Below are 258,486 nucleotides of genomic sequence, written 5' to 3'. Positions count from 1 at the left end.
TTTAAATAATTTTTAAATTTAATTTTAAATATAAGGATCTTTCATCGTCGACTGTCTATAGTTGACATTCAATAAATAAATAAATAAATGAATACATATCAATTTAGATAACAATATTTATTTTATTTGTATTTGATTTTGTTAAAACCCCTGCTAAACTAAATAAATATGGCTCTGAAATTCTTAATTTTGCTGCTGAAGTAAAATTTTATTATTTTCGTTTTATTCATTTCAACGGCATTGTAAACGCAAGCGATGCAACTTCTTGGGCGGAACTCCGAATCAAACAAGCTAGACAAAAAAACAATTAAAAAATTAATAATAAAAAAATGCTGCCCACACTTACGTTCAATTAAATCAATCAATAATTAATGGCTATATAACACAAGTGCGAACTGCAACCAAACTGAGAATTGGTACCACCTGCGTAACTGGAATATATACTAGGCATAATATATATACAGTTATGTGTTAACTGTGTTTTGGTATTGTTATTGTAGAAATTGTAGAACAAACAAAAATGAAATTGTCGATATTCTTGCGCCAAATTGAAAAGAAAAAAAAAAAACGACTAGAAATTTTTGAGACTGAATAAATTGTGTTGTTATTCCGACTAAAACTTGAAGCGGACTGAATATTTCTAGGGAGCTAGAGCATAATGTGCAAATGTGAGACTAACTAGACAGTCTAGGCTAACTAGATGCCGAGATTTTAGAAACAATTAAATCAGTTTGATTTAGAGAAAATAATTTATTAATATAGCTTGCATAAAATAATGCCATCAACTTGCCTATATTTTGTTCCAGCTGGCAAATATACTTAGTTTTATATACATTTTTTTAATTAGACATTTAATATGCTATAAAAATTGTTATTAATGTTTAAAAATAGTTTAATATGAGCTCAAAGCAAGGTTAAGGGCTTCAGTCTTACTTTAAGCTCATATGAAACTAGTTGGATTAATAAATGTAATAAACTTTTATGGATTAATTGAGGTTGCCGCATTTTCAAGACTTTTATTTGCTATATTTTAAATTGAGCGCTACTACTTAATTGAAAAATGAGCCTCCAAATTCTGCGCTTTTGACAATGGCACTATTTTTCTCTCTGTGTACTATTTTTACTACTACTACTACTACTTATTGCGCTTGTCGTTCTCATTGCTGTTGTTGTTGTTGTTGTTAGTTAGTTGTCGTTTTCATGCTGTCATTAAAAACCCTTGTCAACTGCTAGCCACAAAGCATCACAGCCTCTGGACTACTGGACGCAAGGACTTCAGGACTCTCCACATACACCTGCATAATGAATTTTCATGCGCCTCGTAAGAGGGTTTTTGGTTCAGGCATTTAAATTAGCTTGCCACAGCAGCAGCAGCAGCAGAGGCAGTGGCAACCAACATGTAAATTTGCATTTTCGCTTTTAAGTGGCAAATCTCAAAAGATAAGAAAGTAAAGCTCCCAACCCCCATAAGCCCATATGCCCATATATACATATATATAAATATATATCTAGAGTGTACGCAACCCTTAGCACTCGTCCAGTTGCTGGCAGCCTTTTGGTTAATTGAATTGATGGATTTGCAGCTTGAGGAGCTAGGCACTTGCTTTATTATAGGACTTAACAGTGTGGGAGTTTAAAGGGGTAACGCATTTTACAAGAAGTAAACGCAACGCCATTTAAATTATGAAAAGTAAGCCATAAAATCTTATTTTTACTTCCGACTAAGTCCCCACCCACGTTTTCTCGACGAACGCCCGTGGGGTGTGCTCGCTGATAGCAAACCCCACACCCCACACCCCAACCCATTCGCTTTATGGGGTGCTGCGTTTAGTCAAAGGGTTGGGTGTCCTTGTGCCTGAATTGCGGCACATTTCGGATACAATTTTAATTATGGCAACCGTAAGCTTTTGGTTGTAAATATTTGAGAGTGCCCGATAACGTCGACGATTTTCATAAATAATATACACACAGCTCTTTAACAAAAAACCCCCAACCCTCAACCCCCACCCCAGTTGGTGCTACCAGCACGCTTGGCAGCTTGGCAGCTTGTGATTGCTCCATCAACAGTCCAAAAGCGAAGAGCGACGAGCTACGAAGCTTGAGCGGCTGAGTGCCAAGGCGGGCTTTGATAACGGCGCAGCGCGTAGGCGAATGTGTGTCTGTCTACACTGAGAGAATATCAATAAATTTTTGAAGACAATTTACAAAGCGCTTGCTGCATAAATCTAAAATTTCAACTAGAGTTCCAATATAGTTTGAAAAAAATAGCAATTAGCCTGTAAATTCATATAAATTTAGAAATGATTAAAAAATATTCAACAATTTTTCAACAATCCTATTCTATTGATCAAATATTATATTGGAAAATAAAATTTGGTGAAAGATTGTTTAAGAAATTGTAAGTTAAATAAATATATATTTAAGCAAATTCTTAGTAATTAGTAATAGTAAAATTTCTATAAATTTATTGCGCATTGGATGAAAGATTGTTGAAGAAATTTTTAGTTAAATATATATCTTTTAAGCAAATTCTTACTAATTAGTAACTACTAATATATATAAATATATTTAACTAAAATTGCTTCAACAATGTTTCAACAATCTTTTCACCAATGCGCACTAAATTTATAGAAATTATTTTCAAATAATATATTGCGTAACAATTAATGCCCTTAAAGTTAAAACTTAGTTTGCATTTTCATGTGTAGTCCCTAACCCCTTACTGCCGTTTTTGAGTGTGCCTATGGTTGGGGGGGTTCACCAACGCTTCAGGACACTCGCTTACGCACATTGCCTGTTATATTCTAAAGACAAAAGGATTTTGCTTGGTCTGTCATTGCGTGTGTTGCTTTATCAGGCGGCGGCTGTTTGCCTTGCCTGCTGATTAGACCGCACGCTCGCCTCCGCCTCCTGCTCCTGCTGCTTGCTTTGGAACAAGGCGCTACCCGCAGCAACATTAGCGCTACTCGTGACTCCTTTTTTGTATTGCTGATAAGCAACAAGGACAAGCAGCATAAGGCATATTAGCTTAACCCCTTCACACCAGCAGCAGCGCTTAACCCACTGAGGCCGCCGCCTTGCAAGTCTTTTATCTTAGCTCGTCTTGATTTTTGATTTTTGTATATATTACAACTGCTGCTGCTGCTGCTTCTTCTTATAGCTTGATGTATGAGCGCTTGCTCAAATGTTTTTTTTTTTTGTTTCAAGCCCGCATTTTCCAATGTAAACACCCACCCCCAGCCTCCCACCACGCTAACAAATGCCAGTTACCTCTTTCACATTTGGTTTGGGGTAGACAGTTTTTGACGAGGCACTTCTTAATTTATGATAAGGGTTTTTCCCAAAAATACCAAAAAATATTCCAAATGCGAAATACATTGCACACACGCCCACACGCCCTTTTTAGTGGGCGTTGACTGTTTGCTTAAACGAACCTACGGGCTGCGTGCTTAACCCATTTTTGGCTGGCAAGCGAGAGAGAGAGAGAACGTCCCGTTTTCACTTAATGAGCTGCAAAAGCATTTGAATTATTTTTTAACCCCGACGACATTGTGCCCTTGAGAACACACACACACACACACACATATACACGCATATGCTCATATGTCATTCCATCTACAGTGGAGCAAAGTTAGGCTGGGGGGACGACTGTTTGGACTTAAAGCGCGTAGCGAAAATTTGATTTAGGATTTTTAATTTTGTGCTACTCATATATTTTAATTATGCTGAGTAAAAAAGGATTTACAACACACACATACGTGCATGTGTGTATGTGTGTGTGTGCATGTTTGAGCTTGTCGTTTATCTTGCTTTTTTCGAAAATTAATTAAATTTGCACACATTTGCAGCTTGGCCTTTTTTTATGTATGTACATATATAATTTTTTTTTTAATATTATTATTGTTTTTGTTGCCCCGTCGCTCAGCAATTAAAAAGCTTTTACAGCAATCAAAGTTTTTGAAATGTGTGAACAGTTCTTGTATGCTAAGCCCCCCCCCGCCCCGCCAGCCAGCCCCCAAAGCTGAGCTAAAAAATAGCTAAAAATAAATTGAAATATAGCTAGTTGAATAACAATTGCTTTTGTAGCTAAAAGTTTGTACATTAAACTTTAGCTTACGATTAAATTTTTATAAATTTTATATTGGGAATGCAAACATATGAATTTGCTTTATCTTTAGCGTTTAGTACGCGCTTTGGGGCAACAATTTTTGTGGGCAGATTAGCAGCGCACCAAGTTGTTTATAGTTTGCCTGCATTTGCATACAACTCTGCCACGCCCCCGCCTCCCGCTTGGGCAGCCGTCAAGCTAATGGGCTGGCCACTCGAACCGGCGTATTCCCATGATAAAGTGTCCCAATGTTAAAGCGCCTGGGCCTGTCATTTCCATTGCCTTTGGCGCAAGCTGCGCAGGGGGGTGGGGGGGCATAACTTCTCCACGGTGGTTGGTCATGTCTTACGCTTAAGCGAATTATGAAGTGGCTGGCGCATAAAAATTTATTGCTACGAAATAAAAATCAGCGTAAAAGTCTGTCCAAAAAAAATATATATATATATGGCTAAGATGAAATCAGCATGTGAACAAAACAAAAATAAGAATTGTGGTTGAGTTGGAGTGACCTGCTACCCTTGCTGTGGCAGGGGCTGAGACTGCGGGTGCGGGGGGGCTAAACTGTCAGTACAGCCTTGGGATTTTTTTTGCTTCTCTGCCGCGGCCCCTTCAGCGCGACAAGAAATCCTTTAATCTTAACACACTATCATCATGATAACAATTGCTCACTTTAATAGGCAAATTTACTTTACCAAAGCCGTTTTTTTTTTTTTGTTGCTTTCCCTCTTTTTGTATGCACTCCACTCACTCACTCTTTTGTCCCCCCTCACTGTTGTGTTTAGGCAGAAGCAAGTCTTGATATACTCACTCTATTAGTGTTATCCTGAATCACTGTCCTGGCAGCTGGACACAAAGCAAAGAGAGTTTAGCTGCATACCCTGCAAGTGAAAAGCAAATCGAATTTGATATATTTATGCTATCGATATTATCGATATATTTATAATTGTAATAACATTTCAAATAGAGCGGCGCCAGTGCTAAGAAGTGCTTTGAAACATTGTTTTTAAATATATAAATTGCTTTGGATAAGTTTAAGCAGCAATTTGTTTAGATTTATCTAAATTCTAGTATAATAAATATCATTTAAATATTATATTAAACAAAAATTGTTTCAAAATCATTTACACAAAGTCAGCAAGCTTTACGTTTCCTATTTAGTTCTTAATTTTGATCAATAAAATTTCAAGTGAGACAGACAGATATATAGTTATAGATGCTATCGATAGTATCGATATTTATATTCATCATTGTAATAACATTTCAACTGGACAGGCGCCAATTTCGCTATTTAAAATAAAAACGTGCTTTGAAACATTTTTTTTTAAATATATAAAAATGCTTTGGCTACGTTTAAGCAGCAAAAAATATTGTTTTGCAAATATATAAAAAAATGAAAGCAGCTTTATGTATTATGTATTATTTATAAAAAGCCAGCAAGCTTTAGTTTCATATTTAGTGCTTAATTTTGAGTACTTTAATTATTATGAGAGACAGACAGAGTAAAAAGTATAAATTTGTATAAAGATTTTATGTAAATTGCTATACATGTATTTATTAAATAGTAAATTTATAACTTATGCTATAAATTCATCAAATTTTGCATTCGGCCATGGCTGTCTGCTCTTTAATATTATTTTACAGGTAATTTTGTAGTCGCGTTCAATGCTTTGCTGTAACTTTTTTAGTGCCTGTATGCTGCTGTTTTCTTATTTTTTTATTTATTTATTTATCTGTTGTTTGTTTGGTGTTTTAGTAAATTGAAGCAAATGCGCTTTGATGTGCCTTTTGTTACATGGCCCAACTCTAATCGTGCTTTATGTACCGTTACGCACTCAAAATACTTATTGTTGTTGTTGTTGCTCGTTGTTTGGCCCAATGGCATCAATTTCGGCCTGGTGCGGAAACCAAATCATGTCCAGTGATTTTTTTTATTAGTGCTCAAAGCGTCCCCTTGACGCTGACTCCCTGGTTATCAGACTTATATGTATGTATGGTCGGTTTACTTTGCGTGCACAAATATTTGTAATTTTATTACGCACTCAAGCACTCATAAATAAACAATTAGACGACAACAACAACAACAACAAGAGCAGCACAAGGATGTGCTTAAGGATAACAACCAAAGCCATAGCGCCTTTCTTATTGTTACGTGTGTGCAAAAAGTAATATTAGCTAGTTAACCACCCCACACCCCACACCCAACCCCACGCCACAATCTGCGCCCTTCGACTGCAGTTTGCTCCACTTTCACCTACGCTGAACTCCATCGAACTCGAACGCTCTCTCTCTCTCTCTCTCTATGCTGCTATCTGCTCTAATCTCTTTCAACACTTTTTTGCGACTGCTTACCATGTAACTAGTGCGTTGGGGTAGCTACCTTAGCTTAGGCTTTGCATGTCTGGGGGTTTTTAACATGTCTGAGCACGCAACGTAATTTTAGTTTAATTGGGTAATTATGCGCATATACACCCACCCACCCCCACCCCCGTCCACATACACACATACTACGCCACTGACTGGCTGCTTCACCGTTACCGTTAGTTTAGCAATTGCCTTGGCGCACAATTTTCTTGTGCTCACTTTTGTTTGTTTGCTTTTTCTACTTTTGCCTGCACATGCAAATCTTTAACTGTCTCTCTCCCTCTCTCTCTCTCTCTCTCAATCTCTTTCTTGTTGTTTCTTTGTATGTCATTGCGTGTGTGTAAGATCGTAACTAACTGCAAGATGTATCCGTTGAGCCAGCATTGTCACAAAGCCATTCATAAGTCTGGCAAGTCAACAACACTGCGAGAAACGCAAAATGTTTGGCATACAAAATTTTAATAGTCAAGTTTAAGATTTTACAATTACCACAAGCTTTGCTAATATTTACAATATTACTAATAAATGTGGAAGCTAAAAAAAAACATTAAACATGTTTAACAAAAAAATAAAATAAGTTTTCAACATATAAAAAAAAGCAACTAAAGTATGTTAAAGTTAAAAAAAAATGTGCAAGCTGAAAAAAAAATTATATTTTAAATTAGTGTAAGAAAATGTTGTATAAAATGTAAAACAAGGTAAATGTTTAACATTAAAAAATATTTAAACATAAAAAATACTATAAAAATTATAATAAAATCTTTTAAATCAAAATTGTGTTTAAATATCTTTTCGAAAATCAATTAAAAATCAACTTGAACTCAAATTTTGTAATTAAATTAAACTTATGTTTAAATAATTTGTTATGCTGCTTTTTGAAATTGAAGCAAAAATGAACTTGAAGTCAAATTTTTTAATTAAAATAAATAAAAAAAAAAAACTATGAGACAAGAGTAATTGAATTTATAGAAAGCAAGAATTAAAATAAAAAAGAGAAATAACTAAATTAATTGCATTACATAAAAAGCAGATTTTTTGGCGCAGTGCATAAGTGCATGCGGCTAAAGTAGCTGGGGGGGGGTTGGGGGTGAACTAAAGCAATAGCAACTAGCAATTGAGCAAGCTGGTGAGTGGGTGGGTGAGTGGGTTGTACTGCAGCGGAAGTTGTCGTTTTGGTGCAGGAAGCGCGCGCGTTTTGAGCGCATTTTCATGTTATTAAAAGAGTTGTGGGTGGGCGGGTGTTTGGGTGGTGGTGTAGTTAAGGGGTTAAGACGGCACCTCTCATAGAGCGCCAAGCGTTTATGCTTGGCTGAGCTTCGCATTTTGGCTTTGCCAGTTAATTTATGTGCACAAGCATGCGAGACATTTAACTAACTAAAGCAGCTGCTCAAAGGCGTTTGGGCTAGGGGGCGGGGGGTGGTGCTGTGTGGGTGGCAAGTACATTGCACTCTACACTGTCGACGCCTAATTATTAAAAATTGTTGCAGCCGCACTCAGCTTGACTTTAAGAAAAGCAAAAAAGCAACAAAATAAACTTGAAACAAACTTGAAACTGAAATTGGGACAATAGCAAAACATAAAAAAGTTACACATAAGAGCGAGCGAGAAAGAGAGAGAGAGAGAGAGAGAGAGAGCAATCATATTTGCTTGCTCTTTCCATTGTTATTATTTGCCGGCGCGAAAGTTTTAATTTTTATTATTAACTACGGAAACTTTTGGTAAAAGGCAAAAACTTAAAAAGCCGCACAGACAAGAGAGAGAGCGAGCGGAGAGAGTGAAGAGAGTGCAAGAGAGCAGACAGCGCATAGACGTATTTTGCTTAACGGAGATCTACTTTTAAAGGCAGGCGGCGACGGCGGCTGTTGAAAGGGGTGCGGCAACGGCAACGGCGACGTCAACGGCGGCTGGCGAAAGTTTTAAAGTAAAGTTTTTAGGCATTGCCTAGTGCTATCTCTTTCGCTCTCGCACTCGCATGCGCTGCGGCCGTGTTAAACGTCTGTAAAGTATAACTTTGTTTTAGGTTTTTGGGGTTTTCCAAACCCGCTAAGTCCGCTCCCACTGCCGCTCCCTCACTCCATCCCCGCCTACTCTCCATATGATTTCTTTGGCGTTCTTGTTTTTATTTTCTTTTGCCACAGTTGCCAAAATCGGGCAAGGTCAGGCACAAGGCTAATGCGCTATCTCTGTCGCTCTCTCTCTCTCTCTGTCTCCCTCTCTCTTTTTCGCTCTCACGCATTCAAAACAAAAACTCGCTCAAAGTGTAATTTGCATGAAACTTTCTTAAAGCAGCGCCAGCGACTTTGAAAAGCGTTTCGAAGTTAATCATTTCACTAAGAGCTCAATGCATTTATAGCTATTGAATTCAATAATTACAAATGTAAGTTATTCAAAATTGTAAGCGCAGCAATTAAAACAACAGTTATTGTTACATAATTGCTTTGCATTGCATTTTCTATAGCATACTTTTTTGCTGAATAATTGAATTCAATTTGATTTGTCGGAAATAATATTTTAAAGTTATATTATTTAGTTATTTATTTAAAACTTTCTTGTTGCTACATATTACAAGTAAATTACATTACATTGCATTTTCTATAGCATACTTTTTTGCTGAATAATTCAATTCAATTTACAGTTATTTATATTATTTTAAATTTATTTTAGTTAAATGTAATTTATAAATTAATTATTTATCGCAGTTTTTGTTAAGCCGAATAATAAAATTTTATTTTGAGTAATAACGAGTTCATATAATTTCTTCCACTTGATTCAATAGAAAAATAACTTAATCTACTATTTGTAGTATTCAAAATTCAGTATTGAAGCGAATCAATTATTTTAGCAGCTGTACAATTGATAAATGTTAAGCAATATTATATTAATTAAATGCTGTATTGCATGCTTAAGTGTTAACTCTATCTATGATTAATTCAAAAAATATTTATTCAATTAAATGCTTCATTTATTTAACGACTCTTTGAATGTTCAAAGCTGTTGGAAAATAAGCTTAAACTCAATGTGAGTTGAATTATTTTTGGGGTTTTCTATGACTTTAATTGTGCAGTTGAGCATCTTGAATATTTTTGCCTTTAAGCACCCAAATTCGCAAATGGAACCCACGCACATTATTTATGCTGCATTTAACTTTGGTTTTGGTGACTCACACCCACAGTCAATGTCATTGTGGAAACTCCAAGCCGGAGCCCAGCCCCCCAACCCCCACCCCTTACGCCCTTTTGCTAGTCAAACGCTGGCTGCGGTTGAGGCGCATGTTGTGGGGTGCTGCAGTGTGGGCGTGGCAAAGTGCGCACATACACAAATTAAGTAACACTTACAATGGGGCCAAATGGACACTGGACGGTGGGCAAAGTGTTGAACAGTGTGGGGTTTTTATTCCTGATGAAAATTAAGCATTTGAATTCCATTTTGGGCCGCACACACACACACAGCATGTGGTCTCTTTCTCTCACTCTCTCTCTCTCGCCTTATTTGCTGAGCAGCCTTTTTTGCTGTAGTTGACCAAAAATTGAAAAACCGCCTGCAGTTGTAAAATGTTCAGGCGTGAAAACCTCGTTTGAGGTTTAGTTCTCATTCTCTCCCAAACTCGCTAACGCTCTCTCTCTCTCTCTCTGTCTCTCCCTCTCTCTCCCTGTTGCTGCAAATGTGTGTCTGCTTTTTAATGCGCCTTCAAAAGCCAAACTGAAAATCCGCCTCATGAGGAATTACGCTTCCTTTTTTTCGAATTTCTTTTTTATATTATTTTAATTTGGTGCTTTTCTTTTTTTTTTGGCAAATCTAAAATCCACTTCAATGTTTCGCATTCATTAACATTTTGCCTCTCTCTCTCTCTTTCTCTTATGCAAACATCCGCTCTTGATGTTTTTTCTAAGTCAGTCAAAACAAAACAATTTCACGCGTTTTTAATGCGCTGCCATTTTAAATAGCATAAATCTCATACATATGCAATTTATGCACACAAACACACACACACACACACACACACATACAGTTAGTTGCCAATTTGAAATTATTGCGTGGGGCAGGTGCTGCCTGCTCCGAACTCACACGACTAAAAAAAACTTCACATATTCTTAAGCGCGAAGTAAAACGAAATTACCACATTTAAAAAAATATTACGCACAGTGGCACAAAAACATGCGCACAACATATGCATTTATTCAACATATTTTTATTTATATTAAATATTTTTATTTGAATTTTATTTTAGTTTCAATTTGATGAAATAATTTTTATTTATTGTTTGTTTTATGCTGTGCCAAATTCACTTTAAATATTAATTTGCTTTTTGAATTAAATTAAACTTAATCATTTTTATTTAATTATATAATATTATATTTTAAAACACTTTTATTTAAAAGTAAAATAAATAATACTTTCAATTTCAGTATCTTCTACACTTTGTGTTGTTTGCTGCTGACTTAGCTCGTGTTGTTTTGTAAATCTTCATTAATGTTTCTATTTCATTTACATATTTTTAATAATTATTACATTATTTATATAGATAGACTTATAACTTTTTTGTAATGCTTACTTTTACACATTTTTAATTATTATTATATTACTTGTCTTAATTTTTATTTTATATTATTTATATGCATGTGTGTATGTTTTTCTTTAATGTGTCTCACATTATATATTATTAATTAATTTCGCTGCTCGACTGTAGCAAGAAAATAAAAATCCATACAAAAAACTCACTCAGCAGCTATGGACTCAACGCGCGTTTTTTGCCCACTGTGCGTTGACAGCTGCAATGTAAATAAAAATAAAAAATACATTTTTAAATTCGACTTTTCAGAATGTGCTGTAATGTCTGAATCTCAGTATTATATTTGTTTGTGTGTGCGTGTGTTTTGGCACAAGTGTTGGCGCAGTTACTTAAGCACCCACACCACACCACCCCCACCCAACCCCACAAACAATTTTTGTGGCAGCGCGCATTTTGGACCACTCGCTGTTTTAAATTAATTCAAATTAATTCACTTGCGTCGCAGCTGCTTCAGCTCAAATTTTATGCGAGATTTTCATTTTACAACAAAAACGATTTCAGCTTTTGCGATTTTCACATTTACTGCCAAGCAGTTGAGAGAGCGAGAGAGAGGGGGTGAGGAGCAAGAGAGGTCTAACTAAGATCAGCTGCAAGTCTATATAGTATTTAAAATTAATTCATATTTTAATGCAGTTACAGCAATTGAGCAAAGCCTCAACAACTTTTTTATATCAATAATTATTCAGTCTTAAATCAGATAATACAAACTATAATTTATGTTATTTATTCATGAATTCTGTGCTAGGCTCTTTGTTTTTTAACTTTATATAATAATATTTTTTTGAATTTTGCGCATTTTTTAATTTGAATTTAATCATAGGACACTCAAAGCTTTAATAGTTTATTTTTTAATATTTAATATACTTCTTCAGAGCTTTATATCTACAGCTATTTAACAAAGCGACACTCTAAGCATATTATTTGTATTTAAGCGTATTTAGCTAGTCGAGTTGGCCTAAGTCTTTTGACTTGTTTACTTACTGTTGCCATTTTCTTATCGTTAGCTGCGCATTCTATTTGATTTTATTTTGTATTTTTTTTTGTGCGTTTTTTTATTTGATAAAATATCAATAGCATAAGCTACTTAAATGGCAAATGTTTTGGGCCGCAAACTAAAAGCAACACCCCCCGCCCACTGCCCCAACGCGCTTGCCACACTTAAGCCGCGACAAAGGCCGCGCAGCAGTTGGGACGAGTGGGGCGTGGGGTGGGCGTGTTCAGCCAAGAGTTCATTGTTAAAGCAATTGTTGTTATTGTTGTTGTTGTATTCAATGTCACACGCCCCAAAAACAAAAACGCGCAAAAATACAAAGGCCACAACAACGAAGAAAAAAAAACTTAAAGCGAAAAATACAAGAAAATGCTGCGAACTGAATTTTCAGGCGTCTGCGCTAGAGCAAAGTTGGGCGTAGGGGTGGGCTGAAGTGCGGTGGCAAATGCGTTAATTCCATTTTCTTAATTAAATGCACAAACAAAATCACGGAAATGAAAAATAAAATCCAAGTCTTTTACACTCAATGATTTGTTTTCATTAAAACAAGAAATTCTCATTAACAATGGCAATGACAGCCAACAGCAGCAGCAGCAGCAGCAGCAGCAGCACCAAGAGGGGTGACTGAGGGGGGCGAGTGCTGAGGAGACAGTGGGCAGCAGGCGTGGCTAAGAAATGCGTTAGCAGAGAGTGAGTGAGTGAGTGAGAGAGAGAGAGAGAGCGAGCTGGACAACAAACAGGCGACACTCTTATCGTAACAATTGTTGTTGCTGCTATTACTGCGCTTATTGTTGTTGTTGCTGTTGTTGTTAGCTGGCAGTCTTAACGTTATTGTTGTACCGTCAATGGACGCAGCATTCCCAAATGCGCCACATTTTAATTGCCAACAATTGTCGTCGCTGTCGTCTCAGCTGCCTCTCGCCTTGCTTATTATCCTTATTGTTGTTCTTGTTGTTGTGATTCTCTCTTTCCCCTTGGCGCTCAAATTTATGACATACTTCTTAGCGCAATTGTTGGCGCGATTTACGCGCCTCTGTGTTTCCCCAAATTCATTCTCAGCCTCAATTCTCTAGCAGTCGCAGTCGCAGTCACAATCACAGCATTTGCTCTCAAGGGAGACGCAAGGACTTTTCGCTTTGCTTGGCGCGCACAGACTGTTGCCACTAGCAATTAGCCTAAATCAATCGATAGCTTTGCCCAAAAAAAATATAAAAAAAAAACAAACTTTGTTGTTAAGCGCTTTAATATTTTAAGCGCTTAAATGAGTTTCAATGCAGCAAAATTATTTTTCAAAATATTTTATAACAATTTGTTATATTTTTATATTTTTTACAATCTATATATTTTTAGTGAATTGCTAGAAAAATCTTAAATTTCAATTAGTTCGCCTATATTTTTTTTTTTTTTTTTTACTCTTAACAATTTTTGGCGCATGCAGCACTTTTTTAATTCAAGAGCCACCTTATATATTTCTCATATTTTTTGCAAATAATTATTACAATTGTTTTAGTAAATATAAATAAAAATATTTTAGGCATATATAATAATTGCTTCAAATTAATTTACAACACTTTGCATTGCAATTAATTTGTAAATATTTACTTATTTTTTGTTTGATTGAAAATTTGCAAAACCAAAATTATTTGCTTGGCATGTTGTTAAGCCAACATTAAAGTAGTTCAAAATAATTTAATAAACTGCAGGCACAACAAACTTTTGCGGCTCATTGATTTTCATGAAATTATAATAATTGAATTGTGTGCTTACATGCTTTGCACATTAACTTTAAATGTTAATCCCCATTAGCATTATCAATTGTCCACTTAAATATGAAAGACGACACACACACACACACACATATGTACATAGGTATATATGTATGGTATGCATGCATATAACGGTATGCATGAGTAACGGTACTCGTGTCTGCTTGTCTGCGCCAAATGCAGGCAGCGCCAGGCCTCTGTGTCCCAATGGAGAATTGGAGAGCACAGCGGAGACTGCAGCAGCAGCAGCAGCAGCAGCCAACAAATTGAAAAAAGCAGCAAACACACAAAAAAAAAACGCGACGCTGCTAATCGCACAAAATGGCGGCAAACGCAAAAGAAAAAAACAAACGCACACATACAATTCTCCAATTGCTCTGCAGCAGCATAAAAAAGAAAAAAGTGCAAAAGCAACGTAAATTTGCTGCTGACTGCGCTGCGCTGTGCTGCTGTTGACTGCGACTGCTGCTTGCGTTTTTTATTTGTAGTCTCCACTTTTGCACTACTTCTTTTTTTTCTCTTGCACTTTATGGCTGTCATGGCAATGGACCCGCCTTCTTTTGCTGGCTACACCTATCAGAGAGAGCAGCAGCACAAACTGCAGCAGCGACGTCAACGAGGGTCCAAGGCTCTGGGCTTTGGCCAGCAGCAGCCGCAGCAGCTGCAGTCAGAGCGAGAAAGCGAGAGCGAGAGCGCGCGCAAGCCAAAGAGAGCTTTGTGCATCTGACGTGCACTCACTCTCTCAGCAATGCAGAAACTACAACTACGCGCTCTATTGTGCTCTCACTCCCACACTGCACATTACACTCTCTTCGCTATGCGGCGCGCGCTCGCTCTCGCTCTGCCGACGCCTGCAGCTTCAGCTGCCGACTCTGCTGCGCTGCGATGCGCATTTTTTTCTCGTTTTTTTCGTACACATGCATTTTTTTTGCTTTTGCTGTGCTTTTGCGTTTATTTATTGCTCGCCTGGCACTTTAAAAATTGATTTCACACACTAAGCAAATGCTATAACGGTTATTTTGTTTTGCTAAGCACAAAGCAAACACACTTTAATTCTTTTTCTTTTCTTCTCTCTCGCTCGCTGTGTTAGGCCTAAAGCCCAAAGCATTTGGCATCGAAGTAACTTTAAATTAAAATACTTAAGGCAAATAGAATAACTCAGGTTCTGATTAGTAACAATTTTATTGAAGCTTAACCTTTTAGCTTTATCAGTATTTAGAGTTTTAATTGGAGCTTTAACGAATCAAACAAATTTTAAATTCTGTATCACCTCCATTTGTATTTACTATAATTTTAGCAATTTATAAAGTTTTCAGAAATATTGTTAACTATTATGGCATTCAGCATATGCATATTAAAAAATATATTTATATATATATATACATATATATAGCTCTCTAACTTCGTCGCTTATTGTTTGCAGTTTGCTTCAATTAATAAATTGTTGAATTCAAATTGTTAAAATTTAATTAGCACCTTAGCTTAAACTTGGCCTAAACCAGTTTGTATATTGATTGGTTCAGAAGTTTTTACCTACAAATTAGTGTTTAAGATAATTGATTTTCAAAATGTTATTTTTTTATATTTTTTATTTTCATAAATATATTTTATCATATTTAATGCAATTAATTGTATTTGCTTGCTAAATAAAAATAACTTTGCTTAATTTTGCACGAACTTAATTTTCTCTAATATTAATGTATTATTTAATACATTGTTTTGCCTCAAAGCTCACAAATCACAAAATGTGCAACTCAAGCTTAGACTTAAAATCTGCTGCAATTAGCCTTTTGTCAGGACCCCAGGGACCTCAGAACAGACTCCAATCTCCGTTCATACAAAATGGCATTAGCAAGTCGACTTTGTTTTTTTTTTTTTGGCAAGCATAAATAATTTGCAACTCATTTTGCAGATGGTTTTTATGAATTGCCGTGCAATTTTTAATGAAATTTATCGCGCTTATCTGCGCGCATTAATCAAACTCCAAAGAATTCGCACAGTTATCAGGGCACACCCCAACCAACCCCACACCCCCTTGTTGGTGGTGCTGCTGCTGCTGTTGCTTTGGCAACAATAATAAATAAGGCTAGGCCAGGCGCAACGGAAACTGAAACTGTTGCGCTCTCTGAAGCAAGCGGAGGTCGCTAATTTAAACCAAATGAATTGGCACATTTTTCACTTTTTTCTTGAATGAGTGGGGAGGGGGAAGGGGGGCTGCGCGAGAGTGGTTGCAGGCCAAAAGCCACAAAAAGGGGAGCGGAGTGTGAGAGAGACCCGAGCGTAGTCACTTAATCCGAAATGCGCGTGATAAAAATCTTTGAAAATCCAACTTAAGTGTTTGGTAATTTATAACGGCAAAAAGCTTACGCAAAGCAACCTGCCCGCTCACCTCCCAGCCCACTTGGCAAGCGCGACAATTTTATATTTATATATATATATTTTTTTTTAACGTTGTCTGTCAGCTGTCTGTCTCGTCAGTCATTCCACCACGCCCCCGCCCACTTTACGCTAAACCACAAATTGGCACAGCGCACCAGCCGCTCATTGTCAGTCACTCCTCACTCTCTCGCTCTCTCTCTCTCTCTTTCTTGCTCTCCGTTCTAGTGTATTTCGATGAAATGATAAATGATGAAAAATGTTGCAAAAGATTTAAAATGATCCAAGTGCAAAGTCAACACCCCCTGCTCAGCTCATTTGCAGCACTTGCTCCTTCCCCTGCCCCTGCTGCTGCCTCTCTCAACTGTCAGCACAGCTGAGACACATTTCAAATTGAAACTAAAAAAAAAAAAAAACAACTCAAACTAAATGCCATTCACACAACATTTTCCGGCAACTCATTGCCAGAGAGACAGTTGTCAACACTTTGTGCATAAAATTAATTAAGCTCTGGAGCTGTAGCAAAATCAGTCGCAGTCTCCAAATGATGTTATAAATGATTTTGCAGTTAACTGTTTTCATTTAGTTGTTGGCCATAAATTATGCTGTTTTTATATAATATTTAAATAGTTTTTATTAGATTAAAACTTACTTAAGACAAGTGCTAAAAATAATAAGAGTCTTTAAATAAACATACTTAGAATCTGAAGCCTTTAGACTCGAATTTTTTGCATTTTTCTTAGTAAAATTCCTAAATTTAGTTAAGAGAAAAATGTAACTAATTCTTATATTATTTTAATTGTATTTTGATAACATTTGTATTTATTCATAAATAGCCAAGCATTGTTTTTGCTATTACTAAGCTGAGTACTGTAATTACATAGTAATTACTCTGCTTGAGTGCAATTATTGCATAAATATTAAGTATTTTATGCTATTTTAAGAATATTTAAAAATAAATAAGATAACTCATCGAGTAACTACATATATATATAATATTTTAATGCACTTATTGTCAAATATTTAAAATGCTAATTGAGTTTTTCTTATATAATTAATTGAGTAATTAAAGCCATATATAAAGCAATATAAAAATAAATTGTTTATGTTGCAAATATTTTCACAATGCTTTTGTTAAAATTTATCAATAATTGTTTTGCTAGAGCAACTTGCAGCGCCAACTCTAATTAAAGGTTTTCCCAGAATTTTGGGTTTTTGCTGCGATTGCCGCGGGGCAAGTTGGTGTTGTGCTTTGGTTGCTGCTGCTGCTGCTGCTGCTGTGAGAAGAAAAAGGTCAGATAACTGGAAAATATTATTAAAAACGAGCCAAAAGACGGAGTTGACGGCGCCAATTTTGAGTGAGGTGGGGGATGGGGGCAAGGGCTTATCCCTGAGGAGTTTTGTGCTCGTTCGGACACACACACACAGTTGCAAGAGTGGGCGTGGCTAAGGCACTCGAGGCTGGGCACTGGGCTTTGGCCTATCCGCAAATGAATTAAATTTCAATTTTATTATTAAATTAACTTGGCATGAACACCTAAAGACACAACAACAGAGGCAGCCAACAAAAATGTTTAACCCCATCAGAGCAACGAGTGGTGGGTGGGGGGTGGGGTGGGAGTTGCAGAACAGGAAGCTACAGACCGCTTGGGCCCAAAATGAATTTTACAGTTCGAGCCCAGCAGCAATGTTATTTTCTTATGCCTGCCTCAAACAATTTGCACTCGCTCGCTCGCTCTCGCTCACTCACTGTCTCTATCTCTCTCGCTTGCGCTGCTGTCATGCTGGTTTAGCTTGAGAGCTTCGCTCAGCTGTAAAGTGGAATGAAATGTAAATTTTTAATAAGCGTTTTCGCTAATGGCTATTTAAAACTCCAAAACCTGCAAAGCTCTCCAACCCCCCCAACCAGCGCCCACTCCGCACACTGTCACATGCTTATACTTGGCTACATCGCTTGGCTTTAGCTTTTACATAAAAGCATATATATATATATATATATATGTACATAAGTGTACATTGAGTGATTCGACAGTTGAGACCAAGTGGCAGAGTCTTCTTACACTTGCAACCCTTTGGCCAAACTATAAGAAAGCAATTTTCACAATTTTCACGCTGGCAGCACTTGGACAAATCTCTGCCAAACATTAAATTGCCTTGAATCAGCTAAAAACGCTTTGTTTATAGACAAATTCAAGATTTAACATAAAGCGGCAAAGAACAAAGAGTTGGCAGTGAAGCTATAAACATTAATAAATTATATAAAAATTGAAATTTAATGCAATTTAATGTTGCCAGATTTTTATTTTAGAAGCGCTGCAAACTTTCGTAACAACTTAGTCGAGTTGTAAAGTTTTAATACTATAACAATTAGACTCTATTAAATACGTTCTAACTTTAAACATTTTTTTTATTAGTTTAGCGCAATTTGTGTGTAATTAAATATATAGCTAAGAAATAGTATTTATCAATGATTTAGCTGCACTACTAATTAAGTTAAGTAAATAATTTATAATACGATTTTTCACCTATTTAATATTCAAAATTCTGCTCATCAGCTACTTTATATGTTTATTTTACTATTCCGAATTCTATAAAATCTAATGTGACAACTTGTGTATTTAATTAAAGACTTAAAGTTTCACTGTTCACTTTTGACATTAACTGTCGTTTTGCATAATATTTTGCCCGCTCTCTTGGCTGTGCACTGTATGAAAAATTGAATTGCGTAGCGCTAACCGCCGAATGCGCGCCGCACAATTAAGGTTGAGGTTAGTCAAGTCCCAGCAAAGGCAAAACGCATTGAATGCTGGCGTTATGCCCCCCACCCACCCAACCAGCAAAAAAGCAGCAGCTTGACATGTGAACACAGCGCTGAGCTGCGCTGCACTGAGTGGGGAGCGTGGGGGTTAGTGCGGTGGGTGCTGGGTGGGGTAACTGCGGGTGGCAGCTGTCAGTGCGTTAGTCAGTTACTGTCAGTTTGCTGCTGCCGCTCGCTGCTGCAAGGCGCACGCTAACTGTGGGGACATGTCTCTACCTGAGCCTGGGCGATGAGCTGACGCGTCCTCGCCCAATGCTCAAAGCTTCCGTGTCCTTGTTGTTGCCTAACACATTTACCTTTGCCCAAAATGTTGCTGGCGGGGTGGCGAAGCGTAGCTGTGACAACAACAACAACAGTTGCTAACAAATTGCAGCAACAGATTCGTATATGGATTCGAAATGTGTGCGCATAAAACATATTTTGGTAAAATATTACCAGCAGCACTGCATAGTTAGTTAGCTGCATAAGCAAAACTAAATACTAGCTGCTAGTCGCAGCTAAAATGCGCTTACTAAACTACACTAAAAGCATTGCTTCTACTCTTTTTGCACGCGCTGCGCTTCAATTACTTGTTTAACGCGCTCTGCTTGATTTAATTACTCAAGTAATTGCATTAAATATGTTACAAAGTTGACTTTTTTAGCTTTTCCTGCAACAAATCGCCTACATATGCGTCTAGTGCGCATAATTACGTAAGTAATTACTTAATTACTTGACAGTAATTATGCATGAAAAACGCTTAAAATTAACTGGCACGTATTTTTGGGTTTTAAAAGCGCTAATAATTAGCATGCACATAATTAACCAAGTAATTAAATGGTAATTACACTATATTCTACATGTAATTGTGCTACGAAGCAAATGTATTAATTAATAATTTAATGCATTGCGTATTTAACTCTTTTGGACAAAAACTCAGCCTCATAGCTAATATAGTCTCATAGCTGAGCAGCGCCAAGCCACAGAAACTACTGCAGGCCCCAGCACGTAGCAGCTAAACAAGGACTATGTACAACGACTATTACAATATGAGGGCCCAACTTGAGTAAAAGTGGGCTGGGGTAGTGAAAGGGGGGCTGGGGGTAGAGCAAGTGCGAGACGCCGCAACGCTTTTTAGCCGCACAACAAAATTTGATTTGTATTTCTGTGGTTTACCTTTGGCCCGGGCCAAACGGTACCCCTAACTGCTCCTCACACTCGCACTCACTCCTGCTCCTCCTGGAACGCCAATGCCAGTTGTGTTGGGTTGTCAGCAGTGTCAGTGGCACCTGGACTTGGTTTTGCCTGTCGTAGATTCTGAGGTTAAAATGTAAAATGCAGAGAATGGATTGTGCGGGTAACCGGAACAATTAAGGAATTTACGCTAGGATGTGGATGTGGCCAAAAGCAAGCAGCTTGGCTCCGGCTCCAACTCTGGGTCCAACTACCAATTACAAATGGCATACACAATGCCACGCCCCTCAAACTCCCCTCGAGCACGGGCACTATGTCTGACCAAAATGATTAAGTAGATTGCAATGACTAAATTTTGCGCAAGACGACAAGACGATGACGACCTGACTTTAGTCCGTAGTAGTGGCAAACAGGGAGCTCCTTGGCTTGGCTTTTTGTTTCTTATGCCTTATGCATACGAAATTTGCGACTCAACTTTAATTTGCAGCTGTGCTTGGTGCTACAATATTTCATCGATATCCAAGTCCAAAAGGACTTTACCTCAAAACGACAACAACAACAACATTATCAAGAAGAAGCAGCAGCAGTGAAACGACCACGGAAATAATTGAAAATACGTGTTTGGGTTTTTGCACTGCGTGTGGACTATGGACAAACTTCCACTCCCTCCCTTCCTTCCTGCCCATCATCTCATCGCGCTACTTGACAAATTTCGTTGGCTTTTGGGAAGCTTGGAGCATAATAAATTTTGCAATTTCTTCAAATCAATTTTGTTAAACCAACAAAATAAAAGCCAATTGAAATCGTTTTGACCGCTCAACAAACAGTTAATCATATAGAAATTGAGCTAGGCTAGTCTTTTCCGGAACCAGATCTAATCATTGTAATTAAGTAGTTCGATTTGTTTTAATTTTGTTATAATTGTAATATTAATTTGTAATAAATTGAATTATTTAGTATCTGACCTTTTTTAATTTAATATGTTGTTTATAAAACATTTCTTAAAACATATGTAAAATATCGTATCGTATTTTATAATTTATTGCCAATATCGTAAGTTCCTTTATAGAAAATGCTATAAATTTAAATGAAATTCAATGCGGAATCAAATTTAAGTTTACTTCGCCTTACTAACGAGCACTTTTTTTAATTACCGCAAAAAGCAGGCGCAGAACTCTTTTTGCCCACTGCAAAAAAAAAATTAATTAGCCTAACCAATATAAAAAAAATAAGCAAGGACTAAAAGTATGAGGAAAGCTGCGCTTTAAATCAATAAATCATCTGCAAGCAAATTAGTCGCACTCAAGGAGAGACCGAATGGGTGAGAGAATGGGTGAGAGAATGAGAGAGAGAGAGAGAGGGAAAAAGAGAGGTAGAGTAGTGTAGTATGAAGTGGACAAACCATTAGTCTTGGCCAGGAGTTTGCTGAGCCATTTGGGCTGAACCACGTGATTGGCTTTTACTTTATTTTTTTTTACTTTTATTTTTATATTCTTGTCAAGGCAAATCCATTATATTCATGCACAACAATGGTTGAACGTTGCTTTTGCTTTTGGCTGTGGAGAACACAACATAAAAAATTCATTAAAAGTAATAAACTAATTCCATTCGATCCTATTAAAAATCATTTTCGAATTAAGCATATTTGCATATCCTTAATAAAGTTTACCGGCCCGTAATGCGGCTGGACAGAAGCTGGGCTGCCTTTTGTGACAAAAACCCGAGACCGAGACCCGGAGCCACAGCCGGACCCGGTGCCGTAGCCGGAGCCACCCCAACCAGTCATCCAAAACCAGCTTTGGGTGGTAGCTTGATGAGCTTGCCTTGCATAATTTAAAATCTAGCGCCGCGTAGAGAGCGGGTGGGGGACTAAAAATCTTGTTTTTATTTGTTTGTTTACCGTCCGCAAAATGAACGCAGAGGCTTTTGTTGAGATAGCTAAAGCGAAAGAAAGAGAGAGAGAGAGAGAGCGAGAGAGTGCATAGGGAGTGGGAGAGCAGCTGCCAGGGCTCATCAATCAGCTGCAGACTAATTACATAATCTCTACTCTTGATTATGTTGAGAGCTACTCCAAAAACCAAAAAGGGGGTAAACTAACGAGCCCCTGTAACCTCTGCCCAAGCCGCACTCATCGCCTTTAGCTTTGTGTTTGAGCAACTTTAAAAACATGTTTCCGCACTTTGATAAGCTTTTGACTCGCTTGCTTCGACTTCTGCTTTTGCCCATTAAACAAAGTTCTAGCCAAAGTATAATAATAAGCAGAGAACTTAAGCGAAAGAACAAGAAGAAGCAGAAGCGGCAGCGGCAGCGGCAACTTTCCCGCCGACCTTGACACTGAAAGCGGCGAAAAACAACTGAGAAAGTAGCAAAATAACTTTGCGTACTGAGCCAAAGCGGCCACTAAACTTTAAAAGGCGTGCCAAAAACCCTATGAAACACATAAAAAACCCCCCAACACCCTCTCACCCACATAAGCATAAGTGTGAGCGTGAGCGTAAGCGAGAGCGAGAGCGAGCGCGTCTGCCAAGCGCGTTTGTTTTTAGAAGAAGACAGCGAAAAGTTTGCCGCAAAAGTTGTTAGAGCAACAACAAGAACAACAACAACAAAAAAAAAAGACAAGAAAATTAAACTTATGCCCAGTTTTAAGCAACAAATTTATAACTGTATAAACTCTTTGTGTGTGTGTGTGTGTGTGTGTGTCTGAGCCTACGTCGTACTCTGAACTTTGACCCTCAACGCGCTGCATAAATGTAAACAAAGTTTACATTTAATTCTTAACGTTCTGCTGTTTAATAAATTTAGCCATAAATTATGCCAAACTCCAAGTCAATAAAATTAAATTTTTAATTCGAGGAGTCTTCTTTGCTTAAAAATAAATTTAACAGATTTACATTCTTAAAGTTCAGTTTAAATTAATTAATTTGTTATGTTTTGCTTAAAAGAAAGTTCAAGTTCATTAAAATTGAATTTACAATTTACAAAAATACATTGCAATAAGAACTTGATTTAGATGTTTCTTCTTTTATTATTTTATTATTTATTTGTGATTTATTTAAAAAAAAAAAACTATGATTAATAATTATTTTAGTATTACAAAAATTATTTTGAATTCAAGTTCAATTAAAATTTATTTTTTATTTTTTATTTTCTTTATTTAGTATTTATTTTATTTTTTTATTTTATTTCTTTTTTTTTTGCAACTAATTTGCATTTTTATTACTTAAATGCTAAAAGTTTCAATTTAAATCTGCTGTTTAATTTTAAATTTCCAGCTAAAAATATATTACCTAAAATGTATTAAATATTGTTCAATTCAAATGTATGGAAAACGACTTTCTAGCTTTCATTAACAACAAACAAAAGCGTGGCAGAAAATATTTAAAAAAAAAAGCGAATAAAACGCAGCAAATTTGCAAAAACAAAAAAGGGTTAATGTGCTTTTTGTTGTTTTCGTTGTTGTGGTTATTGTTGTTGTTGCTGTAACACTTTGGGGGCACGGCTGCAAAGTTTGTTTGAGAGACAAAGTTTCGTCTCGCCCAGAGTTTTCGAAATGCGCTCCCCTTGCCTTTCGCTCAAGCAGCAGCAGCCGCCGCAGTCGCCGTCGCAGCAGCAGCAGCAAACAGCTGTTCTGTAGTCGCCCGATCAGCTGATACGGTTCGCTCTCTCGCTCTCGCTCATGCTCTCAGAGTTGTTGAAAAAGTTTAGGCCCTGCAGTCTGTTATATATTATTTTATAGGCCGTAGCGTCGCCAAAGTTCCAAACAACAAGAACAACAACAACAAAAACAAAAACTTTCGACAATACCTAATTGCAAACTTTTTGATATTGCGTGGTGGGCGTGGCACTGCCGCCGTCGAGCTTTAAACAGTTGTGCGTGCCGCTGCTTTTGGCCTAATTTTTGCCACAACAGCAGCCTCTTCTTCTTCTTCTTTTTCTTGCAAGCTTAGACAGCAGCAGAAGATTCAGCAAAGGCAAAAGTGATAACATTTAGTGCGTCGCAAAAGTTTTGCTACACTTTTTCTTCCTCTTCATGTTATTGTTGTTGATGTTTTTTTTTTCGAAACTTTAGCTTTTATAGACTTTCAAAAGTTTTTTGTTTTTTTTTTTTTTGTCATGCTTGTGTTTTTTGAAAAGTTGCATATTAACCCTGCCACCAGCCACTAGTAGCTTGCGTCGACTGCATGACAGAGCTTTTAACCTCAACGGCAAAATCAATACAAAGAGTAATCAACATTTTTAGAGAATTAAAGTGCAACCTGGAACTTTTATCCTCTTGTTCTTGTTGCTTGTATAGCCATAAGTGATGGGTTCGGTAATGAGTAGTTATATCAGCTGTAAACATCAAATAATTAGTTAACATTTAAATTTAATTTCAAGCTTACAAAAAAATGTTAGTCAACAGCAAATAATAAATAAGACTCATATAAGACTCTAAAAGTTCATTTTTGCTGGAACTAGTTGATTGAGTAAATAAACTAAAATGATTTATTAATATTACTCTGGCTAATTGCACACTTAATGTTTAATTATTAATACTTTACACACTTTGATCGCATTGTAAGATCACAAATTAAAGTTAAATATTTTAGCAAAATTATATTTTGTTATACTGAAAATGTTTCCTTTTATTAAATGTTGTTGTTGAGAGCTGTAACTTTTAGGACGATGTAATTCTTTTAATTATAAAACGCTTGTCTACATCAAAAAGTTTTAGTATATGCTTTTAAATTAATGATATTTAGCCTAAGATCCTTCTTATACAAGCCGCTGCTTGGTTTCACCACAGATGTTAAAACCCAACTGACCTACGTCTCTGGCCCCGCTTGCTTCTTATAACTGCCAGCCCCATGCAATTTGATCAGAGTGCAAGAACAGAAGCTAAGAGCGCAAGCTGCTCAGCAAGTGTAAACGACAGTCTTATACCAAAGACTTATACTTATACACAACTGACCAATGTCTGGCTAATCTCTTGTTTGTGTACCTCCCGCCCATACACACCCACACACACACTGATTTCAGTGCAAGCAGCTCAGAGAGCGCCTACGTGCTAGCGCGAGCGCACTGCGCTGCTTTCGTTCGTCTGCGCTCGATCGCTCCTCGCTCTTCGCTGCTGCTGCGACTGAACGCGAGCGTCGCTGCATCGTACGGTGCTTTGCTTATTTGCTTTGACTGCAGGCAGACAGACACTGAGCATGGAAACTAAACTGCCGTTAGACTTGGCAAAATTGTTTTCGAAGCATTGGACAACTTGCATTTGCTTATTTCAAACACTTAATTAAATGTTTTTAGTTGCAGCATAGCGCTTAATTGTAGCAGCTAGTTTTCAAAAAAATACTCCTTATATTTAATTTTTCATTTATGCAGCTTTCTCTTATGCTATAAATAATTTAAGTACACATCGCTTAAGCACAACAGCTTATAATAAAAGCAGCAAATGCATAACTTTTATATAATAATAATAATATAATAATACTTATTGCCAGCTTGATCAATTATTGCACTTTATAGTTTAAATTGTTTTATGCTAGGCCTTGTTAATAAAAGTTGAAATAATTTTTCCTCTAACCCCCACCACGCCCATGCACAAGTTATAACTACGTCACTGTTGCTGGCATTGTCATTAGTGGGGCAATCGAACTTTGTTAAATTGCGTTGTGAATGCAATTTAGGCAAATTTTGATGATGTCTAAAAGACACACACGCACACACACACAGCAAACCACACAACAGTTTAACAGCGCGCGTGTGTGTGTGTGTGTGTGTGTGTGTGTGAGTTGCATGCGGCATGTGGCATATATGACATGTGGCTTTCGTTGTCGCTTAGTCAACTGCTGAGCGTGTCTTGAGCTGTTCCGGGGCCAACCAAATGACATGCCATTTAATGTTAAACTTTAATGTTTTCTTGTAAGTGAAGTCATAATTTTGTCAGAGCCCCACCACCCAACCACCCACCCACCTACTCAGCTCGTCACTAAGCAAAGTGAATCCCCGCAGCTCAAAAGCCAAAAACGTCGCTTCAAGCACAGGTGGCATTATTTACGCAGTTTTCCCTTAACCCACCCACTCCCCACTCACGCTCAGTTCTTGCATTGTTGTTGTTATTTATACGGCGGAGTTAGTACGCCGTACGCCGTAACGACCGCATGAAATAATGCGCCAAGTGTCGCTTTTGCTTTTGCCTTTTTGCCAAAGTGTTTTATGCCATAATATTTATCTACACACCAAACACACCTCGCCCCTCAACTGACTACTTGTCGCCACTTGGGTGTGTATGTGTGTGTGTGGCAGCCTCATTATGGAAATCGTGGATTTGCCAAATGTTTGCACGATCATTTGTCATACGCGCCTCTCTCCCTGTCTCTTTCTCTTTACTTGTCACTCACATGGGCTGCACAGCAAAGAAAAAAATGAAATATGCATAAGCTTCAATGTTGTGGCAAGCCACAAGCCACACACACACACACACACACACATTAAAGTATCTTTAGCTTAACATTTGATTTTACTTCCTGCGGCACTTGACAGGCTTAGACTGCATCGATTGATTGATCGCTTGCTGAGCCTCTTGGGGGTTCGCCAGACTAACCCTCTTTACTTTTAGTTGTGTAGTTTAAGGTTTAGCGCAGCTTGAAATGCATTTAGCTTGCTACTATATTTAAGCTTAAGCTAGTTATTTATACTAAATTCTTTTAAAGCACTAAATTTACTCTTGAACTATTTGAATGTCTACGATTTTACGATTTCCGAAGCATTTTTACGATATACATATGTCATAGGCTTCTTGTTTACTTTTGCTCTTAGTTAGGATATTGAGATTAACGATATTCAGCTTTACGATATATGCTTGCCGCTTTCTTTGGTAATCTACAATATTATGATATACGATATTCGGCTTTACGATATTCAGTTTTATAATATGCACTTTCTACTTACATTTACTCTTAATGCTATTTGCACTTCTACGATATTCAGTTCTTTGATTTACGATATTCAGTTTTATAATATGCACTTTCTACTTTATTTTACTCTTTCTACTATTTGCACTTCTACGATATTCAGTTTTACGATATACCTAACGCTGCCCTCTTAGCTCCCATACATTTAGCTCTTTCTATTTATACACTTGCTAACTATAAATCAAATTAAAGCATTCATTATAATTGTTATAATAAATAGTAATATTTATATGCGCTAAATATTTATGCTCGATAGAACAGTTTACAGTTAGAAGGCATGCCCCTAATGCTTAATGGTTAACGGTTAATTGTTTTGCGCATGAAGCTGAGCCCCATAAGGTCATAAATATAATAATTCAGCGAGAGCAACAACAACGACGACGACGACGACGACGACAAGTTGGCGAAGAAATATTTATAATGCGCGTATGTCTTGCGACAGTGGCAACAATAACAACAACAACAACAACAAATGTTTGTTGCAAGGGGTTTTGGGAGCAGAACACAAGGGGGGAGGCGTGAATGAAATAAAGGGGGAGGCAAGGCGCTCATTAGGATAATTGCAGGCAATTAACTAAATTGCCGCCGCATTTGTCGCTTATCGCAAGGCTATAGCAAGAAAGAGAAAGAGAGAGAGAGAGAGTTAGAGACAGAGACAGAGACAGAGCTGAGAGCGCGCGACATTTTAGTTATGAACAAAGGCGTGAGCTGCAGGATTAGGCAACATAAATTTATATATTTGTTATTTTTTTTTTGACTGACACACACACACGCACATACATAGTGCTGTTATTTTAGCGCATTTTAATTAGCCAAGACTTAAGCACGTTCTCGCTAGCAGCAGCAGCAAAAGAAGAAGCAGCAGTCGTGATTAGATGACCACTGAATTGCTAATCAATGCGCGCGCTCTCTTGCTCTTGCTCTCTCCCTCTCTCGCTCGCACACTTCATAAAAATCCCCAACGCAAGGTGTTCTCCTATGTACGTGACGCTGCCGCTTAAGACTTTTCGCACACACTTTACAGCTATCAAAGTACTGCTTCTTCTTCTGCCTCTACCCTCCGCTCTCTCTCTCTCTCTCTCTCTCTACAAAATGTTAGCCCATCTGTTGTTGCCCACGTGATGCATTGAACGTGTCTGGTAATGAAATCATTTTCGTGCTGCTTTCATGTTTCGCTGGTCTTATAGCCTGAGAACTTCGCCTTTACCTCCTCCCCAACGGTCGAAAAAAAAGAATAAGATTTGCTATGCACTGCTCAAAAAATAAGTAAGATTTCTATATAAAACATATACTCGGCTATTAAAATTAAGCCAAACCTCCTTTTCTATATTCTACATTAAAAACTGAAACCAATTCTGATTCAGCTTCAGCAAAATCAAAAGTAATGCGTTTAGTTTCAGCCAAAGAAATAATTAAACTAAATAGAAAATATTGCAATTTTCAAATGATATAAGAATAAATTGGAATTATATAAAAAATGTATAAAAAATAAAACTGGACAATTAATTTTATAATAAGCTTAGTAATACTAATAAATTATAACAGCAAATGCTGAGCTATGAAAAGAAAGTCATACGAAATAAAATAAAATAATTGAGTAACAAATTTATAATTTTAATTTACATTTCTCTTAGAGCAACTGCTAGCAAATTTCGCGCAGTGTATATTTTGGCAAAGCATTAGCAGGCAGTTGGAGTTGGGATTGGGTTTTGCTGCTGATCGCATTAAGCTTTAGCTTTCAGCCATGGCTCATGTTTGTGCTTCACTTGACTCTGGCTATGGAATGCGAAATTAGTGCTATAGTTTTAGTGAAGAATGAGAGAGGAGCAGAGCAGTGGAGAGCGGCAACAGCAGAGGTAAGCAATGGCCAAAAGCATGTGCTTGTGTGTGTGTGTGTGAGCGAGATAGCAGCAGCAGCAGCGCCCAAAGTTATGCAATGCAAAAATTGTGTGCAGCTTAAACTGCAACAACAACAGCAACAAGAAGAAGAAGAAGAAGCAGCAGCAGCAGATGAAGAAGAAGAGAAAGCAGCAGCAGCATGTGGAGAGCTAAACTGTAAAGCCAAAATGAAATCGATTTATCTGTTCTATTGGTGCGACTCATGCCACAAAAATGCTTGCCCCACATGGGTTCTATGTGTAGCCAACACACACACACACACACATGCAATTTGTCTCTGCTTGTATGTGTTTGGTTTTTATATATAGAGTAGCATGTGTTGTATATAAGCCAACGCGTTGGGTGGAGCCTACGCTTCCAATGTTCATATGTGTGTGTGTGTGATGTGTCCAATCAGAATCGCGTCGCACACACATATGTATTTGTCTGTGTGTGTGTGTGTGTGTTGGTTGTCGTCGCAGCTTTGCTCGCCATGACAATGCCAAAAACTACGAAAAATGAGAGAAATAAAAGCAAGCGCTGAAAAAAGCATTTGCAGAATTATTTTTGCTGTAACAACAAAAGCAGCAAGTGACAAATAAAATACAAAAAGCACATTTTTTGTTAAAAAAAAAAAATATACGTCCAAATAAAACACAAAAGCAAATCAAAATGCAGCGCAATTTGTTAAGCCAAGCGGCAATATAACAACTGCCGGCACTTGTAACTTTTATATTTTGCTCTTTTTCACTTTAATTAGTGTTAAAGTTGAAATAGTACAAACTAAAATAAATGCAGTTTACTTTACTGCGAAATGTTACTTAATAAAATCAAGAAATATCAATAATAAACATAATAATTTCGCATTTGATTACTAATTGCTTAAAGTATATTTTATTATATATTTATATTATATATTTATGCAAAATTAGTTGTAATAATTGTATTATTTGCTGGTAAATAATTTTTAAATTTTAATAAATTAGAATCTAAACATAATGTTTTGAATTAGACAAATTTTTTTTTAATTATTTTTTTTAAATTTTTAAATAATAATTATTGTTTATTTTTAATACTGGTTAAATAAAAAGCATCTAATAAGCAATGACTATGATTTGTAAATTATTTTAATCATAAAAAATGAGTAATTTAATTTTTGCTCAAAGCTTTACCTCTAACTTTTAAGCACAATAAACACATTTCTTGTAGCTAAAATATTCATAAAGTTAATAAACTGAAATATGTTGTTCAATTTATTTGAACGCATAAATAACACTCAATAATGAAACAATAGATTTGTAAGCAAAATCTAAGCAGTCAACTACTTAAGACTAAACAATAGAGCAGCGACTGCTGCTGTGGTGAAATTTGTGTGTGTGTGTGGGTATGAGGTGGGGTGGGATGTGGTGAACATTAAGTGACAGAGAGAGGAAATGAATTGCAACTGGCGCGGAAGCTGCAGCAACTAACAAAGTGAATGAATGAACAAAACTTGCTGAATGTCTGACTGACTGACTGACTGAATGACTGACTAGTGCACTAAATTCCCCCCCCTACACTTATTGTTGCCATCCCCTCCCCCCACCCAACACAGCAAATGTCCTTACGCTTCAGTACCAGCCGTTTAACACTAACTAAGCTGCTTAGACAACATTATAATACAAAAAGATACACAGCGTAAGGTAAATGGGAAAAAAAAAATAAATATATATACATACATTGCGCTCCGGGCAGTAGCGAGGGCTGGGGTTGGGGTAGGGGGTGGTTGGTTGGGTGGGTGGTCTAAGTTAAGAAATCAAACAGCTGACATAAATAACATTTTAATTTAAATACGACAGGACAACTACAATAACAGCAATAATAATAACAAAAGCACATTTTTTTTCGCTCTCTCTCTCACACTTCTTTTTACCGTTAAGGTGAGCAGAAGGCATAATAACAGTAACAACAAGAAATACATATTTAAAGAGCAGCCAAGACCACGCAAAGCAGCAAACAAAATTAAACAGCAACAATAATAGAGAGTGAGAGAGTTGGGTGGGGGGGTGGCATTAAGAGAAGGACAGCGAGAAAATAAATAGCAAGCAAGATACTCTACAAAATCTTTAAAGAAAAATCTTTAAGTGCATACAAATAACTAAATAAAATTTAAATCTAATAAAATTAATTTTATAATATTAAAATAAATAATAATAATAATAAGAATAAATTTTATAATATAAAAATAAATAATAAAATAAAGTTTAAGTAATTAAAATAGTTTTTATGAAAATAATTGTATATTACTTGAATAATTAAAGTTTTAAAAGTTTACAATGAATAATAAAAATTTTAAAAATTATGCAAAATTCTCTAATTTTCTGTACAATTTATTTTACAGTTCGATAAGTTTTTCTTTCATTTATTATTAAACGCAACAATTAAACGATTTTAATAAAGAATTTATTATTATTTGGAAATTATTATATATTATTATTTGGAAATAATCAACATTTTTTAAATTGTAAAATTTAGAATATTTTTTATTTCAAAGCTTTTAAGCAACTTTGACTTACAGCATGCATTGTTATGATAAAAACTCATGACTGTTGTGCCATTTGTTATATAGAAATCGAAGTATAATTATATTTTAGCAGCGCATATACCCGAAATACTTAAAATTCAGTGAAATTTTGTGTGTGTGTGTAGAAACAGCGAGCGCCAGAGCAGTGGGAAAGTAAATTTTATTTTAAAATAAATTTATCGCCTTATCCGTTGTCCACGGCAGCAGCCAGCGGGACAGCAAAGCGACCAGTGGCTGTGTGGGTGGTTGGGTGCTATGTAGCTGGGGGTTGTCCAAGACAAGCTTGGCAAAGTCAACGTATATATGTTTATGTATGTGTGTGTGTGTGTATATATTTTTTATTTTCTTCTTGGTTTTGTTGCAATGACTGCGCCGCCCCATAGCGCCAATTGCTAAAGCTGGCAACACATGCGAGGCGAGAGCCAACAACGTTACCAACCAGGGCCCATACCTTGCCATACCCTCCCCATCCCCATCCCCCTTGCCAGCGACGCCACTGTGCTTAGCATAGCGTTAGGCCAGTGTCCCAGCACGAGCGCTTCATTTGAACGAAATGAAATCATAATGAGATTTTTGCGTTCACTTTTTTTTTTGTCACAGAAGCTGGACGCAGGACACAGCAGCTCAGGACAGCAGGTCGCTCTCTCTTTCGCTGTGTGTGTGTGTGTGTGTGGATTGCCATTGCCATGGCCTCGTCAGTAATGACAAAAATTCATAATTGGATAAAGATGCGAACGTGTGCTATGCTGCTCTTCTCTCTCACTCTCTCCCACTCTCTCTCTCTCTCTCTCTCTCTCTCTCTTGTTGCTGTTTGTGTTTGGCATTAAAATTAAGCATAAAGCAAACTGAGATTTAAAACGCATTTTAAAGCAGTAAATATTTGGCATTCGTTTAATTACGCTTATTTATTTTTATATTAACATATGTTTTTTTGAAAAAAATAGCGTTTTTTATTGATCAGTTAATTTAATTTTGCATAATAATAAATAATATAAAATAAGCACATTTTAGCTAATGTTTCAAATAGAATATTCAATGTTGATTTATAGCAAAAATATTAAAAATTAATCAAAATGCCTATTTAATTTTTATAATCAGTATAAACAACTGGCATGAACTTATAAATAATAAAAATAAATGCAGCGCATTTCAAAACTTGCGTCATATTAGCCAAGTTATTAAACAGCAGCTAACAAAGGACACACACACACATACATTCTAATCAAGCATGTCTATATGTGTGTGTGTGCGCTTACATATGTGAGCAACTGTGCGGCTCATTTGTCAGTTCGTTCGTTTGGATAATTGTCCTGCGATAAACAAAATTAGCAGCAATTTACGCGCAAAATAGCTAAAATGCCTACTAAAAGACAGAGGGGGGTAGAGCAGGGGGTGTGTGAGTGGGGGTGGGGTAGAGAAATGAGCGCATCGACAGGACGACAAAAGGCGTCACAGTCTGGACTGACGATGGGCGACAAATGCCATCAGCGTCACAGCCCAAACACCCAACCACCCACCCACCCACAGCACAAACACCTATTAAGCATAAGCGACACACACACACATACTTTTTGTATGTGTGTGTATGTGTGCGGGTTAAGGCAATAGCGAATTTATAGTGTCGAGCATATTCATGCGTCTCGTCAGCTCACCACCCACTGCCCTCCCCGCCCCCTTTGTGCTTTCAACATTAGTTATAGTTTTGATGAGTGGCATTAATGAGTCGTCTCTGTATCTCTGTGACTGTCTTTTCCTGTCGCCTTTTGTCTTCTTGCCTTTTGTTAATGTCTGTGTGTGCATGTGTGTGTGTGTGAGGGTTGCTTGGGATTTTGACATTAATGGCACTCACACATGGCAAGCAATTTGACAGCCAACATGGCCAAATTAGTGAAAATCACAACGCTCTGCAATTTGGCTCTGACTCGCTCTAGCTTTCTTAAAGCATTTGCTCGCTATATATATATATATATATATATTGGTGCTGCTTATTTTTTTTAACTTTCTGTGAGTTTTAACAGCTGCTGACCAAGCAGGCCGATAACTATCGACAGCAGCCGAAATAAGGCAACAAGGACATGAGTTATTTATGGCTTTTAAGCGACAGCTAAAATCTTACTCTTGTTCAAAAGTAAAGCACAAAAAAAAAATAGCAGCGTTGGTAGCTTAGCCTTGATCTTACAGGCTATATGGGATATAGCTCTTTTCGAGCTGCAGAGTGGGTGGGTGGCTGGGTGGGTGCTGTCAATTCGCATATGGAGATTTACGAGCACTTTTTGCTCACAGCTCACTACGTTACGTTTGTGTTAAGCGCATTTGTAAGCATTTTTAATAGAGTCCATGGGCTGCGGGCCACTGTGGGTTAAGTGCTGGGAACCCAACTCACACTCTTAAGCAGCACACACACAGTTTGGCTTTGACCTCTGCTCACAAATTTGACTTTGCTAGTTAGTAGCTCAATAGACTAGCAGATAAAAGCTAAAGTAGCTTAGCTTAGCTTTCATTGTAATATAATCAAAATGATAATCAATATTGAGCTAAATTTGCTTCAATAATAATAATAAAATAGTTGAAAATGTTCATCAAAACCAAAAATGCTGCAACTTAAAATTTTTTTTTTTTTTTGTTTATATTTAATTATTTGTAGTTTATTGAACTATTTCCTGACTATTTCAAATTTTAAACAGCGGTTTATGATTTAATTGATTTGTAATGCGAATCACAATTTAGTAGCTGCGCCTTAGCAAGTTTGGGCTTTAACAAAACTACATGCGTGCAAATAAAAGCAAAAAAAATAAACAAATATATGTATATAGTATAGCATATAAAAAAAACAAGCACACGTTGTGCTGTGTTGTCTGCGCTGCTTAATTTTATTATAAAACTGTTGTGGGGGCGAAGCAGGCCAAGCTGATAAGCTGGCAACGTCTTGTGACTTTGACTTTAATGACTGGATTTATAGGTCCTTGGAGATAATCGCGACCAGGCAAAGCGACACACACACACACACACAGAGAAAAATACACATACATAGCTGGCGGCGTAGCTGCTGCTGCTGCTTTGCTTAGCAAGGACTGCAGCAAGCAGAGGCAACGTGGTTGTTACAGGGTAATTAACATCAAAGCCCCGAGACCAAAGCTCATAAAAAAGCAGCAGCGACAAGATAAACACATACATATGCATACACACACACACACAAACAGACACACATGGGAAATGATAAAATGCAACAGCGCTAGTCGACACAGCATTCAAAAGCTAGAGCGCTGTTGTTTAAGAGAGCGAGCGAAAGAAAGAGCGAGAGTTAGCTAAAAACGCGCGCTTAGCTTAAAAACTCACACACACATAGAAAAGCAGCAATTAAAATCAGATAAGTTATAGTAAAATAGCCTGTCGTCGACATTTAGACATGCTCTCCCACACATTCTACATCGCTTCGCTCATTCTCTCACTCTCACTCACTTTTACACACACACACGTCATGCTGTCTGCTTGGGTTCCGCTATCATTTGCCGTTACGTTTACGTTTGTCATCAGCTCAGCGCACAGTGGGCATGTTGACAAGTTTTCTTGCAATTATAAAAAAGTTTTTAAAGACATATGGAGAAAATTATAAATAATTCCAAGCTCATCTCATGTAAGCTTCCAAAATTAAGTTTTAAGTATTTTGCATTAAGTGTGCGCATTTTAAATAGCAAACTGTTGCATATCTTAAATATCAGCTGAAGCATATTTAATTGATAGCTTTAGGTAAACAAAACACCCATAGTACAAACTGCTGCTGTTTTTGCTGTCTCCTGCCATCATCCATCTCTACTGCTGCTGCTGCTGCTGCTACTTCTGCCAACTGTCAAGCTGCGCTCGCACTCATGCTATCTCGCTTTAACATGCAGCTTTTGTCTTTTTGTTTCCTGCCCAGCAGCCAGCCGCTTGGCGTAATGAATTTCAACGAGCCAAAGTGACAGTCAAACGAGCAGCAACTACACACAAACAAACAAAACAAACCAAACAAACAAAGAAACATTCATGCAATTCATAGGTGTGAAATATTTTTGGGTGGAAGCAACAACAACAACGCGCATTCAACTGTACAACTCCCACACGTTTAGCCACACCCCCTTCATACTCACATACTTTTGCCTTTCGCGGCATCTTTAGCTGATGTTATTCATGGCCTTGACGTTAACGGAGTGACAAAATTCGCACCCTTCGCGTTAGAGTGCAAAAAAAAAGAAACACACACACACACACAGCTACGTTGAAAATTATTCGCACGCCTCGTCCAACAACACATTTGCGCTTTTGTGTGTGTGTGTGTGTGTGTGTGTGTGTGTGTGTGTAAAGGGAGCAACGCGTTAGCACTTAAGACATTTGACGTGCTTAGAGCCGCGTCATTTGGACAAGCTTCAGATAGAGCAATATGCATTTGTATGTGTGTGTATTGCTCACCAAGCAACAACAACAACAGCTTTATGTATTTGTTTATTTAATGTCAATAATTTTGTATTTTTAATATTATTGTAAAGCAAACTTGTTTCGAATAATAAGTATTTAAAATTTTTAGTAGCTCAAATTACTCAAAACCTTAAATATAATGCTGTTATTTCAAATCAAACATTGTTATAAAAGTCATAAATATCGCTTCATACTTTTATGATATTCCGTACATTTCTATCAAATGCTATGTTTCAATATCGCCCTGTTTTCAATAAATTTAACCAACTTAATTAATTGAATGCAATAAATTTAAATATATTTGACTTAAAGTGCCATCATACACATATGCCATATATTTATGAGAAGTTGTTCCATTCTTTTTTTTTCTTGCACAAACAATGGGCGTAATTCAAAATATGTATTTTCCCTTCAAATTTTGTTGTATTTGGGCTTATTTGCGCTTTTGCTTATATTTCCCCCAGTTTTTGTTATTTTTTTCGAGTTGGGGAGTCAAGTGCATTGCGCTGGGCTTGGCGGGCTTACGCGCCAGTGCATCCAAATGCCAGGCAAATACCGCAACAACAACAACAATAACAATAAATATAAGAAGCAGACAGAAAGGGAACAGAGCGCCGCAGCAGCAACAGGAGCAGGAGCAGAAGCGATTGCTACTCGCAATGTTGACTGCCCAACAAGCCGCTAACAATCAAGTGCACAATTGCCAGAAGGCACTGCGCCGCCTGCCACGCCCCCTCCTTAAAAAGTAGCTGTGCTTGCGCTGCCACAATAAATGTGGCTTGATTACCAAGCAAGCTTGTGGCATGCCACCAAAAGCCAACTCCAAGTGTCAGTCGGCAAACAAGAAATGTTCCTCTTTACTTTTTTTCATTCATACGCATACAATTTGGCTGTAAGTAAAGCAACTTTAATACTAGTTGCAGTAGCAAGAGCTTTGGCTTTTGCATTAAAATATAAAAATGCATTTGCAGAATCTCGAAACATTTCAAGCACATACAAACATAGAAAATGCTCAAAAATGATAACTGTATTAACGAAAAGAGTAAGTTATAAGCATGAATTGACTTACCATGTGTAAGTGAGACAAAAGTTCTGAGAGCGACAGATCGAAGAACATAAGGAGAGCGCACGCAGACTTATTAACACACACAAATTAATTCACTGCACTTGAATAAGACACACACACTAGAACAAATTTGATTTACTTCTATGAGAGTGGGAGAGACCGCCGAGCGCGAGACAAAAGATCTAAGAGCGACAGATCGAGCGCACGCACACTTAAAAATTATTATTCCGTTGCAGTGTGTGTACACACACACTAAAAAAGAACCTATGAGAGTGAGAGAAACCGCGCTCAATTTACCGGTACGACGAACTTGACCTCAGGCAACAGGCGCAAAGTGTCTCAACACAAACAACGTAAATATCAATTTAATTGATAATATTTATGCAATAACCAATAACAGATATAAATTAACACTTTTGAAATATACACTGCACTTGCACAAGCAAAAAAACAATAATAATACACAGAGCAAACACCGACACCTGTTTGCGCAGGAAAACAAACATGGCGAGGATCAAAGCTATCGATACCACATTTGGTATTTAATTATTCAATGCGAACTACTAGATTCACTTAGCGATAAGTTGCGAGCTTTGAGTTTAGCGATATTGCTATCTCACTCTAAATTTAAATTCAAATAGCAAGTCCCAGCTAGAGTTTGTTTAATGATGTTTTTTATAAATATTTTGAGTTTATATATAGCTGTATACATGTCTGCTAATACAGATTAATTAGCGTTTAATTTACGACATGTCATAAATATATAAACTATAAAAACGTATTTCAAAAGACGCTGAACTTATATTTAAATAAATAAAGTAAAGCCCTAACCAACCGAAAAAAAAATCACAATTGTTACTGTTTAATGGAACAGTCTAATTGTATTAACTGCGTATTTGCTGCTTCTCTCGCTTTAGGTTAAGTTGACGGATCTAATTAAAACTGCGTGCATTTTGTCGTCAGGCTGTTTAAGTGGTAAGCGTAATGGGTTAATTTTAGTCACAGCTTTTTGCACTCACCCTCGCACCCTCGCCCTCACCCTCTCCCTCTCTAATTCTTAGTTGGTGAACGTGCCCGCATCAGTTTTTGCAATCATCGAAAGTCGCGTCACTGACGACAAGTTAATCACATCGTGTCCAATCAAGCGAGCTAATCCGTCGCCAGTGCGCTTGCATATATATGTATGTAGGTTTGTATATATATAAATACGTATATTTTTATTATTATTACTATTATGAAGCAATGCCAACCCCGGCTCTGGCTCCGGCTACAGCAAAACACGCAACAGCTGCTGCATATCAATTTGCGGCCTAGAAGCGTTTCCGACTCGCTTATCTTTCATGTCAACCCCTCCTTAAGATTGTACCAAACCTCTTAGCTTAGGCTCTGTAAGCCATCTCCGGACATTGGCAATTTACATGCGGAATTTTGTCGTATTGAGATTTTTGTTATGCTGTAGAGACATCATCAGCGCCCATCGACAGCGACATTTCCTAGTGGCCAATTATCGCTTAAGCGGCAGAGTTGCTTTCGTTTTTTTTTTTTTTGTTGGGCATTTAAAGTTTGCATTTGCTTTCAAATAAAAATATTTCGTTTAAATTCCATTGCTGCAGTCCAACCCCTGCTACCAAGCTGAAATCCAACCCAACCCCTCTGCCCACGACTAAATGTTAAAGCCAAGCAAGTCAAGTTATAAGTTTATGCTTCTTTTTTTTTTGAACAAGCAGTAGATACTCTGTAAATAAAAAGTAAAGACCGCAGAGCAGCAACAGTTAGTAGTAAAAATATTAATTGCCATAGAAGTAGTAGTAAAAGCAAAGAAAGGTAGTAGCAAGAGCAGTAGTATTAGCAAAAAAGGTAGTAAAAACTATTAAGCAAAATCCAGAGCCTAAAGCTAAGCAAAACTTTAGTCTAGCAATTAGCAAGCTAACCTAACCAATATCAGCTAATTTACAGGGTATTCGCATATGTTTAAAAATCGAGGCGGGGGCAAAATATGCAGTAACCGCGAAATTGAAATTTGGCTTCGGCTGCGGCTGTGTTGGCGGCTTCTTTTGGCATTGTTTACCGTTGGCTTGCCTTGGGTTCTCCTTTCCCAAAAAGTGGGTGAGTGAGTTTGAATTTGGCGTTTTGTAAGCGCTATGCTCATCCACCTGATCCTAAGTAAATACAACGAACAAACCCACTGAGGCAGTGGTCGCTCTCGCTCTCTCACTCGCTCCCTCTCTGAAAAGGGCGCAGACATGCATGTGAATATATATATATATATATATTTTTTTTTTATTATGCGTCGCGCTTTTCCTTTTAATTAAATGAAACCAGAGGAATTGACCCAAAACGCAGCATAAATAAATACTTTGACAAGAACAGCGGGGTAGGGGGTGGTAACCTTCAAAGCTTTAGCTTGAGCATTTTTTTTACCAGGGAGGAGGACGCATATTTCTAAGCAGCTGCGCTTCCTTGTTTTTGTTAATAATTATTTTGCTTTTTTTTTTCGGCTGCAAAGAGTAACAACAAGAATTCAAAAGATGCCTTTTGTTTATACAAAAAGCGGGAATTTATGTAAAAAACAATAAATATTTTCACCTTCAATAAATCATTTTCATTTTTCATTTACATTTGGCTGAGGCTTAAGTTTGGGCTAAGGGTTTCTCAATTTTTCATGGGCTCAGACGGCGGCGAGGCGGTGCTAAGGTCAGTTTTGCGTGCATGGGGCACTAAGGGGTTAAGTTGTTAGCCTAAAGACTTTACTCTTAAAGCTTAGCTGAAGTTTTTATGTAAACATATTTTTATTTTGTGAATTCTTTTAGGCCCTTTTAAGAATGTTAAGCGCTATTTAAATACGATTTAGACATTGAGATAAAACATTATGACATTGGCTTATGCATATTTCTTGAATTATTTAATTATATTGTATGTTATTTGTCATACTACCAAGTCAGCTAATTTTATTTTGTTTTGATTGCTTAATAAATATCACATTCTGTTCCCTCTTTGTTCTTTCGCTGACCAATGCTGTTGCCTTTTGACAAATGGGCACTCAAGTGGATTAAAAATGATTGCAACTAAATAAATCTGCGGCCTAGACATGACGCATTTGTCAGCAAAAGTTGTGACTAACATAAAAAAAAATTAGTAAAAAGAATAAACATACATACTTACTACATACAAAAAATATTCAGTCACATATTTGGGCAACTTTGATATAGAAAAAAATGCAGGTAAAAAAAAACAATTTACGAGCATTGCTTACCACTTTTCTCTCTTTCCTCTCTTTTGCTCAGACAGCGTAAGTTAACTTCAAAGGCCTCAAATATTTATTTTGATTTGAAAATTAAAATGGGTAAGCTAATGAAATTATAAAATTTAAAGCTATGAATACAGCTTTGATACAATAATTAAAAGAAATTCAGTATATATAAAAAGTCTGGACAGTCACAATAAAAAAATTATCATAGCCACTCATATTTATATTTATAATTTCAATTAAAATGGTAGCCAAGCGCATAATTTATTCATTTATGCTTTAAGCTATCTATTAAGTTTCAAATTTTAGTGAGTTTAACATATTGCTCTCAATTTACACACAAATTGCATGTAAATGCCAAACTACACAATTTACAAGTAAATGTCATTAACTGTAATTGTTCCCCCTTAAGGCTTCAAGGCCGACTTGGTTATATTTCTCATACATATATTGGCACTTGTCAATATTAAGCTGACAAACAGTTTTTGGGTTTGTAGCTTTGCTCATTATCTTAAGCTTAAAAGTCTTAAAGTTTTTCGATAGGAGATTGTTTTTGTCAATCACTGGTCAGCAAATTGCCAGCGCACAGTGGTTTCTATCTTTAAACAAAGAAATATGGATTAGTTTACCAGCATTTCATCAGATGGAATTGCAATTTTCGTAACACACACATTTTTTTTTTTTTTATAAAACTCCAATTTATTCAGATGTGTATTCAGCTGTTATATTTTACAAAATTATACAATAATAATATAATAATACTAAAAATAAAATAATACTATAATAGGATATGAGAATAACTAGGTTATAAACCTAGCTGACAAGTCTTGGGGGGTGTTGCCTCTTAAGTTTTCTTCGAGCCACATACACACATATGCATAAAATATAAAACTTGCATTTTGAAATTTAAAATGCTTAGCCGCCAATAGACAATCAGAGCGCTGCCAACTGCTACAAAATAACTAAGTAATGCTGCCAAGCTGCTTGAAAATACTAGCACAACAACATAAAATAAATACCATATTGTGGCAAAATAAATACCATCATAAACATTATTAACGCTGCCAGACTAATTAATAATAGCAACAGTGTCATAAACATGTTTATTGTACACTTATTTAAAGCAAATACCCACAATTTTATTCATATGCATAATGTATAATTAGCATAGTTATATATTATAGAAGGTCGCATGACCACCGTCCCCATCCCTAATATGCATATCGCTTGCTAATTTGTGAACGGCATCAGCTGTCTGGCAACTCTAGAGATAAACGTAGTTTCATTTTTTTTTTCCAAACTGTCCGACATTGACATACGGTTGAAATAAACACATACATAGTACATACATATACACTCCACAAATCTGTTTTTTTAAGCATATTTCCTTTAGAACTACATCGCATATAAATATAATTTCATATATTTTTATACATACATATATGCGTGTATACGAAAGACAACCAGCGAGAGAGAACGATAGCTGCATAAATAAAAATAAACTTTAACTTGACCTCGAGGCTGCAATTGTGCGCGTCACCTAAAGAAAACGGAAAAACAGAAAGTGGACAACAATGGCTGGCTCGGCGCTGCGACGCCTGATGGCAGAGTACAAACGTAAGTAAAGGAAATTTCACAAGATTACGACTAAATTGCAATTGATCTCTTCATTTTGCAGAGTTAACAATGGATCCTCCAGAGGGCATTGCAGCGGGACCCATTAGTGAGGATAACTTTTTTGAGTGGGAAGCACTTATAGCGTATGTTGTTTTTGAAGTGCGCTGACCATCATTATAAAACCAAATATTGTATTTTCACAGCGGACCTGAAGGTACCTGCTTTGAAGGCGGAGTATTTCCAGCGCGCCTTATCTTTCCACCGGACTATCCGCTGAGTCCACCAAAAATGAAATTCACTTGTGATATGTTTCATCCAAACATTTTTGCCGATGGACGCGTTTGCATATCAATATTACATGCACCTGGTGATGATCCCATGGGCTATGAACTCTCTGCGGAACGTTGGAGTCCAGTGCAAAGTGTGGAGAAAATATTGCTAAGCGTGGTGAGCATGCTAGCGGGTGAGTACAAATGATATATACACCACACCACTCACAGGTGAAATGATTCAAGGAAAATTGAGGAATTTCTTAGCAATACCATCAACTAGTTATTCATTTATGTACATATAGTGATTAAATGCAGCATAACATAGCTCAAGGTCTAACCATGTACTCTGTTGCTTTTAGAACCAAATGACGAGAGTGGTGCTAATGTGGATGCGGCAATCATGTGGCGAGAGCGGAGAGAAGAGTTTAATAGCATTGCACAGCGTTTGGTGCGCAAAACGCTTGGTTTGACCACATAAAGTTGACTGACACGTACGCTCTCTCCCAACCCCACCCCCACCATACACTCGCCTACAAAAACAGCTAGAACAGGAGCTACAGCAACGAGAACTCAAATTTGGTGTCTGTGTGTGTGTGTGTGTGTGTATTCAAAATTTTAGTTTAATGCAAATGCAAAACTGCAATTGTTATTGGCAACCCATCTTTTCGGCATCCTTTAAACCAATATAACTGTTATTTATGTGTTTTTTGATTTCAGTAAGTTTGATTAATATTTCAAGTTTTTGTCAAGTCTGTCAAACAGCCGCCTAATAGTTTTAATTTTATGTGCAATACGTAAAGTTCTAACTTTCGTCAAATGCACAAAAAGAGAATCAAGAAATAATGTACTGCATAGTGGTTAAGAATACATACAAAACAGTAGTTAAAATTGTTGTAAAAGGTATGTGGGTCGTGTTGCTGCAAAATGAAAAGACAAATGTTCTAACTAAAAGATATATTTATTTTAAGTTGAAAATAATTGCGTTTTAATAAATTTGAAATGTGGCGCGGTAAAAAGTATGGGTCAAACATTTAACGAGCGGGCACCACAGCTGCAAATATGAAAACATAATTTGTATGCAGCATTGTAATATAAAGTTTCATGTAAGTTTATGAGTTATAAATAAATTAATACAAAAATTGTTATTTTGTGAGAGTAGCAGCATTTGCACGGACAAACGGCCGTACTAAAGCTCCAAAAGCATCGATAGCTTACAAATATCGATAGTGGTGCGATAATTCTGCTGTCAGGGTCACACTGTGTGCGTAAAAGGTGTGCAGTAATTGTTTTTGCTTTGCTTTTAACACGCAGCGTGCTGCGTGTAAAGAAACTCATTTAAACAAATTGTTTTCTTTTTGTTGTTGTCGCCGGAAAACAAATACTTAAAGGTATGTTGTTAATTATGCAAACGCACTGTTAACCTGTAAAAATGTTTTTGTGCGTTTGCAAAAGAAAGAGATAGTGAGAGTGAGAGTGCACAATAGTATGGGCTGATAAAAATAAGCGCAAAGTGTAAAGTGGGTACTAAATAAATAGCAAACAGACATTTAATGAGAAAAAAAACATGACGCATGTTCAGCCTGCCGACTGCTAGGTGCATGTATGTGCGTGTGTGTGTGTGTGTGAAAGAGAGAGCGCGACATGGCATACGTGTGTGCGTTGGTTAGAATATGCCGTTATGTGAGTTGGTGGACTTGAAGTGCAGCGACTGCGCTGCTTACTTAGACAGCAGATGTTTAAATAAACAACAACAGAAACAGATGAAAGCTTAAGAATGAGAGTTGCACACACACAAACTGCTGGCATGTTTTGTTTGTGTGTATGTGTGCAAGTGTGTGTGGAACTGCCAACGCAGTTCAATGTCCAAGCTTGCAGCGTTGCCAACTTGCCAATGCACTTGCCAAGCCCCCCAATATTCCCCTTCATATTGTAGCTGAAATACATTGTGTAATATTTGTTTTGTTTTTTTTTTTTTTTTTATTAATTGTGTAAATAATTGTTGTATATACATGTGTAGCCTAACTACACAAGTCGCATGTCTAAGGCAGCTGACTTGTATATACACACGCACGCACACATACAAACACACATACGTATACATTTAAAATTAAAGCTGTGCCTGCATAAAATTTCATAAATAAAACAAAAACAAATTAGCATACAGCGCCTACATACAATTTATGTAAATAAATTTCAGTTTATTTTTGCACAACTGTCGCAATTTCCTGTGGTACTCCAACTGAACCACATGAACTCAGTGGAGTAATTTTTTGTTGTTCTGCTTTAATTTGTTTACGTGCTGCGTGCTGCTGCTGTGACGTCATTGTATAAATAATAAACTAATAATTAGACTTGAGAATTTAAGTTCAATTTGAGCAGTCTTTAGAACATTCATTAATTTTACAGGTTATTAAATTCAGTAGTTCATAATTTGCTTTGGGTATAACTGCAACGTTAATTGATTATAACTAATGAATAACCAATTAATGACTCGTTAAATAATAAAATTGAAAATGCATTTAACTTTTAGCTAAACACTCCGGCAAACATGCTCTCGCTACAAAATCAACGACAACCCAAGACAACACCTTTGGTCGATGACTATGAAATATCGGACACAGTCTTGGGTCTCGGCATCAATGGCAAAGTGGTGCAGTGCACCCATAGACGCAGCAAACAGAATTACGCACTCAAGGTGCTGCTGGATAATGAGAAGGCGCGACGTGAAGTCGATTTGCATTGGCGTGTCAGCGGCTGCAAACATATTGTAAACATCATAGATGTCTATGAGAATACCTATAGTGGACGCAAGTGTCTGCTGGTTGTAATGGAGTGGTGTGTATAGATAGGCTATAGCCAGAGCCGTCAGCAGCAAGGACTGCCTTACTAATGTTTCTACATTTCGCTTGCAGCATGGAGGGCGGTGAATTATTCCAACGCATACAGGACAAAGCGGATACGGCATTCACGGAACGCGAGGCAGCACAGATAATGCATGAGATATGCGTTGCCATACACTATCTGCACAGTCGGGATATAGCGCATCGTGATCTTAAGCCAGAGAATTTGCTATATACATCGAAGGAGCCCAATGCAATACTGAAGCTAACGGATTTTGGTTTTGCCAAGGAGACATTTACCAATGATACGCTACAAACGCCCTGCTATACGCCCTACTATGTTGGTTAGTGTAACTAATTTCATTGTATATAATTATTTGCTTACACAAATCTCTTGATTTGCAGCTCCCGAAGTGCTTGGACCACAGAAATATGACAAAAGCTGTGACATTTGGTCACTCGGCGTGGTCATGTACATCATTATGTGTGGCTTTCCGCCTTTTTATAGCAACAATGGTCTGGCCATATCGCCGGGCATGAAGAAGCGCATACGCACGGGTCAATATGATTTTCCGGATCCCGAATGGACGCATGTCAGTCAAGCGGCGAAGGATCTAATCAAGGGCATGCTTAATGTTGATCCCAGCAAGCGTTTGCGCATAGAGGAAGTGATGCGTAATAAATGGATAGCGCAGTTTAGTGCAGTGCCACAGACGCCGCTCTGTACGGGACGCATGCTCAAGGAGGGCGAGGAGACCTGGCCAGAGGTGCAGGAGGAAATGACACGCTCATTGGCCACCATGCGCGTGGACTATGATCAGGTGAGTGGCACAAAGGGAGTGTGAAAGAAAAAGTAAAACTAAAACTCCTTTTTTAGATGCAAATCAAAGCGCTGGATAAATCCAATAATCCACTGCTGACCAAGCGCAGGAAAAAGATTGAGGAAATCTATGGGGTGCAGAAATGAGGGCAAAGTTATGTTGATCCTCCCACCCCCCCTCTATAAGCTATATCGTTGACTACCGCAAAGACAGACGTTTGGGTCTTTTAACACTTAAGAGTTGTATAATGCCAGAGAGCACCGACACCAACTTATACTATACACATATATATATATATACTATATATAGTATATATGCTAGAAGGTAACAATTATCAGCCTTTTGACCTTTTGTTAAACATTTTATTTAAATTGTTTTGCTCGTCCTTTGTTCTAGTTTATATGTATATGTGTGTGAATATGTATTACAATTTTCCAGTAAATCAGGTTTTAGGGTTTGTGCTCTTATCTTATTTGTCATAAATTTTAAAAAACAATTGTTTAAAGCCAAGACAATGATTCTAGCCAGAATAATATTTTTTTTTTTTGTGTAATTTCCATGTATTTGGTAATTTTAATTTTGTTGTGTCTTTACGATCTAATGTGAATTTTGACTATACTACTTACTACTACTACTACTATAATATATGGTATATATACAATTATTGAACTATTTGAACTATGTGTATGAATAAAACAAAGCTAATAATTGTATAACAAGCTATACAAAAAAAAGTTAAGTGCTAACGCTTGGCATTGTTTTTGTTTGCCAAAACTCTATATAATATATAACTACATATAGTAGTATATATCGTATATATACAGTACAAGCTCAATAGCTCTTAGCAACCAAGTTGCAAGCCTAAAAATCCGAAAGCTATACTATACTTGCTTGCAAATGAAATAATAATCAATAAATAATTCTAAAGAGTTTCAAATTTTCCGATTTAACGAGATTGTACTGCATATAAAGCATAATGATAATAATAATAATATGTATGGAATAAAGTATTTGCATGTATGTGCAATACAAAATATAAAAATGATTTTTTTAATTGCTGAGCACGTTGCCGTCTGTTAGATAAAACACACATTAGAAAAGGACAGAGCTATATGTGTAGAAAGTGCTAGTTGCTGAATAAAAAGAAAACTACAAGTGTTTTTTTTTAGATATATATGCAAATTTGATCTTCATTTATTGGCATTGTATGTATGTATACATAATATATAACAGTGCTTAATATATTCTCTTTGGAGACTTGCGGAAGTTGGAACAGGAGCGGATTAGGTAGGGGGGGGGGGTTTGATTGAGTGTTTTGGTGCATAAAATATGTGCATTTAGTATTGCAAATAACAGTTTGCTTAATGGTGAGTCAGTTCTTCTGCATCTTAACCCATTGTTGACACCTCTTGCACGCACGCACACACGCATACACAGTCATGCACACAGCTATACACATACATACATACATACACTAGGTACAAGCGATTTGTTTAACAAAACAAGCTTCTAACAATTACAACAATGTTCCTACCATAATAGTTAACAATTTCTTTTTTGTGTGTGTTTTAGTTTTGTTTCTGTTGCTGTTTTGTGTTTTTGTTTTTGCAGTTGCTTACTAGATTTAAATATATATAAAATATATATATATTTAGCACATATAATCACACACACAGCTGCATGCTGCATTCGGTTTTAGCTTGAAATGAATGCCATTCACTTTAGGTTCGTTTTACAAAAAGTTCATTGTCCGTTATTTGAGGGTTTCTTTGGATACACTTTAAAATATGAATTCATTCATTTCAGTAACGACTCGGCTGCTTCATCTTACATAACATTACATTTTTGTTTTTGTTTGTTTCTCTTTTTACAAAAATATGTCAGTATAGTGCGCTTAGAAAAATACTTGAACTGTTTAGTTTCTTTTGTATATATCGTGTATACATACAGTAATTTATCAGTTATATAGCTCTTTGATTGATTAACTTTTGTGTGTGTGTGTGTGTGTGTGTGTGTGTTTAAGCTTAAGAACTATATATTACTTTTATTCGATAATTTAATGGCAGATCTTGAGATTCACCAAGGCTAACATCTGCTGGTAGTTGAACTTTAAATTCCTGCATACGTTTAATTGACGTAAAAAGCTTTTTTTGTGTGTGTGTGTTTGTTTGTTGCTTGTGTGTGTGTGTGTGTGTGTGTGTGTGAGTGTGTGTGGTTGGGTGGGTGGGTATTGTGTGTGTGGTTTTGTAAACTGAAGGTACATTTTACATTTGTGGCTTATAGAAAGCTATCGCAACTGTTTTCTGTTTCGCTATTGGAACAATCCATGGCAGGCAATGAGCCGCCACGTCTATATTGCCATTGATGGCGCTGCTCACTGTTGCTGCCACTGCCACTGTTGGCATTAATCTGACTGCAACGACGTTGACTGCTTGTCACTGCTGCCGCTGCGTTTGCAGTTGCCGATGTTGCAGCCACCGCTTGGAGTCTGGGAAAGTATTTGTAGAGCTCAAGTAGATTGCCCAGCTTCACATGCGGCTTGTACTCCACATCGTCCAGACTCTGTGCTGCGCTGCTGCTGCTGCTTAGCGGCGTCCAAAAGGTCAGACCCAGCTGTGCCAAATGACCACCCTGGAAAACAGATATGCAAATCAGCTGAGTTAACTTGCATATTGTGGAAAGCCTTGAGCGCTTACCTTGATATCCGTTTCGAGTTTATCGCCTATCATGACGCACTCTTGCGGTTTCACGTGCAGTATATTGCAGGCGGCATAGAATATCTGCGGATGCGGCTTCTCCCAGGGCAAATCGGATGAGACCAGCACGCAGTCAAAGTAATCGCGCACATGCAGCTTCTCCACCTTCTCCCACTGCGCATTCGAGGGACCATTGGTGATGAGCGCCAGCGCATAGCCGGCGCGTCGCATGCGTTGCAACAGCTGCACATAGTCCGGTGGCACGGCCAGGTAGCGATAGCGCAGCTTTAGCCACTGCGGATAGATGTGCTCGGCCAGATGCTTGTGCCTCTGCTGCAACGATTCGCGCCACAGATGCGTGCGCCACGAGTCCAGCGATGTTTGCGAGTTGTCCGGACAGCGCCGAAACGATTTTAAAAAGTTCTGTGTGGCCAAATTGGCGTCATCTTTGGTAAAGTTGTACTGCGTTTCCAACACGTCGGCGAGCTGCAGGCGGCAAATCAAAATTATGTAAGTGAAAAGAATTTCAAATATTTTACATCACTTAATTTAAACATTTTTTAACTCATGCATATTTACATAATTAGCTGCCAATTATTGTAGCATGCAGCTTTACTTTATTATTAAATTTAATTTTAAACTATACAGTTCACTTATTGTGGTTTTTCACAGTAATTAGCAGAATTCCCACAATAATCTACAGCTGAAAATCGTTGAATCACGAATATTTTGAAATTGAAAAAAACGCCATTTCCTTATCAGTAGATTGCAATATTTCGTTATGCGCATTCGATTTAATGTCATGATATTTTTACGTTGCTATTTGTAGATAAAATGCAAAAGTTGCTTGCCAAATTGTTTTTAGAGCAGACAAGAGCGGTAATTGCTTTGATGACTTTGACCTTTAGGCCTAAGTATAAGTAATATATGAATTGATCAAACTAGCATCAAATTCACACACACACACGTAGAGACAAAGATACGGAAGCGCGCGCGTGCCATGCACTAACACTTAAACATGCATGCACACACACACTTACACACAGTGAGCACGTAAGAGCACGCTTGCAGTGGAAAATTTTTAAAAATATGCGCATGCATGTGTGTGTGTGTGTGTGTGCGTGTTTGAGTATGACACAGCGCGCGCACTTTCACCTGCGGAGTTGTCCGTTAAATTCACTTGTGTTTTATTTATAAATCAGCATTTATATTAGTAATTACCTTGCGAATTGCTTTAGAGTCACCGGTACGCGTTGGTATTAGCGTATTATCCAAGTCAAAGTATAACGCAGAGATTTTAGCACAAATTCCATCGAAGGGGTTTGTTCTCGTTACAGTTACACTTGCTGTTGAAAGTTTGCTAGCGGCCATGAGTTATTGCCACGCGCCTTATGATCTATCTCTCTCAAGGGGGGTCGACGGGGAGCAGAAGTGTTGGCGCAAATATCATAAGAGCGTGTTTTGATTTGTTTTTATTTTCTTTTTTTTTTTTTTGGTGTTTGTGTTTGCGTTATTAGTTGCACGCGTACCGTTAGTTCGACAGCAACTAAATGTTAATAACAAAATTTGCTAAAGTTAAATAAGGGAACAGGTAAGTGTAACCAAAGTAAGAGCGTAGCAATGACTAAAAGAAAGTGCACGCACGCATGGCTTTTACGGTACGGCGCGCAAGTATACGGTCAGTTCAAAATTGTGGAAGTTATTACAGCAGCTATTTCTTCAAATGTATACTATAATATGGGTCCATCTTAGTTTGGCAATAAGTATTTAGCTTCAAAATTAGCTTCCAATACATAAACTTATTAAATTTATTATATAAAATTAAAGATTTTGTTGTACATTGCTTAAACAGCAGCACTGTTAATTGCTCTCTGAGAGCGCACACATGGCTTATGCTCTTTGGCTCTCTTTTTGGTGTGCGCGCAGCCAAAGTTTGCGTAATATTCAACATAATTTATTGCCTGTCTAGGCTATTTTAAATAAACAAAATTGTTCTATAAACATAATATGCAATATGTGTGAAGCATGTAAGTTTCAATAACGTTTAAATTAAAAAACAAGTGCAATTACGTATTTGGCAGCACTTGGAGTGGCCATAAACACACTGTCATCCAGCAAAAGTAGCTATATTCTTAAGATAAAATATGAAGAAATATATATATTAATTACATATTATTGAAAGAAAATTGTTATTATGAAAATATACAGTATGTCTATCTAAGATATCAGCTACCAGCTAATGCATTTTTCGAAACTGTCATCTCAAATGTGAAAAATGCTAAAAATAGCGTAAAAGCAGCCAAAACTTCAGCACAGTTTGCGCATTCAGCAAATCTTTTCTAGCCGGTTGCAAACAAAACAAATCTTCGTTTATAAAAGGGCACAGGATGTCCGTAGTAGTGCTTGATAATGGTGCCTACACCGCCAAGGTGGGTCTGGCCACACATGATGAGCCTCAGGTGGTGCCCAACTGCATAATGAAGGCAAAAAGCGAGCGACGGCGTGCTTTTGTGGGTAATCAAATCAAAGAATGCCGCGACACCTCCGCGCTCTTCTATATTCTGGCATTCCAGCGTGGCTACCTTCTCAACTGGGACACCCAAAAGACCGTATGGGATTATATATTCAGCAAGGAAGGCATAGGCTGCTCGCTGGAAGGACGCACAATTCTCATCACGGAGCCACAAATGAACTTTCAGAGCGTTCAGGAAGCCATGCTAGAGATGCTCTTCGAGGAGTATCGCGTGGCGGGCATGTACAAGACAACTGCGGCTGATCTGGCGGCTTTTAATTATGTGACAGACAGCGAAGGATGCCCCTCTGTGGAAGCTCTGAACTGCATTGTAGTTGATGTGGGCTATAGCTTTACCCATGTAGTACCCTTTGTCCTAGGCAGACGCATCCAAGAGGGCGTTCGTCGCATCGATGTGGGCGGCAAGGCGTTGACCAATCAGCTGAAGGAACTCATATCCTATCGACACTTAAACGTCATGGATGAGAGTCATGTGGTTAACCAGATCAAAGAGGATGTTTGCTTTGTTGCCGAGGATTTTAAGGATGCAATGCGTGTGCATCAGAGCGAGGAGCGTCGCAAACAGGTCGCCATTGAGTATGTTCTGCCGGACTTTACTACAGTAAAACGCGGCTATATACGCGTCCCGGGCAAACCACGTGAGGATGAGGATCAACAGCAATTGGTGCCGTTGTGCAATGAGCGATTCACTGTGCCCGAACTGCTCTTCAATCCCTCCGACATTGGCATCAAGCAAGTGGGCATACCAGAGGCCATTGCGGATTCCCTAAAGGCATGCCCCTGGCAGGCCCATCGTGATCTTTTACTCAACATTCTGATTGTGGGCGGCAGCTCGCAGTTTAAAGGTTTCTTACCCAGACTCAAACGAGATCTGCGTGCTCTAGTGCCACATGATCTAGAGGTGGCACTCATTTGTCCCGAGGATCCTGTGCGCTATGCCTGGTTTGGTGGACGTGAGCTGGCCACCAGTGCCAACTTTGATGATCTCGTTTATACGCGTGATGATTATGAGGAGTTTGGTCTACAAGGACTACTACAGCAGCAGCAGCAAATGCGTTGATGTTAAGAACTCCTGGATGGACTGATGGTCCAGGAGTGCAAGAACGTATGTTCAACGAATAAATCAGCATTAGGAATGTCCTACTGAGACAAAATAGTCAAATTGTGCATTTTTATGCCCTTTGACTAATTGATAGTCCTTACTAAAAGGATCCTTATCTGAATAGATACCCTTATATCGTAAAATAAGTCTGTCTGCAAAATTTACATTAAAAAATAGCAGAAACATTCAAAGATTTTAAGTATTCAGAAAAAAAATATATTTTAAATTTTATTTTGTTCAACAAGTGAAAAGTAAAGCTTATAAAATAAGTACGCATTTATATTAATTATTTAAACATAGAAATTAAAGCAAAAATCACTTAGTTATTTTATCTAAACGGTCAAAAGAGTTGATTATAGTGGTTTCTCACTTTAGTTATATTTATTTTGCTCAAAGCGCCTCGCATTCCATATTTAAAAATTAAATGGATTAATTTATAAACAATCTTTGGGGAGGCTTTATTAAAACCAAAAAGTACATGCAAACATGTATGTTTTATGCATAAATTGTAATTTAACTAAACTAACTAAAATGTAACTAAAGAACAGAAACTTAATTAAACTAGTATTGGTTTTTTTTTTAGTACATAGCACCTTAGAACGCATAATTTGAATGTTTTTATAGATTAACAACAAATTAATCTCTACATAAACTTGGATAATTTAGTATTTATTTCATTCTTGCGAGGCGGGTGCGTTTGATTTATGTATAAGAGTAAGTGAGAGGTCCTGCTCTACATGCTAAAGGATTCGCCACACCCACAAGTACCCTTGATGTTGGGATTGTTAAAGACAAACTCTGCGGAGAGCTTTGATTCAACAAAATCCATTTCGGTGCCTGCCAAAAAATTATGTAAATTAGTATCTATAGTTATATAATATTTGTTTAAGATTTTACCCAGCAATGAGAGCTGCGCCTTTTTGTCTATAAACACCTTGACGCCATCCTGCAGCACCTCCTCATCCAGTTTATCTATAAGTTAACGAATGTATTAAAAACTGATTATTATTAATTATGAAATATTAGTTACCTTTTTGGTTAGCATAGTCCAGCGTATAAGAGAGTCCATTGCAGCCACGCTGACGAACTCCTACTTTGAGTCCAATCTTTAGAAGGAAGAGTTTGCTTACTAAACCATACCTAATATTATTTGTTTAAGCTCTCACCACTTCTGGCTTATCCTGCAGCAGCGTCTTAATCCTATGCACTGCAGCGGGCGTCTGTAAAAATGTAAACAACTCTTACTTGCTGTTACTTCATCACCTGCCCCGCTCTCTATCTCTGCGATAATCTTAAGAGCACGAGCTGATTTCATCACTTACCAGCGTTAACGCCGCACGTGTTGGTATTAGTTTACGTCCCTTTACCGCACGCACCGTTGCCGTTGCCACCACACGTGTTGCCATTTCTTTGCTGATGTTTTGCTTTAATCAGTGTTTTATATAATTTGTTTTTGCTAACAATTTCAACAATATCGGTGTTTTTCGAAAAGTGTTGTGAAACAAACGAAAACTCAGAAACAAGTGCTGACAAATAAATCGAACAATAGTGCGTTTTATTAATCGAGCGAACAATCGAGCAGTAGTGTTGTTTAGTAATCGAGCATGTTATTAGCCGATTGCATTGAACATTTTCATACAAAATGTTAGGGTCTGGTTGTTGTCTCCGCTAATATTTCATCTTGAAAGTATGCAAGCATTTTTGTATTGCAAGAGTTTTGCAAAAAAATGTTGCATATGACAAAGGGCGGCCAGGCACTCGCAATCCTCTAGAGAAAATGGCCTATATCTCGGCAGGATTAGGTCGCATTTCCAAAACTGTTAGCTTGCGACTCTCACAGGACGAGACTCTATCGATTGGCATTAAAAAAATATGTGGTCATCATAATATCCATCAACTTAGAAAATTTTTGCCTCAAGGCGCGAGGGAAGTTTCCAAAAACACAAAATCCGTATTTTCTCCGGAACTACAAGGACAATCCGGATGTCCTTCACCCAGCTAATAGTCCTTTTGAAAAGGAATTGTTTGGCACTAATTTCGTCCTGATCCTTGCAAGGATTCGGGAGATATGGCGAATTTTCTGTATACGGAAAAAGCTGTTTTACTCTGCTCCTGTAAGGACTTTCGTCCTTTGGTTGGTATATTCTGAAAGCTTACAAGGAGCACTACTTGGACACCAAAGGACATCCTCGAGGGAGCAGGAGCTTAAAAACGACCGATTTGCATGGACATTTTCCATACAAAATGTAAACAAAAAAGACTTAAGCCTAAAAAATTTGTTGTGCAATCCTGGATATCCTGGTATGCAGTTCGATAGATTCGATGCCCAGGATCACGAAAATGCAAGTCCTTTTTGGATTCGAAGGATAACGAAGTAGCAAGAGCTAAAAAACGACAATTTTGCATAGACATTTTCCATACAAATTGTAAACAAAAAAGACTTAAGCAACGAACTTGCTCTAAATTTTTTGTGCAATCCTGGATATCCTGGTAAGCAGTTCGATAGATTCGATGCCCAGAAGCTTGAAAATGCATGTCCTGTTGGGAATGAAAGAATAACGAATGAAGTCACGCAGTTAAATATATTAATAATTTTATTTTTGCCAGTCGGTTGAAGGAGCTTAAATGTAAAATTAAAACTAACTTAAACAAATTGATGCGTGCTACGACATGTTCTGTGCATGTTACAGGCAATAATTACAGTTAATAGTTAAAACTTACAACTTAAAAGGATATAATGTAAGTAAGGAAGTGCGGCTTAAGCTTAAATTTAATAAATAAGGCTAAATACAAATATAAATAAATTAGAAAAAAAAAGGATTAAATTAATAGAGTTGTTGCTGTGTTTACACCTCAATACTGTTGAGACTGCCGGAGGATATGTTGTCCGTGTGACTGCCGAGGCGTGTCCTTTTGATCAAAGCACGAGCCGGCATGGGCGAGCGTTGCACGCGCGGACTTCCTGGCACAATGGGTATGCCAACACCACTGGAGGACAGCAGATGATGTGGGTGATGATGCGGATGTGGATGTTGTGCATGCTGCAATTGCTGCACATGTTGCAGCAGCAGTTGTTGCGATAAATTATTATTGCTGCTGCTGTGGTTGTTGTTGTTGTTATGATTGTTATTATTATTATTGTTGTTGTTGTTGTTATGCTGGCTGCTGGAGGCGCGTCGTTGACGTCGCAGCGACGGCAGTGCATCCTCCAAGGCAAAGCCCAACGGCTGCTGTTGTTGCTGCTGCTGTTGCAGGCTGCGCACACTGCGCTCCAAGGTGCGGCGCTGTTGCTCCAGCAGCGGCGACGGCTGCTGATAGTAGGCGGCATGCGGTGGCACGGGCGGTGGCGGTGGTGTTGCATTGGGGTGTCGCTTGGGCAGCATCGTCGGCGTCGCTGGCGCATGATAGGGTTGAGCATGATGCAGTCCTGGCTGATGCAACGCCGCGGCAGCAGCAGCTACCACATTGTGCTGCAAAATAAACAAAAATTATTCACAAACATTATAATAAACGTAAAGTAAATTGAAATTTTTGTTTTGGCTTTGACTTTAATTCGCTTTCAGTTGGTTTTGGTTTGCTTTTGTTATTTACGTTCGTTGGCTGCTGCTGCTCACAGGCCTCCAAGGTCTCACAGGAAGATGACGCCTTGTTGGCTGCATTCTCATCTGCCTCGTTCTCGGTTTCCGTTTCAGCTGCTCTCTCTACAGCTGCATCCTCAGCGGCTCTTAGTGATTCCAGTGGTTCGCCATTGGGCGGCAGAAAGCGCAGCTCCATGACATTGCGATTCTGCAACAGTTTGAGGTTTGGGCTCAACTAGAGACATACACACGGGGAGTGGACTAGAAGCAAGGAGTTGCAAGCGTGCGTCCAAAACAGAGGCAAGTATAACATACAGAACAAATGCCCATCAGAATAGCAGCATAGACAAGAAAGAGACAGTGGGTGAGAGACAGAGACAGACACAGAGACAAGGGAAAAGTAAAATTGACAGCAACACCAACAGCTAAAGTTCGACGTTTTTTTTAAATTTCTTGCTTAGCCCTTGGGGGTTTTGCTTTGGAGCTGTTGCTAAAACGAGCTAGATAATAGTTAAGCAACTGAAACTTTGTACAAATAGAACTAGCTTACAATAAATATATAAAAGTACCGTATTAAAACATAAACTATTTACAATATACAGTTTTGTAGTTTAAAATTGAATTTTGTTTTTAATTTACAATGTTGCTCTATATAAAACTTTTGAAGAGCATACAAATTCTATATAAAGCACAAAATATAAGAGAGAAAGCAAAAGTTTAGAGCCAACAGGCGCAGGAGCAACAGGAGCAGCAGTGGAGACCAGGAGTAGGCCCAGAAACGTATTTTCATTTTTTAAATTTTGACCAACCAACCAGCGAAAAGTTTTCAGTTTTTTTTGTCATTTGTTTTTGTTGTGGAAAAGCCTTTTGGAAATTTTATAATGTAAAGTAAACTTACCTTATCAGCGCTAGAGTCTTGTGCCAAAGGATTTGGTGTTATGTTCATGCGTGGAATAACACCATTTAATCTACGAACATCGCCGGATTTGTGATTATGATGCGTTGTTCCCACGCCCAAGACGGCAGAGGTAACAAAGTCCGCTTGTATATGATCCAATTGCGGTTTGTTTTCAGCTGTGGCAGAGTTCAAATAAAACGATAAGATTAGAAATAAAGCAAAGTAATTGAGAGTACTTACTGTCAGGTTGTGCGCTGCTGCGTCGACGCAAACAAAGGCAGGCAACCACGGTGGCAATGAGTAGCAAAATGCCGCCACCAGCAGCTCCAGCTATAACGGGATATATAGAATTCTCTTGAGGATTGAGCGCATCCTTTGATACAGTTGTTGTGGTGGGCGCGCTAGACGCAGAGCCATGACTGTTGAACTCTGTAAACAAATGACAAACGTTATTAACTGCTATTCGTTTGATTGCCCAGGTAACACTCTTACTCTTGGTATGGCCCTGTTTTATCTCGCTAAAATCGGAAGCGGCATGCGCATTGAAGCTCTGCAGCTTGAATTCGTACGCTGTGCCCGGTTCCAGCAAATCAATTTTAAATCTACGCGCCTGTGCACCATCTACCGTCGCCTTAAGATATTCTGCTGCTGTTGCCGCAGGCCGATAGTAGGCATAGTAACCATCTATGTTATGGCTGGATTCGGGCAGCAGCGTCCAATGCAGCAGCACCGCTGACTCCGAGTAGGTTTCCACTTCTAGCAGCTTGGGCACAGGTAGATTTGACTTGCCACCACTGCGTTGCAAAAAGAACTTGGTTGAGGTATTGCCCTCCTTGTTATCGTTGTTGGAATACACTGCGATTATGCGAAATCTATAATTTCTATCCGGTCGCAGTCCTGTTACGGAGGATGTGAAATTCTTGACGCTTGGCTCATGATGATGCTCGCGTTGCCGGCCATAAGGTATATTTTCATTTGTCGTTTGCCAATTTTCACGGGGTATTTTTCGATAGCTGTCGCCCAGCATGCGGTACTGCACTTTAAAGAATTGTATGGCCAAGCCATCATTCTTAGGCACATTCCAGCGCAGCATGACAGCATCATCGGCAAGACGCGTAACATTGGGCCTCGAAGGCGGCACCATTTGCGCTGAAAACACAAAACATTCATTGTTTTAAATTAAATAAAGTCCAATTTGATATAAACACAAGAACGCTGCTGTTTATCGATAGCACAAATGAACATAGGTGCGCAAATTGCGTTAACAGCAAGTGTTGGCAATTCTAAAGGTGTGCTGTTAGCTGCTAGTGTTGGAAACATGGGCAAATTGCATTAACAGCTAGTGTTGGCAATTCTAGCTATTTAACGCGATTCTCGACTCTAGCTATTTTGAGAATGTAGCTAAGATACAAAACTCGCTTGTTTTCTTCATACAGTCGAGTGCATTTAGCTACTGCTTGCTAGCGATAAATAGGAACACTGTTGCGCTGTTAACGCAACGAGTAGTATCGGTAAATAGGTATCGTCAGAACTATATACGCGTTTTGAGCGAAAAGAAAAAAAACTTGGCTGCTGCCGCGGCTTGTGTTATGAAAAATAAAAATAAAGCTAACGAAACGCGCCTAATTGCAAATAAATAGAATTTATAGCTGTTTGTAAATAATTTCATACAAGCGGGAAATAAAATAAATCTGGCGGTGCAACGAAGAAGACGACGACGACGACAGCGACAACAGAATAAAAAGACTCATGCACACACACATACACTCAGGCACACAACTGTAGAAGGAGCGTGCATGTGTGTGCGTGTGTGTGTGTATATACATACATATATGTGAATCGAGTGAAAATCAATTTTCGTTAGTTAATTTTGTACTCGTTGCATTGCACTCAAGAGTCTATTTGAGCTATAAACAAAAATACAAAACCACACAAACCAAAAGTGCAATAAAATATAAATATATAGAAATTATAAATAATGTCGTCGGCTGGCGATGCAGGCGCTGGCGCAACCAACGCCAGCAATGTTGCCGTTGTACAGGCAACAGTTGCTGACAATAACAGCAGCATTGTTTCCGCCGCCGCCAACAACAACAACAGCAACAGCAGCAACAACAATAGCAGTGGTGGCGGCGTTGTTGTTACAACAGCAGGTGGCTCTAAGGCGCAGCTGCCGCTAACGCCGCGTTTTACCGCCGAGGAGAAGGACGTGCTTTACACATTATTCCATCGGCACGAGGATGTTATTGACATCAAGCATCGCAAGAAGCAACGCAACAAGTATTCGGTGCGTGAGACTTGGGATAAAATTGTGCGTGACTTTAACTCGCATCCGCATGTGAGCGCCATGCGAAATATAAAACAAATACAAAAGTTCTGGCTTAACTCAAGGTAACGTTGCATGCTATGTAAAAGCGATAATAATAATTGGTTTAAACAAATGCGTGTGTTTTTTTTTTATGCTATTAGGCTGCGCAAGCAATATCCTTATCGTGACGGCAGCAGCGCGAATGCTGGTAAAGTGAGCGTGGTTGCTGGCAACGCACAGCATCAACAGCAGCAGCAATCACAACATCACGAGGGCGTTAAAGTGGAGCCAGAATATCAAATAAGTCCTGATGCCTCGGAGCATAATCAACAGGGTGACACCTTTGATGATATTGAAATGGATGCGAATGATGTTAGCGAAATGGAGGATGATCCACTCGAAAGCCAACAACAACAGCAGCAGCAGCAGCAGCAGCAACAGCAACAACAGCAGCAGCAGCAACAGGCTCAAGTGGAAGTGCAGCAACAATCGGTTGCTGTGGCAGAGATGCAAAAGTTGCAAGTAAATGCGGCTGCTGCTGTGGCAGCTGCAAATGCCAGCATGTTGAATACACATCAGATAAACGTGGATCAAATAAGCGCCGATAAGTTAACACTTAACGATTTATTACATTTCAAGCCGGCGCGTCCAAGAGAGGAGATCATATTGCAGATAAAACATCCATCGGATGCAACAAGTAAAATCAGAGAGACAAATGACAATGGAAGTTGTTTTAACGTTTGTTTGTTTTTTTGGTTTTTCAGCCACCCAGATACACACGATACCAGCGCAACAGCAGCAGCATACAATGGCCACCATTACCGCTGGCGGTTACAATCAGCAAATCATAAGCGAAATCAAGCCACAGCAGATAACACTGGCCCAATACCAGGCGCAGCAGCAGCAGCAGGCGCAAGCGCAGGCACAGGCTCAAGCGCAGGCGCAGCAATTGGCGCAACAGCAGCTGGCAGCGCAGCAGCAATTGGCAGCAGCAGCAGCGGCGGCAGCGCATCACCAGCAGCAGCAACAACAGCAGCAGCAGCAAGCAGCCGCGGCGGCAGTTGTAGTGCAGCAGCAGCAACAGCAGCAACAACAACAACAACAGCAGCAACAGCAACAACAGCAGCAGCAGCAACAACAACAAGCAGCGGCAGCTGCAGCAGCAGCAGCTGTTAAAATGCAGCTGGCTGGCGGCACGCCCACATTCACATTTAGCGCATTGCCCACAGTAACAACAGCAACACCTGTCTCCGCCGTAACAGCAGCAGCAGCGCCCGCAACAGCAGCAGTGAATGTCAGCGGCAGCAGCAACAGCGGCGTTATTGCTGTCAGCGGCGGCAGCAATGCCGAGAGCTATGAGGAGCGCATCAACTTCTTCAAAGTGAAGGAAGCGGAGCTGCGCTGCAGGGAGCAACAACTGGCCACCGAGGCTAAGAAGATTGAGGTGAACAAGGCGCAGGATGAGCTCAAATATATGCGCGAGGTGCATCGCTTGCGTGTCGAGGAATTGAGAATGAAAATACGCATATTGCAAAAGGAGGAGGAACAGCTGCGTAAATGCTCAAGCACATGAGATCTGGAGGACATAAGCGATGCCGAGTTGGAGCACGAACTGCTGTTGCAACACCACCACCACCACCAGCAGCAGCAGCAGCAGCAACAACAGCAGCAACAGCAATCGTATGCCGAAGTCGATATGGACATGGATATGGAATTGCTGCTCTAACAAACGCGCAGCGCTTAGTCGAATTATTTTACACATAATTATTATTATTTTTTACAATTAAATGCATTTTTTTTCTGTGGGGGGACGGGGCGGGATTCTCTAGCTCTTAAGATAATTTTTATCCAAAAATTGTATTTGTAAACAAATTTTAAAATACAATAACAACACAAATGAATAAGAAATGAACTTACCAACTCTCATGAATTTACGTTTGCCTTTGCCGCGTCCATAGCTTGAGCCACCACCCGACGAAGCGGAGGACGAGGCCAAGCCATTGGAGTCATAGCTCTGTTCATGTGCGGATCGCATGGGCACATTGCCCAACGTTTGGTAATTATCGCCGTCAACCTCCAACGGATTTACGCGCAGCATGTTGCCCTCGCTGGTCTGCAAGTGGCAAAGAGCGGGAAAGAGAGTGTGGGGGGAAGCATTAAATATAATTCGAAAAATTCAGTAAATATTTTTAAAATAAACTATAAGGTATGCAATTATTACAAAAATTCGACAATAATGTTAAAATAATTAAACTAATTTAATTCTACAAATTTTGAATGTAGTTTTCTTGGAAATCATATCGAGCTAAAGAAGTTTCTCGCAATATTGTTTATCTATAATTTGAATTTTATAATTCTCATTAAATATATTTTAAGAATTGTTATACAAATTGTGAAGTGTTTAAATTTGATTTGCTGATATTTGATTTGACCTAAAATATGTTAACAGTGCACTGTTATGCTATTAACAGTGCGACTGTTGGGAAACTGTTAGGAACTTACCTCGCCCAGTTGGTTTTTGGCGAAGCATTGAACGACGCCCGCATGTCTCTTCTGGACATGTTGAATGACCAAACGTCCCGGTTCGACAAGCGTCTCATTATCCACACTGGCATCCATGCCATTCAGGAGCCAATAGATCTCCGGCTGGGGATGTCCTTGAGCCGAGCAGTTCAGGGTTAAGGATTCACCCTCATTGGTTAGCGTGGGTGCCGGACCAAGCGAAATGCGTGGACGCTCCAAGACGCTCAGCTTGATGACCAGCACCAGGACAGGCTTGATGCCGTTGTCCAGGCGACAGACATAGGAGCCCTGATCCTCGGGACGCACATCGCTGAGCTGCAGGCCATAGGCGAGCACACGACTGCGATTGTGATAGATGTTGGGCACATTGGGACTGCTCCAGACAGCGCTGGGCGGCGGCGAGCCAACGCCAGGACACTCCAGCACGACAGTGTCGCCAGGACGTGCCGAGACCTGCGTGGCCGGCTGCTTGAGTAGAAACGCAGGCGGCCTGCGATCCGTATACTCCACACGCAGATCTATGGACTGTGGCAAGTGCAACTCAACGCCTGTGATGGCATTGGTGGCGGCACAACTATAATTGCCCGCATCCTTGCCGCTCACCGAGCTGAGAACCAATGCACCTGCTGCCGCTGGCAGCAGCTCCGTCTGCGGCAGCTTCTCGCCGTTGCGATAGAAACTCCAAATGGCAGGCGGATTCGAGATGACGGCGCCGCAACGCAACAGGACACAGTTCTTGGGCGCCACGCTCCAGCTTATGGCATTGCGCCCATAGCCTGGATTGGCATTGCTCTTGTCCAGCGATATGCTGACGAGCTGCAGTTTGCCTGGCGTCGAGGCCAGCGCACCAGGTCCATACCAGGCCACACATTGATAGTCACCCAAGGTCTGGGCGCTGACGAATACCTTCAGCTTCCAGCTGCGCTCATCCATGCTATTGGTCACATTGTATCCTGCCCCAGCAGGCAGCTGCTGATACGCTGCCGTGCTGCTCTGCCGGAAGCGCCACTCCAAGCGATCTGGCTTCAGATTCAATTCGCATTCAAAGACCACCTCATCGCCCTTGGGCGCCACCGCCGACTCCGGAGCGCGCTCAAAGTAAATGCCCAGCAGCTTGTCGTTGCTCGAACTGGAACTGGAGCTGACCATGCAGATGGAACTGGCGCTTAGCAATATTGCCAGCAGCAGCTGTTGCCGCATAGTTAAGCTATAAATAAATAAAAACAAAATGTTATTAAACATTAAAATCTTATAGCAGTAGTGTAACATTTTTTTAAATTAATTTAATTTTAAATATAGTTAAGCTATTGTTATGTTTGATCAATAATAAAAATTGACTTGAAACAAAAACTTTATTTTGATTTTATTTCCAAGTTGCTTGCAACTTAATTTGCAACAAGAATTCAGCTTAATATTCTTGCTTAAAAATGAAATGGGCGTGAATTTTCTTTTTTTTTTTTGACACATATGAGGAATGGGGCGCGACTGTACCAATACATATAGCCACTATATAAAGCTGGGCAAGCAGCAGCTCATCAGAGAGGGGCGTGGAGAACGGAAGCAGTCACAGCAATGTGCCATTTAAACTGGAGCTGAAGCTGGAGCGCCAAAGAGTGCAAGAGATGCTTAATGGCGTGTCATTATTATGAGCCTGCCCCAGCTGCTGCAAGCTCAAGGTGCTGAGCTGCTGTGGGGCAGGGCGGGAGGGGGGGTGCTCACTTTGCCACAGGCAGGTGCGCGCAGGTATAAAAGCCAAAGGAACGAGTGGAACGAGTTCGGCAAGCGTCTGCCCTGCGACAGTTTCTCGATTTGAAATTTAAACGATGGCGAAACAGACAGACAAAAGCACGCATGGAATTCCAAGAAATAACCAGGCTCAGCTCCCCCTGCCCCTGCACTGTCTCCACGCTCTGGCACTCTTTCGACGCTGTGCAGCAGCTCACATAAATCGCAAAGCGGCTCCCATTTGAAACTCATTATTGGGGCTGTCTGCCTGCCTGAGCTGGACTGGCTGGCTGGCAGGCAGGCAGGCGCGTGCAGCTGCCGCCAGCAGGACGACAACGAAGATATCTGCCTGGTGGCCACTTGTTAACGCAAGGAGTCTTAAACCGGACTGACTACAAGCTACACGAAGCGAAAAGAAATGCATACAAATATTTATAAATTGTATAACAAATACGCATAAATAAATACGCTTTTAACAATAATGATTATTAATAGTAGTTATTAGTAATTAGATTATTTTTGTTTAAAAGCTAAACTAATGTTTAAACTACAATTATTTTATATTTAACAGCATTTTTTAATGATTAAAATTACCACAAATTTTTAAAAAATAATCTTTTTTTAGCAGTTAGATTGTTTTAGATTTTTTTTTTTTAGATTATTTTAGATTATTTCTGACTATTTTTATATATATTTTTTTGTTTTGTTTATATAAAAAAGTATGTTCCAGTTTTGTTACTCTTTTAATTTATGAAATTTTAGTTTGCATGATTTAAAAAGAAACGAATAAACTGGTCTTAAAAATTAAAAAAATATGTTCCAGTTGCTCTGACCCTCAAATATTTGCAGCTTAGTGAATTTATGAAATTTTAACTTGCATGATTTTAAAAAAAATTAGTTAACTATATTTAAAAATTAAGGAATCTTATGTATGTTTTTTTTTATATATATAAAAAATATGTTGTAGTTTCTCTATTTGAAGCTTTAACTCTTATGAAAAATATAATTTTGCATTCTTTATTATCAGTTTCTTTTTTTTCTGAGTGTAGACACTGGACGACAACAACATTGACGCTCGGCTCGTCGCTTGTGCAACTTGTGCAACGTTGCAGCGAGTCTGGGACTGAGACACGCTGATTTAAAACCATCTGACAACAAAAGTAAAGCGCGAAATTGACGCAGGTTTTTGAGCCACGACGACGACGACGACGACGACTCCAAAAGGCACTGGAGACTGCTTCTCAAGTTGTTGTTGTTGTTGTTGCGTGTGTTGAAAATTAATGCGCATTCCACTGCGACTGCCCCGGCCAAGAGCAAAAACAAAAAGAAGAGCGTAAAAAAAGAAGCACACAGAGCGAAATGAATGGCGTTGCAAGAATGTGTTGCAGACAGAGCCGTAAATGGAGTTGAGAGGCTCTACCTCTACCACGACAAAGGGAATCTTTGGAGCTGACAAAAAGGGTACTGGGCTTCCAGCAGTTCCACCTTATTCTGCTGCCCCCCCTACTTTATGGGCAATCAAAATCCGTCGAAGCTGCACTTACTTTTGATCTGCTCTGATGCATAAATAAATACTGCTCCACAATTGTTCCAATAAGTCTTTCATCACCTGTTGCGCCCAACAAAAGTTCTTTAAAGCAATTGCAAAAATCAAAATAATAGCTTAAGAGACGCAACCGACTTGATATACACTTTGCCTAACATTTCGGGGCTGAATTTGATTATTTATAATTAGAGCAAATTATTTTTAGCAAACTACAATTAAATATTGTGTGATATTTATTCATTATTTTTATTTGTTTATGATGTACTCATTATTGCTGATTTTTTTATTTGTACATATATTTATATTTAACAATAGCTACTCCAACAGTTTGTTTTTGAAATCATTTCTATAGAGTATATTACAAGTCGATCATTGAGAACGCTCGCTAATTAATTTTTCGTTAGCTAGTCACGATTTAATTTGATTAGTCACACTTCTATTGGAATCACACAACAATAGTAAGTAGAAGAGCCAAAAAAACAAAAACAAAAACAAACATATAATAAATAAACATGGCTATTTTTAATAACAATGCAGGTGCTGAAGATGACAACATTTTAATATGAGAGACAATGGTGAAGAGAAACAAACACGCATTAATAAGCATAGAATAAATGTTATTAATCAAATGAAATGCCAAATTAAAAGGCATAAATTAAAAACAAAGGGCAGCAGCAACAAGCCAGAGCGAGAGCGAGAGAGTGAATGGCAAACGTTTGAGCTAAAAAGCGGCTACTTCAAATGATTATAAGACAACGCACAAAAATTAGCATAAAACTGTTAGAAATTAGTAGAGGCGTTTTGCATGGCAGTAGAAGAGTGCGAGAGAGGGCAACAATGAAAACAAACGGTTGTTTGCCCAAGCAAGCGCTAACTGCAAGCTGCGCTTAAGCAGCGACAGCGACAGCGACAGCGAAGAGAGCGCGTGCGTGCGCACCCGCATTACATTTGACTTTGACATGACAATGAGCGCTGAAAACAAAAACAAGAAGAACAACAGCAAAACGACTTAGCCGCTCTGCCGAAGCTTTGCATTGAGGCTACGCTACAGCGCTGCTTTAGCTCATTAAGCAGCGGCAGTTAACAGCTTGTAAAACACTAACACCTGCTACAAAAATAAAACAAAAATAAAACAGCTATAGCTTGTTCTTGTTGCTGTTGTTGTTGGCGAGAGTTCAATAAAACTTAAGCAGCAGCAACAACAACAAGTGCTGCGCAAAAATAAAGGAAGCGCAATAGAACAAAATCATGAAAAGGCTTTACACAAATATAAATAAAGCAAAGCAAATACAGACACACACACACACACACAAGCGTGCATGTGTGTGCCTGTGTGTGTGTGTTTTTTGCTTTCTTGTAAGCAGCTATGGCAAAAATTCTTAAGCAATGAAACCTGTTCCAGCAGTTGTTGCCACTGAAGACGACCGGAACCAGCAGCAGCAGCAGCAGCAGCAGCAGCAGCAGCTGAGGAAGAAGCAGCAACTTAAGATGCTGCGCTTAATGCAGGAGCGCACAGCTGAAAGGGGTGGCTGCTGGTATTGAATGGTGCTTAATATAGAAAAAGAAATAATAACAATTCAAGAATCTATTGCTCGCATTAATTAATTACAAAATATACTCAAAATATTAGTATTATTGTTATCGAGTTTTAGATGCTTTTTGTAAGATTTGATTTTTAAATTTGAATTCTTGAAATTGTTTTCTTATTTAATATCAAACTTAAAGACAAAATTTGGAACTGCAATATGATTAAATATTAATATAAACTAACGTAGCTAAGCTCAGACTTGAGTTGAAGTGGGAGCTTGGGGGGCGGGGGGGTTAGAAATGCAAATGGAAATGGGGAATGGAAAACGATTGGATTTGGGGAATGCGGACCAGAAAACGAGAAAAACAGTCAAAGCGCCACAAAATGCAATTCAATGCAACAAACGGGCAACAAGAGCAGCAAACAGCATGCAACAAACATTTGTGGCAACTTGGCTCTGTCTGTGTGTGTGTGTGGAAAGGGCGTTCAACGGGCGCTGGCTGGCAACTTATACTTATTTTTTTTTTTAGTTTTGCATGTAAACGAGTTCGCAATCTGCATTCCACTCGATGTTGAACAGGATTTTTGGATTTGGCCAGAACTGGAGCTGACTGTGTGGGCTATAAGCTCACTCTCTCTACCCAACTCTCTCTCTCTCTCGCTCTCTCTCTGTCTCGCTTACACTTTGAGCGCCCCACCTGTTGAATGCAGCATGAAATTGTTGCTTTGGCTTTGGCTGCTTGCTGCATTTTGTGGCGTCTTCAGCTGTTTTGCGTGGGCAACGTGCCCCAGCGATTTGTCCATTGTTGTTGCTATAGTCTGCCTTGGTTTAGGGTCGCTCGCCTGGCTCAAAGTTATAGTAAGACTTATATACATATATATATATATATCTATATGGGCGCGTAGCCAATTCACGCCCACGCAATCTCAGTTTGCTGCAACGCGTGGGCGCCACCATGCCACAAGCAGCTTGCAACTTATATATATGTTTTTGTTGTTATTAAATTGTGGCAGCAATTTTTACCTTTTCTGTATTTTTTTTATCGTTGTCATTCAGCTTAATGCTTATAATCGCTTTTCTGTCGCTCTCTTTCTCTTTTGTCTGCTTCTCTCTCTATCGCATTTTCATCAACTGCAATGATAAAGAAAACAAATATAATAAATATTTACTTTGATGGCATAACTTAGCTTTAAATGCAGCATGCTGCATGCCACACGTAGCACGTTGCTCATAAATAGTGAAAATAGATGGCACTCTTAATGAATTTCAAAATAATTGAGGCCTACAGTGAAAACAAGAAAAAAAAAGCCAAAAATTCCTTTGGCTAAAAATAAACTTGTCGCTTGCGCAGCATTAGGGGTACTCACTAGCTGAAAAGCACATTCGTTAAAAGAATTTTATATGCTTAAAGTATGAAAAGTGTGCAAGCTTTACACATTAAATTAAATTTTGTTCAATATTTTTATATCAAAATAACAAAGCTGCTATTAAAATTTTTTTGTTTTTAAATTTTAGCACTATTTATTTATTTTTTATTACTAACTATTTTTTTTTTGAACTCTTGACTACCCCTAATTATTTATTCTCTAATTTAGAGCTTAATTTTAAGTCGCTTTTACTGTTTGCTTGTCCATTTAAAAACGCATAAAATGTAAGCAACAACACGTGGCTAAACTTTGAACGCCCTTGCCGCCCCCTTTAGAAGTCTCCCAGGCCCAAGTCGCCCCCCTTAGACATTTTCTTTGGAACATGTCATAAATATTTGAAATAAAATAAATGTGCCAAAAAAATACGTAAATAATAATCAGCCCAAAGCGAGTCAATCACCAAGCGAGCGAGAGAGCGAGAGCGAGCGAGTGAGACGGGAGGAGGAAAATACCCTCAGAAACTGCTTTAATTAATTTATGCGTGTGAGTTTTTGTTTTTCGCCTTTTTTTTCACACAACACTTACTGCCACGCCCCATAACACACCGCTGTACGCCCACCAAGTGGCGAGCGGCACAGTTGTTGGGCCATAATTTTAGAATTTTTCGAAATGTCGCCAAGTCGCGCACACAAAAACAACAACAAGAAACTAAAAAGAACAACAACAACAGCAACAATTTTTGTTTAAATAGCTAAAAAGTACTAAAAGAAAATATTAAAAAAGAAAACACAACGAGCGCCACCCACCAAAACTAAAATAAATGTGTGTCAAGCGTCTCTCTCTCTCTCACTCTCACTCTCTCGCTCTTTCTGTGAGTGAAAAGACAGTTGTCATTTTTCATAAATACATGGGCATTTAACAAAATATTTGATCAAATTGGTGAACATTAAAAGAATGTATAAATATATAAAAATAAAGCAAATATGAAACAGGCATTAAAAAAATCGAAGAAATTTGTGCACATTAATCATTAAAAAATTTATAAATATGTAGGAAATTAAATATAAAGAAAATGATAATATTATTTTTATTATATTTATGACAAGCAATGTAATTAACAATTTTATTCGACTGCTTAATTTAAAAAGTATAAGATTTGCACAACTCCAAATAAAAAATACAAATATACAGTTATGTTTAAAATAATATATAAAAAGAAAACTTGAATTTTGGTTAAACAAAATAATGAGAAATGAGCATTGATTATTGTTTTTTTTTTTTAAACTCAATATAAGCTATAAAAAAAATAGCAAAATATAAATATTGAATAAATAATATAAGCCTAAATGCATATTTTTAAATAAATTATTATTATTATTTTGAATATAGTGCAACAAAATTCATTTGAAGTAGAAACAAAAAACGAACTACAAAATTGCAGACAAAGCTAGAGTTGCTGCTGTCGCTGCTGCTGCTGTAACAACAGCTGTTGTTGCTATTGCAGTTGCTGCTGCTGCTGCTGTTGTTGCTTGTCAATTGCAGTTAGCTGACCAAATATGATGATGACGACGACGACGACAAATGTGCGCCAAAGCGATGACGCCAAGCGATGACTCAACGCTAACAACAGCAATAGTTGCTGTTGCAGCAGCAGCAGCAGCAACAACAATTAGCGGCAGCTGTTGCTTCTGCTACTTTTAACTAGCTTATTGGGTGGGCGTGAGAAGCAGCAGCTTTTCTAGCTTAAGCTATGAGAACAACAACAGCAGCAGCAGCAACAACAACAACAACAGCAGCAGCAGCAGCAACCATTGCTGTTGCCTTTTACTTTTTTTTGCGCTGTTTGTCATAATTAATGCGCTTGGCATGCAATTTCTTGAGCTGCTTCAAGTTGCAGGGCACAGCTGCAACAGCAACCGCAGCAACAGCAGAAACATTTGCGCTAATTTACTGTTGTTGTTGTTGTTGTTGTTGTTGCTGCTGCTGCTGCTGCCGCTCGCATTCTTTGGGTGAAAGCCTTGCTGCTTGCCTGCCACGCGCTTAGCGTCGCATTCGCTACTTGCCACGCCAATTGCAGCAGCCTGCAGGCCTCGACAACGACTCTGTGTGGCAAGAGCATGCAAAAAGTTCGACTTGCAACAGTAGAAATTTATGCGTTCGCTCACTCGCTCATACGCTCTCTCTCTCTCTTTCGCTCTTCGTTTGCATTTTTGAAATGCTTCATTTGGCTTTGTGGCATGTTGCGCCCACCAGCGATTCAACGATTGCTATCGTTGACATTGTTGCTGTTGCTGCTTGCAATTTATTTGATTTTCATTGCATTAAATTTAACTGGCGGCTTTTGTTTTTAGCATTTGCCACACATCTTTGTTTTCAGATCTGTCGGAATTTCAATTCGCGCACTAATTTATCATTTATCTTAGCTTGCTACACCTGCATTTAGTATTTTTTTGAGTTGGTATTTTGAGTTGTTGCCGCTGGCTGCTGTTGCATGTGGGCGCCCTAATGTGTGTTGCATGCAACACACACACACAAAAAATAAAAAACAATTTATATTTAGTATGCAGCTCAAAACAGGAAATGAAATTGCCACACTTAACTTTCAAGTCGGATGTGGGCCAAAAGCAAATAAAAATATACTATATATATATATAAAAAACACAAACTTTTTGTTTTTTGCCGCACACCTTGCCAACAACAAAAAAAAAAATACGCAACGCCTACTTGTCTTCCTCTCTCCCAACCTCATTTTATTTTCATATTTTCCGCCACCGACGCCGCCGTCGCTGCTGCTGCTGCTGCTGCTGCCAGTTGGCAAGCGGCCACCAGACGCGGCAACAACAACATTGAGCCAAAGTGACAGCAATGCTGGCGATGACTGCCACAACGTGTGGCAGCAAATTGGCCCACATTTGTTTGTTTTATTTTTTTTTCTACTATTTAGTTTCTTTTAATTATGCACTGACACTTGAAGCAATCGCGTTGCAACATTAGCCTAAGCCGTTATAGCCAGTTTAGAAAATTATAGTGACATGTGAAAATGTCAAAGTTGAAGCATAAACTGTTTAGAAATATGCGACACTAAATTAGAAATATCAATAAATGTTCTGCGTTAGACATAAAACTCTAAAAAAAAATATATATATATATATATATATTGAAAATATTATTTTTGTAAAAAATTTGCTGTTAATAATTTTAATATTAGCTCTAAAATATATATATTGTATGTTATATTTATGCACAGCTTAATAAATTTGCAGATTGTTTATAATTTAATTTATTAATTATTTGTAGCTAGCACTCAGCATATTTAGTAATTTTTATTAATTTTTATAATAAATAAATAAATTAATACTTTTTGCTTAACACTTATTTAGCCATTGAACTTTTGTATTATTTGTTAATTTTTTAATTGCCTAAGTTTTTTATTTTTACATTTATTTGCTTAGCAGCTAGTTTTGTCAATTATTTATTTCTATGCTTTTTGCTTCATTTAATTGTCAAACGTTTGGCTTAAATTGCAATTTAATTAGTTTCATTTAAAAGCGAAACAGCGAAATTCTAAAAAAAAACTGTTAGCTCTTGAAAATAAATGATGAGAGAGATGATTTGAAGGGCATTAAGTAGATAATGAGTGTCTACATATATGTATATTATAATAAATTATATAGTGTTTTAGTTGTAAGTTATATATTTCGTATGCAGACTGCAAAAAAAGAAAATAATAGGATTGTGCCAAAAAAAATAAAAGGGGGCAACTGTCTGCGTCAGAGACAAGAATTAACGTTCATTCATTGCTTGTTCCGCTTAGCTATATATATATATACATATATGTATATAAAGTTTGTGTAATTTAAAACGCGCGCCAAGTTCTTGAGTTACCTGCGGGTTAAAGCAACAACAACAAGGGTTAAGAACTGTGGCCCAGGCATTGTCATTTGTCGTCTCTTCCTGTTTGGGCAAAAGAACAAGCCAACCCCACTGCCAAAACCATAATATGTTCATTAATTTTAATTATGCATAAATGGTCAAGAAAGCAGCGAAACAAGCGGCAAGTTAATGAAAAGCAAAAAAGGCAAACAAAACATGCATAAATAACATAAAATATGTTAGACTCTGAATTTGATACCAATGCATAACCTTTAACCCCTCACCACCACCCTCTAAGCCCCTCGCCAGCTCAGCTTAGACTATTTGCCTCAAGCCAAGAACGTGCTCGGCTATCAATTTACACTTTTGTAATCGAAGGCAGCAGCAACTCAACTCAACTCGAAATTTAAATTTATTTTATTTATTTCTTTGCGTTGATTTTTTCTTTTTTTTTTTGGCAATTTCTTTGTGTTTTGGCAAGCGGCCAGAACGTGACAGTGGAAAAATCACAGCAACAATAATAACAAATAATAAAACTCAAATTAATTATGCAATTAAGCACGCGCCAGTGTGTGTGTGTGTGTGTGTGTCTGTCTCTGTGTGTGTGTGTAGCTAAAATAAACATAAACAATTACACGCTGCAACTGCAAGCAGAGCAATTTGATTGCACTTGTGGCTTGCAACTTGTGGCATGAAATTCGTTGTAACTCTTCAGCTCACTACACTTCACTTGACTTGCCCCGCTTTTGGTGCATAGGGTCCAATTCAAGATTTCCTTGCATCGCCTCAAAATTCGCTTGAAAAATGCAATTGATGCTTACACGTGTGTGTGTGTGGGCGCAAAAGGGGCGTGGCACACGGCTTTAGTTCAGCATAATATTCTCTTACTTCAAATTTCTAAGAAATCGCATTCGTCATAATAAATTAATTTTAAATATTTTGAAATAATATTATATTAATATTAAAAAATTTTAACTAAAGAAAACATGTTTTATAAATTATATTTAAGCGATAATATAATTGCGCATTAGTAATTGAAATGAAATCAAGTCAAACAACATTTAAAAATTTTAACTAAAGAAAAAATTGTTAATTAAATTATATTTAAACGATAATATAATTTTGCATTAGTAATTTCAAATAAAACAACATTTAAAAACGTTTATATTTAATTTAATTATTCAAATGTATTTCAAATTTTATTTAAACGATAATATGACTAATATTAGTAATATAAATTGAATCGAATCAAATTACTTTTAAAAATGTTTCTTTTACGAATATTTTTTTAACAATCATTGCATAGTTTTTGATTGCAACTAACAGTGAAAATTGAATAATATTTTATTTATTTTTATTTGATATTTAATTGAGATTTTCGTAGCGCTTGCTATAGAGCAGATCACGTATATCACGTTCTTAGGCCAGTTTTGGTTTCCTCAACTATTATTATTATTATTATGTCTTTTGTTGTATTTGCCGTATTGTTGTTGTTGTGATTTTTATTGTCTCGCGGCTGCTCTTTCAATTTTATTAGATCATATTATCTATTTTGGGGTACGACGACAAATTTGTAATTTAGATTTTGTAGCTTTTTTCTTTTGTGCGTTGGGAACAACGCTGGCGGCACCTAACTAACCTATGGGCAAAGCAGGGGTAGGGTGGGGAAGGGTGGGGGGGGGGCTTAAACCGTTATGGACTTTTAATTAATTGGCATTCTGGTATTTTAATTGAAATCAAACGAGCAAAGCGCAGAAGCTCCCACAGTTAGTGAAGCGTTAAGTTTCCTGCCTTAGCAAAGTCTCTCTACCCCCCGCACCCTCAGCTCACTTCACATGTGGCGCTCCAGTGCTTGGGATATAACGCCCCAGCAAAATAGTAATAGCAATAGTTTCAATTGAAAGTTGATTGATAGTGAGTTTCGAGTTGAATTCTCCTCAGGCATTTGATTTGAGCTACGATATGCGATCACCGATTTGAACATATGGGCAGCTTTTTCTTGTATTCGATTACAACATTTTGTGGCATGCTACAGTCGCCACAACACACCAACACACCAACACACACACACACACACGCTATGTTTGCTTTTCACATGAAATGCAATAAACCCAATTTAATTTTTGTTTTTATTTGTTTCAATTATTTACTCGAGACGAACGTGCGGCGTAAATGTTTCCGCTCTCCCTCTCCCTTCCTCCCACTCTTTCTCTAAGTCTTTTTCCCCAAGAGGGGCTGCTCGACTTATCAGCAAATTGAATCAACAGCAAAACAAGGTTTTTATCACGTCTAAAAACCCAAATTCAAAACTTATTGCTGCTGCTGCTGCGTCGTTTGCAAGCCTCAAAAACGCGCGTAATCTACAGTAAACACTGCCTAAGCTGCAACAAAATAAATACGCAAAATAGCAAATATAATTGCTGCACAAATAAATGCGCTCAGCTATTAGATACACTTTGCAGCAAAAGGCAGAGCAATGCGAATTTGCAGGCATATTTCAAAATAAATTTAAATATTAACAATTTATTTTAAATATTTTTTAATGAGCAGTATATATTAGAATAAATATTAAGCATTTATTTAAATATTTTTAAACGAACTGTTAGCAAAAATCTTTTATTTATTTGCATTAGTTTGTTAGCAAAGAACTTTAATAAATGACAAGCTGATTGTCCTTGGAAAAAGTCGCAGATCGGAAACAATTAGCAGTGAGCAAGAAGACGATGAAGAAGAAGCAGCACCGAAACTGGAGACAAAGGCAGCAGCTAGTCAAGAAGGGTTAACACACACACACACACACACAGACAGACGCAGGCTGTTGCTCAATGATCGCAATAAGCGACGCCTTGGAATGCAGTCCAAGCTATTGTTGCTGTTGTTGTCGATTTCCAGTGAAATGAAACGGGCTATGTGCTAAGAGCAGCAGCAGCAGCAGCAGCAGCAAAAAGGTAAAAGAAAAACAATCAATGAAAAGGTTGCCATGCTCCTCTCCATGCTGCTGCCCCCCCTCACCGCTCTGCGTAGTGTCTGCAGCTTTTGGTATGCGCGCCAAGGTGAAACAACAACAAATAAAACGCAAGAATTGTTGCAGCAGCAGCAGCAGCAGCAGCAACCGCAGCAGCGACAAAACGTGACTTTGACTCTTGTGGCGCGTTGGCAATGCAAATGCGGATGCGGATGCAACACAGCAGCTCGCTCGCTCTCTCTCTGTCTCTCTCTGACTTTGTCTACTACATTTCATTGTTATAATAAAGCAGTTAAAATGTAAGCGCTGTCGACATCGTTAACCTTCAACATGTAACACAGTTGCTCTAATCTATATCGCTCTCTCGCTCTCGCACTCGCTCTCTCTCTCTTTTCTTGCCGCTGTGTGGCAGGTAGCAAATAGTTGCGGCTGCGTCTGCGGCTGCATTTTAAAGTTTCAGTTTCCATTTCGATTCTATGCATCTTCTATCTCTTTCTCGCATTTATCTAGTCTGTGGGCGTTTTGCGTCTCCACCTGCGACTGTTGAACTCTTGGAATTTTATGAATGAATTGCGTTTGTCTCTATTTCTATTTGTCTATGTGTGTGTGTGTCTGTGTGTGTTTGTCTTTGTACCGTTTAAGCCAAAGGTTGAAACTCAACAGTTTTAGCGGTTTTACAGCTAAGCAACAATTATTTTAGCTATTTAGTGCAGGCAACCGTTTAAAGTTTGCTTTTAACTAATTTACTAATTTATAATTTAATGGCAAATTATTTACTCAAGCATTTTGACATTCAATTTGAAGCAAAACTATTCTAATTTAACTTTTTGAGTCCAAGCAAAATTCAAGTTTGAAATAAGAAATTTAAATATTTGAAGCAATGTTATAATTTAACAAGCAAATTTAAATTTTATTTTTCAAGCTGAAATATTTCAAGCAAAACTGTTCTTTTAACTTTTTAAGTCCAAGCTAATTCAAATATTTATAATTTTATTTTATTATTTAGTTTTTTTTTTTACTGAAGAAGCAGCACAGTTTTAATTTTTAAATTTGAAATGCTTTATAACTATTCTAACTTCAGCTTGAGCAATTCAAATTTAATTTTTTAGCTTTAAATATTTCAAGCAGCATTACTCTATTTATTGCAAACGCTTCATTAGACACATTTTATTCGCTCTCTCTCTCGCTCTCTCTCTTTCAATCTTTGGCTTTTTAAGTACGCACAACCCTAGCCACAACCCTAGGCAATTTAGCAACTTATCACATGCTTCAATGCATTTCAAATTCTCTCGGCTCTGCAAGCCCGTAAATGGCGTATAACAAATTAACAATAAATGGGCAACAAATTTACAAGATCTAGCCACACCCCACCCACCACCCCCCTGCCATGCAACTCGCTACTCTATCAGCGAGAACAATTTGTTGTTAGTTTTGCGTTCGTTTCGCTTGAGTTGCGTCAACAAATTGACAAAAGCGTTGGAAATTTCAAATCGATAAATGTGTTTAAGCCGCTTACGCTTAGTGTAAGCCCGAATGTAAACTGCCGTTAATACCTTTAGCAATTGCAGTTTATCCTGCTTAGGATTTCAACAAAAAAGCAAAAAATAACAAAAATTTATATTTGCAGTGGCGCAAACTTTCAAAAGCTCAAGTGTGTAGGCATTACTTTCATTGTGAAGAAGTGAGCGAGAGAGAGAGAGAGAGAGAGAGAAGTTGAGGGGAGCGCAGACTGTGAGTTGATCACGCAGCTTGGCCTGGTCAATGGCTGGGATTGAAGTCTAGACTCAGGCAAAACAGCATTTGGGGGGGCTTTAAGATCAACATCATCATCATCAACATTATTATGGTCTCTGACTTCTGTTTCTTCTCTTCTCTATCTCTATTTGCCATTTTCGCTACGTTGTTATCATGAACATTGATCTATGACTTGGCGCAAAACTTGGTGCGACTTGAACTCATTTTCTAATTGCCAACGGTAAGGAATTTCCATGTCTATGTCTATGTCTATTCATTGTGTGTGCCTCTCACCAAAGCAACACACAAAGCGGAATTCAGTTCAGTTCAGAGACTTGCATGCCTTTTTGCTCTGGTATGTGCTTTGATACACTTTGCTAAAAGCAATCGAGAGCGGGTATATTAATGTTAAAGCCAAAGTATGTAGCTAGCAGCTAATTTAGCTAAAGTATATTACATTATTAGCTTGAATTTCATTGTATTTAAATTTAAAATAATATAAATATTTTCCCTGCAGGCCACAGTTGAGCTATTGTATTATAGCATTAATGCTAAATAAATAAATTTATCTTTTTCAATTTCAATTAATTTATTTGGCGCACCAAGTGCTTTTCATAGTCGGCTGCGGCCACTTACTTTTGCCTTAGCTCAGGTTTAATTACCAATGCGCAAAGTTTGAAACTTAATCGGTTAAGAGATTTGCATGCCCCACACAGTTTGTTGGTAACGTCTGCTATTTTAATTGAGTTCACAAATGTGATATCACCCCCTCTACCCCTCTTCACCCTTTCGAGTAGTTTACTTGCGCTCTTTTGGCGGCGGCACAGCTGGCAGCCTCTGTGCTGCTGACAACCTCATGCTGTGTGCCTGTCCAGCTTATGGCATTATAACCGACCAGAGCAGAGCAGAGAGAGGTCTCTATATAGCCTCAATGGCTAGTTAAACAGTTAGTTCGTTTAGTTTAGTTTGTTGCGCTGCTTTTGCTTATGCTTTTTATTCAATTTGTTATATTTTTCGTTCTCACATTGTGAGAAATTAATACATCATCATCATCATCAGACAAATCAACTGTGTGTGTGTGTGTGCCTTTCACATTGCTGCGAGCTCTCGAGAAACAAAAAAAAAAACACCTAACTCTTCTACATAACTGTGGGAAGGTTTTCACATTGACTCTAATTAAAAACGTAACCAAGTTAGTGCCTACAGAAAATAAAAAGGCAAAGATCGCTTAACTGTTAATGAAACGCACTGTAAACTTTTTTTTCTTCTGTAGATTAAATATTTCAAAATTACAATTGTACTAAAATCGAAGCATCAAATTCGAGAGTATAACATTAAAAGAAAAATTACTTACTATGACTAAAAAGAGGGCATTTCAAATATACTTATAAAATTATTTGTAGCTCAAACAATTCTATTTGTTATAATCCCTTCAAATCGTATTAAGAACGGAAGTAAACAGCAGCAGAATTATTGAAGTAGCAAAATATCAATCTATATGTTTATTTATTTCTAGCTCAAATGTCGTAAATCCAAAAGCAATACCTTTGAACATATGTCTTTGATCCTGAGACTACCTAAGTAGATTATACAGTGTCTCTGTCTGTCCGTCCATTTGTCTGTACGCTTCTGCTTCTGTCTGTCTGGGTCTGGAGCTCAGTACCTGTGTCAATGTCAACTTTAGCGCTAAATTGTCGCTTATTAAATGTGTGTGTTGTTGTCTCTTTCTCGCCTTGTTTTGGGTTCTCTTGTCTGACAGCTTGAATGGGACGCGCTTGAGCTACTTTATCAGTCTCAAAAAAATTCCACGTAACTGTCTTTCGTCTTCTCTTTCTCTCTCTCTCGAACAAAATTATGACTTGTTTGGAAGTGCAAATAGCCAACTTCCTGTCTGCGCTGCGTTCCATAGAGAGCTCTATCCCTCTACCCTAAATTGTCTAAATCGTTTGTCGTCGTCGTCGCGCAGCCGCAGAATGCTCTGATTGCTGTTGTCGCCGTCACGGCCCGACGATGCTCGCCGCCTGATAAGAGACGGCTCAAGAGCAAGCAGACTGTGTGTCCAATCCCAATCTCGCTCTGCTCGTTTCTCATTCCAAATTTATTCTTTTTGAATTCCCCTGCTCATTTAACGATGATATCCTCGCGCTTTGCGATAACGTTCCGTACGCTACGTGCTACTGTCTTTGCTTTTTTACCTTTACTTTTTCCTTTACCTTTGCCTTTGCTTTTGTTTGCACTACAGTCTCGTCTATTATTTACACACTTTGTTTCGTTGTCAAAATAACTTGAAAGGTCGTGCAGAGTTTTGCAACATTCATTCAGAGGAGTTTCGTTCATTTCGAGTATTGCATACACTTTACACTTTTTTATACAAGAAGAAATAGGGTATGTTGGAGTTGTAGAGCAGAAGCTTGATGAGAAAGGTGCGCTGAGTTCAGCTTTGTCCGTCCGTCGGTATAAACAACATGAACTCGTAGACTAGAAAAGCTAAAGACTACATGAGTAATAGGGTACTAGGGTACAGGGGAATTATTCGAAGTAGAAAGGCCACAATATTTAACGCAACTTTATGTCAATAATTCATTGATTTATATTTCTGAAATTCTGATATCCTATCATGCACTTTCAATATACACAACAATATTTATTTGATTTCGTTTGTTTTCAAGGTTAGCGGCGTTTGAAATTTCTTGGGGTTTAGACCCTTAGGGGTACGTGGGGCGGCTACGCGTGGGCGTGTTCACATTTGTTGTATAACATATGCTATCAGATTACGTTTTTTTGTTTTTTTTTGAAAGGCGGTCTGTAATGCGCTTCCGTTTCTCTTTCGCTCTCTCGGCTAATTGGAGGCTGCGGCAAAAGGCGCCGCCAAATAGTTTTCTCGCTACTTAAGGTCGGACTTTGGTTTAAGTTTTTGTTGTTTTTGTTGGGTCCGCTGCTGGCTTAGTGTACCCTAAGCAATTACACTTCCGCCAAAGCAACCCAAAAAAAAAAAAAAAAACCAACAACAACAACAAAAAACGTTTTTATTCAAGTCCAACTTGAGACTTAGTCTGAGCTCATTCAGTAAACGCTTGATTCATTCATTCATTCGCTCATTTCTACGCTTGATTAACAGCTCTGAGCGCTGAGCTTCGACCTAATGAAGGCTAGTGCAAAAAAAGGCTTAGAAGAAGCAGAAAAACGCCAAGAGCTTCACGCAAAAGCGGCAAGCAAACAAAAATCAAAACCAATTTATATACGCACATATATATAAATATATATGTATACAAGAAGAACGCACAACATTAATCATAATTTTCTTGTATGCTTTTTTTTTCAAGTTTTGTTTCTTTGCTTTGGCGAGCGTGAAATAATATTTATGCGGCTTTTTTACGGCACGTAACGCTTAAAGAGCAAAAGCACCAAATGCTCGAAAGATACAAATAATAATATATCAAGGTGTCATGCGTTAATTTGACGGCGTTGATAAGCAATGAGAAAAGCAGAACAAACAATCTTAGCAATGCGCCAAAATGCATTGGATACAAAAAAAAATATTAAATAAAAAATGTACAAAATTAAATTGCCGGCACATCTCTTTGGATTGCTGCTAGCTGTTGATATATTTATGCAATTTTACTTTCAGTACTTGCATATTTTTTATTCAACAAATGCAAGCGCTGTTTAAAAATAAAATCACTTTAGCTATAGATTGACATATTTTATATATATATAATGTACATGTTGCTCATAAAAACTCAAATGCATTTTTTATATATAACTCTTACTCTTTGTTGTAAATTGATTTATTTATATTTAGTTTATTCGATGCAAAATTATTGCTACATACATAAATTTCTATTATATTTATATTTGTTTTTATGCATGAGCATGCAATATTGAAATCTTTAATACAATGTTTCAAACATTTGAATGTCTCTTGCTCTTTCTATTCAAATTAAATGATGCATCATACGCAAGTCAAAATTTTTAGGAAATTCCCATGAATAGCGCGATATTCAAAGTACTTATATAAACAGGTATGCAGCCCACATGGGGCATACCTCAGGTTCTATGTATATCAGTTCAGTAGCAGCAAACCAAATAGCATGACATACAAAAAACAAGTAAACGCATTAAAGTTGGGCACTACCAACTTTTATATACACTTTGACTAGAGCATCGCAGCAAGCATACACAGCTCGTTTGTATGCGCAGCCCGCTGTCTGTATTAAAAATTATTAAATTGAAATGTAAATAATTCCTAAGATATTTATACGATCGTTCTGAAATTTGCGATATGACAAAGCCTTTTTGTGTATTACAGTACAAAGTATTTTTTAACAGCTCAATATTGAGTGTGTAATCTTTTTTTGATTTGCAGGAAAGGGCTAAGGAAATAAAACAAAATAAAATAAAAGCGTTATGTGCTGAGTATAGAAGCAGCTACAAACCAAGTTTGGTTGCTCTAGCTCGTATAGTTGCTGAGAAACGCGCGCTCATACAGACGGACATGGCTATATCGACTCAGTGGGGTCTGCCTGCTACATAAATTTTCACATTTTTTACAAAAATGTCAAAGTGTATAAAGAACGAAGAGAGAAACAGTGGAACAATTGGTTAGATAAACGAAGTCAGTAGATGACGTTGCAAGTGGCATAAGGACAAGGGTTACGTGTGGCAGCAACAAAAGGCAATGCTGCAGATAGAAGAGAGTTGGAGAGTTGGAATCGAAACCTGTTGCATTTATGTCGCTTGCCACTTGAAAAGCAATTTCAATTTATTTTTTTGTATTTTAGAAATTTATTTAGCATTTATTGCTTTATTTATTTATACCAACTTTGCTGCACTGTGTGGTCCATTTGCTCTGCAAGTGAGAGCAGCTTATGCGATTAGTGTGGAGCGCATAGAGAGCAAAAGGAGCTGTGAATGATGCAGCAGAGCATAATAATGTTGTTGTTGTTGTGTTTGTTTGTATTGAGTGTCAGGGTAGGGGAGAGGGGAGCGCAGAGACGACAGAACTTGATGCAAAGGCTCTCAATGAACAACAATCGAAAGTAATAATGAAATATCATAAACAACAATGCAGCAGCGCAGCCTCAATGAGACTGAGGGTGAGGGTGAGAGGAGGCTGAGCTGCAGCTGCAGGCAGAGGAAGCAATATAGACTAGCCTGTTAGCTTCTTGGCTAGTCGACGACACTTGCCTTGATTTTTATTATTATGTTGGGCTTTTCCCTTCGACAGCCATTGGCATGTGCATGTGTGTGTTTCTGTGTGTGTGTGTGTGTGTGTATTGTGCATTGTTGTTGGCATTGCCTTTTGATTTATTGTTAGCCGGAATGAGCAGCATAACACAGCATGGGCTACATAGTTGCCGTCGCTGCTCTCTCTCTCTCCGCGCTTTAGCTGCATTCTTACCTTTTGACCATACCTATGTGTGTGTCTGTATGTGTGTTGGGTTTCTATTCTTGTGCGGGCAGCAACAACAACAACAACAACAACAACAACGACAAAGTCATCGTCGTTGCAGTTGTAGACAGTTCATTAATGTTATCAACAGCATGGGGGCCTTAACAACAACAACAAACAGAAGAGCAGCGCAATAGCTAGAGAAAGAGAGAGAGCGAGTATTTGTAAAGAACGAAGGTTGTTGTTACATTTTGATTGCTTCTTCCTTACAAGCATATGTAGGTAAGAAAAAATGCAGGCAACAATAGTCAGTCTGGACTCTCAATATAATAAAGTTATTTTTTAATTAATTTTTAAATAGAGTACAGTTTAAGCATTGAAGTTTGATTTTTCATTTTATATATTAACTAAATATAGCGAGTGCTAGCTATCGACTTGACAGTTAACTACTATATATTATTTATTATATTTAACGCTTTGCTATATCAACTTGTTGCATTGGTTTGTGTCTTATCTAAACAGCAGCTATTTGACGAGCACGCACTTGTTGTTTTTGTTGTTGTTGCTGTCACACTTGTTGTTCTTGTTTGCTGACAATTGCAGAAATAGGCCACTAAAGCAGAAACAAACTATGCATGCAAGAAAGAGATAGCCATAGCGAATGATCAGCACTCGCTGCCAAAAAAGGACATGTCAAGATGCGTGAACAAGTTGAAGAGAAGCACACACAACAAATTGCAAGATTTGCTGTTGTTGCTGCTGTTGTTGTTGTTATTGTTTTTGGAGTGCGGCAAGCTGCAATTTATGGACAGCTTGTTGACCAAATGAACTACTTTCAAGCCAACAACACACAATTTGCCGTTAACTCGACATTTTTTCTATTAAAACTGTGACTCTGATAAATTGCTTACTACTAGTTGAACTCACCTGCAGACGAAAAGGATTTGCAGCAGCTTTTCTCTGTACGTCTGTCAAATAGTAAAATATTTTGGTATTATTATTAGACACAACACACACGTAAAAAAAAAGTCAGACGAACTCCTTTTCAAAGCAAACAGGCAACAGCTAAGAGCAGCGAATTAGCAGAAAGCGCAAACAACAAAAATCATTTGCATGTTATTATAATTACGCTTTGATTCCTTGGGGAGCGCCGTTTGGGCATGAATGAAATGTGAATGAAACTCAAAACAAGACATAATTGATTGCTGATTAAACCGTAAATGTGCACATGCATATGTATGTGCTACTAATACATTTGCATATATTGTACATATATTTGCTTGTATTGTCGCGTTGCCTTTTTGTAGCTGTTTGCCGGCTTGCTATGATTTTAAAAATAAAAACAACATTGTATAAAAATATAAACACTAACAATGCCGTATAAATTTGCTCTCTTTCGCACGCGCTCTACTCTCTCACGTTGTCGCGCGCTCTCTTGCTGTGTAGCTTAAAATGCACGCACTGCCTTAATTCGTTTCTCCCCGTTAGATTTTGGCAAACTGCATTTGCTGTAAATTACACCACACAGACACACATACTAGCACATAGCTTAAGTCACGAGAAAAAAATATATGTATGTATATGTATATATTTGTTTTTATGTATGTATGTCTCTCACTTGCACTAAACAAAATAATATAACAAACGGCAAATATTAAAACCGTAAACTGCTGTTCCTTGTACGAAAATATCAAAAAGAGCGCATTACGTTTATGCGCAGCGCGCTGCGTTGTTGCGTCGAGGTGCGCGTTTGAATTGTTATTGTTTTTAGAATATTTCGATATTCGTTGGTTTCAAAAATTCAGCTCGTTTGCGTGAGCGAGCAAAGGCGAAGTTCGAACACAGTTAGAGCGAGAGATCCGTGTTCGAGTTCACATCAACGCTGTATGAGTTGTAACGCCGACGTCGACCTGCCAGCGACGCGTACAAAAAGCAACTAAAACTGGCGCAGCATCGTCAACGACGTCGACGTTGTTGTCTGATCGACTGCAGCTTTCCTTAGGCTGCGCTCGCTCTCCCTCTCTCTCTCCCTCTCGCTGCTTAGAACACGTGCCAAAAAATGTTTTTTTTTGTATGTTTTTGTTTTTTTTTATTGGTTTCTTTTAGTTGTATCCACTTAACAATTGGGTTTTTATGTATTGTACATTTACATATGCTGCTGCTGTTTATTTATTTACGCAAAATGAAAATATTGAAAAGTCAAGCTTACACTGGGCTCTCAGAAAAAAAAAGAATAGTAATTTCTTAAAATGTTTAGCGTTATTAATTTATTATTTTAAATATATTTATATATGCATATGTGTATTTAGTGTTGTTGTTGGCTAGTATGCGTTGTTTGTTTTTGTTGTTGGCTGAGTTAGTTGGGCCTTTAAGTATGTACTGTGATTCTTATGGCCGTTTTACATTTACATTCAAATTTTAAAAGTTAGATTGGCTTTCTTTTCTGTTTTTGTAGTTGCTTTTGTTCTTATTAGGCAAGTACTATATGTATGTAGGAAATAAAAAAATTGAAGAAGCAGCAATATTTGCAATTCTTTCGTTCGAGTTATTGTGTTTTGATCGTTGGTTTCTTTTCACATTGCTCTCTTTCTCTCTCGCTTGATCAGATTCGTTACATTATATATTATAGTAATGTGTATGTATGTTATTTATATTTATATAGTATAGTTAAAAAAAAAGTTGTTTGGTTTATTTTTTAATTTAATAAAGAAGGCTAACTGTTGTTATTCTTTTTTCTTCTTCTTCTCTTTTTGGGGGTTGGTGGTGTTGTGTAGTGCCTTAAACCACTGGGGGTTCGGTGCCACCCTGGGCCTCATCGTTACTAAAACAAAAAGAAAAAATAATAAAAACACAAAATTAATAAAAAAAAATCAAAAAAGAAAATAAAAACATCTAAAACATAAGAATTTTGAAAAACAAGATATATGCATTAAAAAGTTAAAAATATATATATTACAAAACTTTTACGTTTAAATATTCGATTAGATAACACTATTAACAAATCTAAAGCGCTAAATCAGAGCTCAACTCTTAAACAGCTTTATTAAAAATTTTCTTTCTTCTCTTTCTTTTTTCCTTTCTTAATTAAAAGTGCATTTTAGTTCAGACTTTTTCTCAACGAGAAGAGCTTTGGCGTTTGCCTCAATACATTTCATAAGTAATAAATATTTTTAAATGTTTATATATAGTATATATTCTTTTATATAGTTGCTATGTTTATATATATATTGGTATAGTCAGGATTAAGCTTAAACCATATAAACACGCTTTTCATAACTTGCCATATTAGCTAACTTAATTATTATTTTCATTATCTTATTTCAACAAAAAGTTGTGGCTAGCTATATCAACTATAAAAAAAAAAAAATAATGATGGTGTCTCCTTTGGAACTTAAATGCTACGCTTTAACTAGTATAATTTCATCTAGTTGTATATTTTTAAATGTATATACTTTGTATATAGTATAATTTTTTTTTAGCATGATATTCTGCAATGATATGGCACGATAAATATTACAACTCTCAATTCGGTATGTATGTATGTAATTTATGTATTTTATTTTAAAATTTATGCATTTAGCTGGGCGCTGGCAGCAACCAAAATAAGCTGCTTGCTATAAGTGTTAATGTAGGCGCTGCCACGCCCATTTTTATAACACTGCCACTAACGCTGCCATATGCATTATGCTTTAAATTGGGTCGCGGATATATAATATGTACTGGCGGCGGCTCATCGAGTTCATCGAAGAAATTTGGATCGTATCTAACATCATCGGCATCGATTTTTGTATAGATGAGCATCGATTGTTGCCAGTGCATGCTAAACTCCATAAAAAGCGGCATAAAAAATAGCGCACAGAATTATGAGTATGTATACAATATATACAATATATATGCTAATAAGAATATTGAAGTTGCAAAATAAAATGTGAATATTAAATGAAAACGAAAACGAACATACGAGACTTCTTGCTAGAAATTTATTACAAGAATTAAATAAAAAATACAGCATATATCGATCTGAATAAAGCCTCGGATTAGCGGTAGCCTTTTAATCCTAAGGACCCTCTGGCATTTTAATTTCATTATGCTATAGATCAAGCTGCTGCTGGTTTAGCACATTAAAAGATATATACTGAGTCCAATATACTGATTGTTCAAAGGTTAGTATTAACATTTTAATTGAGGAATAGAAGCTCGAATCATAGCCGAAGTAGCTGTAATCTTTATTTGAAACAAGAGCTACCGCCTGATCCCGAAGGCGTCAGCAAAATTTTTTTTTTTTGCAATTTTGTTTGATCTTACAATCTTGATATTTGGCATATAGTTAGTTAGTAAAAAGAGCAAACGAATGACTTTTTATACATATGCACAAATTATATAATTTACTTACACTGGACAGGTATCGACATTGACACCCTTGACGGCAGCATTGCCCAGATTCATTTGGCCAGCAGCATCGCCCTCAACAAAGACAATGCAGCCGTTGAAATTTTGCGTATAACGTTTGCCCGTAAACGCTTCAATGTTGGGAGTGCCGCCTAAAAAAAAAAACAAGTAAGAGTTTCAGAATATGTGGGTGTGTCAAATGGGTGGTTGGGGGGTGGTTGGTATACGCACCTATATAGACATTGCCAGGCAAATGCATTTCCTTGCGTTTGGTGGGTCGCGTCTCATCAAAGTCTGAAATGCGATCGACTTCGAGTATGGCCGTATTCTCCGTACGCTTCAGTATGACGATATGACGTTGACCATCGTCCACTGGTGTATCCGAATGGCGTATAAGAGTTTCCTCTCCATTAAGACGCAAAGCAAACTCGACCATGCCATCGGCAACAGCCAAGGCAATAAAATCTTGGCCATCGAAATTTTCACCAGCCTTTTGTCCCCACCAGAGCAGCAGGCCATTGGGCTTGGTGGTGCTGAATACAACCACCACTGTGGTATATTTCTGATCCACTTCGGTGCTGAATTGATTGCGATCCAATTCCATGTAGCCAGAGCCGCGGAACGAGGCATTGAAACCAATTTGTATATCTGTAAGCAACAAAATGTTGTAATCGATGCTATTGATTTAATTTGATTTCAATAACTTACGCTCCTCGCAACGTTTGCCACTAAAGCCCAGCTGGCAATCACAGATTGGCTGATTGTCAACTTCGTTGCAGATGCCGCCATTCTCGCAAGGATCGCTGGCACAGGGCGTCTGTGGCATTTGCTCATCCTCAGCGGAGTTGGTGTTGTCGTTAGAGGTGGCACCACCACCAGCAGCACCACCAGCTGTAGCCGCTGGCATGGATGGCAGCTCACTATCCGCATCATGATCGCCACTAATCTCATTGAGTTCACCGCAGTTTTGCACATTGGCTGCATCCACAATATCCGAAATCAGCTGCACGGCACGATTGGAATCGTAAAGTCTCGAGACGCAGCCATCGAAGCCGTCGGTTATGTTTATATCGCGATTGATCTTGACGCTGGCACGATCATAGCCGCCCACATAGAGCGGCGTCTTAAGCGATAAAATGCGTGGTGCGCCCGCTGCCTTGGCACGCTGCTCGGGCTCATCGCCCACGCGCAAAATGCTGCCACCTTGGCGACGCAGCAGCTCGACACGTGTCCATCTATGCAGCGCCAGTGGCTGCTGGGAGCGCACAATAACGGGCTTCAAACGTGCAGCTGTATTAATGATCAACTCCACATGTCCATCGCGCAATACCAAAGCGACGTAATCGCCGCTGGGCAGCTTCGATTCGGCGGTGTAGAGCAGCAGAGCATCGCGCAGGCTCGAAGGACGCACCGACATGGTTATGTTCAGGTGGGCAACGCGGGGTGTACTAAGATAAAGAGAGAGAGAAAGAGTGAGAGAGTTAGAAATTATTGCAGAGCTATAAAAGATTCAAATCATTTTGGTTTATAGTTCATATTTGAATTTAGAAATTTATTAATCTCCAATCTGTATTTCTATTACGTTCAGCTGCATTCCTAATTAGCTTAATGTTGAGTTAATTCTTTTTCTTACATTCAATTTGAGTTAATTAAAACTGAATTAATTCTTTGAGCTCTAATGCAAATTGCATGTTGTTTATTAGCTTTAGTTAAATGAAATGCATTCTCACATCTCTAAATTCAAAGTTCAAAGTCATTGAGCAAACAAATGTGATTAGTTTTGAATAGAGCGTCGACTCTTACGATTAGCGAGGGTAAAACGTAATTCTTTCGTCAGATTGCTCAATATACATTTGTATATGATTTGATTTTGGATTGTTGAAGAGTCGTTAAACCAAAGATTAAAAATATTAAATGGCATTTTAGCCGAAGTCAAAATCGTCGTTTCCGAGCTATGAAGCACTCGTTTTTGTTTCGTTTCGTTTGTGTCGAAATTGTCGATTGGGAATTATAAAATGTATATTTGCATTCATTGTACTATTTCTAAGAGGTTCAGCTTCAATTTCAGATCTCCACTCACCCATAGGCCGCATAGCTGTTGCGCTTAAAGTTCAGACTGTGCGAACTCAGATGCTCGATGTACTGACAACGATCGCCGGTGCGGTTCAGCGGGCAAAGACACTCCATGTCCAGTTCAGTGTTCTCACAGCGTCCAGCGCCGCAGATGCCGGGGGTGCATTGGGTGCCCTCGACGGCGCAATTGCGTCCGGTCCAGCCCTTTTGGCAGACACAAGTGTAGGCAAGTTCCGTTTGGCTTTCGAGGCAAATGCCGCCATTGGCGCAGGGCGACTGGGCGCAGGGTTTGCAGCTGGTAATGCCCTCCTTTAATTTGGCGTCCTTCATCAGCTCATGGGTGCGTCCCTGGAGCGTGAGGCGACTAATGCAGCCAACAAAGCCGCTGTGCTGACCATTGGCCATTGCCTCCGCCGGCAGCATATCCCAATTGGGCACGCCACCGATATACAGATCCTCGGTGAGCTCCATCTGTGGTGTCTGCGTCAGCGTTGGGAATGCCACCGGATGCTGTTCATCCAGCTGCATGTAACCATCGCGACGTGAGCGATGCACACGCACCGTATGCCACTCGTTCAGCTGCAGCGGCTGCTCGGCACGCACCAGCATTGGCTTGCCGGCAAAGTCGAAACGGAACTCGGCATAGCGATCCTTGAGTGACAGAGCTATATAGTCGCCCATGCCGCGTGTCTGTCCATTGAACAACAGCAGTCCGTTGGCCGACTCTGGCCGGAAGGTAATCTCAAAGTTAAACATAAATGCCGAGTTTGGCAATGTGGGGAAACTCATGTAGCTCAGTGGCTGTTGCTGGAATTGTGGTATCGCTCCAGAGACGACCAATATGCTCGGATAATCGATAGATTCACCATCGGGATAGATGCCAGTGCAGATGTAACTGCCTGCATCATTCGCCTGCACATTCACCAGTATTAGTTCGTCCTGCAAGCACAAAGCACACCCAATAAATGTTTATTCAAGATTTTTACTATACTACTAATTAAATTAAAATGTGAATAATTCCTTAGTTATATTTTCGTTTGTTCTGAAATGTTTGATATCGGTCGAGAATATGATAAATTGTGTGATTTATTGCAGATTTTTCCGTTTCTGGGCGTAAATCGTTTTCCTCGGGGATAGAAGAGCTTATATTTCGAATTTAGTTGCTCTAGCTCTTATAGTCTGAGTTCTTGTTGCTCATTCAGTCGGACGAACGTACGGACAGACGGATATTGCTACTTCGACTCAGTTTGCCTTGTTAATCAAGAATATAGTTTATGGACTATGCCACGCCTTCTTCTGTATGTTTCGCACAAATCTCCACTGACTAACTTCTAAGAGCCTTTGGACATTTGTCTATGTACCGAGTCCAAAAGGAACCACTTGGGCGACAATGTTAACTTGCAGATATTGAATATTTGGCGATTGGCGATTGATGGATATGTAGAATTTCCCATTCAACTTACTTCGTTTATATCACGTCCGGCTTGGAGCTGTCCATATTGACGGGACCAGCGATAATTGGGGCGACGTTGCTCATCGGCACCGCAATCAAGTGTCGCCCTATCGCCGACCTGGGCATAAACAATCTTGGGACGCTTGAGTTCATGTGGCTGCGCTTCAATGGTGAGCACATAGCTGGTGGTATAAAGATCTCCAGCATCGGTGCGACACTTGCAGATATAATTACCCTCATCGGCTGCGGTAACCTCATTCAACATCAGGCGATTGCCCACTTGCTGCATATAAATAATGTAAACGGAAATTGGTTAAGTACCAATTGGAGAACTGTTTGGAGCTGAACTAACCTGAACATTGGCATTGAGTGGTGCACCATCGACACGCTCCCAAATGACATCCGTATAGCTTTTGTCCGAGGCATAGCATTCGACTTCAGTGGATTCACCAATGCGCAGACTGCTGGATTGAGTATCCAACTTCAGGCTGTAGTCACGATGGGGCACAATGGGCTCTGGTCTGCTGACTGCTGGTGGCAAATAGCTGCCGGGCTCAGGCCCAGCGCCTTCTGCACGGCCAGGACGAGAGCAAAGCACCAGGACGAACAACAAGAAGGACGACGACAATGACGAGGACGAAGACGATGATGATAATGATGCCGACGACGACGACGATTCACAATTGGGTTATGGTGTTGGACAGGTGCAAACGATGCAAGTGTATACGTGTGTGTGTGTACGTGTGTATGTGTATGTGTGTGTGTTTATCATGTAACATTGATATGCGTAGAATAGTAAAAAATACACAGAGAGAAAAAAGCAGTTAGCAAAATACATGTAAAAAATGGAATATTTTAATACAGTTAAATTTTGTCTTTTCGTAATGTGTTGTCTATCGAATGCACTAGTGTAACTGTTATCGATAACAAGCTTTAACTGCATTGCATTAGATAAACATCACAATTAATATTATTCTTTTTTTTTTGCTCTTCAATTGAGTTAATAATGCATATGTTTTTTTTAGACTCTCCTAGTTAGACAAATAAATACATAAATGTGAGATTGGGTGGGCATAGTTTCTGCTTGGTGTATATATATATTTTTATAGAAAGAGAGAGAGAGAGACAGAGCAAGAGACAAAGAGCGGTGATACTAAGATATTACAGCTACACATACTAAAAGATATAAATAGCTACTTGTATCGAATCACACAGAATACAAAATACACATATATATGTAATATTTGGTACATATAGTTACATAGGATGAAAAATGAGAGCTAAACATAACTAACATGGCGTATTGGTTTCTTTTTGGGGGTTTTAGAGTTACAAATGGTACAGATATATTCCAGACTACATACAAATACTAACAATTTAAGCTTTTATAGCTTTCAAGTTTAATGAATTTTGTGTTGCGTCACTAGTGTGTATGCATGTGTGTGTTTGTTTGTTTGTGTGTAATGCAGATTATTTACAAAATTTTGGTTTTATCTTTTCTAGCGGTTAGTACAATTTATCACATGCCTTTTGTTTATTAATATTATTTAACAAAACACCGTACATATATTTATTTAAGATACCATTACCACGAGCCAGCTGTAAATTACAATAATCGGCAGTTATTTATTTATTTTTATTTAGTTATCGATAACAATTTTTAACGTTTGCAACTTACAAACTAAAGCGCAAAAACCCCCAACAAAAAAGAAATTAATTTTTCTTTTTATAACAAACAGTAGCAAAGCGTTGTGAATGTTATTTTTTTTCTTTTGTAGTTATAGTAGTTGTTATATTTGTTGCTGCTGCTGCTTCATATATATATTTGTTTATAACGGTGCTTTGTGTGCAAGTTGACGTTTAGCAGCTAAAACGTTGGTGCCTAAAAACGTAGATAAACTAAGAGACAGAGAGAGAGAGCAAGAGCAGCCCCAATCAGATAGAAAAAGAGATAGAGTTAGAGAGCGAGATAGAGAGAGAGAGAGAGAGAGAGAGATAGTCAAAAGCCAGCAAGTAGAGCATAGCATAGTTATAGTTAAGTAAATGTAAAGCATAAAATGTTAAACAAAATAAAATTAAAAGTTGAAGAGAGAGAGAGATAGAGAGAGAGAGCGAGAGACAGTGAGAGAGAGAAAGAAAATAATAAGCTTAAGACCAACCAAAATGCTGCGCTAATTGCACGATTCGCTGCTTTGTGTTGTGCCAATTCCGTTGTTCCGCTGTCTGTCGTTTCTGATGCTTCTTCCAACGCTTAAAGCTGCTGCTTGGTTTATTGAGATAATCACGCGTACAGTTAAATTCATCCGAATGATCCGTACAATCGTAGATTCCATCGCATACCATCGTCGCTTTGATGCAAGTGTGAGGATGTGAAACGCACTTGAAGTCGTTGGGCTGACAATTGTAGCTGCTGCTGGCTGCATGTGGACGTGTGGGCGTTTTTAGAGGCGTGGCTTTGCTGCCTTGAAAGTCTATGGCAGCGCATTTTAAAATAGTAGACAAATTAGCAAAAAGTTTCAAACCACTGTGCGGCGGCTTTGAGCACTTTTTAGTAGTTTCATTCCAATTTCGTTTCATTCCACATGCCGCTGATACACACCGAAGTCCTTTTAATCAACTACTACACACTTAAGCTAACTAGCTGTACATGCTCCTATTATAACCCAGCACAACTTAATTATTTAGTATTTTGTTTTGGTATATATTTTTGTTTTAATTAAACAATTGCAGTTTGGGTGCAGTTTGTTCAAAGCTAAGGTGCTTTAGGTGTTTGCAGTTTAAGGTTTTAGTATTCGGGGTGGCAAATAGGTATTTCTTTAGGTCTCATTTATGTACAAGTTAACATTATAGGCAATGCTAAAGGTTAAGTCAAAGATTAATGAAAAAAATAATAATAAAAAAAAATAAAGCATAAACATAATACATAGATAACATAATAACATGTATGAAAAAATATATGTAGTATATAATAATAATAAAAATAGAATTTTATGCCATAAACAGAGTTAGCTAATTTTTTTTTTTGTTTCTTTTTTTTGTTTTGTGTATATGTATAGCTTGTCTGAAAATTAAATATCAAATTAAATAATTACGTGGTAGCTGAAACACACCTCGACAGTATACAAAGAACATGCAGGGTATGGTTGTATATGCTAAAAAATATTTAAGAAATTAAGTATACGTAGTAGTTGTTTGTTGTAGTTGTGGCAGCGTTGTTGTTGTTGTTGTTGTTGTTGTAGTTGCAGCAATTTGTGGCAGTTGCAGTTGCAGGCAGTTTTGTTGGTAACGCGCAGCATAACATATATATATATATAGATATTTTTATGCATATGAGTTTTGTGTGAGGCAAGTATGTAATGTTTGTTTTTTTTTTTTTTTAAGTCAATTATATTTTTACATATGTTTCGCATTTAGCATTTAGCACAAGCGCACATGTAAGAGAGAGATAGAAAGAGAGAGAAAGAAATATTTGGGAGAGAGTAGAGAACAAAGCAATAAAGTATTGTTTCAATAAGAGACCTACAAAAAAATATATAAAATACTAAAAACATTGGCAGAGCAGAGCTAAAATAATTCGAATTTTCAAAAATTACTTGCGCCAATTAAAAAGAAATTATTTTGTATTGAAATTTAATGCTTTTAAAGCTTTTTTTTAACTGATTTTATCTTATTCAAGTTCAAAGATTACAACAGAAATAAAACTTTTAACTAAACAATTAACAGCAAGTTTACTTTTTATGGGATATATAATTAAATACTGTGTATTATTTACAGTTTTTTTTATCAGGTGCTCAAGAAATTCAAGACCTAATACACTTGCAATGCAATGAAAAAGTGTTTTCCAAATAAATTTAAAATCTATTTTCAATTGGTCATATACCTTTATATTTGAATTAAAATTTGCAAGTGCATTTAAACTTCGGTTCACCGAAGTGCGCGGTCCACTTTTTGATTCAGTTTTGTATTTGAAGTGCTGGTGCTGCTTTTGTGCTGATTTAGGATAAAGGAGTAGAGTAGGAGCTGAGGTAAGATCGGGAATGATTTTATATAAGGGAAAATAGGTATGTGTGCAGTGCTCATGAATTTGACTATTTTCTTTATACATTTATATATTGATATATTTGTTTATTGTTATTAAAATACAAACAAAACACTGCATTAAAACATGAAGCAATCACCGTTGCCAATTAAGACATGGAAACCCAAAAAAGGAAAGACAAAGATATAGAACACCAGGGACAAAACCCAACACCGTTGGTTAACAAAAACACCAAATTAATATTAATAGTAAGTGATGAAAGAAAAATTATAATATTAATAATAACGAAATAAAAAGAATATGTTACAGTTTTGTTTTTTGTTTTTTGCTTTGCACATTTTCTTGTGAAAAATGTTTGTTAATAAATTGTTTTTTATTTGGTCACTTTGTGTAGGCACTTAAAAGTTATTGTATTAGATATGGCAGCCATTTTGTAAGCTTAAAATTATTAAAAATATATAATTTTTAAATTTCTATTATACAGCAAGATATAGAAAAAAGTATGAAAACTTTTTCATTGTGTTTTAAAAATTGAAATTGTTGTCGAATTTGTTTTTGTTGCGTAGAAACTTAAGATTAAAAAGAAACTTTACAAGAAAAATATAAAAAAAAAACACAAATAAACGGAAGGAGAAAGGCTGAGTGGCTTTGTATGTGGTTTAACGGTAGTTAGGATAATAAATTTTGCATGCAATAACTGTACAATTGTTTTGGGGGCTTGTTAGAGTTGTCACCGTCACCATATCTTGCGCTTATCGATATATTTATCGGTATATAAAAGTGTGTGCATGTATTGTAAAATGTAACTGCTTAAATTTTAAAAAATATTTTCATTACAATTGTTAGTTTTGGCTTATTGTCATATATAAAGTAGTATATATATATATATACAGCGCGTATGTATGTATGTGTCTGTGTGTGTGTGTGGGTGGCAACCCTAAAACCGTTTTACATTCTTTCTTTTATGTGTGTGTGTGTGTGTGTGTGTGGCTGTGTGTCGGCTCGCATATTTACAGGGCATCTATATATGGTACATATATTTTGGTTTGGTTCAGTTTACAGGGTGTTTCATTTACAATTATTATTTTCAAATTTTTGTATGTATGTCTGTGTGCTTTGTTAAGTTAATTATACAATGAATATATACATACATATAGTATAAACTATATATATAGCTTTTTTCATACGAACAAAGTAAAATCAGCGAGTCGAGCAACTGCTCTATATAATCATTATTATTATTGTATTTATGGTATTTGCCAACAAAGTCTAATTCTTTTGCTTCTTCTTCTTCCATTGCTAATCTCTGCTAAGGTTTTTCGACAAAGAAATTATGATTTGCTCTTTATTCAAATTAGTATTAGGTGTATATGTATATAGATAGATTTTTTTTTGGTTTTTTGGTTTTTGATTTTTTTTTTTGGTTTTGTTTTGCATTTTGAAATTCTCTGCATTGAGGGCGTACCTAACACTGCATTTCTTTTCTTTTATATAGTTAAAATATATTCTGAGTGTGTGTGTATGTGTGTAAATGTGTGTGTGTGTCAGTTTATTTGTGTGTGTGTGTGTGTGAGATACTATTTTTATAAGTTTTACTGCAGTTTCGCATTGTCGCACCTCACATTTTGACATAACCAAAAGGGATGGGGGATGGGGGAAGTGGGGGCTTTGTTTGTTTTGTTGTTTTGTTACTCACGCTGTACACGCAAATCGACGGAGGTTTCGGGCAAATGACGACCCGAATTGATATCATACGAATCGCATATATAGCGACCAGCATCCTCCATACGCAACGATGTCAATGTGAGCACCGCAGTATCGGGACGTGCATTATGTGGCAGTGGTTGGCCATCCTCACGATACCAATTGAACTATAAAAGTGTGAGAAATATGAAATATATGAGAGCTAAAAATCAAGTCTGTTGCTAGCTAACCTGAACATTATCGCGACGAACGCCAGTGTTATGCTCGACCACGCAGCTCAACTGGAAGCTGTCACCCTCGCGAGCGATTTGCGTTTTGGCATATGGCACAGTCTCATAACGATTCGGTGGACGCACCACCACTTGGGCAGTGGATGTGGTATTGCCATATTGATTGCTGGCAGTGCAGATATAGCCACCAGCATCAGCTGGACGAATGGCAATGAAGCGCAGCACAGGACCGTCGGTTATAACAGAGCTGCAAAACAAATATACAAAAAGTCAGTTCGAATTCGAAATCAAACTAAAAGACCACTGTGCAGTAGTGATTACAGGGTCGTATTAGCTAATAGCTTAATTTAGCTTAACAACTGCTTAATATTGTTTGGTAAATCGATTAATTTTGTTTTACAATTACAATTAAGCGAATTATTTGTAATTTCGACAATAACTTAATGTTTATGATTGAGATAATTACAAAATATTTTATATAATTGAAACTTTGCAAAGTAATTGAACAAAAATTCGCATAATTTTCAAGCTCAAATAATCGCGCAATCGTTTGATAAATATTTTGTAGTTGAAATTATTTCAACTGTACAAAAAGTAATTAAATTGTCTAGTAATGCTTATTTAGTCTACTACTAAAGTGTAGACTACACTTGGGTCTGGGTCTCGGTTTGGGTCTGAAGTTTGACAGTTACCTGGACAGTGGACGATTATTATCGGTGGCCCAGTGCACATCTTCGCGACGTGCGTTTGTGGCCTGGCAGTAGATTTCAACATTTCGATCGGTCTCCACCTCAAGCGGCATGCCCGGACGGAAGGTGATCTGGGGCAATGGCAGCAGAACCAATTCACGCACCACATAGGTAACCACAGAGTTGCGCGAATCCAGCGCATTGCAACGATATTGTCCCAAATTGCGTTCCTCAACAAATAGGATTATCAACTTATTCTGTACCGAGTGCGCATTATGTAGCAGAGGCTGACCATCGACACGCTCCCAACGTGCTGTTAGATATGGTCCCAATTCGCAGGTGAGCGTTACATTATCGCCCAGATTGGTGGTAAAACGCTGATTTTCGCCATAGTTGTTGGGTCGCTGTGGCTGGTAAGGTGGACGATATGGATCAGGTTGATGCGGATTACTGTCGACATCGCCATCAGCTAAAAATATAAGTTCAAATAAGTTGCATATAAACAATTAATATATAAAAGCATTATTAGGGTGGGTCGATTTGATAGTTGACAAAGCGCAAAGTTTAATTTTTTTATGGCAACAATGTGTATACAAATGACTTTTTCTTATATATTAATTAATATATTTCATTTACTGAGCAAATAAATCGAATCTAGCGTTTTGAACAAAAAAGTCTTAAGAGATGATTAGGTAGTAGTTTAGTTATGAGTAAATCGAAACGTCTCTAATAGAGGCCTATAACTTCTCACCGATTTCCATTAAATTGCTCTTAAAAGACGCGAAAGCCTTTTATTGAGGAACAGAATCTCGGTCATGGAAACCTTTTCTTTTCGTCCGATTCGAATTCGAATTTACTCACAAAAAAACCGCAGAAATAAATTTGGATTGGAATTAAATTGGGTCAAATCTTTTTTTGAACTATCCAAATCGACCAAGCTAAGATTACACAAAAATTGGGCACTCACCGTCACCCACATCGCCGCGCTTGGCTTTGACCTCAATGCGTATGGTGCGCTCATCGGTGCCCGCTTCATTTGTTGCCGTACAGGTATAGACTCTAGCATCGGCTTGGGTAACACGATAGATATTCAAATGGGCGATATTTCCCATTGGTTGACCTGCGGGCATGAACTCCCTCGCTGGGGCACCGCCATCCCAGCTAACTGAGGGGTTGGGATAGCCGCTGGCAATGCAACTAATGCGCACCTCATCGCCTTCGGTGTAGCTTATGAGCGATTGGTCAGGATCCAATTGTATCAAAGGTTGCTCAGTTATGCGCAAGGTGGCAACGCCGGTAACGCGTCCAACGGCATTCTCAGCAACGCACTCGTAATCGCCGGCATCAGCAACTTGGATGTCATCAATGCTGTGTGGAGTGAATTGGACGATTTTAAGTGTAATCTTAATTGGAATTGTGTGGAGAACTCACAGTATATAGCCAGGTGATTGCTCCTTGTGTCGGGGAGTTAGCGGGGAACCATCGATGCGTCGCCATTGCACCGTTGGCGTTGGAATGCCATTGGCGGCACAATATAACAATCCTTGGGCCCCAACTTGATACGTTTGGGGCGCCGATGGTGTTATCTCAATGCTCGGTCGTTCCCGAGCTGCAAGCAAGTAAATTATGGTGGTTGTACAAATTAGTATCAAGATCAGACTGTGTGGACCTGTCTTATTACCGACTCCATTTTTGCGCACTTGCGTTCATTAGTTAATAATTAAATTAATAATATAATGTAATATTAAAGAAAGTGTGTGTGTTTTTTGAATTGCATTACCAAACATTTTAAATTGATGCGATGGGCAAGCAATGGGAAGAAATAGATTAAAGAGTAATGTTAGATGTGAACTCATGTACTAGTTTCTTTTTTCTCTATAAATATTAATAAGCAATATTCATTTACTCCCTAGTATAATATAATTTGTATGAAAGTTTTACGCCTGATCTTTCAAGCTCTCTCTTACTGATAGAAAGAGCTTAAGCAAAGCTTCTCTACATATTAGAAGTAAAGCTAGTTGAGCTTAGATCCTAAACAACTTACGTTCAACATCAATAGTCGTGCTGGCTTGATCGGAACCATTTGGATTCTCGGCGAGGCAAAGATAGATGCCGCGATTATCGGGCATTGCATTAATAATGCGCAATACATTGCCAGTTATCTGTACATTGGATGCCAAGGAGTCGCTAACCTTCATCCACTTGATGCTGGGATAAGGAGAGCCGCTTGCCTCACAAGTAATGCTCAAATCGGCGCCTTGAACAATCGAATGCTGATCTGTCATGACCGCAATGCGTGGCTTAATGCTGAAGAGAAGATAAACAAAAGTAAATTAGAGCTGTTTACTATAAAAATTCTGTAGCTCAGCAACTTACCCATCGTCCGGCTGTTGCTGATGACGATCCTCAATATAGACGCGTGCATTTTCAGTATAATTGCGACGTGAGCGCAGATCCGTGCCCACACAGGTGTAGATGCCCGAATCTCTGGGGGTAGCATCACGAATCTCTAGCGTATCACCGCTTATGTAAATGTTGCGCTGTTGCTGCGAGCTCAGTGGACGACCATCGTGCAGCCACTGATAGTGCAGACTGGCACCGCTGGTCGATTGGCAGGTGAAGCGCACAGTGTCGCTGGCATAGCCATTGTAGTCCTGGGGCTGTATGTAGACGCGTTCACGCATTGGCGGCGGCTGTGGTCCACTGACACGCACATGCAACTCCACATAGCGTTCATCCACTTGGCCCTCATTGTTGTTTGCCTGGCAGCGATAGCGACCCTCGTCGGAGCGGCGTGGCGAGTCAAAGATCAGGCGGCCATTGTCGGTGCGTGTATGGCCATCAACTTGACCATCGACGCGTGTCCAGGTAATAACTGGCATGGGATTACCCTCGGCCTCGCAGTTAATCTCATTGGGTTGATATTCCTCAAAGGTGACACTATTCTGCCAGTTGACGATCCTGGCGGGCGAGCGTTGTGATTCATCTAGAGTTGAATTGCACAATTATTTAAATGCCAAAATATAACATTTTATAAGTTTATATTTAAGTAATGCTAAATTGTTTACCATAGCGTGCCCACATTTCTTCGGCGTATCCTTAATAGCCGCATTTAAATATTATATATATATATAGTTCAATATTATATGTTAGCTATAAAAAATGCTGCCACTTACGTGTAACGGTAATGGACACCTTATCTGTATATGGACGCTGAGTTTGTTGATTGATTGCCTGGCAAATATAAACGCCAGAATCGGTGATCTGTAGATTATAAATATGCAACATGCCACCATCGACTTCAGCTGTGCTGGGCAGGCGACTATTCTCCTTATACCAGCTAACTACGACAGGATCCTAATAATCAAATAAATATAAATATAAAAGTTTTCAATAAGTAACTACTGACTACTTACATTATTCCATTTCATGTGTCCCGAGCAGGAGAGTGACATGGAGCCACCCACTGGCATGATCGTAATCTGTGGCTTGGCTATCGATACCACAATCTGGGTGCGAATATTGTTGTCGGCATCCTCGTTATTGTCCGTATCCTCGTTATTGTTCTCATTGTTGTTATAGTCTAATATACAAAAATTATACAATTTTATTTTAGTAGCTGACAATATCGTTTGCTTAACTGGGGTTAGCATAAATATATTTCAACTCTATGGGATTAGTGACACAGGGTTGCAATTTTATTAACGTTCAGAGTTGAGACCACAAATAAACTTTTGTTGGGTTTTTATTGCAAGCTAATACCATGTCTAGCTCAGTTGAGTTGTAAAACATTTGGAGAACTACATTGAGCTAACTACCAACTAAATTGCAATTGCGTTTGAGTTTGGTGTTGGGGGTTAGTAGTTAGGTTCTAAGAGGAATCACATAGTAGTGCTATTAACAAATTTTTGGCTCTAAAATACAACGCGCAGCAATTTGGAGACACATAGTTGAACTAAATATATAAAATTAACAATTAACAAGAACAACAACAATTTTAATCGAGAGCACCGAAATATCGCTTAGCGACAGAAGTCTATACAAAAAACACGAAAGGTATTTAGGGAAGTTGGGGAAAAGGATGGAGGTACTACAAGTACAGAGAGTGAGAAATATCTCTGCCGTTTGGTTTTGGTTTTTGTTAAGCAACAATAGAGACTTGTGTTTGTATCTAACAGATACAGCTCTACGTCAATAGTTTAAACATAAAGTACATATGTACATAAAGTATATGTATATATTACAAGTGAATTTACAAATACACTCAAAAAAGAATTTTAAAATATAAGCTACAAAATTAAATCGATTATCAATTGTTTTGAAACATTTAAATTTTATGAAAATTATGTAAAAAATTTTGATTTCTGTTTTTTTTTTGAGCGTACTTGTGTGCTAACTAATTGTTGTTTACTTTAACTTTTATTTTGTAGAAGAGTTAACAACAGAGACGCAGCTAGTGAGAGTGAGAAACAAATAGGGAGTAAAGTCAAAGACATAGGAATTGGGAGAGAGTTTGAGAGAGTGAGAGAAAGTTCTTGTTGCTGTGGTAGATTCTAAAAATTGGTGTTGATTGCTTTGGTTTGTGGTTGATGATAACGCGAACCTCGCAGATGGCAGCCATAACGCAGTTTGGTTATATTTCCTATGATACGATTGTTCTTAGAAACCGTCAGGGTGTCATTGTATGAAATGGTCTCGTTGGGCGCAATATCAAAATGAAAGCCGCTGCAACAGAATCCTCTGCTATTATCGCAGAACTTGGGCGTGGCTTCGATAATGGGAGATGTGTCTAGAATGTGGGATGTATAGTATACGATGTACATTTGTATGTATTTTTGTTTTAGATAGATGGGCCGACAAATCAATAAAAAATAATAGACGCAGATATAACGATTATACCAAGATGTAAAAAAAAAATGCTTTTGTCAATAAAAAAAAAAATTTCATATTATAGAAATGAGCGTAGCTTAGACTAAGAGTGGGAAGGATATGATTGGGGCGAAGAAAGTTCGTAAGCTAGAGAGAAGGCAAGAGAGATAGATAGAGAGAGAGAGAGAGAGCGAGAGGCGGGGGGAAAAGCCATTGCTTCGAGCTTGCGCTCTCTCGGCTAGGAATTCACTTACCAATATCCTGGCAACGATCGCCAGTGTAGCGACTCTTGCATTGGCACTCCACATAGCCATTGCTACCCAAGAAGCAGCGGTGGCTATTCTCCTCCACGCATGGGCAGCTGCGGCAATGTCCGTTCTCATCACGATAGTGCATGGGAGCGCAAGTCTCACAGCTGTTGCCCGTGTAGCCGGCGGGGCATTTGCAGACCTCAATGTCGACGGCATGACGTGAGCCTGGGGCTTGCACATCAATGGATGACTCGAGTATGACATTGGCAATCGAGCTGCGTTCAGTGGGTATCTTGGGATTGGCGCGTATCAGTATATGCTCGAGATTGGCTAGCACGGTCATAAAGTCGTTACGTGTGGCCATCTCAATGCTGCCGCGATCCTTGCGTCGCCATTGATCGGTCTCATGCAGGCGGACGCGGTAATCGTTCAGATGCGAGTCCTGTGGAATGTGATTGATAATTATTTGTATCGCATTTAAATTGTGTATCGTTATTATAAATAATAAATGAAATGTACAGCGTTTCACACAATATATCGATAGCTACACATAGATAAATAGTTGAATTGAACAATCTACTGTATGGCAATTAAATGTGAGAAACAAATGCTTCGATTCATCGATACATTTATCGACATGCGATAATAATCGCAATCACTAATGACAAGCTGTGATACCTTATAAAATGGTTTGTAAAATCGATAAGCTTTATAAGTGACTACTTACCTCAGACGGACGCGACCAAATCAGGCGTATGCCATTGCCAATAAGTATGACATCACTGCCAGGCTGGAATTGACCATTGGATTCCACGAGCAGCGTGTACTGCAGCTCACCGCCATACGAGTTGAGCTTATTGCCCAACACCTTGCCGCGCAGACTCCAGTATTTAATCGAGTACGAGGGATAAGCATAAATGTACATATTGTTAATAATATCAAATTCGGTTGACTTGTCCATCTCGACACCATCCTCATCCGTTATCAGTGGCTTGCTATCGATAAAGTCGACGGGTATGAGCTGACGATACAACGATGCCGAACTGCATTGGTTCGACACGCCGGAGCAGTAACAGTCCTTGCAGCCATTGGCATTATCATGCGACATTCCAAAGGTACCGGCACGACATTTGTCACAAAGATCGCCCACAACATTCGGTTTGCAATGGCAGACATTATTCGAGCAGGTTTGAGTGCCATCCTGGTTACACCAGCTGCAGCTCAACTGATTATCCGGATCTGGTTGTGGTTGCGGCTCTGGCCGGTCATCGTCATTCCTCGGCTGGCAGCCGTTGCTGCCACGTGTAGCATCTCCAGTATAGCCGTCGGCGCAACGATCACAGAAATCGCCATCGGTATTGTCGGCGCAATTCTGCAAGGGCACAGAATAAATAAACATTGAAATATAACAAAAACATATTCAATTGCCAACTTTTTGATACACTTTCACTTTGACTATATGTATAAAAGTAAAGATCGGGCTCAAATCTTTGGAAACGTTCAATAAGTTTGTTCGTCCGTTCAGTCGCATTTGTTCAACGTTGCGAACAAAAACGAACGATAATGGATGAACGATTGAATTCGATTCGAATAAAACCGATCTGCTTTCGAAATAGAATCTAATTTGTCATCTCTACCCTTTCTACAATTTTCAAAGTGTATAATTACCATGCACACGCCGGATTCAGCATCGCATTCGGTCGAATGTCCATTGCACTCGCAGGCATCGCAGAGTCCCAAATAGAGACCATCCTCGTTGTGACGTTTGAAGCCAGGGGCGCAGCGTTCACAAGAGAGTCCCTGATAGCCCGTGGGGCAGCGGCATTCCTCCACCTCATAAGCGCGCATTGCATTGCCAGATTGATCCATCTTGGCGGTATCCAGGGTAACATGCTGCAAGGCACCCTCCCTGGTGCTGGTCGTATATGTGGCCTTAATATAAATAGCACTGACCTTGCTGAGTGCCATGAGTAGCAGCTCACGATTGGCCACCTGACCATCGGGGCGCTGCCAATTAGACTCAATAATGGGCACTGCATAGGAGCTCGAAACGCTGGGACTAACGGCAGATTTGCGTGTGTGGACAAAGAGCATATCCTCGCCGCTGATGACAACATCGGGGGCATTGTTGCGCGACATTTGACCGCCCGGCTGTGGACTGTAGCTCAGTGTGTAGTTCAACTTGCCACCATAGGCGGTCAGCTTGTTGCCCAAGAACTCGGCTGGCAGACTCCAGTAGAGCACATCGGCGCTATTCTCCTGTTCCATGTTAAAGTTGAGTGTGAGGCCGCGGTTGCTCGGTTGGACTACCGCTGGCTCCGGCTGTGGATAGTTGCGTATCAAATTGAAGCCATGGGAGGAGCGTGAGTGTCCAAAGCTGGTGCTGACTTGATCGCGATACCAGCTGCTGCTGGTGCATGTAGCGGAGTCCAAGCCGCTGCAGAAGCATTCAATGCAACCCGTATAGGTGAATGAGTTCAAATGGAAGCTACGTGGCGCGCAAGTATCGCAACGGTCGCCTTGCACAAGCTGCTTGCAATGACAGCTGCCATCTTCGCGAACTTGCAGCGTGCCCTCGGCATCACAGCTGCTATCGGGCTCGAGTTGACAACTGCCACCAGGTGCCAGCGGATTGCCCTGATAGCCATCGGCGCAGGTTTCGCAGCGACGTCCAATATAACCAGTGCGACAATTGCAGATGACATCGCCATCGGGACTAAGTTGACAGCCGGTGGCAAAGTTATTGCTGCCACTCTGTGGGCAGGGGCAATCGCGGCAGGGTATGCCACGACGTGGATCACCGTAGGTGCCGCTGGGGCAGGGCTCGGGCACGAAGGGCACACAGTGGCCCAGCCAAGCGCCGCCAGGCTGACGCACAAAGCCAGGTGCACAGCTCTCACAGGAGTCGCCGACGTAGCCAGGTGGGCAGTTGCATTTCTCGACTAGCGATGCGCTGCCCAGACCCTGATCTGAGGTGCCTGCTGAGTCCATAGCAATGTTAACCAGTTCCACCTCACGCTCAGTGGCTTCAATGTAAGACAAGCGTATGAGTATGTTATCCACATTGGCCAAGATCATCATAATCTCTTCGCGTGTTGCACGACGACCGTCGGGTTTCAGCCAGCTGCCTGGCAGGAAGGATACTGCCACCTTGTTCACCTGATTGGGCATAATGCGCACACGATTCGTTAGTGTAAAACCATTGCCTGCAATTGAAGAAGCAGAAATTAATATCGCACGGCTATTGATTAACTTGCAAGCTCTGTTTACCTGTCATGATTACATCGGGTCCGCTTGAGGGACGTCCCGTGCCTGTGTAGCTCATCTCGTACTTGAGCTGTCCACCATATGATTTGAGCTGATTGCCCATATACTCGCTGGGCAGCGCCAGATAGGGCGACTCACGGCTATTGTATTGGACATCAGAGGCACGGAAGCGAACACCATGATGCAGTGTTACCAGATTATGTCCGGTAGCATCGTTGATAACCAGCTGCTGATAGGGACTCAGTTCGACGGTTACGACGCGATGCGAGAGTATGGGCGGCTGTATGGCATAGCTAAAGAGATTGGCGCTATCACAAGAGCTGGCAACGCCAAAGCAGAAGCATTTAATGCAATCCTCACGACTGCGTGCCAACATATTGAAGAATCCAGCCTCGCAGTACTGATTGCGATGGGGGGTAACTTTAACAATCGAATCGGGGGTAACAAAGTGTGTGCCGCGTGTATTGATGATTTCACAGGAATAGGCACCGCTATCCTGATATTGCATATCGGGACAATGAAGATCACCACGTACGGTGGTGCCGACGGCGGTGCTCTTCGACACACACTTGTCGGGCACATGACCCCAGTTGAGGCGCCAGACAATTGTGGGCATGGGCTTGCCGGTTGCAGTGCAGGTTAGATCCAATGCTTGTCCCTCATCCAGTTGTACCATCGGTGGTGGCGGGCGTATGGGCACAGGTTCAACTATTGGCCAATTTGAAAAAATTAATATTAGCATTGTTTCAAAATATATTGATAGACTAATACTCACTGCAGCCAATCTCATCGCTGCCATCGCGACAATCGTTCACATCATCGCAGAGGAAACTCTTTGGTATACAATGGCCGCTGCTGCATTGGAATTCATTGTAGCGACAAGGTGCACCACTTGGCTCTGGATCGCAGGACTCTTCATCGGAATTATCACCGCAATCGTTTTCACCATCACAACGCCAAGTGCGTTCCACGCACTTTTGATTATTGCAGAGGAATTGATTTGGCTGACAACGACGTCCATGGCTGCAACTATGCTCATCCGATTGATCCGAGCAGTGTGGTGTGCCGTCACAGATTTGCGATTTATCGATACACTCGCCATTCATACAGGTGGCCTGGTACTCAGTGCAGGCTGTGGGCGGACGTTCGTGATCGATGGCATTGACTGAAGAAAACGACAAAGAATTATTAGACAATGTTCACTTTCTATATGTATTTATATTTGTAGGCTAGGTTTTTGTGCTAGACGGTTGCTTACCAGCATTTAAGGTCAAGCAGCATTTTCAAAATGGAATAGATAATAGAATTTGAATTGAAATTGAAATAGAATACAACAAATTGAGCTCTGGTCCTACCTAAGCCAAAAAAATCAAGACCAAAATGCGGCACAGTGCCGTATCGAATACGAGTCGATTTGGGCTCTATATACTTATGTACACGTCGAGCTGCAGCCATTGTTAGTAAGGAATACAAACCGGGTGTTAAAGCTAAATACTGAAATGTTGAAGGGTACAACTTACAGCGTTCAACAGTCAAATGCACGGTAACATGCTGTCCGGGTTCATAGTTGGGATAGCCGACCGCTTCACACAAATAAGTGCCAGAGTCTTCGACCTGCAAAGAGAATTACAAAAACATAAGTATGAAAAAATCTATTTAGAGTTTGTTTAACATACGCGTATGTTGGGAATTTCCAAACGTCCATTCTTATCGCTAAAGCCCACAGGCAAGGCCAAACCGCCGGGACGTGTCCACCTGACCTTGGCACGGGCTGGACCCTCGTCACGACAACGGAAGACAACTTCACGACCTGTGCATAATAAATAGTGTTATTAGTTTTATCTTACGCAATATTTGGTTACAAAAACATTTTAAGCAGGCAATTTACTAGAACTAGTTGCGGGTTCTCGAATAGGTTCCATACATATATAATATACATAGATATTTCCATATTGGTGTACTGTGTGTGTGTTCTTTTTTTTGTTTTAAGGTTGGGGTAAACTTGCAATTGTGTGCAGACGAGTTGAAAATTTTGATAGGCTTTTTAGAGCCTACAAGCCAATTGGCAAAACTGTGTGCATATTTATGGTCTAAAACTAAGACTCGTGTGTAGTTAGGCCAACTTACCCTCCCTAATATATCCTGCACGCATTTTTATTTTATAGATTATGTTTCATTTGTTTTTTGGGGTTAAGCATTAAAAGTAGTAATAGAATACAGTTTGAAATAGAGCGTTAACATAAAAGGCAATAACAATAAAAAAGTTTCGTGGAGCCATCACCATTAGCTATATACCTAATCATACTTACTTTCTTTAATGATCTGGCTATCGGGATAGGTCTTCAGCTTCAACTGATTGCGGTTTGGTGGGTGTTGTTCTTGTGCTGTAGAAAATTGTAATCGATAATTAGCCATCGGTTTGTATGAAAAGCTTTTACCATATTAGTTTGTGTTAGATGTAATGATGGCAGTTTTAGTTTTAATATTAATTTTAGTGCTACGAGGGTGGCCGAAAAACAGAGCATATACTTATCGACACTTGTCAATCGATAAATCATAAGAGGTTAGCTGTATGTAAGGGGTAAGAAATCAGCCACAGACCGATTACGTATATATCGAATCATCGGCATTTCATATTATTATCGATATATAATCGATAATCAGATTACAGTTAGTGGGATATTGTAGATTGTAGTGGTGGGGAGCAACTCTAATAGATTTAAGAAATTTACGATAAATCGATAACGATTTGTACGTTTAGTAGGCTTTTGTTTTGCTGGATTGGATTCAATTTACTTGTGCAGGGAGTTCAAATTTTACTTGTACCGATACACCACTTCAAATTGATTGTGCGCACAAACGCAGCAATCTTTTTAATCGACTTACTATCGATTTCATTCGTTATGGGACCGCAGTCCAGCTCATCGCTGTTGTCATACGGACAATCGATCACGCCATTGCAGCGTAAGTTTAAACTTAAGCATGGACCATTCTCACAACGGAATGAGGTGGCAGGACAAATAATACGCAAAGGTCCCAACGTAGTTGTTGTTGTTGCTGTAGTAGTCGAGGGCGTTGTAGCTGTTGTTGTCGAAGCTGATGGGATGGCTCTGCCGCCAGCAGTATATGGATGGCCTTATGATGATTGTTATCGATGAACGATAAGCGATGAATATTGTTTTTTATGTATGCGTATGTGAGTGTCAAGAGTTGTATGCTGATTGTATTTTATATAAATATCGATAACATGACCGAGTTTTCTTCGATACTATCGATATAAATATGCATTTATCAACAAATCGATGAATAGTAAACTTACCGCAATTCATCTCGTCAGAGCTATCTTGGCAATCGGTCTGTCCATTGCAACGCAACGTGGCGCTAACACACTGGCCATTACGGCAACGGAACTGATGTGCCTGGCAAGTCATGAGATCACAATCGGCCTCATCGGAAGCATCCTGGCACTCGGCATAGCCATTGCAGACAGCATCCTGAGAGACGCAATCACCGTTGCGGCAGCGGAACTGATCCTCGGCACAGCCTAAGGGGGAGGGGAGGAAAAGGTTAAGCGAATATTAATAAAGGCCTGGCTAAAAATGAATGAGCTAAAAGGGTTGGAATAATCAAAAAAGTGTTTAAAAATGTATATATATCTATATATAATAGGTAGGTATATATATATATATCAACAGTGCATACACATGTGTAACTGAAAAAGTTGTATGTATAAACGTAATTCATGCAACTGTCTTAAGTACAAACTTAAAATGGTTTCAACTAACACTACTTAAGCCAAATTATTCAAAACATAATATTAGATTTCATAAAATTCTTTAACAATAAAGTAGAAATTTGTTTGTTCTTATTAACCAATACAGTTCTGTTCATCAGAAAAGTCTTTGCAGTCGTAGAAGCCATCGCACTGTTGAGTTGCATTTATGCAAAATTGTCGATCATAACAGAAAAACTCGTTATCCTTGCATTGAGTACCTGTTGTTGTGATTAAAGTTGTTGTGGTTGTTGTTGTTGTTGTTGTCGATAGTGCAAAGAAATTTTTGTTCGTTCTCAAATATAGATTTGCACAAGATAAAAGCATAAAAGAATAGAAATTGCGTGAGAGACAGACATCGAGTTACATAAACAGATTGCAGTTGGATATATAGTGAAAGTGAATTGAGCGATATAAGCAACTGAAAGTCAAACGAAACAAAAAGATGCAAGGTGCCTGTGCTGTAGAATAAAAGAGCAGTGTTCTTCAAAATGTACATTCAAAGTTGTTCGTTAAATAATGAACTCAATGCATTTCAAGAAGTTCTGTTCTTTGTATGGCGATGAGGTATAAGAAGAAATAAAGTTTAAATAAATTATAGTTTGGAATAGATGAAAGTGCTCAACGAGTATTTCCTGCTTCATTTGATATAAAAAGTTTCTAAACGTTTGTCAGCGCTAATGAGATGAGCTTTTGATTTCGATAACTTTTGATGTCGATAAGTAGTTAACTTAGCTGTATTGTTATTTGCAAACACTGTTTGTTTATGAACATGGCGACGACACAGCTGTTTATGTGATATGCATACAAATTAGATAGAAGTTAGAGTTAATTAACTTACAATTGGCCTCATCGGAGTTATCTTCACAATGGCGCTGACCATCGCAGCGCTCAGATTCCGTATAGCATCTGCCACTGCTGTGGCATTTGTGCTGTGGGCAAGGCAATGCGTTCGGATAGAATTGACGCGTTGGTGGCCAATCGCAATGACTCTCATCGCTACGATCTGTGCAATCGACATGGCCATTGCAACGTATCGATTTATCGAAGCACAACTCATCGCAGAAAAACTGATCCGGATGGCAATCTTTGGCGGTGCGGCGTGTGGTGACTATGAACATCGAAAGGCATGCGATGTGTGGTGTTTTTGGGATGCAAGATATTTGTTTTATGTGTGTGATTGAGATTTTTTGGTTTTTTTTTTTTAGGCATAACAAGAAAAAGAGACAAGAAAGCGCAATAAGCAAACATGTTTAACATCAAGTGCAATATCGGTGAGGCGGCTGTTAAGCATTTTATGTGACTTAAATTTAGTTGCACAAACCTGTTTTGTCCTTTACTCGGATACTTAAACTAAAATCTAAGTTAAAGCTACTTAAGCCTAAGGGAATTTGGGACATGTGTGTTTCGGGATTGTTGTCTGGGAAATATATTGTATAAAGTCTTATTCGGCAAGCGTTTACCGTTTCCCCTGCAGCTGCTTTCAAATTCATCAGATGCGTCCTTGCAATGAATGAGATCGTCGCAAACAAATTGAAAATCAATACATTGAAGATTATGGCATTGCCACTGATGCGATTCACAGCTACTATTTGATTTATTTCTATGTTGTTCGTTTTGTTGATGATTGTAGCTTGTGTGTGTGTTTGTGTATGTGTGGGTGTGTGTTTGACCTTTTGTGGTGGTGGTGTTCGTGTTGGTGTTGGTGGATTAATAGGCCAATGCAGAATATTCAAAACGATAAAAATAATAAATAAAATATGTATAAGCATTATATAATGTTTGTGTTGTAAGTGTGCAGTGTTGAGAAACTAAAGAGTACGCAGCAAATAACGAGTGAATAGTAGCGTGTAGAAAATAAATAAAAACGGAGAATAGCAAGTAACGAGTGAAAGGTAGTGCAAAGAGTACGCAGAAAATAGCTGCGAGTAAAAAGTAGAGTATAGAAAAAAAATAAATAGAGACTAGCAATTAACGAGTAACGTGTAGTGAAAAGTCAATGAAAAAACGTAAGTTACATACGGTTTGGCGAGCAAAAAGTAAAGAGTATAAAATTTTAATGAAAGGACTAGGAGCTAAAAGCGAAAATAACAGATCGATAAATTTCTGTATATTGTAAAATAGTATAGCGAGTAACGTTTTTTTGAAATCTCAAAAAGAACAAAGCTACTGGAAATACTAGAATGTGCAAAGAAATAAACAAATGTTGTTATCATGTGTTACCCTGACAATTGCGCTCGTCGATGTCATCATAGCAATCGCTTTTGCCATCACAATAAAACGCTCTAGAGATGCAAGTACCGTTGCAGGGCATGTAATATGGCGGACAATCGTTAGCTTGATAATCTAACATATCAAAATGAAAGAACGTAAACGTAAAATCAAGCACTTGAACATAAAAAATCAAAAATACCAAAATAAAATAGAAGCTAAATACTACAAAATAATGCAAGGCCAACAAAAAGGTGCCTACGAACTACAATAAAGCAATAGGAACTGCTGGTTGTGAGGATTAGTTGGCGAGAGTGAGAGTGAAAGTCTCTGGAAGAAGTGTGGCTTACCACAGTTGAGCTCATCGCTGGCATCGGAGCAGTCGGCGTAGCCATTGCAGCGCAATTTAAATGCAATACAATCGCCAGTATGGCAGCTACACCGATTATCGATAACATTTAAATGATGAAATGATGAAAAAAATATAGAGTTCAGAAAGAGAAAGATAGTATTGATGTGTTGTGTTGATGTTTGGGTAACTTGTCTTACAGATAGGCGCCCTCTTGACAAAAAGTACAGTTACGCTCATCGTTGCCATCATTGCAGTTGACAATACCGTTACAAAGCTGATCACGCGGTATGCAATAATCGTCGCACTCAAACTCTTGCTCTAGGCAATGCTCTGTGAATGTGAATGAAGTTTAAATGTTTGAATGTGTGTGTGTATGTGTGTGTAATGTATGTAAGTAGTATTTGAGGTAAGGTTAGCACTTATAAGCAAAATATGTAACGCGTACGCTAGAAATTTGTTTGTGTTTTCTGTACCTGTAAATGCCGGACAGTCGAGCTCATCGGTCTCGTCCAAACAATCACGATAGCCATCGCATTTCTTCTCTAACGGTATACACTGACCAAAATCACACTCAAAATAATACAGATCGCATTCATTCAATGGATCATTGCTGGGATCTGAGTCAGTGTCTATATAAGACAGTGGTGTGTTGTTTGTTTTTATGAGTTGTGTTTGTTATGTGATATGCAAAAGATGAAAAAGATAAAAGAGAGAGAGAGAGCGTAAAGTAAAGTAAAGAAAGGCAAAACTGGAACTCGATATATGTGATTGGAAAAATATTGCTGTCTACCATAATTGGCATCATCATAATTGATTAGACAATTGTACTCGTCGGCGCCATCGGCACAGTCGGTAATGCCGTTGCAACGTTTGTAGCCCGAAATGCAACTTCCGTCGCCGCATTGATATTGATATTGAAAGCATTCAACGATAGGACGGCTCTTGTTAAATTTTGCATGAAAATCTGTTCGTTGTTGTTGTTGTTTATCGATATATGTATATACATGATGATTTGGTTTGATTTGATTTGTAGTTTTTAATATGGCAGGCATAGTTCACAGAGTATGAAGACAGAGCGCGCAAGAGTGTGTATGTGTGTGTGTGTGTGTGTGTTGGAGAGAAGAGAGAGATAAAGTTTGAGGCAAAAAATTAAAGAGTAATTGAGTTGCATGAAGCGTTTTAATGCATGCAGTGAGATCGTTAGATTTGCTTTTAAGTCTTAATGATAAACGTAATGCTAGAGTTTTGCCAATATGAAAATAAATAAATTAGTTAATGCTACCATTCAATTGGAATAGTTGTTAAGTCTTGTAGAATTTCTCTCTTTGGTGCAAACTTCAGTAAAAATAATTTGAAAAGAAATAATTGAGCGAGTGAGCATGTAATACATGTGAGAGAGTTTTGATATGAAATGAGAGAGTAAGTGAGCGCAAGAGCGAGCGAATTGTAGTGTGGTAATGCATGTGAGAGAGAGAGAGAGGATTGAGTGTACTTACGGCATGCGCTCTCATCGCTGCCATCGCGGCACTGTGACTTGCCATCGCAGACTTGAGTTTTGGGTATGCAGCCGCCGCCGCGCACACATTTATACTGCGTATATATGTATATGTAAAAATGAATGTATGGTATGCATGTTGTATGTGTCTATGTCTGTGTGTGTGTGTGTGTGTTTGTGATGTAGGCGCACTCACCTTATCGCTGCTGCAATCGCATAACATATAATCCTCATCCTCGTGCTGAGCACAGTCCGGCGTGCCATCGCAGACGCTCTCAAATGGAATGCAATCACGATTGTGGCACGCAAATTCAATGTTTTCAAGGCAATTGCTTGGCAGTGATGATGACGATGACGATGACGATGACGATGATGATGGCGATAATATTGATGATAATGTTGTTGATGAGTTGGCTATTTAGTTTGTTTGTTTGTTTGGTATGTTTGGATGGTGATCAAACAACAAAGGCAGAGAGAGAAGTTTAGCAAAAGGCGTTATATAAACAAAAATGTGTGTATAAACATAAAAAGAGAGAGAGAGAGAGAGAAGAGAGACAGCAGCATTTAAATGTTTGTGTATGTTTATGTATATGTAGCTACAGTAGATATTAGCTTAATGGTATAAAGCAAAAGTTGTGCTAATCAATAACTTATCGAGCGTTTAAATGAGCAGTTAATGGCTAAATGGTATATTTGTGCTAATCGATAAGTTATCGATACACTTTTGCTTGCAGCACACTAGTTATATCTACTGCATGTGTGTGTGTGTGTGTATTTAAAAGCGGCAATCATAATAACGTAATATTAAATGCTAAAATTAAACTATAATTGTTGTATGTATGTGTGTGTAAACTTAGCCTAAGTAAATTTCTATGTTCAGCAACATGGCATGCACTTTTGTTGTTGTAAATAAAAACCAAAATAATACTACTACTACTACTACTACTACTACTACTACTAGTAGCGCTCGTAGCTCGTAATAAACCAACTGTGGATGATACGCGACACCAAAAATATATAACAAATAAAAAATACTAGTTTGTGTTAGAGCAAACAAAAAAAAACCTACGCGCTGTTCCTGTTGTGGTTATGGTATAGGGGTTAGTGGTGGTGGATGTTTTGCGTTCCAGCGCATCGGGCCCGAACGTTGCCCATGGATAAACATTTGGACGAGTTGTTGTCCGTGTTGTTCTTGTTGTTGCTCGTGGTGTTGGTGTCGTGCGTATTGGCGTGGGTCCGCGTGTTGTTGGCTGGCGCCTATATTGGTCGCAGTTATCCTCATCGCTCATATCGTTGCAGTGTCGATAACCATCGCAGCGTAGATGCAATGGTATGCAAATATTATTACGGCATTTGAATTGATTTGGGGCGCAAGTGTTTTGTGCATTTGGATTTTCGTATATATCGTGCGGATGATACATTTCGTATTCGTTAACATCCAGCTCGTGCAGGCCATTGTTATCGATATTGTTATTGTTATCGTTGTGTTCGTTTCGATTATGATTATGATTGCCATAGTCTTTGCTGGTTTGCGTTCTTCGATTATGATCGCCATAGTTGCGTATAATGCCATCTTCATCCACCGTATCGAAGTTATCTTTGATATCGTTGGGATCTTTTGTTGTTGTTGTTGTTGTTGTTGCATGCATTCATTAGTTTAGGCGTGTATACAAAATAGGGTAGTGGGGGGGCGGGGCGGGGCAAGTTAAGGTAAGGTAAAGTTTTTGGGTAGACCACATGCAATACCGTTAGGTGTTTTTTGTTGTTGTTTATTTTTAATTATTTTTCATGCCAATTGTTTTGTTTTGTTGTCGTTTTTCCAGTTTTGCCGTGCAGTTAATCGTTTAATAAATCGATAACCACAACCCGTTATCAGTTTTTTTGAAATCAATAACCAATTGTATTTTTGTTTGTTGTGGGGAGAAGAGAAAAACAAAATTTTGTTGAGTTTCAAATAAAATAATATGTTGAACTAACGTTAAACAAAAAAAGCCAACACAGAGTAAAAGTAGCAACATTGTTTGCTAGGCCAGCAAAGTAGCGAGTAAAAATAACGAGTAACAAGAGAGAGAGAGAGAGAGAGAGAGAAAGAGCGAGAGCTAAAAAAGAGAACAGTAAGCACAAACACCGTTCTAGTTCGAGTTACCAACAACCATATAAAGAAAGGTTATCGTTAACTATCGATAACAGCGACACAAAAAACACACAGAGAGACAAAGCAAAAGTATATGAAAGAGAGTGAGAGTTAGGCACAGCGCACTTACCGCAGCTTTGCTCATCTGTATAATCGGTACAATCGTAGATATTATCACAGACCTGACGTATCGGAATGCATTCACCGTTGCCGCAACGAAACTCATTAAATTGACACGAATCGGCATCGAAGCCACCTTTGAGTTATCGATAAGTTGTAGTGTAGGATTGTGTGGGTGTTAAGAGTAATGAGCTTAATGTAATGAGTGTGTAAGGTAAAAAGTGGGTGGCAAGTGTGTGTGTGTGTAAGAGAGAGGGGGAGAGCAACTACAACTTACCTTTTGGCTGCAGCTGAGAGCTAAACACACACACACACACACACACACTCACCACCAACACAATAACGTTCATCGGATATATCCTCAGGGCAATCGATGTTGCCATTACAAAGCAGCTCCTTGGCAATGCAAGTGCCATCATCGCATTGCCATTTATTATACAAACAGGCTGCATGTTCAAAGTTAAAGAGAGAGAAGAGAGAGTGAAGAGAGAGAGAGCAAATTTATTTGCTAGACTGTGATTGAGAGTGAGCGGCACATACGACAGCCTTCCTCATCGGAACGATCGGCTGGACAATCGGCGCGTCCATCGCAGCGATGCACAATCGAAATGCAGCTGTAATCTTTGCAAGTGAATTTGCCCTTGGGGCACTTGTAGCGCAGCTTGGGCACAACTTTATGCATTGAAGTAATGGCAGCATTTAACGAAATAGTGTAGAATTCAAAATGAGCATGATCGATTTGTTTTTGGGTCGATTGATATGATTGATTGATTGATTCGTTTGATTGGCTGACTTACTTCCATCGCAGTGCTCCTCATCGTCGCCATCGTTGCAATCGTTACGACCATCGCACTGAAGGCTCAGGCTAATGCAACGAGTATCGCGACATTGATATTCCTGATCGCTGCAGGCGGCAGCTGTGATTTGGTTTTGGGTTTGTTTGTTAGTGTTAGTAAACGGTTTCGAATATGTGTGTTGGTCAGTGTGTTAGGGAGAGAGAGAGAGAACGGTTAGTTAGTTAGTGGTTAGCGGTTAATAACTTACTAAAAAATACAACTATACAACTACAAATAAATTAATAATACTTTGCTATTTACCGTAAGCAGACTTAGTTAAAGTATATAGATATGCCATATATAGTGCATATATATGTTTGTGTCTAGCAGCTGGGCCGTGTTATTAGCGGCTATTGTTTATCGTCTATCGATATATGTAGCTTACAACTAGCAATGGCACTTAGTTCAACTTAGTTTAACAATTACTACAAGCTACTAAGGTATACATGTGTCTTTGTGTATATGTGTGTGTGTGTGTGTGTGTGTGTGTGTGTATTAAGTATTAAGTACTTACGACAATCATCGCCTTCATCCTCGCCCTCTGAACAATCGGGTTCATTGTTGCAACGCTTGCTAGCATCAATGCATTGACCATTGTGGCATCTAAACTCGTTTGCATGGCATTCTGCAAAAAAAAAAAAGAAACATGCAATAGTCTTAGCTAATTTAACTCACAAGAATAATATATCAATAGCAATTTATTATCACAATTCTATGCATCATAATAAACTAATGCGAGAGCCGCAGCGTCAACTTCATCACTAGTGCTGAACTTCAAATATCGAAAAGTAAGTTTAAGTTCACTTGGCAATTCAATTCAAAATAGTTCAGCATAGTAAATAGTTATATAACTTAGTCTCAGCAGACATTATCAATGTACAATTTTATTAATTTTAGACTAACTGTAATTTGCAAAATATAAATCAATTGATTAGTAATTTAAAACGACATTATTAATAGCTATTTTTTTTTGCCAACTAAATTGTAAAAGAAATCAGCTCTAAGAGCTAAATATTGCAGCTTGACACGTAATTGAAATCAATTAATTAAATCGTTTTCTCGTCAGCTCACTTTATTTTAGTTTTCAAATGAAATTAATACACTGTCCGTTTTGTCAATTATAACGCGAGACTCGAAATTAAAGTGAGGAAGGGTAAAGACTAAATATATAATTGATATACGTATTTGTTTCGTACACAAAAATGCTTTATATAGATTTATATTTCATGCATTACATATGAATGGATTTTTTGCTGTGGCATTTTTCCGTCAGTTGGCGCAATTAGCTTCGAACACCGGATGCAGTTTAACAAGCTCTTCCCACTTGCCACAATTGCCGCAGTTGTCAATTTCCAACTTGAAAGCAAAAGTTTGTTAGGTGTCCAAAAGTCTATACATGTTTGTTTGCCTACAAATATATATGTATTTATATATATATATGCATGTTAAGTTGATAAGCCTGACAAGGCGAGAATGTTTGCTCTCGCCTTTAGCATCGTTAGCCACAGTTTCCTGTGCATGTATTTGCCTTTTTGAACCTTTTTTATTATTTATTTATTCTCAACGCTGCTGCTGCTGCTGTTGATGTTGCTGTTGCTGCTGTCTCTGTTGTTCTGTTGGACACGTTGTCTACAATTTCATGCAGTTGGCAAACAACAGCAAAGTCAACTTTAAGCAATTTTACAAATATTTTTGAGTTTTCGCCCCTTTGGCTTAGCTTAGCGCTGCGCTCAAAAGTATGCAACAAACAAAGTGACAAACAACGCGGATTTGATTACAAGCAGCATTTCTTTCAACTGACACAAAGTGCAAAAGAGTGTGAGATACAAGCCGCCACGTTAAGGCTAATTAAAAGCAAAGACAAAGCTGTAGCTAAAGCAAAGTGTGTGCGTGGGCGTGGCTAGAATGGGTGGGTGGCTATCACTTAGCTTCAGTGTAATCAGATCGGCTTTAAGTTTGCACTACGCTCTTCGCTGCTGCTCCAACACAAACAATTAGCAACCATTTAATCAACATAAAAATCCATGCCAAGACTAAGACTAGCAACAATCTTTGGTCTCTAACACTTTTGTTAGAGTAAAATAATTTATTATTTGTCTTTGGATTTATTTTTATGCGCAAGCGAAAAGTAATTAATTATATAACTTGCAATTATTTTTATAATTGAGCCAATCAATCGGCTAGTGGCATAACTTAAATAAACAGCTGAGTCAGCTGCTAGTTAAAACAATTTCTATATAATTTTTCACATGTTGCTACAGCATTTAGCCCACTAATTTTATTTATAGTTGCGCGTATTTTAATTATAATTCTATGGCCTAGCCTGGAGTTTCTTAAGCTTATGCTGTGGTGCATATTGTCATATTATTTTTTCTTTGTCGCTTGCTTGCATTTCAATTAAGCCAGCTTTGTGACTTGACGTTGTCTTAACTTTTACCGCAGCTCAAAGCTCAAACGTAGGCCATTGGCCGACATAAATCAACAATTGTTGATTGTCGTTTTTCGACGTTGTCAACGGTTTGGCATTATATATATATATACACATATATATAGCCGGCAACTTTAACTACTTTTTGGGCGCTCACAAATCGCCGAAAAAGTTTCTTACGCTATTTTGCTGTAGCGGAAGGGGAGCTGCATGCAATTTGCAACACGAACGACTTGTCAGCGGCAAGGCAAGCGGCGCTCTATATGCATTCGTATGATTATTTTACTTGCCTTAAAAACAAGAAATTGTAAGTTTGTCTGTTGTGCAATTGGCACGCCCACCTGCCCCCAACACACACACACACACACACAGTTTGACAATTTATTTTGATTTCTTTTGTGGCGCGATTAAGCGCGCAATGCGGCGCCTCAAAGTATGCAGCAAACTAAAGCAAAAGAAGAAGCAGCAGCAGCAGCAGCAGACATTGGTAATAGCTAGTGTTAGCTTTTGACATTAAAGATTCAATAATGGCCAAACATATGGCAGCTGCTATGGCTTTAGCTGCCAATCTCGTCATCAGACAGAGCAGCAACAACAACAGCCAAAGATTATTGTTGCCAGCTTAGTGCACCTTTTTGCGCAAGGTAAACAAATTACGTGCAGCATTTATAATCCGTAGCTCAAAAAAAAAATATAACAAAAACACAAAAAAAAGAAAGTCAAACAAACAAATCTGTTCGTTTTTTTTTCATTCTATTTGCTTTTTGATCAAGGTAAAGGCGCAGGCAAAGCAACAGGCACAGACAAAACTGCCACACCCCCCACAACGAGAAAAAAAATGCCCGCAAATTGTTTTGCTTGGGCATCTTCGAGTGTCAAATGGTCGCTTGGTCGGCGCTCATATGAAATTTTGCTCTCTCTCTCTCTCTCTCTTTTTCTAGCTAGCACGCATTGTTTGTCTCTCTTGCTTGCTCTTTGCTGGTAATGCGAGTCGTGCCAAGCAGGCGCTCAGCATGGCGCACAGGTGTAAATACACACACACACACACAAACACACATATGTGAATTTTTTCACAACATTTGCACTTAAACTTAAAGCGCAGCGCCTGCAAGTATGCAACAGAATCCAAGTAAAAGAGACAGACACATACGTGTGTGCGTGTGTGTGTGTGTGTGTTCTCTCTCAATTTTACAAGGAGACAATTTGCTGCCCGCTGCTGTGCACTAAATTTGAGACGATAATTGATACGCGAAAGCGCAAAAGCGCACAAGCCAAAACCGCAAACAAACAAAGTTAAGTTGACTTGTGTGTGCTGCCTCAGTTGCCTGCATCGCATCGTTGTGCTGAGTGCCCACCACCCCCCCCAAGAGGGTGTAGCAGGGTGAGCTCACAACTGCCAACAACTCACACAAGGGTTGCTGGGTTAAGCTCATGCGGCAAAGTTCAATAGCTGACAAGCATTTGCACTTCACAAATTTTTGTCAAGAGCTCAGGCAGCAAAATTAATATTTGAATGATATCAAAATAAAATATAATATATAAATATTATATTCTATATTGTATATCCAATTCAAATTTGTAAGCTGCACATTTATATACAAATTTTTAAAACAAATATATACTAATATTTCGATGAATACAAATTTTCTACTAATTTATTTATATTACTCACTTTTATTTATATTTATATTATGAAAATAAATTAATATTTTTTTAGTTGTCTGACTTTGCTATATATATTTATATATCCAATTCAAATTTGTAAGCTGCACATTTATATACAAATTTTAAAAACAAATATATACTAATATTTCGACGAATAAAAATTTTCTTTTAATTATTTCTATTATTATTAATATGAAAATAAATTAATATATTTTTTTAGTTGCCCGACTTTGCTTTAAATAATATACTAAACAAATTTGTTATAATTTTAAATTCAGTTATTTATTTATTGAATTCAATTTGTTGTGCGCTTGTTGCTCAAAAGCAAAATTTATTTAAAATATGCAAAATAAATATTTTTATATAACAAATAATTATTAGAATTTTTTCATTTATGCAACTAAATTATTATAGAGCATATACCCCAAGCTATTTGCAGCTTCTTGCGTGGTATGTGTGTGTGTGTAGCTGTGTGCGTGTAAGCGCCTTTTAGCAACACATTTAGGCAAAAGATGTTTTGCGCGTTTTAAAAAATTCTTGTTGCTATTATTGTTGTTGTTGTTGTTGCTGTTGAGCTTTTTGCCGCTTTACGCTGATAATAAACACAAAATTTGATTTGATTATTGCTCGTTAGCGGGTGGCGCGCACTCACAAAGTCAGACGCTGATCGACTCATTAACTCGCTTATTCGTCGCAAAGTGCACAATACACACACACAGACAGACACAGACACAGAGACAACTTGAGTATATATAAAGCAGCGAGAAATGCTTGAAAATAAACTTTAACGCTTTAAGCAGTAGACACACAAGTTAAGCGGCTGCCATGCAAAAGAGTTATTAGTCTATAGCTTGCGCCCCTCTTGCGCACCCGCTTGCTTTAATTAAGCACCACACACACACACACAGCAAACTAAACATAAACGCTTAAGCATTTGGCGCCCATCGTCTAATCGATTTCCGTGCGTATACGCAACAATATTTTTCGTTTGACAAATTAGAGGTAAGCGCACTTTGCCAAGCCGATCTTGATGTCATTTGAATCATGTGTAATTATAATAGTTGCAGGAAATTAGACAGACAGCTAATAATAGTGGCGTACGGCTAATCACAAATAAATTTCGAATCGCATATGCCTTAAAGTAGGCTATACTAAATTTAAATTGCAATTGCAAAATTGCGATTTAAGGCTCTGCATTAAAAATAACAAACTATAACAGTATTTAAAAATCAGTTACCAAAAATATATATCGATAAAATAAATACTTTTATATTTTAGTTAGTGAAGTATTCACAAAAAAACAAAATGTGCTGCTCATGCAATTAACCCAATACTTTTTACTTTAAGTCAATAAAAGATTAGAACACAAAAAGAAGAATATAGTAATATAGAGGAATTATAGTAATAAGATGTAAGAGTGAAATATTTATGTTAAAGCTTACTACAGACAAATTTAATATAATCCGTTTCATTTTTCATAAATCAACAAATAGTTGGCCACATTTGACAAAGAGGAGTTATTTTTATTTTGTTTTAATTTCAAATTTATTCAGATAGCGATGTGGCAACTTAGGGAATTTTATACTATAATATAATACTATAGTGGGCAACGCTAAGAGACTTGGATATATAACTAGACGACAGCTACTGGGGCTGGTGTCTTTTAAGTCTTTTAAGAAGATTGGTGTGTAGTTTTTGGCTTGCAGCTGGATCGTATCAACAATTTTGGGCAGCTCTAGGTCTTTCCCTGCTCCTCATATAGCACAAGGATCATTTTGCTTTTGCGACAGGAGCAGGAGCAGTGCAAGCATTTTATCGAGTACTTGTGTCAAAATTAAAGAGATGCTAACTGGCGCTTACTTTAGGACTGCTGCATTCATAGCTTGAGGACAGACAGTTTGGTAGACAAATATGAAGTGAAAGCTTCGAAAGCTCAAGCTGCGAGCGGATTGGGCAAAGCGATGAAGCATTGAAACTCCGCTCGAGGCCGCCAACAAGGACACGAGCTGCAGTGTCCAAGCAGAAAACTGAGAGTTGCAAGTGGTGCAGCCACTCAAAGAGCTAAACTGCTGCGGCATCGAAACAGATTAACGAGTTGAAATCACTGCTAAAAAATGGAAACCTATTTAAAACTGATTAAACTTGCATTAGCTAAAGCGGCATCAGATGCATGTCAAGTGTCTGTGTGTCAGCGTCTTCATCATCATAATAATTTCGTCTTGTGCCTTGCGCATCGCTTGATTGATTGTCATATTCATAATCATAATCGCCGTCATATGCACTCATTGTCATTCAAGTATAGAAACGACTGTGTAAACACAATTGCAGCAGTGTGTGTGTGGGGGGTTGGGGTTGGGGCTGTGTGGGTGGCAGCAACATCAAAATGGCAGCTTAACACGAATCAAGCTACTCACAATTGCAGGCAGGCGAGCTCATGAATATGCACGCGCCGCTAAGCGCAGCGCAGCGCAGCGCAGCTTTTGACTTGCCTAGAAGGTTAGACGCTGCCACACGAGCAGTGGCAAGCTGCAGCGCAAATGTTGCAAGTTTGCCGCGTTATTTAATGAGTCATTAGCTGGCCAAAAAAAAACAGTATCAACGAACTAACCGCGCTGGCCTCGTTGCAACTTGGATGCGCTCAACTGTATAGAAAATCGTGTCAAAAACTTGCGACAGTTGTCAGTTGTTGCAGCAGCAGCGGGGCAAGGTAAGCTATCCACAATTATGTGGCGTCTGCAGTTTTAAGTGCGCCTTTGCATGTGGCGCTGTTTGCTTAACAGCTCGGCTAACCCAAAGGCTCACATTGGGCTGGGGCTGTGCCTGGAGCTTGGGAACAGGACATGAGCTTGCAATGTGTGTGTGCAACGCATAAATACTTGCATAGGCTGCACTCACTTGCAACATATCTCTAGCAACTTGTTGGCAAAAAAACAAAAAAAAAAGATATATACATGCGACTCAACTCTCAACTTTTGTTAGGAAACAAAATCGATGAAATTGTTTGACTAAAGTTTTTCGTGTGTGTCTTGCACTTGGAAAAATAAGCAGCGACTGCTGTTTACATAAAAATAAAAAATGCTTATTAAAAGAAATAAAAAAAATACATAGAAATTAAATAAGTGCATTTTAAATTTTTATAAATATTTTGAATATGTTATTTAATTATTATAAATTCTTAACAAATATAAAATTTTAAACAAAACAAAATAAAACTCTGCCTAAGTACAAAAAAAAATGCATAAAAACTAAGTGCATTTTAAAATGTTTAAAAAAATGTAGAATATATTATTTAAGTATTTAAATTATGATATTTTTATGGAAGTGTTTGCTAAGTATTTTTTTTATACAAAAAAAACAAAATAAAACTCTGCCTAAGCATTAAAAAAATGCATAAAAATTAAATTAGTGCATTTTAAAATGTAGCAAAAATTATTTAATTATTTTTAAGGTTTGTTTTTTATATAAAATTCAGCAAAATATTAAAAACTAACGCCAGACAAATTTGATATACATACTAAAAAAATGTAATATAAGCGTTTAAATATTGCTATGTAAATTTAATAATTATTATTTTGCTTGTTTATAAAATGTAAGCAAATATTAAAGTTAATAAACAATTGGCATAAATTGCAAGTTGTGCAAATATTTTTTCCCAAGTGCAGCTTAGCACGCTGACTAACTGTCTATTGTTTCCCCACACCCCCTCAGCCGAGTCAAAGCCAAAGCAATGCGCTTCAAGTTGAGCCAAGTTGCCGTCGCTGATTTGTCGCATTCCCTGCGCCATGTGACAAACGTTAATTTTTGTGCCTTGTTTTGCATACAACAAAAACAGCAACAACAACAATGAATAAAACAACTCAACTTTTGCTGGAATCGTAGGGGGGGACAGTTGCCACATTGCGTGCGTCGTCTTAGTTACTTGAGCAATTTATGGCAAATTAAATAAATTTATCATTGCGGTTTGTTGTTGTTGTTGTTATCCTTTTGGCTATAGGCGTAGTGTAGCGGTCGCGTCCAGCGCTTGGCCAAAAACGCGCTTATGCAGTTTAAACAAAAACAAATGTCATTTGCTGCTTTGGGCCAGCAACAGCAAAACAAACAAAAAGCAGCAGTCGAAACTGCTGTCGGCAACTATTGCTGCTGTTGCTGTTGCTGCTGCTGCCCTTTGACAAAGTAAAAGTGTCAGCGTGTGCCTGGCACCAAAAAGAAAAAAAAAAGAAACTCAGTCAAGCAAAGTTTTTTTTTCTGACTTAAATAGTTTTGCGGTTGCCAATAGAGCAACAGCTCAAACCACAAAACAGCGGCAACAACAACAACAACAACAACAATTAATGCCGCGTGCTTGCAAATTGGCTAAATATAAGTTTTGACGGGGCGTATGCGTGATATTTTGTCTCTCGTCTCGCTGCCGACTGCAAATTTAATGCAAATTTATGTCTGCATGTGTTTCACTTTTTTTTTTGTTATGCGCAGCACACAATTTATTTATTTAATTTACAGTTAAGCCTCGCGCTCTCTTTCTTATGCTGCCGTCACGCTCACTCACTCACTCACTCACTCACTCATTTATATATTTACGCTATCTACGGCTATATCGCAGAGCAATTAAATATTATCGTCCAGCTGCGAGACATCAAAATGTCTGCTAGAGTGAGAGAGTTCGACACGGACTCGTCCGTAAAATTGTCATTAATCATTGCATATGAAGCGTCATTGCACGCAATGTCACCAATAACAACAACAATTATGTCCTACGACCAACAACAACAGCAGCAACAACAAGCAGTACAGCAACAACAATTGCCTTTAACTACATTTTGTATAAAATTTCTAAACGCTGACCAATTGTCTCGCATATGCATAACATTTAAGTTCTATTTGCCCCAACCTCTAGTTATGGCTATAGCTTGTCTGATTCATTCCTTCTATATGCATATGATGTAATTGCCTGCAGCAGGCAATGCAAATTGTTGTTCTTGTCGTGATCTGCACTCAAATGTCGTCATGGCAATGTCTTTAATATTTATACGATTTGTCATACTATATAGAAAACCTATTTGCATTGCTTGTTACAAACTAATTGAGATCGCAGCACATTTATTAATATTAATTGCAATTCGCAATTTCAAATTCTATTTTAATCTTAAGCAATTTAAATAAACATATTTTACATTTTAAGTAGAGTTGTTTATAATAAAAAATTCAGCTAAAATATGTTGAATTCAAAATATGAGACATTTCTTAAATTTTTGCTTACTTTATTTAATTTAATTTTTAAATTCCGCATTGCAGCTAAAAAGTACATATTTAAAATATAACAAAATATTTTAAGTTTATTTTGCAGCTAAAAATTATTTTATATAAAAAATAAATATCAAATATATTCAAAATAGCTTACATTTCTTAAATTTTTGCTTACTTTATTTAATTGCTGCATTTTATTTTATTTTATGTTGTGCTGCAAAAAAAACCCCATATTTTACTTTAAAAAACCCTATATTTTGGCTACACATTGTTGTTTTGTTTTATGCATTTCTTCGTAACAGTAATCATTTTCTTTCTTATCTTTATAATAACGGGAATTATTTGGCATTTCCCATTATTTTCAAAAGCTTGCAATTTTGTAAAATGCATACATAATTGAATTTGAATTTCCTGCATTTTATTTTATTTTATTTAATAATATATTTTGCATTTAATTTTTAAATTACGCATTGCAGTTAAAAATAACAAAATATATGAAAACATTTTAAATTTATATTGCAGCTTAAAACTATTTCAGTTACAAAATAAATATTAAATATACAGCTAAGAATTAGTTTAAATACAAAATAAATATCAAATATTTTGTATCTAAAATAATTTTTATCAATAAATAAATCTCAAATATTTAGTATCTAAAATAATAATTTTTAGCTGCAATAAATATTTTGTACATATTTTTCAGCATTTTTTGCTATAGATTTATAAATGCTAAATGCAATTTTTTTATTTTCTTAGCTGGCCACTCTTTGATTTGCAGCTGCAAAGGTCAATTGTGCATTAATTTAAAGCAAACAACAAACATAACAGTAAAAATTCATAGTACCAAAGCCTGTGTGGCATGCCACAAAAGCCATAAATGATGCCAAAGCTGCACTTAATTGTAATGCAAGCAACAAAAATGCTAGAGAGAGAGTAAGATAGCTAGAGAGTGAGAGCGAGAGAGCGTGAGAGTGTGGGGCACACATATTTGTATGAAAATTTCATTCAAATTTTTGTTGGCAAGTCGGCACCTTTTGTGGTTTTTGCGGCTTTGCATAGCGCAGCGAAGAGAGAGAGAGAGAGAGAGAGAGCGAGGGAGTGAGTGTGTGTGAGAGAGAGAGAGAGAGCGCAGCGTGTTGACTTATGGTTGCTAATGTTGTTGCCTGGTCAAATGCATCAGCAGTGAAGCAAACTAAAATCGCCAATCAACATCAGTTCAGGCGATGATGTCAAGTTTCGCTGTCTCTCTCTCTCTCTCTCTCTTTCACACACTTCGCTGGTGTTGCACCAAAAAGACCGACACGCAGCAATTGAAAATTGCAATTACGTATCGCGCGGCTGCCAAACGTAACGACATACAAGCCCTAACAGCTGGCTACAGCACCCTCCCCTCCCCCACTGCCACCCCCTTGCCCAGCATTAAGCTAAGCGCGATCTGCAATCTCGCCGCGCTGCTGCTCTGCTCGCTGTCGCTGCTGCGCAGCTGCAAACTCGACGACTGTCATTTATCGTTGACGCTCGATTAAAATTCTTGGCGTAATTTAGACAAAGTTTGTTAGCCAGCGGGGTAGGGCTGGGGTGGGAGGGTTGAGCTAAGCTGTGCATGCACTGCAAACAATTTTCAAAGATTTGCACTAATCTAAGCAAAATTATGTTAAACATTTTAAACAAGTTCGAAAGAAAGATTTTAATAAAATATAAACATTTTGACCAAACTCTTGTTTGCTAATTAATTTAATAAAAACAAGATTTAATATACATTTATTTAAAATAGAATTTCTAATTGCAAACTTTTATTGTCAAACAACAAATACTATAAAAATAAAAACATTTTATTTTTATTATAAAAATGCGCAGAATTAACAATGATTTTTTTTCTAGGTTTAATTTAATTTAATTGCGCACTTCTTAAGCGCTTATAAAACATTTCAAAATATATATAAAACAAATTTATAAATATATCTCTAAAAATTATTTGCTAATGCTTTTGTTTTGCTAATTTTTAACTAACAATTTTATTAACTAATCAAAAATAAATGGTCAGCAATTTAATAAAATGCCATATTAATCAAAATTTTTTAGCAGTGCATATGCAACAAAGCCTAGTCAAGAAGAAGAAGAAGAAGCAGCAGCAGCAGCAGCCGCAGCTGAGAACGCAATAACCCACTGAAAATAGCCGCATACGCAAGTAAGTTAATCACACTTAAGCCGCCACACTATGCAAATACCCTATAATTTAGATGATAAACATAAATTAGGCAGCATTACGCATACGCCGCATGTGCAATGCTAAATAAAATAAGGTGTGACAGCAAAGAATATTCTGAGCAATAAATTGCAATTGCAATTGCATGCACAGTCAGTCATCGACGTCGACATATTTGTCATATTTGTGGCATGCCGCAATTTCATTTATCGCTGCTGTCCGCCGCTGAATCAATTCAAACTGTTTATGCGAATACACTCGATTTAATTCTTGCACTTTTGCCTTCCATATCGATTGCAATGCGAAAATCAAAACGCGCCGCAGTCAGTCGCCGTTGCAATTGCAATTGCAATCGCAAATTTATTATAACATGCAACAAGCTCTCTCTGTATGTGTGCCTGTGTGTGTGTGTGTATCTATAAGATACTTTGAAGGCAAAGCTCTTGGCGGCTGTAACTGCAGCTCGTGCTGTTAGTTTATGCGCTATCTGCATTATGCTCATAAATTCAATCGTGTTTGTCGTTTGTCATGCAAGTCACTAAGTCAGTCAGTTGAACATTGTTGCTGTTGTTGTTGTTGTTGTTGCTGCTGCTGCTGCTGTGGTTGCTGCTGCTGCTGTTGTTGTTGTTGTTGTTGTCATTGCTTGGGCTGTCAATTTGCATAAGGCCATGTCTGCTAGGCAAATGCAAATGTGTACGACTATCAATATACCCAAGCCTATGCGTAATTACCCACTATTTATTATTTATATAGATATATTTCTTTTTTTTTGGCTAGAGAAAGCAAAGCTGTAAATCTTGCGCCTGGCAAAACTTTCGCTTTAACGAAAGCAACTGCTTGACTTAAAGGCTTGTCAGCTTTAAAGCAAAAATATCCCATTATTTATAAAAAAGCGCTTAAATGGCGTATACTTAATTTTAATAGCAACAAGTATTGTTAAGTTATGTGCTGCTACAAAAACCCTATATGTTACTTAAAAACCCCTATATTTTGGCTATACACAACAATTTATATTATTTTGTTGCTTTATGCAATTCCTTGTAACAGTAATCATATGCTTGCTTGCTTTTATAATAACGGTATTTAATTCACATTTCCCATTATTTTCAAAAGCTTGCAATTTTGTGTTATTATTACTTGAAATTGTCAAAAAAAATATTCCCATTATTTACAAAAAATTTCCCAGTATTTTCAAAAATTGCAATTTAAGTGCCTGTTAGTTACACGCTTATGCGCAACCTTAATACGCTGCAATTTAATACCAAATCAATGGATATTGATATCTTAAGTGCTGCCTGCTGAACGAAACACGTGTCAACACATTTTGTCAGCCCCGTAGCGCAATTAATAGCGCGTATTAACGAGTTTGAAGCTGCTTGAGAGTGCCGAGAGTGTTGCAGCTGTCAATAGCTGCATAGAAAAATACATAATTACATCTTCAGAGACAAGACAAGACAGGCAGGCAGGCAGGCAAGCCAAGATTAAAACAGATATATATTCAAGGTTGTGTCGTGTCAATCACATGGGGGGTGGGGGGTGGGGGGATATGGGCTATGTGAATTTATTTAGTGATCAAAAAGGCCAGCGCGCGCGCGCGCCCAATGGTCGCGTGCAAATGGGGAAACTGCATGGCTAGGCATAAATTTGCATGCACAATATGACAGATAAAGTAAAGTAGCTTGTAGCTCAACAGTTGCTGCTGCTGCTGCTGCAAAAATGTTGAGAGACTCGCGCTGAACTGCAGCCAAAGTGTAGAAATGAACTTGTCAACAATAGAATGAAGTCACGTATTTAATCAGCTAAACATTATGTTAGGCAAAGCCTGTCTGGCATAGCAAAAGAGCTACGCAATACAAAAAAAATGGAAACCCTAGCCTTGCAACATTTTGTTGAAAACGGGGAAAAGCAAAATCAAATCTCATTGCGAAAAGAATGTGCGCAAAATGAAATGAAAACTTATAATCAAAATAGCAGAAATCTCTTGCTCTGACTCTCGCTTGCAAGCAAATTACGTGCCAAGCAGCCGTGTGGCATGCCCCAAAGCATTTTGACATTTTTCTTAATGGCATAAGCATCAAATTACACACACACACACGCACAGAAACAGCCAAAAAGCTTGGCTACTGTTACTTAACATTGCCGCTGGGCTGTTAAAGACTACAACAGTGCAACATGTGGCACTTTAATTTGTTGCAAGTCAAGCCAAGCAATGTGTGTGTGTGTGTGTGTGTGCTCAACAAAATGTAATCTCTGTTGTGTCCCTGAAATTTGTGTACTTTGTTGTGTAAACACACACACACGGACACACACTAACACAGACTAAGACTAACAATAGCAATGCCAGTTGCAGTTGCAGTCACAGTTCACCGTTATATAGCAGCGTCGAGTCGAGTAAATAAATAGAAAAATAAATGCACTTTACAGTTGCACATTTTAATTGTTCACACACACACACACAGACAAACACTTGAGGGCAGCAGCGCTTACATCAGCGCATGAGCATGCAGCTTGCCCCACACACACACACACACACACACATAATTTATTTACACAGCAGATCTCATTTCAGTTCTCATTTCATTCTTTTCGAGCCGCTGCTCTGACTTTTCAGCTTCCTTCGTCGCTTCAGGAAGTCGCGCTCAAGTCTTTTGTGTCTCTCTCTCGCATTTTTTTTGTTTTTTTTTTTGTTATTTGTGCAATTGCAATTGCTTTAAAAATAAACACACTTTACTTTTGTTGTTAGTCCCCAGCGGCAGTGCGAAATCATAAGAAAATATTGTGTGGCATGCATTGCGATTAGCTTGCCCCGCCACACATTGCTTGCCCCATTTACACACGCCCCGCTCTGCTGATAAATCTCAACCTCAATTTTATTCAACAATTATGTCAGCTTGCATTTTTTTGTTTTATTCTCGCTGTATTTTAATTATAAACAAAGCTTCCAAAGACACTTTTTTCTAGTCGCTTATCTTAGCTGATTAGTCATTAGTTTTGAGTAAATTCTTTGCATAATATATATGCGAAGATTATAAAGCTTTTAGCTTATAAATATTATTTGTAAACTAAGGTTAGCTAAGCGCTGCTAATCTAAGTTCTGTATTATTAGAAATTTCCGAATATATGACTAAGTCTTAGCTAGAAAAATACTCACAACAAATTTTTACTTGCTATACAAATTTCGATTTAATTTAAGCAATATGAAATTTAAAATTTTTTAATTACTTTTTTTTGCTTTTAAGCTAAGTTTTAAATTTCAATTTTATTTAAATTATTTTGTTATAAGATATATATTTTTTATTAAAAAATTCCTGATTTCGAAGTTTAAAATATAAATTGTGACTTTTTGTTTATTTAAAATAAATAAACAAGCAAAAATAAATTATTTACTTTTTTCCACTAGTTAAGCCATAAAAATTGATTTTTTTTTACTATTAATTAACTAATATTTAATATTATAATAGAAAGAATCAAAAAATAAATTAATTATTTACTTTTTGCATTAATTAAGCCATAAAATTTTTGTAATTTAAATATTAATAAATTAAATAAATAATATCTCTATTAAATAAACATTTAATATGTTTGAATTTCATTTGTAATTTTTTTTTTTTTTCATTTCATAATTAATTATTTCAACTTGTATTTTAAGCCCATAATAAATGGAAAGCTAACAAGGTTTAAATAAATCTTGTTAAATTATTTACTTCAAAAATATGAACTATGTGACATTTTGTTTATTTGAAATAAATTTCAATCTAATAAGCAAATTCAAATATATAAATAAATGTTGTTGAATTATTTTTACGCTAATTGAGCCAAAATAATTTTTAAATTAAATATTAATAAATTAAATAATTATTACTTTAATAAATTTTAAATTAATTTTATTTTATTTTATGTTTGATTTTTTTTTTTAAATAATTCAACTTGAATAGTTTTAGCTTATAATGTAAAACTATCAAGGATTAAATTATTTAATTAAATTATTTATTTAGTTGTTACTGCAAAATTATTAAAAAAAAAACGCTATGCACTACTTGAGCCTAAGCAAATTGCACACACATACCCGCACACATGCATAAATATTGCTATCTGTAGCTTTTGTTGTAGATAAAGTTACAGACGTAGTCAGTAAAAGATACAAAAGCTAAAGCACGCGTTGCTTTAATGAAGTCAAGGATGACAAACAAAGAGAGCAAAAGAGAGAGAGAGAGAGAGCGAGAGAGCAAGAGAGAGTGTGAAAGAGATAGATATGCTTATTTATTTATACAGCTGTGATCTGTTGCATTTAGAATTTGCTGCTGTGGCTTTTCCTGTGTATCAAATTCTTCTGCTCCGAGTCTTTCTTCTGGACTGCTGACCGTGACCAGCGGCCAAGAAAGTGACAACAACAATTAAATTGTTAACTTGAGTGTCTGTGTGAATACGGAAATATTTAAAACAATATAAAGAACTGCATTTAGATAACGTGGGCGCATTTGTCATGACAGAGCAGCAACAATTTACAGTTGCAAATATTTATATTTGTTAAACAAATTGTTGAAAGCAGCTCAAGTGCCTTGACTACGCTTCTATTATTTCGAAATTAAGATGTTTGTGCAAATTAATTGGACGCTGGCATCATTATTACAAAAAATAAAACACACACACAGCGTGACAAACAATTAGCCTAGATTTACACACACACACATGCACACACACACTTGTAGACAAAGACAGCACTAGCGTGATTTATAGTCTGTAAAGTACAGTTGAGGCAACTGCAATTGTATTCTATTTGGCAATTGAGCCAGCAATTAGATGTGGATGCCAATTCCATTTCAACTGATTGAAATGAATTGACAATATCTTCAGCTGTTGCATGAATGCACACGCACAAGCATGCACACAGACGCGCACACACGCACACGCATGCATACAATATTTTTATAGCTTCAAGATCTTTGTCTTTATTGCTCTTGCGCTGCCTTTTAATTAAATAATTTTTTATGCATGACCCAAATATGTTTTCTTCATACGCTTAAAAAATTGAATTTTTCAGCATATATACAATATATGTTTGTACTTTAATTTACTTGAAATTAACTACAATGCAACTTTTGATAATAGACATTTTCTTTATTAGCTCTGCTTTGGTTATTTTCAAATGTTTTATAAATAAATTCAATTTTTGCAGCTCAAATTATTTAAATTATTCACAGTTTTTGTTTTCGTAGTTTTTTTTATCTGTGTAAAATTTTAAAAAATTAATTACAATTTTAAAATCCAGTATATTACTAATAAATTGCAGCTTGTAGCATAATATAAAACAAATAATTTGTTCTATAGTTTACTATGTCAAGCTAGTAACGAAATTTATTTATTTAAAATTTGCTTTTTTTGCTTGATAAATTTTAAAAAATATATTAAATATTTTGTGCGTCAATACTTAGTTTAGAAATGAAAACTAGCTAATTGCAATAATTTTCAATTTCTTTTGGTGAAATTTTTAAATGCAAACATTTGGCTGAGCTGCACCCAAATTTGTAGTTAGATTGATTGATAGATTGATAGACTTACCTAGATACCAACCACGCGCCTCAGCAACGCGCAACTCGATGAGCGCAATACTGAGCAGCGCCCAAAGCAGCCAACTGGCTACCAGGGGCTGCCTTAGCCTACCCATGGGGGCTAAAGCCTGTTGGCAAACTTGAGCGAGATTTTTTTGTTTTTTTTTTGAGTAAGACAAACGCTGCTCTTAAGCGTTTGAACTAAAAGCTGCGCTGACTTGAGCTAAATTAGAAAAAAAAAAAAATGAAAATGATTGCAGCCTATTTAATGTTGGGGCTGCAGCTTAAAAACTCTTGGAGTGTTGCTCGAGTGTGTGTCCTGGTCGCAATTGAAATGCTAAACAAATGGGGAGCGAAAAAATGTTGCACATAAAACGCACAGCGGGGCAGCCTGCCAACGGTTTTTCGGGTGTAAGAATCCGGACAGTGGCGTTGCTTCCGGTCAATGTCGACGCATTAACACAAACAAACAAACACACACACACACACACATAAACACACAGACAGTGTGTCCTACAAGAAAAGGATACTTTCACAAGCATTTCCGCTACAAATGAAAGCTAAATATACAAAAAAAAAAAAATAGCAAAAGAAATCGCCGCCCTCAGCTTCCGTCTTTGTCTATGCGCGTGAAAAGTGAAAAGCCAACAATAACAACAAAATCAAGTCCAGCAACAAAAAAAGGACACTCTTAATAAATGTAGCTTAATTTAAAAATATATATACAACCCACTATTATTATAATAATATATAATGTAAAGCAAAATAAATAAATTGTGCGCCTCATCAGCAGCGAATTGTTGAATTATTGCTGACCAAATGGCCAAGTGGGCGTAACAGCAGCTACAGTGGGCGTGTCGCCTAAGCATATAAATTTTAAATAACTCATTTTGCTTAGAAATCTGCGTTTATTTTTATGTAAAAGAAAATATTGGAATATTTCAAAAGGCAGCGACACTTAAAATGTTGCAAAAATATTCAAGCACTTGAATTTTAATTTTGTTGGCAAAAAATATATTTGCAAAAATATAAAATTAATAGCAAATCGTTACTTTAATAAAAATTATAAACAAAATTAAACCAATAAAAAGTTAAAAAATCTATTTGGAAAAATATAAAACTAATAGAAATTCGTTACTTAATAAAACTTGCAAATTTGCCGAAAAATTATAAAAAAATATTATTATTATATTTAAAGTGTTTGAAAAAATAATAAAAAATTTTAATTGATTGAATCAAAGCAAATTGTTAAATATTTTAATAGCAATACAAGTTTGATTTGAGTTTAACTTTTTGTACTAAATTTATATTCAAAAAATGTTTGCTTTTGAGTTTTACTTTTCAGACTGGTCTCGCTCTCTTCGCTGCGCTCTGCAGTCGAAACGTCAGCAAATTGTGCAAATTTTGCAAAAAAAAAATAAAAAAAATTAAACGCGCATAAATTACAACAAATTGTGCGAATATTATATGGCGAAAAAAAAAGAAGAGACGAGCGCATATATAAAAATGAATTCATGCGGCGCGCTTGTAATGAACTTGAACTTGTCCAATGCTGTGCCCCACATGCTGTAGATACAAATGTAGCTGAGCTATGAGATACAAATGTAGCCGAGCTAGAAGGGAGCGGGCGGGGGGCGACTGAGTCTTAGTAGAGCAAACAGCCATGTGGTGCAAAAAGTGGCAGAAAACAAATTTCATTAGAATTCTAATTAAGCTAAAGTTATTTTTTTTGTAGCGCATATGCAGAATAAAAAATTATTGAATGCTGTGACGTGAAAGGTATTTTGTGGTTTCTCGTATCTACAAGATACGCGTAAAAGCTTTGTAGTTTGGCAAGCTGCCTGCAGTAGCAAAAAAAAAAAAAAAAACCAGCAATTGTTGTTGTTGCTGTTATTGTTGCAAACTATGTTTCAATTAAGTGAACATTAAAGGAATGCTTTTAGCCCGTTGGTGGTTAAGTGGCGGCCAAGCTTGGCGCATATTTTGATACGCATAATAATTGGCCAACATTGCAACACACAATGAGCCAAGCTGCTGCCACATAAATTTATATGCATGAATTTCATGTACACCACTAATGAGTTTGAGCTTGAGTTGAGTTTGGTTTCGTTGCTGCCCCTGTGCGTTGCATTTTAGGCGCGAGCCTTTTCACAAATTTCAAAAATCCTGCAGCCTATTCGGGGCGTCTGTTGCAGCCTGTTTAATGATGCAACATCTAGGCGTCATTAAGACACACAAAAAACGCATTTAAAGGCAACACACACACACATCTACATATTGCGTCTATTAAAAGTCATTAAAATTAATGATGCATATTGCACTTATAGCTCTCTCGCTCTCTCTCTCGCTCATTTTGACTTTGACTAACGCTAATCTGCAATAAACATGCTCGACTTCAGCATAAAAATAAAAAATAAAAACGCTGTGAAAATCAAAAGTTTTAGCAGCAGCAGCAGCGTAAAAAGAACTGCAACGTGCTTTATACATATGTAAGCTGATCTCAACCAGAATTGGCAAACAAGCAGCACAATCAACAACAACAGCATGTGAACTTATTTTTTGTAAAAGTTTTGCACACTTTCGGTTTATTTAATAAACAAATAAGCAGCGCTAAGTAACTGCTACTAGCTGTTTAATTATATAATGCAAAAGTTGAATATTTTATGCAACGCTGCTTCTTACTTTTAAGCTAAGCGCATTAGCTTAATGTAGAAATGTTGAACTAGAATTATTTTTTAAGCTTTTTATGCATTTGCAACTTTTCTTAGAATCTACTGCATATTAACTAAAATAAAAAGTAGCTAAAACGTATTTCAACTTGCATTAGTTTTCTAATTAAAAGTAGCTCGCATTGAAATAATTTCAAATTTAAATTTCTAATCATTTGCTGTACTTGTTGCCCAGTGTATTTCATAAATATCAAATTTTTTCAATGAAAACGTTTTGCATTCTTCTTTTTATGCTCGAGCAGCCTACAAAACGCAAAAAGAAACCCACAAAAAAAAAAAAAATGTATGCAAAATAATTTGCAGGCTAAATTTCAAGTGCATAAAATGCCAACATTGCAAAAAATTTTTTTGAAAAAAAAATATAATAATTCCCCCAGCTGCGTTTTCGGCATTTGTATTTGAATTGAATTCTTTTTTTCTTTGGCATGCTATAAAAATATTTCTTGTTGTTGTCTTTTTGTTTTTTGCCTTGACTGGATGATTTAAAAATAGTTTTGGGTCTGCCATATTTGGTGTGTTATTTATATATTTTCTACTTGACGATCTAGCCTATTTGACGCCCCAGTTTTAGTGTTGCATGCCCCAGAGCTAAACTAATTGTTTGTTGCTATTTTTGTTATAAATCGATCGCATTGTCACGCCTGCGAGCGATGCACACACGATCCAAAAAAAAAAAAAAAAAAAAAAAAAAACAAATAGAATATCAAATTTATTATTTTAATTTGGCTTTTTGATTTCTTTTATGTTTTGAACTGCGGGTTCAGCGCTTTTTGATTAAGATTTACTGCATTAGAGAGATCGTTGATCTGGCTGCTGGGACAAAATAACAAAAGATCATTCTCATTATTGAGCTGATACCGAAATTATTTTTATAGCTAATCTTTAACAGTTTTCATGCATTTTATATTTGTTTCAGCACATTTTAGTAGCTTCATATTTTCTAGTAATTTTTATATTAAAATTTATCTGCTACAGCTTTTAATTTCAAGTTCATTACTGACTGAATATTTTTATATATAAATTGGTTCTTTTATATTTAAAAAGAAATATTATTTTATCGAATTTTCAATTTAACATTTGAATACTTGCAAATTGAATTAAAAATATTCTGCTGGCTTTAAAATTGATTTTAACAATTTCAAAAGCAATGCTGCAAGTGTTTTAAATATTTTTAATATACTAATTTACTAAAAGGAATTTATGTACTGCAACTTTATTGCAAAATTTGGAGCGCAGAAAAAATGAATTTTTTTTTACTAATTTATTTCAAACTAATGCACGATCATTTAAACAAGTTTTTGAAGCTAACAAGCTTTAGTTTTGACGCTCTTTTAGTTGCAACAATTAACACCTAACTGATTTTCTAGGCCACGCAGCTTCGAGAAAATGTGCAAAAAAACAAAAAAAAGAAAAGGACACCAAAGTAACAACACTCCAAGAGTTTTCACTATAAACTGTTTCAGTTGTTAAATATATAACAAAGTAAAATTGAGTGCTGAGTTTTGAAACACAATATTTAAGTTTGTAATGTTTGTTTTTGTATTAACTTTCGATCACTTTGCTTACTCAAAAAACAAGAAAAAAATGTTTCAATTATTTAGAGTTAATTGTCAAATGCTAAAGCTTTGAGTGTCGATTGCACACGCGCCACAGTTAGAGAGACGTTGGTTGGACGCTGTGTGTCGTTTGTTTGGCTTAAATAACAATAAATTGTATATTGCTGTAGTTTTGAGCTGCTGCAGTTGACGTAACGCACACGCAAACGCTTCAAGTTGAACTGAACAGCGCGCGTTGGAGTCAACGCCGGCAACGGCTCGGCCGGCCAGCAGCAGCAGCAGCAGCAGCAACACCCAAGCAAAGGCAGCGCTGCTGGCGAGGAGGCGCCAAAAACAGCGTTGACGATTGACGATTGATACAAAAAGCAAGAAACACAGGCACGAAGGCGAGCGCACGAAGTGTGAGCGCCGAAGCTGTTCGTGCGCTTCGTTTGCAGCGAAGGCGCGTGTTTGGTTGTGTGTGTGTGTGTGTGTGCGCTTGTTGGTTCGTTAGCCAACCAGGTTGCTCTTTGTCATTGGCAACATTTGCTGTTGCTAATGCCTGGCAACATGTTGCTGTAGAAAATGTTGCGCTTGCGCTAGGGCCAGCGACTAAAGATTAGCAACAATGCAAGTTTTTGACCAAAAAGCAAACAAATAAGAACTCATCAGACATGCATAGGGGCCAGGCCAACAAACCCAAGGGGCAGAGAAGAGTTTGGCTTTGTTTGCAGTTACTGATTTTTTATAACACTTTGCTTGTTGTTCTTGTTGCTGTTGTTGTTGTTGCAAGTGTGAAAGGAAAAGCGCTTGCTTGCTTCGAATTCAATTTGCATATGTGCTACACATACACACTGTCTGTGTATATCTGTGTGTGTGTGTGTGTGTGTGTATTGGTGTCTTTACATTTAACGCAGCGCAGCGCTAATTGACTGCTGCTGCGGGTTTTAGGTGTTGCTGCTGTGGCAGCAACTTTTGTGTGTTTTTTTTTATTTGTGCAGCAAAAGTGCAAGTGTTGCAAGCAACAATAATCAATGCTTAGCATAGACGAATAAACATGCTTAGCATACATATGTATGGTATGTAAAATATTTAATCAACTACCAAAATGGCAAACCACAGCAGCAGCATCAGCAGCAGCAGCAATTTCTAGCATAACAATATCTCCAGCCCTCGCTCTCCCTCGCTGCCCACAGCTTACATAATAATTAAATTTTAGCAGCAACAATAACAATTGCGTTGCCAGCGCTCTAAATGACGCACTTTCAAAATAACCACAGCAGCAACAACAACAACAACAGCAGCAACAAGCGCTGCTTTAGTTTCATATTGCACAACAACAACAATTGTTGTTGTTGCTTGTTGCTTGCAACTCCCAGAACTTGTCATAAAATACAAAAACTGTTGCCACGCTTTATAAGTGGCAGCTACAAAGCTTTGTTGCATCTGCATATATATACATACATATATATATATTTTTTTTTATCTATACAGCATCACTTAAGCTTATCTGCAATTACAGCACTTTGTTAATTAATACAATGTTTACAATGCTGCAACAACAACAACAACAAAAGAAAAGTTCTTGAGTCATATAGAAAAAGCTGCCAATAAAGTCAAACAATGTATAGAAGTTTTCAATTTCAATATTATGCAACAATTTATTACATTAACAAATGTAATTTTAGGCACAGCTGTTAATTCATTTATGTTAATAGCTTCGTTTTCGTATTTTTTGATGTTTTACTAACTTTTAAAATCATTTGATTATAATATTTAATTGCTATTTATTGCACAATTATTGTAATTTTAATTTGTGTTTAATTATATTTAATACATTTGTAATATTTTTTTGTTGCTTGCTCTTTTTTTATTACTTTCTTTTATACTTTAAATAGTTTTATTAATTTATTTACAGCAGTTTAAGCATAAACTGCAATTATTTGTTTATTTATTGCTATAAATTGTATTTTTATTTAAAATTAATGCATTTGTAATATTTGTTTTTAGTTCTATGCTCTTTTTTTTAATTTTTTAGTTTTATTAATTTATAAATTTATTAATTTTAGAGATTATTTTATTTTAATTATATTTAATGTACGTGTAATATTTGCTTTTATTTCTATGCCTTTTTTTAAATTTTTAGTTCTATAAATTTATTAATTGCATTACATGTTTATATTTAAATGCAATTTAAATGTATTTCAAATAATTTAAAGCATAAATACTTGTTTATTTATTGCTATAAATTTTATTTTTATTTTTTGATTATATTTAATGCATTTGTAATATTTGCTTTTCGTTCTATGCTATTTCTTAATTTTATTAATGGCATTACATTTTTCTATTTAAATGCAGTTTAAATGTAATTTAATTAATAAACTGCAGTTGTTTGTTTATTTATTGCTATAAATTAAGCAACTGCATTAGTTAAGAATTTGTTTTTCACTTGCATTGCGTAAGTTGATTTAGTTTCTTGCTTCACACACACACACACAGACACAAAAGTCAAGTGTTGAAAATTCATTAAATTTACAAGGACACAACTTTGGACGGCACTGCGTGTGAGTTTTTCTAGTGTTGCCTGACTTTATATTTTATTTGCTGCTGCTGCTGCTTTTGTGTTTGTTGTTGTTGTTGTTGACAACCTCTGACATTGCATTTAATCTCGTTGACAACACTTAACACGCCCCCAGATTGAACGCCCACCGAAAAAAGCAGCAGCAGCAGCAGCAGTAGCGTATAAAGCGGTTGCCGGTGGGTGGGTGGTTGGGTGGTTCGCTGGCTTGCATGCGGATTATTTAAGTTTATAATACGCTTAGGGGTAATTTTAATCTGTTGCAAATTGTTTTTGCTCGACCTTAGAGCACAAAATCCGCACACCCCACTTTCGAATACAAAAAAAAAAAAAAACTGAAAATCAGCAAGCATAAAACATCTTTTTGCCCCTTGCCCCAACTTGTTGTTGTTGTTGTTGCTTTGCTATTTTTTTGTGGCATTTGCATGCTCGCATTTGTGGCATATTTCATAGATATGGTAATACACATAACGGGGTGTGTGTGTGTGTGCTTTTGGCTTGTTTCATTAGGCAAGCGGGCGTCTGGTGGGTGGTGGGGGGGTGGCACCGTTTGGGGAACAATTGTAATTTGACTATATATATTTATTTATTATGATTTTCGTGCTACGCTGTGTTTGCAATTTAAAGCAAAACTCAAATGTAGATTCAGGGTCAAGAGACAGCGCACACACTTCGCTGCTGTTAGGCGAAGCATTCAAAAGGGGGGCGGGGCGGGGCGCGCAGTGGGCGTAAGCGTTAACTAGGGATTCTCAGTTAACTGTAACTTGAGCTGCAAGTCGCAAGCGCTTCAAAAACAATGCCAAACAATGCTAGATAGGCCATGTTGTTATTTTAGAACATAACTTCTAACAGTTTCTAACTAAGTTTGAATTTAGTCAGCAGCGACTTTAAAATATTTACAAAAATATATTAACTAAGTTTAGGTATAAAAATATAATTACAGCAGCTAGCAAATAGCGCATTCTTTCGATTTTATTATTTTTATTGCTATTCACATCAAATTGTTTATTATTATAACTATTATGACTCACGAATATTATTTCTACATTTTCCCAAAACAGTTTCTAAGCTTGAATTTATTTTAAGTCAGCAGCAGCGACTTTAAAATATTTACAAAAATATATAAGCTAAGTTTACAAAGTATACAAAATAAAATTACATGAAGCATTATTTTGATTGCTTTATTGTTTATTAATAATTACTATACCAACTCATTACCGCAGCTTAATTGGTTGAACAGTTTCAAACTAAGTTTGAATTTATTTTAACTCAGCAGCGACTTTAAAATATTTATAAAAAATATTTCAAGCGCATAACAACTAATTTTATAAAGTATATAAGTTTATAAAGTATAAAAATAAAATTACAAAATTACAGCAGCTAGACAATATTGCGATTTACGTAATTCTGTTTAGCTCCATTTATTAAATTGTTTATTCAATACCGCAGCTTAATTGATTTTTAATATATAATTGCCCACGAATATTTTTCCCAAAAGCTCGTAAAGAAATTTCTTTAGAAAATCGCTCGGTTTACAATAATTTTGTTGTCTTTTGTTAAGTTCGCATTACTGTAAATTAACAAAAGCAACTTGAAGAATTTTTATAACAGTTTAACATTGAAATTGGAATGCCTGCTGCATATTGCAATTAATTCTCAAGAATTAATTGTTGAATTTATTTAATGTTTGCTGCTCGTGGCTAAAGTGTAGGTGCTGTGGGGGGAGGGAGGGTGGGAGGGGTGTATGTTTGCTGCAAACGCATATTGAAGAAAGCAAAAACAATAAATAACTAAATAACACAAAAGTTTTGAAGCGGCACGTGGCCCAGCAACAAAATGAGATCAGCATATGGCTAAATTCAAACTGACATCACGCCAGCCCCATATATAATATATATATAAATAATATGTTAGCAATCAAAAACCAAATTGCAATTGAAAAGAGCAAATGTATAAATAAAAATAAAAATAGCAACTAAAAGACCAAAGGCAATAAAAAGACTCACCCGGTGTCTCAGTTCGCTCATCATCGCGATTATCGTCAGGCTGTGGCTCTGGCTCTGGTTCAGGCTGAGGCTGAGGCTGAGGCTGAGGTTGAGGCTCAGGCTCTTGATCTGGATCTGGACCTGTCTCAGCGCCTTCGTCTGGCTGTGGCTCAGGCTCTTCGTCTGGCTCAACTGGCTCTGGTTCAACTTTGGGGCACTCGGCCTCGTCGGTCTCATCGTCGCACTGGGTGACGCCGTCACAGCGATAATCAAGCGCTAGGCAGCGATTCTCATCGCATTTGAATTCATACTCATTGCAAACTAAGCAAAGTGCAAAGGAAAAACAAAGCGAAACGCAAAAATTAAATGAGAAACATACAAAATAAACAAAAGAGCATGGAAAAAAAAAATGGACTTATGAACTGAAGTATAAAATGCCAACGATAAAATGCAAATAATTTTGTTTTCAATAGCGTTAATCCAAATGATAAAGATTCGCAATTGATTCGAATGCATACACTCAAAAATTTTTGAAAATTCTTAAAGTTTGAGCTTAAAAGCGGCTCAAATGATTCGAAACTGATTCAATTCACTTGCAAGATAGCTTTAAATTTCGTAGTAATTTGGATTCCAAATTCCAAAAGAGATTTACGACCGAATCGTTTATTTTTCAGTGAGCAAATGGGAATATTCCAAAAGGGATTTACGACCGTATCGTTTGCTTTTCAATGAGCGATGAGATGATAAATTCAACTTATATATTTGCTTCATTACCAACTGGCGGAGCTGGGCAATTCTCCTCATCTTCGTTATTGGGACAGTTGGAAATGCCATCGCATCTCATCTCATCGCAGACTCTGGTATCGGAGCGATGGCAGAAGAAAGTTGCGTCACCGCGGCATTCAACATCTCCCGAGCTTTCAATTTCATCGGTCGTCTCAGTCGGTGTCAGATAATTTGGATTTGCGTTCGCATTCAACGCAGTGTTTGTGTCTTCTGTTCGTGTGTGTGTGTGCACGAAAAAAAAATTAGCAATATATTGAAAATCATATAAAAAATAAATGCACATATAATGAAAAGCATCGGAGACACAGAAAGTGGAGACAGTGGACGCGAACAGCGAACAAAGAAGAGATATAGAAACATATGTATGTGTATGATTTGAGCGAGCGAGCGAGCGAGATAGAGCGATGTTTATGAGCGATGATTCAAAGAAATCCAATTCATGTTCATTAATTTCCCATATGTTAAGATTTGAGTCGAAAACTTTACCAATTGTATACAAAATGTTAATTCTGCATTGAATGAATTCAATACTGCCCCAAATGATTAAATGTTAGCACTCAATGCTTGATTTGTTAACTGAGTTAAGAGTTAATGCAGCATTGAATGAATCATTTATTCAAAATGTTTATGCAGCATTGAATGAATTCAATATTTGCCCAAATGATTAAATGTTAAAACTCAAACTGAGTTTAGAGTTAATGCAGCATTGAATGAATCATTTATGAGTCAAACGCTCAAAAGCGTCTTTAAATATTAGAAATAGAACTTTTGCTTAGTCTTCAATGTATGTGCAAAGTGTATGAAGCTTTTTGTATGAATCCCAATTCCACATTTATATATAGCACACAAGATAGACGATGGACAGTTGAGTGGCAAGTGTAGAAAAGAGAAAACAAACCAAAGTTGTTGTTGTTGTTGTTGTTGTTGTTGTTGTTGCTGTTATTGTTTTCATTGCGACGGTTGCACTTTTCCGGGTTCTCATCGGCGCCATCCTCGCAATCGTGACGTCCATTGCAAACATCCGAACAGGCGACACTCAACGTGGCGCCATACGGACACTGAAAATCATCATCATCCGACTTGCATTCACTGAAATTCTCCCAGTTGGGTGTCGGACTGCGTTCTGGATTCGCATCCTGTTCCTGTGGCTGCTGGAATGGCGGCTGCTGACGTGCACGCTTCTGATTGATGAGTTCGCAGAGCTCAGCATCCTCATCGGAATGATCCTCGCAATGCGGCACATTGTCGCAAACTTCGTTGCATGAGATCATATAGGGACTGCCGCTATTACACTGAAAACTTTCGTTGGGTGAATTGCACTGATCATCGGCTTCATTCTCATCGAACGGCTCGGTATCAGCATCGATATCGTTATCCTCTGGATCGGTGTCCAATTCGGGATTTGTAGGCTTGGCAGCATAAGGATTCGGTTGATTTGGATCCTCATTTCGTTGTGATTCTAATTTGGCGCAACAAACGACGTGTGAGTTTTGGAAGCTTATGCATTTATATGTGTGTGTGTGTGTGATAAAGAAAGTTTTGGCAGCTACACTTGTTGATTATTTGATTTATTATGATTTCTACTTGCGCTTTAAATAGAATTTCGGGCAGAATTTTGTTCTTTGTTCTGTTTGCTTTGCAGTTGAAAGTTGGAAACTATTTACATAAGTGTATGTCTGCGTGTGTGTGTGTGTGTGTGTACTCCAACACCAGCGTTTTGTGGCTTTGCTAGACTAACATGATACGCTTTAAAAAACTAAACATTGTACTCACCTTGTATGGGACGGAAGTAGAAGTCATTATCAAAGGAGGCACTTTGCTCGCCAATCTTATGATACGTCTGCAATTGTTTACGTAATTTACTCTCAAAGTCCACAACATTGCCGGGCATATCCAGATTAACAATCACATAGCTTTTGTATTGATCATCAGTGGGGCTAAAAGGTAGACGAGAAATTTATACGATTAGTTTTATTATTATTATACTCTATGACATTTTTGTAAGCAAACTGAGTCGATATAGCCATGTCCGTTCGTCCGTCCGCCCGTCTGTATGTATGAGCGACTGTTTCTCAATAACTACAAGAGCTAGAGCAACAAAATTTTGTATGTGGATGCTTCTATAGCCAAACCCAAACGCTTTTATTTTATTTCCTCCCCCCATCCCCGCAAATTGAAAAAAACCTTTTACATACACAATTTTTAGCAGTAGAAAAAATTCTTAAAAATCTGAAATAAATCACAAAAACAAAAATAAATCATAAAACTTGGTTGCGCCCACTTGTTTTTCAATATATCGATTTTAGCAGATTTGTAATTTATTATATTTTTCAAATTCTACTCGCTCATATAGATTTTCCATATAGTATATTAATATTAAATGTAATTACTTTTTAGGAATAACTTGCATCTTTCTATTTTGAATAATCATAAGCTTCCATTTAAATAGACTTCCTTGATAAATTTCCCGTATGAATTCAGATCTTTCAAATTATATCAACATTTGTCCATTCCCATTTCCCATTTTTCAATATGCTAACTTCAATTCCAGCTGCTGCTCCCTGATTGAGTTTCTAGATATGCCAAGCTAATGAGCTTACCCGACTTGAAGCAGCGTGCTATGCAGCTCATTGTCCGAATCATCGTTGTCGTAATTATCGCGCAAGAGGTTACGCAGACCCGTCTGGATATCGTCGTTTAGTGTGCGAAACTGATCGCTTTGTTTATCGGCAAAGTCATTGCGGTATGGCTCATTGACAGTGAAGCGAGTGCGATCTGCCAAAGTAGTAAAAAAGTTGTAGAGTTAGTTTGAGTTGGGTTTGCTTTTTTTTTTTTTCAAAACATACATAGCGCAGACTCGACAATTTCAGTGCCAGAACCTCCCTCGCCTTCGTAATAGTCGGAAGCGCGCTTCCTGTTCGACTTTTGTGCCGGTTGTGCCGTCTTGCGCTTGTAAACGGCATGCGAGAGACGCTTCTGTCGATGATGATGATGTTGATGCGCATCTTTGTCTTTGCCAAAGAGACGCGTCAGCTCACGACGCACGCGTCGCACACCACGATGGAACCAACTGCCCTCCATGGGTGCATCATCGATAAGTGGCGCATACGCGTGCGTTTTGACATCATCGTCGAGGGCATAGGCGCCCTCGCCATCAATGAACATGTTATCATTGTCTTCCACATTTGAGATTTGCTGCAAAGTAAACAATAGTAAAGTAAATTAATAAGTATAGCAAGCATTAGTTTGAAATTTAACTAGTATTTTTAAAGGAGCTGCAAAAATAATTTGGCTTTGGCTATTAGCAGCCCAATTAGTAAGCTTGATAATCGATTATTAATCATCATTGTGTAATTATTTTTAAGAGTTTATCACAGCAAATTTCATTATCCATTTTGAATTTAAAATGCATCTACACATGTTTGTATAGACATCTGTACATTTTTGATTGCTCATTGGCTTTTCACCTTAAGAAAATTCAGTTTTTATGATTTATGTAGTATATATATACATACATAAATATTATATATCAAATGAAAGGTATTAATGTGTAGATTTTATATAGTCTGACATTTGATTTGAATTCTTTGGTTAAAAAGATATTTTAATTTAATTTTTATTATCAATTTTTATTATAAAAATTAAAAATAAAAGTTATGGTTTAATTTTTATTATAAAAATTGAACAAAAACAATAATTTTTATTTATTATTTAAATTAATTTATTTTATTAATTAAATCAATCTTAATAATTAAAAATAATTTTAACACAAAAAATTAAAATAAAAAATTATGTGTATTTTTTCCACCCGCCTCTGAGGCTTTCTTGGGCTTCAATTTTTTTTAAATTCATAATTATTATTTGCAGTCCCTGATTTAAATCATCAAGCATTGTTAAATATTTTAAAGAGCTTGTTACACCAAAAATCGATTTATTTTCACCGAAAGCTGTGAGCTCAACAAATTGGTTGTGTTCCTTGCTAACGTGTCCATGCTAAGTAGTTGCAGCATAGCAGCGAGCTTTTCAACACACCAACATAGCATGTACATAAACCACAATGCTTGCACAACTGTACAGCGTTGAGTTTGCAAACATTAAAAATAAAAAAACAATGCAAAGTACAATTGAAATTTATAGTACAATTATTCAAGCATCATGCTCATTTTATGCTTTTGATTGACTACAGGATTGACCTATATTCAGCATTTGATGTGCAGCAATTGAAAATTGATTTCAAGTGTCAGTTTTTCTCTTGGGGCGCCGCCATATTGCCAGCAACATTGATAAGTGCTGTGTGTGCAGCATTGTATTGTTTATAAAAATAGACATGAGCGGGCCGCATAATAAGCAAAGTAGTCTCCACTTTAGTCGCTTATCTAAGTGTCATAAATAAAATACATATATCATTGAGCATTTGGCCTTAAATGGGTATCAAAGCGCTACTTTAACATATGTTTAGTGGGGCTAAGAGAGCTGCGCCTGCCTGGCACACCTTGGAAGTTGACCTAATCTAAAGGTGGGGAAAGTGTATGGGCATAGAGTATGTATAAGCCATAACTTTTATCTATAGAAATTATGGAATGTGGGCCAAATGTGCATTGAACATTTAACTTATAGATAAAAGCGATAACGTTAACTGATAAGTTGCAGTTCTGGGTGGTGCTGGGTGGGTGGGTGGTTGCGTGTTGCATTTTCATGTTCACACAAAATATTTTCTGCGGAAATCAAACTAAACAAAAGTTGCAGCAACTTTAGACTGTCTCTCAATTGTTTCTCATGCTTTACTCTCTATTTGTTGTTGTTGTTGTTGTTGTTTTGCTTGTTTGTCTGCCTTTGTGGGTTGACTTTTTAAACGCTGTCTACGCAGCGTCTGCAACATTGTCTGGGCCCTTAAATGGAGACTACGTGTAGTGCTTGTATGTGTGTGTGTGTGTGTTTGTCATCGATACCAATTTTAGTTGAGTTACAAATTTGTTGTTGTCTTATTAAACTGCAAAGTCACGTGTCGCACAGCTTTAAACTTTGCCTTGGGCCAAGAGCATTCTAAGCTTTTTATATAAATATTTCCAGTTTAAGTGCATACATATAATAATGAATATATATATAATATACATTTAAATATAAATATAAATATTTTGATATTTGTTATGCAACTCAAAATAAAAAATATTGTTAAATATTTAGCAAATTATTGTTGCTATTGCAATAAAATTGGTTTAGCTAACTTTGTGGAGCTTAAGAAAATGAAAATTGCAAACTAATTTGTGTTGCTCTAACAAATTAATAAATCTGCATAACTTATTGCTGGCCAAAGCAAATAAATAAACTCAAATGGAGCAGCAATGGGCTGTTTAGTGTTGTTTAACTTTAAAATTTTGCTCCTGTTGTGTTGTTGTTTATGCAAGAAAACTAAACAGCGAGAGCAGCGCCAAGCAATTGACTAATTAGAGTCTTGATGACCTAGTTGGCTTTATTATTTTAGTGCTTGCATGTTTATTATTAAGCATACGCCACGTAAGAAGACAGATGTCGACATGCATATGCATGTCCTTGAAACAAATATACAACAGATTTATGCATAATGAGTGGCACAAACAAGAGAGAGAAAGAGAGAGTGACTAAGTAAAAAACATGCACTTGTTGCTAGCTGCCAAGTCCTCAAGGTCGACTGCGAATAGCTGCTTAAGCCACGCCCATTGCGCCTTAGTGCATTGAACTCGCCTCGGCAAAAATAAAAACTAAAAACAAAAGGCATGAAAATCCAAAAAAAAACTTCAGCAAATTAGGCACAGACAATGATTTGCGCTCATTTCCTGTGGCAAGAAAAATCGGAAAAATATTACACACACACACACACACACACACACACATGCACACTCATAAATTTTGTAACATATGTCTGCGCGCATTGGCAATTTATTTTCATCTATTTCGCAGCCCTACGCCCCCAAAATCGATTCAAAGCGCAAAAAACTTATTGACTGACTAAAGCGCAGCGACTATTTAGACAGCCTAGGCGCGTCTGAGCGAGATAGCGCCAGCCAGCAAGACACACACAGAGAGAGAGAGAGAGAGAGAGAGCAACAACTTGCACTTAAATTTTTCGCACACATGAAAATTTAGGCAATAAAAAGGCGCTGAGCGGGCGGCAGTTGCGAGAGGGGAGTGAAAGTTAGCAAAGCATAACTTTTTGTTTGTTTGCCTACAATTATAAGTGAAGGGGAGCGTGGGCGGCAGCTCTATGGCTGCAAGGGGGGAAACTAAAATTTGATTTAAAACCAACGTCAAGGTAATTGGCAAAACATTAAAACAGAAACCCCTGCAATAGTAAAGGGTATCAAAAAACTAGAGCAGCTACAATCAAAACAAATTAATAAGAGAAAATTTCAATTTAAAAATTTAATGCAATTTAATTTGCCATAATTATCAAGTTAATTTAATAAAGCGCAAATTCAAAATATGTAAAGAAAATACCAAAAAAAATAACAACAAATTTTTATTTAACTTATTGTATTTAATTTTAATTTATTTCCATTTAATAAACAAAAAACAAAAACAAAAATTTGCAATAAAGCGAAAATTCAAAAATGGATAGAAAATACAAAATAAAATGTACAACATATTTATATTTAACTAAAAAGTTAGTTATTGTTATAATTTTGTGCAATTAAAAACAAAAATTAAAAAAATAAAAACAAAAATTTGTAATAAAGCGTAATTTAAAAATATGTAAGGAAAAAAAATCAACAACAAATTTTCATTTAACTATAAAGTTAGTTATTGTATTTAATTTTAGTTTTGTGCAATTAAAAACAAAAATGCAAAAAATAAAAGCAAAAATTTTCAATAAATCGTGAATTCAAAATATGTAAAGGAAATACAAAATAAATCTACAAAAATTTTTTATTTAACTAAAAAGTTAGTTAGTGTTTTTGAATTTTGTGCAATTAAAAACAAAAATGTAATACAAATTTACTACTAAATAATAATAAATAGATATAAATAGCATTTAAAAACATCAAGCGATTTACCAATCGCTTAGTTAATGATGCCCTAGCATATTTAAATGTAAGTGTTCAACTAAAATATTTTTCAATGTCACACACAAAAATAAAATGTGTATAAAAATTTAATGAGAATAGGAAGTTAACTTCCTTTTACTTAAATGCCAGCTTTGAGTTTCATGCATCGCACACACATTCAAAGTCACAGTCACACGCACATTGCGCATACGCCACGTTATGCTGTGCTGTGCCTTGTGTTATGGCATAAATAGTTATGTGGGCGTAGGCGCATTTGGCATTTAGCATCAAGTGCATAAAATCTTCCACTGGGTCTGTGGAGCAAGTGCAAAACAATTGACGCCGTCGTCGTCGTTGCTTAGCTTACGAAATAGTTTATGCGATTAAGTGCAGCGTGTCAATCATCATAAAGACTTAAGACTAAAGAAGATGCAACTGCAAAGATGTTGAGCCGGCACAGCAGGAAATATTTAGCGCACAGCTGTGTGCTTAGATATATATATATATATATATATATATGGTTATATAGCGCAATAATTTGTTTGGCTTAATTAAACTGTAAGCTGCAATTGCTTTGATTTAATTAGTTTCATTTTTTGCTTTATTTTATCTCAAGCTTATGACACATAAATTCCTGCGCTATTTATGGCAAATAATTTATAATTTTAGCTTTGATGCGTGGGTGTGTTTTTGTTTTTATTTTGGGAGCCACTGTCTTTATCAATTTTAAGGCATCTTAAGCGTTTCAATTTGCTGCTCAGCCGAGCTTGGGGCACGCTGCTGTGGCAACTAATTGGAATTTCACATTTGGCAACTTATTGAGAAAATTTGCAATCTTTGGCTGATTTAAAGTTGTACAAAAAATAGGCGCGTGAAACAATTAAATGCAGGAAGTTTAAACGAGATTTATATAAATTTAATAACATTAAAAATAATTATTATATGACTTTGCTGCTTTTATTTGTCAATTTGTCAATTTTTAATTTTTTAAATTAAATGAAAATTATTTTTACATTTACTAAAAATTACATTTAAAGTTGTTAAAATAATTTGTTTTGAAATTTAAAATAAGCACTAATTTTTAAATTTTTAAAAGAAAAATCTCTAATAATTTTATTAATTTGCCCTCAGCAGCAAATCAGTTATCTTTGTTTTTCAATACTGACGTCACAAATAATTATTATTTATAAGAAAGTTGCAATAATTTTAATCAACTTATTATTTCTAAGAATGTTGCAAATAAAACTTATTTTTGCTACACTGATAACGAGCAAAAAATGAAAAAAAAAATCTAAATATAAACTTAGTACGAAATCTTTAATAAATTTTGCATTGCAAAGTTGTGATAAATACGCGGAATCGAAAGCAAATAGCAATTTAAGCTTATTTTATATATTTGGTGTTAAACTTAAATTCCATTTTATAGCTTTTCGCTTGAATTGAATAGTTGTGTGCATAAATTCTTAGCTCTGCCTTTGCTCGAAAGCTTCCGTGTGAAATGCATTTGATAAATTCACATTTCCATTGCAATTTGTTCAATTAAATTGCTTTCTCAATCTCGCACACACACACACACACACACACACACACACAGGCTAACTAACGAGCATTTAGTGCAAATTACAAAGAAAAACGTTCAACTGTCTATTTATTGTTGGACTCTGGGCTCTAGGGTCTAGGCGCTGACCTGTTGGCCGGGCTCGGCTAAACGCGTGATGAGCGCTTGGGGCAGGAAATTAAATTTCATATGACAATAGCGCTGCGCGGCACATAGAGACAAATGTGTGTGTGGACAGCATGTGTGTGGCAAGTTGCAAGTGTATGAAAGTCAAAGTTGAGATTGAAGTTGCGCCCATACAATGTCATTGTTGATAAATCTCTGCATGTGTATCTGTGTCTGTCTGTGTCTCTGTGTGTGTGTACAACTCATTTAAATGTGGCATGTGGCAAGCTTGAGGCACGTCGCTTGCCAGCAGCACGCTCGGCGACTGTTGATCCTGGCGCTTTGGCTGCTACACAAAAAGTCCGACGACGTCATTGCTTAGATTTCGTTTTTGTTTTTGTTTTTGTTTTTTTTTTTTTAACAACTTGTGGTGAGTGTGGCAAGCTACATTACGTTGTTGCCACTTGCTGCTTGTGCATGCCGCGCACGTTTTGGCAATTTCTCATAAAACAAACGACCATTAACGCCTTTAAGTTGTCGGCTGAGTTTTGACGTGCCACAGCCGCGTCGTGGTGGCTGCCACACACTGTTGTCACTTGCCACTCGCTGCTGCTGCTGCTGCTGCTCAACGTGCCGCATATTATGTTGTCAGCTGCCACATAACTTGAGCTACTCTCTCTCTCTCTCTCTCGCTCTCGCTCTGTGTCTGATCAACTAAGCTGCTCGTTTAATGGACAATCTTGAGTTTGCCTGACCAGTTGCTTGCCACAGCAGCGTTGCAACAAACTATTGACTGATATGCATCGCTCTCTCTCTTTCGCTCTCGCTCTCGCAGCTTGCAACAAAGCCAATTTGCGTGCGTAATTTGTGGCACTTAGTAGCTACGTGCCACACAGCCTCCAACCCTCCCTGGCAGGTGCTGGCGCAAACATTTTGCTTGGCCATTGTCATTTGTCTGCATTAGCCGCATGCTGCAAGCAGTTCAAGTGGCATGACACTCCCCCACCCCGCCCCCCAGCAATTGTGCGTAATTAATGTGCTCAATTAGCTTACAATTTAACAAGGCGCTGTCCAAAAATTGTTCAATGAAAATAGCAAATAATAAAAAAATGAACAAATTAGTTGCAGCTTGGCGTTAAGCTCTTTGCCACTTTGACATCCAACTTGCCCCCTTCTACATTTTTTTTTTTTTTTTCATTTTTTTTTGTTAGCATATTAAAGTTAATGTTCATGTACTTTGATGCGTTTTACGCGCAAAGTTTGCACAAGTTTTTTTTTAACAAAATCGAACATTCTAGGCAAACGTGATTTGTACTAAAAAAAAAAAAAAACTACAGTAAATGCTAAGCAGAAAATAAAATAAAATTAAAAGTATATTAAATAATAGTTATAAAAAAGAATTACTATAGTAAGAAAAATATAAATTCTAGACAAACTTCTTTAAAATAGAAAACAAATATATAAAACTGCAAATAGAATTAATATAAATAAAATATAAATTCTAGTCGAAAATAAATAAAAAACAAATATTTAAAACTATACTGATGTGATTTACACTAAAAAAAATTAAATAAAATATAAATTTATATTAAATACATTTTTTAAACAAAAATATAGTTAATTAAAAAAAAAACTACAGTAAATGCTAAGCAGAAAATAAAATGAATTACTATAAAAAAAATTATAAATTCTAGTCAAACTTGTTTTAAAATAAAACCAAATATATAAAACTACAGTGATGGGATTTACACTAAAAAAAAATTAAAAAAAATAATGTTATAGAAAAATAGAATAACTATAAAAAATAGAATTAACAAAATTTATAAAATAATATAATATTATAAAAAAAAAATACAAGTGCGAGTCAAACTTGTTGTGATATAAAAAATATATATAAAAACTACGAAATTTTCAAAGCAAAGTGAAGCTCGCCTAATCTACTTTTAATTTTATTAGTTACTAAATCTTCAACTTTAAGTGCAGCCATTTACTGTATATAATTTCTTTAGACATTTAATTTGAGTTATTAAAAATATAAAAACTGTTTACACACGCAATGCGATAAACTCCAAGCGAGTTATACGTTCTTAAGTTGAATTATATGGTTAATGTTCAGCTTTATACAGACATATAGTTATATATACTTTTTATTCTTGGTAGCACTTTATTGTTGCAAACTTTTATATGCGTTTTTAATGTTCAATGTGTGTTTGAGTTTTTTTTTGTTTTGCTTTTCGCTTTGCACATATTTTGTAATAATCGTATTTTTGGCGGGATTTTTATGTCCCAACGTTTTTGGATTTGCCTTCGTTCGTTGTTTGTACTTTTCATGTGTTTTGCTGTTTTTATGGCAGCTGCTCAACAATTTGTTGCCACAAGCTGCAAGTGTGTATGTGTGTGTGTGCAGCATTGCTTACATTATTTGCTATAAATGTTGCATTCCTATGTTTGAGTTTGTTGCATATTTATAGAAATGACTTCAGAGTCAGCAAAAACATTTTGCATTTATTTTTACAATTTTGACTTTTTTTGTTGTTGTTATGCTTGCAGCGCTTTGGTCACACTGTGCCTACAATAAGTATGCAATAAAATTTGCGAACAATTAACAAAAATTAGCGTATTATTTGAATTATATATATTTGAATTTTTTTAACAATTATTAATTAAATTAAAAATTATTTTTTATAATTTTGAAAATTAAATAATATTATTTCGTAATATGTATAATTTAATTTATGCCGATTCGAAATTAATTTAATTCATTTGAGCAACAGTTTGTTCCAAATGTATGCGGTCAATAAAAACCAACACTTGCAACATCAAAATTTTCATTGAGCTTACAATTTATGCTGAGAAAAACAAAAATTATTTATTGCTTATGATTTGTTTTAATGAAAACAAATTGAGTATCAACAAATGCAATGTAACAAACATTTATTTTAAGCGATTATGAAATGTCTTTGGTTGGGGTTCGAGGAAGTGAATTCAATGCTATAAAAAGCATTTACGCAACTTTATACAGCAGCAGACCAAAAAACAAAAAAAAAAAATAAGAAAAAAGGCAAACAACTGTTTGGTTTGATAAGAATTGAAAGAGCGCGTGCTTATTGAAATTTGTTCCCATTTATTTTATTATTTTTTTTTTTTGCTTCATTCATGAGGCAGTGGGGCCAGTGGTTTGATAATAAGTTTCAATGCCAATTAACGATTAGGCTTTAAGCAATTGTTTGCTTTTATTTGTAGCCCTATAATTGAATTGCATATCTTAATTAAGGCGCTGCTGTATGTGTGTGTGTGTGTGTGTGTTAATAAAGCAAAAAGCGCGATTTTAAGCTAGAATTGCTCTGAAATCTGAGCTCAATTAGTTGTTGGCAAGCGAAACCTGCCAAAAAGGTTTAGAAACACACAAAAATAAATTTATACAGCCATAGCTCACTCACTGGCGCGCTTCACTCTCTGGCCAAGATAATTTTTGGCCAAAACAAAATTTTAACATTTGACCAAACAACAATTAAACAAGCAGCAGAGCCAGAGCCAGAGCAACAATGTTAACTTTTTGAGGGCTGCGCGTTTATTTTCTAGGGCTGCTTTGCTGGCATGTGCACAGACTTTTGCCGTGTTGTTGGCCACACACACACACACACACACGCATATACATTTATCCTTTGGTTTACAGTTTATAGCCTGTGCAATTAGAAATCTGACCTTTTAACCTTTTCTGCGGCCGCCTCTACCTCAGACGAGCGACCTTGTAACCACAGGCAACTCAACTGACAACAGCAACAAGCGCCAACGATAGCAAATGCAACCTCAGCAGCAGCAGCAGCAGCAGCGACAGCAACCAACAGAATCTGCAACATCTTTAAATCTCAACTGACATTTAAATGTCAGCTAAATATGCTTAATAAATGTAATCAAGCAAATGTAATGCAGCCAATGTTGCCAGATCGTTGCAACCCCCGCCTACCCACTTTGCTTATTAGCAGCGCCAACTGTAAATTTTATTTAATTATTCTGTATTGAAATTCCTTGAACTATTTTTCATTTCAATTTAATATTTTCAATCTAATAATATTTAGGCTTATTCTAAAAGCTTTTAAATTCAAATTTTTCGAAACTTAATTTTAATTATTTTAATAGTATATTCAAATCTTCAATTTGTTGAACTTTTAAAATTTTTATAATTTAATTTTATAATCTCAATTCAATCTTAAATTTTTTAAGCTCATTCAAATTTTTTCAAACCCAATTTTATTTATTTTAAAATTATAATCAATGTTTAAAGGCTTTTCAAATTTTTTGAAACGCAATTTTAAGTATTTTAAAATTATAATCAATTTTTAAAACTTATTTAAATTTTTTGAAACTCAATTTTAATTATTTTAATATTATATTCAAGCCAAATTATTCGTTTGTTGAACTTTTAATATTTTCATTATTTAATTTAGTTGCATAATCTCAATTTAATCTTTAATATTAAGTTATTAAATATTTTTTTTATTTCAATCTAAAGCTTCTTAAGCTTCTCAAAGTTTATTTTTTCTAAGATAGTTTTTATATATTCGAATAAAATATAGTTATATATTTTTCTATTTCAAAAATATTTTTACACTTATATTTGTGCAATTTTTCTGACTTTGTAAATATTTTCCAAGATATAAAATATTAAATAAAATTTTAAAATTATTGTTCAGAATTCAATCTAAAGCTTGTTAAGCTATGCAAAGTTTATTTTAATATTTTTTGATATAAAATAGTTTTCAGATATAATTCGAATAAAATATATCTATTTATTTTTCTATTTCAAAAATATTTTTACAATTGTTTTTGTAGAAATATTAAAAATTAAATTAAATTATTAATAAAAATGGTTGTTCAGAATTGCTTTGAAAGTGAATTTTCTTAAGTAAATGTAGCTAATAAATTTAAACAGTTTATTTGTGCTTATTAATTGCTCAACTTGTTTGCGTTGCCAATATTTAAATTTGCTCAAGTTGAGCTAAATTTAGTGCCAACACTCAGCAGCTTGACAAAGATGACAAAATAGTAAATACCAAGCATTGCAGTTAGTCAAAAGTGACTAATAATTTAATCATAAATGTCAAGCTAAAAAAAAAATGGAAACTTTTGCAATCTAAGTGTGTCGTCGGTCTGGCACAAGTTTGAGGTTAGGTTAGGCATAGCTTCGTTATCAACTGAAGAATTATGACAGCAGCTGCTGCTGCTGCTGCAAAAGTTTATTTTTAGTGAGTTTTTGCAATGCATGACTGACTGATTGATTGACTGACTGACTGACTAACTGATCTTTTGTAGCAAGAGCAGGGAGTGGGTTGGGGTGAGCAGCATGATGTCATAGATGATATCAGACACACACACACACACACAGCTGAAGTCGTTGCAGTCTATTGTGGCAATTTGCAGGCATAAATCATGCGCGCCTGTGGCGCCTCAGCAGCAGCAGCAGCGACAGCAGCAGCGACAGCGATTTGTTGCAGCTTGCCACTTTGGCCGGCAGCAATGTGCAACATGCTATGATCGTTGATCTCTCTCTCTCCCTCGCGATAAGCCATTAATCAAAACACTGCGGCTCAAACCGCTAAAAGTCGCAACATCAAGATGTTAACAGCTAAATTATATAGATTTAAATTTAACTCAAAATATCAGACGCTTTTGCCAGGCAGCCTTGGTGGGCCTGCAACACGAGCGCTCTCTCTCTCTCTCTCTCTTTCTTTCTCACTCTTCGCTGTTTGTTGCATGAAGCGTGTTTAATTGCTTGCAATTTGTTTTAGGCCCGTGCAAAGCTACCAATTTACACACACACACACACTCATGCACACATGCACACATGCACATGGATTGCCATGCGCACAGTGCAACCAAATCTCAGTAAATAGATACGAAACCGAAAATAAAAGCAGCACACAACAATTTTATGCATATTTATTTTTAGTATTTTTTTTATTTGCGCCTGACCCAACATTTTTTTGCTGCACGTGACTCACATACAGCGGTGGCAAGAATAGCTTGCAACAATCTTTATTTATACAGTGCAGCTTGACTAACGCAACTAATTTCAAATGCAAAGCATTTACATATATAGCAAATAAGTCTGTTTTGTTTTCAATATTTGACTTTATAGCTTTTTAAATTTATAAAGCTTTTTTTATATTAAAATTATTTGTATATTAATGCTTCATTTATAAAAATTTTATTTATCTTTATTTTTTTTATAAGTATATTTTTTTTACGAATATTATTTATAAATATAATTTTTAATAAAGAAAGTTATTTGATTATTTTTTTATTACATGTTGGCTCATATTAAATTGTTTACATTTTTTGCTGTTCAAATTTAAATTTATAAGATCATTTTTTTTATAAATTATTTTTATTCTTAGCAATTTAGTAGCTGCTAAATTTTTTATAAATATATTTCTTTATTAAAAATAATTATAATTTTGAATAACGAAAGTTGTCTTATAGCTTTTCAAATTTATTAAATATATTTGTTATTGCTGCATTTATAAACATTATTTTTTTTTTAATTTTGTATATAAATATATTTTGTTTTATTTTTAATAATCAGTATTAAAAATTCATATTTTTTATTAAAGATTATTTTGTTTTTAAATTTTAATTTGTACTTCTTGTTAAATATTTTTTTTTAATAGTTCTCATATGTATATATATACATATATATGTAATAGCTCTCATATGTATTTATAATTATAGCTTTATTTCTTTTAGTATTTAGTTATATAATGAACTTATTAAATAGTATTTTAGTGCTTAAAGTTTTTTATTAAAAATAACTATGCAAAGTTTTATTTTTTGTTTAGATTTTGAAGCGCTGCTCTTGTTATGTCTCCGTCTCGCCACTCTTTATATAGAGCCAAGCATTGACTCTGACTCTCTCTCTCTCTCTCTCTCACTCACTCTTGCTCTCTCGCTCTCTGGTGCTTAGAAATATTTCTCGCCAGTCAATTAACACTGTGCAGAGCAAGTATCTTGTCAAACAAATGTCCAAACGTCTGCGCTGCGGTTGCAACCGTCGCAGTCGCTGGTTACAGTCGTAAACAGCAGTATGTTGATATATACAAATGCACATACATAACAGCATATAGTGTGTGTATATTTAAATGCAATTGTTGTTATTATTATTGTTGTTGTTGTTGTACGGTTTAGCATTACGGCAACTCATTAGGCACGCACAGACGACAGGCCTAAGGCTTGGATGTGATGCCGCCAGTCAACGTTGTAGGTCAGTACGTAAACTGTTGGCGGAGAGTGTAACTGCGACTGCGACTGCGACTGCTACTGCAACTGTGACTCTAACTGTGACTGCTACTGGCCGCAAGCTAACACCAGTTGACTTTTAACATATTTCTATATATATTACATTATATATAACTTTAAACTTAATTACACAAGTGTGTGCGTGTGTGTGTGCGTGTGCGTTTGGCTGAGTGTTATGTCTACACGTCTACGCATAGTTGTTATTATTGTTTAATAGCTTTGAGCAGTGTGTTATTTTTATTTTTATATTTATTTTCATTTTCATTTCGCACAACTTCCTTATAGACCAACGGCCAAGACGACGACGACAATAAAAACGCCCAGGGCTTTTATGAAGTGAGTGTGGGGGAGCGAGGGCTGGGGGTAGTTAAAGTGCTCGTATATTCTATACTTGGCAACAGTCTTCCAATCGAGTGTGTGTACTCGAAATATGAGCTCTCTATTTGAATTCTCTCGCTTTACTAAAAGTTGATTGAACCTTTACCAATTTTATTTTTTTTTTGCTCAGAAATAAATTAATATGTTTGCCCAGTTGACTGACTGACTGACTGACTGGCTGACTGTTTGATTAATTGACTGTTTGATGATCCATCAGTGGCCGCGTAGTTCAAAATGTTAACGCTGACATTTTGGCAAACAAATTCATGTAAATGAGCTTTAAGCTATGTTCAACTTAAGATTAGTCAATTATTTGAGCATTTTTTGTTAGCAATCAGAGCTTGACTTAATACGTTGCTGTTTAGCAAATCAAGCAAAGTTGCTTATAAAAAAAAATGAGTTATGAATTATGCTTTTGATTATTAAAATTATGCTGTTGATTTTATTTTAAATTAAGCATAAGTTGACTAAGAAAATTAGTAATTGCTTAATTTTATTTTTGATTTTTTATTGTTTATTTTATATTTAGTACACTTACATATTTTTATATTTATGTATTAACTTTTTTGAGTTTGAGGATTATTTTTATGTTTATTTTTTTGTTTTTTTTTTTATTTGTGCTCTTATTATTTTAGATTGCAAAACTATGAGATAAAAAATTATTGTTAACTTAGCTGTATCTGCAACTTGAGTTACAGACTTTGAAATTTGAATAATTCCTAAGTTATTTATCCGATAATTCCGAAATTTTCGGCATCTGTCAAAAACATGACTAGGCGTATTTGAAATTTATTTTAGATTTTGAAATATTTTTTAATTGCTTAATATTGTGTGTGTAATCTTTTATTGTCAATTTGCCGGGCAGGGGGTAGGAAATAAAAAAAAAAATAAAATAAAAGCGTTATGTGCTGGATATAGAAGCAGCTATATACCAAATTGTTGCTCTAGCTCTAATAGCTGCTGAGAAACTGTCGCTCATACAGACGGGACATGGCTATATCGACTCAGTGTGTCTTTCTGCTGAAGAATATATATACTTTGTGGGCTGTGCCACGCCTGCTTCTAACTGTTACATACAGTTGCACAACTTTATAATACACTTTACCATTTTTTAGTCAATTTGCAGTTTAAACAATATTTTTGTGGCATTTGTAAAATGTAAAAATTCAGTCACACTGTGACTACCGTATAGAATATATATCTGTATGTAAATGCATAAACAATATGCATATAATTTTTATGTGCACAGTTGATTTACACTTATGAATAGCCAAAAGGCAACAAAACTACAAAAGGCAATTCATCATGCCACACTAAGCTGTGTGTGTGTGTGTGTGTGTGTGTGTGTTCGTATGTGTGTGTGTTGATGCTGACAGTTTTTTCATGTCAAATTACACATACAAAATATAGAAACAGACTCAGTCCGTTTCTCTATTTGAGGTCAATGCGTTGCGTTTTTGCAGTCGCTTCGAGTCGCTATATCAATAAATTAAATATTGACATAACTCTACGGTTATCGTTGCATGGGCCAGACCCTGATCCCTACACGTCAAACACTTTTAACTCGCACCCAACTCACAATTGAGCTTATCTCTTTGGCAGATATTAGCTCATCAAAATAATTATAGATAAACAAAATAGCTGATCGTAAAAATAGAAAAAACAAATAAATATATTCTGTATTCTTTTTTTAGGCTTAGCAATTGCATAAATTAATGCCATTGGGCGTGGCTGAGCGGGGGGGCCAATTACTGGCCATAAAGCAGCCACGCTTCAAGTTTAGTGAATGTTACTTCTCTTTCACCCCCCGCACTGCCCCGTCTGCCGTATCTTCTGTCTGCTTGGGCGACGTGTTTGGCATTTGGTTTCAGTTTCGCTGGCGTTGACCAAGAAACATGCAAAGCACGTCCCAAGCTGCGCCGCCAGCAATAAGAAGTGTCCAAAGCAGCGAAGATCCCCAACACCGAAAGTTCCCAGTGGCAAAACATTCTGTTTCTTCTCTTTGTCATAATGCAAGTGCTAAGGCGAGTCTAAGCTCCTGAACCGGTTCGCGATTGAGGGGATTAGGCCCAAAAAGCTTAAGAACAAATTTTAAACTGTTTTCAAATATGTTAAATATTAAAATTGCAATATAAATATTTATCAGCATAATAAATATGCGCATTTAAGTTATATAAATAGTTTTATTTTTGAACAAAAAAAATTATTTTTATTAAACTAACTTAATTAATTTTTTAATGAAATTTGCTATTAAATATTGTGCTTTTTATATAAATACATATATATACATATTGTTTATTAACTTTTTTTTTATTAATATTCAATAAATAATAAATTTTATAAAATTAGAAATTTAAGTTAAATTAAAATTTTTTAAAACAAAAACAATTCTTTTCAAATTTGTTTATGCATTTTTTAACTGTGAAACTAATTAAATTACTTTTTTAATGCATCTTTCGATTAAAGCGCTAGAGTTTTTAAATAAATATATATAATTTATTTTGCTTATTTGCTTAAATTAATATTCAATAAATAATATATTTAATAGAAATTATAAATAGTTTTAGTTAAAACAAAAAAAAATTGTTTTCAAATTTGTTTGAGCATTTTTAAATTATTAATTAATATTTTTTGCTATTGAAGCGCTACATTTTTAAATAAATATATTATTTATTTGCTTTTTTTTTAACTTTTAAGCACTTTTAGCTGCAGCGTTAAATTTTGCAAGCTGCAACTTTCTTTTCTCGAAAAGCGACTGACCTGACCTGAATGTTCAGAACTGAATGTTGGCGTCTGTCTATTGAAAATTTAAACAACAATTGGCTAAAATATTTGAGGCGCTTTTATTGTTGCAAACTGCGGCTTGCCACACACGCAGCTTAAGAGAGTTGAGAGCGCGCCAAATGAGGTTCATTATGAGAAGCTGCAGGCAAAGGGGAGTTGGGGGCAACTACAAAAAAAAAAAAAAACTAAAGCGGGCCATAGCAACAGCTCAAGTGCTAAACAAAAGCAGGCAGCGCTGCTCGCACTATTGCGCTCTCGCTCGCACACAAAAGCAGTGCACTGTTTAGTAAAATATAAAAAAAAAACTGCAGTCGTCGCCAAGTGCAACGTCATCCTGCTTATTAAAGGTATTACACCTACACACACACGCACACACACACACACACACGCAGACAACAACAAGTAAACGTAATTACAGTGAAGCCACAAGCTCCCCGCCACGCCCCCGCCCGAACAACAAACAGCGACACTCGAGGCAAGTTGTCAGCGTTTGTTGCAAGTCTCGAGCTAAAGAAAACCTTTGTAGGCCTCCTTGTCATTGTCACAGCGTCTCAGGCAAAAGATACGAGTGTTTGCCCATGAGCGTCGGCAGGGGGGAGGGGGGTACACAGGTTAACCCTTGAGCTGCTTGTTGATTTCCACTGCGCATTGCTGCACATTTCAATGAGCGAGCGAGAGCTAAAGCAAGAGCGAGCAGGCAACACTTGAACTGCATTAGCGTAAGCTGTGACTGCGACTGTGACTGCGACTGTGACTGCTGCTCAAGTGTTTTTGTCTGTCTCGGCTCTAACTAAAAACTCAACTAAGCCTGCCAAATTCGTTATTTGTTTATTAGTTAAAGTTAATTACTTGACCATATTTATTAAGCAAATTTGTTGTTAAATTTTGTTTCAGTTGTGGGTGTGCAAAAAAAATACACAAAAAAAATTAATAAGTTGCCTATGTCTTGTCCATAATTTTCATAAGTAGTTGAGCAAAGACAGTGAAGCGACGCTAAAGATTTTTGTGTTCATAATTTAGTAACACAAAAATTGTTTATGATTTGCTGAATATTTTTATTTTGTAGTTTTAATATTTGCATTCAATTTTTTGTTTTTATAAAAATAAAATATTAATATTTACTCTAAGTATTTTTGTTGTGCATTTGTTTTATTTATTTATTTTTATTTTATTTTTATGCATTTTCGTTGCTTTTGAATTTTTTTAATTTTAATTTAGCATTAATTTATTTAGCTTCTTTTTTGAATTTTTAATTGCTGCCAAACAGATTCTTTTCAGTAAGCGTCTAACTATTTATTATTAATTTTTACTTATTATTTTTTTTTTTGTGAATTTTTTTTATTTATTTATTTTTATTTCATTTTTTGCGCATTTTCGTAGCGTTTATATTTTTTAATTTTAATTAACGCCACTTTGTTGCTAATCAAATTTTATATTATTTATTTAGCTTTTCTTTTTTGAATTTTTAATTGCTGCAAACAAATTCTTTTCACTTAGTGTCTAAATATTTATTTTTAAGCTTTGCTCAAACTTCTAGCATTTGTTTAGGCTACTGTTTAAATTGTTGTTGTTGTTGTGTCAGTTTGAGCAGCCAAAATGTTGCCTAATAGACTCTACAACAACAACAACAACAACAACAAGCGTCAAGGTCAAGTTGTTGTTGCTGTTTGAAGTTTGTTGTTTTTTTGGCTGGCGGCACGTTTTATTGTTGAAACGCACAGGAAATAAATCAAGTTTGGCTTTTGACCAAAAACTTTGTTGTTGCTTCGTTGTCTAGTGACAACGACAAATATTTGACTTTTGACAGCTAATGGCCACATTTAGTGACCGACAATTGGCTCAATAATGAAGCTGGGGCAGGGCAGCAGCCGCTCGCTTAACTATGGGCGTGGCCCCCTGTATGTCTTGCCCAAAAGCTAAGTCAAGCGTCAAGCTGTCTGTTTATCTAGCTTAAAAACCCCAAAAAAACAAAAAAAAACAGCAACAAGTTTTTTTAATAAATGCGCACACATACCAAAGCAACTTGGACACACACACACACACATAGCGTAGAAAAGTTTAGAAATGTTTGTGGCTAATGCATGTTGACTCGACACATACCTGAAAATAGAAAGAAGCAGAGAGAGACGCATATTAATATAAAAAATAAAGCCAAAAGCTGTTTGAAATTCAATTATTAATGCATACATCGATACGAAATTAGTTTAAATTAAATGAATTTAATTTGAGGCAGCTACACAATACACTTTAAATGCACAAATATTTTTTTATTCATTTGTTGAGCATGTTTCTTTAAACATAATGGCAATACATAAATATTTGTTATTTTTTATGCATGATAATTTTTTTTTTTTTTTGTGCATGTTAAATATTTTTTATGTTCAAAAGTATTTTATTTCATTCATAATGGCAAATAATTTTTATTTCTTATGTATGGTAAATTTATTTTTTGAGCATGTTAAATATTTTTTATGTTCAAAATTGTTTTATTTCATTCATAATGGCAAATAATTTTTATTTCTTATGTATGGTAAATTTATTTTTTGAGCATGTTATATATTTTTTTATTTTTTATGTATGGTAAATTTATTTTTTGAGCATGTTAAAAAGTTCAAAAGTATTTTATTTCATGGCATAAATATTTTTTTAAATAACTACTATATGCTTATTTATACATTTTATTTTTTATGTTATTTTTATGTAATGTAATGTATTTCATTCCTAATAAAAATTAAAATAATCTTCAAAACAGAGTTGGAATTATTAAATACACTAAAAATATGTGAATAATTTGTTGTAAATTTAATTTTTTGGCTATGTTATACATTTTTTAATATACAAATATTTTATTTCATTTACAAGCATTTTTTATATTTTAGTTTAATTTTATGCTTGGTTTTTGAACAAAAATTTAAATTAACTATTTGAACTTAACTTTCAACTTAATTTGAGTGCATGTTATACATTTTTTAATATACAAATATTTTATTTAATAAAAAGAAAGAAAATTTGTTTTATATTTTTGTTTAATTTTTTTGCTTGATTTAGCTATTTATTTAGTTATTTAATTTAACTACTTGGAACCTTACTTTCAACTCAATTTACTTTATTAATTAATTGCATTTTTAGTTTATCTTTGCGCGTAACATTGCTGGTTAATCTTTAAAAAACACGTCAGCTATTATCACATTACTTTATAAGTGACATACTTATTCGCCAGAAGACTGACGAGTCTATTTGATCTATGAGTAAATCACGCCACTGTCATTTCATCACAACAACAAAAAAATGAAGCTAATGAACTTGAAGAAATTCTTTTACTTGACACCAGACGAGCGATTCGTGTTGCATACAAGACAAAAACTATTAATTTGAGTATTGAATGCATAGCTAGACGCTTAGTCAGAGCTTTGGGGTGGGGTGGGGGGTGTACACGAGTGAAGTTCATGAACTGGCGCTGAGCAAACACAAATTATTTCGATTCGAAAGAAATAAAACTCAAGATATCAACAAGCATAATTATAGCTTGCTGGTTATTTAATAGCCCAGTGATAAGCCAACTAGCTCGACAAAGTAAAAAAAAAAAAAAATCGTCTTAGAGTCAAGACGTAGCAGCGCGACTTTGTTGGTTAAACGCATTAATAACTCTAACCGGTTGAACCACACACGCACAACAAAAATAAAATGCCTAAAGCATGATAATCAAAACTACACTAATTATACATGCTTTAGTTGGCTGGAGTATTTAAAAACATCAGGCGCGACGGCTCTCACTTTTTCAATCATGCAAATGTCAGCAAATAGCATTAAAAGTCAGTACTTCCATTACATCACAGCCCCCCTCCTCCCTCCCTGAACACTTCCACTGATGCAACAATAATTAAATAGCAACAAAATAAAAACAAATCAAATAAAAAAAAAAGATAAATCAGCGACCAACTGGCTGCTGATTGATCAATATATATTTATATAATTTTTTTTCGCTATGCATTTGAATTTCATCGCCCCGCCGCCGCCTACAGTTTGAAAGCTATTGAGCCAATTTAAGGCTTTTACTTTGCTGCCCTCTTATCAGAGTTGCGCGTCATGTTGCCCGCTTTGGAAGCTTATCAACTTGGCAACAACATGTGCGGAGAGAGAGAGAGAGAGAGGGAGCGAGAGCATAAAACTATGCCAAGCAACAAATACAACAAATAGTTGTTGCCTATAGTAGTAAAGGTTTCTATAATATCTTATCTGCTATTGACTGCGTTACGTTTGCAGCTAACAAGAAACAAAAATTTTCAGTTAATTGATACGACGACAAAATATGAGCAGCTGACTAACTCGAAATGAATTAAAACATAAGTTAGCAAACAAATTAAAGTTTAGCCAGCATTGGTTGTAAAAAAAAAAACACACACTTCATATATATTAAGTCTATAAAAATATTTTAAATCGAGCTGCTAATTTTAAATTTAATTTGTTTAGCATGCAAACTGATTTTTGGAATTTTTATTGTTCACGCATAAGCATAAATAAATGTATGCAATAGCAAATTAATTAATTAGCATAATTATGCATTTTGCGTGCCTCGTTTTGATTGCTTTTATGCTTTGTTTACTAATTAATTGACTTGCGAGACAACAAATTGCTTTAAAATATATATATACATATATATATGTATTTTTTTTTGGTGAGCAATTTAAGCTGCACAGCTGTAATGAATATAAATTAAGCAAAGAATTTCCAATGAACTCGACTCGATTTATTTTTTATTTTTTGGAAACATATCTCATGATTTTCTCAGCTGTCTCAGCATCTGTTGCAGCCGTTGATGTCACTCCAAAAAAAAAAAAGCAAATAAAAGATTTTGAAAGTTTCAGCTGATTCTGATTTATGTCAGAGTTTTGCTTAACGCATTAAAGTCAATTGAAAAATTGTAGCTTGTCTCATCTTTTAATTGCTTTTTAAATGCCAATAAAACTTAAGCAACATGTGTTATAAATCCGTGTTAAATATTTTGACTTTTGATTAAACAATGCGCAAGAATTATTGAAAGTTTAATTGATAAACGGCTTTGTGTCTGCCACACAATTGCAGTTGCAATATTAAAAAATTAAGTGCTGCATACAAAAAAAATAGTTTGTGCTCAAAATAAGAGTGAGTTTTAAATAAAGTAAGCGATACAAGCTTGTTAAATTAATAAACTTAAGCTAAGGTTTTTAATTTTAATATATTATTTAATTTATTTTTTAATGGAAAATTTGTATTTCGGAGCATGAATTATCAAATTAAATTGTTTTTTGATTTAAAGTTTTTTAAAATGCACAATTTACTTAAAAAAATAAATCGATAAATGCCACAGAACAATTAAATTTGTTTTTTTTGTTTAAATATTTTAATATTATCAAGCAAGGCAAAAAATGTAAGAGCTGCGATAAATGCTGCATAACAATTCTTTTTGTTTAAATATTTTTTGAAGTTAATGTCAAGCGGGACACAAATTATACAATAACTAACAGCTCTAAAATTTATTTAGAGAATTGCTAGCAATAAATCGATATTGATAAATGCTAACGGCATGATCTACAGCCAGAGCTCGATAGAATACGAAATTTGTGTGCGCCAAACACAATTTCGCATACAAAGTGTCAACTTTGTTGGCTTTAATAGTAAAATTGTGGGTTGGGCAGCTTGGGATTTGATTGGCGGGCAGCAGCAACTAATGTAAATGCGCTTAAATTTGCAACAATTGTGCTCTTAAATGAATATTTTATATGCTTTTCTATTTGCTACTTGGCGCTCTATAGTTTTTATTACACATTATTGTGGGTGAGATGATGACACAATAGAGACACAGCTAGATAAATAGCTATGACCCACGCAGCGACAGACAGACAGACAGACAGACAGACAGACATAAAAATATATAGCTAGACACATTGCGGACTCATCTGCAACATTTTGTAATAACTTAAAGAGCAACAAATTGCGACAGTTTTAATTTTTCTATTTTCAACATTTACGCAATGCAAAAAGTTTAAACAAGGGATGGACCATATATTTCAGACAAATATTGTATTACAAATATCCCAAACAAGATAAGCTACTACTACTAACTGACACATCAGCGAGACGAGCGAGAGAGGGAGACAAAAAAAAAAGAATGGTTTACTCTTGGAGCGTTGCAATCGACGCCGGCGCCCAGACAAGGTTTGTTATTTTGTCACAGTGTTTAGTCTATGGTCAGGCTATATATGCATATATATATATATCTGAATACACACACTTAGCTACACATATGTAAGTGGATCTTGCAAATGCGTTTAAATGTTTGCACATTAACTTCGACTGAAAATATATGTGCATACGTGTAACCAAATACAGTTGCTCACATATATATATTCCCATGCTGATACAGACGCAAACAATTTGTTGCTGTGTCTGTCAATTTATGAGTCTATGTTATACATCTCGAAATTTGGTATATTCATAATAGATATGTGGGAATGAAACAAGAGCGCAGAATTTTAAACTTAATTTCATTTACAATATAACAAAATTATTATTGCATTGTAATTGAAATGCAGTTTTAAATTCAATCATATTTAAATTAAATAATATTTATTTTGCATTGAATTAAATCTAAATTTTTTAAATGCAATAATGAATTTTCGAAATTAATTGAACGTTCGTTTTTAATAAATCTATGATATATTTTATTTTTATTTACAATTTAATGATAATTTATTAAAAATCAATCACATTTAAATTAAATAACATTTTTTTTTAATTTAATAATTTGATACTTTTTTTTATTAATATTTAAATTTTTTTAACGTTTGTTCCTAATAATTAAATCAATGTTAATTTTATTTCATTAGTAATTAATTCAATTTAAATCTAATAAAATTTTTTAAATAAATTTTTAAATTGCTTAACGTTTGTTTTCAATAATTAAATCAAAATAAATTTTATTTTATTCGCTAAAAAGTAATCATATATATATAATATATATGATTAATATTTAATAAAAACAAATTATATATGAAGCAAGAGTTTAGAATATCAGACTTCATTTCAATTACAATTTCATAAATTTTTAAAAACCATTGAATTAATTGAATTTTAAATTGGATTGTTTCATACATTTTTCTTAATGAATGTTTTAATTTTTTAACGCTGGTTTTTAATAACTATATCAATGTTACAAAACGAACGTTAAAATATTAAAATATTTATTTATTTATAAAAGAATAGGTATCAATTGATCCAAAATTGGCATAGCTAATAAAATAAAAATAATAATTATAACAATGTTAATTTTATATTTTTAGATAGATTTAGATTTAAATATCATTAATTTATGCCACATAAAATAAAGACAGAAAAGTTGCTATTTATTAAATTAAGAAATTATTATTAAAGTTTATGTTGAAAAGATTACTCATTTGCATAATCATAAAATAAATAATTGCAAATGCTTAAAAAATTAATGTTTCGCTGCCTCATAATTTTCATAACTTATTAATGTATATTTTCGTAATATTTTGCTCGTCAGTTTAAAAGCAATTAGCTTGTCAGTTTTTGTTACTGTTTGGTTTTTAGCAAGTTTTCAATTCTGTTTTTTTCTGTTCAACATTTGCGCGTATTCATTTACGATTTACAGCGAAAAAGCGTTGTGCGTTTTCTGAAGTATACTTTTTTTTTTTTTTGTTCTTCGTTTTTGTGTAAATTTTATGCTTTGTATCTGTCGCTATTTATAAATGTTTGCCTCAGACTTTGGGCTATTACAAAATGCATACATGCGTTGCTGCTTGTTGTTATTGGACGCAGGCCAGCTGTTGTTAATGTTGCTATTGTTGTTGGACAACAACAAAAAATAAGTAAATAAATAAATAAGTGAAAGAAAAGTACAAAAAAAAAGGGCAACTGCATGACTAATTGCAAATGATGCTTAGACAGAATTCAAAAAAAAAAAAAAGAAAGAAAAACACAAAAACTCCCCTTCAAAGGCGGAAGAAACGCACGATGCTGCCAATTGACAAACACACTTTGCATTATCACTAAAAGTGGGCAATGGCAATGAAGTAGTCTATAGCAAGTTGAAGGGGGGAGGGTAGCTAAAGTGCTGAAGTAGGAAACGTTGCATATTTGCTTAAAAATAAATGCATGCCATGTTAGTTTTTTTTTTTTGTGCTTGATGAACTTGAGCTCAAGTGTCAAAAACATACGCAAAAGTTATTAATATTATTGTTGTTAGGCCAATAAAAACTAATTACATATTTTTATGTTTGAGTAGAACTTTTGTTACAAGTTGCACTAATATTATAATAATTTGTAATTGTTTGGCACTAATTCTTTAAAGAATTTTAAAATTTGTACAACACTTATGGACAGCTAACTGTATGTATCTATAGCATTATGGATATATGTATTTTGTAGCAAGCAACACATGCGTTAAGTCTGTGTGGCAACATCTTGTGTCCATATGTTGTATAAACAAACAATTGAAAACAAAATACAGCAGCAACGAAAATTTAAAGCAGAGCAAACGGCAAGAAATTCATCTTAAGAATTAATTTGCTGTGCCTGCAAACTGTTTGCTGCTGTCGTTGCAAATATTTTTTGACAGACGAAAGAAGACGAAACCTGATGACATGCAAGCAGCATATGTTGGCTATATATATATATATATATATGTATGTATAGCATATATATAAACTGATATATAGTAGTTGCTCATTAGCATGTTGCAGCTAAGTTTGCCTGGCGCCATCTAGTGACTGTTTAACGTATAGCGAAACGCTGCGTATGCGCAATGCAACATTACGCATACGCCGCATTGTCACTGACCTCAAAAGCAACTGCAGCAACAGTTATGACGAGCCAGCGATAGAGTCAAGCTTGTGCTCATTTACGCAATTTCCGCTGCGATAAATTCGAAAAAAAAAAAATAAAAACTGTCAGCTGGCAACAACAATTAAACGCATACTATATGTGAAAAAAAAGAAATTTATTTTAAATAATTATTTCATTTGCAAGAAATAATAACAAGAACAACGTTACAGTTCGAAACACATGTCATTAACACATTGATAACGACGACAATGTCTTATCAACGGCCACAGCTCATTATGATGAGGGCATAAAACGTACGGCAAGATAGAAAAAATAGATGGGCCCAGGCCCAGGCCACACACAATCGGGCAAGCGACGCGCTCGCTTTTAATAATTGCCAAAAAATAAATATAAAATAAGGAATTTTATTTAAATTGGCAACCAAGCAAAAATTTGCTTGATAACCCCCGCGTATGCGAGTTCAAGCTCTCAAGTTTATTGGGTTCAAAACGCAGCACGATTGACAAAAAAAAACCAAAAAAAATAATTGGCAGTCCATACAGCGCCCCAGTATTTAATTAAAAATTTTAAAAACATAAACTGTCGCCAGCAAATCCGGTCCATCAGTTGATAAAGCGAATTAAGCACTAAAGGTTACAACTCTATTAACAAAACTTGTGCTGAAAATTGTATTTTTTTAGCAGCATAAATTACTATCAATTGTTCAACTGATTGTGTTTGAAATTTATTACTACAATTGTTAAAAATATTCATCAAATCAGCATATATTTTTAATTTAAAGCTTAGCTTGCTAACTATTTAATTTTTTTAATTAAATAATACGCTTATAATTTTTAAGTAGTTATTAAAAATGCTTCTAAAATATTTTTAGCATTTTTTGCTAACTCAAAGTATTTTCAAAATTCAAAAAATACATGAACTTTGCTTTTCGTTTGCTTATCTACATAAAAAAAAAAAAAACATAAATACTTGCAGTCATTAAATTTAAGTTTTTCTCTCACACACACTAGTACATTTGTTATTAATTAGTTACAAGTGAGCGCAAAGGTCAGCATAAAGCATAAAGCTGGAAAAACACTTTTTTTTTTTTAAATGTCTATAAAAATTTTATGCTAATAGCCACAAAGCTATATTGTGAATTATTTATGTTTTGGGGCTGCCATAGAAAAATAGTTCAAGTTCGTTTACATGTTGTGCAACAGAAACTAAATCAGACCGCAGCTAAAATCAGACGGTTCGACTAAGATGAGTGAGAAAAGAAAAAAAAACAAAAATGTTGTGCCGAGTTCTTTTTACATGAAATATGTTTAGTTTTTCTTTCGGTTGCTTTCTGCTTAAAACAAAAAAATTAATTAGAGGGTGTCAACAACGTAACTAATGGCGGCAGCATAATGAAATGTTTATGCTTTTAGCCTTACAATAACTTTTGCTGGCAAAATGAACATTGATCGCCAGCAGCGAACTATAAAAGAAGTGCCCTTATCACTTTTCAATATTAGTTGTAGTTGGAATATCAATGAGATCATGTATAGAAAATAACGCATTTTGGTTGGCAACAATTAGTTTAGTAATTAAAACAAATTAATAAATGCTCAACTAACTTTTCTATTTATGCATTTATTTTAATATTTTTCAATATGGGAATATCAATGAAATCATCATAACTCATTTTGCTTGGCAATATTTAGCGACAATTAGTTTAGTAATTAAAACAAATCGATAGATGATCAACTAAATTTGCTATTTATGCATTTATTTTATTTCTCTTACTTAAGCTTAAGTTCGCAAATATCGATTATTGCCTATCGATAACGCATGCTTACCTTGGCATTGATGAACGATATATGACAGGCATTCAGTACGAGCAGAATGGCAAATAGACGCCAGAGCAGCGACAGAGCCTGTGGCCCATTGCGCCCCGTTTGGGATCCCGTTGATCCCATCGTTGGATTGTGTGTGTTTATAAACTTTTAATATATTATATATATTTGTTGTTTAACTATTGGCAGCTATGCGGTTATTATTCAGCTAAATAGGGCAGTTTTTATGGTTATAATTCGTTGATATTCTTTACATGAGTTAGAGCAACGCGTGAGATGCAAAAATGAAAAAAAGAAAACAAAAAGTTAAGAGCTGTACATTACGTTGTTCTATGGGCACTGCAAATAGTTAATTGTAAATTATACAGTTATTGTCTAACAAAAAAACAACTGCATGATCAAAAGGTAAAGTAATAAGCAAAATCAGCAAAAAAAAAAATTAATATAAATATAAAGCTTGGAAACCAAAAGCCGCATAAGCGCGCAAGAAGGAAATGAAAATAAAGTGCCAAACAAAAAAAAAAAATTATAAATTCAACAGAAAAAGTAACAAAGGAGAAACTGAATGAAGCTTGATCCTAAATTTGATAAACTTTTCATTCAACTCTTTTTCTTTTTGATTAATTGTTAAAAATTAAATGTTTTAGCGCGTTGAATTGCCGGTCACTTGTTTGTTTTTTTTTTCTTTTATTTTTTTTTTATTGAAATCCTGCGCGATTGCAATTGACGGTTAATCCCTTTGAGCAGCAGCGAAACAGAAAAAAATTTTTATTCAACACTTTTGTAGCACTTTAAAAAAAAAACTAGTTGACACCAAAGAACAAGAACAGGAGATAAAGTAATTAGACAAGGCGTTTGGTTTGGCGGCACACACAGAAAAAGTTGCGCAAAATCTCTTGCCAAAAATATATTTGTTAGTAGAATAAATAAATGTAAATTTGTAACAATTAAATTTGAAACACACCGAAAATTGTGCGACCGTCTCGTACAACGGCGCGCAACCGAATGTAACAAAAACACAACTGGAAAAACTTTGACAGCCTAAGCACACGGTGTTGAAGACAGAAAAAAAAAAAATTCAACACGAACGAACGCGCGGGCAAGCACGACACGAAGCCCATACGCAAAAGGCAAAGGCGCGTTGCCGCGATTAGACGAAGAGTACAAAGCACACAGCACAGCACAGCACAGCAGCATAGTGAACCACTGTGCACGCTGGTTAAAAAATAAATAAAAAGCAAAAGTGCATTTGCTTAAAATATAAAATGCTTAAGCCTTAACTAATGATTAATGCATGCACATGTTTTTTAATTAATAATAAATAGTAATATTTGTTAGCTATGTACCACTGTGCTGCGCGCACGTTGGCAGTAAAGTGCAGTTGAGTCGTCGTCTTCGTCGTCGTTGTTGTTGTTGCTTTGGATCTTTAGCTTCAAGCCTGTTGCGTCGCAACTTGTTCGCTCTCTTCCTCTCTCATGCTCTCACTCACTGCTGCTGCTGGGCGCTCTCCTTACGTAGCGTGGGTGCCTTTCGTTGTGTTGACAGCGCTGCTCGCTGCTTGCTGCTCTTGCTGTCGCTGTCGCGCTGCCGCCTGTAGTTTACGTACGTAGCGTTTATCATTATTGCGCTTGTGCGCCAGCCTCGCGCTTTGCGTTTTTCACATTTGTGTTTGCATGTGTCTGTCTGTCTGTCTGTCTCTCTGTCTGTATGTATTTCTTCTTTTTATCGTCAACAGGATGCAAAAGCTGTTGCTTGCACTAATTTCTTGTAGCACTTCGCAAGAAAAGCAAAGAAGCAGAAAAATAATAATAATAAAGAAGTGTGCGCGCTCTTTCTCTCTCGCTTTTATATTTGCTAGCTGGCCCAACCCAAAATATGCTCAAACTTATATCAGCTACACACACACACTCACACAAAAGTGGAACAAAAGCTGCACACACTCACTTCAACTTCACTTCAGCGCTGCCGGCGACGCGTCCCAACTGCAGCGCTGCAGCTGCAGCTGCTGCTGCTGCTATTGTAAGTACTGTTGTTTTTGTTTGTAGCTCTGTAGGTCAACTGATAAAATAGCGTGAAGAAGTCAACACTCACCGAAAAAATAAAAAGCATAAACAGTGATAGCGCGGCGACAAGCAGAGACAATCGTATGTTCATACTACAATACATAAATATGTGCATACATATGTATGTATGTATGTATGTGTGAGGTGTGTAACGTTTGCACACAAATTTATTGCCGGCCAGTGGCCAATGGATGGCGCTTTGACACTTTTTGCAGCTGAGCATTTGATCAAATAGTAAAATTCAAAAATAGTATAAAAATATTAGAAAATTCTGTAAGCAAAGTAGCAATATTGTAACTAAAAATATAATTAATTAGGTGCCAAACAAAATGTTAAATATTGCTTTAAAAAAAAATGCAGCTGCATAATATTTTTAAAATATTTTTATAAAAAATAGCAAATTTTGTAAATGTAGCTTAACTTTTATTCTGACAATTTAAATACAATTATTATTTAATATATTGAAATAACTTTGTGTTAGTTTATGTATGAAAACATTTTATATACGCTAACAATTTAAAAAGCAAACATTTTAAGCTTGAGTATTCAGTTATTTTGTTAAGCGTTAAATTTGCATTTGACAAAACACTTGACACTTGCCACAAATTGGTGTCAACATTAGACGCTGCCAGTTAGCAGTTAAGCCCCAAGATCTTGGCCAATTGACACGACCACAGAGCCCCAGCCTAGTCAGGCCACCCACTGCCACCCACAGCAGGCGGGCTTCCGATTGGCGACCGTTCGGGCGTCGCAAGCTGAGCGCATGCGTCATAAGCGGGCCCGCTGGGATGTCGACGCCCCCCAGCCCACACGGCCCACAGGCGAGCGTCGGCAACGACCAATGAAGGCCTTGCAAAAATGTTATGAAATTTAATTCGTGTGTGATTTCCGTTATTGATAAAAAAAACAAAACCTACAAGTCTATATATAAAGCAAGACGCGACCTGCGGTATCAGTGAAGCGGCAGCGTTATTTGGGTCAGTCTGTGATCTCTAGCAATATTATATATATATATATATGCTATATAATATATAGTATGGCAGCTAGTTTTTGTGTGTACATGGTGACAGTAAACTAAATCAATGTGGACAGCGGGTCAATAGCTTATCGACAATTAAAAATAAATGAAGTTGCACGCACTTGAACGAAAATAAAATAGAAAGGTTATCAAAATTGAGAATGGAAAATAAGCAGTTGAAAAATATGCTAAGGCATTAGGCATTTGAAATTTGCTAAAAACAACAAAAAAAAAAAAAACTCACCACAGCGCGCCTGCACAGTTTGAAATGCACTGTAGCGCAGCAGCTCAGTTGGATATGGTGAACGCGCTAGGCGCAAAGCTTTTAGCCAAGTCAAAAAGCAAAAAGCTAAAAGCTGTTAAAATGCTTAAGTTAGTTAGCAGCTTTAATTATAAATTTAATGCTATTAATATTAAATGACATTGACAATACATTAAAAATAAATGCTCATTATGTAATTCAGTTGTACAGTTATAGTTACATAAATAAATGTAAATTCCCACGCCAACGCATGTTGCGCATTCAAATCAGTTGCAAGCACAATTATCTTTAGTGTGGCTGTGGGTGGTGCTTAGCCACCTCTTTGGCTCGTTGTCGCCGTCACGTGTTTTTGGTTTTGCGGCAAGGCAACTTGTTGGCTTTGCTTGCATTGTTATGCCATTTGCGTAATTTTCAAACTAATTGTCCGGGCCCATAAATAATGCAACAACTAAATTAAAGTTGCTAACGTACGCTTCCAGTATTTTGAGCCAGCATAGGGCATAAGGAAAAATTTCATTAGTATGACATATGTGGGTCCCCCCCCCCCCCTCCCCTCCCTTTGCAGCAGCCACAAATTTTGATGACAGCTCTATTACAGTCTGTTGCACATTCAAAGTGCATTGCATACGTCAAGGGGCGACTTAGTCACACACATGTGCGCATATATCTGTGTGTGTGTGTGTGTGTTGCATAGAAAGTGAAAAGCGTTATTTATAGTAAAATATTTTTATCAACTTGTGCGAGCATATTGCATAATCCAGTAGTAATGCAAACTACTATTAAATAATCAACTACAGTTATGAATGAGAAACTTGTGAATGGCACTGGGCAATGCTCGTGGGCGAATTAAAATATATTTAAGCAAGCACATTAATCATTATAGTCTTAATTATCACAATTAGCTGCATATTGATTCTGATTTTCTACAATTTTAATTATTCATTTTGAGTAATTTTATAAAAATTAGCGCTTAGCAATATTAATGATAATTATATATTCAAAGCTTAACTATCAATTTATTTTCCCCTTTTATTTTATTTAAAATTACCAAATTAATCAAAAATATTTAAAAAAAAAATTTAAAACTATATATAATGCTAAAAAATTCAAAACTGTGTTTAGCTACAATTGATTTGCATAACTAGTTATATTAAATATTACACTTTGACTAGGACTAATCGCTAAATATATATAATGTATATAATCTATATATTATATATATAAAATGATTTGAAATAGAACATTATTAACAAGTGGACGCACTAAAGTTGATCAGCAAGCGCCTCCCGCTGTATATATAGAAAATTAAAATTTAAATAATTCCTAAGTTATTTATCCAATCGATCTTCATTTTTCAACATCGTTCAAAAACATGATTAAGCGTATTGGTGATTTATTTCAAACTTTTAAATATTTTTTAATTGCTTAATATTGTGTGTATAATATTTTTTTTGATTTGCGGGGCAGGGGGGAGGAAATTAAACAAAATAAAATAAAAGCGTTATGTGCTGGGTATAGAAGCAGCTACATACCAAATTTGGTTGCTCTAGCTCTTATAGTTGCTGAGAAACTGTCGCTCATACAGACGGACAAGGCTATATCGACTCAGTTTGTCTTGCTGCTGAAGAATATATACTTTGTGGGCTGTGCCACGCCTTCATCTAACTGTTACATAAACAACTTCATAATACCCTTTTGCATTTTTACAAAAATGTCAAAGTGTATAAAAATAATGCTCTATATCGTCTTACAATTGATTACAATTGTTAATCTTTTTTAAACTGAACACACATGACAAGTGTTTGGTTGCATTTAAATTGCTTTATAATTGAAATACGATTGCAATTTGAATATTGAAAATGCTACAATTCGATACATTTTGTAATTTTCAATTCCCTTGACAGCAATTTAATATTAATTTGGGTTAAGTGGAGTGGGGGGGGGTGGGGGGGGGATTGCAGCGAAAGCGATAAATGCCAGGCTCAATAAATTATTCAACATTGATTGAAAAATTTTGTATTTCATTTTCATTTCTGCGTTTTTCTTTGTTTTTATTTTTTTTGGGTTAAGAACTTTTGACATACTTTAGTTGAGACTTGGCTAAGGCGTTTTTAAGTACAAATGTGTAGTTGAGTTAAGGCCTTTTGCTAGTTGCATAAAACATAAAGCAGGCTGCAAGTGGGTGGTGGGTGGTGAGTGGTGACTGGCAGGGTTAAGCGAATACATTTGGCTGTAGAACATGACAAGTGACTTTTAGTTTGGATTTGTGTGTTGTGCAGCAATTGAATATTGAATTGGGTGTGGGCTGCGCTTTCTTTTCCTTTTTTTTTTTTTTTGTTTTTTGGGGTTAATGGCAAAAACAGTTTAGAGCATTTTCAATTTGACGAAGAAAATTGTAGCGACAACGCTTTGAACTTTTGTGTTTTGTATTCATTGGTCGACCGGGCAACGTAGCCACCACCCCCCGCACTCCTCACTTTAGACTCCATGCTGACTTCTTTCAATTGCACAGTTGCCGTTAATCGTTTTCTCTCTTTCGCACATTTTGGCACAAAAATTGCGTCCAGCGCTTTTAACTTAATTAAGGTCAAAAAGCAGTTCATAGCTTACGCTTTCACTTTCAGTCAGTCAGTCAGTCAGTCACTCACTCAATCTTCATTGAAATTTGGCCATCAATTTAATTGACATAACAATCCCAGCAGCAATCGAAAGCATTGAGTCGCTTCTTCTATTATAATTTGTTTAGATCTTTATAATAAAGCGCTGCGTCCGATTTCCCAACTTGTTCATCAAAATAATTAAACATTCATTTTGTATTTGTTTATTAATAGCATTTTATCGGACTTGACGCTTGACGCTTTCGTCTTAATTTTATAACAAAGGCGTAAGTAATATTTACAACAAAAAATTTCCCAGTATTTTACAAAATATTTTGAATTTAATTTCACAGTCTACAGCTAATAAATGAAATTAATTATTATTAAAATAAATTTTAAAGTTTTGCTGTATATTTTTAGGGTATATTTTTAGGCGTTTAGAAACTTTGCTAAAAGCAAAGCAGGAAATTAGCAAAAATTGCCATAAATATAATTTTAATGGCTTTCTACAACTAAATGGCAACAGTTGACCTCCTTTCGCAACAGATTCATCAAAGCCAAAAGATAAATTTGGCAGCAGCAAAATAACAACAATTTTGGAAGTGATTTATATAATTGAAAATTAATATAAATAAAAAATATTTTGGTTTATATTTTTATTATTTTTGATTTAATATATATTATTGTTTATTATAATTATTGATGCATTTAAAATGACTTTTACTTATTTTTTATTATTTTTATGTGCTCACTAAAAGTTCAGTCAACTCAGCTCAAAATATATTTTGTTTATACCAAATTCTTGACACCCCCACGTGCTGCTCGGCAAAGTGGCAACGACTTTTGTCAACCAAACGCCGACTTTAGCTGCTGCGAAAACTAAAGCTATACACATATGGAAATAGCACAGATTTTGCTTTATTTTAACGCTCGCTAATAAACGCAAGTGTAAACAAAAGACAGCGCAGCAGCAACAATTGCGCCTTAGTCTAAAATAAATTTATATTTACTAAACAAAAATGTTGCAGCTTAGTCGTAAAAAATATATAAAGAACTAAATAAAGCTCAACGACTAATAAAAAAAAAAAAGTAGCAGATATAAAATGAATGAATTTTGTATATTGTAGAGCATAATTATTAAAAAGAAATATATTTGAATGATTAGAAAGTTTTGCTGCATTTGCTGCAAAATAATTTTATATATTTTCAAATAAAATCTTAAATATTTTGCCAATTAATGAACTCATAGCTTATTAATTTTGTGTTATAATAATAAATGTTTTAATTATTGGCGGCGTGGGTCAAGGACTTAAGCATGTTTTATTTTAAAATTTTATAGGCAGCCCAATTCTATTTTAGCTTTAGCTTTTATATATATTATTTTAAATTGCTGACGCTACTCAACTTGATTTGAGCTTAGCTTGTTTTTGGCTTTAAAAAATCTTCTGATAATTCAGCTGCAGTCTCTACTGCTTTATTGTCAATCTGTACGTCAATCAATCGACCAGTTGGATAATTGAGTTGCAGCTGTTGCCATCAGCACTTGAACGAGCTGGCCGCCCCCTCACTCCCCCTTCAGCAGCAGCAGCAGCAGCAGCAGCAAGTCCGGCAGAGTCTTCAAGCTGCCTGCACTCAAGTCAATTTAACGCTTCATTTGCACAACTTAGTTGGCTTTTTTTTTTGTTTTGCATTGCTCTCTCTTAAGTCGCATTCTGCTTTTCTAGCAAGAAAATCGTTGCAAGGTGGCAGCATCTGCAGCAAATTTGTACGCAACGTGCAACAGAAAAAGTGGCCAAAGGTTTTACTTAGTGTAAATATATATTAAGTGCACATTACTAAGGCAACTACTTGGCATTAATGTAAGGAATAGAATTCTAGGAATTGTGTTTCGATTGTGCTTTGGACTAACCGAACGATTAATGTTAACAAAGCAAATGATTGAAAAATTATTTAGAATTAAGAGTTTAGAGCGAAGTCTATAATTTGCTAATGTGTTTAGCTTTAATTCGCTATTATTAATTTTGGTAATCTTGAATGTAAAAACTCTGTAAATACGTAAATAGCTTATAACTTACTTATTATCTTTAATTAGATAGATTGCAAGTAATTTAATAAATAAAAAAAAAATTATTATAATTTTTATTTACTTTTCTTTTTAATTTTAAATTTCATATTAAAAATCATCATCATCATCATCAGCTGCTTATTAATAACAAAACGATAACAAATACTTGAGTACTGAAAATCAGAATTTCGGTAAATAAATTTCTCTAAACTTTAAAATAATAATAAATCGTTTAACTATATGCTATAGCTTATTATTAATCTATGCAAACTAACAAATTTAAGCATGCGTATTAATTGTTTACTCTTTATTTAATATTTAGTTGTTTATTGTTATTTATTTTTTATTAATATTTTATTTATTTAATATTTGTTATTTATTATATTTCCAAAGAACTTTGCTAAGCTCGGAATAAGCTGCTGGAAATTGTGATACGCAACAAGTGGCACAAAAGCAATGAGCAAAGTGCAGTTATCTTAGTTACGTATTATGACTGCTTAGCGTTGACTGCGCTGCAGCAGCGACTGAGTGAGTGTAACAATTGTTGATTGCATTTCGACTTTTGTCTTTGCTTTGCAGCTTTAGCTTTAGTTTTGTTGTTGCTCTCGTCCATTTATTTAATTTTTGCGCACGTTTGTTATAATTTACGCCTCTGCTGACTGCCAACTGAGAGCGAGCGAGAGACAGCTAATGAGCAAGCGAGCTGGCAGACATGCTTAGTTGCAGCTTAGTTTTTTGCTCTGTGCATCTAATTTTCATTATTATTGCCATTTAAAAGTGGAAACTTTGTGTGTCTTAGTCGTCGGCCTTGTGCACACGCCTGCCGCCCCCACTCACGACACTTTTGCTGCTCTACTTAAGATTTTCCTTTACTTTGCTCTCTCTGCTTTGGTTTTGCATGCAAAGCCAAAGACACTGGGGCAAAGCTCTCCTCATCAGCCTAAGCCGACGACAGTTGCCGGTTGTCTATTCAAGCGTTTGCTTTCCTCATCGAATTTGTCCGTTGTCGTTGCCGTTGCCGTTGCCGCCTGTTGCGTTTATCGTTATCGCAGACAAAAATCATCGCGTGTGTCAGAGCTTGTGTTTGTGCGTCTTAAGTCGATCTATTAATAGTTATTAATTACGACTGGGACACTGGGAGTTGGGGGCCGGCCGCATGGCAAATATTTTTAATACTTTCTTTTGCTCAATGGACTGCCAAGTGCAACATTTATATGGAAATGAACGCAGCCAAGGCTATTTTTAGTCCTTTGATTCAACGAAGCACTATTCATGTCCAAAGTGCTGCAAAGAAATCAACGCACAAGCTCAATCCGCTTGTAGCTACGCTCAGGTATTTATTTGCCAGTTTATATAAACAAATTAGTTGGGACTGCAAAAGTCTTTGCATGTATTTAAAACGCTCAACTAAAAGTTGTGTGCAGTCAATAATTCTAAATATAAAAATAAAAAAATATAAAAATATTTGCATAAACTATTAAATTTCTGCAAACTGCAAACAAAAAGAAAATATAAGATTAAATAATTGCAATTGACTGTATAATTAATAATTAAATATATAATACATTGAATTTAAATATTTACAAGCTATATAAAATTTAAAGATACTCAAATTGATCTGCAAACTGCAAACAGAGACAGTCCAGCCACAAAGAAAATTGAGCCCAGTTGAAATAATTGCAGATTAACTATGGAATTAAATATCACACGGATATTACAATGCGAATATATATTTAGCAAAGTTAATTACTGCAAACTGCAAACAAACAGTCAGAAAATATAATTTTTAAACTAATTATTTAAATATTCGAATTTTTAAAAATGTCTAATAATATAAATATTATAAATATTAATTATCTCCAAACTATAATACCAACATCAGAAAATAGTAGAAATTAAATTTTTTCCGAAATAATTGCAATTAACTAGAATTATATATAATTCAAGTTATTAGCTAAAATGCAGCATCATGCAGAGAAGCAGTATCTTATTAATGTTAATTATTTAATAACAATAATTAACTATTAATTAAATATTCAAATATTTATAATGTTAATAATATAATTTTAAAATATTAGAACAATAAATTAAAACAATTTAAAGCAATTAAATTACTGTTCAAGTCAAGAATAATAAAATTTAATATTTAAAAAGTAAACTCTCAAAATTAAATATATAGGCCTATCATTGATATATATAGCTGGCATACATTTTAAAATTAAGTTAAATGTTCAATTTAATTTTATATTTATATTTTAATTTAAACGTTTTGATAGCGAATTTGAGCATGTGCTGAATTGAAAGACAAAGCTATAATTAGATATGCTAGCCAAGTATTTGCTGCTATATTAAATTATAATGTAGCGTTGCCAACAACACCATCTAAGTAGTAATCACGAAGTGGCCCCTTTGTGTTGATTACAAGCACCGAAGCATTGTTACCAACAACGCAGCATTGAGCTTGGTCAAATCGCCCTACGTAACTTCAAAGTTCCATGGAAAAAAAAAAGGTAAACCAAAGTGTCTGCATAACAAGTTATGATTGCTCAACGTGAGCCATGCGTATTACACTGTCTGTGTGCGCGTGTGTGAGTGTGTGCGTAAGTCTGTTTGTATAGTGCGAGTGAAACTGTAGTTGATTTATGAATTTCTCTCTCACTACGCTTGCCAGACCACAAAAACTATTGCAAGCAGCACAAGTTGCTTGCCCAACTAACGCAGTTGACCGCATTACGTATACGCCGTCGTGTGCCGTGTTACAACGAAAACTTCGGTTGCCGCCTGTGCACTTGGACTTAGGGCCTGACCTCAAATGCAATGGCAATGGCTATAATTAAACACTGGCTGGGGCACACTCACACACAAGTCGGCGTTGGCACAGTTTCCAGTTTCCGAGCTTCTCTCTAATTGAAAACAAAGAACTATCACGGATGGCTGGGTGGAACGCTTGGGCCTCCCCAGCAGTGGCAGTGGGCATATTTAGTTGAAAATTTTGGGTGTGAGCATGGGAAAATTGTTAAGATTTTCGAATTAATTCAAAATGTTCCCATTATTAAATTTCCATCTATTTCTCTAAACAGAAAATATACCATTATTTTTTATTTATAATTTTATAATATTTACAATTCTCTTAATGCAATATTAATTGCAAACATACGCTCAATGAAAATACCCCATTATTTTATTGTTTAAGTAATATTGTTTAAGTGTTAATTTCCCCCACTATTTTTTTAACAAAAAAATGTACTATTTTTTATTAAATATAATCTTTTAATACTTTAAATTTTCTTAAAGCAATATTAATTGCAAACATACGCTAAATGAAAATATCCCATTATTTTATTAAGTAATAGCTTTACACCTTTGTAGTTAAACGTTTAAAATGCTGAAGCTTCTTCAAATGTTTCCCAATATTAAATTTCACACTTTTTTTTTTAACAAAAATATACCATTGTTTTTGAATTACTTTAAATTCTCTTAAAGCAATATTAATTGCAAATATACGCTCAATGAAAATAGCCCATTATTTTGTTTGTATTTAAACTTTTCAAATTCCTATAATTATTTTCAAACAGTAACAGTTATTTTCAAACTGTCTTTCTATAAAAATATCCCATTATATTATATAACCCATATTATTTTCAATTGCTATGCAATTTGTACAACTATTAAAATTTCCATGACTACCATTTTCTAACAATTGCCCCTATATGTTCGCTTAGAGTTTTATCCATTAACAAATTTAATTCATATGGATGCTTGAGAGCGCGAATTATGTAAGTTAAACCTACATTTGAGTTAAAACACTTTATCAGCCTTTAAGTGCAGGGTATACAAAACAAACAAAGCTCGGAGAGATGATAAATGACCAACGGCATAACGTTCGTCCACTCGGACTGCCCCTGCTGTTGACCATGGCACAGCCCAAATGCAAACGCAAATGCCGCCCGCTTGATTGCACTGCACGTTCAATTCGCTTTTGCTTGCACGCCTAAACGGGCCGGCAACAACGCAACTTTATGTTTACTGTTTACGCCAGAGCATGCGAAATGTGTCTTAGGCCAATGCTGCTGACGTCGGCGTCGTCGTCGGCGTTGCCATTATTATTACTGCAGAAAAACGTGGGAGTAGCGCTCAGCAGCACTTTTTATGCTCGTGACAGCAAGTTGAACGTACGCGCCGCCGCTCGCATCGATGTAGGGATACGAAGTAGGATACGCATGCACACAGGATAGAGAAACGCATGGGCTGCCAAATGTTTGCGTAGTCACATGTTGTCAACAGCATCTCTGCTGCACTGAGAGAAACGAATGGGCAGACACGAACTTTTTTTGCAATATTAGTTTGCTAAATGTTATTTATTTTACACTAATGAAAATAAATAAAAGAAAATGCTTGCAAAAAAAATTTAAAAATATTTAAAAATTAAGTTTTTGTTTTTAAATTTGAATTTCCCAAATAGACCCAACATTCTGTATATGTATTGCATATATATTGTGCAACTAATCTTTTCTTTTATATTTCCTATAAAAATATTAATTTAAATCTCCTGCCTCCATCTTAAGAAAAATCAGTTTATTTGCTTATGTAAATAAAATCATTTAACTGCCTTTTTTTTTCAATTTTCACATGACAATTAAATGTTATTCATTCAATTACAGTAAGCATACTGTAAGAGCTACTTAGGTTAAACTATTTGCAAAAAATAAAATTTATTTAAATAAATTGTGCAAATATCTCAAAAAATAACGAAAAAAAGGCACATTTTATGTAATTAAACGTTAAACAATAATGTTATAATTACGACTGTAAATATTATTTTTTTAGTTTGCTCATTAATTTAAATACGCTACTGTTTCTCTCAGTGTTGCTTTGCAACTCTTTTGATAGACGAAATTTAAAATATATTATATATAAGTAAAAGGCAGCTTAATACTTAACACATACCACTTAACTGCTGCTCTGGCTGCTGGCTATGCTTCATATAGAAAAGATCCGACACGTGGCGCTAACAACAACAAACTGCAAACAGCTGTAATAAGTGTATAAAACAATAGCTTAGCACCCCCACACACACACACACACACACACACACATGCAAGCTCAAAGGTCGTTGGATGTGGCGCTCAGAAGTTTCCTGTGCGCATTGATAGACATTTTTGTCCATTGCAGACTTGCAGCTGCTGCTGCTGCAGGCCTTGCGCCTCAAAGTATGCCAAGCGAAATATTAGTGGACAGTTGGGAATGCCTTTTGTATGCACAGTGGGCATAAATAGGCACAAATGCGTAGCACTTAAAGTTCAACAGCGCTTTGTTTAAATAAAGTGCGTCATTTAATTAAGTTATAGCAATATTTTGTTAACATATATTGCTGCTTTAGCCCACTGTGCCTGTTTGCAGCTGCTTCGCTTGACTAGCAAGCAAAAATGAAATCCACCGGAAGGCCAAAACACACACACAAACACATGCACTGTGGGGCAGCCAGAAATGTAATTGTGGCCATACGAGAAGAAGAAGCTGACAAGCTCATAAAGTAATTCGCCTTGCAGCGGCCAATGCAATGTTAGAAATTTCAAAAAAATGTCCAAAACAAATTGTTGCTGGCATAACCGCAAAATGCAAATGACAAGCAAATAGTTTAGCACAAAACTTAAATATTAAAACTTGCATATTTGCTTAGCTTTTAATAAAAACATTTGCGTAATCAGAACATTGTTATTTTCAACTGTTGTTTGTACAACAAATTTTATTATGAGCGTTTTTGATTGCGCGCACTTTTGTTGCCAACGCAAACGTTTTGTATATTTACAATATTTATGAGCTGCCTTTTATATACAAAATGTCAAAAATTTGTTCTATCTACACAAAGCTCATAAACATCTGTCTATTCTGTCGGCATATTGGCCATGCGTTAAGGCTTTTACTTAGCAATTGTTTATGGCCAAGACGGCGTATACGCTATTTTTTATTTCTATAGCTTGGGCTAGCGGCGAAGTGAAATAAATAAGCAGGAAATAAAAAGAAGCTTAACAACTTAATAAAAATAATTGCTATATAAAAAATACTTTAGATAAATATTAAAATAATATATAAATATAAAAATAAAATATAAATAATAATTAATTAAAAAATAATAAAAAAAAATGCAAATGAGAAATAAAAACAAAATATAATAAAATATTTTTATTGAAAATAAATGTTTAAATTACAATATATACTATTATTTATTATTAATTAGTAAGTGCTGTTTTTATAATTTTTTAAAATACATTTTTCATTATAATTTTAATTTACAATTTTTGCGCAGCAGCTTAATTTAAAATTGTTTGTAAATAAATTTAATTAATAGAAATATGGAATATGTAGAAGTAAAATCTTCTATTAAATAATATAGAAGATTTTATTTATTATTTTATTTATTAACTAATGATATCAAATTTTTTGTTTTTTATTTATTCATGCATTTTTTAAATTCATTTTTTATTCTATATATACTATTAAATAGTATATAATGTTTTATTTATTAACTAATGATATTATCAAATTTTTTGAAAAATTATGAATCATAATTTCTATATATAAATTCTACATAAATTACTATTGTAAACAGATTAACAATAATTAGACGAAATTCAAAAATCAAAGCTATTTTTGTGCAATGTTTGCAATTTAATGTGTATTAAGCAAGTCGTACATTTGCCTAAAATAAAATAAAAGTTTAATATGTTTTTGCCAAATTGTGTGTGCGTAGGCTTTAGGACTTATATGTCACCGGTAACGGAAATTTGTTTGCTGGCCGTTTTTTGTATTTTCTTGCCAACAAAAAAAAAAAAGAAAAAGAGAACAAGCAAAATAACATAAAACAAAGCAAGCAAAGCAGCAGAGCAGAGTCAAACAAAAACAAACAAAAAAACTTAAAATATAAACAGTAAAAATTATACATATACCGCCGGCGTGTGAATACGAACCAACTTGCTGATATTTATATGTGTGGTTGCTAGTTAAACGCCTGCAATTGCAGTCAGCTCACCCACACACACACACACACACACACAAAGAAAAACAAAACACAGCTGAAAGCAAGAGTCCGAACGAGTTAACACGAGACTGCTCGTCGGTCGCTTCGTTGTCATCGCTTCGTGTTTGGCTAGGGCAGGATAAGTTGCTCAGATGCTCGCAAGATTCTGTCATAACGGCTTCGGCACTCGTAGCGCGCGCGTCTAACTAGAGCGGCAGTCATTAGAGAGCTCATTTTGTTCAGAACAAACATAAAAGTTTTCTAAATTCAAAACAAAGTTCAAATCTTAGCGTGTGTAGCGCAATAAACACTCACTAAACATTTGTTTGTTATTTAGCAATTTGCTTCATTTTTCTAAACTGTGTGAAAAAATGTTGTTTTTTTTTTTTTTATTTTTTGTATAAAATATTGAGCAATGTTATGGTTACTCTATGTCAAATATAAAACTAAAACTAAAGAACATAAAATATTGAAATATAGCCGTCAATTTGTTAATGAACACTATAAACTAAAGCAACAAAATCAAACGAAAGTGACATTGTAATCCGCACGTAAGTTTTTAATATTAATAAATATATTTTGCAATTAAAAATTGCAGCCGCAACACTTGGTTCATAAATTAAATCCGACTAATTGACTCTTTGTTTATACATTTTGTTGTTGTTTTTTTCAACAAATTGCATTGCATTGCGTTTCGTTCTAAATATTTATGCATTTATCAAAAAAACACGTTTGGCAATTTTATTTATTTGCTTGCCGGGTGTGTTAACAGACATTTATGTCAATTTTCCCCAAATAGTTTATAAAGCACAATGTGTTAACTTGGCGTATACGCAATTTAAGAAAATGCATTTTCAGGAATACGAAAACAAATTTTGTTTATAAAATTTAAATTTAGTGCTCGCGCTTAAACGACAATTTCAACAAATAGTTTATAAAGCACAATGTCGAACGGTGGCGTATGCGCAATTTAGGAAAATTGTAAACGAAACTGCCAAAGAATTGTTTATAGCATTAAAAATTCTGTAATGCCAAAAATTAAATCATTTTGTCAAGTTTATATTAAAATTGAAATTTCTTGCAATTGTCGTGGCTATAATAAGAAATTTGCATATAAAAAAATATTTGAAGCTCGCTGCAGCGACCAACACATTCAAATTTTTAATACAATAATTAATGACAAAAAGAGTATTTTTATATTAAATTTTGTAACGAACTTTGGGTTGTGTTTTTCAATATTTAGGCATGAGAGTTGAAGAATTTTTTGAAGTAACAATGTTTGCTTTTTGCTGCAATAAACTTAACTTTGTTGCTTAACGTTGCATGCTATGCAGTGTTTACTGTATGTTGACCAGCAAGAGTTGCAACAACAGCTCAGGCAGGTGCAAGACAAAGTTCGGTGTTGACAAAAGTTGTTACATATGCGCCAAAAAGCAAAGCACAGCTGCCAAAAAAAAAAAAAAAAAAAGAATGCCACCATTTTTTTGTTGATATTTATATACACACGAGTGTGTGCGTGTGCGTGTGTGTGTGTGTGTTGAGCTCGTTAGCATTGCTAGCAAGTGCTATATGTTTGCACGTGAAGTGCTTTTGTGCTTGCAGCGGACTTTGCAGCAAAGCCGTGTGCGAAGACTTTTGCTTTTCAATTCAAAACTTGTGCCTGGGCTGTTAATGAACTGCAAACTGCTGTCTCTAGTTGTATGTGTGTGTGTGTGTGGCTTGTGCCTCATTATCAGTGTTGCAAACGTTTTTGCGGCTTGGCTGATGCGACAAGCGTGTAATCAAATTGCGACACTTGCGGCAAAAGCCTTTGACCGCTCTTACTTTTTTACACTCTCTCCCACACACACACACACACACACACACAAGTAATGAGCTTGAAGTGTGTGTGCTTCATCGCCTTGGCAAGCAAAGAAATTTTATGTTGCAGACACAGTTAGTGCAGTAAATTTGTATACAGTTGTTTGCCCAGCAGCTCAAGTAATGCTAACTGTCAAACCTGTCGTATGCGTTATATTGCAATAAAGCTTATAAGCTATATAAAAAAATATTGCTAATTTTTTATTTAAAGCACGCAATGTGTTAAATTCAATTGTAAGATGAAAAGTTAATGTTAAACTTTGATTCACGCCCAACAGTCTGCATAATATAATTTGCCTATAACTCCTTTTCACTATCCTTACTCACTTTTTTTTTTGGCTGCATTAAATCAAATTAGTGTAACTGCTTTACCATTTTGCGTAATGAAAACTGACAGTTTAAATTTGCATATGTTACATATCAAAAAGAAAAGTGTTGAATTAAACTTTTTTTTGCATCAAAATTTAGCTAAATGTTGCTTTAATTTCTATATTTTAACTAACTATTGATACGCTTAATACGAAATACAAAAAACTAAGCGCCACACTTCATTAATGCGCGCATTTTTTTATGAAATTTATTACTAATTAAAAGTAAATTCTTAATCTAATTTTATGGCTGATTGCACGCACTTTATACAATAAAATGCAATTAACAAAAGGTTCAAGAGCTTAAGCTGTTCATGCTATGGTCATGAAATATATGAAAAAAATTTACTGCATGAAAAATAAATTTTTAAAACAATTTGCAATGTTTTGCGCAAACTTAATTAAAAAAACAATTTATGTGCACAAATTGATGAGCCAAAAATAGCCCTGCAAATATTTATCGCGCATATCGTGTGGCCATAAATGAAAATAAATTATATGCAACATTTTTATCGCATTGCACTCCATGGATTTACATTTAATTTACAAGCAAGCAGCCTCGGCTCTGAGTCCAGCGCGAAGTGTAAACAGATGTTTGCTTGTAGGTAATAATAATATTTCAGTGCTATGTATAGCGTATATAGCATAAGGCCTGTTGCATATGTAATTGCATTATTTTTGCATTGCACTCGTCTCTTATTTATGTTGCATGCAATTTCGCAAAAGGAGAAATCAATTTCATTTGTCGTCTGCATAAATTGATAAATTGAGAAACAACAAGGCAATCGGCAATATATAAATATAAAATTCTCAGATATATATCAGCTGAAAGCGACACGCCGCCAGTTGTTGGTTGGGGATGGGGTTGGGGCTTATAGACAGTCGCTCACTTGAGGGCCATTGTGAAACGGAAACTGCGCGACAGCTACAGTTTTATTCTAGGGAAATATCAGTCAGCTCCTGTGGTTTATACCCTAGGAAATTGCTTTAGAGTTACATATATTGGTGCTTGACATAGTGTCAAATAAATAAAATATTTTGCAAAAAATTAAAACAAAAACATTGGCTCAAGAACTGCTAACATAGCTGTACTTAAAAGTTAACAGAGAACTGTTAGTTTATAAGCATTTCATTTCTGTGAAACAGTTTGCAAATATTTTAAAAATTTATGCGAAAATTTGTTGTAAACAGCTTGAACCGAAGAACTGTTAACATAGCTGTATTACATACATGTTGTTAACAGAAAACTGTTAAGGCAACAGCTGAGCATACAACGCTTTAGCTAAAGAATAATATTGTTAGGCACTTATGCGCTATATTTAAAATCTTTACTGAAATTTTGTTGTAAGCAACTAAAACCGAAGAACAGTTAACAGAGCTGTATCCAACACTTAAAAGGCATTTATACATGTTGTTAACAGAGAGCTATAAGTTCAGCAGCTGAGCATACAAAACAACATTAGGGATTTACTCGTTATATTTTCAAAAAAATGTTTACTGAAATTTTGTTATAAACAGCTTAAACCGAAGAACAGTTAACAGAGCTGTACCCAACACACTTGTTGTTAACAGAGCACTGTTAGGGCAACTGCTGAGCATACAGAATAACATTTGTGTTAGGCAGTTACTGCGCTAGATTTTTAAAAAAAATGTTTACACAAACTTAAGTTGTACTTAAAACTTAACAGAGCTTTTAGCTTGATGTTAACAGCGCACTGTTAGCTGCAGCATTGATATACACATAGCTTGTTTACGCTCAACAAGTGCAACAAAAGAATTCTTGCGAAACAATAATAAATCAAAGGTTTATTGGCATTGCTTAATTATTAACTGAGAAATGCAGAGCTGACTGACTTGACTGAATAATGAAAAGGAAACAATACGAAATTATCTGTAACAGCAATTGGCTGCTAGTTATACGTTTAAAACTCTTTTGCAATTAATTGTGGATTAAATGTTGAATTCATTAATTCTATAGAATTTTGCACTACTTTATATGTTGGGCACACAAGCTTACATAATGGCAATTAGTTGTACAAATGCCACGCCCATTTAATGGAAGTGTGCATGTTTCTTTATGCAAGTTGTAGCTTTAGTCAAATTCCAAAACGAAATCGGCTTAGTGGTCGCCACATACAGTGGCAAACACGCTCAGACACACACACACACAGACACACTGAGGCAAACATTTATTTTTATGAATGTGTGTGTGTGTGTGTTTGTGTCGACGCGACATCAAGGACATCAGTCGGTGTCGGCTTTGACTCTATGTGTGTGTGTGTGTGTCCGTGTGTGTGTTTTGTGCAGCGTTTAAATTATTTGCGCATTTGTGCGAATAATGACGAAAATTTTTGCCACCAGCAATCGCAAAACGACTCAAGAGATGCACCATTTGCTGCAGCTGCGACAAATGATAAATACACTGTAACAAATGATAAATACATAAGATGACTCAACAAATGATAATATAAATATTTATATTATATATATTTATTTGATTCCATGCTAAACAAATTAAGCCTAAAAAATATTTGTATAAAATTATTAAAATCAATTAGAAATTTTTTAATTCTGCTTTTATGCATAAAAATAATTGTATTTATATTAAAGAATTATAAACTATAGAATGACTAGTTTAAAATTTGCCTTGTTTCAATTTAGAGTTAAAAATTTTAAACAAATATAATTAAAAGCATTATATTATATAAAAAATATATAACTATATTTTAATAATATGTTTATATGTTTAATAACTTTCATGTGAGCTATATTATTTTATTTATTTAAAAAATATAATGCAAACTTTTACGCAACTTGCTAATAAGCTGCATTCATATATTTGAATTAGAGCTACAAGTTTGTTCATGCAAAAGAATCTCAAGTAATTTATGCTGAGCTTGGTGAACTGTTTATGATAATGATGTCAGCTTAATGTAATGTATGCCGATTTTCGCATTTTTTATTGATTTTTATACAAAAGCAAGTCACACACACACACACACACACACACACACACATACATGCATATATGTAAATGCACACAAAGCTTTTATGAACACAACAAGAGTGTAGCATACTTTTCGGAGCTATCAATGCCTTAGGCCAAGAAAACTGTGACGACGACTGCGACAACAACAACAACAACAACAAAATAAGACGAAACAGTTAAGCAGCAACATAACTGTGCATTCAAAAGTATGTTTTGTATATGCGCCGCAGGCTCACGAAGTATACGCAGCATATGGATAAATAAAAATAAATGTCATTACTCGCTTGAACTTAGTCAATGCCATAAAGGGTAGAGCAAGGGGCAGGGGAGCGTCGTAAGGCACCAATGTGTGTGTGTGACCAATTAGTCAGGCATTAGCTGCAGTCGACATCAAGGCAAAGTCGCATTTAGTAGTGGGGAACTGCTTGTCAATGCTAATCACCATCAAAGGCAATTCGATTAACTGACTGTCTGTCAAGTCACTTGCCAATTGCATACAGAAATATTGAACATATTGACAGCTGTTGCATAATAAATTGCATATTGTATAATTACGCAAGTTAAATATGCATATTTAATTATTTTCTGTTTACCAAAAGCATTGACAAGCCATAAAAATAAAATAATTTTATTATAAATACTGAAATGAACTCAGAACTAATTGAATTCATTTTAAATAAATATACTAATTAAATTAAAATATTAAATGAAAAATATAATTACGCAAGTTAAATATGCATATTTAATAATAATTTGTTGTTTAACAAAAGCATTGACAAGCCATAAAAATAAAATTATTTTAATATAAATACTGAAATGAGCTCAGAACTAATTGAATTCATTTTAAATAAATATAATAATTATAATTATAATAATTACTAAGATTTATAATAAGCAGCTTAGCATTGTTTTTTACATTTTCGATCCAATTTAAATACATTGAAATATTTGAAGAATGCTGCATTTTGTTGCTATGTTTTGTTATTTGTTGTTCGGCTAAGTTAATTGCTTATAAATCATTTGTGTTTACTACAGCGCACTGTTTATACATTTAACATAAAAAAAAGTATTTGAATTTTGCACTTTGGTTCATTCTCAACAAATTTATGCACAGTTAAATGTTCAAAACTTTTAACTCTGCATATAATAAATGAAAAATTCTTGACTAACAAGCTCACATAATAATATACTATAATTAAAGCTCAATCAGCTGTAAGTTAGCAACAAAAATAGTTGCTAAACTTGTCAGCAGAAACTTTCTTGCCCAACTTGGCGTGGTAGGACAACCTTAACAGTTTTACACAAATGGCCATAATAAGTCGTCAGCAAATTTTGTCCACTATAATAAACTAAAAAACTCTTACCTTTTTATTGTTATAATTAATTCAAATCTTTTTGCTAAGAGTGTAGGCGAGCGTCGTCAGCGCAAGTTCATTATGCACAATTGCACAGTGGGTTGCAAGTAGCTGAAAAATATAACAAATAAAAAATTATTCATATTTTAAACTGCATTTTAAGTCAAAATTTTCAACATTTATAAGAATTTAATACATTTGTTGTACTATTTTGCACCACTGTGCCTGCCACTACTACGTGCATGGGCTTTTTGGCTTTCACGGCGTATGCTTAATATTTCATGCTGCACTGCCTGCTTGCCAAAAACTAAAAATGAAAAAACAGCCAAAAATCTAAAAATCCTCAGTAAACTTTTCATAGCGAGACTAACTAAAAGACGTTGAGTGCATTACTAGCGTCTGTGGGCGTGGCAGAGTGTGCCTTATGGCTTTTAGCTTTCCAAGTGATATATGCAGCACTCAGAGCTTAGGCCATACACTGCGCCACACACAGAAGCCGCTAATTTTCACATTTCAACGGAAATTTGCATACGCCATGCTGACAGTCAATCTGCTGCATGCCACACACACAAACACACACACATGTATAAGCATATGCACAAGTCAAATGGCTTTTGATTTTTGGGTTAGGCTGAAGCTTTCATAAGCAATTCGCTTTTTGATTGCCAACAAGTGTTGAATTGGCAAGGCAAGTAAACAAAAATGCCTAAGTAAATACAAAAAGAAGGCAGCAAAGCGAAAGTGAAGAACAAGTAGAAGAAGAAGAAGAAGAAGAGGCAGCCTGCAGTCAAATGTTGCATTTCTAACATGGCTCTCTGGCACATTTATATTTAATGCAATTTCGTGCATATATTTGTATTACAATCTTAACGTGTCTGCCTTTGGGCCGTTAGCCAAAGCTAATTAAATGAGGCGCGAGTTCAGGCCAAGGTGAAAACGTAAACGTAAACGACTAAAGCAACTAGAAGTAAATTTTCTTCTAGCGAGTATCAAGTAGCGAGAGTAGCGACTATTAGCTAGCAGCTCATTGTTCTTTTAACGAGTGTGCCAAGGTGAAAACTTAATGTAGATGACAAAGGCCTGGGCTAGAAACTAAAGCAACTAGAAGTACATTTTCTTCTAGCGAGTAGCGAGTATTAGCTAGCAGCTCATTGTTCTTTTAACGAGTGTGGGTTAAACAACCAGAATTATATTCTCTTTCTAGCGAGTACTTTTTATCTGCAAGCAGAGCAACTCGTTAGGCAATTTATATTATTAATAAAGTTCACGCCACTCGTTACTTTACAATCGTTAGTAATTGCTTAGCAGTACAAATTCATTAGACAATTATAACTGCTTGCTCTACTAGCAGGCAACTAGAAGAATATTCTGTTTCTAACGAGTAGCGTGTAGTGCGCAAGCATCTATTTATTTAGCTAACAATGTAACGCAACTTTTTGCTAACAAAGTTAGCTGAGCTATGTAAGCAAAGACAAGTTTTATGTCAAACGTTACTCGCTACTCGCTACTTAGCAACCTGCTTGAATGTTATTGATTTGAATTGAATTTGCTTAGCAGAACGATCTCATTAGACAATTATAACTTGCACTACTAGAATTTAAATAGAAGTATGTTCTCTTTTCAACGAGTAGCGAGTAGTGAGCCAGTGAGCTACCATCTATTCATGTTATCTTAAACGCTACTCGCTACGTAACAAGCGTTACTACTTGAATCCTATTAACTGGAATGCGAATTTCTTTGAAAAATTCCAATAAATTTGCAAATTGTTGCAGCCAAGCAACGACTCGCTGCTTTCAAAGCGAGTCCCTCACAAAGGCTTAAACAGAATTATGCAATTGAATAGCTGGGACTGGGCTGTTTGCTTTCGCTTTGGCCTTGCTTGGGCGCTATCTAAATGCTTTTGTAAGAAATGTGTCAGAGCTCGCCCACAGCGAGTCGCGTCACGGCCTGGCCATAACGAATGCTGTTGGCCAGGCCAATGCGCGGCGCTGTGCATTTGTGCAGATATTTTTTTATTTTTAATAAAGGCAACAGCACAAGGTCAGCAGTGTCGATTTTTATATGAAGGCGCGCGCTGGAGCTGTTGAGTGGCCTTTTGGCTCAGGCAGCCGCCACACAAATGGGTTAGAAAGCTTTAAAAAAAAAAAAAAAAAAAAAGCGCAACACACACAACAATGTTGGCCGTTGACCATTTGGGGCTTGCGAGAATAATAATTAAAAAGTTTGGTTTTTTTTCGCTTCAAAATCGAAAGCGTTTGCAAATAGAGCGTAGCATACAAGTGGCCAACTCAGTCAGGTGTATTGGCCAGGCCCAGGCTAAAAAGCTGTCCAGTTACAGTTAACCCACTCGCTAGCTCGGCTAAAGTTTTTGCTGTTGAATTGGCTTTGGCTCAGGCACGTTACCGTTGCCAATCGAAGTGCGCAAAAATATATGAAAAGAGTAAACTTTAAGTAGCGTTATTGATGCGCAAGACTTGCCAAGTTAAATGCAAATTTTCCTACTACACAGTCACTGCCTGTGTGCCCATCTTACACTTATACGCATCACTTACCTCTCGCTCTCTGGGCTGTCTATCTCGCTTGCGCTAATCTGTGCTGCTGCTGCTGCTGCTGGGCAAACTAAACTCAAAAAGCGTTGCATTGAAATCTCTCAAGCCTTTAATGAAAAGTTTCCTGGAAGGCAGGCATGCAAAACGCATTGGCTTCAAGGTTATTTGAGCGTTTTGTAATATAATTTTTCTTTTTTTATTTTGACATGCAATTTCCAATGAGTTTGTTGCAATACAAGTCAATTTATTGCAGCAAACTTTCAACGAGTAGCCCAGGCCCGCTCGCCACTCGCCACTCGCCACTCGCATTGTGTGCAAGTTGTTTAAGAGTTTAATTTAGTTTTTATTAATTGTAAAAAATGTGGCACAAATTATGAATAACTTTTATAGCTAACGAGTGTAGTGTATTTTTTTTTAAGGCATGCTAACGAGTAGTTTTTCACTACTTGCAACTCGTTACTTTAATATGTCTATGCTTGTTGCTTGCATGCATACTCGCTAAATAAATACTCGTTATACTTGCAACATGTCAGTTTATTATGACAACTCGTTGCTTTATCATGTCGATTGCTGCTTAAGTACACGCTATTTGTCATTTATACTCGCTGACGCTAACAAAATTCATACTCGCTTCATTAAATAAAGCCGCATTATGAGGCTATATATACTCAAAGCCTGGCCATAAAGACAACAGCGATTAGTTTGGAGTTCAAGTTGACTTGTTGTCTAATCATTAAAATGCACGCTCATTCGCCCTCTCTCTCTCTCTCTCTCTCTCTCTCTCTCTCTCTCTCTCTCTCTCTCTCTCTCGCTCGCTCTACACTTTACTTGCGTGGCTTGAACAATAAAGCAGTCATGCCCATAAGACTAAGAGCCATAAGTTGAGAGTGTGAGGCATTTGTAGTGGCCACCAAGCCCAGTCACATTTTCTGCTGTGGCTGCAGTTTACATGAAAAGATAAAGGCGCTCTCTGAACATCGTGCAAATATCAGACAACGCTAAGAGGCAGCGCTGCCCTTATATAAAACAAAAAAAACAACAACAAAACCGCTCGTTGTATAAGTAAGCAGGCCAGAGGCTGTGGCTGAGGCTGAGGCTTTGACTGAGACTAAGACTGAGACTGTGCGACAAGCGCTCAGCTCAACGTGCGTTTTTTCTTTCGTATTATAGTGAGCGCTGTTCTTCTTCTTGTTCTAGCTCGTGTAGTTTTGGCTTTTGTTGTTATTATGACTGTGCTTTGTTTGGCGGCCAGTCTCGGACAGGCCAAAACTGTTGCATTGTGTTCCGGCGTCCAAACATGCTACAAAACAAAAGCCACGAACATAAATCCAAATGCTAAGGCAACGGGGGCCCCTCAGCGAGTGGGTGGCTGGGTGGTGGTACAGTTGGATGAGCTACTAGCCAACTGCTTATTGTTAGTTTTTATATATTTCGAAATAAACGCGGCAACGTCTGAGAGTTTGCTTGTTTAGTGGGGTTAGTGTGGACTACAGTTAGTTCGAGATAATAGCCGCTTAAACAATGCGGCAATGAAATGTACTATTCAGTGGGTTCAGTATTATTTACAGCACAGTGGTGCAAAAGCATGCGAAAATTTTGGTTAGAAAAACTGACAAAATATTTGGTTGAATGTCGAAAATAGTTTTTAAAAATAATTACATTTTGACAATGTAGCGAGTAACGCTAGCGTGTAAAAAAGTAAGACCAGTAAACGTAAAAATTAGAAAATAATTTATGTAATGGAGCGTCAACAATTTGACAATGTAACGAGTAATATAAATAACTCCAGCAATTTATTTGCACAACTCGTTCAATAGAGCGTAGCGAGTAAAACTGACGAGTAATAATAATTACAGTTTGACAATGTAACGAGTAAAAAAACAACGATATTCTACTGCCAATAATTTCACAATGTAACGAGTAGTATAAAAAAAATAATAAAATAATACCAGCAATTTACAATGAGAGTTTTTGCACAACTCGTCCAACAGATAATTCTCTTTTGACAATGTAGCGAGTAAAACTAATGAGTAGGATAAATAAGCAACAAAATTCATGTATGTAAATTAAATTAAACAAAATTCATATGTAATTACATTTTGACAATGTAACGAATAACACTGACGAGTACGAAAATTAAAACGCAAGTAAGCGTGAAAATTCAACAGAATAATTCGAGTAATGTACTTCCAATGAAATTATTTCCACAACTCGTTTCCCAGAAACTCGCTCGTTTATACAACATGCCAACTTGCTGCTGCTGCTGCAATTGAATATCTATTTAATATGCAATGCTTGTATGCTTGTCAAACACACACAGACACGACTGCTTACTGTACTGTGTTACCTCGTGCTGGCGGCACGCTTGCCATTTATGTTAATCAGCTGAGCAAAATCTACAAACAGATTGACAGAGCGAGCGAGTGAGAGCGACGAGTGTGTGTGTGTGTGTGTGTGTGTGCGTGTGTGTTTGTGTGAGTGCAACATGGACACATGTACTTAACATTTTCCACATACTAGAACATGCAAGCAGACACAATGATTTGCATATGAAGCTGCAGCAGTTGCAAGCTGCCTGTGCAACTGTGCCACATTTACATGCAACACTTGTTCCACTTAAAAATGAACAAGTGCATAAGTGTGTGTCTGTGTGTGTGTGTGTGTGTGTGCCAACCTTGAACTTGAAATGTCCTTTTCTATGTTTTTTATGTTATCTTAAGGCACAAAGGGGCACAGCTGCTGCTTAATAGAACAACAATCAGCCCCAAAACAATAACGAGGCCAAAATAGTCACAAAGCAAAAAAAAAACTGATAAATCAGCGCAACATTTAGGTAAACAGGAAACAATTGCAGCAGCTGCCAAACTATAAATAAAATAAAAGAGTTGTGTCTGTTGACAATTTGCGAAACTTTCGACTCAATGCCAACAGTTTTATAATGATACAAAGGCTTTATTTGTAAAGCAAAGTTTGTCTGCAATTGATTTTTGTCTAATTTAAATGTTCTGAGTACTAAAAAAAAAAACAAAGCACAAATATTAGTCAACATTTTATTTTACTACTGTTATTGATTTAAAAATGTGTTTTCATACTTTTATTTATATATGTAATAATATAATAATATTAAAAACTAAATTGAAACACACGTTTTAATTGTCTTATTGCCAAATATAAAAGATTTCGATGCAGTAACTGTTAAATTTAAAATGGCAAACGCTTTGTTTTCTTTTAAATGCATAAAATCCTTTTAATATTCTCAAAATGAAACAGTCAACAGCTTTGTTAACAGTCAAAATTTGACAAAAATTATGGTGCTAATTTATTTAATGTAAAAAAATTTATCAAATTACAAAATTGTTTAAATGTATGTTGTTGTTGCTTTAATGCAATATTGCAATTTAATAAATTAAATAATCAAGCAAAATAAGCGACTGATTTTCATAGAAGTTAAAGCAAAGAATTGAACAAAAACAAATATAAGACAATGTTAGGCTCTAGCCCAATTGAGTTTTAATAAATTCTGTGTTATTTTGGTCTGGATATGCGGCCTTAATAAATCTTTAATTGCTGAATTAAGCTTTGTGCGCATTAAATTAAAGGCAAGCGCTTGGGCAGGCCTGGGCTGGGCTGGGACTGCAACAGACTAGGAAATGTAATCAGCCTAAGCAAGGCCAAGCGAACTGAACTGAAATTTGCACAGTTGCTGGTTCTCAGTAGTGTAAACCGCAAAGTGTTAACATCAAGCGGGCATTTTGGCTTTGGGAAATGGAAGAAGCATGCAGACAGGATGTTGGATGCTGCAGCTGCAACAAATGCGGCGCTTGATTTGCTGATAATAATAATAATAATTAAGTTTCGGTTGCAGTTTTCATGCCAATGCGCAGTGTGGGGCTTGGACCACAAAAGCCATAAAACTTGTCTGATTAAGCAAACATTCAATTTGTTTGTAATTTGATTATGCAGCAAATAACAAGAGCAACAACAATGGGCGCCCGCATCGCAGCCAACTAATTGGCAATAAAATGTATATTACGCATACGCAGCGTATGCACTAATTAACATAAAAACTATTTCGCAATAAATTATAACTATATTTAGCGAAAACGGCGCGCGGGCGTGTTTTCATTGTAATCAAACGCTCGCGCTGCATATTAATTTTAATTAATGCTGGCGCCCCAGCCTGCATTCCGAATTAGAGTTTTGTTGCTTAAGCCGCAAGCAATGGCAATGGCAATGGCAATTGCAATGGCAACAGCAGCGGATGCTGCATGGAACAACAACGAACAGCTGCTGGCTTAAAGCTGCAGCCACATAGCCGCCCCACAAAAATTCAAAAATCAACAAAGAAAACCTGAAGCTGAACAAACCAACAGTTATTGCAGTTCTTTTTGCTTTCCCTTTTTGCTTTTCAGCTGTTTTGCTTTGCTGGGCATTGCGGCCAGAGCCAACAACATCATTAGCACCAAGCCTTAGCTTTAGACTTTAGACAGACAGCAGTAAAAATGAGTTGAAAGCAAAAGCGATACTGAAACTGAAAGCAAGAGTCAGAGTCAGAGTCAGAGCCTGAGCCAGAGCCTGAGCTAGAGCGAGCGAGAGTAATCCTTATTGCATTGGCTTAGCAGATGCAACTGCTAAGCTGCTTTTGCCAGCTGCATGATACAATGGCCCTGCACAGTGGTGCAAAAGAGTCGAGAGTAATAATTAATTCAAAATGTATTAACTTGGCAATATTTATAGCTTAAAATGTTTTCAAAATTTGAGTTTTCCAGTCAAGTATTAATTTAAGTAAATGGATTATGTTATGCTCAGTATAATATATAAAATATATATATTGAAAATATATTTAAGCTTGAGTGTTTTGGTCAAATTGGTTTTCCAGTCAAGTAATATATATAAATGATATTTACATATCTTCGATTAGTTTGTTGCACATTGCAAACATTTTAGTTGCTGAATTTTGATTACTATTAATATATAAAATATAATATTTCTGAAATTTTTGTTACGAAATAAATAACTATATCTTGTAAAACGAATAAAAGTGAGTAATATATAATTGAAAATATTAGCTACTATAAAAGCTTGTTGCAATTTCTTGCACTTGTATTTGATTAATATAAATTTAAAAATGATTTATTAACTTTTTTAACAAATAATAACAATCAACAATTAACCAGTGTGCAGGCAGCAGCTTATGTAGAACAGATATTGAAGCTCGCCCTGCTGTTGGGGTTAGGAGCCAGAGCAGCTGAGTGGGCCACTTAGCATGCGCCGTTCTTCGTGTAGTCGCTGCTGCTGTTTTTACTGTTGTTGTTGTTGTTGTTGCTGCTGCTGCTACTGCAACTCATATGGAAATTTTATGCAAAACGCCAGTAAGAGCGCAAAACGGCAAAAGGCATCGCTGGCTGCCCACAGTGCCATACATAACTGATTATCGTCGTCGTCGTCGTCGTCATCGTCGTTGTTGCTGTTGTTGCCACATCTGCTGCCTGACTGAGCACAAGCCTCGGCAATTATAACAATGACTGCTGCTGGATTTGCGGCATATCATTTTATTTTGAATTTCACAAAAAATTAATATTTTTTTAAAGCTAGCAAAATTCTAGCAAATATACAATATTATTTCAAAAGCTTAACGTCTGACTGCATGTTAATTAAAATAAAGCCACCGCGCACTAACCTCAAAGTGACACATACCCCACCCCGCCCCCGCTGACTTTATACACACATTTGCTCAAAATCGCACCTCATTCATTTGCGCGCGAAATTTCCATGTCGACGAGTTCAATTAAGAAAGTCAGAGAGAGAGTGTGAGCGAAATTTTTAGTCCTTACTATAAAAGCTGCGCTTATACAGTTGACAGCTTTAGTCCCCTCAGGCTATAAGTCACACCAACACAAATACACAGCGCAAAAAGAAAAAAAGTGCTATCAACCAAACGACTGAGCCTGGAACCCCAGACCAGCCGAACGGAATGTCTAGAACCCCAGAGTGCGTTCGGCTGTTTCGAAAAAACGACAGCAATTTTCTTTAAATAATAATAAAAAATGTTCAAACGCTTGTCAAAATATACCACAAAATAAGAAGCAAACAGCAACAGCAGAAAAAAGAGGAAGAGGTTCAAGTGCAAAATATTTTAACATACAGAAATTTGTATACCCTTCAATTTTTGAAGTTGTTGGCTATGCACACAAAAAAATAAATTGATAACAATTTGCAATATTTTAAGCAAATAAGCAAATGAGCCGTCGCGGCGACACTTGCTATGGCCGCAAACATCCCAGATCAAAAACAACAAAGAACAGCGGCAACAGTATCAGCAAAAAAATACAGAGAAACGAGAGCACAGAGCGTAGAAACGCAGCCGTGCTCAATCGTAATGCAGTCGATCTGCGACTGAAAACAGATTTCTTGTTGTGCTTGCTTTCGATAATAATTATTATTTTTTACAATTAAATTTGTTAAATTTTTTTTTTTTGTTTTCAATATGCACACTAACATTTTTGAGTCTATCAAAAATGTTTTTATCAATTTCATTTCAAGTTTGCGCATTAAATTTCACTACTGCACACTTTATTTCGCTTAGTGTAGCGCAGCTTTTACCGCTAATTCCCAGATTCGACATACGCCATTTGACAGGACACATGAGTTAAACCCCTTTTGGATCTGTAATCCGGATTTCATTACAATTTTAACATGGCAATTCAATGCGATGTACTTTTTGACAGCTACCAGAAGCTATCTGTCTCTCTCACACACACAAACACACACACACACACACATTGCCCATCTGTGTGTGTTTGCGGACAGCACAGCTGCCCAGGCAAAGCTCAATCGATGCTGCTACCTTGTCCCCATTAGCATTTATAGCACTCACATTGCAATTGCAATTATTGTTGTTGTTGTTGTTGTTGTTTGTTGGGTTTTGTTGTTGTTTTAACAGTTCACACTGTATATTTTTGTATGTCACATGTCAGCGGCACATTGATTGAACTCAAATGCAAACACACACACACACATTTCTGCATTTGCATCATTAATGCAAATGTCCGCGCGCTCAAATGTATGCTACATATATTGCAAAACTGATTTCAGTTTCTTCGCAGCCGTGCGCGTTGTTGCGTGTTAAAACAACAAAAACAAATAATATATTAAATTTCTACACTTGCGCCTTTGAAGCAATGACTCTTTGACAAAAACTTATGAGCTCGTTGCACATAAGTTTGACATTTAACCCTTTGGCATTGCTAAGTATTGCAATATGTTGGGAATTGGAATTTTAATTTTGTTGCACATATTGGCAGCCAGGCTATAGTGTGTGTTCATATGTGTGCGTGCGTATGCAATGTTTATGCAGTCAAGCATAAATGCGCTAAAGGCAATAATATTAACTTGCGTCATTTGCATTTGAGCTGGAAGATTCAAATTGCGCAGACATTCAAATTCAAATTCAAGATTTTGCTTAAATTTATGTATTTTTAATTATAGCAATTTAAACAATAATAATAAATTATAATAATAATAATAATAAATTTTTAGTTTTATATTAATGCGTTTCATATATAAAATATAATTAATTTATAAACGTTTATAAATTTTAGCTACTGCATTTAGTTGTATTGCAACAATTTATTATATAGCTATGTATGCATTAATATTTTAAGGCACATATAATTTGGTTTAATAAAATATTAAGCACACACACACACACAAACGCATTTGACATTTAAGCCTTTGGCATAGCAATTGCTTGGAATTTGAATTTCGCTGCACAAAACTTTTATATTGGCATTCGTATATTAGTGTGCGTGTGTGTGTGTGTGTGTCAATAGTTTTGCATTTCCGCTGCAGCTTTTGTCGCTAGTTTTACAAAATGTTGCGCAAATCAATTGTTGCAAATTTTCTTGCTGCCTTTGCTTGCAGCACTTCCAAGTCAAAAGCATTTGGCTGAGAGTGTATGTGTGTGTGCGTGTGTGTGTGGTTTGTTTGCTTTGGTTGGTTGGTAGCAAGTTGCAACAACTACGGACTGGCTTAGCTTTAGTTCAATTTGTTATTTGCAATTGACTTGAATTGATTTGTTGCCTGCAGGGGGCAACAATTGTAACCAAAAAGCCCTTCGCCTTTACCTTTTTATATAACATATATAAAACTTAACCTTTCAAAGGACACACACAAAGAGAGAAAGAGAGAGAGAGAGACAGCCACTTGTAGCAGCTGCAAACGATAGCTAGCCTTTGTTGCATGCCACAGCTGCTGCTGCTGCTGCCGCAGACGTGTGAATGGTCATTATGCAACAGTCAAGTCAGTCTCAATACAATAAGTACCTCAATAAAGAGACTTTTGTTCAGTTCAATCAGTCAAACTGTCTGCCTCTTTTCCTTTCGTTCTCGCTTCCCTTTCTGTCTGTCTTTCTTTTGCGCGAACATAATACAACATAATTATATTTAATTACATATTATTTTATGCACTTGTATATTGGCTGCTCCTTTTTGGGCTCTTGGGCTGTCATTTGAAACGCTAAACAAATCAGCGAGTAATAATGACCAACCAACCAAATAATAAAAAAAAAATGGCAACAACACTCGCGCAAAAATACGCGTGACTTGAGCTGAAAAATAACTGTGATTGTTATAACTATAATGTTAATTATATTCTAACAATTTTGAAAAATTGAGCTTTGATTACAAAATAAATAAAATAAAATACAATAAAATGCAAAATTGCAAAATAAACCAATTTAACATTAACATTAAAGCAATATACGAATAAAATGCCAATAATAATATTTATAATTTACAATTATGAAAGTCATTTTGAATATATATATATATCAAAATTTGCTACATTAGCAATTTAATAAAAATCTACAATTGTATTAATATTACAAATATTTATCAAAATACACAAAAGTATGTTGAGCGTCTGCTGTTTTTTTTTTGAGTGTAGAAATCTCAGCTGCAAAGCAACGTGGCAACCCTACGAACAACAACAACAACTACAACAGAACAGTTGCCTAGCCCCCCAAAGCGAGTGTTACGAAATTATTTTGGCAGTTTGCCCGTTGTCAAGCTCTTTGAGGGGGAGGCTGCCAGACTCTAGTCAATGGCAGAGTCAATGCCTTGCTCTTTCCCACACTTTTAGTCACAATTGTGAGCTTCTTTTTTTTTGGTTTGTGGGTTGCTAGTTGACGCCCCCTTTTTTATTTTTGAGCCCAACATATATTTGATTGAATTTTTGAAATACGAAGCGAGTTAAAATTTAATTTAATGCTAATAAAATTATATACATTTAAGCTTTCAAGTCAAAGAGCTTTAAACTCATTTTAAAGAAACCAAAGCAAAAATGTATAAAGAACAAACTATAATAAATCCCAAACTCAGTGTGGAAATTTCACACAAATTAAAACAAACTGCAGTCATTTTTTGCAGAAATATAACAAATGGAAATATTTCTCGAATAAATTGAAGACCAAGCTCTGTCCTTGTTAATATACTCTCTAAATATTTTTTATTAAGTTACAAACTTATAGAACAAATTGCAGGCAAAAAATGGTATTCATACAAAGTGTATACAATAGTTGGACAACTAGAAAACTCAGACATTTGCTCTTGTTGCTATTCTCATTAAATATTTGTAACAAAGTGACGAACTTAAACCGAAATTCGATCAATTATAAATTATACAAAGTGTATACAATAGTTGGGCAACTAGAAAACTCTAATATTAGCTCTTGTTGCTATTCTTTTTAAATATTTGTAACAAAGTGACGAACTTAAAGCGAAATTCGATCAATTATAAATTATACAAAGTGTATACAATAGTTGGACAACTCTTGGCTTGCCAATGAACTTGTATATGCTTGCTTGTCTGCCTGCCTGCCTGTCTGTCTGTCTATTTATACGTTTGCATGCAGCCTGTAGATATGTATTGATTTATGGAGTGTCAATCTGACAAATTATACAACAAGAGCAGCAGCGTCGGCAGCAGCAGCAGCAGCAGCAGCAGCAGAAGAGAAAGTATATTCTGCAATGCAACAGTTATGTGACAAGCGAAAGGCATTGCCAATGTCAAGGGTGTATACATACATAAGAAAGGGGAGAACACTTTTATTGCTGCTGACGAGCTGTCAAAAACGATTTGTGCTCAAGCTTGAATTTGAATGCTCAGCATGCTACAAAAAGTGGGTGGGTGGGTGCTAACAGACTCTTTGGTTGTGCAACTTTATATTTTATTATGCTGCTGCCAAAAAAGTACAAGACGTTGTTGTATAAATGCAACAGACCAAAAAACATCGTAACTTAGGACAAATAAACGCAGTGTAGAAAATTCTGTGTGCGAAGGCGAAGGCAAAGGCTAAGGCAATGCCAAAAAAAAATTGTATAAGCAAGCCAAGCCAAGCGGTAAATGTCCTGCGGTGTTGTTACACACACACACACACAGAGAGAGAGAGAGAGAGAGAGAGAGATAGACAGTTAGAGCAGAAGAAGAAGCACATAACTCTTTTGCTGCTGCATATCCATAATACCTTCTAAAATTGCCTAGAAATTCATTTTTATTGTTTTATCCTATGTAATTTTAATGTGCATTGCATTTGGTCCAGCCACATTTATGTGCTTGCCTAACAGATTTATCTGCCTCTTCTTCTTCTTCTTCTTCGTTTTGATGAGCTACACGCTTTGCCTTAAAAATATTTTCGTTATTATCTTTTGCTTTTGCAGCTACACAGCCCACAAAATTTGCATGCAAAGTTTGTTAGGCAACATTAATTTAAATTCAGCTAAAGCGTTTACAAAAATTTATGAACGACAAATAAATTATTGTTCATTTGTATTTTAAATAATAGTTACTTTGCCTAGTTTCTTTTATATTTTATTATTCCTTATTTATTTCAGTTACTTTGCACTCACCTATTTTGCGCAGTGTACTAGTTCTAGCTTATTTATGTTAGCCTTGGGGCTAACAAGTGCGCACTGTGCTCCAGCATCGTCCCCATTGTCAAATCGCGCGCACTAGTTCCACTAAGGTCATGCCCAAGCCCCACCCCAAAATAACACCCAACGCTTCCTCAAGCAATGCCCTCAAATAAACTCAGTGCAATTTGCAATGCTGCTAATGAGCTGAGCTTGAACATCGCATCGAGCAAACTTGCTGCACTTGGCAAAAAAGAAACAAAAACCATAATTAAATAAGCAAAAATATTGACTGTATTTTGCTCATTTTAGGGCCATTGTTCATATTTTAGAAACAGTAACAGTATTGATTTAATTAATAGTAAAGCTAAACACTTAATATTCTATATTGTAGGCTAAGAATATAAGCTACAAATTGCAAATTTAATTTAAGAAATTTGCAAAACATGTATCCTGTTACATTATATATGATAAAAGATTATGGTATCTGTGGTTTTGCTCTTTCATTAACCTTTTTTCACCCTTGGTTTTTTTTTTAACTTTACTCTTATTGGCAATCGCTGGTTATCCATTTATTTTTGCAATGTAACTGCCACCCAAGGCTCTGCCTTTGAGCTCACTTTACATTTGTGCATATATAAGTAAATATGTACAAATAAATTCCAATATTAAAGCATAAATATGTTACGGACACTTTCTCTTCACTTTTACTGAGCAGCATTTGCGCAACGAATGCATTTAATTCATGGCCATGTTAGGAAATAAAAATGCATTCAGGATGAAGCAGCAAAAGTCTCTATGGCAACAGCGTGTACACATATCAATTAGTAGGACGCAATTAAGCCAAGTAATGCACCCCGAAGCGCTTCCATGGTGGTGCGACCATTCAAGCTGAAGCACACTCGCTAGTGCTAGAGCTTAAGCAAGAAAAGGGGAGTGCACCACGTTCTAACGAGTGACAGAGAAGGTGTTAGACAGCAGGTTGGCTGTCTGTTTTGATTTCTACGCTGATTTGGGTCAGTTGGCAGCGCAAATTAATTTAATTTGTTGACAACTACGCAATTCAGAATGGTAAATGTATTGCTATTTAGTTTAACTTGCATGAAAACAGCATTTTGTAAATCAATTTGTTTAGTGACTAGCCAAAACACAAAAAAAAAGTAGTAGCAACATTTAAAATTGTAGCAGCACGTCCTCAACTAGTAGCAGCAAAGGCTACGTATCAAACGCCATCTCTTGTTAAAAATAAGAAACACATAATGAGCCGCGCTCTGTGATCAGGCAGCAAAAAAACTCAAATAGGCAGAAACAAAGAGAGCAGCAGCAAAAAAAAAACTCAAATAGGCAGAAACAAAGAGAGCAGCAGCAGCACATTACGGTCATGATACAATAATAGAAGGTAGCGGACTGCACTCTTCTTTTTGAAGTGTTTGGGTACTTAGCATTCATTCGCTCCCGCTCACACCGTATACAAAACGAAAACAGCGAGAGCGAGAAGGCAGCAAAAAGGATGAAGAAGCTAAGTAACCTAAGAGCGCAGTCCTATTCTACCATGATTACGGTAAAGCACAAAGAAAAAGTTGTGCAAAGCAACATGAACAAGACTTACCGCAGTGCCATGCGTAAAAGCGAGATAGCATTATTTAGTGGAATAAAATGTCGCCAAATATAATAACAGCACTTTCGCAAAAAACAAAAAACAAATAATAAACATTGGAAATCACAAGAAGAAATGCACTTCAAATCACTAAACACAACACTCAACACGCGATTCTACGCAAAAAGAAATGCACACGCCGACGGCAGGTTGTTACCAAATAAGAAAAGCTAATGCGCAATAAAAAAAGGAAACAAATAAATAAAACACAACTATATTTTATTTGGCACAGCACACGCGTTTACTAAACACAGCATTTACACGATCGACGCACGCACTTATTTATTACTTGTATTTATTAAATGTAAATTACACGTTCGACGGCGCACATTTATTTGCCAAAGCGCCAAAAAAAAACTATCGAAAGGATATCGATATCGGATAGATCAGCTCAGCTGGCACGCTTTTAGCTTTAGCCAGATTTGAGAACACTGATCTTTAGCTAGTTTTTGTATGTCATGGCTTTTTTATGAGCGCTTGCAAAGTAACGGGACTTGAGAGTGAAAATTGTGCAGCATGGAACATAATTGGAGTTTAAGTATTAATAAATGCTATAAATCAAACATAAAAGCCTGTCAATATGTGCAATTATGTTTGCTCTTTAGCCAGTTATCAAAGTGCAATTGGTTAACGTCGGCAACTTGTCAGTGGTAACAATAAAAACAATAAGTGCTAATGTTGACGTGCTCGAAGCATTTGAAATGTTATTACTACTTACACATGCACATGATGATGTTGATATAATAGTGTAAGCGACTTGTCACTATTGCGTTTACATTGTATGACGTGCAGCGATTGCATGCCGCAGAAAAATTAATAATAAAAAAATTCCAAGCTGTTGCTGCAGCGCAGAAAAAAATGCTGACAGCTACATACATATATACATGTGTGTATATGCAAACAAAATGGCACACACATACAAGTGCACAGTTATAATGTAGCAAGTTGCCTTTTTTTTCTATGCATTGGCTGAGACATTTTAATTAAAATCTAAAGCGCTGGCATTCAATATGCAGCAACAAAAGGCTAATTAACACAACAGCTTGGTGGTTTTCTCGCTGGCAATAATGTATAAGAACTATTTTAATTGAATAGTTTTTTTTCAATAGAGACTGGTATGGGTAAATATTTATTGTATCTATGCTGATAAGTAAAAATGTTAACTATGTGTAAATAAAGCAGTACCCAACCCTATTTACTTACAGGCATGCCGCTTGTTGGATAAATAATGCAGCTGCCTGGCATCGTTAACAGCAACAACACCAAAAATCCCAGCATTAGCACAAGAGCCAGCGCCAGCACCAACATCATTGCCCCAATCCAAGGTTTGCCAACGACCCCACACAGTTCATACTTAGAACTTGCCTGCGAGCAAAAAGACAACCAACGTTGATCGGGTGACTTACAACAGCAAAAGCAACATTAGCAGCAGCAGCAGCAGCAGCAACAACAGCAGCGCCGCAATGGCAGCAACAACAGAAGCGGAAACATCGTTGCACACACAGGACAACAGTAGCTTGATGGACCTGACGAATGCCAGTTACTTTGAGGCAGCAACAACTGTGGAGAGCCTTGGCATGGCTGAAAGTCAGGCACACTGGAATGCCACCAGTCTGTTGGCCGCCTCGGCCAACAACCAAGAAAATTGCTCAGCATTATTTGTCAACTATACCCAGCCGCAGTCAGGTAAATTATAGCTTTAAATTTACAATAGCAAATTGATTGCAATTGTTAAATGCAGAATAGCCGTTAACTGTTTGTTAACACTTCAACAACTTTACTTACAGTCACTTACGTTATTTAATAGTAATTTATTCACAATTGTTTTCAGCTTATAATCTAAGAGTTTGCACTGAATTATTAGTGTTAATATTTAGCACAAATAGCAAGAATTTTTAACAAAATTCTTTTGAAAATAGTTTGAGCTTTAGAATTTTCCTTTGCAAAATAGCAACGGCAAGAGATAGAAAGCTGTTAGTATTTAGAAAAATATTTAAAGCAAAATAATTTAATAATAATAGCAAATGAAAGATTTGTAATGTCAACTTGGGCAACATTTTTTTATTTATTTAAACTTATGCCTGCTTTAAGCATCATCAATTGTTATTTATTATTCAAACTTTTTGTTGATTTTAGCCAACCAAAATTTTCTCGTGCTTTGTTTTGGATTATTTCTTTTTACTGTCTGTCCTTAGAATGCTTAGAATAGTTATGAACATAGCCGTGCGTGGCAATGCCAATGGACGTTTCATACTTGCCGTGCATGCAAAGGCGCAACGTCTGCAGTTGGCTAAGCCGCAGCAGCGATTACGGCCGGGGCAATTAATTGGTGTGGACATGCTGGAAGAGCAGTGTACGCCATGTGCGCTGGCTAGTGACAAGGCTAGTGACTTTTTCGAGGAACCGCATATTTTCTCGGCCAGCGCGTGTCCGCCAAGTGTTGTCGACGCCATAGCCGCCGAGCAGGAGCAAAAGCAGGCAGAGGCAAATCCCACAACAGAGACAACAACAAAGCATATTTGAAATTTTTATTAATGAAATGAAATGATAGATGGCTTGACGATAATAATTGGAATGTTTATTGCTTGCTTGCCAGGTATCTATTGCAATTGGACGTGGGATACTTTGCTCTGCTGGCCGCCAACTCCAGCCGGCATGATGGCGCGCATGAATTGCCCGGCAGGATATCATGGCGTGGATACGCGTAGTAAGTAGCTTCTCTTATATATATAAAATAGTTTGCATAATTCACTTGACAGCTGTCAAAAAAAAATTATATGCAAGTGTTCAGGCATTGGGACAGTGACTACGCCTGAAGCCAGCTGGCTGACATAGTTTAAAAAGAAAATCCGCTGAGTTGTTATTATTACTAGTACTAATTGATATGGCAAATAGCTGGCAAGCAGCATCAGCTGTTCCAAACATTTATTTTATTGTATTTTCTTATTCTATGCAATGCTATGTTACCATAGACACTGCTGTGGCTTTCGCATATTTAATCAACGTGAGTGGCGAATGCCCGCCCTGACCTGAATTTTATGTAGGTTTAAGCCTTTACTTAGGGTTGGCTTAATTACTGTTTAAATAAGACTGTCATTGGCAAATAGCTGAGGGGCAATGATACAACAACATTATTGTTGTTGATTGCAGTAAATTGCATTGCAATGCATACACATTGTTAGTGTTAAACGGGGCATGCTCGACTCTGTGTGGAAGTATGTAGCGTTGGTGAATTGGTGAATTTGTTGCTGAACAGTTTGTAGTAAATTCACTAACGTTTGATATATATTGCTATAACTTAAGCACTCACAAACGCTTGGTATTGTAGAAATATAGTTTCTGTAATTAAAGATTTGGAATACGAATAAATTCACCAATGAAGCAGAAGAATTCACCAATGCTTGGTATTGTAGAAATATAGCTTCTGTAATTAGAGATTTAGAATAAGAATAACTTCACCAATGAAGCAGAAGAATTCACCAATGCTTGGTATTGTAGAAAGAAAACTTAGGTAATGAAATGCCATTAAAACTCTAAATTTGAGAGACTTTGAATGCGAATAACTTCACCAATGCTTTGTATAGATGATAATTAGATATTAAGCAATGAGAAACGAAAGCGAGTTTATATAAATCAAAGTGTATATTGCAGTCATCGACTATTTGATAATATATTCCTTTTTGCAGAATTTGCAAATCGCAAATGTGAACTCGATGGTCATTGGGGCGGCAGACCCAACGAGACTGAACCGAACCCTAATGGCTGGACAGACTATGGGCCCTGCTACAAGCCCGAGGTGCTGCGTCTTATGAAAATGATCAAAGATGTTAACGTTAGTTCGCCACCAAAATCTTACAATATGCATAATTAATAGTTTTTTTTTACAGCTTTATATCGACATAGCTCAACGTACTCGCACTTTGGAAATAATTGGCTTATGTTTATCGCTGCTGGCCCTGATTATATCATTGGTTATATTCTGGACTTTTCGCTCGCTGCGCAACAATCGCACCAAGATTCATAAGAATCTATTCATTGCCATGGTGTTGCAGGTAAATGTGCGTTTGACTCTTTACTTGGATCAATATCGTCGTGGCACTTCGGATGCAGCAATTTCGGCTATTGAAAATACAGTGAGTTGCAGCTTTGATTTGCATTGAGTATGCAATTCAATTCAATTTTTTATATACTTTGCAGCCGTATCTATGTGAAGCCTCCTATGTACTCTTGGAATATGCACGCACCGCAATGTTTATGTGGATGTTTATCGAGGGTCTCTATCTACACAATATGGTCACTGTGGCTGTTTTTCAAGGCAGTTTTCCTTTAAAATTATTCTCACTGCTGGGCTGGGGCATGCCCGTATTAATGACCACGGTTTGGGTACAATGCACGGCAATTTTTATGGACACTACATTGGGCGATTGTTTCTGGAATTATAATCTAACACCGTATTATTGGATTTTGGAAGGACCCAGGCTGGCTGTCATACTTGTAAGTTATAATAATTAAAATTACGATACCACAAATATCGGTAAAATTCAAAGAATGAACCGAACATGATTTAATTAATTTTAAAAAAATTCACTAAATTATTTTGAAAATGTATTTCAAAGTCTAAAACTGTTTTCATACTGAAAGCAAATTAAGCTTAATTTATTTTTTTTACCAATTTTATATTCCAAATTTTGTATAGCTTTAAAAAATATTCAAATTAGTAAAAAAACATTTTTTTAATACTTTTTACTTCTTAAATTATTGGTAATATTTTTGTATATTAACTGCTTAGTTGTAAAGAAAAATATATTTAAAACTGTTTTGACTATTTTGCTAATTTTCTTTCAGCTCAATTTCTTTTTCCTGGTGAACATAATACGTGTCCTGGTGATGAAGCTACGTCAATCCCAAGCGAGCGATATCGAGCAAACCCGCAAAGCTGTGCGAGCCGCAATCGTTTTGTTGCCTCTGCTGGGAATTACCTACTTGTTGCATTTGGTGCCGACTATGAAGACCGCTTGGAAATTTGCCATTTGGAGCTATGTGACCCACTTTCTGACCTCGTTTCAAGGATTCTTTATAGCGCTTATTTATTGTTTTCTCAATGGCGAGGCAAGTGGGCGGCGAGTTGAGTTACAAATTGAAAACAAACTTAAACTGATATTTGCTCAACAGGTGCGCACGGTGCTGATGAAGAGTGTGTCCGTGTGGATGTCAGTGCGTGGACGACCTGTGTGGATGCCACAGCGGGCTTCAATGTATTCGGGTGCTTACAATACAGCGCCGGAAACGGATGCAGTGCAGCAGCCGGGCGAGGCGGTAGCGACGACAGCAGCAGCAACAACAACAACAGCAACGGCTGGAAAACGGTAATCGATAAAGCAAAATGAAAGAAAATATATATGAAAGCGAGGCAAGAGCAATTAAATGAAATTAAAAGTTAGTGTCTAGGCAAATAAACAAAATGGTAATAGGCAATGCAAAAAGAGCAAGCAAAGAAGTTTTTAAATTGCATTTAAATATAAAAGAAATTTTAAAGCTTTACTTACTATCGCTTTGGTTTTCAATTGCAGCTGCTCACCACCCAACAAACGCCTGAATGGACGCCGCGGTAGTCGAGCCAGCATTGTTCTCACACACGAGCCGCAGCAGCGCCAGCGTCTGATGCAGCAGCGCAAAGAGAACAATGCAGCTGCTGCTGCTGCACAGACAACACTTCGCCTGCAACAGCAACAACAGCAACAACAACAACAGCAGCAGCAGCAACAGGAACAACAAGAGATTACTGCAGGCTCAGTCAAGTCGCGACGCATACAAAGCAAGGATGGCAGCCGCAATGGCTCCAATTGGATGCTCACCCTTTGCTTTCGCGGCCAAAAGGTACTGAGAGTACCGCCAGCGTCATCCGTACCACCCGAGTCAGTTGTATTTCAGTTGTCAGAGCCAAATAGCGTAGATCTAGATGTAGTTAATTAAATAGAAAACAACGCCTTTTAGTCATGTTAGATTTCGCTCACACACCCCCAGCACAGTTGCATATATTAGTACACCCCAACACTTAAGCATTAAACTTAAATTAAACTACAACTGCAACTATTTTTGTCCATTGTTAAATCCTTGTAGCTTATAGAATTCTCTCGCTCAGCTATTGCATATCCTTTAAAAAGATTAGCGCACTTACTATGCCTATAACTAAATTGGTAACTACTACTTAAACCAAGAATACCATTAAAATATATTTATACATTTAAGGCAATGCATTTAATAACTAATTTTATTTATGTTTATCAAATTAAAATTTGTATTTAATGCAAAATGATAAATCTCATACTATATATTAAAAGTTAGCTTTAAATATTATTTGAAAATTTATTTTATTTTATTAGTATTTTATGTAGTTCTTGCCTTAGTTTTTTATTTCTTCAATAAAAAAGACTTGTAAAAATTAAAAATTTGTATTTAAAATATTATGTTTCAGTTTAATTTGTAATTAGTTATAATTAATATTAAATGCAAGCACTTACAAAAATTCCCTGCTAGCTATTATGCTCAATTAGCTATAACCAGCTATAGCCGTTACCAATTAGTGCGAAATTATAATTACCTACACTTTATTTGTTTATATTGAATGTATAACAAATTGTAAATAACTAAAATGTACATGCATACGATACATATTAGATTAGTTAGCACAGCTATAGTTACACTGACTAGAAAACACAAATGTTTTCAATATTACACACACAGCAACAAAATGAAACAATAATTTTTCTAATAATTTGCAAGCAAATATTTTTGGATTGCTTCTGTTTTTTTTTTAAAGCATTGCTGCATAATATTTAATTATATGATCTCTTCTTCTTTCCACATGCGCTCTCTCTCTCTCTCTCTCTAACTTAACTTAACTTAACTATGCTGCTCTCTTGCAAATCTGTTGTGCTTTTGTTTTTGTTTTTGCTTATTTTGTTAATTGCAGAACAAATGTGTGATGCCTGTGCAAACGCCTAAGCAAATATTTATGACGTCACAGCTGCCTACGATGCCAGCAACAACTACAGTAGAAGTCATAACAGCAGCAGCAGCAACTACAACAACAGCAACAGCAACTGCAGAACAACAACTACTACAGTAAACACACAACTTGCTTACGCTAAACTCTCTTACTAAATATTAAGCGTAGCTTAGCGTCTTAAGTGCGCGATTCTTGCCTATTGTCAATGTCTATGATAAATGTGCTTTTTATACCTAATACATGCATTGTTTTATATATTAAAACATACATTTCTATAAATGAAATATACATGTGTAAATGTCAAGCAATGTTTATTTTTTTTTTTTTGCATAAGTGTCTAAACATATGTATTTTTTGTATAAATGTAGCCATCATATATAGTTAAATAGTAAGCATACACAAAATTACTCTTAGTGTAATTTTTATATTAAGACAACAAAGTAGGAAAACAAACTGTGCTTAAAAATTATGTAACCAACTATGGCACAGAATACTTAACGTCAAACTGCTGCTATATTATTGTTTAAGTCAACAAAACTTATAAGTAAAAACTTATATAGTTGCTTAATAGTTTAAATTTAAAACTTACATTAGACTAGCACATAATGCATTAGGTATTTAATTTTGATTAGTTTATTTTATTGCAATCAAACATTTATTTCCAGATAAAATGATTAATATTATTTTTGACATACGCTTTAGTTATAAGATAAAACTATTTTCATATTTAATTTAAAGCTTAGAGTTTTATTTGATCATTTATTTATTTTTATAAAAAAAAAATGTTGCACTTTTTATTTTTTTAAGAGCAAAAAAGTTAAATTACAAACCTCATTTAAATTAATTCACAAATGTATTTTCATTTTAAAATTGTTATTATTATTTTTTATGTTATTAAAAAATATAAAATACGCACTAGACATATAAAAAACTTTTTTCATATTAAATTTAAGGCTTCACGTTTTGTTTATTTATTGTTTTTGAAAATGTAAGGTTTAGAAATTGGAATATTGGAAAGTTAAAATAACCAAATCCTATTTAAATTAATTTACATTTTATATTTTAGTTTATTATGTATAATTTGCAATTTAAAAATAAGCATTAGATATATAAAAAACTATTTTCATATTAGAAGTAAGCCTGAAATCTTAATTGTTATTTTAATTAGAAAATAAAGCATGTGCAAAAATCTTGTGTTGAAATATTGGAAAGATAAAAAAATTAGCAAATCTAATTTTAATTAATTTCCAAATGTTAAGCATTTACCATTTAGCCTTTTTATATATAATATTATTTGCAAATAAGAAATAAGCATTTAATTATTTCTCAATATAAATTAAGAAAATTAGTAAATCAAGAACAAAATGTAAACTATTAAATATATTTATTGAAAGGATTTCTAAGCTATAACAGCATTTTCGGATATAAGCAAACAATTTTTTTGACTAGTAAGAATGAGAGAAACTTATTTTTTAAATATTGTACACGCTGAGCAACAATTAAAAGTGCTGTTTAAGTAGCATTAATTAAGCGCTAACTTCAAGTTTTATCAATTAAAACGATGATGACAGCGCCAGCACTAGTTGAACTCTCAGCTCTGAGTACCAAGTACCTACACCAACTATATAGACATAAAAAAATATATATATACATATATTCACATACATACTTACAACTGTAAGAGCAAGAACTCAAATAGTATTATATATACATATACTTATCTACAAGCCATACAAATGGAACTATTGAATATCAAAAATTTAATTGTGTGTTGTCCTCTAACTGTTTTCAAATATAAATTTGCCTACGCTGCTTACCCAAGCAAATTGAATAATTCAAAGCAAGCCGAATTTAAAATGAGCAGAACAAAAAGAAAAACAACAGCAGCTGAACTGTGAATGTTTAAACTAATCAAACAAAAGTATCTAGTGGTCAATGTCAAACTATTACGTGTATAAGTCGAAAAAGCTATATGCTAACTATATATGTATTTTATATGTGTACACATAAATAAATAAAAGAAAATAAACAACAAAAAAATACTGGCAAACAAAGAAATGCGCTTTTATTATTAATAGTTTAATGAAATTAGCGTAGATCAAAAGTCAAGTACGAAATACGAGCTAACCACAAAAGATATAGTCGCTCATATGTATAGTATACATGCTTGTGTGCGAACTTGATACACTTTGATTTTTGTTATGCTAAAAATAAAGGGTGTGCTTGCAGTTGGCAGCAGTTGGGATCATATTTCTTTACTGCCTACAATATTATTTTACTTTTTACATAGCGAGTCGGAAATAATCATTTTATGTATAGAACAAATTTAAATATTTTAAGCACATTCTTTGATTAAAAATATTATTGGCAACATAACAGCACATTTATTATTTACGCATATTTCGAACAAAGTGTATGCTGTAGTTGGCAGCAGTTGGGATCATATTTCTTTACTGCCTACAATATTATTTTACTTTTTACATAGCGAGTCGGAAATAATCATAAGCAAATTGAAATAATTTAAGCACATGCTTACACATATTTCGCACAAAGTGTATGCTGTAGTTGGCTGCACTACTCCATCATGCTCAGTCGCAGAGTTTGCGGTCTAGCGTACGCTTCGACTGGAATGCCATAAGCAGTCTAATGACAACATTTAATGTGCCGCGGCTAATAAAGAAAATTTATTTGTGCTCTATGCACAATTGAAATAATAAATTAAGGCATAAACAAATTAACAACGCTATTGATTTTTCGTTTTCTTCTTCTTTTTTTATATATATGTATATACATGAACAATGCGACACAGAAATAAAAATAGATTTAACAAATAAAATTAAGTATTAAACAAACAAAAAATTATTAATTGCAATTGTAGGAATTCTTTGGATGAGGTAGCCCATTTTTAGTGCTGGGTTGTGTGTGTGTGTGTGTGTGTGTGCTTGTATGTGTGTGTGTGTGTGTGTTGACTAAAATAGCAAATCCTCATCGCCATCATCTTCGAGTATATTCTGCGCCTGCTCACTGTTTGCAATCTCATAGCCCTGTCGACGCAGCTCCTCACGCGCCCGATCCGCACATTTGCGTGCCTCACGCTTCTTATCCTGTATCTTCTTCAGGCGATAAAACTCCTCACGCTCCAGCTCGTCCAGCTCGCTGATAATATACTCGATGGTGCGATTTATGCGAGGTATGATTACTGCAATCAGTTTCAATTGAGGCGAATTAGAAAATTGCAATTTAAATAGATTGGCAACGGGCTGGAACTAGAGCTGCTTGAGCTGCTTAAAAAACATTTCCTTATAAGCTAGCAAATATGTAGTTTAAGATCTGATAAAACTTAAACAGTTACTGTCGCTAAAACTTTAGACTCGAAATTTTGCTAGCTTTAACATTTTGTTTACTTTGAACTGCTAAAAATTCTTTTGAAAAACTTATGCATATGAAAATTTGTTTAAATGCTAAATTATTAAGCAATAATAAATTTATGTTTCTACATTTTTTATCAAAACTTTTCAAAATTGTTTAAGATATTGATTAAAGAATTAAATTATTTCATTGCTTGCATTCAAAATAATAAAATAAGCAATTAAAATTGTACAATAGTCAATCAAAACTTTTCAAAATTAATAAAGGTATTGATTAGAGGATTATTGTATTAAAAAAATAAAATCTACAATTTGGGATTCCATATTCTATTTTATATTCTATTCTATTCAATTCTATTCTATTCTATTTTATTCTATTCTATTCTATTTTATTCTATTATATTTTATTTTATTCTATTCTATTCTCTATTCTATTCTATATTCTATTCTCTTCTATGCTATATGCTATTCCATACTATTTTCTATATTATATTTCACATTTTGATCTGTAGATTCATATCAATGTATTAAATACATTTTTCTACTTTCTATCTTAGATTCTATGCTCTAACGGTTCTATGCTCACCATGCTCTATGGCATTCACACGCCTGTTGGTCACCTTGATGACATCATCCAGGGTAACAAAAGAGGTTTGCAACGAGGCCAGCTCCACCAGCAAACGCACTGCACTTTGATAGTTCTTCTTGAGTTTGGCCAGCTGTTGACCACCGCGAGCCAAGCCGGCCAGCTCATAGGTATCGACGCCGTCCTGAAAGGTTTCAAACAATGGCAGCGTAACGCCCGCAACATTATCCTTCTTGGTGCGGATTTTCAGCTGTGCCTTGGTCACATTTTGCAAGACAATTTGATTGATGTCGCCCGTGGTGAACTTGACCTCGGCCATGGAGAAGGCCGCCTCCTTCATCACTTGACCCATCAGCATTTTGGTCTGCGCATATTTTGAAGTTATATATATAGTTTGATTATATAGCATGGGTACGATTACCTCTATGATCTTGCCTAAAATAAGGCGAAAGCGCATTTGCAGCGCATCTGCTTTTTTTTTAAGTAGGCCATGGCCCTTGGTGGCGCCCGCTAGACGCGATTTCATCAAAGTTTGAGCACTGCGTTTAAAAATGTTGATCAAGTTTATTGTATTTGTTTAACTTTTGCTTGCTTACCCGCGTGATGGAAATATAGGCAGACGATCGCGAGCAGCCATTTTCGAGAAATATTTGAATTTGATTTTGATTTTTATTAGTTTTACAACAAATCACAATGTGCACCTAACTATAAACTATAAATAAAAACAACAAGCCAGCGATATTAACTAAATATAACAAAACAAAAAAAATGTGTGTGTTTATATATATAGTACATATACAAAAATATAAAAACGGACGAGCGAGCGCACGACACGAGCGACACGACAGACTACGGCGACAATATTATTATTATTATTCGCTTCAGTGTTTATTTTATTTTTTTTTTTTTCAAAATGTAGCGCCGAGCGTAGCGTACGACAACAAAATGGGCCAACGATGACAGCCAAAGCAAAGCCAGACCAACAAAATCATATAGACATATATATAATTTTTGTGTCGTGCTTTTGCGACGTTGACGTTGACGTCGCAGTCGACGTTGATGTGAGCGGCGACGTCGTTGCTAAAATACCACTGGCTGCTAATGCTCAGCTGTTTTACACACACACACATACACAGCTGTAAGCCTTTTGCTGATGTGTTCGTGTCAAACGTGCGTATACGCAATATTTATATGCAATAAATGCGCTTAAATCAATTTGTGCAATGAATTGATATTCATTAATTACTTATTTTTATTTTGCTGCTTTATTTAATTTTTAATGCCAACCTTTTTTTGTGGCAGTATTGCGTATACGCAATGTTTGTTTACTTTATTTTAGAAATATAGTTTGAGAGATTTTGAAGTTTATATTAATCAATCACTATAATTCAAATATATTTGAAATGTTCTCAAGCTGTTTAAAAATTTATAGATTTACAAAAAAAATATTAAATTAAAACAATATTATAAATTTTTATTTTTACAATACTATGAATTATATTATTATTGTTTGGTTTATATTTTAGCAATATAATAAATTGAATTTTGTTTTAATTAATATTTAAGCAGTTAACATGAAAATAAATTAAATAATTAACTAAATGATCTCATAGGCACACTCGCATCACTAATTTAAACAAAAGCTATAATGCTTACAACGAGCCAAGGCAATTAAAATGCTTTCAATACAGCATGTTTAATATTGAAATAATAATGCAAATATTAGCGCTTGATTGACAGCTGGAATAGACAAATCTTTAGCTTAAATTTTGTCAATTGTTAACACGCAATGCTGCAAAAAAGAAAAACAAAAACAAATCGCTGCCAAATTGCCCTTAGCAAATGAAATTGAATTCAATTGATTCTGATTGCTGGAAGACAACGCACAATAGTTTAAGTACTTTTTGATAAGCGCCTACCCTCGAAAATGTTCTCACAAAAGAAATGCCATTAACACGCGTGTGTGCTCTCACTCTCTCGCTTTCTCTCTCTCTCTCTCTCTCTATTGTTTGGCTTGCGGCTTTGACCTAAGCACTGCCTATGGGCTCGGGGTAGGGCAGTGGATTTCAATTTCAGTGTCACGCAATTTGAATATGCGTCTTCTGGCGTCAGCGTCATGTGCCCAAAAAAATTATATATGTATTCGAATAAAATATATACGTATATATATATATATGTGTTTACCTACTCTATACAATAGACACACGTGTCTGGCCTTATATGTTAACTTTGTATAGACATAACGTTCCTCATATAACGTAATCATATTAATTAATATCATGTACGCGGGAAGATTTTCTATTTGCAATTGTTTAAAGCCAATTGTTTTTTATTATTTAGGGCGTACGTCTGTGTGTGTGTGTGTGAGAACTGCCCTTAATATTTATTATGCCAAAGTCCATTGCTTAAGCTTATGCATCAGTTTTAGGTCTAGACATTTTTCAATTGACACATAGCTAATTAGAAATGTACAAAATATATTTTTTTTAATTAACTACATTTTCTGCTTTATCATTTTTGTAAATTGTGCAGCATCAAATTAAGCATAAGTTTATATTTGGCAATTAAAAAATATTACAACATTTTTAAGAACATTTTTAGATTGACAAATATAAAAAATATATGTATATTTAAATTAACTTAATGTAACATTTTTAAATTTATGTAATTTTTGTAATAATGTTCAAAATGTATTAGTTTTAATTTTACAAATTGATTTTATTTTTTTAGTTATATTAAAAAATTGCGTATATACATATAATCATATTTTTATATTTTGTAGAATTTTAATTTCTGTTTTGATTTGAATTTTTTAGAGTACAGATTTAAATGGCGTTTAAAATATATAGCTTAAATATTTTTATTAATTTTATTTTTATAGTGCGGTCTTATGAAAATATTAAATATATATTATATTATTATTTTTTACATATTACGTTAAAGCATTAACTTTATTATTTGTATATTTTGATGCAGACTTGATAATCGTATGCAGATATTTTAAGCCTAATGTCCTTGAAAATGACAGAAACCTGAAAAAGAAAAGAAATTGAAAAAGTCACGCACACACGCATGACAATAACAGGACACACACACACACATACAAAAACGTGCGCATACTTGTGCTATGAATCAACAGTTGTGTTGCTTGGCTATGCTAAAAGTTCCTCTTTGTTTGAACTTCAGCACAGCAGCAGTGCAAAAGTGAGTGAGTGAGAGAGACAGCAAGATAGGGAGAGAGAGAGTGAGTGCGTGTGCGTGAGCTTAAGGAGCGTAAGGCATTTGTCTAAAGTCACAAGCAGAGGCAATCACTCGCTCGCTGACTCACTCAATGACTCCCTTTAACACACACACACACACACACACGCATACGTTTAGTTGAGACGCGCCCCCTAAAAAGCTAAAAGCCAGTGACGGCGCTTAAGGGGATCGCACTGGCTTGCCTTAGTACCAACGACTTGTTGAGTAGCGTACGCCACTGTGTGCGTGTGCGTGCAAAAAAAAAAATAATATTTTGCGCTACGCAACGCAAGCAGAGCAAAAATAACGGGATGCTGCTGGCAGTACACATTTCGCAGCGCCCGCAAGTAGGTTACAGAAAAATCAACTCGCTTCGCTCTGGCCAACAAACTTCAATAAGCAGATTTAATATAAACAAATTGAGGCGCAGCGTAAGTACATAATTTATATTAATTAAAGCTTAACTTGTATTAACAAATTATTTTTTATTAAACAGTAGCTTTTATTATTTAATATGCATGTATGTGTGTGTGTGTGTGTGTGTGTGTGCGTGTGAACTGTCGCTTTGGCGTCGTTAATGCGATTGTAATCTGCCTGCACTAAGCCCAACAACAAGTGCAAGCGAGAGCGCACTAATACCTAAGCGCGTGTGTGTGAGTGTGTGTGTGAGCCTGAGTGCTCTGCTAATTGAGTTATGGTAGCAGCAAAAAAAAAAAGCAAGAAGTAATTGTTGTGTGTGTGTAAAAGCGTGCGAAATATGACACACACACACACACACACACACATTTATTACGCATACATATATTACGCATACGCATGTTTGGCCTAAGTACTTGACTGCAGCATATTGCACTTGACTTGGCTTAATTGCATTGCTATCAAAGTCAGCTTTTAAACTCAATAAGGTGTTAATTTTTATTAATTTTTCATAAAAACTTAATTTTAAATAGCGTGTGTGTTTATAGAAATCTAAGCTCTATAGCAAGTGTATAAATTTGCATTTTAAGCTTTAATAGTGTTGAGCTAACGACTTGTCGCTAGCTGTAATGTTGCGAATCGCGATTTAACGCCTGAATATATATTGGAAAACGGCGAGGGTTTTATTTATAATATATAGATTTATTACTGCCTTCTGCAGGTTTAGTTTGAGTTCAAGATTACAGGTAAGTTTCGGGTATATGTATGTACATATGTATATGTGGCACGGCTTACTTACAAGAGTAACTACAGAGTATTAATTATTATTAGTAACTAAAGTGATTAAGCGATATGTCAAGCGACGGTACGACCGGCTTGAGTAAAGTTCAACTTGTTAGTTGCGACGATCGAATTTAAGTGTAGATGAAGAGAATTATAGGCTCGGCATCATAATTCTTAGCTATAGATAAATCATAGAAGATTAGTGATAGCGAGAAGAACTTAATCAGAACGCACAAAGAGAGCGCGAGCTTAGTGCAGTGCCAAATGCACCCACCAAGAAGAGAGCGCGTAAGTGCAAAGCGCAAGAGGAGAGCGCGTGAATACAAGCAAAGAAGAGAGCGCTTGAGCTTCTTCAGCGCTGTGTGAAGCCAAAGTGAGAGATCAGCTGTTCATTGCTGAGGAGTCAAATTTATTGGGCTTGCATGACCAAACAAATAATTAAAAAATAATCTATTCAACAAGTGTATTTTATAACATAATTTATTTTATTAATTAATCATTTTTATATACTTAACAAGTGCAATATTTAAACTAAATAATTAAAAAGGTTTATATATAATCTTTTAATTTACTGTGAAGCCAATAAAATGTTTTATTTTTATTATTATTAATATTTAATTTATATAGAATCATTACTATACATTTAAAAAGTTCAATTTGAAAGTTTTAATTATTTATTAACTTTGACATGGTTTATAATGTTTTTACATGCTTGCCAGGTTTTTAATATTTAAAACTTGACGCAATTGTTTATTTATTGCTATAAAGCAGGCTAGGGGCAACACGCTAACGAATTAAGCTATAATTATATCTATATAGTAAACTGCAAGATAAACAATTATTTATGTTGTTGCCAAAAAGAATCTTAAAGCTATGCAAATGTATGTAATATGGCAGCTTCAAAACCCATAGCTATATATTCTTCTTAAATCCAACACAAATCCAACATAGAAGAATTAAAATTATTAAATATTTGTAAATAATTTCTTTTAGTCTTACACACCCAACGCTCATCTACAATGGAGTACAAACTGATAACTGCCGAATACTATGAGCAGGTGATTGAGCATCTGCGCAAGAACTTCTTTGCGGATGAGCCGCTCAATCGGGCAGCGGGTCTGTGTCAACGCGGCGATGGCAACCATGAGCTGGAGCATCATAGCCTGAGCACGCTGGCGGATCAGCTAAGCATTATGGCCATAGATACGCAGCAGGACAAGCAAATTGCTGGCGTTATACTCAACGGAGTGCTGCATCCAGGCGATACAGAGCAGGCGCTGCAGCAGCTACAGCAGAGCAGCGATGAGAATTACAAGACCATAATGCAGTTACTTTATACGCATAGCCTGAAGGCGAATCTCTTTGAGCGCTATCAGGTGCGGCGCATCTTTGATGTGCGCATACTTTCGGTCGATGCACGCTATCGCGGCCAGGGCATTGCCAAGGAGCTGGTGCGCCAATCTGAGCAGCTGGCACGTCAATGTGAATATTGCTTGCTCCGAGCCGATGCCACTGGCATATTCTCGCAAAAGATTTTACGCTCGCAGGGCTTTGAGACCTGCTCGGAGCAGCTGTATGCCAAGTATACAAATGCCGAGGGCAAGATTTTGCTACCTGTGGAGGCGCCACACATCAAGCTGCAGCTGTTGACCAAAGTGCTGAGCTATGAATCGAAGCAGTAAATAATTACAATTTTTTACATACGGCATAGTTTATTTATATTGCTTTAAACACATATGTACGTTGTCTTTTATTTATAATCATATTATTTTGAAATGGGGACCAGCTATAAGCGCCAGCTTATCGTTTACTTAAACAATTGTTAAACTAAAGCACAAAAATACAAATACAAATACAAATACGCAAAATACAAACGTGTTACATAAATTAAATAAAATATACAAAAAGTAACTTTAGTTTGACTTACATAGAATGCAAAAGAAATTTGAGCATTACAATTGCTAATAATAGAAAATGTTACAGAACGAATTACAAGTATTTTGAGTTTCAAATGTTTATAAACAAATACTACTTTTAGTAAATGCATAAAATGCAACATAAGCGTTACAACTACAGCGCCTAACCGTACGCACATTCCATATACAACTGTTTTATAGCTTTGCCTATAGAGCTAGATAGTATATTAGGTACATGAGTTAAGTAGTGCTTCGCTTCTCCTACTGCCTGATACAATTTCCCCTATTGTAATATCACATGTCAACAAACAAGAACAATAAATTTATAGGCAGGTACTCCGAATTGGCAAACAGCTGCTACCACTACTAATGCTAATTATCGGACGTTTGATAAATGAATATAATATCCTGATCGGTGCCATAGGCTTTGCGTGCAGTATCCATGGCCTCGGTTAAGCAACGGCATATATCTGATAAAAATACAAATTAGTAAATGGTTTAAGTTAGTCATACAGCTACTTACGTCCATCGTGCACCTCGGGATTATGATAGTATAGCTTCTGTGTATCCATATCATAGCCACAGAGCACCACATAATGTCCAGCATAACTTTTATTTAGGTCCGTGGGTAAGCGTGTATTTTGGGCAATACAATTAAATTGAAAACAACTTTATAATGAGCGAAAAATGTATATAAAAGTAATAATAATACACCGTTTAAACTCAGAAATGTTGCCAGCTCAAGATTTTGTAGCTTTGGCAACACTCAATATCAACTTACCCAAATTTTTCCAAGGCATTTCTCTTACATATCTCACAAGTCAACAGCGAGGCATTGGTTAGGAGTATAACAGGGCCCTTTAAGGCTAAGTGCCTAACTATTACGTCCATATCAACAATGCGCTGCTCCACGCGCAGTCCATGAGCACGAGCATCCTTGAACTTGCGCATCACCCGCTTCTCGTCCTTGTCAATAATTTTGGAATAGTACATATGTTGCGTGTAATTGGGATCAATGCCAAGGGTCTGCGTAAAATATTCATGTCGCACTTGATAACGTTGCAGTAAGTAGCATAAATCAATTGTCCATGTGCTGGAGCCAAATCCTTCGTCCTTGCAGATTGATTCAAAATTGTTTAGAAATTCTTCGCGTTGCGTTGTCGATAAAATCATTAAAATGCAAGACAAGCCGCAGTCCCAATTATAACGCTGCTGATAATGCGTTAAATTGTAGTGTTTGCTTTGGGGTAGGATATTCATGTTAAACAAAAATAATTTGGAAGTTTAGGAGTATAGATTTAAAGAATTAATTTACAAAATAAACAAAATCTGTGAGAGAGACTCAGCTGACTATCGACAAGTACGTGCACATTTGACCTGCCGCCACTTTCAGTATTATAACGTATCAAGTTATCGGCAGAATTGCCAACTAGCGGTAATCAAAAGTAGCCAAATTCACTATTGAAAATAGCTAAACATATTTAGCTAAATTTTAGCCATCTAAGCCTCGGCTAATTGAGCTAAGTTATTTAGAGCTTAACATGCTTAAAAATAAACAAACTCTTCAACATGAGTATCGAGTCAAGTGCTCATTCGTCGAGTGTCAGATTGTATACAACATGTGAAAAGTAACGAGTCGGCTGCGCATACGACCTGCCTCCACTATATCTCTCGTAGCCAACATGCATAAAGTTGAACCAGTTCCCTACAAAAGCTTAGCGAAGGCGCGTTTAATCAAACAATAATTGTAAATAAAACCGACATAATATATTAAACGTTGGCTACATTAAGCAAAGAAATTGCTGCGCGTTCGGGCTTAAGTAATTGATGATGGATGATAGCTGACATTTAAGCCAATCGGAAACTTGCCGCTAGTTTTTTGTCCGGCTGAATCAGTTCAGTTGAACAGAAATAATTTCGGAACCGAAATACCGACAGCGCTCACTAAACAAAATATCAAAATTCTTGTATATGTTTTTATTACATTTGGGTCAAGAAGCGACGACGCAAGCGGTGGCAGTAGCAGCAGCAGCAGGAGCGACAGCTACAATAACGTGACATGCATGTGCGTGTCTCTGCAAGTGTGTGTAAAGTTTAAGTGTATATATTTATATGCATATATATGTATATATAAACAGATGCGTGCTAGTGTGTATATGTGTGACCTTCGTAAAATCATTTGACTTGGCCGACTTTTAATTGCAATATACATAAATCAAAGCTAAAAGACAAAAGATGTGCACTGCTTGTAACTCAATCAGAAGCGTACTCGGCAGCGACGGCGCAGTCAGCAGCGAAAGCTTCTGTGTTGCAGTCTAATTAGATTCCAACAGAACCAACAGCCACCTGAGAGAGCCTTCTCAACTAACGAACGCATTATTTTTTCGCATTTACAGTTGACAACAACAACAAGTAAACAATTCTAGTCAACAATCCAAACCAAATGAGCGCACACTTCTGCTAAAAAAAATTAAATAAAATATAAAAAAACAAAAAAAATAGTAAAATAAACTTGCAACATGCGCGTTGTGGCAATGGTAAGTGGTGGCAAGGATAGCTGCTACAACATGATGCAGTGCGCGGCCGAAGGACATGAAATTGTTGCACTCGCCAATCTTCATCCCAAGGACAGAGGTTAGTTGCCCTACAGATACATACGCATATATATATGTGTGTATTTATGCATGAATATGCAGTTCAATTGAACAACAAAAACAGCATTGGTTGAAAATTAATGAAAAGCTTGTAATTTTCATTTTATTTAGTGCACTACAATAATGAAATACTGAGCCAACTACAAGTGTCGACTCTTTGTTTTTACAGATGAGCTGGACAGCTTTATGTACCAGACTGTGGGACATATGGGCATCGAGATACTTGCCAGCGCTATGGGCTTGCCGCTGTATAGACGCGAGACCAAAGGCAAGAGCACACAGACTGGCAAACAATACGTGCCCACCGATGATGATGAAGTTGAGGATCTCTATAGCCTGCTTGACACTTGCAAGGTGAGCACCTGCACAATATTTTCCGTCCAGTGACGTAGCCAGAGAGGTTGAGGCAACTTTTTGGTTATAGTCTGCTTGAGCTTGAGAGATTGTTGTCGTGTGATTAGCAATTATAGACAGCTGACGTTTGTTATGATGACGGCTAGACGTATACTCTGTAATTTGATAAAGTTGCGTCTATTGTTACACATGGCTGGCGTCAACAATTTTAAGACATAAATAATTGTGTCTGCGCTTAAACGAAATTTGATTTTGTTAAACAAAAGTGCACTTGCCTTATGACAAACATAAAACTTTGAAAGAAATTTTGCAGAATATTTCAAAGTACCGCATGCGGCAATAATTTTTTAATTTGTTTGTGCACAATTTGCAATTTGTTTACTGACTGTTTGTTTGTTAACTGTCCTTGAGCACAAACAAAAACCAAAAATAGAAAACCAAAAACCAAATACCAAATAATAAGAACTAGCATAATAATAACGGAAATTGATTTAGCAAAAGTTTAATCTTATCTGCAAAAATGCTACACGTGAAATTCAAAAGAGAAAAGGGCGAATAAGAAATTTGTATTATTAATTTGTTTGCAGCACGAACAAAATATAGAGGCCGTGGCCGTGGGCGCTATATTATCGGATTATCAGAGAGTGCGTGTTGAGAACGTATGCAGTCGCCTCAATCTGATATCCCTGGCCTATTTATGGAGGAGAGATCAGACTGAGTTGCTGCAGGAGATGATAGATTGTCAAGTGCATGCAATTATAATTAAGGTAAGTATATGGAGCAAGTACAATGTCAATATATATACATATATGTGTATGCCTTGCAGGTGGCTGCTTTGGGTCTGGTGCCGGATCGTCATTTGGGTAAGTCGCTGCGCGAGATGCAACCACATTTGCTCAAGATGCGTGACAAGTACGGCTTGAATGTCTGTGGCGAGGGCGGCGAATATGAAACCTTTACGCTGGACTGCCCTTTGTTCAAGCAACGCATTGTGGTCGAGGATATGCAAACGATCATAAGCAGCGCCGATCCCATTTGCCCCGTGGGCTACATAAACTTTACCAAATTAAAGCTGCAAGCCAAAGAACCTTATGCTGGCGCCGATGTTGTTTTCGTTAAGAAATCGTTGGACTATATAAGCGATCTCAATGAGTCCACCTATAGCGATCTAAGCGATCCGGATTTTAGTGAAACCGAATTGGAGTTAATTGAAAAGGAGACACGCCTGCGCGAGTCTCTCAGCCAGAATGAGCTCATCTCGCGCAGCAATTCATTTGGACGCCACTTGGCCAACTCGTCGTCATCGCCCATACCCATTGTTACGAAGAGCGCCAGCGTCGACGAGCCCATACCGGCAGCAGCTAGCACCAGTGCTAGCTCCCTGCTGCTGCTTGCCAATGCCAACCAATCCAGCTCGACGTCCGCCCTGGGACATCAACAGCAACTCCTTCAGCAGCAGCAGCACAGCAACAATCATCATCAGTCTACTGCATTGGGCAGCAGCACCGCCGCCGTATGCGGCTCGCTGTCGTTGGCCATCTCCTCGCTTGGGCTTAGCTGTAATAATGCGGCGACGACGACGATGCTGACCCAACCACCGAGTCCCATGAAATATGAACGTGAATTTCGTCCCTTGGCAAATCACCCAAGTGCCGCAATCAATGCCAAAGGCTGGATGTGGCTAGCAGGCATACAGGGTAAAGTAAAGTGCTAAAGCTTAAACAATTTACAAAGCTTAATTATTTTTTTACACAGCAAAACAATTGCAAGCAATAATCTAGATTTAACCTATAGCATATATTTTTAATGGAACCTAAAGCAAAAAAAAAAACGAAATTTGAAATGTTTTACAACAAATTAAGCATTAGGCTTATTTATTTTTGAAGATATAGTTAAATATTTAAACAAAACAGCAGCAGAAGTGCAATGTGTACGCAGTGCAGCCTTCAACCTTTAGCATTTAATGTATACAGAAGCTAAAAATTAAATATTTTACAACAAATTTAGGCATTAGTCTCATTTATTTTCGAGTACATAGCTTAACATTTAAACAAAACATTATATAAATAGCGCTAGGAGTAGCTAGTCTAGCCTATGGGATATTTGTTTTTAGGCTTTAAAGCATAAGTGTTAAATATACTACAAAATAACAATACAAAATAAATTTCTTGTTGTATAAATATTAAATCAAATTTACAAATAGATTTATAAGCTAAACAGATATCAAAAGAACAACAAAATAGTAAAAAAAAAGATTTATTGTTACCAAATGTTTGCTTGCTTAGTAAATTGTAGCCATTTATTTATATTTTATGGTATAATGCTTAAAAAGCGATAGCTAATTTATTTGTTTTATTATTAAACATGTTTACAACTGCAACTTAAGTGAAGCAAATGCTAAGAAAAATTGAAAGCTAAGCAAAAACAATTGTTTGTATATGTTATATAAATATTTATAATATGTCAAATTAGCAGCTCAAATTCAATAGTTAATAGCAAAGCATAATAATAATATCAAGTTTATTTCGTTATAAGCAAGGGCTAATGCTAAACAAAAGTGTTTTGCTTGCTGGCTGTAGTCCAAATATTTATTAAGTTTATTTTGTATTTATCATATTGCTATTAAAACTTTGTTTATTGCTGCGTTTTAGGTTGCGCCGCCAACATGGAGCAGGGCATGCAACAAGCTCTGACCACGCTCCGCGAACTTTGCCACTCGCATGGCTATGAGCTGTCGGATCTGTGCTTCACCACGCTCTATGTGCGCTCCATAGCCGAATATGGCATACTCAATGCAATGTATTTGCAATGCTTCAATTTTCATAATCCGCCCACACGCGTTTGCGTGGAGTGTCCACTGCCGGACGATTGCCATGTGGTGATGGAGGCCATTGCACATAAGTCGCCGCCAACGCACAGCGGCGATGACAGCGAGGAGACGCAGCAGCTGCTCAATGGTCGTCGCAATACGATGCATGTCCAGGGCATTTCACATTGGGCGCCAGCCAATATAGGACCCTATAGTCAGTCGACGCGAGTGAGTTGTCACCTTACAATTGACGCTGCATAGTTTTGATTGATACACGCTGTGCTTTTGCCTTTGCCTTTGCAGATTGGCGACATTACCTATATATCGGGTCAGATAGCTTTGGTGCCGGGCAGCATGCGCATTATCGAGGGCGGGATTCGTCCGCAATGCAAGCTCACCTTGCGTCACATTAGCCGCATTGCCAAGGCAATGAATGCACAAGGACAACTGCGCGATGTGGTGCATGGCATTTGCTTTGTCACCCACACCAGCTTCATAGGCGAGGCGCGTCGTCAGTGGGAGCGACGCACCACCAATGCCATTATGGATTATATAGTGCTGCCAGCTTTGCCGCGTGATGCGCTTGTCGAGTGGCAAGTGTGGGCGCATACGCATAACGATCGCTTCGATTGTAAGTATGCCAGTGTGGCATGCAACATTTTTACAGTACACTCTTTACACTTTACAGATGAGGAAACTGGCTGCTCGGTTAGCGACTATACCATCTCCATACGCAGGCGCTGGAATTATGAAAACAACTGCGCTGCCATTGTTTGCTATGTGGCCACCGGACTTGCATCTTCAACTACGCAGCTGACGCCGCTGAGCGATGATATATTGGGGCATCATTGCCGTCTGGCTCAAAGTCTAAGTGTGGAGAACCTCGACGATATACTCACCTATGTTGTTAATCGTTTGCTCAAGGATTATCCTTTAACCAAGCGACAGCAACAGAAACAAGCTGCAACTGCTGCTGCTGCTGCTGATAACACTGCCACGCCCACAGCAGAGACTGCAACGCCGCCGCCATTCCCGTTGCCGTCGCAGCCAGCTGGCGGCGCTGGGGATCAACAAATACCAGCGATACATTTGAAATTGTTCTATCAAGTGAATGCAGCACCGCCGACAGATTTATTGCTGCAAGCCTTGCACGAATTTCGCATGAAGTGCCAGGAAATGGCTTCGATTGTTTACACTGTGCTGCCTGCGTGCAGTTTGCATAATTTTAGTACATTTTTGTCGATTTGTGGCGTGCGGCATGAGTAGTTGGCCGTATTAGCTGCATGAGTGCGACAAAGACAGAGAGAGCGAGAGAGCGAGATTGTTGATATTGTTAACTAGCCTGTGTGTAACTATTTAACTATACACGCATACATACACATATATGTACATGCTTATATATGTCTATATATATATATATATATATATACATACATATATATTTACTATAACTATTTACAACAAGCCATTCAGTCAGTCACTTAGAAAGAGAGAGCAAGAGTGTGTTTGTCGCTCGCTTCACTTGTTGCGGACCAACAGCATCCACATCAACAACAACAAAAACAACAACAATAGCAGTCTATACAACAACTCAACGTGTTTCACTAACCTACAACAAATTATATATATATATGTAAACAATTTCTTAAAAATAAAACTGCGATAAAATACAAAAAAAAAAAAAAATAAAACGCAAGCAACCGCACAGCTAAACAATTTACAAGCTCTAAATCTAAAGTTAATGTTTAATAACAAAACAAAACAAAAAAAAAAACACTATGAAAATGAATGTATTGTTATTTATTTATGCCGAGTGTCAGCAAACAAAAATTGCTTAATTGGAACCAAGCGCTGTTCTAATACATGTTTTTTTTATAAAATAAAATGATGGCTTAATTTACTGTGTCACAAAATATGCGTATTTACTCAATTTCAACAAATTTACAGCGCAACAATTCTGCGCAGTTTTATATTTTTAAAGAATTTATTGGTTTATTGTTTGTTAGTATAATCTATATCTATCTATATAATTCTTTTCTTCAAAACAATATTTAAATGACAAACAATCATTGTAAGGCAAATTAATTAATTTTAACTATTTTAAAATTTGAAATATTTTAAATATATTTAAAAATAGTTATTTTTCTTATTTATTTAAATCAATTATTGTGAGTCACTTGAAGTCATATTTTAAATAATTTGAACTATTCAAAATTTCAACTATTTTTTTTTGCATAGTATTTATATTTGAAATATTATTTAATAGGTTTATAAACTTCTATAAATATTCTATCTTTGAGAGCAAACAAACATTATAATTTTAAGGGTCAACAAACATGTTTTTATTTTAAATTGCATATTTTCTTTTGCTTTAATTATTGCGTAAACAGTTAACGCAAAATTGTTATTGCAATCAGCTTCATTCAGTCAATTGTTCATGTTGTTATGCATGAAATGAAAAATGAAATATTTATCTGTGCATTTGTCTTCTCATTTGTGGCTTTGCTGCGGTTCGCCTTCGGGCATTATGAAGTGACAACAGCAACGAGTCCAAGTCCCAGTCCACAGTCCAACTTCAGTTGCCATCAGCATTTATGGCATACTTTTCAGCGTCGTTTGGCAATACACACACACAAACACACATATGCACAGAAGGCAACACATATGTGGGTGTACATATGTTTATTGTAATTGTTGGATTTATTACTAAATAGCAATTTTTTATTTGTCCTAACATTTTTATTTTACGACACTATTATTAAAATATATATAAATGTATTAAAACGAACAATTTTTTATTGTTAATTGGCTTAAAATTTTTCTAATTAGTTGTTTACTTTATTAAATATCATTTATTGTAATATATTTAAATTGTACAAATTATTTTAGTTTATATAACTATAACAATTTGACTTTAAAAGTGTGTGCGTGTTTTATTTACTCAAACTAGTGTTCATATTATTTGTTTCAATGCATTCATCTTTTTATTACTTTTCATCTGTTTGCTTTTGGCGCTGCTAGTAGCACAAAATGTAATTTAACACAGATTCGCAATTCTTTTAGCCGACACTCTGTTTTGCAATTGTTTATGGCTGGGGCACTCACCGTTTTTTGATACACTTTGAAAAAAATAAGGTATATCTGCTTTATCAGCAAGCGCGGCTATGACTGTGCCCTTGTATATAATAATATAATAATAATAATAAAGTGTATTAAAAAGTCAGCTGTGCTCAACTTTAGTGCGCACTTGTGTTCTCTGCGCGCTTGCAACAAAAATTTGTGTGTTTTCTGTATGGATTTTATGATTCTTTTGTCCGATTTTTTTGTTTCCACACACATTTATTGTTTTTGTTAATTTGAGGTTGGCTTTGGTTTGAAATGTTTGTGGCATATTCGAGTGCCTGATATATGTGAGATTTTAATATTTTTTACGTTTCGTTTTTAGTTGCACTTGTTTTTGCTAACTCATGTGGCAAGTGGACGCGCGGCCAATAACAAATGTGAGTGGTAAGTTTTTTTTAAAGGGGTAAGCGCTACTATAAGTTTTTTAAATTATTAAATTTCAAGTTAGCTTAGAACAGTGTCAGAAGCAAAGAAATTTGTTTTATACGCAAATATTTGTTCTAAAACTAATTTTTTATTGCAATTGTCTTTAAGTCTAAATTGTAATAATGCATTGCCTGCATTTTGTTTGGTTACAGCCATGACTTGCATATAATGAATGCTTGGACATTCATGGCAATGGCAATTTACTGCTTTGCCGGCTGACAAATAATGCCACATGCGGCACATGCGACACATGCCGCTTATGCATGATATTTGAGGTCACATGTGGCGTATGCTTAATATTATTTCACTTGAGCAACCAAAAAGTTAGAACTGCGCATGCAAGCGACTTTATCTCATTGTGCTGTGCATGCGTGCATCACTCAAATCGACGTGATAGTAGGTGACACAGTGCGGTGGAACTTTTAAACTGGCAGTGTACCTACAAAGAGAAACTATTGAGTATAAGACAGATCGAACTTTATGTAGTAATGGCATTACAAACGGCTACTCTGCGTGCATAGCGCCTTGTCCACGTGTTGTACAAACTGTTAGATATTCGATCTCGAAGCTTATCTGCCGCACTCAGCCGTCTTGTGACTCTGCTCCCATTCTCGGTCTAGCGGTCTCTCGGCGCTGACACGAAAAATTGAACTCGGAACACTAATAATGGGTGCAACCTGTCATGTGGACATCCTATCGTTTCGCTCATGACTCGTGTGCATTTTAGAGCATATATATTATATGCGGTGCTCTGGCAGCCGTCTTTGCGTCTCTATGACTCTAGCCGGCCTGCAGAAGCATGATATGTGTCACTTATCAGGCTATTTGGCCAGCACGCGCCACGACAAGTGCGCTCAGGCGGACTTGAGATGATTGCTCTATTTGTCTTGGCCAGACTAAGTACAGCTACAAAAGCAAGTACATTGTATTAAACATTAGTGTAGACTTTAGTTTAAATATTGCTATTTAACATTTAATTATAATCATCTCTCCTGACAGCCCCTTGCAGCACCAGCCGCACTATCACGATGTGCACGTTGACAGTTCCCAAGGACATTTTCCTCTCAAAGAGTTGCCAGAGTGTGAACTGACAAGGCCAGTAAATATTAGTAGCTTAGCGATATATATCTATTAGTTCTAGTTATAGTTGACCTGAATCTTATCTTTTTGTTAATTTTTGTCCTTTGCCACGCTGTTAACTTAGATTATCTACCCTGCATTGTCCTTGTTTGATTGTCTTGCGTGTATAAACAGTACTACTGTCTATTGATAAATAGTGACTCTAGACATCATCTGAAAATCTATATTGATACGCAATAAACTTATCTACGACAATGTTGCTGTTCCTCTATACTTAATATAATCTCTGCTGAGTTAAGCAGTATGCTATAGGTTACACTGAATTAAGTACAGTGTGTGTAGCCTATATTAGAGTCCTCAGTATTCTCAGTATCTCTCAAGTCATATCAATATGTCTCTAGTATGCCACGTAATATGTATTTCCACTACACATCAGTTTCTAATTATCTCATTCGAGAGCCATAAGTCTCTATACTGCGGCATATCTACTGATATTTCTTATTGAATTGCCTTTTGTTGCTTGATGGTAGCACCGGACTATTAAGTTATCTGGTTTCTGTCACTCATTACATACCACGAATTTGATGTACGACTTATAAATATTATATACATAATGTTTATACTTTCTACATCTATGTGATATAATAACCCTATACATCTCTGCAATCACGATTCCTATTCGATTTTTACCAGTTCATTTGTTCTGATTTTTATATTATCGAGCTATATTCGTACCTCAAGTCACCATTTGCAGTTCAACTTTTTTTAAATATAGGCGATTAATATTGTGTGTCGTTATCTCATAGTTTTCTGATGCTGTTCTAAGTCATTCTTTGTGCCCGAAGCAATATCTTAGCACTCATGTGCGTTGTCTGCTGGAGCAGCCACGATCAACTATAGTGGATATATATGCATTGTCTCATAATCTCTAGATGCGCATCATCACATCCGCACCACCAAGCAAGAATACACCGTATAGCATCTCATGCTCATTCGACTAGAGGTCTAGCACAGAGAGAAAGGTAGGGACGTCTCGCCCTCTTATTCTAGTGTGGGTTTTATTGCGCTACAGCAACTCGCGATCAACAAATTTTAGTCACATAGAATACAGCTTTGCTTTATGTGGCTTACTGCCGATTCTCAGTTACCAGCCAGCTGAAATCTGTCCAGAAAAAAAAAACTCAAACTACATAAATCTAATTTGCCATTGCATCATAAATTTCCTGCTATCGTCTATGCTAAAGTCACACTTCCAATACATGTAACTCCAATATTTAATTTTATAAAGAAAAAGCATTGACTATCATAGAACATTATAAATCTCCACTATCATCTAGACTCGTTTTAAATAATATTTCATATAATACATGAATATGTATTTAAATTATTTATCTTTTGTATTGACCTATACATAAAAATGATTATTCGATGCTCATAGTTATTATTTAGTGACATATTATTCCGTTTCCGTGCAAATATAATTAGTCGTAAAATATTTTAGTCGTCACCGATAGCTATATATTAATATACTTTTCTTACCAGATGTGCAGCGATACCCTATTTAGACCTTGTCTAGTCGAACGAACTAGTGTCCCATAATTTGAACACACATTTTGCCACACTATAGAGTGCACAGCAGTCTAGGGCATTTCAAAACTTATTATTGGTTTTGTGATGTGTAGATATTGAAAAGATTTTCATTTAAATAACTAAGCAAACAGTGAAGCGACTACCGAGCATATGGCATTCATGGTCACAATCTCAACATGTCTTCTATAGTAGAATGTCTACCTATAGTGCATACCTGCTTAATTGGCACACACGATCAAAACACCCTCGCTTCGAAAGAGCCACAATATTCTTTAATTACCCCGCGGACTTGGCTATAATACTTATATGACATTATAGAGTCTTGTGCGCTTTCGTTTAATTAAATGAGAAAGACGATGAGAGTTTCAGTGACAGTGGGCATTAGTAATGCAACTCACATCCTAAAATTATTGCTCTATTTGGCCTTTGGATTTATTAGATATTGTCCGCCAATTCTTATAATAAATTTAGTCTTAGAAATCTCCATTGCTTTAGACAATTTTATTAATATTTTTTGAAGCTAAACATTGTAAAATTATTTATATTTTATTTATTGACAAATATGTAAAAAGTACATTTTGGATGTTTAAATTTACAAATAATGTGAAAAATTATAAAGTTGTAAATTTAAAAATGTCAAATGCACTTTTTTATATACTTTAAATATATTTAAATATTAAAATGTTAGGAAAAGTTTGCATAAATGCATAAATAAAAGTCATATAAACATTAATATAAATTAGTATTATTTACATTAATTTACCCAATACTCTTTAAACTAAATTAACTTGAGCTATTTTATTTTTTAACAAAAATGCATTTTCAAGCAAAGTTTTTGAATCTCTTTGCTTTTCATTTATTTATTGAGTGCGCCGTTTGGCAAGATTAAGTTGTCTGAGCTATAACAAGCTTTTTTTTTATATGCTAAAAAATTTGGCAATTGTGTGTAGAATCTATGTTTAGCATAGGGCTATAAATCCCAGAGACTACAGCTGAATGCATAGCATAGACGATATATACTTTTTACGATTCATAAAAGTTACAAGCTTTAGGCGAGACTGGGAGTGTTATAAAGTGCAAGTACGTTTAACAGTTAACAAAAGTTAAAATAACAGTTGTGTTGCGACACTTTGTTCACATTAATTAACTAAAGTTTATGAAAATATGCACGCTAGGCTAAACATTTAAGCTAAACACACGCATTTATTTTAAACTATTACTAACACGCTCTTGTTTAAACTCTACTAAGCAAGTCATTGACATTAGCTGCTGCAAAGTTAAGCATGTCATACGTGAAGTTTAAAGAACTTAACTGCTAGAAAACTGTGCATACTGCAAAACTGTTACCAGCGCTCCTCAAACTGTTCACACTGTTTTCATTCATAAGTTGGGCAGCATTGCTCCTTTAAAACTAGGGGCAGTTTATCCGCGCAGGCGCTTTAAAAACTGTACTCAGCTGGGGTAGGTCATAGCATAGGGGTACAATACTGGGCTCACTGTTAAATACTGTGTATGGTAGGGCAAATACTGGCTGGAGCACGTCCGTTATTTAAGAGCATTGCATTTAGTGGTGCTCTTAAATTTAAAGTGGGCACAGTTTGAATTGAGAACAGTTTGCAGCTAGCATCAGCTGTTTAGGCACTGACCTACGAGTGTGAGTTTATCATTAGAGCCTTAAGACCGCCTACGTCTTAACTGTTTAGGCCAAACAAAGCAATTAGTTGTCTAGCATAAATTATGACATGTGCATTATGTTTATTGGTAAATTATAATTGCATGCATAGTAAATAATTTATAGATAGGCATTTGTATTGCAATCAATTCAAATATTTCGTTGTCGATTTTTTGTCTAAATTTACAGTGTGAAAGTGCATGCTATATAGTTAAAAGTATTTTCATAATTAGAATTTAACAAGGCGGTTTGCAGGTATAAATTACCAATCAAAATACAGATTGTAGAAACAAGGCGTAAATTGCTTTGTGAGGCTATTAAAGTTATCTTAAATGTCTGACAGTCTACATGCCACCAAATTCCCCCCACCCCGCGCACACTGTCGCATCGCAAGCAAAATGTTTAAGGCTGCAAACTGTGTTAGCGGCTTAACGCTAAATTTGTTTAGTGTGTGCTTTACTTTACGCCTCTCTGCTGACCTTGACCTTATGCAAAATCAATGTCAAATTAAAGTTAAGACCAGGCTTTAACGCCAGGCAGGCAGGCAGACTACAGTTCATTCATCTATAGCATACTTAACACAGTCGCATTTTGGCCAGGGTCAACGCACAACATTTCTAGTTAAACGTATTATGTGCCTATATTTAAACAAATGCCGAATCATTGCTGCTGCTTGACTGCATTGCATATGTGGCCCCAAATATAAATGTGATTCATGTTAAACAGCTCAGCCTCTGGCTCGAGCTAACAGCGCTGCTAAGTTAAGCTAAATGCGCAGCTCAGTTTAGCTTGCAGCGAGCTAATTGCGCAGCTCAGTTTAGCTCACAATAAATAACGGCGATCGCTGCTCACAATTTGCAAAACGCAATTTGCGCATAATTTGTTTTGTGTATTAAAGTGTTAAATGTATGTCTAACGTGTTAAATGGCTGTTATACATGCTAAATTATTATTCAGTTTGTCTGTTTACTTTAATGGCAAATCTCTGCACGCCAAATGTGCGCCAGGGGTCAGTTCGCCAGAGTTTTACATCACTAAGCTTTCGTCACAGCTACGATTATGAGCCTAAGCCAGAGCAGAGCTGCTTGCTACAATGTATTTTTAACTGCCGGCATTTGCTAAGCTGTTTAGTGCGCTTCACACACATTTGAAGTCCATTACCGCATATAATGACAGAAAATCACTATCAATATCACTAAAACTTTAGTCCCATCAACTTTCATAGTCAGTCAGCGTCAACGTCAACGTCAGCATCAGCGTTTAAATAACACAGTTGACACTTTTACTGACACACTAACCGTAACAACTTAACCATCTTTTTTTTTATGTGTATGACTTTATTAGGCACTAAACATTGATCGCAGTGTATTAAATAGTCAGTCACTGACAGCAAGTGACAAGTGACAAAGCCGCTTGTGCACGCCTGGACTGACAAAAAGCTCATTTGGACTTGTCAAAAATCTAACTTGCTCTTGGCTGGCTGGTGGGGGGAGTGGTGCAACCCAAAAAGCATCAAAAATAAGTGCAAATTCGAAAAGGCTTAGCAAGGATTTGCAATGGCGCAGGCTCAGGCTCGTAAGCAGCGGCAAGTGCCTTATAAGCTGCTAACATGGAACTTACATTTTTAATCAAAACAAAATGTATGTATTTTAAATCAATATTTATTGGCTGTGTGTGTAGTTTAATATAGCCAGACAACATTTAGTAAATTTAAATACAAATTAAATGCTTGTGCTTATAAATGAAATTAAATATTAATTGTTGCAACTTGCAATTGATGCTCAAGCTTCAAGTTAAAAGTCACTTAACCTTACAATTGACAATTTGAACGCCAGCAGCAATGACAACTGATTAAAAAGGCAAGCCGGGCAGCTACTATAAACGTTATCTAGGCAACATCGGCTATGAAATTTTTCGCCGTCTGCTGATGGGTGTCAAGTGCGTCTCTGATAGCGTTAAAAACTTTGCGCAAATTAACTTGAAGCATAAAAGCGTAAATCAAATTAATTTAGAATGCCTGCTCATAAAGGTTAATCATACGCCCCGTCCAACAAGCAGAACAGCCAAAACAGCTTGCGCTGCTGCTGTTAATGACAACGACAAAATAGTCATTGGAATATGAGAAACTGTTGATGAGACTAAAAGATGCTGGCGGTCATGACGCAGCTGTTGCGCAAAAGCAGACACCAAAAAAAAAAAAAAAAAGCAAACAAAAAAAGCAGCAAAAACTAAAAAAACAAAGTCTAAGCGAATTGAACTTCAAGTGGGACATTGGGGGGTCCGGCAAGGTGGACCCGCCGGACATGGGCTTTTGTCTATGTAAATGAGGCTTGGGCGCCTGCTAGACGCCAGTTTAACGTAAGAAAGTAATCTAAAAGTTGTGTTTCATTTATTGACAATTTGCTGCAAAATAATTGCCAATGGCCATCATCAAAAGGATACGCACCCCATAGAGTCAAGTGAGAAAGACGAAAATTGACATCATCTCCATTTAGTGCGCACAGTCAAATGCGTTAAACAAATTAAAATTAAACACAGCAATTGAATTGAAGTTTTTTTTTAATATTTATTAAAGATTTAGGCTTATTTGTTGCAGCTTATATTAAATATTTAGTTGTTTATAATAAACTTATTTCATCTATGAAATTGAGTTATAAAATAGCTACAGATTAGTAGCTTATATAGCATGCTTACTGTATTATATTTTAAAAAATTTTGATTTGCCTAAGCTAAGCTTATATTAAATTTGTGTATAAGTAACATTTTGCTAAGCAGCTTAAAGTTAGTTCAGCTAGTAGCTGCTGCGCTTGCATAACACTTAACAAAGTGTATCGCTTAGTCAGGCAGACAGCACTGAGCAGCGTTATTTATTTACCTTATAAAGCAAAGTCGTTGTGTAGTAAATCGATTGCTTTGCACAGTTTTTAGAACACTTCGCTATATAGGACAACGCGCTTGAGCTGCAGTTTCGTAACTCTGGGGCAACAACAACGCTTGCCACAAATCGTTGCTGCAGCAGCAGCCAAGTCACGTTTAAAACATTGACGCTATCAGTTTACTGCCTGCGGCAGTTTGCAGTTGCACGCGCTGCATACGATATGTGTATACAATATGCTATATATACATATATACTATATATAGTAAGTTGTGCAAGTTGTTGACCGTTGGGCATGCCAGTTTGGCGGCCTTGTTTGCGATTTAATGCATAAACTTGCGGACGGCGAGCGTCAAGTGACTTTTAGTACTTGCAAGCAAAGCAAGTTTCATATATCAGCAATGACAGCAAATATTTGTTAAAAATCAAAGATGAAAAAAGCAAAATAAAAGTAAAGCTTAAATGATGTTTCAAAATAGAAAGTATGCAAATTGAGATGCAGAGTGTGTTATGCAAATTAGTAATATATTTTATTTATTTATTTATTTAATGTCAACTATGAACTGTCGACGAAAAAAAAAATTATTACATAAAATATTTAAAATAGTTTTAAAAATTAAATTAGTGCATTTTAAAATGTAGCATATATTCAAAGCTACTTTATTGGGGGTGGTGGGTGGGGGAACAGATTTTCCTCCCCCCCGGGGGGGGGGGGGGGGCAAACATTTCTTAGGTAACTGTGCGAAGTTCCAACAAAAAGTTTTAGCTATACTCGCTGGTCTGCCAGTTTATAGCACTCTCGCTCTCTCTCTCTCTCCCTCTCTCTCTCTTTATGTGTGTGTGTGTGTGTGCAGCCATATGTCAATTTAGGTAATATTGTCGACGTTTATGATGAATTTATTTGCTGCGGTTTTACTTTTTGTTCTTGCGTGTGTTGTTTTTTTTTTTTTTTGAGCCAAAGGCGAACAAAGCCATTAAAAAGCCAAAGCACAACAAAGTTACAGCGTTTTATGTTTATGAAGGCAACAGACAATGCTGCTTAAACTCAATTTGTACTAAAATATGAGTGCACACACACACACACACACATACTTAGCGAAAGAGTAGCCCAGAGACAGAGAGCGTCAACTTGCTGCTTTTTTTTGATAGCACATTGGCACTTGAACTTGAAAAATCTCAAGTCGCTAGCGACAAGAGTGAAGCGCTGCTCTCTCTCATTTAGTTAACCCAGTCAACCATAAGTAGTTTTGGCCCACGCCCACGCATATGTGCGTGTGTGTATGTTTGTTCTTTTTAAAATTCTTTATTGTCAGTAGTCAGTTTTATCTGATTGAATTTTCTTTAGCAGCATAAAAAGCGAAAGCGCACAACAACAACAAGAACAAGTGTGTTAAATGATTGCTAAATCAACTGTCAACGGTAACAACAAGTGCTGCAAATACAAACACACACACATACATACACACAGACAATCAACTAAACACTATGCATGCCAGGGCTACTATATACGAGCCCAGCCCGCAGCGATTTTTTGGAGTGTGCCATTTTTAATGACTTCTAGTTTTTAATAGTGAGTATATATATCAAGTATATATATCATTAAAAAGGTTATTTTATTACCTTTTATTTGGTATATAACAATATATACGTTGTATATAAACAAAACTGAACTAAGTCTAATTGAATAAATTATTAAATTTGCGCATAAAATTATTTGACCATTAATAATTCGTACGGCTCCAATATTTATTAAGTAAAACTGATTGATGCCTTAATTATTTTTAGTATTTGCATTGTATTTACAAGCTTTGTGCATTATTTTGGAATTATAGTTTAGTTATATTTTAGTTATTATTCGTAATGACGAATAATTGAAAAATAAATAATGCAAAATAATTGCAGAAATAGTAATAAATAATTATTTTAAAACTATAGCATATTTAAATTGTAGCATAGCAAGCAAAGTGCTGTAGACTAACAAAATTAGCAATAACATTTATTTTCAAAAATAAAAAAACTAATAAGCCAAAACAAATATACAAAAAGTGTTGCAATTTTAATTATTTTAATAAATTTAGAAAAAGTCTTTAGTGCTTGCATATAACAAATCCAATGCTGAAGCCCAAATATGAGCAGCGCAATTGTTTGTAATTTAAAATAAATTTATTCATACAATTTTTGAATTATGCGACCCCAGGGATTGCCATAGCCAGACTCTAAAGTTCGCAGCCCTGGTACTGCTCATATAGAGCGCTATATAAAACAGCGAGTGCGGGTGCGCTCTTCGCATTAGACATGTCAACAAAAGCTTTTGTAAGCTGTGAAAAAAAAGCCACAAAAAAATAAACCAAAGCGTTGCAAAGTGTCGAAATTTATTTGATTTCTTTTTTGTTTGTAGCACACACGCATGTAAAAAAAAAAAAACTCAGACATTGTTGCAGGGGCAATATGTCAGATTTTGTATGTCATTTGTTTGTCTGCATATTCGCCGGCTGTTTGTTGATGTCACAATGCGTTTTGGTTTTTTTTGCTGTTGTTGTTGTTAACGTGTTGCTATTGTTGTTAACGGCAAAGCGCAGAGGCGTAGTTAAGCAGGGGGCGGCAGCAGTTCTTAGCTACAAATTAAAGCAAAACTAAAGTGCAGCCTAAATGTGCTTTAAAAATTAGTACAACAAAATTTAAAACTAAACATATATTTTCAATTTTTTGTACAAAATTTAATAGCAATATTTAATATTAAAACAGTTTTTTTTTTTTTTAAATTGCAACACAAGCATATTTTGCTTAATTTAATTTTGCTTTGGGCTTTAAATTTTTCACACTCATAATAGCGAAGCTATTGAATTTTCATCAGCTGCCCTTAGCTGAGCTACGCCCTTGGCACGCCCACACACACACACACACAATGTTTGCTTTCAAGAGCCGCTGAGGTTGACAAATAAGTAAAGCATTATGCGCTTAAACGTTTTTTTTTTCGCACCTACGCTTTGACAAAGAGACAGAGAGAGAGAGAGAGAGGCAGAGAGCGTATAGAGAGAGAGAGATAGCGCACATATGCAAGAGCAATTAATTTTGCCAAGACGCAGTGAAGTGTAAAAAAGCAGCGCCTTTAATTTAATATTTAAAAAATGAAACACTAGCATAATTTAAAAAGAAAACTCAAAGTTTGCAAGCAATATTAATAAACAAATTGCAAAAAAACCATATAAAATATTTATAGCATATTGTTAAAACGTAATTGAAATTGTTTGGTTTACAGCAACAACAATTGGGCACCTATTTAATCACTCGAGCATACGGGTCGCATGAGCAATATAAAAAAGGCAAAGCCAAACTTGGCATTGTGCTAAAAGAAAAGAGAGTAGCTGCTGCTGCTTGTGTGTGTGTGTGTGTATTTGTGTGTGTGGGACGTCTCATTAATGTGCGCCTTGCAAATTAGGCACGCAAAAGCGCGCCTGCCTGCCATTAAAAAAAAAAAAGAGAAATACGCGCGACAAAAACAAAAGCAAGCCAACAACAAAAAGCAAAACAAGAATCTGTCGCATAATTACAAAAAATGTGTCAGACACGGCCGTGTGAGCAGCTCGGCTTTTATGTGGAAATGTCTAGACAAACGCTTTTGGGCTGGCCGGCAAAACCAGCGAGCAACTCCTCATTTGCTGCTTCAGCTCCAAGCATATGTCTCTCTCCCTCTCACACTCTCTAGCTATCTCGCTCTGTTAGCTGAAAACATCTTTTGTGCACGCATGTGTGTTTTTGAGGCTTAAAAGCAATTGCTGTTGCGCCTGCAATTGTTGCTGCTGGCACAAATAAAAAAAAAAAGCCCTACAATATTTATCAGTGTCATAAGCGCTTCGTGTGGCATGCAACACACACACACGCACACACACACACACACACACAGCAGCTGCTGCTTCTCTGTGTTTGCCAATGTTTGCCAAAAGTGCAGGCGTTCGCTTAAATCTTTTTTTGTTTGTGTGCCGCTTTTTTTTTAAACATTTTAAAAACTGCCAAAAACTAAACGTAAGAATTTTTAGCTATGTTAACAAGCTGATCAATATTAATGAATTAAGCTACATTAATAACATAAGCATATGTTTAATATTTTGGCATAACTGCTACTATAACATTTTAAGCAGTAAGCTATAAACAAATAAGCTTAAGATTTAATACTTAATAATAATATTAAATTAATAAAAGAGTTTCCATTAATATTACAACATTTTAACAGCGCTTTATATTTTTTATTTCAACAGCAATGTTAAAAACAATTTAGTTGACATGTAGTCTGCGTTTTAACATTTAACAGCAATGTTAACAACTCAGCTATGTTAACAACATAGTTTTAATTTTTTTGTTAAGCATAAATTACATATTTTATAACAAATATATATAACAAATGTGCGCTGCTTAACTCTTACGCTTTTAGCAGCTTAGCGTATTTTTCTTTGCTGTATATAGAGCATACGCTAGTCGGCTAAGCAGCTAACTTACCTTTTTTTTCTGCTTTCTGCTGTGTTTTAATGTAATTGACAGTAGCTGCTGCTGCTGCTGCTTTGAAGACAAAGCTTTCACTATGTCAGCTGTGAGATCAAAGCAATTTTCAGGCACAATGCAAAATCGAATGTAATCAAACAACGAAAGAGCAAAAAAGTCAGACAAAAAATGTTGTAACGCTGCTGTAAAAAAAAAAAATAAATTGCAAGCTAAAGAAATATAATCTAGATTGTTTACAGTGTAGCTGCGCAAGCATTGCCTACTTTTATGGGCTAATTGAACTTGTGCCTAAGCCGATTTTGTTGTTCGCTATTTGTTTTGTATATTTTTGTTTTTTTTTTTTTGTATAGTTGCCATTGATTTCAATTGTCCATTTCATAGCTTCATTCATTTTGTCTGACAACAACAAGCAGCACAAAATACTTAAAATAATTGTTTGCTTTTGCCATTTGCTTTTACTTTTGTTCTAAAGCTTTATCACAAGCAGCTAAAGCTAACGGTTTGCTCACAATAATGCTTTGCATTTTGTATTTGTATTTGTTGCTACTTTTGTTTTGCATTTTTCTTGCTATTGTAGCTCATTGTCTGCAGGGTTAGCATTGCTTTGAATATCTTAAGTTTGCAGTGGAACTTTAATTAATAGTCACAGCAAAGAAAGCTAAAGAATGTTGAGCGATCTTTTAAACGATGCAGACAAAAATATATTTGAAATCTTTTAGCTGCTAAAATAAATAATCAATAATAATACAAATTAAGTATACGCATTTATTTATGTATAAAGCTTGAAATGTAAGCAAACTGACTAAAGCTGTTAAAAATAATTTAGTAATTAAATGTGTAATTCATTAGAATAAATTTTAGTTTAAATAATTATTTATTTCTTATCTCTTGCAATATTCAAAATATAAATAACTTACATGTTTTGAGCATTACAAAGGCTCTTAAAATTAAATATAATTATTAAATTCAATTTTTCTTGAGAATTCTACTTTTAAGACTGCTCAGTAAACAAAAAAAATGCATACTATTGAATAATAAATTTATTATTTATTTTATGGCCAGAGTCTACAAATTTGGATTTAGTTAATCAAGTGTTTATGCTTGGCCAGCAATAAAATATAACAACAACAGCGGCATTATAATTATATGCTGTTCAGTGTCAACAATAAAGCTCAACAACAATAACGGTACACAAAAGGATACATAAAAAGGACGTCTGCCAGAGTTTTTGTTGCAGCAACAAAACTCTCAAGGTCTCTAGCTCAATATGTTAAAAGCAAGTTAAAAATCTTAAAACGAAATGAGATGCGCTACAAAGTTGAGCAGCTGTTGCTTTTGCTAAGACTACGAAATATCCTGTATAAATATTTAACTGCTTCAGACTATAAAGTAAGTGTATTTAAAAGCTTTGTATATGTATAGTTAGCATTTTAATAAATTATTTTATGCTTTAGCAGCACGTTACAATTTTATTTCAATTAATAATTTTTAATTGGCATTTAATTTTTGACTTTTGTGCAATGCTTTAATCCTTTTTTTAAACTTTTTAGCTTAGTATATTTCAGTTATTTTTATATTAACTCTTAGAGTCGATTACTTACAGAGTATAATAAATAAAGGCAAACTTTTGCAATAGACTTGAATGCGTAGCAGGCCAAGTCTACAATAATGAAAAATAAATTGACGCAAGTGTCACTGAATTTGCATAGACGAAAAAAGAAAATATATATATACATGCTATATATAACAATTTGGTCTAATGTCTAATGCAAGCTGTAAGCAAATGCATTTGATTTATTGAAAATGTGCTTTGTTCTCTATTCTTACACTTGTTAAACAGCATTGATTATCATTAGGGTCAAGTTAGTAGACTGTAATTTGATGTGCTGCTATTTTGTTTGCTTGGCTTTGTTTGTTGCTAACTTTTTCGTTTTGCGCATTGGCATGTAAAGATGCAAGTCTGGCTACTGTCCATGGGCATAATTGAAGCTTTTGAAATCAATTTAATTAAACAGCCCACACAGTCACACACACATATACACATACACATACGCAGACAAAACCATTTGATGCTCATAATGTGATAGAGACAAAAACGAATTTTCGATTTACTGCAGTCATTTGCCTAGACGACTTACTCAATACCCTTTGTTTTTTATGTACAGCTAAGTGCTATGCAATATTTCATAAGCTCCGTATAATATATATATTTTCTATATAAGCATAAGCTATAGTTTACATATAATATAAATAGTCTACTAAATTAAAGCTTAAGTACTTAAAATAAAAGCGCATACACATTTATGCAAACATGACTCAAATTAGAAACTATAAAAAATTCAATAAATTTGAATAGTTTGCTTTATATATAAAAACAATTTCAAAGCAATTCCAGTAATGAATTTGTATTGCAATATTTATTAACTTAAATTGCAAAGAGCAAGCTCAAAACATTGGCATTACTTAGCTATTAAGTCCATATAGTGTGGTTAGGCGTAGCTTCAATATTGGTCTATTGTCTTAGAAATTCGCTAGGGCTTGGACCTTGGACCGATAAGGGGCCTTGTGTGCAGGCAATTGAAATTGAACGCCGACTCCGCTCTCGCTCGCTCTCTGTTAAGCGCGTGTGCCTTGAGACTGATAAGGATTAAAGGCAAAATAGGCAACAGGCGCAGCACTTGTGTGTGTGCCTTGGCTTGCAATTAGCCTAAAGTGTTATTAAGCATCCAACGACGACAGCGTCGTAGTAGCTTTTATTTCAAACACATTTTTTGTTTTTCGTAACTGGCTGCCATTAGCAACGACGAATGCAATAATTGTTCAAAAGCTAGCAGCAGAAAAAAAAATTGTTGAAATATGTAAATTTCGCAGCTGCTTAGCGCATACAAATAGCTGCTGTTAAATAATGTATACGCCAAGTTGGTTTTGAAGCCTTTGCAGGCGCAATTAACAAATTCTAGGCAACTCCTGACGCTGTCTGGGCCGCCTATTAAGCTCAGAAATTAACTCAATTTCTTAAGTTAAAAAAAAATTTATAAAATTATATACAACAATTAGCACAAAATAAGTCAGTTAACAATTTTTAAAATGGCAAAGCGGCTTGCATTTAAATTAGAGCTTCAAATATATTTAATTAAATAATGAAAAAAATAAGACATTTATATAGGCAATTCATTGTATTTTAATTTAAGTTTAAGCTTTAAATATATTATTATTATTATTATTATATTATTGCTTACAAAATGCAAAATGATTCAAACAAAAACTGTTAGTTAGATTGCTTACAATTTTGAAGCGAATAGCAAATCCAAATAAATTTGCAATATATTTAGTTGAGATTCAAACGAGTCAACAAAGATAATCAAAAATTCGCTCAATAAAAATCAAACAAATTTTATATATTATTAATAAAAATATGTACGTCTATATTTCAAGTGATTTTTTCATTTTTAATCGAGTAATTTTCAAATAACATATAGCAATATTTTAAAAAGTAAAAGCTTCATAATTTGAGTTCTATTGTTTTGTTTAAAGTAATTTTGTGATTATTTCAGTTAACTTTTTTGATTTTTTGTATGCGTAATTATTAAGTTATTATTATTAAGTATTTAGTAATTATTAAATTAAAATAATTATTGATTAATCAGCATGCAAATGCTATAGACAGCAATTTGTTGAATGCTCAGCTGTCAACTGATTTTGCAATCAATGTTAAGCTGCTGCAAATTCAATTCTGAAATTGAATTACTTTGAGTTTGAAATTTAGACAAGTTTTTTTTGGAATGACTGTTGCTCAACTGTTGCACAACTGTTGGGTCAATCGTTGAACTGAACTCTCGGGGCAAACAGCAACATCAGCTGCGAATGAAACTAATGATGTTGTTTCGGAGACCAAAGCAAGCCAAATGGCATTTTGAGGCGCAGTCAATTAGAGGTCTGCAAAGTTTGGACATAGACCCCAAACGCACACACACACAACACACACACACACACACACAGACGACTGGCAATGCAATTAAAGTCACGTAGCTGTCGTTCAGCTCAGTTTAGTTTGTTGCTGGGGCAAGCGTGTCGTATGATTGATTTGCATAATTTACAGACTTGCTGACAGAGTAGGCGCTCATTCGGTCCAAAGTGGATTTCGGCTTACAGGCGTCGCAATCAATTTGCCAAAATGTCCTTAGCGCAGCAGGACAACAGTAACCATTGGCTAAACGCCAACAAGTGACAGAGTGAGAGCGAGAGCGAGAGAGTGGGGGAGTGGGGGAGTGAGAGCGGGCATGCAAACATTTGAAATTCATTCACGCTGCGTCTTTACGCAGGACATGAAACAGACACCACAAATCAGCAACAGTTACAAAAAGGACGCGTCTCAGTTGCTTCATTCTAAGCCAGCACAGCGGGCTGCTGTTCGCTGAGCTAATCAAGTACATAAATAAATTTACAACAATTGCATTCACACACACACACACACACAGACACATTTATTTGCGCTGTCTGTCTGTTAAGCATTCTGCGGCAAATATAATTGAAATTACAAGCAGAGATAAGCCGCGACCTTGATAGCAGCTTCAATTATTAATTCTACACGGCTAGAAACAATTTAATTTGAAATATTCGCCATTTTAAATTAGCAAATAAATGTTTCAACCTCACAAAATTCTGCTTAAAATTTCAAATTTATTCTAATTTAATTTTTAATTTAATATATAGCAAAGAATTATAATAATTATTTTAAACGCTCAAAGATATTGAGAAAATTTCATTTATATTGATTTTTAATTTTAAAGCGCACAAAATTGTGAAAATATAATTATAAAAAAATATATATAAATTTAACCTCACAAAATTCCAAATTGAATTTAACTTTTAATTTAATTTATAGCAAAGAATTTAAAATTATTTTAAGCTTGAGCGTTTAGCGTTGAGTTATTGCAAAAATTTATATTGATTTTTAATTTTAATGCGCACAAAATTGTAGAAATATATATAATTAAATAAATATTTTTTCATGTAAAAAATAAGAAAATAAAAAAGTTTTAACAAAACTATTTTAAATTATTAAAATTCTGCTGCAGAAAAAAAAACATTTTTATATAATTTAAAACCATCAAAAATTCTTAAAGCGAAAATTGTAACAAATATATTTTATTTAAAACGCACAAGACTCTTCGGAAAAATTCAAAGACAAATTTATTTTTATATTGTATATTTTTATGAAGAACTTTTATTGAGAAACACACATTTAGTCTTTGTCCATTATTACATTTAGAAATACAATTTAATGTATATTTATTTTTTATGTATGCTTTTTTTTTTTGTTATATAGAAAAGAGGCTGCAACAATTTTTGACAGCTCGAATCTAATTTTTTATTTGTAGACACATATATAAGTTTTATTTTATATATTTTACTGACGTTCAACAGCAGTTGGAATTAATACCTTGGGTTTAACTTGCTATTCAATTATTTGTTCTTATGCCTTAATGTATACGACAAGAGATTTAAAAAATATTACTATTTTGTTTTAAATGATACAATATTTGCTAGAAGTGCTTTTTGGCAAATAGATTCCTCTTTGACAAAAATATAAATAAAGCTTAAAAGCTTTAAAAAAGATTTGAACCAGCAAATAAAAGTTATTACAGCTTTGCAACAAAAGCTTTGTAGACAAAAGCGACAGCAAGTAATGAGCTTAAAGCTTAATACTTGCGCGCTTTTGTTAAAAACATAAATTAAGAAATCATAAACGTGTATGTGTACCTTAAATATATTTAATTAAATGTGCAATGAAATTAATATTATATAACAATTTGACTTAAATAGAAACTTAAAAACTGTATAGATTTTTTTTAAATGAAAATACATTATTATTTGTTTTTCATTCAGAACATTTACATAATATTATTTATTTTTTTGCTAATTATTTTACTTATTTCAAAAAAATCTTACTAGTAAATACTGCAATTAGCAAATGACAACTAAAGCTTAAAATAATATTTATAGAAAAAAAAATAATTGTGTGTACATTTGAACTATTTAGTTAAATATATTTAAATGGGTTTTGATTTTTTTTTTGGAAATAGCATAACTTAAATAACAATTAAAAATATATACTTTTTACTGCTGTTTTATATATAAACGATATAGCAATGGTTGCATGCAAATTTTCTTGCATTTTCAAACTTGAATTTTTTTTGTATTTTTTTTTTTTTTTTGGTACAATTTATCATAAAATAAAACGAATGCTGTTGTTGTTGTAGTTTGGTGGTGTTAGTGCTGGGTGGTGTTAAAGTCCTTACGCCACTTTCTTTTGCTGCTTCGCCTTGAATTTGTTTTTGAGCAAGCCCGGCAAGAGCGAAGCGCAGGCGCATATGAATAGAATGCCCATGGAGGTCCAGGAGAAGGCCTCACTCGAGCTGCTCATCTTCTGCAATGTCTTGCCCGCCTGTATGGCGATCACCGAGGGCGGGGCGACGCCACAGAATGTGCCCAATGCGAATGTGTGCAGCGGCACGCCAATTACCGGTGAGGCCAAATTAATAAACCAATTTGGCAGTATCGGTGTCATGCGTAGGAATAACATATAGTTGAACAAACTCTCGCGATACTCTTCCACATGCTTCGACCATTCGCTGGTCTTCTTGGGCCAGAAGTGGCGGATCAAGCGGCGTCCCAATATATTCGATAGCAGATAGCATAGAGTAGCGCCCAGCGCTGAGCAGAAGCAGATTAGAAATAATGCAATCGGAAATTTATACAGAAATCCCAGTAGAATCGACAGGAACAATGATCCGGGAATGGCGAATGTTTGTAGGCTAAAGTTTAAAAGTTATTTAAGTTAAGCAAAACCAAAAGTTATATTCAATTCGGATATATAGTTATGTTTGTTTGTGTGTGTGTGTTTGTTTGTATTTATGTAGGCTAGCTGATCATTTAAGTTGCCAACTGTCTCTGTCTGGGGCCTTTTTAGTATTTATAGCACAAAAGTAACAACAATAACAAATTGACATGCGCTACTAAAAAGCGTCGAACTCAACATCTCACTCTCTCTCTTTCACCCGCATGCTCTCTCTCTCTCTCTCTCTCTCTCTCTCGCTCTTTCGCAATTTTATTTGCTTGTGTCTATGAACGATAACAAACTGTAGCTAATGAAACGTGAGATTTGATAAATTTGTATATTTATTTATGGCTCTGCGTTAAAATTTTATACTAGCAACAACTAGTTAAAGTATTTTATGCAAATTCCCAAATGCAAATTGTAACTAAAAACTAAAACTAAGCTATAATATTAAAGAAATTCATTTCTAGCAAAATTCCCACTTAAGAATGCTTTTGTGCATTTGTATTAAATTGATTGCGAATTCTATATATTAAATTTAATTGAAAAATTCCTACGAATTGCCTAACTGTAAACATGTTTACCCAAGCCCAACGCGCTGTTACTCATAGTAAATAAAGTTGAAAACAAGACGAAACTAAATTGAAAATTGCGTCGTCAGCAAAGCTTAAGCGAGGGGGGGGAAGAGAGCGAGAGAAAGAGTTGAGAACAAGTGCATAGTAAAATAAACATGCACAAGCCAAGGGCCTTAAACAGTAACAACGCATATAAATAAAATAATAAAAAAAGCAAACAAAAAGCAATAAAGAGAGCACAGAAAGAAAAAAAAACAATAACTGAAAAGCGATCGTGCGCTGCTCAGCTGTTTAAATAGATTAGACGCCAAGCTATACATACAAACAAATGTATGCACGAATGTGTGTGTGTGTGTTTGATTTTTGTTTATAAACGTGCGTTGACTGAACGCAAAGCAGACGAAAAATCACGCAAGCTGCAAGTGCGAAAGAGAGCGCAGGTGCAAGTGCACGAGTTTTAAGCATGCGTCACATATATATACATACAGTTGTATGCATGCCTGTATGTGAGTGTGTTTGTGTTAGTGCAAAGTGCACACTCGCATGTTAAAGCTAAAGCAGCTGATCATGCTCAAGAGAGAGAGAGCGCGAGAGCGAGCATAACCATGCGTGTGCTTTGCATAATGATAAAGCAAACATTACGTGGGCGAATCTATGCATGTATGCGTGTAATTGTGTCTGTGCTGTGCGTGTTGACCATGAACAGTTTTTTGCTTTTTTTGGACTAAAAACTGACCATTTTTATAGAAAATTAATTGGGTCAAGGTTAAGGCACACAATGCAAGACAGCACGACAGCTGTTCGCTGTTAGCTAACAGTGCACTAAGCTTAACATTGACAACAACTGTTAAAAGTCAGTTCAAGCATTTGAGGAAATAAATTCTAAACTTTTTGTACAGCACACCCCATTGCATTTGTAAAAAGGATACAAAACGTAGGCGACGACAACGCCAAACATCACTTCAAAGTAATACATGTCCTTGTAGCGATCCAGCACTTTGGCCAGCATCTTGGCATCTTGAATATCACGCGGAATTTTCAAATGTTCCTTTTCGGTGCTGCAATTAAAAATAAAATGTTAAATTACACGTTTTGTTAGCTATCAATTTGTATGTATGTGTGAAATGGCGTGACTTTTGTCGTAAAGCTCACTTTTGCAAAACCAAAACACAGAGGCGTCGTCAGCCGAGCGCAGCGCTGGGGGATCATTCAACTCCCCTCTATCGCTACACTGCAACATTTCATTAATTTTTATTATTTTACTCACTCATTCAATTCGGGAAATATTGCGTAGACATAGAACATGGTTGCGAGACTAGCAACAAATATAGCAACAACAATAACTAAAGATTTTTTAGTTGCTTTACGCTCATCTGCAGTCATGGGTTGTTTAGCTGCTGGCTGCGCTGCTTGCTGATCATTTTGTTGTTGCTCCTGTTGCTGTTGTTGTTGCTGCTGCTGTTGTTGTTGTTCTTCTTGTTGTTGGTTTATCGCTGGCTTATGTTTGCCATTAACAAGGCGCACATTAGAAATTCTAACAGCGCTGACAGCTGTTAAGAGTACATTGAATTTGTATTTTATTAACAATAGAAAATATGTGTAATCAGTGGACTTACCATTCCGACTACTGCTAGTCTCCATTCTGGCCTCTCACGAGAGAACTGTTGTTTAGCGTTTCCGCGTTTCGCTTGCTTCTCTTCTTCTCCTTGTTGTTGTTTGTCACAAGCAAATAAAACAAACTTTAGCTTGCTTTTACAAAATTAATTTTAGTTTTTCAGCTTTACTTCCTTTTTGCACTTTTTTTATGACAATGGACTTAATCGATATTAAAAAGGTGCAGACACACATACACACGCGCGCGCACTCGCATTCACATACATATATACATACATACACAGCTAGCGCGAGACGCAAATTTTTTTTCCCGTTTTGTTGTTTAGTGTATGTTAGAACTATTAATTTAAGCTGAGATAAATTGCACACGTAATAACCAAAAAAAATTATAATAGTATTCAACTTTAAGCGCCTAGTTTTTATTTCCTGCTAAATTTTGTTGATTTATTAACTAATTCACCCGAACCGACACTAATGAACACTAAACACTTATTAAGGAGTGACCAGCTATTCTGCAGCCCGAAATCGACAAAAAAAAATAGGACAGTGTGCACAATGTTTACAAATTTTGTTGCTCGATTACGATAGTTATTGCTGGCCATCGCTATCCGCCACGATGCTCGATATTGATTATGTGTGACCAGCTGCTCAATTCCCCAACACTGAATTTGGCGCAAAATTTGATTTTTTTCGAATAAAATGAATTCGAATTTTTTTTATTATCAAATAGGAGTGACCAGCTACTCGAAAATTGTTACTGCTTTTGGTGCAAAGTTTAAATTTCTTTTTGTTGTTTTTAAAATTTGTTTTGATATAGAATGTAATGAAATGTATGTATGTATGAATGATATATATATATGGATATGATATTTTTTAAGATTAAGTGAGATTCTAAATTGATATTTTATAAGTCATAGGTATGGCCTTCGGCAGCGTCAGCGCTATCATCACCGAAATCCAAAAAAAAGTCAGAATTATTATTATTCGACGTTGAATAATTAAAATTCATGGAATCAAATTCGGATTCCTCCTGCTCTATATTAAACAAATTTTGTAAATCGCTATTGGGCTCATCATTGTCAATGGGCTCATCATCGTCATAAGGATCAAGAACTTTGCTGTTCTTACAAGGTGGTTCTGCATCCATTGGAGGCGCAACGTCGGCTTCTCGTTTGAGAGGCGGTAATTTCTGAACGCTTAATATAATAGGAACATCAGACTGAGCTGGTTCCTCTAATTTCGAGCTCGGCTTAGGCTTGACAGCCATATTATTAATCATATACTCTATAGAAGCAACGCTGGCATCGTCTACATCGCTTAACGATTCATCATTGCTAATGGGCGTAGCAAAATTCACCTGTTTGGTGGGACTGAAGTTACGTTTATATTGGGACAGTATCGAACGTACTGCTGGCCTTGGTTGTACCACCTCCTTCTCCTTCGTTTGAGCCATCGGCTGTTCCTGAGCAAAACTCTTGAGAAAATCTAATGCAGATTTTAATGTTGTTGTTGTCGCGTTCTTTGAATTGGCGTACATTAAATCGATGGACGTTGGTGCCTTGGGCAATTTAAAGCATTGATGTTGTGGCTTATTCGAGCTTCTCAGCTGTAAGTAATTGAAATTATTAGCAACTCTAATCATCACAGGTGTTATACAAATTATAGGGTTATTATCATAACAAATATTTGTTATTTATATTTTCTTAACGCACCTGTTGACGCAACTCGGCAATTTCTTTGCTATGCTGTACCAAGATAAGAATTTTTTTATTTCTTTGCTCCGTAACTCTCGCAATTCGAATTTCCAAATGATTTTTAGTTTCCACAAACAACAATCGTCTGGTTTCCTGCTCCTCCTCAGCTAAACGCAATTGTTGTTGAGACTTACGAAACTGCTGAACTGCAAAGTAATTTAAATCATTAAGCAATTTGCATTTTTTTTTTTAATAATATAATATTTTTGAAGAACTCTTCACACTCACCCACTTGACGGTTCTCCATTTGCCTGCGCATTTCCAGTCGCTTCTTTTGGTTTTCTGCTATATTATTTAGACGTTGCTGTACCTCGCCCTGTCGACGTAGTACCTCTGAGTGCAATAGTTTCACATGTCTATCATCTTTAAGTTTAGCGTTAATCTCTATTAGCATACTATAGGAACTTCGTAAAACTTCTGCACAATAGGCGGCTTCTTCGGTTTGGTCGTGCTTTGACTTGGTCGCTTCACGCAATAAAATCAAATCTAAGCGAAAAATTTGAATGATTTGCTGGAGCTCTAAAAAAACAACAAAAATCACATTAGCATTGCA

General features: G+C 36.1%; 14 protein-coding genes and 1 long non-coding RNA gene across 32 annotated transcripts; 7 read left to right on the top strand and 8 right to left on the bottom strand.

Moving 5' to 3' along the window:
• Positions 1-187: 187 nt before the first annotated feature.
• Positions 188-561, bottom strand: LOC108606181. The gene is made up of 2 exons (XR_001915429.1): positions 347-561; positions 188-291 (listed from the first exon to the last, which is right to left on the bottom strand). It is a non-coding gene; the product is annotated as an uncharacterized LOC108606181 (long non-coding RNA).
• Positions 562-41,619: 41,058 nt separating this feature from the next.
• LOC108605703 (ubiquitin-conjugating enzyme E2 G2) lies at positions 41,620-42,973 on the top strand. Its single transcript, XM_017995495.1, has 4 exons — positions 41,620-41,942; positions 42,004-42,085; positions 42,146-42,405; positions 42,574-42,973. Exons 1-4 carry the CDS (start codon positions 41,900-41,902, stop codon positions 42,690-42,692), a joined length of 504 nt encoding a protein of 167 aa, XP_017850984.1. The 5' UTR covers positions 41,620-41,899; the 3' UTR covers positions 42,693-42,973.
• A 529-nt stretch (positions 42,974-43,502) lies between these two features.
• LOC108605511 (MAP kinase-activated protein kinase 2) lies at positions 43,503-47,049 on the top strand. Of its 2 annotated transcripts, none has more exons than XM_017995261.2 (5): positions 43,503-43,602; positions 44,745-45,049; positions 45,127-45,398; positions 45,460-45,875; positions 45,932-47,049. In XM_017995261.2, the coding sequence occupies exons 2-5, from the start codon at positions 44,763-44,765 to the stop codon at positions 46,019-46,021; spliced, it is 1,065 nt and encodes a 354-aa protein (XP_017850750.1). In that variant the 5' UTR covers positions 43,503-43,602; positions 44,745-44,762; the 3' UTR covers positions 46,022-47,049. The 2 variants fall into 2 exon arrangements, with proteins under 2 accessions (XP_017850750.1, XP_017850751.1); XM_017995262.1 differs by lacking the exon at positions 43,503-43,602 and adding an exon at positions 44,147-44,161.
• A 475-nt stretch (positions 47,050-47,524) lies between these two features.
• LOC108605523 (N-acylneuraminate-9-phosphatase) lies at positions 47,525-50,190 on the bottom strand. The gene is made up of 3 exons (XM_017995274.1): positions 49,793-50,190; positions 48,572-49,057; positions 47,525-48,506 (listed from the first exon to the last, which is right to left on the bottom strand). The coding sequence occupies exons 1-3, from the start codon at positions 49,940-49,942 to the stop codon at positions 48,153-48,155; spliced, it is 990 nt and encodes a 329-aa protein (XP_017850763.1). The 5' UTR covers positions 49,943-50,190; the 3' UTR covers positions 47,525-48,152.
• Positions 50,191-50,867: 677 nt separating this feature from the next.
• Positions 50,868-52,379, top strand: LOC108605894 (actin-related protein 6). Its single transcript, XM_017995710.1, has one exon. It carries the CDS (start codon positions 50,959-50,961, stop codon positions 52,162-52,164), a length of 1,206 nt encoding a protein of 401 aa, XP_017851199.1. The 5' UTR covers positions 50,868-50,958; the 3' UTR covers positions 52,165-52,379.
• Positions 52,380-52,773: 394 nt separating this feature from the next.
• Positions 52,774-53,716, bottom strand: LOC108606066 (iron-sulfur cluster assembly 1 homolog, mitochondrial). Its single transcript, XM_017995911.1, has 5 exons — positions 53,529-53,716; positions 53,373-53,426; positions 53,237-53,312; positions 53,104-53,178; positions 52,774-53,043 (listed from the first exon to the last, which is right to left on the bottom strand). Exons 1-5 carry the CDS (start codon positions 53,610-53,612, stop codon positions 52,940-52,942), a joined length of 393 nt encoding a protein of 130 aa, XP_017851400.1. The 5' UTR covers positions 53,613-53,716; the 3' UTR covers positions 52,774-52,939.
• A 1,096-nt stretch (positions 53,717-54,812) lies between these two features.
• LOC108606703 (interference hedgehog) lies at positions 54,813-83,633 on the bottom strand. 2 transcript variants are annotated; one of them, XM_017997078.1, is made up of 10 exons: positions 83,017-83,633; positions 82,572-82,612; positions 67,337-67,444; positions 61,493-62,720; positions 60,908-61,103; positions 57,175-57,831; positions 56,923-57,111; positions 56,683-56,858; positions 55,798-55,992; positions 54,813-55,676 (listed from the first exon to the last, which is right to left on the bottom strand). In XM_017997078.1, the coding sequence occupies exons 3-10, from the start codon at positions 67,363-67,365 to the stop codon at positions 55,053-55,055; spliced, it is 3,294 nt and encodes a 1,097-aa protein (XP_017852567.1). In that variant the 5' UTR covers positions 67,366-67,444; positions 82,572-82,612; positions 83,017-83,633; the 3' UTR covers positions 54,813-55,052. The 2 variants fall into 2 exon arrangements, with proteins under 2 accessions (XP_017852567.1, XP_017852568.1); XM_017997079.1 differs by lacking the exon at positions 55,798-55,992 and having other exon boundaries at positions 83,017-83,632.
• Positions 58,435-60,895, top strand: LOC108604910 (regulatory protein zeste). Its single transcript, XM_033294283.1, has 3 exons — positions 58,435-59,073; positions 59,152-59,687; positions 59,755-60,895. Exons 1-3 carry the CDS (start codon positions 58,661-58,663, stop codon positions 60,561-60,563), a joined length of 1,758 nt encoding a protein of 585 aa, XP_033150174.1. The 5' UTR covers positions 58,435-58,660; the 3' UTR covers positions 60,564-60,895.
• Positions 83,634-84,397: 764 nt separating the features above from the next.
• On the bottom strand, positions 84,398-173,020 carry LOC108606207 (basement membrane-specific heparan sulfate proteoglycan core protein). 13 transcript variants are annotated; one of them, XM_017996071.1, is made up of 38 exons: positions 172,044-172,178; positions 145,080-145,428; positions 144,834-145,008; positions 144,007-144,170; positions 143,132-143,692; positions 142,222-142,443; positions 141,469-141,768; positions 116,043-116,153; positions 115,490-115,609; positions 114,703-114,828; positions 113,508-114,053; positions 107,928-108,152; positions 106,918-106,992; positions 106,285-106,418; positions 106,129-106,222; positions 105,384-105,773; positions 104,612-105,316; positions 103,010-104,547; positions 102,069-102,713; positions 101,345-101,783; positions 99,638-99,804; positions 99,398-99,578; positions 98,598-99,207; positions 98,266-98,528; positions 97,653-97,830; positions 97,189-97,589; positions 96,225-96,690; positions 95,533-95,779; positions 95,295-95,469; positions 92,670-92,711; positions 91,719-92,030; positions 89,912-90,129; positions 89,570-89,842; positions 88,114-89,045; positions 86,742-87,481; positions 86,265-86,681; positions 86,038-86,185; positions 84,398-84,465 (listed from the first exon to the last, which is right to left on the bottom strand). In XM_017996071.1, the coding sequence occupies exons 1-38, from the start codon at positions 172,161-172,163 to the stop codon at positions 84,423-84,425; spliced, it is 12,852 nt and encodes a 4,283-aa protein (XP_017851560.1). In that variant the 5' UTR covers positions 172,164-172,178; the 3' UTR covers positions 84,398-84,422. The 13 variants fall into 13 exon arrangements, with proteins under 13 accessions (XP_017851560.1, XP_017851562.1, XP_017851564.1 ...); XM_017996073.1 differs by lacking the exon at positions 91,719-92,030; XM_017996075.1 differs by lacking the exons at positions 113,508-114,053; positions 114,703-114,828 and adding an exon at positions 109,222-109,491.
• A 14,525-nt stretch (positions 173,021-187,545) lies between these two features.
• LOC108607272 (PDF receptor) lies at positions 187,546-214,937 on the top strand. Its single transcript, XM_017997965.1, has 9 exons — positions 187,546-187,614; positions 209,957-210,437; positions 211,348-211,458; positions 212,438-212,583; positions 212,639-212,884; positions 212,949-213,245; positions 213,597-213,860; positions 213,924-214,117; positions 214,322-214,937. Exons 2-9 carry the CDS (start codon positions 210,215-210,217, stop codon positions 214,722-214,724), a joined length of 1,884 nt encoding a protein of 627 aa, XP_017853454.1. The 5' UTR covers positions 187,546-187,614; positions 209,957-210,214; the 3' UTR covers positions 214,725-214,937.
• Positions 214,938-218,705: 3,768 nt separating this feature from the next.
• On the bottom strand, positions 218,706-220,632 carry LOC108605782 (probable V-type proton ATPase subunit D 2). The gene is made up of 4 exons (XM_017995584.1): positions 220,311-220,632; positions 220,136-220,253; positions 219,715-220,078; positions 218,706-218,959 (listed from the first exon to the last, which is right to left on the bottom strand). The coding sequence occupies exons 1-4, from the start codon at positions 220,349-220,351 to the stop codon at positions 218,730-218,732; spliced, it is 753 nt and encodes a 250-aa protein (XP_017851073.1). The 5' UTR covers positions 220,352-220,632; the 3' UTR covers positions 218,706-218,729.
• Positions 220,633-223,298: 2,666 nt separating this feature from the next.
• LOC108605596 (dopamine N-acetyltransferase) lies at positions 223,299-226,051 on the top strand. 2 transcript variants are annotated; one of them, XM_017995371.2, is made up of 2 exons: positions 223,299-223,385; positions 225,148-226,051. In XM_017995371.2, the coding sequence occupies exon 2, from the start codon at positions 225,174-225,176 to the stop codon at positions 225,834-225,836; it is 663 nt and encodes a 220-aa protein (XP_017850860.1). In that variant the 5' UTR covers positions 223,299-223,385; positions 225,148-225,173; the 3' UTR covers positions 225,837-226,051. The 2 variants fall into 2 exon arrangements, with proteins under 2 accessions (XP_017850860.1, XP_017850859.1); XM_017995370.2 differs by lacking the exon at positions 223,299-223,385 and adding an exon at positions 224,080-224,117.
• A 79-nt stretch (positions 226,052-226,130) lies between these two features.
• On the bottom strand, positions 226,131-227,399 carry LOC108605594 (protein GUCD1). 2 transcript variants are annotated; one of them, XM_017995368.2, is made up of 3 exons: positions 226,852-227,399; positions 226,594-226,739; positions 226,131-226,540 (listed from the first exon to the last, which is right to left on the bottom strand). In XM_017995368.2, the coding sequence occupies exons 1-3, from the start codon at positions 227,328-227,330 to the stop codon at positions 226,443-226,445; spliced, it is 723 nt and encodes a 240-aa protein (XP_017850857.1). In that variant the 5' UTR covers positions 227,331-227,399; the 3' UTR covers positions 226,131-226,442. The 2 variants fall into 2 exon arrangements, with proteins under 2 accessions (XP_017850857.1, XP_017850858.1); XM_017995369.2 differs by having other exon boundaries at positions 226,594-226,679; positions 226,852-227,398.
• Positions 227,400-227,697: 298 nt separating this feature from the next.
• On the top strand, positions 227,698-233,304 carry LOC108606891 (diphthine--ammonia ligase). 2 transcript variants are annotated; one of them, XM_017997416.1, is made up of 8 exons: positions 227,698-228,151; positions 228,467-228,704; positions 228,894-229,078; positions 229,666-229,845; positions 229,905-230,775; positions 231,730-232,115; positions 232,191-232,518; positions 232,576-233,304. In XM_017997416.1, the coding sequence occupies exons 2-8, from the start codon at positions 228,590-228,592 to the stop codon at positions 233,151-233,153; spliced, it is 2,643 nt and encodes an 880-aa protein (XP_017852905.1). In that variant the 5' UTR covers positions 227,698-228,151; positions 228,467-228,589; the 3' UTR covers positions 233,154-233,304. The 2 variants fall into 2 exon arrangements, with proteins under 2 accessions (XP_017852905.1, XP_017852907.1); XM_017997418.1 differs by lacking the exons at positions 231,730-232,115; positions 232,191-232,518; positions 232,576-233,304 and adding an exon at positions 230,834-230,873.
• Positions 233,305-253,346: 20,042 nt separating this feature from the next.
• On the bottom strand, positions 253,347-256,651 carry LOC108607253 (transmembrane protein 41 homolog). Its single transcript, XM_017997936.1, has 4 exons — positions 256,182-256,651; positions 255,833-256,115; positions 255,495-255,623; positions 253,347-253,967 (listed from the first exon to the last, which is right to left on the bottom strand). The coding sequence occupies exons 1-4, from the start codon at positions 256,204-256,206 to the stop codon at positions 253,448-253,450; spliced, it is 957 nt and encodes a 318-aa protein (XP_017853425.1). The 5' UTR covers positions 256,207-256,651; the 3' UTR covers positions 253,347-253,447.
• Positions 256,652-258,486: the final 1,835 nt, after the last annotated feature.

Source organism: Drosophila busckii, chromosome X (genome assembly GCF_011750605.1).
Source record: "Drosophila busckii strain San Diego stock center, stock number 13000-0081.31 chromosome X, ASM1175060v1, whole genome shotgun sequence".
Classification (NCBI taxonomy): Eukaryota; Metazoa; Arthropoda; class Insecta; order Diptera; family Drosophilidae; genus Drosophila; species Drosophila busckii.
The sequence above is the reverse complement of the archived record's forward strand: the minus strand, read 5'-3'. Positions and strand labels throughout refer to the sequence as shown.

Excerpts from the sequence above, each read along its gene's own strand:
- LOC108605894 (XM_017995710.1), top strand. The coding sequence starts at position 50,959 with ATGTCCGTAGTAGTGCTTGATAATGGTGCCTACACCGCCAAGGTGGGT.
- LOC108605703 (XM_017995495.1), top strand. The coding sequence starts at position 41,900 with ATGGCTGGCTCGGCGCTGCGACGCCTGATGGCAGAGTACAAAC. Across the intron at positions 41,943-42,003 it reads CCTGATGGCAGAGTACAAAC|AGTTAACAATGGATCCTCCA; the intron begins GTAAGTAAAGGA and ends TTCATTTTGCAG. Across the intron at positions 42,406-42,573 it reads CGTGGTGAGCATGCTAGCGG|AACCAAATGACGAGAGTGGT; the intron begins GTGAGTACAAAT and ends TGTTGCTTTTAG.
- LOC108605523 (XM_017995274.1), bottom strand. The coding sequence starts at position 49,942 with ATGGCCGCTAGCAAACTTTCAACAGCAAGTGTAACTGTAACGAGAACA. Across the intron at positions 49,058-49,792 it reads ACTCTAAAGCAATTCGCAAG|CTCGCCGACGTGTTGGAAAC; the intron begins GTAATTACTAAT and ends TGCCGCCTGCAG. Across the intron at positions 48,507-48,571 it reads AACTCGAAACGGATATCAAG|GGTGGTCATTTGGCACAGCT; the intron begins GTAAGCGCTCAA and ends TCTGTTTTCCAG.
- LOC108607272 (XM_017997965.1), top strand. The coding sequence starts at position 210,215 with ATGGCAGCAACAACAGAAGCGGAAACATCGTTGCACACACAGGACAAC. Across the intron at positions 213,246-213,596 it reads CCAGGCTGGCTGTCATACTT|CTCAATTTCTTTTTCCTGGT; the intron begins GTAAGTTATAAT and ends ATTTTCTTTCAG. Across the intron at positions 214,118-214,321 it reads ACAGCAACGGCTGGAAAACG|CTGCTCACCACCCAACAAAC; the intron begins GTAATCGATAAA and ends TTTCAATTGCAG.
- LOC108606891 (XM_017997416.1), top strand. The coding sequence starts at position 228,590 with ATGCGCGTTGTGGCAATGGTAAGTGGTGGCAAGGATAGCTGCTACAAC. Across the intron at positions 228,705-228,893 it reads TCTTCATCCCAAGGACAGAG|ATGAGCTGGACAGCTTTATG; the intron begins GTTAGTTGCCCT and ends TTGTTTTTACAG. Across the intron at positions 230,776-231,729 it reads GTGGCTAGCAGGCATACAGG|GTTGCGCCGCCAACATGGAG; the intron begins GTAAAGTAAAGT and ends GCTGCGTTTTAG.
- LOC108604910 (XM_033294283.1), top strand. The coding sequence starts at position 58,661 with ATGTCGTCGGCTGGCGATGCAGGCGCTGGCGCAACCAACGCCAGCAAT. Across the intron at positions 59,074-59,151 it reads AAGTTCTGGCTTAACTCAAG|GCTGCGCAAGCAATATCCTT; the intron begins GTAACGTTGCAT and ends TTATGCTATTAG. Across the intron at positions 59,688-59,754 it reads ACATCCATCGGATGCAACAA|CCACCCAGATACACACGATA; the intron begins GTAAAATCAGAG and ends TTGGTTTTTCAG.
- LOC108607253 (XM_017997936.1), bottom strand. The coding sequence starts at position 256,206 with ATGGAGACTAGCAGTAGTCGGAATG. Across the intron at positions 255,624-255,832 it reads ATATTTCCCGAATTGAATGA|CACCGAAAAGGAACATTTGA; the intron begins GTGAGTAAAATA and ends TTTTAATTGCAG. Across the intron at positions 253,968-255,494 it reads GTTGTCGTCGCCTACGTTTT|CCTACAAACATTCGCCATTC; the intron begins GTATCCTTTTTA and ends TTTAAACTTTAG.
- LOC108605596 (XM_017995371.2), top strand. The coding sequence starts at position 225,174 with ATGGAGTACAAACTGATAACTGCCGAATACTATGAGCAGGTGATTGAG.
- LOC108606703 (XM_017997078.1), bottom strand. The coding sequence starts at position 67,365 with ATGACAACGATAAAAAAAATACAGAAAAG. Across the intron at positions 57,832-60,907 it reads ACGTAAATTCATGAGAGTTG|CGCAAATGGTGCCGCCTTCG; the intron begins GTAAGTTCATTT and ends TTGTGTTTTCAG. Across the intron at positions 55,993-56,682 it reads AAGACTCTAGCGCTGATAAG|AATCGCAATGTCATGGAGCT; the intron begins GTAAGTTTACTT and ends AAACTGTTGCAG.
- LOC108605511 (XM_017995261.2), top strand. The coding sequence starts at position 44,763 with ATGCTCTCGCTACAAAATCAACGACAACCCAAGACAACACCTTTGGTC. Across the intron at positions 45,050-45,126 it reads CTGCTGGTTGTAATGGAGTG|CATGGAGGGCGGTGAATTAT; the intron begins GTGTGTATAGAT and ends TTTCGCTTGCAG. Across the intron at positions 45,876-45,931 it reads TGCGCGTGGACTATGATCAG|ATGCAAATCAAAGCGCTGGA; the intron begins GTGAGTGGCACA and ends CTCCTTTTTTAG.
- LOC108605782 (XM_017995584.1), bottom strand. The coding sequence starts at position 220,351 with ATGGCTGCTCGCGATCGTCTGCCTATATTTCCATCACGCGG. Across the intron at positions 220,079-220,135 it reads TTTTAGGCAAGATCATAGAG|ACCAAAATGCTGATGGGTCA; the intron begins GTAATCGTACCC and ends AAATATGCGCAG. Across the intron at positions 218,960-219,714 it reads TGTGAATGCCATAGAGCATG|TAATCATACCTCGCATAAAT; the intron begins GTGAGCATAGAA and ends AACTGATTGCAG.
- LOC108606207 (XM_017996071.1), bottom strand. The coding sequence starts at position 172,163 with ATGGGATCAACGGGATCCCAAACGGGGCGCAATGGGCCACAGGCTCTG. Across the intron at positions 145,009-145,079 it reads AATTGTCGAGTCTGCGCTAT|ATCGCACTCGCTTCACTGTC; the intron begins GTATGTTTTGAA and ends CTACTTTGGCAG. Across the intron at positions 92,031-92,669 it reads GTTCTTTGTATACTGTCGAG|ACTTTCAAGGCAGCAAAGCC; the intron begins GTGTGTTTCAGC and ends GCGCTGCCATAG.
- LOC108606066 (XM_017995911.1), bottom strand. The coding sequence starts at position 53,612 with ATGGCAACACGTGTGGTGGCAACGGCAACGGTGCGTGCGGTAAAGGGA. Across the intron at positions 53,427-53,528 it reads CACGTGCGGCGTTAACGCTG|ACGCCCGCTGCAGTGCATAG; the intron begins GTAAGTGATGAA and ends ACATTTTTACAG. Across the intron at positions 53,179-53,236 it reads GGACTATGCTAACCAAAAAG|ATAAACTGGATGAGGAGGTG; the intron begins GTAACTAATATT and ends GTTAACTTATAG.
- LOC108605594 (XM_017995368.2), bottom strand. The coding sequence starts at position 227,330 with ATGAATATCCTACCCCAAAGCAAACACTACAATTTAACGCATTATCAG. Across the intron at positions 226,740-226,851 it reads AATGCCTTGGAAAAATTTGG|TTGTTTTCAATTTAATTGTA; the intron begins GTAAGTTGATAT and ends CTCATTATAAAG. Across the intron at positions 226,541-226,593 it reads TCCCGAGGTGCACGATGGAC|ATATATGCCGTTGCTTAACC; the intron begins GTAAGTAGCTGT and ends TATTTTTATCAG.